Source organism: Sprattus sprattus, assembly GCF_963457725.1.
Source record: "Sprattus sprattus genome assembly, chromosome: 10".
NCBI lineage: Eukaryota > Metazoa > Chordata > Actinopteri > Clupeiformes > Clupeidae > Sprattus > Sprattus sprattus.
Genome location: NC_137908.1, coordinates 18,692,315 through 18,965,505, shown reverse-complemented (window position 1 = coordinate 18,965,505; position 273,191 = coordinate 18,692,315). Strand labels below are relative to the sequence as shown.

Sequence of the window (273,191 nt, the reverse complement as noted above, 5' to 3'; positions counted from 1 at the left end):
CATACCATTGTCCTTTCATCAGATAGATAGATAAATCCCAAGGGATACTTAGGCATCCAGTAGTTTACAAAAACAGCAATACGCACAAGTATAACAAAAATACAGCTGGGAAGTGATAGACTAGCCACCAGAACTGCTTAAGTGAGCTGTCATTATAATAGAGTGCCCATGGAGATGTTGTGATGATGCAAGGGGATTAACAGTGCAAGAATGTTAAGTATTGTATTGTAAATTGTGTGAAATACAAAGTGGAGATACATAATAAATACTACAAGATTGTGTGTAAAGACCAAGATAGCCAGTAACCGACAGGTCAAGCAGCCTAATAACAGGTTGCAGGTGAGCCTGGGTAGCAACAAAGAGGCAGCATCACACTCCATAGACTAAACCCTGTCATCGCTGGGGGGAGTCGAATAGCCATATGGCCCAGGGGACAAAAAAATACTTCCTTAGTCTGTCTGTTGAGCAGGACTGAGACAGCATTCTGCCACTGGATAAACTCCTATGCCAAGTAGTTGTGCTGTGCTGAGGGTAGCAGGCATTGTTCATGATGGACGACAGTTTGTTTAGGGTCATTCTCTCTGCCACTGACATAAGGGAATACAGCTCCATGCCAACTAGCTCGCTAGTGCTAGCTCTCCTTACCAGCCTGTCCTGACAAATAGCGTCCCTCTTCTTAATGTTGCCTCCCCAGCACATCACAGCATAGAAGAGAATGCTGCCGACAACCAACACCAAAACATCAGCAGGAGTTAAACAGATATTGAAGGACCCCAGCCTCCTCAGGAAATAGAGCCAGCTCTGCCCTTTCCTGTAAAAGAAATGTCAGTGTTTGCTGACCAGTGGAAAACTGTTTGTAGATGGGGCCTGGGCCTTCGGAAGTTTCCATGATCCAGGTTAACAAGTGTGAGTCTCCTCTCATCTCTGCCAGCTTGTCTATCAGTAGGAGGGGCTGGATGGTGTTGAAGGCTCTGGAGAAAAAAAAACTAATCCTTACAGCACTGCTTCCCTTGTCCAGGTGAGCGCAAGCCCTGTGTAGCCATTCCAAGGGTTTGCCTTTTTGGGAACTGGGATGAGACAAAATGTCTTTCCCTATACAGGGACTCTTCCCATTTGCCAGCTGCCTTGTTGGGGCGGAGTCTCCTCAGCTCCCCTCTGACCTGATCTGCGCTGATGGTGGGGAGAGGGGAGGTTACACTGTTCGGGGGTGGGGCTTATCTCTAGATGATGGGGGAGGGTAGCGGGGGGGGGGGATCGTGCATCATTTAGGCCTGCTGGCATTTAGTATAAGGTATTTAACACATATTTTGGAATCTTAATAAGCCTGCTTGTTAGTCTAGAAATACTGTCAAATTGCTGGAGAGTAAATCCCAATAACCTCTCACCTTCATATTGTTTTAAGGATGGAGCTTGTTGGCTTGTTGTTTGGGTGTGGTGGGGCATGAGCAGATGTAGTAATTAGCTTGTTTTGTTTCTCCTATTCATTTTTTCCCCCTTATTTGGGCATCAGAGGCAGCCACCTGAACCCCGAGCCACCTCTTCTACAGCACAAATAGCCCAGTGGAACTAATTACCAGAGTGTGAATAAAAGCAGAGGTTTGTTGCCGGGGTGAAGTGTGTGTGTTTGGAATCTCTTATCCCCCTGGTGAATTTCGACCAACTGTCAACCTCTGCACTTCCCCCTTCCCCTTCTAACGAAACACAGGCACACACACACACACACACACACACACACACACACACACACACACACACACACACAAACACACAAACACACACATAGCAACATATGTTTATGGGAATATTTCCAGCTCTAAAAAACAAAAGTATGTCTGTAGAATGCCTTTCAATAGCATTTAAAGGGATATAAAGGCAGTCTATAAAACTATGTAAACGATAGTGGTTGTGGTCCTTGTCTGCTGTAGTTGTTGTGAAACATTAATTAGCCTCTTAGTCTCCAGGGTCCATGCAGCTCTCAGGAGACCTGTGTGACCCTGTGTGTGCCCAAGAATAACCTTTTCTTCCTAAACACATCATGCCATCACATTGGCATAATTTGCATTTATGTGTCATTTACTTTGGAGTTCATGGTTGTGTATTTATTCACTCAAAATTCTGGTCTTACAGAAGTTCTTTACTTTACTTTTAGTTCTTTGTTCTACCTACCTATCTACCTATCCACCAAGCACACACTCAGACAAGAAGCAGGAGGACCTCCAGACTGGATCAGCCAATCACAACCTAGGAAATACACCTGTCAGTGCGGGGAGCACGGAGATTGGTCAGACCACGGGAGCGACACCTGAGCTCAAAGGTGTACATGTAAACCAAGACCTTCGCAAAGTTGGTCACCCTGCTGGAAGACTTCATGAAGACGGTGTGCCTGTTGCTGCTTCACAGAAGGATCTGTCCAAAATACTTTCTCTTATATTTTTTTTGTTAAGATATAACAGTTTTTACAAACTGTCAGACTAAGTCTTAAACATGGGCAAACCTGTTCAACTGAAACACGGATAAGATGAGAAACACGTCACCGGCAGCACAATGGTAGCTCTTGTCCGGGGCTTTGAAAAGCAGACAGATGGAGAGAAGAGGGTAAAGTGTACATTTATGTTTTGTTGTTCATGTAGCCTACTTTACATAGTACTTCATTAATGACAGCAAAAGGATTCTGAACATTTTGTTAGTGAGATGGTTTAAATATGTCCAAACTGAAACATTTCCTGCTAAATGAAAGGTATGAAAAAAACCTGTACTGCAGTCACGGGTGTAAGTCATTCAAGGATCTTTATGGAAATGATTCTTATAATAATACGAATGCTAGCCAATAGGCAATTCAATTCTTTAACCAGATAAACCTGTTTTGGCAGCTCCCAACAGATATTAACAAACCAACAAATGGTTAAAAACAACAAATTGATAAAACAAAAAATGTAATACATTTTTAAAGAAACAAGTGCAGCACTTAGCCTCTAAAAGAAATTCATTATCCATGTTTCATCCCCTATGAAGATGGACCATTAGCTGTACACTTAACAGAAAGTAATGTAGTCATGATTTTCTCTTACGTCTGGTGATGATGCTGTAATTAGTTTATAATTGAAAAGGTGAGGTAACAAATTAAGCTTTGTGGAAGGGATTAAGGAGGGAAATGACTGTAGCTCTCTGTTTGATGCTGACAAAGGTCCCTGCTGTGTCTGTTTGGGGTTACAGCTCCCTAATTCAGATGTGTTCATAAAACTATTGGCAACTATTGCCTTGGTAACATCGAGTGGCAAGAAGTCTCCAGAGCGGCCTGCTTTACCTAGGAGAAAAACTGTTACTCAGCTCCAGCTTGTAAAAGCTTTTGTAAATTAAAAAAAAAGCTTTTGAGTTGGCATAACCCTACTCTAGTAATGTCTCATGTTAGCTCATCAGGAGAGGGTTGAAGAGAAAGATGGTTATAGTGTAAAAGTGGGATAGAGTGGTGTTTGAAAAGCATGAGAATACATCGAATCTGTGTTCCATGTTAACTCTGAGACTCTCTCTTTCCCTTTGTCATGTCCAGAAGCCTCCCATGCTGTTTCATAGAGCTGTGCTATCCCACTGACACCAGAGTTGTAAGTGCTGATCATTAGCATTGTTCCATATTTTGTATAAATCTGTTCACAAATTATACTATTAGTCCTCAGGGTTGAGAAGGTTACTTTTGAAATGTAACGTTAATGTAATGCCCAGTAAAATTGTTTAAGTAATTTGTAACCATTTTAATCACTTCATCAAAGTAATGTAACATATTATTACATTTGATTACTTCTTGATTGGCAGATGAGAGGCGGTGCGAATTCAAACAAGACAACCAGATAGTCTACATAAAGAAAAAAGATGCAAAGCAACAGAATGAATAATATATTCTACATAAAAGCTTTAAAGCTTTTACCTGAAAATAACATCTTCAGATGTGACCCCTTTGTAATCCCAAACATTTTGATTAGTAATTGTAATTAAATAACATATTTTTTCTCAGTTACTGTGATGGATGACAGTTACATTCATTTGCAAATTCATCATTTTAATCTGTTTCATGGAATATGTAAACCTTACTTTAATTAATATGTATGGAAAGAAGGGAATGTTGTGTAGCAAAGGCTTTCTAACTGCTGCTTCAAGGGGCATTTCCAAATTTCACCTTCAAATGAGCCGGCCATCTTCATCTTACAAGGCAGTTTTGGATGTCCTTGCTTTCTCTAATACTGCCTGGTAATGATGAGGATGACCTTCTGCCAGCACCGTGTCCTTAGGCCACTGAGAGGATAGGAATCATTTTACGTCATTTAAAACCTCATCAGATGAGGAGAATTTCAGAGAATAACATATAACTTGCTAGAATTGTTAAAGCATTTCTTTCAACAAATAGTAAAGAACAGAATTATATATGACTGTATATGTGGTCATCCAAGACCTTGCATGACAAATGGGCCTGAGAGGTTTGAATGGACTTTAAGAAAGTAATTCATATGTGTGCAGTATATTTCAAGGTTCTGTCTTTATGATTATGTTTATTTAAGTTTACTTAAAAGAAAGTGATGCTGAACTTAGTGATGCTTAATAAAACAGCAGCTCTCAGAGCACATCTTATCTGACAGTGTTGGGCTGTTCCTAAGTGATCTAACACTGTCTGGTAATGATGTTCTCAGGGAGTCCATATGGCAACAAATGTCCCATAACTCTTCAGGAACGATTCTTTTCTGCTATGATTTATTAAAACTAACAATACATTTGATTTCACTAAGGTCAAAAGCCAACCAGGTTGCTCCTTACTGGAATGAACAATACACTATTACCAACATAAAGTAAAGAAGAAAAGCAAAAAAACCTTTGTTGCAAATTGCCACCCACCCTTTTTTTGTTGCGAACCAGAGCTGCCACTCCACCGTATGGTTCTGAAATACTAGTTTGATGACTGTCACCTACTGAAAAGAGTCTCTCCTTTCTGCACCCAACGCCCTTTACTAGCTGTGAGCATGCGCACTTTGGCAGGTACTGATTCGGTGAGAAGCCGTCTTAGCTGTGCGGCACATTGTGTGGCTGATACTTGAGATCTGTGTGAGAAAAACAAATATAACAGTTTCCATCGTTCCCCTCTCTTAAAACATTGAATAAAAAATGGTTTATTACCCTCTCCCTCAAATTTGTGAAACTTTGTGAATCTTGTGGATTCAGACACTATAGCTACCTATTTAAAAAAAAAAATGATATCATATTAATTGTATAAAAACATGTAGAAAATCTCTCTCACTAACTCCCACAATCATAATCTACTTCAATACATCATTTGATTATTTTTTAAACACTGGTTTTAAAGTCAGACTTTCATGCACTATACACTGTGGTCTTACCAAACACAGACATACATCTCTTTTTAGTTATGTACAGTATGTTACAGTATGGTTACTGTAAGATGCCCAAGTATGCCACACAGTATATAAGAACCCTGAGGCTTATAATGGCTACATTTGCTTATAATATTATCTTTACACAACTTCCAGTTTGTCACATCCTGCAATATAGCTTACAGAAACACCAGCTGCTAATCGGTGGAATAATGTTTGTAAATAACCTCAGAAGATATGCTTGTGAGAGTTCTTAAACCCCGGAACAGTTACGGATAAGCTGTTGAGAAAAGGGAATTCCCTTATTGCAACATCTGGAGAAATGAGACTTGTGGTGAGGCCAAGGAAAGGGCAATAAGAAGTGTTCATGTAAAAGACAAAAAAATTGAGTCACATCGACAGTCAAAGTCAAAAGGTCAAGTCTCCCACAGCAAGCCTCATGAGCTGCAGCAGCAGCATGGAAGCATTCATTCCCAGTCAGCAGCATCTGCAGGTGGTCCTAGTTCAATTGGTTAGGGGCTCCAAGCCCTTCTCCGTCACAGCAAGGTGTCCTGTGGTTTGCCTGCTATGCTTGTCTCATTACCTACAAAATAATCATTGATTGGAGAAAGCAACCTAATGAATAAACATTTTATTTGTAGAAAAGGTTACAGTATGTAATATAGTAAGTAATACCTATCTTTGCTTGTCAATTGTAGATCTCTGTAATTGGGTTTTTCTCAAGATGGAGTACATGTGTCCTTTAATTGAGTAATCCAATTCAATTTTATTTGTAATGCACCAAATCAAATAGTAATGATTTTAAGGTAACTAACTATACAATACTATAATGTGATTCATGCAGATATTAAAGTCATACGACCGGCTGTCTCCATCCTTGAGAAAAAGATGAACGACATAATTTGTGAGGTAAACTTGTCTGACGGGGAAAAATGACTTATCTGTGGGTAGATTACTTAGTTTATGCCTTGTTCTACAGCACACAATTTCAGGAAGCAGTTCCATTTCTGGGAAGAGAGAAAAACTGTTAGATGAGATAAAACCAGAGACGTTGTAGTAAAACCAATGCACTCTCATCGAAAGTGACTACAGTAGGCGGCAGTAGACTGTTATTGTTATCATTAGCTCCGCTAATGAGACAGGAAGAATAAGACAGGAAGAATAAGAGTGGTCTGTCGATGCGGAGTTCCACGTCAAAATAAAGGTCTGCGTCAAAGTTTTGTTTGGAAATTCGTTTTGATAAATGTTTCAAGGTTTTACACAGCATATGCCTGTGGTGCTGCTAACTCCTTTAGATATATATACACAACAAAATGCATCTTCGAATGTTATCATTGTGACAGACTCATCTTGCAAATTGCCATGGAATTAGATGGTACACAACATTTCGTTTTTCATTGTTTACTATCATTCTCCATTAATTCTATTATAGATCACCACATCCAGTCTAAGTTGCATTTCACATCAAGGGCTACATAGCTGATAAAAGCTAACTTTTTATTTATACTGCTTGGAGTCATAGAACACTATACATTACTTAATAAGTCAAATCCAAAAATCTAGGTAAAGCAAACACTCTTTTGTAACCTTTGCCTTAAAATGTACATGACACAGGGTAGTGCACACATGCCTTCATACTTACAAAAGTGATTCGAATCTGAATCATAAATGTGATTATTGCCAAATAGGTTTCCACATACAAGAAATGTGTCTTGGTTGTGTGGCACAAATAGGTAAAGTGGAAAAGAGGGACAAAAGGGGGACATTTTGTTCCCCAAAAGAAACATAAATAAAGACAATATCCATCTAAATACATATTTACATAGACTAAGCTAAATATGTTTTATCAATATAAAAATCTTGGGAATGTGCAGTGCAAAGTTCCGTCATGACACACTGAAAATAGGCAGCGTACCAGATGAATATGGAGCAGATTACGATAGACTCAACGCTAGCAGTGTAAAATTGCATTAGTATGGCCTTTGGCAGGTTAAACATCTTCAGCAGCTTCAGGAAGTTCATCCTCTGCTGAGCCTTCTTTGATAGGCTCATTTCAGGCATCAATGTCTATACACAAACATACACATACAGCACATGCACTATTAACATGCACCCATGACAGCTGGTGAACAAAGAGTTAATTGTTACTTATGCATTTCACATCAGTTATCACAACAGGGAAAGTGGCAGTATTTGTATATCTGTGTACATTAGATGTAATGTCATTCACATGTAAAAAGACCAAAAAGTAACGCTGAAAGATACAGAGAAAATGTCGTTGCCTACAAAGGCGATTCAGGCTTCAATATATATATATCCTTAGCGTACCTGTTAGAAGGAAAATATTTAACCCCCATGCACAATTTGTTGTTTTCTTAGCCACACAATTTCAAGTTCATCAGTAGGCGATTCAGCTGAACAACACTAACCCGTTCTTTTATTTTATTTTATTTTAAAGGCACTTAAAAGCTTTTTTCTAGCTTGGCTTGTATTGTCCCACATCTACATTTAGATTATGTTAAATTAGCATTTTTGTATGACTAAACACTAATGAATAAATGTCGACTTTTATTTTGAAAAAGATTACGAGTGGCAGCCATATTGAAATTGTCATCAGTGTCGCCTGGCTACACGCTGCTCCGATGCGGTATTATTTTATCATTCGCATATTTAGTATTTTAAGTGTCCCGATTAGTTTTTGAAATGGCAGGAATACCACCAGATTCATGGCAGCCTCCTACAGTGTCTATGGAGACAACGTAAGCTGAGTTTTGCGTTTTCCTGAATGAATGCATGAATGAATGATAGACAGAGATAGCAAGGAAGCGTTAACTTGGCTAACACCACAAGTGTTAACTGCAGTTGATTCATATGAAATTGTCATCTGTAGGACAGCATATCTCAACCTCTGGTCCCTAATTGTCTATGCATTTAGCGACTCTGCTGGCTCGGACTTAGCTAAGTTAACTTGAACAGTAAAGTTCAGTAATGTGTACCTTAGAGTAATGAACAAACCGCAAACATTACCAGCAGCAGCCAGCGTGCCGTCAGGCCAAACAAGGCAACATCTAAAAAGAGACATGAATGTGAACAATATTGTTGCGGTAAATATATGTACCTAAGCCTGTGTCTCTCCATTACGATCTGATATCACTGTTTTAGTTACGTTTTGCCCTTACTGCCATCTGGGGGTTGCACTGACCGCAACAACGCAAAGGAAGTTAAGCTCACTTTCGAAGCAGCTTGTTTAATCCAGTGGTGTGATTGTATTTTAATGTTGAATTGATGATGTGACCGGTCTATTTGACAAACAAGTAGGGCTTGGCAAACTGGCGGGAGATCAGATTATTTTGGATGTTTGCGCATGCGTATTGTATTCAGGACGGTATTGACGATATCTAGCCAGGTTCTAAGTAGGTAGACCAACAAAGTAACAACTGGCCCGCATGCATACGTTTTCTCTTGTCAGTTCATGCATTGTAACAGTTGCAAGAGTTAGCAAGTGTTGTAAATAATATTGTTTTGATTCTACTGTAAGTTTATATTTAGTATCCATGGTCAGAAAACATTGTGGCAAGGACAGGTGTATTGTTGAAAAACTTTAAAGGGAAACTTTATTTTATCTTCCCATTTTTTTGGCTCAACATTTTCACTAGGGACGAAAGTGTTCAAATATCAGTTCAGTATTGATTTAGAACTCTAACCACAAACAGACTATACAATGTAAGCCCATGCATCTACATCAAGGTTAACTGCTTGTGTCTGCCACTAACAGGCTCATGATGTACAGTACTGTGCAAAAGTTTTAGGCAGGTGTGAAAAAAAGCTGTAAACTAAGAATGCTTTCAAAAATGGAAGTGTTAACAGTTTATTTTCATCAATTCTTCATAAATTAACAAAATGCAGTGAAGGAACAGAAGAAAATTCTAAATTAAATCAATATTTGGTGTGACCACCCTTTGCCTTCAAAATAGCATCAATTCTTCCAGATACACTTGCGCACAGTTTTTGAAGGAACTCGGCTGGTAAATTGTTCCAAACATCTTGGAGAACTAACCACAGATCTTCTGTGGATGTAGGCTTCCTAAAATTATTCTGTCTCTTCATGTAAACCCAGACAGACTCGATGATGTAGAGATCAGGGCTCTGTGGGGGTCATACCATCACTTGCAGGACTTTCTGTTCTTCTTTAAGCTGACGATAGTTGTTAATGACATTGGCTGTATGTTTGGGGTTATGTTCCTGCTGCAGAATACATTTGGTGCCAATCATACGCCTCCCTGATGGTATTGCATGATGGATTAGTATCTGCCTGTATTTCTCAGCATTGAGGACACCATTCATCCTGACCAAATCTCCAACTCCACTTACAGAAATGCAGCCCCAAACTGGAAAGGAACCTCTACCATGCTTCACTGTTGCCTGCAGACTCTCATTATTGTACCTCTCTCCAGCCCTTCGGCGAACAAACTTCCTTCTTCTACAGCCAAATATTTCTAATTTTGACTCATCAGTCCAGAGCACCTTCTGCCATGTTTCTGCACCCCAGTTTCTATGTTTTTGTGCTTAGTTCAGTCACTTGGCCTTGTTTCCTTGTCGGGGTAGAGCTTTTTGGCTGCAACTCTTCCATGAAGACCACTTCTGGCCAGACTTCCCCGGACAGTAAATGTCTGTACCTGGGTACCACTGGTTTCTGCCAGTTCTGAGCTGATGCCACTGCTTGAAATCTTCCGATTTCGAAGGTAAATAAGCTTGATGTGTTTTTCATCAGCTGCATTAAGTTTCCTTGGCTGATCACTGCGTCTATGATCCTCAACGTCTTCTTCAAAAGAGCTTGAACTGCACATTTTGAAACCCCTGTCTGGTTTGAAATCTTTGTCTGGGAGAGACCCTGCTGATGCAGTATAACTACGTTGTGTCTTGTTGCTGTGCTCAGTCTTACCATGTAAATGGATAAAAAATAAACATTTATTGTTTACATTTTTCAAAGCATTCTTAGTTCATAGCATTTTTTCACACCTGCCTAAAACTTTTGCACAGTACTGTAAGTATTATTGTCTGACTTCATGGAAGGGATCCCCACAGAGATAGACCTGTGTCTGTTTACCTCAATAACAGGAAAGAAACTGTAGAAAATGACTGTTGTATTCACAACATTTTTGATGTTGTTGCCTGTATTATATCTTAGATTAATAGAGTGTGGGCGTGACCGTTGTCATTTTGTATGCGGCAGATAAGCATTTCAGCATATTCCGGTTTTAAAAGAAAATCCCTATGAAAGAATGAAGTCTTCAAGATAACACACATGGCAGTTAAATAACATCTGGAAAGACTCTGAATTTGATTATTTTAATTAAAATGCACCTGTATGTTGGCTCTGTTTAGTCCCATTTTATCTCTAAAATATGCCTGTTGCAATCTCTCTGCTTCCATTGAAAAAATACCAGACTACAGCAAGTCACTTATCTTAATATGTCTCCAATTTCACAAGGTGAGCAGAAGCTAAAGGATAGCTAGCTCTATTGATCAGGGATGGGGTTCTCAAAACAAAGTCAGTTTAACACATCGATTACCTAAGGATTTGATAGCCACAGTCTGGTGAAATAAAATAAATCAGATTTGTTTAGGTGCTAGAGCCGTAACGTTAAGTTTCATAAGAAACTGCAGGTTTAATAGTTGTCTGTAGGCTAACCATGAATACCACTTTAGAGTCCCTTGTGTTGACTGAGACCCACAACGCAATGTAGGCCTAGTCCATTCTTTTTTTGCTTAAGCATATTGGAAGCAACATCTTTATTTTTAGGAGACAAGACAACAGTTTGTTGCAAAAGGCCATATGATAACTACATTTTAACTTCCCAAACAGTTTGCATAGGTTTTCGACTGGCATTGTTTCACTCCCACCTTATTTTCGCCAATTAAGCGAAAACCCATACATTTTTCCGTAGGGATTTATTTTTTGGAACCACGAACAGTTAAAATGCTAACACTTAAAACTACAAACTCCTGCATTCTATTAGTCTCGGTGTTGTGCAGTTTGGAGATATCCAAAGAATAACCAAGGAAAAAATCTTGATATATATTGGACAGTGTTATTTATTATTACAACAGGGTTCCCACGGTACCTGGAAACCATGGAAAACATGGAATTTATTTTTCCATTTTCCAGGTCTGGAAAAGTCATGGAAACTGAGCAAAAGTGAACACTTACATGGAAATTGAAACAGTTGTCCTGGAAAATTTGATTGGATTATGTGTAACATAGTAATAAAATGAAACTAGAAAATGCATTTCCTGAAGGAAATACCAGTGCATGAAATGCAAAAGTTAGGAAAGGAAGAAGAAAAGAAAGAAGAGTGAAAGAAGGAAAGAAGAGTGAAGAAAGGAGAGAAGAGAGGAAGAAGGAAAGAAGAGTGAAAGAAGGAAAGAAGAAAAGAAAGAGTGAGGAAAGGAAAGAAGAGTGGAAGAAAAAAAGAAAGAAGAGTGAAAGAAGGAAATCATAGTTGAAGAAGGAAAGAAGAAAGGAAAGAAGAGTGAAAGAAGGAAAGAAGAAAGGAGAGTGAAGAAAGGAAAGAAAAGTGAAAGAAGGAAAGAAGAGTGAACAAGAGTGAAAGAGAAAAAGAGAGTGAAAATATTGAAAAAAGGAGATAAAAATGGAGTGAAGAAGAGAGATTGAGTGTGAGAGAAAGTAGACTGAGAGGGATAGAGAGAAAGATGGAGAGATGGAGAGAGAAAAAAGTAGAGAATGGAAGGTGTCTTAGGGCGTATTCACACCTACCCCGTTTGGTCCGGACCAAACGACCAAACGGACCAGATTTTCGTTGGTTCGGACCTTTTGGGATGGTCTGAATACAAACCACCGAACTCTGGTCCGGACCAAACAAGCGGACCGAGACCGAGCTGAAAGGTCGGACTCGTTCCGGATCAAACAACCCTGGTGCGGACCTTTTGGAGGTGTGAAAGCAGACCGGACCTAATCCCAGACTTTTTGCTATTTTGTACCTCGGGAGCTTCCGTCGTTGGTCTGGTGTTGCTGGGTAACAGAGTGTAAACCGACCATTACCGGTATTCATTTGTCAAACTTTTGGGAAAAACGAAAAATCTTAATACAATGAGTAGGGGACAAACCTGGGCCGAGGAGGAGACCCGTGCGCTTGTGGACATTTGGACAGATGCCCACATTTCATATATGTTGGAGCGTACACATAAAAACGCCGACGTATTTGGCATACAATGGCAGTAAAAGCTATCGGCCATGCTATTAGCTCCCATGGCTATTACCTCCCATTGATTAGAATGGTGTCTCAACTGTACCCTGCTATGTCTCAACTGTACCCCACCGTTTTTAGCTAGGGTACAGTTGGGACAACAGTGCACCATTTTGTTTGATTAATTACATAAACATTAAACATCCTAGATATATAATGCCTTGGTTATATATTTGCCCACAACCTGAAAATATGTTCTGACCAAAACAACATTCTTTTTAGGACGTTTTAATAGTTTAATTTGTGCGTGGAAAGGGACAAAAATAAAGTGTACTCAACTGTACTCAGTCTACCACTGTGATGACTACAGCTCTGTTGTAAACCTCAACAAAAGCCAGTGGCCTTATATCCATTTATGTTTATTTTCCGTTTGAGTGTGGGTTTGATTCAGTGCTTGTGCAACAATAACGTGTATGGTTTTGAGTTGGGGGGCGTTAACAGTAAAACAGACTGACGTAGGCCTACCGAGTCTTTTCCTAGCCTGAAGAAGTGTAGTATGACCTGCAGTGAAACATGATACTGATGTAAGGAATGGATACGAATATCTCGATAGATAGACTACCTTATACGTCTTGCTTGAAGAGCCTGAATTGTCATAGCTTGATGAGCAGACATCAACGCTATCCTCCGTAGCCGCCTGGCCCTTTGACGTCGTTGTTGACAAATTACTTGTACAACAGCATTGTTACACAGTTGTGAAAATAGCAAAACATTGAAAATGCATATAGATTTGATAATATTAGCAATAGCGGCACGGAAAGCGTCCATGACTACCATTCACTTTATTTGAACTGTCTTAGCACTTTGTGTTGCGGGTGTTGGTTCTGACCAATAGCTGAACGACCTCGGGGCGCGTGGCTTTGTTGACAGAATTTGGTCCGTTTACTGAAACGTACAGTCTGAAAGCGAACCGCACCAAAAAAAAAAAAAAAGGTTCGGACCTAAGCAAGTGAACTATCGGACTTTCCTGGTCTGAATACGCCCTTAATGTTCCTAGTTACAGTTAAATTGAGAGGGACAGAGAAAAGGTTCCTTGGATTTGGCGCAGGTGTCAGTGGAGCACAGGTGCAAGCCAGTTTAAAGACCCTATTATGATGTCATAATGGCCCAATGTAAGTCAATGGGAAAATTTAGATTTGTTTTTATTTAATATCTTAAAAAGTATAAAGTTTAGAAAAGTGAAAAATACATAGCATAAGTGTCCTTTACAAGACCTACGCGACAAAGTTTGAATGAAGTTTCTACGTTAAACGGTTCAGGCTGAATTAATCGCAGAAAAAGGTAAGAAGAATAAGAAGAAGAAGAAGAAAATGCCTAGGAATAACAATACAGGGCATTTCATGCACTGTAATAATAATAATAAGAAGAAAATGCCTAGGAATAACAATACAGGGCATTTCATGCACTGTAACTATTGAGCACAGAATTAAGATGAGTTTATAAATACCCTTTACATGTGAACAGCTTTTACTGTAGATAGAAATGGATGATCCCGTGTTGTAGAGCATGCTCTTGGCATCCTATCTGGTGTATTGGAGGTTGGAATTTGATGCAGGCAACCTGGTGATATGGACTTTAAAAGTATAGTTTCGGATTGGTGGACTTTGGGAATAATAACCGAGAAACGTTACTCGCGATCTCAATAGATTAGAAGGGTCAAATACATGCATTTCCCAGCCAACACGGGAGCCTTGACATCTACAGTGAAAACTTCTTATACAAGTTTATCAAATGTAAGTAGCTGTGTTTAAACTCTGTGGCAAACCTGGGTTTATCAACGTTAGTTAGTAAGCAGTGCATTCTTGCTAACTAGCTAGCTGCAACTTGCTAGCTAGCAGCTAACACTAGAATTGTTGAAGTAATTTTTACCTTGCTATGTTTGATCCCCATATGTATTTCACTCATTTACTTTTCTTTAAACCGTGTTATTCACCACATTTAGAAGAGTTTGTTTTTATTTTAAATTAAGCAGATGCAGTGCAAAGCAAAGCTTGCATTGCTAGTTTACATTGCTATTGACCAGTCTCGTCTTGATCAATTTTGTAACATTCATTCTTATATCTACTTTTAGCTATTTTGAGATTTTTCGCTTTTTTCTCTAAAAAATGATACTACTTAATAGGAACATTTGGGGTGAGCCATTTTTTAAAAATCATTGATCGTGACCAGACTGATTCTATACATCTATACTGTTAAGCTAAGCTTACTAGTGAGGTTGCTGTACTGAGGAACCACGGGGGAACCAGCCTTATATTTCCCCTTTTAGGTTCATTAGTTTGATTTACTAAAGCTTTTACAGAGTAAGAGTAGTCATACTACCCCTTCTACGTAAGACTCATAATCTCAAATGTGTGATGCATTGCAGGATATTATCAATAAAACATAATCTCTAAGCCTTTACAATGTAGACTTGACTGGCACATCCTTTAAATCAAGTAAGTAGTCAGGTGTCCTAGGCCAGGGGTTTACAACCGGGGGTCCGTAGCCCCCTGCTGGTCCGCGACGGCATTGCAGGGGGTCCGCGACATGAGCCTATGTTGATCGTTCACCATTGATTTTTATTTTTATTTTTATAAAATTGCTTTGATATTTCAAGACATTTCCAGATTACTCTTGAATACCGTGAACAAAATCTAAAATAAGAAAAATATGTCAATCAAAATAGTCTGAATAGCCAAGTCGCATTGCCTGAAATATACTGATGCAGACCCATATTCAGCGAAGATATAACATTGACAAGTGGTACAGGCGGAATATGTGCGCGGGGTGAGGGAGCGTGGCGACGGCGGTTAGTGATCTACCCCAGGGGTTTCCAACAGCAACAACGTCCGCGACGGGATTGCAGGGGGTCCGCGATATGAGCCTTTGTTGATCAGTCACCGTTTGAATTTTTTTTATAAATTCGCTTTGACATTTACAGATTACTGTAGAATATTGTGAAAAAAGAAATTACACTGACAAGTGTTACAGGCGTAATGTATGTGTGTGGGGGGGAGGGGGCGTGGCGGCAGCTAGTGATGCACCCTGATAATTTCACATATTTAATTATAGGCAGAATATCTGTGCGGGGGGAGGGGGTGTGGCGGTGGTTAAAATCATGCACGTGCGTGCAGGCACATTAATGGGCGCAAATTACTTTTATAGTCAGAATGGGACAGGGGGTTGTGTGTGTGAGGGGAAGGGGGCGCGGATGGTGGCGAAAAGCTTCAAGGGCCTATATATCGTCACTTAATATGGTACCTGGAAAATCAGTAGGTAGTATGGAATTTTTTTTCAAGGCAAGTGTGGGAACCCTGTACAAGCTAGCCAAGCTTTCAATGTTGCAAACCTCCAAGGCTTATTGGCATGCAATTGACGAAGACAATCAAACTTTGACACAAGATGATTTTATTTGGATGCTAGCCTGAGACAGGATTGAAATCAATGACTTGATAACAGATAATGAATTTTTAGAAAAAAAGGCCAGCTCAGCATCTGACTCATCCTTTTGTAACTTTAAGCTCTTGCCAACCAATAAAAGCCAGTCGGAGACTCTTTTTTTGGTCTCATGCTCGGTTAATCTCTCTCTCTCTCTCCAAAATTGATTTCCTCAGTTTCCTCATCGCCTCTGCCATGATGTCCATACAAAAAATACTGCGCCTCCTTCCTCTTATAGCTAGTGAATAGGTTTAGTTGTTGTGTGAGGTGGTGCCATAAAGCATTACCTAGCTCTTGTGAGAGGTCTCGCGCCCTGTACTCCAAAGTTACATAGTGCAATACTAGGTGCACAAGGCACAGATGCCATTCTCCATATTACAAGTCACCTAAATGATTTTGAAGCTGGTATTTTAAGGTACAATTGTTACATATTGTTACTTTAATACTCGGCTGCGTCTTATACGCAGTTATGCATTTTTATCCCCCTGGTTTTTAGTAACACGCAAAGTACCTCTTCCAGTCTCTGGGGGTTGGTTAGATAACGCATTTTCATTCACATCCAGGCTCATTCAGTCTTCTATAATGATAGGGTGTTGTGTATTCCTACCAGACTCTATTTAACCGGATGCTATGGAGCGCAAACCTCTGAAAGAGGTGTGTGAGGTCTCATGCCAGGTATCCTGGCTATGAACTATCCTAGCTATCTCTAGCTTAAGGAACCATCGAAACGATAGGCAGCTGCTAGCGTGTGATTAATTGTTAATTTGTGTGAAAATGAACTTGTGAATATGAATATGAATGAATGAGAAGCTGCACAGACACCATGAGGGTTTATACCATTTCCTATAATTTTATAAGGTAAATGGAGACTATAACATCAGCTAGATAACTATGTATCATTTTATCGTTTCATCATTTCATGCAAATGGAGGTTATTAAAAGGTTTCCTTAGTTCCCCCTGGCCCTTCTAGAAGGCGTTACTTTAATGGTTTTGGTTCCCACTGTACGCATGCCAGAAGATTGTCGTTCATGTTACTATGTCACCAGGGGATCAATTAACACCACACCATTACCCTAAATAAATGCTCAAAAAAGGGTTTTTACTGTGAGAGGGAATGAGTTTTGTGTGTGTGTGTGTGTGTGTGTGTGTGTGTGTGTGTGTGGATACCTACTTCATAAAAATGTTCAGATGGCTACTATCGCTCGCACCACAACTACATTACTTAACATTTAATAATAATAATGACTGTAATGCGGTTTATATGCAGTGCAGATAATAGTCAGGAAAATATAGTAGCCCACAAGGTAAAACATTGTTTCAGTGTAAAAAGTGGCCATCCTATTAAGTTTGTAGTATTAACGTTTCTTCCTTTAGTCACAGACTAGGATGTAGTTGGATATTTTGCTTGAGTCCATTGTTTCTAAGCCCTCATCCATTAGCCTGCTAGCTGTTTCTGATTGTCAGCTTGCTACTTCCCCAAATAACATTACATTTCCGTTACCACGGAATTCCAAATGACACCACTTGGCAAAAGGAGAGAATGTGTTTATTTTGTTCATTGGCTTGCCCGACTACACACTGTATACCCTATGTTAATGGCTCTTCAATCAAGCGTAGTTATTATGGTGGTAAGTCACCATTTTAAGAGCATTCCAGAGCATGACCGGGTTGGGAAGTAACTAGTTACGTGGCTGCATGGCTCTGGTAACATGTAACGGACAATTACAAAAAATATATAATAGGAATAGTTAATGAGGGGGGAAAATGTAAATAAAAATGTTGTGTTTTTATAGCTAGAAGGGTTGTTCACTACTGGTTCATTGAGGACTGACTGTCTAACTTTATCTTGTTTGTATCTCAGAATGGGAACTGTTGTAGTTGAACTTTACTGGAAGCATGCTCCTAAAACCTGCAAGAACTTTGCCGAGCTCAGCAGAAGAGGATATTACAACACTACAAAGTTCCATCGCATCATCAAAGATTTCATGGTCCAAGGTGGAGATCCAACTGGAACAGGTGAGGAGATCGTATGTGAACAGTGACAAGGCCAAGGCCATCACTCTGCACTGGGAGGTGCTTCAGTTTTAGGTGGTTCAGCATCTTCCATGTGCTGAAATCCTTAAGTCACCTTAAGTTTTGTAATTGTCCGTTACATGTAAGCCTATATTATTAATTTAACTCTGATCTACATAGAGATTTAGGACTAGATAAGCTCTTGAATCCATTCGTAATTCTTCTAATTGCAATGTCAGGAAAATCTACAATAAAACCAGCATCTTTATATGGGCTAAATGTTTTCATAGGTCGTGGAGGTGCATCAATATTTGGCAAACAGTTTGAAGATGAAATGCATCCGGATTTGAAATTCACAGGTAAGTTGTTAGATAACCTCAAGGCTAACAGGGATATAGGATAATTCGGGAATATCCCTGTGCATGGTATAGAACAGTGGTCGCCAACCCGTCAATCGCGATCATATAAGAACTCATCATGAATAATGGATCTTGGCGATCGCGAAGAACTCTATCACTATGAAGCGCCAATCTAACTAATATCGCTCCTTGGTCAATGGGATCTCTCCTTTTTCTGGGGATGTGTCAATCTTATCCAGCTTCACTTAAATTAGCCTGGAGCAGGTTGGAGCTAATTGATGTGTTGCTATGGTGATTTATCCAACGTTCCTTCCACGAATCGAAAGGAGGGACTTATATTATCTCATCCTGAAAATGATCTCGGTAACTCGCTTAGCGAGCTACGACGAATAGGGCCCTGAGCAGCAGGATACAACAACAACAACTTTGTGAGCCTTGCGTTGGGGCTTTCAAGCAGGCACCTTTCTTCATCAGTGTTTGGTTGAATTAGGGCCACAACACCTCCAGAGGGCTCAACAATCACATCTATCTTCCCAGACCCACCTCCTTCATAATCATGATAGGTTAGAACACAGTCCCACCCCTCTCCATACTCATGATGGGTTAGACACACACCTCTACCAGAGACAACAGCAGATACTCCTCAAAAAACACCTCAACATTTCACATATCTCAGTTTTAGTTCAGGTGACCCGATGTAGTCTGGGAGCGCCTCAGCCACAACCACTGGCTCGCTTTCTCGGCAGCCTCAGAGAACTCCTCTTAAAGCTTCTTTTGAGTGACCATCCTCGAAAACCAAAATCCAATAAAAGTATTCTTTGGTTAATTTAGCTACAAATCCTCTCCACCTCCACCTTGTTGCTTGGCTTCTGCTACCTGTTCCGCATACTTCAGCTTCTTCCTGTCAAATTTCTTCTCAATCTCATCTTCAGACGGGATGTTGACTCAATAAAAAAAAAAAAAAATGCACCAACACTCAGAATACAACACCATGTCTGGTCTCATAGCAGTCACAACAATATACTGTGGCACCAACATCAGCCAGCAATCTACAGTCCCGCACTTTGCCCTATTTGCCAGTACCTGCCTGGCGTCCACCGCTAACCATAACCCAAAGTTCCCTACAGCTGATTTCCCTCGTCTCAACAACATGCCAGTTCATCCCTTGCTTTGCTTGAGAAGCCGCCGCTGCTGCTAGTCTTGTTTCCTCTTCAGCAAAATTATATTATGTTGCCAAATGTATTGTTCAAAGGCGTCAATTAGCTGTGCTTACGTTGTTGTTACAAGGCAAGGTTGAGTAATTCAAAAATATTTGTATTAGACCTAATATATTTGGAGCAGGACCATGAAAGTCTAAAGATGTGTGTTCAGCATAACCTGGCGTTAGTTGGGGGTTTGCCACAATGTTATTTGTATCTGATGCTAAAGGAGAGCAGAATATTTCATCCACCCTAATGAAAGATTTGTGAATATGATGGGATTACTTGATTTACTTCTGTGCACTTGATGTGCTTCTTTTGATCCACTCTTTTAATTCTGTTCATGTGATTTAAGATTTAGGCTTCATGGCCAAGGTCCATTTGACAACCATTTCACTACTTAGTAATAGACAGTTGTCTGCCCTTTTTTAAATTGTATGTATGCCATTGGTGCCAATGTATGTTTTGTATATAACTATAATATCTTTGTTTTAAAATAATTACATTTCCATGTGCTTTTTAAGGTGATGTAATTAAGGACACGTGAAGCCTTGCACTGACACATAGTTGAACAGATTTGGGATTTGAGGGGTATTGTAGGCATGTTGTAGAATTGTTATTAACTGCAGATCCTCTGATATTTGCTTTTGGACAAGGTGCTGGTATCCTGGCCATGGCAAATGCAGGTCCTGACACCAATGGCAGCCAATTTTTCCTGACCCTGGGCCCAACTCAGTGGCTTGATGGGAAGCACACCATCTTCGGCCGTGTGTGCCATGGCATGAGCGTCCTCAATAGGATTGGCATGGTGGAGACCAACACACAAGACCGACCTGGAGATGACATCAAAATAATGCGGATGAACCTGCCTAACTGACTCAGAAAAGACCTCAGATTTTTTTTTACTGTACAGACATTTTTGTTCAAGGCCAGTTTGTAATAAATGCCTTTGTAAAATATTGTCTACATACAATGGATTGCAAAAGTATTCAACCTCCCTGAAAGTCATTACCATTTTCACAATTACAAAAGATACTGTCACAATTTCCCAATTAGTATTTTGATTCATTAGTATCATTGTGAACACTTATGCCAAAATATATTTTGTAAAGGCTGAACTACCAATTTGTCTACTACAATAAAATGTAAAAAATAAATGAAAAACGAAAGTATCCCACCCATACAATTAATACCTGTTAGAGAATCCCTTTGCTGCAATAACAGTCTTAAGTCTTACTGTCCTGAAGGGAGACGGTACCAGCTTCACACATTATTCTTCAGTTTTTCCTATTCTTCATGGTAGAATTTAAATAGAACTTCTAGATTGATGGAATGGTTGTTATTGACTGTTGTGCCACAGATTGCTAGTGGGAGGCTGATCAGGGCTTCGATGAGTCATTCTAGAAGTGTTGCTTTAGCCTTGTGCCTTGGGAAATTGTCCTGCTGTCTCCCAGGCCTTAGTTTTCCAACAGACCGAAGGTTTTCCTGTGATATTGTGTAGAATTTATTTCCATTAATTCTCCATTAAATACTATAAGGGTTTCCTGTTCTTGCAGATGATAAATATCCCCACAGCATGATGTTGCTACAGCTACATTTCACAAATTTGATGGTGTTTCTTGATGGCATTGGCAGTGTTAGATGTACGCCACATGTTACACAGGGTGGGCCAAAAAGCTCTATTTTGGTGTCATTAGACCATAAAAACCTTGCCCCATATCTTAAGCAACCTCCATGAATACTATAATGTGGATCTTCTAAAACAATTGCTTCTTTTTACCACACTCCAATTCAGTCCAGTTTTATGGATAGCTCTTCAGATTGTGGACTATTAGACTTTCTAATTCAGATCAATTTAATTGAATCTATATAGCGCTTGAGTTGCTTGACCTGAACCAGCCTGGAGCAAGCACAATGGTGAAAGGGGCAAGAAAAAACTCCCTGTTCACAGGAAGAAACCTTGAGCAGAACCTCGACTGCTTGTGGCAGAAGGGGAGGGGAGGCAATCAGAAACATGACAGGTGAATTTGTACATACATGTGGTAGATGTGCACAATACATACAAACATAACATGGTATATGCATTTAAAATTGATGGTGGATAAGGTGGGTAGAGAGCATTGAAGTATTGTAGAGCTTGTTGGGTTCACAGTTGGCTCATGAGGTTACTATTACAAGGGTAAGTAGAGCAATAAAACAAAACTTTGTAGATGGTGGCATTTATTTACATTGCAGGTAAATAAGTAGATTTTTCTGGGGGATGGCTGGACTGATGGCCTCCCACAGCAGTTAATATCTTCCTCGGATGCTTGGTTTGGAGGACAGCCTTTTCTACAAAGCATCTGGGTGGTTTGATACAACTTCCCCTTTCTTCTTCCAAAGGTGCTTAATTGGACATCAAAGCATTTGGATATTTTCCTTTTCCTCACTTAAGAATTGTAATCACCTCTTAAATCCTTTAAGTCTACATTTCCTCTGTTGTTTCTGACGACCCTTAGACAGGGAGGTTTTATTGCCAGAAGGTATGCCTACTCACCAACCATAGCAATCAAGGCTTTCTCCTTACTCAGGATTTAGGAGTTCGGGTCTTCCTAAGTAAAAGTTGCCCTCAGCAGCTTTGTGATTAAGATTTAGGAGAAAACTTCAAGTTAGAAACTTTTAGTTTGACTTAGGAGTCAGACTGTTAGTGGTAAGACAAAATGCTTAATGAATATGGGCCCAGATCCTCTTCACCTCAAGGTGGCAGTGTTGTCTGGCCCCATAACTGCTTTTCTTTGTTAATCTAACCATTCCACAGAGCTGTGCTGTAGAGCTAGCCAGGGATAGCCAGGGTTTGGAGAGCGCTACTTAATACTGAAGTGTTTGAGCATGTGAATGGAAATGTTCCCGGGGCAATACTCTAGCTAGTTAGCTACTAGTGTTGGAAAAAGCAACCACCCAATGGAATCTTGCAAGATATTAGATTCAAGACTTTATTTGCCATTTGTTCAGGTAGGCTACAACGTAAGCTTCAGGCTTAGGAATTCTTGTACGGATCTCAGTCAATATGCGCACAAAACATCAAAAGAAGTGTATAAATAGACCACACCATTGTGTTAGTAAATACCTTTTGATAATATAAAAACTAGAGGTAGACACTGCCAGTTTGTGTATAGTGTGTGGAGCAGGTGTACATTTTAATGTATGCAGGGGGGAATCTGTCAGTTTGCCGTAACAGTGCCAGAGAAGTTTAAACGGGGTAGGGTATATAATTCCAGCCTTAATGTCTTTGCCAAGTTTTCTCATAGCTGCAGAAAGAAGCCGTTGTCGAAGTGCTTCCTGTTTGTGATGTTCTTTGCCAAAATAAGGCTTCTAGACTGCAGTGTATACATTTTTGATATTGTAGCATTTATCCAGTGCTATATCCTCTTCTAGGAAAGGTAATATATTGTTCGTATTTGGGTAAGACGCACTTCAGACAACGGTTAAAATCTCCCATCAAAATGAAAGCACCATCACGATATGTATTTGTGTGCCTACTCACTAAGCGATCCTGCAGAAAAGGTCATCCAGTTTGATTATGAGAGGTTTCTTGTTTTGTTTAAGCCTTCCTTAACTTTACATTGCACCAGGTAGTCACTGGGAAATTTAAGAATGGTTTATCATTATGTATATCATATATTTGGCACAAAATAATGAATTATCAGGTTTGAATTGAGAGTGGATTAAGAAAAACCTGAGACAGGTGTTTTTCTCAGCTGCTAGTGCAGCTCCATTTATTGCAACATATTTTATGGGGGTGAAGATGTACACCATAGACTCTTATCACCTGTTAGGGATGTAAGGGATCCACTCTCATCCCAGCATGGGGTCTCCCTGTGACATTCGCCAGTAATTCCCTTGCCTCTGCGCTCTTTACATGTTCTCTGCCTTGTATGGGAAACCGAGTTGGACCTTACTGGACTACATGTTATTTGAGGGTGGCCTTTGTCATGTAGTTACAGGTAGGAGTAAGAGTGTGCTAAGAGGCTATTTTTAAATTATTTTTGTACATCCTGTCAATGTTGAAAGGCCGTCAATACATTGGTATGGCCATATGCAATGATCATGTGACTGGAAATAGTGACGATTGATGTCTATATCAGAGCACAGAGTATAATTAATTCATAGCAGTGTGCACACCCCACTTAGGTTTGTGTGACCTAGAATGACTCGTCTGCATTCCAGGAAAGCTGTCTACCCACACAACACTTTGAGGTTTTCTTAAGTCCTGAAAGGTTTTAGGAGCAGATAGCTCTCAGTAGACAAAGGATTACACATGCTGGAGAAAGCATGTGTAATCCAGATAATCATTGTGCCACTAAATGGAACTAAGCCATCATTTTGGTCTTTGCTCTGAGGCTATTGGCTGTTTTAGCTGGGTAATTTTCCTTTGGTTTTGTCACTCCAGTCACGTGAAACCGGTTAATCACACCTCATTAGATTGATAAAAAAGATTCAGCATGCTCTCTGTCGCCAGATACTATTTATTGCCTCTTGAGTTTTCATCTTTGCTTGTTTGGATAAGGGCCAAACGCATTCAAAGGTTTTGTAACCTATGAAAGGTCACTTACACAAGCTCTTGTCTTTTTGCCAGGAGAGGGTAATCTTCTCATTGCCTTACACAACTGAATGCAAAAAGGTACTGGTGAGGTGGTTTGTGAAACCACATAATAAAAACCTATTATGGCTGATCTGAAGTGTAGGGCATCTTGCATTGGACATTTTTTCCAGTGTTCTGTAGTTTTTACATGTTTTAGTCCACATCATGTGTTTATGTTGACAGAAGTCTTTAGGGTGAAATTCAAAAGATAAAGCTGTCAGTCAAGGTTTTTTGGTGATCAATGGGGACCATGGTGTCAATTAAAAGATCTGCTTAATTTGCAGGCCAGCTTTCTTAAGCACCCTTAGTAAACAGACCTGAAATATACAGAGGAGAAAATCATTGAGAAGTATATGACACAGTATGTTGGATAGCTTTTAATGACCTTGACCTTGGTAACTCTAAAAATGTAAGGGTAACATACATATATAATAATAGTACTAACTAAGTGGGACTGCCCATGATCATGAAAAAGGTTTCTGACGTGAAAATGTTTACTTAAAATTCCCTTTAGTATAACATTTTTAGTGTGTGTAATTATGTGTAAAATCTGTAAAGCATGTTCACTTAAAATCACTTGAAATGTAACTGATACAAGAAATGTGGAAGAAGTGGCACAAGATATTTTTCTGACATTAAGAAAAACAGTTCAACTGTTTAAAAAAAAGAATAAGATTTGAAAATGTCTGCATATATAAAACATCCACATTTTTTAAAATTGACACATTTTACCCTATAAGAGATGGAATATTAGGAAATTTGAACACAATTTGAACACCAAAAACGGTTCTTGACAAACAGCTTTGTATTACTGAGTGCCCCCAAGCCCCTTAAGTATCATTACAGTGAGCTTTAGCACATTCTTTGTGCCATTATGAATACATCTATTACATTTCATGAAGATAAACTATTCACGCTAGCAAATATGGACTGCTGATATTCGATTGTCCATTGGCAGCCTTTTTTGCTGAGCAAGCTTAATGGTAGGTTAACATGTTAGATAAGTACAACCACACAAAACAGCTGGTACTTGAGATACTGCAATGTTTCAGTTATAGGTCCCCCTATGGATGACATTATACACAATTTGAAGTGCTTCCAAGGAATGTGGTTTACATCACAAAATATTGGCCATAGAGTTAATAGAGGCCACGCCTTAAAGTTTCATAACTTTAAACGGTTTGGCAAGTCAAAATTCCTTTCACACCTTTTTATCAGCACGGTCTGGAGATGAGTCGTGCCAATATCGGATTAGGTGCCTACACCCAGTTAGTTTTTCCACCCTGTTTGTGTAATTAAATGGAAGGAAATGTTGGGGGTGGAAATTGGTAGTTATAGGCCCATTTCATTTGGGAAAGAAGAATTTTTAATCATACCACTGCGGGGTCAGATAAGCCACTGACAGGCTAAAGAGTGTTATTATAAGGGTCTGACAACGTGGAAATGATCTCTACAGAGATACACCTGCAGTGGTGGGTAGAGTACTGAAAATTGGTACTCAAGTAAAAGTACAATTACCTCCTTCAAAATCGACTTGAGTAAAAGTAAATATTCCAATTGGAAAAGTTACTCGAGTAAGAGTAAAAAAGTACTCTGTTTTAAAGTTACTCAAATTACAAGTTACTTTTTTGTGTTGGAGTTTTTGGATCAATGCAAAACATAACATGAGTATTCAGGAAGAATTGCACTCTTGAAACATTTCTTCACAAGTTGCTTCATTGTATCATGTATTGTTTTTCATTACACGTCTCATAGATCACACATACATTACTTTTAGTTTTATTATCATTAAACCTTATTACACGCACACTTAAAGCTGAGCCAACCAGACAAGACTACATACTGTAAATCTGATATCAGATCAACTCCAGAGATGTATACACACACACGCAGACCGTTTTTTATTAACCATACCAGCGCTATTGATGTGATAAATAATTTTAACATACTGTAGCCTAGGTATAGCCTACTTGTTTGTGCCCTTGCATATTATAGCAAACGTACATTCGGACGTTAGCTGGCAACTATGTCAGTCAGTCAAACAAACTGCTAACTTTAACGGTGGCCATCTAGTCGTTACGCTAGCTGCTAACATTCTAACGTGACTACTGCAGCCAATGTAGCCTAACGTTAAATGGAAACGTCTTAGCAGTATAGAGTTTTATCAGAGACTATAGAAGTACCTCTATACTCTTTGGTTTTATGTGCAATAGTTTGCACTGCGCCTTGTGCATAGGATGTGAGTTTGTAAAATGGTAAAGGATGTCACATTTATCTCCAGGACTAGCTGCAGTACAGATAAAACGAATGCAACTTACCTGAACATGTTTGCGAAGGTTCGATGTGGAGTTTTTGAACGCTATGAAATGACAACAATGCTGCGACCTGTGGAGGGCGCGTCGATAACGCATAGCTAACTGACCTCTCCATTTTTACCCTCTAGTTGCCGTGCGCTTGTATTCCAGTAAACAAAGATATGTGTACTTTTATCACAATACTCATTTTAATGAAAGCACAGTGGAAATGTAACGGAGTAAAGAGTAGAATTCTAGTTCAAATATTTACTCGATTAAGAGTAAAAGTGCAGACTTTATAAAGGAACACAAAAAGTACTCGTTACCCGAAAAATTTACTTTTTTACTCATTTGCGTTCCTTGTAACGCGTTACTACCCACCACTGTACACCTGTATTATCTGTTTATCTCCAAAACTCCATAAATCAGTGCCTAACCCCGCCCATTAGTGTTAATAGCGCGCAGCTAAAATAGGGAAGAAAGGGCCTGCGTGTTACTGCCACCATTGATGATGAGTTAGAATTAGAATTAGAGCTTTTGGTTCACGAGTTTACAGAAAACTTAAACCTCGTCCACACTAAATATAGTAACGCATACAAATGTATCTGTTTAGCCCATTTGTCCACACTAAAACGACGTATTCCGACACTGAAAATTATGCTTTTCATAAAATCTTTGCTTTTTAAGGGTTGAACAGTACCATAGAGGTGCCTTTCCCTTCTGTTCAGTGCGGGTGCCTTAAATTCTGTGATTGTTATTTCATCCTTTTTACACCGTGATGCCAGCGTTACTTCTACGACATTCCATCTAATGTTAGGAAGGGGACACTGTCTGTGAACATGCGTTTATTGTGGACAGGGACGTTTGGTTGTAATGGCACTGGGGGTAGCTTGCGCTCAAGAGGCTACAACGTCAAAATCAACATGGAAGGTGAAATAAATATGCTGCTCTGTCTCTACAATTTCATTTAGTTTGTGTACTTTGTTTTTTCGTTTGTTTCGTTACTAAAACATAATTATGCACACTTTACGCATATCCTCCCATCTCTTTGCGACAAACACCCACTTTCCCTTATACTCTCCCAGCAGCGGTAATCTGCATTTTTACTCAAGTGCACCGCCTTTGTAAATACGGCTTTATGTCTTTAACCGCTATCTGCGCAGAAATTACACCTGAAAAGGGCACATTCTTGTTAGTTAGTGTCTAGTCGATTGGTCTATCGTTTGGTGCTGAAGGAGGCACTCACAGGAGAATTGACTACAGGCACTGAATGGCAGAGAACGTAAACATGCTTATTATAGCGCCTCCCTAGACTTGTGCAAAGGTGCTGGAGTATACACTCAAAGGAGTCGTGCGGAGTCTTTCCTAGTCAGGAACCAAAACCTGCCCAGACACTTTTATGTAAGAAAGAAACAACAGTAATCTTTTCAAAAACAATAGGGTGCCATCTGCTTGGACCCCTAAAAATGATTATGTCAAAGCAAAAAATTAAGACCCATATCACCTAAAGCTACAAGAAATTAAAAAAGCTATTGAAGGAAGTCTATACTATAAGAAACTGGTACTCTTTCCATCATCAGTCACAATTGATAGTAATTTTCACTACCAGAATTAGAGACTCAGTTAGGCTAGGGTGATCGATCAGGAAACAAGGCTTGATCATTGCATTTGCAGTTGGAAAGAGTATGGCTTCACAGGAATATTCAGTAGTCTGAGCTGTAGTAGTCAGAATATTCAAAAGTCTGAGCTGAAGAACCTTAACTGGGAGACTGGCAGAGGGTGTTAATCAATGTACCCATCCTATATGGATATGCAGCCACACGGGACAAAATGCTACAATAATCAGTGTCGATTATTTGGAACAGATGGTTTTCACAGAGAATGTAAAAGATTAACAGTAACACTATAACATTACATGTAGACATCAAGTCTGGATAAACATCCAACATTCCTCTCAATTTAAACAGAGTTTACACATGGAAAAAAAAAGATATGTTAGAAATAATTCCTGTTTAACTCTAAATCTGATTCACTCTTTCACAATGTAGAGAGATTCCGTCTTTCTTTCTCTCCGGCCATAGGCAGATCATCTGCAGGGCTGGAGAGCAACTGGAGACGCTAGTTGGCAGAAACAAAAATTCACTTTAGTTTTTTTGCAAGTTTACGCATGTAGTTACACAGTTCCCTTGACCTACCCATTCACAAATGCAATAATGGATCCTCCCCCTACAAAGCCAATGCAATCATAAGAACCATATAAATATTATACATATCCACTTAAATCTGGCTCAACCATCACTTGAATGTGTTCCAAGTCACTTTGAGACTCTGTTAACCAATCTTATTTACCACTAGTTGTGCAGTGTTTCCTTATGAATCTTAAATATGGCTATGGTATAGGTAATGCTATTCAGTCTATTTAACCTCCTTTCAGCATATGCTTTCTAAGGACAGGTTGCCATTTAACAGAGCAGAATACAGTAGTTGGACAAGTGTAGCTACATTGCATGCGGATAGCCCATTTGAAAATAAAAAATATTGTTGTAAGTAATTTTATATTCATTGCCCATTTGCTTATATTGCGCTTGTGAGGAGACTAATTGGAACTTACTTTACATTGGCTCTGATATGTCACAGGACAGACTGCATCAGTCAGATCATTGTTGATGATGATTGCTAAATCACCCAATTTGGACTATGCTCTGGGTTTGACATCTATTAATCTACTGGTGACAAAGACTTAGAAGTAGAAAATCTTTGGACATTGATTGCATTTCAGAGAGGCATGATTCCAACTCACTATTATATGAGGGCATTGATAATTTTATGCAGACATACTTTTTTTTACTAATCAGAACAATTGCATGATACATGTCACAGTATTACACTGTTATCCAAAATATAATATGCAGAGATCTCATTTTGGCCTAGTAGCTTTTTTGGGCATGAAGTATTTAACAAGGAAACCACTGCAAAGCAACCTTCACAAATGCTTCATTACTTTTACTTTCAGTCATTATCAGTTCAATCATTATAGTGATTTACCTGCACAAGTGTCCCTTTAGCATAGTAGAGTCGGTAGAGCATTGTCAGGGGGATCCAAGAGAGTGAGGAAGCAGCCAGGAACCAGCCGAACCCATAAGCCCACCATGGGTAAATATAAGTGTTGTTGAACTTCAGGGGGCTATACCTTATCAGAGAGAAAACAAACGTTCCCTTCGAAAAGAAAACAGCAGTTTATAGTTTCGACTGAATCTTTATGTATTTAACTAGCATCAGGTTTAATATTTTTTTTGTGAGAAGTTGATACCCCCTATGGACCAGTATATATTGTTACTTCAAAGCATTTTACAACATACTGGTTAACATAAACTATGTAAGACTTCAGGTGTGCCACCTAAGCATTATCTCTTTTTGTAGTAAGAGTTTCTCAGATAAACCACATTTACAGTGCAAGGTTTCTACGCAATGCTTTACAAAGCTTGAAAAAGTGACTGGAATAGACAAATTCACTCTAATAAAAGCCTTATAAATTAAATTACATTTAGAAAAAAATATTACATTCCATAATGCAGTGAATGAAAGGAGCATTTGTTGGTGAGTGAGGGCAGCGGGGAACAAACTCACTATGCAAACAGTTGGTGTGATATAGAGCCAACAGTACTTGATAAAGGGCCAAGGCCTGTAGCCAATCATATCTTCAAGGTTGCCATAGAAGCGCTCAGCACCTTACACAGAAGACAGATGAAATGCAAGATCAGAAACACTTGATGGCGGATCATCAGGTGGATCTTTTGAGTTTCAAATTGTAATTGTATTAAACAAGTAATATTTGTGAAATCTTGACATGAGCACTAAATGTAATTGTCTTGGAAATGAAAAGGTAGACTGAAATGTTGCCATTTTTTACACAATGCACCTGAACATAAACTCTGTGAAAAAATAAGGAAGGCACACATCTAGCCATGCTTACCATAAACCCAGCCTATAGACACCGACTGGCAAATAGCCAGAAAGAGCAGAGTGGCACCACTGCAGACATAGTGGTCAAACAGCTGTAGGATGTAAAGCCCACCCTGTAGGAAAAAGGGATCAAAGATAAATCTCTCCTGCACAAACTTGACCATAGTACACATACATTCGTCTAGCAACCCTGTATAACAACAAAGAATGTCACCTCAGTGACCATAAATAGGCCAAACAGGAAGCTGAGGGAGCACAGTCCCAATAGGAAGAGTTCCCTGTTGTAGCCATGCCTGAGTATGGTAGGAAACCTGTCTGTCAGCGATGTCATGACGCTCTCTAATCCGGCAAACTACAAATCACAACAGACACAGAAAAGGGACGGTGGGCATGGATATTGGGGAAGTGACATGTTAGATCACTGAGAGGGCCTGAAAATGATGGTCCTAACCTGGCTGTCCACACCCAAAAGGATGATCATGGTGAAGAAACAAATGGCCCAGAGTTGTGGACAGGGCAGCAAGGTCACAGCCTGAGGGTAAACTATAAACACTAGCCCGGGACCTATGTAGGTAAGGGGTAGGACATGTGCACATGACACAAAACATACAGAACAACCAATGCAACCAGAAATGCAATCAGTTACAGATAAAACATGATATATACTGGCCATTTATTAAGCCATTAAGCTGGGATGATCAGAAGAGTAAGTGATTTAAAGTCTTACCAGACTCAGCTACTAAAGAGATGTCGACACCTTGCACCTTGGCCATGTATCCGAGTACAGAGAAAATAGCAAAGCCTGACACAAAGCTGGTTCCACTGTTCAAGATGCAAAGGTAGAAGGAATCTCTGAAACACATTAGGAAATATACAAATTATGCATTACAAATAAACAAAGTTTTATTTCAACAGTAGAATATATATGTTAGTACAAAATATTTTTTTTAGATATACAGTATTTCACTTAATGCATAGTGTTTCAGTACTCATTCTATATGTATAGACATAAGCTATGTTTAAAATGGGTACAATTAAGCAATTAACTTCCAATCGTGCCCTATGACATGAATACAAATGTTGAGCAGGCCCAACATTTGGCAACAGGAAAAGATCTAAGTGATTTTGTAAAAGGGTTCATTTTTAGGCCACGGATGGCAGGCGCTTCAGTCAAAAAGACTGCTCAACCGGTGTATCAATATGAACAGTGACTTAAGTGACACCTGCATAGATCCATGGGAAAGCCATCAGTAAATAAGGTTGGAAATTGTGGTCAACAGCGCACATTTGATGACTGTGGTGCTTGGGCATTAGTCCGATACGTTAAGGGAAAACAAAAGTAAACTCTTCCTCAGGTGATTGAGAATGTCAATGCAGGATGTGATCAGCTGTGCCAGTAAGAACAGTCCGTCGACAATTGAGTATAGAGGGATTTTATAGTAGGGTTACGGTGCAGAAAACCCTCATCACAAAGATTAATGCACATTTGAGAATTTAATCGTGCAAAAACCATAGGCAATGGTCTGCAGAACTGTTCAAAAAAGTGACATGGTCAAATAAGTCATCCTTAACCACAGTCTCCACAAGTGGGCGTGTGAATGTGTGGTGCACACCAAGAGAACGGTACACACTTGAGTACTCAACCCCTACATAAAGGTGATCCAGTGGCTTTGTTATGCCGTTAGGGGTATTTTGCTGCCACGGTTTGGGTCTACTTGTCCCCTTAGAGGGAAGGGTCACTGCAAATCAACACAAAGTTTGAGTGATCACTGTAATCCTTTTATGAAACATTTTTATCCAGATGGGAGTAGACTCTTCCAGGATGACAATGCCCCGATCCACAGGGCACGAGAGCTCACTGAATCGTATGCGATGGCCTTAGTAGTCAACAGATCTCATGGCCTTAGTAGTCAACACTCTGGGAGAGTTCCATCCCTCCAGTATAGTTCCAGAGAGCATCTCACTAACAAACTTTATGTTGGCTTTCCTTTAATGTATCACCTGTCTATATATAGCTACAGTATAGAAATATGTTCCTATAGTAATAGGTAAAGAGGAGGTTAAAGTCCAATCCTGCACACAAGGTTTCTACAGAAACCACAGCGTTTTTGAATGAAAGTTCCTGGCCTTTGAAGAAACCATTAGGTGCAGGATTGGAATTATGTTGACCTCCCCTCTCTCCCCTTCTCACTCCCTCCCTCCCTCTGTTCTATGGTGATCTCAACATGTGTTTCTCTCGGTCTTGGCTTTAAAGGTGACTGTGTGTCAATCTCTGCATGCATATGCCAGTTATTTTCCGTACAACAGTGTTATTACAGCAAAGACCCTTGTGCACTTGTGAGCTTGATCGGAGCGGTAGGAAACACAAACAATGTCTCTTTCACAATGAAAAGCTAAATCAACATGACAAGACACATCTGTCTTGGTCAAGAGATCAATTCAGTTCAAACTTCACAACACTGTTGTCATATTAAAGAACATCCCTCCACTATTTTTATTGAAGCGAAGACGCTCCAATATGCCCCTGTCCCAATCTGTTTTTCCTCTTATTTCCATTCATCACTTAAAATCAATTTAATGTTAGTGCAATATAATAGGGTATATAATTGGCCACAGAAAATATCCTGTGGAAATTCCCAAGAACATGGCTAGAATCAGTAGAATTATAAAAAATATATATTTCTACAGAAGGGCAGTGTGTAAATCTATGCATGCATATGCCAGTTATTTTCCCTAGTGTTATTACAGTAAACACCCTTGTATGCTTGTGATTTTGACCAGATGGGGAGGGAACACAAACAGTGTCTCCATCACAATGAAGAGCTTAATCAACATGACCAGACATATCAGACCTCATCAAATCTCCTCCAAAACACATTTTTTATTGAACACGATTCCATATAATTTTTTTCTCCCTATGTTTCCCACAGCTGTTCATTTTGTTTTGGGTTTAGCCTGGTCTACTTTCAGCATCTCAGGTAGTGAAACAACATGGATTTTCCAACACTTTGGTTTGTCAAATGATGCAGTTGGTCCATGTAAAGATATTTATCTCCTATGTGAAAATGTAATTTGTTATACTCTTGCAGCCACACACGCTGTTTCTGCTTTGTCATCTGCTTTGCCTCTCACCAGTTTAACAGTGGAACTGAATCAGATAGGCTATGACAATGCAGCATCAATGTCATGAAGCCAACATGACATTCCTGCCTTTCCAAACTTAGATTTCTAAAGATTAAAATGACATGAAACGATTGGCTCCCACAACAAAAGGCTAGTTCCAATGCAGAAAGATTAGAGATTGTGCCCCTCAAACTCTATCTGAATAGTTTTGACATGTTTATTAGATGAATCACTTATAAGGCCTGTTGTTTTTAATCAATGCTTCCTTATCTAGCAGTTTTGCGAGAAACAGCTTAAAAAAATAGCTAAACTCTTGAAATGTGCTTACTTTGACACTATGACAGACTAGTAAGTCAACAACTGTCCTAATACAGTCAAACATCAAGCAAGTGCAACACAAGACAAAGCAAGACGGCAAATAAGCTACTTACTAGTTCGGCAGACAGTAAAAACCGGGTGGCTTCAGGCAAACCTACATAACGCAGTAATATGCCTACAGACCCTGGTTTGGCAATGGTACGTAAGCGATTCTCCTTATTAAAAGTCATTGTAGGGCCCCATTTTTTTTAAGCTGTTATTTTGGTAAAACTGCTTATCCTAACCCTAACCCTGAAGTACAATTACTGCATAATGCCACTTTAAGACATTGTGAAGAAGTGCTGTTTGCTTGATCTGTGGGTTTTACTTTTATTATTTTTATTTGTTATTTTGCGCCTGTTTTTTTGGTGCAGCTCCTCCTCCTAGCGCTTTGGACATATTGACATTGAACGGGCGATTTTTCTACTACAGGTTTTACCAAGCTAGTGGGGTTAATTTTAACTGAGGTTGAAAGACCACAACAATGCAGTTTTACGTGGTTAACTATAAGCACAACTCTGCATTGCCTATGTGTTGTTCTGAACCTTTGAGACCTGTACCTCAAAGTTGTTATAGTTGGGCAAGCGTAATGATGGATTTGCTTAACTTTATGTATAGGCTAGCCTACATTACATCAGCATTGGGACAATTGAATGCTGTATCACAGACAGACAGAATTAACATGAAGGTGCGGTCCATTTATTTTTGTAGTACTAGCAAAGATGACTTATTAGAAGACAGCATGACTAGAAGCAAGGGCGTAACCACGCATTCTTTGTCCCCCAATACTGAGAAAGTACCAATCTGTCCCCCCCAATATACAACAGAAAATATGTTAAATATTTGTTCTCCTTTTATGAACCCTGTCAATGGATCGGTCTCCCGTTATGTCCTATTTATTTTCAATGTATTTCCGTTTGTTAAGAAAAACATAAGCGTGTGACTCCCCCCTCCTCACTTGTGTTTGAATCCACCTTGCGTCGTTCTGCGTTGTCATGGTTACCTAACACTTTTCCAGACAGTAAGGAAGTTGATACCGAGCTTAATGTGTAAGCAGATAACACGTGTAGCCTCATAAAATCAGAATATAGAATGATAGATCATAAACCAGGGGCACCTTGCAACCGATTTAGTGAATTTATTTTGTTTAATTTTAAGAGTTAGAAATAAAATAGTCCCGAGAAGCACAGGACTCCCGCCTGTATGAGATTATTGTGGCAAGTGCATGGATTTGGTCGTGAGTGAGCCTCGCGAGCGTGCAGTGATAACGTCTAGTAAACAGGCTAAGGAGACTGTCTGACCCAAGCTGGTGAAGCTGCCATAACCAGATGCTGGATATAAAGGTAAAGCACATGAAGTTTAAAATAGTAAAAGAAACTAAATTGTTAAATCATCACGAGCAAATGGTAGATGTCGTTGCTCTCTTGAATCATGCCTATTCAGTAGCTCCGCCAGCTATAACTAGCTAGTGAACTCTAGCCTACAACGTTAACCTACTCACTTGAGCTGCAAATCCCTATCATGCTAAAGTATAATTAGCACCTTTCTAAGCAGTTGTCTTCAAAATTTGTATTGTTATTAATGTGTTAATTTCTCTTTAAAACCCACTAGAGGACACTATTTAAAAGGATATTTTCAAAAAAATCTTATGGGGGAGCATGCCCCCTGACCCCCCTAGTTTTGCTGGGTAACAGGAAAAATAATAGGTTTTATCTAGGAGCTTAGCCGACCCAAAATATGGGAACCTAGATTTGCCCCTGCCATGAAGGTTAGTCGCTGTTCTTCTGATAAAATGACAAGTGGTAACAAGACAGACATGCTGAAAGCAGTGGCCAGACTAGACAGGGACATGCTCTGGACATGCGGGTGATCAGGTGTGAAATTTGAATGTAAGACTAGACAGCCTTACAACATTAGTTTTAATCTAGGCCTACTATTCGCACATTTAGAACATAATATCTCAGAGATATTACACTATTCCTTTAGATGTGAATTCAAGTGGTCAATGTAGTCCTCGAAAAACTATGTTCTAAATGTGCGAATGTTCATATAAAAATATATAATTGTAGGCAATTCACGTCATTTTTATTTTTTATTTGGACCCCCCCAATGTCTATACCATGGTTACGCCCTTGACTAGAAGGACACTACAGTCTAATCGAATTCTAATGTAGGCCTTTTTCAAAGCAAGTAATCTAAGAATCATTGATATTCTTTACACTTTAGATCGGTTAAATGTCAACCGATGGACTTTCTTATATGTGTCAAGTGGAAACTACTGTTTCTGTCTCAACCTGTGTGAAAATGATGCATTTAGGTGTCAGAATTTAAATTAAATTCCCAAGGGAATTTTGGCTTTACCCGAATGTTTTTAACTCCTAGCAACCCCGGATGTTTTCATCTCCTAGCAACGCCCTGTAATGAGGTACGTGACAATAACAAAAATTTTCTCACACTCCCAGTGTCACCATAGAGGTCATACCTCTAATAATGCATCAATTTGAACTTAAACACAATTAAGTGCCCCAAATGTGTTTAGCTCCTAGCAATGCCCCTGTTCATTAGGAAAGGCAAGGCAGAGGAAGGCAAGTGTATTTATATATACAGTATAAGGCTTATATATATTGGGGTGTCATCAGCATAGCTTTGATTTTGTCTTCAACAATAGGCCTCACTAACACTAGGATTGCTGTTTTGCCTGTAACAGTATTAAGGCATATGACACTTAAAACGTTAATGAGAGCTGTTTCTGTGCTGTGATTAGCATGGAAACCTGATTGAAAGTTGTCAAAATAAACATTAAGAAAGTAGTTAGTTGATTCAAATCTACCTTTATAATGATTTTGACAACAAATGGTAGATTGAATACGGTCGTTCCTCATTTTTTAGTATGGAAGCATCTAGATTATTCTTTTTAAGTAGGGGCTTCATAACAGCTGTTTTTAGGGAGTTTGAAAATGTTCTTGTTCTCCCTCCAGTGGATGTGGTTGGGCATTCCCCCTCTGTTTAAGCTTGTCAGGGCATTTTATTTGGTTCCACATAGTTCTAGTTATTCTTGTTCTAGTTTCTTGGTGTTTTCCCCTTGTTAACTCTGTATGGCAGCCGAGGGCCGATCAGAGGACCCCAAGGTCATTGGGTGATGGAGAGGGAAAAGATAGTTGTCGCTCAAAACTTGTCCCTTTCTAGCTGTTTTCTGTGCTATTTGGTCTGACTATTCACTGTGATTCCAGAATAGGCTGAAATTGAATACCAAATGAAAAACACATTTTTGCAATCCAGGTGTTGAAACTAAGCTATCCAGAAAACAAAAATGTCACCATGCAGTAAGTGGACCACTGAGAAAAGTTTTTCTGGCTCAGTTAGTGCATAGAAAACTTCCTTAAAAACTTCTTGGCGGTTATACTGTTCTTTGTAAACGTAATTTGCACCGACATGATGCGTTCAATAGATTTGTTTTAACACAATTTTTCAAAGACTTTTGTGTGCCAGAGAGAGCAGCATTTGGCAGGCAGCATGTAACCTTCCCTTCTCCATATACATGCCTAACTACAGAGTTACCAAGAATGAGGGTTGTGGGTTGAACAGGTGTTAAGAGACACCTTTCTTGTGTTGTGGTTTGGTCTTTCTACTTCCAGTCTTTATCCTGGGGAATTCCTCTTCCAAGTCTCTCAGGCATTTAAGTCAGTTGTGCAGCCTAAGAGGTTGAGGGATTCCCCTGGACTACCAGCACTGCTGTAGTTTGCAGATATGGCTATATTGCTGTTGGGGTTTACAGGTTTGGCTACATCTGAGTTTACCTGTTTCAAAGTTGTTACTGACCTTTTTGCGTTTAGTTTTTTTGGGTCTGGCACCTTGCCTGTGCGAAAGGTCTGTACTCACATTTGGGTTTGTTAGATTGATGCACTCCATTGGCAGTGATATCAGCCTGTTGGGGTACATTCTCTGCATTTCCTGAGAGAACAGTGGCTGTACTCACGTTGTGTGATGCATGTCGTGGTTCATTCCTCTTTGATAAAATTACATCGACCTTTGATTCCAAAACGGTAATCCTCGGTAGTAGTTAAGCGCATTTTCCACAGCGGCTGGTTCCTCGGAGGAAGGAACGCATTTTGTTTTGTTCTAGGTCCTAGGTGACTTGCTTGCAAGTTATTGCCAATTGTCTGAACTAGCTCCTGTTCAGTTATCTTTTTTTAAACTAGCCACATATATTCAATGTAAATATGCACTGGTTTCACCAACTTTGTTATCTTAATTTATGAAAATGAAAATAAAAGAATCTAGAAAGAATGTAAATGACAGAAAAAAGAAAGGTCAAGCAGGAGCATTGTGAAAATACTACTCTCTTGAGAGCATGAAGTAAACATTAGTGCTTGATGGCAATGTTTGGGTCCTGTATTTTTTTAAGCTGATATTATGGTGAACCTATCTAAAACGAGCCTGGATGCCAGCCCGAACTTTTGAGGTTGGGAAGTTCGGTCTGGCATCGCTCCGTTGGTGAGAAATTATGGTTGATCCAAAACTGATCTAGCCAATCAAATTGTCAGGGTGGGCTTCATACGATGATGGACAGATGGCTTGAGTTGAATTAAAATTAAAATTGAAATCGTACCAAGATGGCAGAGTCTCTGGCGCCTGTTAGTGGGAAATATTCTATGGGAATTAAGCTATCTACACAACTTTTTTATGTCTACATTGACTCGGTTAGTTGTGTATGTGCAACACGAATGTTGCAGAGTATTGTAGGTCTTAACTGAAGCTCTCTAGCCCTTTATTGTTAGGTTATTGCTAACGCTTAGACCAAAAATCCATTGAAACACGTAGTAGCTAGCTACCCTCGCTGCTAATAAGTATAACGTGAGCATGCATATCTCACAGATATTGACAGCGCATTCATTTTGAAAGAGGAACAGAGAAACGTGATTAAGGCATTTGTCGATCGAAAAGATGTTTTTGCCGTCCTTCCTACGGGATCTGGTAAAAGTTTAATGTATCAGATGGTCATACTACGTTGCTCTGATTGGTTCTAGGTATCCAATTGAGCGAAGAGGCTTTTTCTTTCCTGGTTCGTTGAAACACTCCCATAATCACAGCTCAATAGAGCATTATCAGACTCATATTCTGACTAGAATTATGAGTATGACATCGTCAGGCTAATCTAAAACATGAGTGTCAGATGTTTGGACAGGGGTGCAGATTTCAGTTGCTGTAGGCACTTTTTAAACCCCTGCCCCTTGCCCAGTTGGAATCCAAAGGAATGTTTGCAGACAACACAACACACAAATATGGCCCACCAGCTCCCAGCTAAAATCTTAAGCAATAGTTTGGTGGAATTTCAAGGTTTTTCATGTTCCTTGAAATACACCCCAAAGATTGGAGAGGAAACACAGAGTATTAGTCTGGGTTTGGATCTACATGCTGATTACTCACTTGTAACAATCGTTGTTGTACTTGTTGTAACTTCCCAGGGACGTTAAGTAGCCAAGGCATATGGCGTATGAGAAAAATATTTGTGTCCCAGCATCCATCCAAACCTGGGAGAGGGAAATCAAGACCAAGTTCTTCTACAGAGAGTCTATGGTGGGACACGAAATGACAAATTCTAGAATAATCAATCTCTCAGATGCTTACCTGTGGATCTGCTAGTCGAGCTGGGACTGGGTTCAAGTAAAAAAAGATGCCATCAGCAGCTCCAGGCAGAGTGACGCCACGAATAAACAGCACCACCATCATGACATAGGGGAATGTTGCAGTGAAATATGCAACCTGCTCACAGAAATGGAACAAAAACATTTGCTTAAGGACAGGGGTTAGATTTAGCAGGTCAGTTGTAGGTTTGAAAAAGATGCAGTATGCAACTTTTTCTGAGGAAGGCTCAATGGAAAGCTTAGCAAAATTGCATCCTTGGTAAACTTCTTATACCCTTGCCCCAAAAATATATCATACTGAGAGCTTTTGAAAGGACATTCTAAAGCGTTTTTGAAATTGACCTAAATGGGTTAATTTGGTGGCTACCAACCAATCTCTGAAAGACAGCGTAAGTAGTCTTTGCATTGCAAGGTGGACCTCAGTACCTTGCCAGAAGACTTGATCCCCTTCCAGATACAGAAGTAAATGATGGTCCAGGCCAAGAGAAGGCAAAGAGCTAGATCCCATTTTATGCCTCCAAGTTGGTCAATTCCACTGGAAAGCTTAAGAACTTTGTACCTGTGTGCAAGATCACAAAAGAAAGCTTAGTGACAGTACACAGTGTAAACAGCCAGGGTTTACCAAAGCAAATTTACTGTACACATATAATTTCTGGGCAGTGCAATAACCATATAAGCTATTGAAACATAAGTACAAAGACATTTTTGTGAATTGTTTGAATATGAAAAGCTGAACAGATTACTAACATGCTCATATACCTGCGGTCAGTCCTCCTGAACTCTTAAACTCTGAAAATCTTACCAACTCGTATTTCTCTTTATAAACATTTGCAGATCAAACAGAAGACAGGTTGACCTACTGTGCTGTACTACAAAGGGGGTTTTACCTACTCAGATTTAACTCAGGGTTGTAAATGGAATTCAGGGTCTGATTGCCTATGTTGACCTAGTGCCTTAGTGTTGACCAACGGTTTGAAAATTTGATTAATTGAACAGGGTTATTAAACCGAGGCAATTGAATCGGGTGGCTACAGCAAATAAATTAAATCATAGTCAAATGTTTTTGTTTTCTTTCATCATCTATCCCAGTATGGCACAAATGCATAGCCTCTAGTTTGGAGTCCAGTCATCATCAATCAATGACAAGCTACTGTGTTGATGTGGGCTGAATGTCACTTTCTTTCGTCATGGCTTTCTGTGACACTACTAGGCTAATTGATTAATTACAATGAGTTGAAAATAGGGAGAGTTGCAACTGAAACTTTTCTAATGGGAGGAGATTTTTTAATGGTCTGAGTTGGCTGTAAAGGGGCAGTGAGTGTGACGCTTAGGGTGCATTCAGTCTAGAGCTTTTAGTGTAGACTGGAGTCCGCTTGAGAGTGTAAGAGTGTTTCATTGATGTGAAAGCTCTGAATGTGGGTGCATCCTGAACCTCAAATCCTCCAGAAAACAGGGTCTGGGGTATGGTTCACCTGAAGTGCTGTTTGTATTTTAAAAGCTATCTGATCTAAACACTATTTATGACCAATGATGGATCCAAATTCTCCCACAATGAATAAATCACAGTGAAATGTAAAATCATTTCTTAACATGTGATTTTCTAAAACTATTACAAGTTAACAAATAGTGACTAGAGCAGCGTTAACGTTACATCGCAAGTCATGCTTAGATGGTGTGCATGTATGTATGCTCTGCAAGCAAAGCTGCAAATGATTCTTGCATTGCGGCTTGTCTCCACAGAAACCTTCTTATCCGAGAAGCTCACATAATTTACGGCTTTCTATTTTTCTTTCCTTATTTTGCGTCGTAGCTTAGCGATATTGATACTAATGCAATGTGAAAAGAAACCAATGGGGTGTAAGCAGGGACGTGCACAGGAATTTTGAAGGGCCATTGTCTGACCTGGAAAAAAGGGGCAACACGTTAATTTTTGTCACCACGTTCATTTTTGTCACGCCCCCTCCCCCTGGACGCATATTCTGTCTATATCACTTGAAACTCTGAAATTGTCAGGGTCGATCACTGCCCACCGGCGCCACCCCCCAAGACCCCCCCCCCCCCCTCCTTATAAATACATGAAGTTATTAGCCTCCTCCTGTGCACGTCCCTGGGTGTAAGGCTCTCTGTTCCCAGGAACATTTTACTTGGGCAAACAAGGAGAAAAACATAATACACATCCGTATCCTGATGTTGGTCTGAAGAGATTTACCCCTGTTTTATATCCTTCACTGGATTTGCCATTGGTCCCCTGGTTTCCCCCTCACTCCTGCATGCTTACTGTATTTGGTTAATAGAAGATGGCAGGACATTCGTCTTTGGTCATCATTTTAATGTTCTCAATGGGAGGAGTGCCAAGGTTCTCAGTTGTGGGTAAATCTTTATAAGGTTTCCAGGAGCATGGGAAAATGTTAGTCCTCAGTCTGCAGTGACTCCCGCCCAGCTGGAATCTGGTATAGCAAACAATATCAGTTGCCTGGGGCCCCAATGCATGCAGGGCACATGGAGAACAGGAAAACAAGCCACTCATAGACTCGAGATACATTACATTAAACGCCATTTTGCTGTACCTTGCTGGTAGTTCAACTGCATTTATATTTGCATGGTGATCCAAGCGTTTTTTTGCCATTTTTTTTTTGCAGTTAACTACTACAAACAATTTTGTGTCATTTTGTTGGAAGGAATGATTATTTTACTTTTTTTACCATTGCTTTCCTACTGTAATTGAACCCCTTTGGACCAGCCATTCCCCTTTCTTCTTTCATCCTGTCTGCTGTGAAGGCATGCCCATGCAATGGAATGCATTTATCAGGCAGCCAGCACCACACACTTGACCTTTGTAGTGCATGTGCAAAACTGTTTAAATGTTCTGATAAGTTATTGCATGCTATTGTAGTTACCTGGCTAGCTGAATAATCCTGCTTTGTAAATCACCCCCACCTGTATTAGTTTCTGAAAGGCAGGTGTCTAAGACCAAAGCTGACATTCTTTGCACCCATGAATAATGGACTATAATATTGTTTTGGTCTATTGATGACTTGTGAACAATTAGGCGTTTTTTGCAATCTTCTCTTTTGGGTGACATATTTTGCTGGTATGTGATTTTTTTGTATTATATATTGTTATAATTTTGTGGTACGTGTACATTGTCAAATTGATAATTTTGTACTGAGTACTTTGGAATACTTTTCCTAAGCAACTTTAGCCCTTTCTCCCTTGAGTAGCTTGGCCCTAATGAATGGCCCTCTTCTTCCAATGTGAAGTAATTGGAAGCTTGCAAAGCTATGCTTTCAAAGTAGCTTCCCAGCTGCATTTATTTGGTTTTGGACTTGGAGTAAAGTGGGAAGTTTGAGGCCTAACACTGCCAAAGTAACGGTTGGGGGTTCAGTGTCTTGTTCAAGGATACTTCAACACTTGGTGAGGAAGAGTCAGGATTGAATTACTACCTCCTGAACCACTATCACCCAAAAGCTTAACTGATTACAGTCTGGAACCGGCCTTTGTGTGGGTCACACCAATCAGGACTTACTCTATGTTTTACACTCCCAGTGGCTTTGCGGTGGCAGTGCAACAGCCTTTAGGTGGTAAAAGGGCATAATTAGCTTGACTGTCCACACCTGAAGAGGTCTGGATGAAAGCCAAGCTGTTGTCCCTCAGAAGGAGGGCTTGCATTGCATTCTCACCAGGTGTTTGATGCTATTGCACACTTGTGTTTTTGTACTTTGCATTTACCATTTTAGCCTCTATTTTTGTTCTATTTAAATAAACTCCTTTTTGTATACTCTGTGGTCTGTCTCCAATTTATGTTGCGGCTCACAAGCCAGATCATAACATATTTTTTTTTAATGTGTTGCATCACCTCCGGGCATAAAGACAGTCTTGTATATAAAATCAGTGATGGTGCACAATGCTTGCCTTTATTTGTTAAAACTTAGTATTGTAATGTGAGACCAAACTACTAAAATCTTCCCTGCTTTCTGTGGTTTATCTTTGTTAATTTGTGTAATTGTTATCTGTAATTGTTATCTTTGTTAATTTGTCTGTAAGTTTCATTCTGTACCTGTGCGTTCTGTCCAGTGAATATGAGGCATGAGACTTGACTTGTGAGATGTATACATCAGGAAGAATGTTAGCTTTTTTATATATAAATGTACTTGACCTATATTTACAAAGCTTTGAGAAATATATATGTTGTGGTACCACAACCTGGGCTTGGGGTTCCACTAGGTTGAAATGGGAGTGAATTACACTGCACTCACATTGATGCGTTGGAATGCGTTGATGCATCAGGGTTAACGCATCCCCATTCACTTTGAATGGGGTGACGTCATCCTTTGCCGAACTGAATTGTGGCTCCGTTTGGTTCGCGTGCGTTGCGTTTCATGCTTTTCTTGCGGCAAGAGTTGAAGAATGTTGAACTTTTCGAAAGGCAATGCATGCGTCAGCCAATTATATTGCCTTTCATGCATAACTGACAGCACAGGCGCTAGACAATCATATCCTGTATATGCTCACGTCTACAGAGCGGCAAGATAAAAAAAAAAGATGGCGGACCAAGCTCCGTAGATGGTCGTATTTGTACCTACAAGTTGGTTGTTTGACTTTTTTTTTGTTAGATTTTTTAAAAGTTACCGAGAAATAGACACTGTACAATGTAAAAACCCCTTTATTGTAACTGAAAAATACGTATCATAGGATTTGCGAGGTGTCTGAGCTCCCTATCTGATGATAGCATGCTCACAGGGTAAAAGCTTGCTTGTGACGTGATTGGTTTGTTGACCTGTCAATCTCATTATAACGTCTCCGGTATCAACAGAACCCCACGCGCCAGACTCTTCCTCCGCCTTCCGTTGGATCAACGCATTCTAACGCATCAATGTGAGTGACCCGTTACTTCAGCAGGCCTATACTGGGCAGGCTCTTGGACCCTGGGGAGGTGCTCTGGGGACTAGGAAGGTCAGGCCATAGACTGATTGCAAGCTCAGGTGCAAATGGTTAGAGTAGGTTGGCACCTGAGCAGGAACGAGTTTGAAAAGAGTTGAGAGTGGGGACACACAGAGAGAAACGGGCAACATCGTGCGTGGCACAAACTCAGCTAGGTGTCTGAGGAACTTTGAGCTGCACCTACCGTTGGTAGGATTTAAGTTTGGAGCAACTTTATGACGCCTATGCTTTGCCTTTGAAGAAGTTTTATGTTTGCTTCCTGAAAGACTTTGTGTTGGTTAATAAACCGGATTCCTCGTTTAAAAGCATTTTTTGCCTGCTCTGTCCAGTGATTACGCACTGCCCTACACCCCGCTCAGTGGTAATGCCTCTCATGATACCACAATGTATGTATAAAATTTAGGATTATCAGTTAATGTGTTTGAAAACAGCAGTAAATGTGGAATATTGATATTTATAACAGGATTTATGTACACTATAGTAAAAACAATTCTTAATATAGCTGCAACCGTTTCAACATATGAAAGGTTTCCATTTGAATTTTGAATTTAGTTATTGAATTTAAAGACAATTTAAATTTTATAGATAGGCCAGACCATGTCAGAGAAACAGAGGTAAGCATGTTGCTGTAGGGACATCTTGTGGCTGATTTGATTTGAAATGAGGCAAATGAGGCCCGTTTGGAGAGAGAGAGTGAAGGAGAGAAAATGTATTTTATTGCACTTAAGTTTGTCACGTCAGAGCCCGGACCTGCACCAGCCACGCCCACGGTTCCCACTCACTCACGCTCACCGGAGTACTTACAGCTCACTCACATTGATGCGTTGGAATGCGTTGTTCCAACGGAAGGCGGAGGAGGAGTCTGGCGCGTGGGGTTCTGTTGATACCGGAGACGTTATAGTGAGATTGACAGGTCAACAAACCAATCACGTCACTAGCAAGCTTTTACCCTGTGAGCAGGGCCGGATTAAGACATTTTGAGGCCTGGGGCTAATTACCAGGATGAGGCCCCTATATCGCCCCGACGCACATCGTGACACGCACACAAACCCACGCCAGGTGCACTGTCACATCAGTGTTTTAAAGTCCACAGAACCACTCTATAAATATGATCAGTTTAAAGCCAAGGATAAAATGTATGTATGTAGTAGACTACACTGTAGACAATAATAAACCAATAATGCAAATGTATACATATTTCCATTCATTCAAAAGCAAAAACAAGGCTAAATAGCCAGGGAATGAAATAACGAATTGATTAAGCATATGCCTATTAGTGAAGCAACAGCTTGGCTCCGCGCCCACGTTTCTATGCGAGAGCACCGACGTGCGGTCAGGGGAGGCAGAGCTTCACCTATCATCATTAAAGTAAAAAAACAAATAACTATCAAAATAAATATTTTCTACTGGTCTGTGATATAAATGTATTTTCTGCATGATTCCAATCATTTCGAGCAGTTTTATAATCAAAATCGCTGAATTTGCGCATGTCCTGTTCAAACAGACAGGAGACAGCAAGACGATGAGGCAACGACGAGCTGTGCTTCATCTCAGATTGCGCAATACCTCACAAACTGGACTGAGTGTAGAACCTATTTAGTCCTGCTGATCTGACAAAAAACCTCAGTGAAAACCTCTACACTAATATTTGACCATGACTGCGAAAATGGAAGATTAATAGCTAAGCTAAAACATTTCACTTAGCTATGTCTAACTGGCTTGCACCTAATTTGTCTATAATTTTCAATGAATTAGCCTAATCTGCAGCGATATGCGTGAGGATAAGAACTCATACATCTTCAATTGCTGAAAGAATTTACGTTTTATTAGGCCTATTTAGATGGAACCGGGAGGCCTGGCTTGTTACCTGCATCATCGTATTTGAAAGCGCGTTATTAAAAGCGTTTATCCCTGTCTTAATGATGTGGTGCGAACCAAAGCAAAGTTTAGAAATGTGAATTAATCTTCTTCAGTCTTACTTTGCACTTGAGGGCTTTTGCGATTAGAAGGTCACGGTCCACGGACCAGTCTTTTGGCCCCACTCTCGTGCTTTCTTTGACCGGACATTTTCGCGCATTATAATTTGTTTCACTCTGAATGTTTCTAATGTTATGCGCGGTGCGGTGCCGTTGACTCACTCGACATCGGGCGACCTGAGGCCCCCCTGGTGGCGAGGCCCGGGGCTGCAGCCCGGTCAGCCCATTCGTTAGACACGGCCCTGCCTGTGAGTAGTAGCATGCTATCATTAGATAGGGTGCTCAGACACAAGGGTTTTTTACATTGTACAGTGTCTATTTCTTTGTAACTTTTAAAAAATCTAACCAAAAAAAAGCCAAACAACCAACTTGTAGGTACAAATACGACCATCTACGGAGTTTGGCAGCCATCTTTTTTTTTTTTTTAGTTTTCCGCTCTGTAGACGTGAGCATATACGGGATATGATTGGCTAGCGCCTGTGCTGTCAGTTATGCATGAAAGGCAATATGATTGGCTGACGCATGCATTGTCTCTCGAAAAGTTCAACATTCTTCAACTCTTGTCGCAAACAAAGCATGAAACACAACGCAAGCGAACCAAACGGACCCTCAATTCAGTTCGGCAAAGGATGACGTCACCCCATTCAAAGTGAATGGGGATGCGTTAACCCTGACGCATCAACGCATTCCAACGCATCAATGTCAGTGAGCTGTTATATCTTAATCCTGCGTATCACTCACATCTGCGTCCTCACTCACCTGCACCGCATTTACAGTCTATCTATCTATCTAATCCTCTTCGCCCCTTCTGGAGCATAGGGCCTCAATGAATTGTCTCCACCTCTTTCGGTTCAGAGCAGTTTTCTTTGCCTCCTGCCAGGAGGTGTTGGTGCTGGCTAGATCTTTGGTGACACCTCTCCTCCATGAGAGTCTTGGCCTTCCCTTCCTTCTCTTCCCCTGAGGGTTCCACTCCAGCGCATTTACAGTCACCGAAGGACTAATCACCCACACCTGTCACTTTCCTTTCACGCGGTATCTGGTAACGCACTTCCACTGATATTGCATGTCTCAGTTCTTTGTTGCCTGAGTTCTCTGTAAGAAACCGCATCTTCGCCTTCCTTAGTCTTGTTTTGTTTCATAGTCTTTGTTTCAGCTTGTTTTCCCCAGTCTAAGTTTAAAGTTGCACTTTCCGAGTTTGACTCGCGTTTTGTTTTTAGTTTACTGTGTATTTATACAGAGGTTGCCTCTCAGTTTTGTTTTCCGTGTTCTTGGTAACCCGTATTCAGTTTAGGCAGTGCCTCGAGCCTGCGCCCCTCCTGGGCTGAGCAGTCCACTCAGGACGAACATTCCCTGTCGTGCCTATCTGCATCCTGTATTGCTCTGCTGTGTATTGCTGGCTTTATCCATCTGCAATAAAACTTTGTTTCCCGAAACCACAACGTGGAGTTCGTCAGTTCCGTGACAGAATATCAGACCTAGAGACGGATGGATTCAGCCAGTTCTGTTGTCGGTACCTCACGAGCCCTCAACCCCGCGCCCCTCCTGGGCTGAGCAGTCCACTCAGGACGAACATTCCCTGTCGTGCCTATCTGCATCCTGTATTGCTCTGCTGTGTATCGCTGGCTTTATCCATCTGCAATAAAACTTTGTTTCCCGAAACCACAACGTGGAGTTCGTCAGTTCCGTGACAGAATACCAGACCTAGAGACGGATGGATTCAGCCAGTTCTGTTGTCGGTACCTGCCGAGCCCAAAACGCTTTTTTCTGGAGTCACCTCCACCTGTAGAGGCTTCCTGTTTCAGTGCACCCTCATCCTGGAGATGGAGGCTCAGCGCTACCCATCTGATAGGGTGAGAATCGCCTTAATCATCTCTCTCCTCCAGGGTCGGGCGCTCCGATGGGCAGAGACGGTGTGGCGTCAGGAGGGACCCGCCATGGGTTCCTACGACGCGTTTATTCACCATTTTCGGGAGGTTTTCGAACTCCCTGAGGGGGACTCCTCAGCTCAGGTCCAGCTGCTTTGCCTGCGCCAGGGACCCAAGATGTCCTCCACGAGTACGCCCAACAGTGCCGCACATTGGCCAGTGAGAGTGGCTGGAATGAACCGGCGTTGATCACCGTTTTCCGCCAGGGGATCGAACCAGCGCTGCGGCTCCAGCTGGCGGGGTATGACGACACAGTTGGACTGGAACGGTTCATCCTCCTTGCCATTCAAGTGTCGAACCGTCGGGAGCAGTGTCTCCAGGACCAGCCGTCCTTCTCCTCACCTCTCCACGCCTGGCAACCCGCCAGGGATAGTGGCATGGGGGAGGCGGAGCCCATGCACATTAACGCTCTAAAACGTTCCCCAGAGGAACGAGTCCGCCGCCGCACACAGGGGTTATGCTTGTACTGTAGGGGTAAGGTTCATGTGGTGGTGGAGTGTCCTACTCGTCCCACACGATCCACGGTGAGTTCGGATCCGGGGGAAATTAAAGTGTGTAATCCTTTGTGTACCCCTATAATTCTAACCACTTCTTCTGGTTCCATCACAGCCCAAGCCTTGATTGACACAGGGTCCGCTGGCAACTTCATTTAGGGGTCCTTGTGCCAGTGGCTAGGTCTCCAGATAATCCAGAGCTCTACTCCCTTCTCTCTCCACTCCATCACAGGTCACCCGCTCACGAGACGGAAGGTGCGGCAGGTCACCTCTTCAGTCCAGTGTGAGATCGGCCTCCATCACAAGGAGGAGCTCAAATTCCTCATTCTGGAGGAGTCTACTGTCGACCTCATTCTGGGGGGTCCGTGGCTACTTCTCCATTCGCCTACGCTGAATTGGGAGACCGGAGAGGTGATGAAGTCGGGGCCCGAGTGCTTTCGTCGTTTCTCCACCCACAAAAGCGTCACCACGTCCCTGTCAGCGCACCCGTACCCCAGCACGTCTTGCACTGCATGCCACCACTGTTGAGAGCCCCACTAAGCAGGTTAGTCACCAAGTTCCCTCACAATACACGCAATACTCCGTTGTTTTTTGTCCCCAGTGGGCATCATGCCTTTCCCCTCATCGACCAGAGGACTGCTGTATCGACCTGTTGCCCGGTGAGCCTGTGCCGCGAGGAAGGGTTTACCTTCTCACTCTTCCGGAAAGGAGGGCCATGGAGGAGTACGTGCAGGAGGCGCTACAACAGGGATGTATCCGACCCTCAACATCCCCAGCGGCCTCCAGTTTCTTTTTCATCAAGAAGAGGGAGGGAGGACTTCGGCCCTGCATTGACTACCGTGCCCTCAACGCAATCACAGCCTTGAACTCTGCCTTTTTCCAAGGGTACTTTTATCATCAACCTAGTGAAGTATCAACCCCTGAAGTTCAACAAGACCTATGTGTACCCTGAGTGGGCTTACATACTGGGGTGGTCCTTAGGACTATTCTGTGTGCTTCTGGTGCCTCTGTTGCACTTTCCGAGTTTGACTCGCGTTTTGTTTGCCTTAACGACGTTTATAGTTTACTGTGTATTTATACAGAGGTTGCCTCTCAGTTTTGTTTCCGTGTTCTTGTGAACCCGTATTTAGTTTAGGCAGTGCCTCGAGCCTGCGCCCCTCCTGGGCTGAGCAGTCCACTCATGACGAACATTCCCTGTCGTGCCTATCTCCATCCTGTATTGCTCTGCTGTGCAACGCTGGCTTTATCCATCTGCAATAAAACCCTGCTTCCTGAAACCACAACGTGGAGTTCGTCAGTTCCGTGACAGAGTTATAAAGTTAGAGGTATTTTGTAACACTTTTGTTCACTTGTTTTAGGCCCTAAGTCAGATGAGTATTTACATTTTATATACAGTGCTCATCATTACAATAATATCATCTACCAAAATATTCATCACTTTTCTAAAGGATTCTCAGGGCTGATCTCACTTGGTATCACTCGATATGATAGATTAATCCTAAATGGAGATCTGAATATTTATGTTAATAAGAAGAATGACTCCAAAGCTATGGAGCTCATGAATCTACTGGACAGCTTTGAACTTACCCAACATGTAAATGAAGCCACACATCAACATGGTAACACTCTAGACTTAGTAATGGCAACAGGGTTAAACATTGATAACGACTAAAAGGGAATTGTTGGTTCAAAAGCGATTCATAGATGGCAAGGCTGAAGCAAAGTTCACTCAGGGGCGGCGCCAGGGGGGGGGCTAGGGGGTGCTACAGCTCCCCCTGGACTAGCCATAGCACCCCCAAAGCAACCCCAAGAAAATAATGGTTTATTTATTATTAGTATTTCAATTCATTCTGCGTTCTTGATTTGATGTATTGTGTTATAATATTTCACTCACAAAAGAAAATAATAACAGATTGAAATGAACAGATAGTTCACGTAGCACGACACAGACAGGTCGCATGCGTGAACGTTGACGTTCACTGACGATAGAAGGAGAAAGAGAGCTGGTCCACTGTCAGTCAAGCGGTACTATCAAAAAACACAATAATGGAACGATTTTTGATACCCAAAATTTCACGAGTAGAAGAATCATATGACGTTGAAGAACAAGAAGGAATGCAACAGGTATCGGCATTTTATTAGAAGAAGAGGGACGTCGTGATTAAAGAGATGAACCCTACACCTCTACTGAGGGTGCTAGCCATGCTACTCCTGGTCTGCTGGCTTGCCCGGATTTTGGTTTTGCTTATGGCTTTTTCAGCATAGTTTTGTTAGCATTTTTGCCTGTTCTTTGAGAAGTAAAGTTTTAAGTTTTAATGTACAATGATACTGTGATCTAGCTCTGATTATTGTGGTTTTGAGTGCCTACTGTTTTATTTCATCTACTTTTAAAAGGGGCCTGTATCTTTACACCGTTCAAAATTTAAGGTGGAACGGTCTTGTTTGATGTGTAACATTAATGAATGCGGTCCTTTTTGGGGTTTTCTGGATCTGCCTTAAAAAAATCAGAGACTAGCCTAGCCCAGGACGAGCAGTCTGTCTGTGCTAGCCAGGTATACATAAGCTTCTACGTTTTAATTGATTTTGACCTGAAATAATATATACTTTTTGAAAGCATTTCTGACTCTTTGACTGTTTTAGCACTGATATGTGAATAGAATTTTCTCACTTTGTACGGACATGTTTATAGGCCATCTAGAAATATCTATCTGCTATTTTAATTTGCCCTCTTTAGATTAGAATGTATTGAACTATTTATGTTTAGTTTTATTTGTCAGACATGGTAGTGGTGGCTTGGTCACCTAGCGCCAACTTTAACCCCCACTGAAGTAAGCAAAGTATTTGGGATTGCGGAATCTATAACATGCTGCATGCATTTTGTCAGTGACCGTCGCAGATGAACGCGGCTATGTGCGTGTCCGTTGGAAGTAGCCTAATAATAGTAATAATAATACGATCGATTTGTATGGTGCTTTTCATGGACCACAAAGACGCTTCAGAAAGCAAACTGTAAAAAAAAAATGTAAACAGATGTGACGATATGGTGGGTAGGTGTTGAAGTAGAGAACCATGTGACACATATGCCTGTATCACCTTAATTTCATAGCACCCTCGGTAAAATGCTGAGCACCCCCATAGCACCTGCAGAAAAAAATCTCTGGCGCCGCCACTGAGTTCACTAATATTATGAGATTGTATGAGCCATACAATTATAACTGCTCCTTAAATGACATGGTTGAAGTTTTCAGCAATACCTTGAGATATGCTTTAGTATTTAAAGCAGATCTCAAGGTATTGCTGAAAACTTCAACAATGTCATTGCTCCATTAAAGACTAAAAAGAGATAAAATTACAGAATCTCCCCCTGGCAAAAGATAAACAACTTTTCCAAGGTTATTACAGAGAATGCTGGACATTCTAGAATATTATTCTCCACTATCGACCAGCTATTCCACACTGCCCCTACTCCTCCGCAGTCCTCTGCATCAAAATGTGAAGTACTCGCACAGTTCTTGAATAACAAGATAACTTCCATTGGAGCCAGTATAAGTTCTGATGTAAACGCAGATGGCCTCAGAAAACACTGTAAAAAAGATGCAACCATGGAAAATTTTACCTGCATCACATTGATGGATCTTTGTAAGACTGTCACTGAGTGCAACTCCTCCACCTCATGTATTGACCCTGACCTACAGCATTTTTTAAACGGGTGTTCAACAGTGTTTTAAGTCATGTCCTGAATATAATAAATACATCTCTCCAAACAGGCATCTTCACAGATGCCTTCAAAAAAGCTGTTGTAAACCCCTTACTAAAGAAACCCAACCTAGATGCTAATGCACTGACCAACTAAAAGCCAATTTCAAATATTCCATTCATTAGTAAAATACTTGAAAAGATAGTTTCAGTGCAAATAAACTCCTTTCTTAAAGAAAACAATGTCCTGGAGAAATTTCAATCAGGCTTTAGAACATGCCACAGCACTGAAACTGCTATTACTAAAGTAATCAGCAACCTCAGACTAAAATTGGTTGCAAATAAGGTCTCAATTATTGTCCTCTTAGACCTAAGCGCAGCGATTGATACGATTGATCATGACATCCTAATCAATCGTCTTGAAAAGTTAGTTGACATGCAACTGTACATCTCTGCTGAACCAAATGATGCTGCAGCTATAAACTCCATTACTACCTCACTTTTGGCGATAAATAAGTCGTTGAGCAATAATTTCTTAAAGTTAAACGAAGACAAAACTGAGATCCTCGTAGTCGGCCCTTAAACAAAAAGAGAAATGCTGTTCAATAATATGGGGAAATTAACTCCCTGGATTAAATCTGAGGTTACAAGTCTTGTTGTTATCTTAGATTCATATTTAAACATAATTTCCCCACCTTAGAAACACCATTTATAAATCAAAAAGATGCTGAAAAACGGATTCATGCCTTAATTCATGCCTTGCAATTCTAACTGGCCTCCCGAAAATAACAACTGATGGACTTCAGCTCATTCAAAACTCTGCAGCTCGGCTATTAACCAGAACCAAGAGGAGAGAGCACATTAGTCCAGTTTTAGCTGCTCTGCACTGGCTTCCAGTAACATTTAGAATAGATCTTAAGGTCTTCTCCTTATACAATGCCTGACAAAAGTCATGTCACTTATCCAAGTTGTAGGAACAACAGATAATAACTTGACTTGTAGTTGATCAATTGGAATCAGAAATGGCTCATATGAAAGGCAAAGGCCTTTAGATTATGCGTATTATACCAACATTAAGTTGTGTATCATTAATTGAGTTTTATCATGTAATAAGGACAGGGAGGTCAGATTGGGTTTGGACAAAAGTCTTGTCGCATACACAAAAATATTTTTTTGAATTTTGAATTTTACTTTGATAACACAAGAATGCTACAATAGCATCAGAGCATAAAGTCACGGTGCCCTGGGGGAAAAAAACAATATCATATATGACTCAGATGAGCTTAGAGGACTGCATCCATACTGCATCCACTTCGATGTGGAGGCTGAAATATGAGAAGAAGCGCCATCCTGCTGAAGAGTTTGCCGTCTCCTGTGGTTTGGAATGTAATCGCCATCAAGAATCCCTTGATATTTCAGGCTGCTGATGTTGCCATCCTCTCTGCAGATCTTTTGCACACCCCCATACAAACCATGATTTTTCCTCCACCAAACTTGACTGTTTTCTGGGTGAATCTTGGGTCCATGCGGGTTCCAACAGGTCTTCTGCAGTATTCGTAGCGATCGGAATGCAGTTTAATGGATGATTCATCAGAAAAAAAAATCAACCTTCTGACACTTTTCCACTGTCTATCGTTTTGGCAAAAAAATGGTTTGGGGTTACAACCAGTATGGGTGTGCAGAGTGGATGGCAACTTCAACAGCCTGAAGTATCAAGAGATTATTGCTGCCTATTACACCCCAAACCACAAGAGAATGTGAATTCTTCAGCAGGATGGCGCTCCCTCTCATACTTCAGCCTCCACATCAAAGTTCCTGAAACCAAAGAAAGTCAAGGTGCTCTGGGATTGGCCAGCCCATCACCAGACAAGAACATTATTGAGAATGTCTGAAGTAGGATGAAGGAGGAGGCTTGGAAGATGAAACCAGTCCTGCAAGACTGCTTTCTTTGCCATTCCATACTTCATCAATTAGTTATTTGAGTAATTGCAGAGACATATAGATGCAGTCCTCCAAGCTCATGGGAGTCATACACAATATTATTTGTTTTTTTCCAAGGCACCATGACTTTATGCTCTGATGTTATTGTAGCATTTTTGTGTTATCAAAGTAAAATAAAAAATAAAATAAAAAAATGTTTTTGTGTATGCAACGAGACTTTTGTCCAAACCCAATCTGACCTGTCTGTCCTTATTACATGATAAAACTCAATTAATGATACACAACTTTATGTTGGTATAATAAGCATAATCTAAAGGCCTTCGCCTTTCATAGAAGCCATTTCTGATTCCAATTGATCAACTACAAGTCAAGTTATCATCTGTTGTGCCTACAACTTGGATAGGTGACAAGACTTTTGTCAGGCACTGTATAGAGTACAAAGCCCTTAATGGGCTAGGACCAAGTTACATTGCAAACTCCCTTGTCAAATAGTTACCTTCAAGAACACTGCAATCATCTAATGTTGGTTTATTGCAGGTTCCCAGCAACAGTGGTAAGAAAATCGGGGACGCAGCCTTTGTCAATTACACCCCAAAGCTATGGAATATACTGCTTATAGATATAAGGGAAGCCAGCTTGCTATTTTTTTTTTTTAAGAAAGCGTAAAACAAATATCTTCACCTTAGCTTTAACTAGCTACGAATTTGCAGTATATGTATATCTATTATACGGCTCTTCAGAATGTTCCAAAAAGTACTGTTGATTTGAATGGGCCATCCCAACGCTCTTCCATACATTAATTCCTGCTAACAGACCGCTGCGAAAAGATAATGTCCGCTGTCCTTGGCAACGGGTTTTGTGCTTCTAATTCACATCGTTCATATCATTCCGCAAGAAGTCCTGTAATTTTAACGTAACAGACTCATGGTAATTTGAAGTCAGCAGGTAATGGGTTGCTATGCAACACCTGAAACTTCAAAGTTCTATTTGCTTGAAGAACTATTTATTTCTAAACGGGACTAAAATCATTAATCATTAAAAAGATGTATGTTGGAGGAATGTCGTCTATCGTTTTTGGCAAGTAACCGTATAATAAGCGGGATAATGTATTGTCCGTCGGTCATTAGCCAAAAATAAATCCCTTCAGGACGAAACAACACCCTCCGCTGCGCGTCAGGGTGTTGTTCGCCCCGTCGGGATTTATTTTTGGCTAATGACCTCCGGACAATACATTATCCCTTACATATATATAAATATATAAAATTTGTAATTATTATTTATTTAACTATTTATGTATTTAAAAAAAACAAAATGATTTGTTGTCTATTTTTATGTGGATCACTGCATGTAGTTTCTTTCTGCACGTTATTTATTTGCTGTTAAGCACTTTGAGCTGCATTGTTTTGCATTAAAGGTGCTATACAAATAAAGTTTTTTATTATTATTATTATTATTATCATAGTAGAGACTGCACACTCAGAGAGGTCAGAACACCAAGCAGGGTGTCCGCGGGGTCTTAAAAAGTCTTAAAAAGTCTAAAATTACACATTTTCCATTTTAGGCCTAAAAAAGTCTAAAATATAGCGATTTTTTGCACTGTATGTCTAAAATTGAGTTTTGAGTAATTTAAGACCTACGTTTCAATGCAAAAATATATATTTTTTACGTCCTTTTCCACGCCGTTCTGTTTTTTCTTTTCCTGTAATGGGCGCAGTTATGGTCCGTGTAGTTCTACATGACATGTTGCTGTTAGTGGAACGTAATAAGAAAACTACGGATGTGAAACGGAAATGTACTCTCGTCACTTGCAGTAGCAAGTATTTTGATTCCCTGTGTGCGAGCAAGGCGGGAAGTTATGAAGTAGAAGACGACTAAATGGCAGAAGAAGATGGGGAAATGCAAACTCAATGATAACTGGCTCTCGCGACCGGAATTTTCGGACTGGTTGAAACGCGTTCCCGTCTACAGTGAGGCTTACTGCATTCTCTGCAAAAGAACTCTAAAACTCGGGACCCTGGGCATTAAGGCACTGGAATCGCACACAAAGTCAAGTAAGCACCAGGACTCGGCAAATGCGGCGCGAAATTCGCATGGTATAGCCCAGTCTTGTTCTGCAGCTAGCAGAAATAATACCTCTACCGGTAGTACTAGTTCTAGTGCTGCGTCCAGCATTTGCGATCAATTTACCCTTCCGCAAACTCCGCCCCCCTTAGCAACGTTTAGTATATCAGTCAAGCATTCACGTTTCCCAGGTTCTCAGCATTGGTATGAATGGGGTGGCAACATGTTTTCAACCGTGTCAATTTCAGCTCTACCCAAAGAAGTCATAAGCATTTTTTGGAAAAACATCTCAGATCGAAGCAGGCAAAAGGGTCTGCAATATGCTTATATAGGCTACAACCACGACATTACATGCCGTGTTTGTAGACAGACAAATGCTAAGGCTAACAGGTTCATTCCAGCTATGTTTATTTGTTCTATTATCTACACAGTCGCCGCTACGCAAACATGTAAGGTGGTAAAACTGAATCGTATTTTAAGCAAGGGTTTTCTCACGTTTTCGATGCAGTGGGCAGATTTTAGCGACATAGCTTCTTGGAACAAAGTAGGTGCTTCTGTTTACGTTGCTGTCATTCAGCTGATGGGGGGGGGGGGGGTCGTCTACATTGTTTGATCCACAGCAGGCATTTCTCTCTCTGGGTCTTGGGTTTCGGGAAGGGATAAAATGTTACCCCTCCCTCCAGCCTTTTTGGATATCGACTGTCAGAATTACACACTCCATAAGCACAACGTTTCATTTTCTCTTCTCGAGCAGACGTCTCTCTCATTGACTTCCATTCATCAAAATGGCTCGCTTGACTGAGGTCCCGAGCTTAGTCACCGTTGCTATGCTATGATTGATCAGTTACCGTTTTGGGGAGTGGTCGCGGAAGGGTCAATTGGGCTCAGTTGGCAGAGCAAGCAGAGGGCAAGGCTGGCAGCAAAATGGCAGAGCTCCTCTCAAAATCCAATGCTCTGAGGAGGGCTGCTAAAGACAAACTCTCCCAGCTTAAGGTTCTGGAGGATGAAATTGCCACCAAAAGTGCACAGCTTAGAAGCATGTAAAATAATGGATGTATATATGTTTGTTTCATTGACAATACATGTCAATTGACCGCAGTCTGGCTTTGATATTTCTTTTTTTGATACTCCGTGAAGGTCTTAAATTGAACCCATGATGGTCTAAAAAAGGTCTAAAAAAGTCTAAAATTGCACTTGTTAAAACCTGCAAACACCCTGACCAAGTGCCTTTGGGGAGTCAATGGAGTCAATAAGCCAGGTGGAGCTGGACATGCAGCAACAGGTGAAGGGTGGGGACCCCAAGGGGGTGATCTTTCAACCCTGGGTCACGGCGAATGCCTCAGGGCTTGTCTGATCAAGGGCTAACTGTCTCCATAATAATCCAATAATCCAGTGACTAAAGTGTAACGACATGTTTGTGTGGGACAAGAAATTCTGTTGTTTTAGTTTAAGTGACTTCGGGAGGTCATAAGAATGTGTGATGGCTACAGTGTAGTCAGGTCTCAACCTGCTCCTTCATCCTCCAGTGTTGTAAAGACATTTTGATATCTAGTACTTCCCCTGTGTTAGGAAAGTTGTTGACTAGCTCCAGAAACTCCATAGTGTTACTTTAAATCAGGTTGTTTAACGACATGTTTGTGTGGGACAAGAAATTCTGTTGTTTTAGTTTAAGTGACTTCAGGAGGTCATAAGAATGTGTGATGGCTACAGTGTAGTCAGGTCTCAACCTGCTCCGTCATCCTCCAGTGTTGTAAAGACATTTTGATATCTAGTACTTCCTCTGTGTTAGGAAAGTTGTTGACTAGCTCCAGAAACTCCATAGTGTTACTTTAAATCAGGTTGTTCTTTTTTGGAAGGTGTCTGCACTCATTGAACCATGATAGAACAACCAGTGGTGTTGTTGGGTCCGATCCCTTTAACCCTAAATATTTAAATCCTAGCCTAGAGTATTCTTGCCCTGAAACGAAGGTGTTTATAGACAGACAGACTATGTAACTGAGTGGAACTTCACTTGCAGCATCCGAAGGATTGGGGAGTTATTAAATGCTGCACACTGCACACAAAGTTGAAAAGCTCCAGAGTCCAGTTAGAATAAACAAAGAACAAAAAATCAAGCGTAAATCACTGAGCGTGTACACAATGTTTCGAGTTATGTTGATGCTAAAAAGCCTATACTACTTAAATGACTATACCAGTAATAACCCAATCGTTTGATGTTTCTTTTGGTCTTATCATCATACTCATAAAAGTCTGAGATATGCAGTTTGCAGTGCACAAGGTTTTGCTGACATTATCAAAAGACCTTCCACACCACCTTCCTTTTCCCCGCCAAGGAAAGGGCATGAGTGCAGTACACAGGCTAATCTTAAGGTTTGATATTTCATTGTCTGTTATGAATATGTATCTCAATAAAATCTCTATGAATTCACTATTGTTCTTATGCAATGCTTTAAACCGTTCGTTTGATAATTCCATGCTTCAAAAGAGTGGATGTAGGCCTTGGTTGTCTAGCCAAAATAAGATTACCATGTAGAAGTTTACCAGGAACAGTCTCACAAGGGAAATTATGAAAGACTGTGCTTTGGGAATGGCTTTCACAAATATCAAGATACCCACCGATTGTAACTTACTAGTCATATATCAGTGATTGCAGTTTGGACAGGGCACTGCATCTTACCACATCTCTGAGCTGGCAGCATAGGAATTGTACTGTCTCTAAAGCAATTCACTTTTCTACCAAACCCCTAGTTCAATACCTTAATAAGCTTAATAGTTGTGCATTGTCGTGTGTTATTGTGGTGGAATTATCATTTCTGTGTAATGTGACATTTTACACTCATTCGTTCCTGTTCTGTGTCGACCTTAATATGTTTCAGAAGAGAGTGTCCTCTTGCATAACAGTCTTAATTCCTTAAATATCTTATTTTGATTAGTCGGGATTAAACTGATAGAGTACAGAATCTTTCATCTTTAAACACTAATTAGCTAATTCGGTTTTTCACTGTGGTATACATGTGGTTCTTCTTTTTAACAGAGGGCTTCATGTCACAGGCCTTTGAAAAGACAGGGTAGGGTTGGTGTTTACACTTACCGCCAGAATTCCAAGATGGAAGATGAGCTGTTTATAGGTGAAGTCCAATTGGAGTTGTTACCAAAATTGACACAACTATCTAGGATACCAGAGAGGGGAAATCATTTTGAATGCAAAATTATCAAAATAAACACTTATACTGTTACACCTCCACACACTGAATGTAATGCAAGATAGATAGTTTTAAAGTGCATGTGTGATGAATGCTTTTCAAATGTTTGGTTTTTGAATAAGACTCAAAAACAGTATTTAAGGAATAAGGGCCGCAAAGGTGTCCCTATATGCAAATATATTGGATGAGGTGTTTCCTGAGGTGTTCCTCCTCCAATTCAAATATAATCATATATCAGGACACCTTGGTGGCCATTATCCTTTATACCACTGTTGCTACACATGTATTAAGGTCATATAAATATAGTCCACAAAGGAAACATTTGGTTAAGCTTAAAAAGAAGCCAGTCTGTTCGGTTTGTAGTACTACCTGACTTAGTCACAGACAACAATGACGTAGGGCTTGCTTGTTTACAATTGATTCCATTGTTGCTAAGCCCAAATTCTTAAGTCGCTTACGTTTGTGATTTATAATGCAGTGCCTGCTAGCGTGCCAGCTTGACAGTTGTCCAGATAACAATTTTATTTAACCACAAACTTCATTGAGTTTATACCACCTGGCAAAATGACGGAATATGTTAACTTGTTCACGTGTTTGTCTAAACACACTCATTGTGGTAGAAATGTTGATGGACAGTTTATCAATCAACCGTTACTAATTGTGGTTGTTATAGTTACCATTTAATATTTTTAAATTAAGTGTATTTAGAGATGATATATTGAGATGAAATATTGGCGGGTTTTAAAGACTCTATAACAGAGCATTTCAGACAGAGGGTGAATAGAGATGTACAATTTGAGAAAAATTAATACAATTTGGAACATTAAAGCATGTTAATCTATTCCAGATCTTTTTTTAAATAAAATTATGAACATTGAGAATGAGCATAATAGGTCCTCTTTAAGTCGCGTGCGTCGCAGTGTGTGGTTCAGATAGATCAGGGGTGGGCCATTCATTTCACCAAGGGGCCACATGAGCTAGTGGGACTGTTGTGGAGGGCCGGACCAATAGGCTGAACTCAATTCAGCATGAAAAATGAGCATGTTTTTGCAGTATTAAAGGTGTGCCCAGACGACCAATACACATGGCACACACACACACATGATAGCAAGCTTGCAATGCAATAGTATATGTATACAACTTAATACTAATATCAATTTTTATCGCTTAACGTTTGATTCCTAATTTACCATTGACCTCCGCGGGCCGATCAGGGACAGCCAAGGGGCCGCAAATGGCCCTCGGGACACACTTTGCCCAGGTCTGATATAGATGCTTGCTTTAAAGTGTAGATGCTCATTTCTGATGCTTGTCCTGTGGGATGCTTTTTGAATTGACTACTGCAACTAATGCTTTTAATTACCTTTTAGTATTTTTTTGTATGATTTTTAAATGTTTACACTTGAGCAATTTAATACTCATTTCAGTAGATTTCCTTATCTTTTCATAATCCATACCAGAGACATTTACCGCTGTGTGTGACATGAACCATTTTGCAGTGCAATTCACCTTAGTTACCTCAGGACTCCTGAGCTGCATGTAAGTACATTCATTAGACAAACAACAACAATAATTGCAATCGGGCTACCCTCCCAGCACAAGGCTGAAAGTAAAGGAATGATCAACCCATCGCACAAGGTTTATATAGTCAGAAGTTTAGCTTTCATCAGGGATAACCACGTGGTGGATTTCTCACGTCCGATGCTCCCTGTCTTGCAAGGATGGCAGTTTTGCACAAGGTCGGAAGAAGCACCGTTCCCTTCTTATCACCTTTGGTCTAAACATGCTCTTGTTCATATGCAGACTAAGTGGCACCTAATATTCTAGTTACACAAACACAGAGAAAAGCCATGCACTTGCTTTCATAAGCACATGATTCATAGAAATGTATAATACAAGGCACCTGATTATAATATTCCTAAATCAGTGTTTGGAAATAATCTCAATCAGGAACACTTGCAGTGATCTGGTAACATAGATAATGTATTTGTGTGTTATAATAGCATTACATATCATAGACGTATGTTGTACTTGCTTTTCTACATACCTGTATTCCACTCATTTTTACAGCTGGCCCAGGGCAGCTCATAACTGAAGGATGAGAACAGATAGAGGAATGCCCATGCCAGGATCACGATGTAAGTGACAGAACCATACAGAATGATGACCTGGCTGGCATATCCCATGCCTGAAAACACAATAGAAGCCACTTTTTCTTGCAAATATTGCTTGATTAGAAGATTGCATATGAATGAAAATGTATGGGTTTTGGATCTATTATGAATTATATGGTCAACTTGTTTAATAGACTTTTTTTAAAGTTCACAATAGAAGTTATCCTGGCAAATCCAATTTTGTCGATCCCACGTCTTTTTCACTCACCCTCAAACAGAGGACAGGTCTTTTTCCAGCAGGTGATGCCACCTTGGCTGGTATACTGGCCAAGTGCAGTCTCCAGTACAAACAGGGGTATACCACATGTCACCAAGTATAGGAAGTATGGAACTAGAAATGCACCTTGGGAACACAAAGAGGCAAAATTACACCGGGGAAAGAAACACTTCTCCCTCCTGCTCAACCTCCTCTGCTGTTTTGGAACTTAAGTTGATAGAAGACATAATAAGGTGCAGAGTGCAAGAAATGTCTTTGACCTTAATTAAGTTAATGGCCCTTTAGTGACCCCTTTGAGGACATTGTACTGTATACAGGGCTTGCAAAATGTCTATTACCCTGGTAGCCCTCAGGGCAGGCATTCTTCAGATTTTTGCTGCCTGAAATGAATTCGACTTGACCAAAAAAATGTAGGAAGGCAGATATATTATGTTAGAAGGCAGATATATTTGAGAGAGTAATACAAAAACATGTACATTTATATTTTATTATCAAAAATATCACTATGCATCTTCCTAAAGTTTGCCCTTCCTCTTTTCTTTTCAGGGCCGCTGCTGGCCATTTGGTTCCCCTAAGCGGAATTGCTTTGTGATGCCCCACTCCAAAAAACATTATTATTATTATAATAATATATATGATATAAATGTGAATATGGCACACAAAAACAAGTCACACAGATGTTAACGTTAACAGCTAAAGAAAATATAAGGGCTATATCTTACAGGCTATACAGATATTCTATTCTTTTACAGCTGAAATTTGCTAATATATAATATGTGTTATCCATCCTTTGATTCTTTGCTTATTGTGTATCTGTTTTTAAATATTAAGTTACAACGAAATGTTGCCAAATTGATGCTGTTTGCTGATATATTGATTGATGGGGTTTTGTCATATTAAGATTTTTGGCTTAGGCTACATTCTCATATTGACTTCTTACCAGGATGATACCCTGCCAGAAAACAATGTTATTAAATGTTGTGTGAAAAGGAGCTGTGATTAGGAGTGCTATAAGTCATGCTTTCATTTGAGTTATGACAGATCAAATGAGATGATTAAGTTACATGTGTTACTTAAAGTTACATTACGTGTGTAGTCTCGGATGGTATGTGTTAATCACGCTTAGGGCGTTTTCACACCTCAAAGTTGAGAGAGCTAAATCACTTTGCATGACATACGTCCTGTCATCATCACTCACATGGGCTGTGCCTCCTAATACTTAGCATTGATAGGTTTCTTGACTTTATCAGACCAAATTATAATGAAATCCTTCGTTTCCTCCTCTCCCCATGTGCTACCACAGCTCATTTTTACTTCTGGTCCAGTTTTTTTAAATCTTAAACTACACACTGCAAATAAACTAAACCATGGTTCAGTTTGATCTAGACTGGAGTCTGAGGCACCTCCCACACCTGCTATTTTGGTTTGGACAGAAGTCAGAAGGTCCGGATCAAGGGCAGCAATGAGCAGTAGCCTACTTGAATGAAGAAATCATAAGATATGGTAGGTTGTGAGCTATGTTTTTGTTGATTGAACAATTTTATTGACTTGAATCAACCTGACTGCGCTATGGTAAGAAGTTCTTAAATCTCCTAGAAAGCACAAATGGGGAGTGACGACTATTAAGCATAACTATGGGCTCCACCAGAACTTTGTTTAGAAAAACATAACTTTAGTTGCCACATAATAGGTGGAAAACAAGCAATTTGAAATATTCAAACATGTTAGTTAAAGCTGATGTGGCACTGCATTCCCTTTATATGTGGTCCTTAAGGAAAAGGTGGCAATAATCCCCAGGTTATTACAACACTGCTTTTGATGCTGAAGTCTGTTTCAATTTTGTAGCTGATGTTTTCAGTTGGAAAGATCCAATATATAATGTTATGAGTATTGCCGTCATGACTATAGCCATATAGTGAATGGAAGTATCCCTTTCCCATTGTTATGTATTATTCAAAATGAGAATTTAAAATGTCATATACAGTGATCTTTTCTTCTGACTAAAAGGAAAACAAATCGAAAGGCACTAACAATGATGATACTGTTCATACACAAGACCCAAAAACAGAAACAAGAAACTCGTGCCTACTTAGTATTCATCCAAACTAACCTCCACCATTCTTGTAGCATAGATACGGAAATCGCCAAATGTTGCCCAGACCGACGATGGCACCAGCCACGGTGAGAAGAAATTCTGTTTTGTTTTCCCACTGGCCCCTTTCCTTTTGCCCCGAGTTCTCATTCACCGGCACCATTGCCTGATTCTGGGACGAGTCCAGCATACTTGCAGTGAGAGTGTTATGGTGCTTAGTTCCAGGGGATTGGAGTGTGGGCTGTCATGGTAAGCAAATGCTTTTATGTAGGCTCTGCAACTGGCTGGCAGGTGCTTCAGTTTCCTCTGGGGTGGGAGGTGTGTCAGCTTGCAGATGCTTCATTAGTTCTGGATGACTTTTAAAAAGTAATTAATCCAGGACAAGTCAACTGTCATGATGTAGGAGTTCACAAATCGTAAAATATTCAGTAAAAAGTAACAATACTTTGATGAGGTACTGACACAGTTCTTAAAGCCTGTAAATATCATAAAATAGCAGCAAAAGAGTTTTGGCTTTCAGTAGAATTTGGTTTCTACTAATATTATATATTAATGTATTATATATATAAATTAATTAATTAATTAATTAATTAATTCAGACCCCTTCACTTTTTCTCAATTTTTGTTATGTTGAAGCATTTATTTTACAATTTAGCTAAAATTGTTTACATTTATTTGTTCCCTAATTATCCCATAATAACAAAGCAAAAACAGGATTTTGCACATTCAGACCCTTTGCTATGACAAAAGTTCTTACTCAGTATGATTTATTTAACATCCTGCACAGTATCTCCCTCATCAATTCTGAGCCAGATTGAATAATCCTACTTTCAAAATTCCAAATTCAAAGTCCTGGATCTGGTTTCAACTTTTCTAGTAATTCTGTTCTTTGTGGCCATCTGTTGGATAAATAATGACACTGCATGTTTGGGAAGACATCACTACTGTCTTCCCAATCTGCAACAAATGCATGTTATCATGTCTGTTCTACATCTGTAGACATTCTCAAGTTCACTCAACATCTAAATGAACATCTCTACTGTAAGGTCAATAACACTTTGCCATGGTCTAACAGAAGCCTTCTTGGAGTTTTAGAAAAATCTAAGGGAGATTTGCATCTCACTTCAAAACATGTTACATCACGTTTTAAATAATCTGTTACCCAACATGACAATATTGTTATGGCAAATGTGGTATTGTGCAATAAAAACGCCCAACACCTTTTGTAAGCAGCAGCTCCTTCCAATAGGCTGTAATAGGCTATAATATTAATATTGTTTGGCTACATTGCCTCTGCCAACCAAACCAAAGAATAATAGGGTTTCATGGAGCATCATGTACACATATGTGGACAATAGGGACCATGCTACAAGAAAGGAGCAGAGAAAGGGAGGAAGTTAAGAAAACTATCGTAATGCCTGTTGCATTGAACATACTCCATTGGGGTAGTGTAACATCAGTTATCATTGTTTAACAGCACTTTAATACGATGTGCTGCCAAACTGAAACTCTATTTTCCATCTTGTATAGACATGTGAAGGACAGATAAACACACCTATCATTCCAACTAGCCATCTTGTAAATGCACTTACGAACCTGTCGGACCCCCTGCGAAAATTTGAGCATTGTTTGTTTTCACGGCACAGCCTCACTAAAAGTCATAAATTAGCATAGTAGTAAGCTGGACAGTTTTATAATTTTTTTTTCATATTGCTGCTTTGTCTGTTGGCTATTTTAAACGGTTTTGCAAAAAATGTCACACCAGACATTCTTACCACATTTTTGGGATCATAGGCCTACTCCCTCAGGACCTCTACTCCTGAACAGTTAAAAAGCAGTATATCATATCTCTTCCCTATGTGCTACATGCGATGCTAGGACTGCTAGTTCCCCACAAATATGGTGCAGATTTTGTTATGACCAAGAGAACTGCAATTTGACATTTGGAATTCCAAAGTTAGCCCCTTTTATACTCTGTTAAAACTCAATAGGCTACACATTAGATTATTTCAGTTTGACCCCAATTTTTACAGGCAAACTCAAATATGATAATTCCACACTGCTCTCCAAAGAACAGACATAGAAGACAATGGCAATGACCTAAAACAGTGGAGGGGGTGATGAGGTTTTAGATGCATTTATGATTTACTATTATGATCATTTCATTAATCTCTGATTTGATCTGTTCATCGAATATTTCATGGACATTTCAACTCTTTCAAGCCACATTCATTAATTTGCCTTACACCCCTAGTTTATGGTAGCCCATATTTTTTTTTTTCATTTTTACCAATTTTCACTTCCTGTTCTGAATTCATACTTGATATATTTACCCTCTAAATCACTTATTTGATTTATTATAGCCTCTGCCAATATTCCTTGTTAATGGACAATGTACATTAACATTGTCCATTAACAAGGAATATGGGCAGAGGCTATAATGTCAAATGCTTGTGTGCATTTATATTTTCTTTTTTCTTCAGGTTAAGTATTTTGAGCTGCACTTGAATGTATGAACCTTTCAGAGAAATACAGATTATCAACATGATTATCAAAGTTAAGTATCAAATGTATTCAAAATGGTATCAACCCTATAAAGAAAATCTTAGGTACCCAGGATATGGACTATGATAACATCTTAGCGACCCAGAACATGGACTATGATAACAGAAGAAGGAAACAAATGTCTTACTTTCTAACACTATCGACTAGTCTGACTGGTTGATTTACAGCATACAACTTTCGACTAGTCTGACTGGTTGATTTACAGCATACAACTTTCCATTAGTCTGACTGGTCGATTTACAGCATACTACTTTCGACTACTCTGAATGGTTGACTTAAACAATCATGACACAAACGTTTAACAAAGTTTTGTGAATTTTATTATACGTATGTGGGCAGTGAAGTAGATCATCAGAGAAAAACCTTTACAGTTTTTCACTGTTGCTAAAACCCGTTTTTCAAAACAGTAACGTCTATCTCAAAACTGCACACAGAAAATTGAAAACCTCACACACAAAATGCTAAACCTGACACTCCCTTTGCAAGATGACTCTTTGCTATCAAATCTCTTAACTGTTCACAAAATGGAACTCGTGTTTTCATTTGGTACACACAGCCATATTTTCAAAACACACACACAAACATTCATTTAGTACACACAACTAAGCATTAGCTGCACACTACCAAGCATTTACAGCACACAGAAGTGCAAAATTGAAAACACAATCATCGAAACACACCATATGAATGACAATGACTCATTGAGCCCTTTCTCCTTTTGTAAAATGTATCAGTGTAGGCCTACATTTTTCATAGTCAAACATAAAACAGCAATACCGTTGTTCTCACAAACCATATTTACAATTTCAGTCTCCTGTTCCACCAGATTGTATTGACATAAAATTGTATACAAAATGCTTATAGTTTTTCTCAATTGCTTACACACATTTTTTGAAAGCATGCCTCGTTCTCAAAACTCTAAACACAAATCCCAAAGCAACTAACTGAAAATGCAAAACCCTTTATATCTCCTGGAAAATGCTACTTTGCTTTCAAAAAATATTGAAAGTTTGTTTTCTTCCTCCACAGTGTGGTTCTCTTTCAGTCCTGCAAAATACAAATACTGTACTTGTTCTCCATCCTGAAGGTTCTAATGAAAAACCATGAAAACATGTTCTACCACAGCGGCCCAAATCTCATTAGAGATGACCATTCTCCTTCTTCTTTCTCCTGATCCTCCTCCTTCTTCACCTTGTCCTCATTCTCTTCCTCCTCCTTGTCCTCCTCTTCCTTCTCTCTGTCCTCCTACTCTTCAACCTCCTACTCCTCCTCCTTCTTGTCCTCCTCTTCCTCCTCCTCTCACTCTTACCCCTCTCCTTCTCTGGTTGTCGATCTTTTCAAAGTTTTCAATAGTTTATCAAACAAAACAGAGGCTCAAGGCACTTTTATGGTGCAGTCCTCACTGCAAATTGGTCAAAAGACCTGAAAATTTAGAGATTTGACTATTTGTGGCTTGCAGGTTGATGCTTTGAGATTTTACTTGAAAATTGTGTGCAACAACAGAACTTTGTGTACACTGTTTTGACAACAACGTGATGTGTAATTGGCATCAGTGTGTTCACAAGGAAAATCGGACTCTATTGTAGATAAGGGAATCTTAAGTATTTCCCACTTGGGGCGAGCGATTGATACATGACGTGAAGGTTGTGCAGATTGTGCCGAATTTTCGCTTTTTACTTCTTAACAATAGTGAAAAACTGTAACTGACATTTAACTTTATTTGACAAAAGCATCACTTATGTATATGTAGCATCATTTGGAAGATTTTACCATGTTGTTCACATTTTTAAAAAGGGTGTCAAAAACGTCAGTGAATATAGCCAAGCAGAAAATACAAGATGTCTTGTGCACAGTGGCGGTTCTGCATGTAATTACGCCCCGGGCGATATCCCCTCCGAGCGCCCCCCTAGTCTAGTGGTGTCAAAAGGAAATCTGTGGTCTAACCAGCTAGCTATCGACCTGCTAATTATTAAGATTATACTAGAACTCTGTATGCTGTTACATTATGTAGTTGTCAGTGGTGGAAGAAGTACTGACGTTTAGTACTTAAGTAAAAGTACAAGTACCGAGGAAAATGAAAGTAGAAGTAAAAGTAAAAGTACTAAATCAACAATCCTACTTAAGTAAAAAGTAAAAAGTACTCACTTTTAAATTTACTTTAAAAGTAAAAGTAAAAGTACTCACACAATGGGTTGTCTCTCAATGACTAGGCTATGCCATTTTGATAAAGAAATAGCGACTGGTAATAAATGCCTCTACATATGTCACTACTAGTAATAATTATAAGCAACAACATTTGTTAATTGGAAAGGTTGGTGTACTTATTGGGCCTATTGTCTGTAATACGGTTCACACTCTATCTTACAATTCTGCTGATGACAATTTATCTACCAGGGATTTTTTGCAAAGTTAATACCATTAAGCCAAACCAATAAAGACACAATTTTATATCTTTGAATCTTTTATTTAATTGTAAACGTGTAAAAAAAAAAAATGGAAATATGAAACATGAAAAACAAATGGAGTTGTTAAACTGGTCAATGCAGAGTTTAATGCTCTATTGATTGCAGAAAAGGGAAAAAAAACATATTGACCAACCCAAGACTAGGCATTACAGTAAGTTTGCATGCCAGGCAATAAAAAAGGCAAATCTTCACGTTAGCTTGACATTGCTAAACTACCAGCTTTATCTTATCACTACGTTACATAAATAATCAAGGTAAAATCGTGTTATTTTGATGCTATTGCTGTATGTCAACATATATTTTGCTAGATAACAGTATAAAAACATGTCAGTAACCGCATACGATATTCAAAAGTCATAGACATTAACTTAGCATAGCAAGAACTCTGCATAACTCGACCTGTTTCTCCAAATTTGAAGGCAAATTTTGAAGTCTAGCAACTCCTTTTTTGAGGTAGACAGGAAACGCACTGAAACCTCCACGAGTTATTCTTGGGGCATCTGAACTTGAACATGTCCTCAGATGAGGCTGACTCTGAATCCATGCTGAAAAGCTGTTTGTTAGTCAGGCTGTTTATCGAATGTTTAAGCGAAACAGGCAAGGCTACCGTAGTGCTGCTGCCGTATTTGGCTGCTGTCATTGGAGAGGATAGAGCCATCTGATTGGTTGAAACGTCCTAAAGCAACGCAATCCATATTTTTGTGTAGGCAACAGGTTGGCGAAACTGTGTTCATAAAATGTAACGAATAACGTCACATATTGTAGAAATGTAGCGGAGTAAAAGTATAGATAATAGCAGCAAAATGTAACGAAGTAAAAGTAAAAAGTATGCACTATTATTTTTACTTAAGTAAAGTACAGATACGTAAAAATGTAACGAAGTACAGTAACGAAGTACAAATACTTCGTTACATTCCACCACTGGTAGTTGTTGCTAGCGGGATTTCGCTAACACTTTAGCCTAGTGTCAGATGAATGAACATGTTCATACCCTATGGTCAAATCAGCTAGCTAACGCTAGCTAGCAAACAACTCAGTTGGTGCTCAACATTAGCTGGTTGCCTTACAGTAATAGAGTATTGGTTAAGCTACACTTGATAAAATAAAACACATTTTTACCTTGTCCACTCGAGCATCCTTCAATAGCTTTATCGATAATGTAATAGACTACTCTGTTAAAGATGTATTACATTTCCCTCGGGATGAATAAAGTATCTATCTGACTATCTATCTATCTATACTCTGCTCACTATTACCTTCACCAGTTGGATAAATTGATGCAGTTAGTGGACTCCTTCCACCAATTAACCTTGCCCTTGGTGACCACATAATCGTTCTGTATTACCTATTTTTATAAGCCATTTCACACAATTCAGAAAAACAAAAAGTATAGGGTAATTATAATGTTTATTGGGAGACCCAGAGCTGAACTGCCCGCCACCCCCTCTCTCTTTCTCTCTTTCCCCCTTTCACCCAGGATTGCGCTGCACCTTCTTAGCGAGCAGGTGCGCCTGCAGCTGCAGGGGGCGCCAATTTGCCAATTCCTCACGCAGTGATATGATATATAGAAATAGAAAAGCGCTTCGCGGCCCAGATTATTATTACTATTTTTTTAAGTGCTCGTGCCGCCCCTCACGTGTCATGAAAAAGTGCCGCCCCGGGCGGCTGCCCGGGTCGCCCGTGCCTAAAACCGCCACTGCACATTTACACAATTTACACCTTAGACCAGGGCTGGACTGGGACAAAAAAATCGGCCCGGGCATTTTGAACCAGACCGGCCCACTTAATTCGATAACACACCCTTTGGTCTCTCGAATGTCTACACACCAACCATGCTTTTAGCTAGCAGGGCGTCTGCCCTATCGTCTACAAAAAAATAAGAAGAAATGGGACGCCCTACTTTTAGGCAGGACGGCCTAAAGACGCCCTATTTTTCTCCCGTTTTACCTGTTAACTTTCGCTGAATGTGATCAAAATTCACCGTTTCAGTCGCTTCAGCGAAGTCTAGAATCATATGCCCTGCCAATTAGAAAATAGCATTGCTGTATTCCCGCTAAAACAACGTTACATCATGATTCCAACGAAACATTGATTCATGGGCTCGCAGAAGCTACAGAAGACAGCTGTCTCACCGCACGTCACTGAACCTACTACTTTATGAGTTCAACAAGAGTTTGTGTGTTAAGGTGGTGGTCTTAATTAATCTAAATTCAATACAATACAATACAATACAATATATATTGTACAATATATATCCTTTTTTGGAACCAGAAAATAGCGACTGAAGAACCCCCTGTTCTCGTCTACGAGAGGTACAGACGTATTGCTCCCTTTCCTAGAAGGGAGTCTATTTCCTCCTGTAGTAAACGCGCTTGATGAGGTGGCACTAACGTTTGTACCACGCCCCTGAACTTCGGGGGGCAAACTGGAGCGTATAACGGGCTATCATAATTCGCTATCTGGACAAATTGGCATATTTTCATAGGGTTTGGGAATACTGGGCTTTCGGAACATTGACATGGCACCGCGCACCAATAGGCTAAGGGACTTGCCCACCACTCAAACGCACAACATAGAGTGTAGGCTAACGGCTGGCTGTTTCAGAGTAGAGTAGGCTGAGGGCTAGCAACAGCTACAGACTTGTCTTGTATTTACAATGCAAACGAACTTGGCCATAGAACATAGGTCCTAAGTGTTTTGAGGGGGGTTTGGATGGCAGTGGCTGGCAAATGTTGATTGGGCATATAAGTATTTATAGACAATGTAGTTATTATGTATTATGTAGTCTTCAGTATATAAATAAATACACAATAACTGTATTTATTAACAAAACTAACGTATGCGTTTATTATTATGTAGAATTCACGATGAATGTATTCACAATCACTTATTTAATATTATAACAACTAATTATTGCACTTTTGCACTTGTCTCCAGTGTAGCCCTCTTTAGCTTCTGCCATGCAGATAGATTTGTTGTTGATCTGCATATTAACCTACTACATTTATTAAAATATGTTGACCACAGACATCAAAATAAATGAGCTAGTTGAACTTGTCTTTAAAGCTATACATGAACAACACATTATGATCCCCACTAGCGGAGATGCAAGCTGCTAGCAGAGAAAGCTCGATGGATTATGCAACACAGATCCAAATCTCAGAGCACTGAGATAAATCACCAAAAACTGAACTGAGCATGAATGTCCAAAAAGAAAAGTGACTGACAGCATTTATTACAATTAATTCACTCACTGAGGAATTCAAGCTCTTTTAAGAACTTGAACTGACATTAAAGTCCAATACTTGAATTTAAGTTCCTGAAATCAAGTACTTGCCATACTTTCAATGAGTATGGGAGCCTTGCTATGTTTAGATTTCCAGGGGTGTATAATAGTGTTTGGCAACCAACTCTGCCATCATGACCTACTTCTTTACCCTCAGTTCTAAACTCAATGACTATTAAGCCATCATACAGTTTAATACTGGAAAACAAAATAATTGCAATTACTCTGATAACCTTTCAAAGTGCAAAATAAAGCTAATAATGCTAGTTGTAGATGTAGACCGCCTTTTCTCCCATTATGTAACAAATATGATGGAGTTTGGGAAAACCTAGCCAGTCACTACACATTGTCCTCATTGAAATTAGCCTTCAAAGTTGGACAATAGAGGAATGATGGGCCTGATGCAACATGTGTACTAACTCACTGGCTTGTACGTATGTAGGCTCACCATGGAGCATTTTACATGTAAATTAATGAAAACATCTGAAATATTTATACTTTTAAATTAATCTGATTCAAACATTCAAATAGTGCATGCTGACTAGTATGCCAAATCATGCTAATGCTGTTTGACACTTCAATCATGTATCATATCAATTATCAACAATTAAACACAAAATAGTGTTTTCAAAGTACAGTCCATGATTATGGCAAAACATTGTTGTTGTTTTCACTCAAATTACACCACTCCTTTCTCTGCTCCTGAAAAAAAATGCTAATTGCCTACAATAATGTATGGCTTAGCCCGAGCCTCTTGTGTCTAATTTATGGAGCCCGGATTGTGTAAGAACACTGGAGGTATTTTGAGTGCACTCACAGAACAGACAGCTGTGAGGAGCAATTCATTACATTTGACAAAAGGTGAATTGGATTAAAATCACACTTCACCTTTAACCTAATCTGTGTTTTATAAGTATGCACATTACTTTGGTTGATTTATTTTCAAATGATGCTAAAAACATGTTTTTGTTTGCCCTTGTCCAGTTATGAGTATTTAAAGCTGGAAACAGTCATACTGTGCTCAAGCAAAAGCATATTCAGCTTGAGAGTTTTCTTCTTTGTTCAACTTCAGTTTTCTCATAGTGGACCACAAATATTTAACAATGATGTCATAGCTGCTGTACAGGATTTGATAAAACTGGTGTCAGTAAGTAGCATTTTATATCAATGGAACACAAGGCACAAGCCGCCGTAACGTTACTGGAGGGGTGATAATGTTGGAGATAAGAGGACGCTGATGGTCTCTTTCTAAAGGCATTATATTAGGCCTTAACAATCTACCACCAAGCTCCTAAAAGCCTCTTACATGTAGAGATGTAGATAAACAGAATAAGACAGGTTGTAACTATTTTGACTGACACAAGATGCATTTATTGCATTTTTGACTGAACACTGGTAACACCTGTACATACTGCTACATTTCTCTATCATCATTTGTGTACATTTTAAAAGATGAGGTCCCCGTGTGTCTATATGCATGTGAATAAGGGAGGCTTTCAAAAAGCAAAAAACAAAAGCACTGTTGGTGGTGGTGCCCTGAGCATTGTTTCAGTGTGTCTCTGCCCCCTACATTCATGTATGAACAATTCAGGTAGGCTAAATAAGGCCCCTCTGAGATATTTAAAGGCGAATTCCTGATTTTTGATTTTCAAATGTAATCTCCAGCACTGGATTTTTGGGAAGATAAATAAGCATATATCTACAAAGTTTCGATGGAAATGGATAGGCTTGTGTATAAGTTCCCATTGTAAACTTAAAGTCTTTCAGAAATTGTAAAAGTCGATTCCTGCACTGAAACTCAACCCCAGGCTCTGCAGCTACACTTGCTGGTTAATGTTTGTAGTTCTGCTTTTCTTTCTTGTCCCCCCCCCCCCCCCCCCCCCCCCCCTTCCCTGTCTTTCACCCTCACCCTCTCCTTGTTCTCTCTCGTTCCCTGGGGAGTGTGGTTTATACATGGGTGGGAATGACAAAGGTATCTACGTTTGGAGCATTCTAACCACATCTAATTACACATAAAGGCAGAAGAACTTGTGGGTTCACAAAGTTATGGAAAGGTTTTGGTGCAAAAAAACTGCCTCTGTTGTTGCACAAAAGGTAAATAGAATCTTAAGTTCACAGCACCCATGGCCCCCAGTCCATTCTCAAAGTATCCTGCTTCCATAGGCATATGATGTAAATATAAAAGGAACTTGGATGAACCCTGGACTTAGTATGCACCACGAAATTTGAGATGCCTTACTTCCCTTTAAAGTTCCTTTACTGTGCTCTACAGCTTGATAGAGCGATTTAGCTAAATAACAACACAAAATGTGATCAGATTTCACACTAAAGAGGGATAGATTGTGAAGTAAGTTACAGTAATTGTTTAGAGGAAGACATTACGTTACAATTACATTGGCACTGCATTAGATGTATCAAGTTTAGTAGTCTATAGTGTAACTTTAATGACTTATTATGAATTACTAATTACTAGGGCTGTCAAAGTTAACGCATTAATCTATGAGATAATTGTGGCGAGATACATGCAATACAATATTTTAGCGCAGCTAACGCAACTTTACTTCGGGTGTGCGTTGACCCCTGAGAAGAAACCGCCCATGGCTGCAGTCAGTTAGATAGGAGAGACCGATGCTATACTACCGCACACTTTACGAAGTACACTGCAATACAATGCACTTACATCTGTAGTGCGTTTTGTCGCTGATTAGTGTTGTCTCAAATGGAACACTCATTGACACGAATATGCAAGCCTTTTACCCATAAATCTGTCCACCAGCTTCCTCCAGGCCAACTGGAAATTTTAAACAGAGATGGCTGACCAAACTCCACTGACGGTTTGTATGTAAATGTACATCTTTTGGCGTTTTCTTGCTTAGATTTTTTAAAGTTACCGAGAAATAGACGCTGTATTATCAGATAACACAGTTATTGTAACCAGCAATAATGGCTGAAGTGATTTGCGAGGCGTCAGACAGCCAACTTTCCAAACTGAAAAGCTACCGAAAGGGCTCCTCCTCTTCCGCTACCTAGCCAAGATGGCACCCGTTTAGGTCGAGTAGTGTCCATCGTTTCACACTGCATATTTTTTACTGTTTGCAGGGTGCCATTTCAGTGCCCTGAATTCTGCTGGTTCTGTCAGTGTGAATGCTCTAAGCACTGAAAGTCAGTGTTTGAAGTGCACAAGTGCTCGGTAAAAGACAGAGCTCGAGACGCTAGTTGAAGATGGAGAGAGCTGAGGGATTGCTGGGCGGAACATTTCTGTTGTATGTAGCATTTGTCAAGTTGAATTTAGCTTTCACAGAAGCAGCTCGTCTTTAAGTTATTACATTGATGCAAAGCACTCGACAGGAAGCAGTCCCAGGTTAGATGGTCGCCAACCCAGACTTCTCTAGGAAAATAAATAGACCAGTCCGTGAAAAGGTTACCAACGCTTTAGCAGTTTGGGTTGCTGGTGACTGTCTGCCAATGAACATAGTTGAGGACGGTGGGCTGACTGAGGTGATTCAAATGACTTCACGGGAAAATTCTTACGATTTACCGTTGAGGGGATCTTTTGCATTAGAAGTAAAAAATAAATAAATAAATAAAAAACTGTCTCTAAAATACACGCTGTCTCGTTAATTTATAAAATGTTGTTTTTAGAAGAAAACCTAACTTTTAATCACGATTAATCTAGATTAATGATTTTTGATTTTAAATTAAGTAAGACAAGTTTTTATCTATTTACAGCCCTAAAAATGACCTAAATTAGCATTATCTAATGGGTAGGAGCTTTGCAAAAGGGTCTATTTCTATTTGTTTTCCACATCTCATCAAAAAGACTACATCACTATAAAATGTGATAGGGAGGGAAAAAAGTAATGGAGGAAAGGTTTGATCAATCATTTTTAATTTTTTTTTTTTTTTTTACAGTGCATCATGTCTTTATAAGCTGCCATTTGGAACTAATGTCACCAATGTGACACCAATGTAAAAATGGAAACAAAATCATTCTTAAAAATGAAAAATTGATTATATGAAAATATAAGATGTGAGATGTAATGCCTTTTTAAACTGTTGATCACGGTTTCTTTCTAAAGCAAAGCAGATTTTATGAAAAGCTTTAACATATGTCATGACAAGTATTACAACACTTCAAAATACTTAGATTACTGTCGATTAACTTTAGAACATGAATCAGAAAATAATACATCACTAACATCCTTAAAAAGGATGAATAAATTATCAAAACAATTCACTGCATCCTCGAAAAACAAAAACCTCATTAATTCACACCCACATAGTGATCGTATTGGTCGAATGTGCATGATTTGTGATTTCTGGTAGGTGAGGTAGGCTCTAAAAAATAAATTATTTTTGTTTTAAATTGCAAATTTCGTTTTGTAATAAATATTGTATTAATTTTGAATCCGTCCAATCTTTCCTGTAAAACATTAAGCATCATAGTGCAATATTTGATCATCATAGTAAAATATTTGATCTTACTACTGTAGTTTTCCAGCCTTCTATTGCTTTTTCTGGTTTTCACCCTCCCCATAGATATGCATGGATAGTGATGTTTCAAGGCTAGAAATGAATTTGGCACTTGATGACTAGATGACAAGAGCCAAGACAAAGGTGACCACTCTAACCAGGGCTTGTAGTGGCAGATACAGTAGATTCTTCTATTGTTTATTATGGAACTGCAACATAATCGTTATGCTTGGCAGCTGGGAATTTGCTGTTCAGCTTTAAATGGGACAGAATGTCTAAGATGACATCGTCATCACTTAGCAACCAGATAAAACCCTTCCTCTATTTTAAACGTATTATAAACTAAAAACAAGCGGTGTACATCTCTGCCTTCTGCCTTCGCAAGCTGTTGCCAGTATTTCAAATGCACACAAATCACATCCACACTAATCAAGTGACTCCATGGTTGCCCCTTAAAAACCAAGAGTGTCTCCAATGTAAGCATACTAAAATCACAATGACTGTAAATGTATATGGTTGTGTCTAGTCTTGTGGAAACAGACATCCATTGCAATATATGCTTGCGGAAAACCAATGGGAAATTTGGTTAAAATGTGTCTCTCTAATATGGTCTTTAGGCAATGGAACTTTTTTCTTAGTTTGTTTTTTTCATCCGATTTCCCCCCATTAAAATGAATGGGGAAACAGTTTGGAGATCTTCGTAAACTTTCGGGTTTCCGACCGGCATGATTCAACAGCATCCAAATGGCTACTGCAAATTCTCAATGCCAGCTGTATATGCACCGACATAAATTTTTACAGCACCAAACATTTAAACTGACTGCATGGATACTTATGTGCTTTGCTTTAAAATATTAAATAATTTACAGTCTACATGCCTACTATAACTAACAACTCATGAAGTTTGGCCCAATGTCATAGACATAGTGTGACATTTTGCATAACGCATAGGCCTGTCCTTTTACACTTTTTTTCTTAGCCTGTCAAATACCTGATGGTTCATAACAAGGAATAGTAGGACCAATCCTGTATGAAGACAAGTCGGTATTTTAATAATCGCAGTCAATCAGAAACTGTGCTTGGTATGTTTAATCACCGAGTAAGGTGTGTTTACGTTAAATGTTTACAATCTTCTAATAGCATTCTAGTTAACTGAAGTAAATTATAGTGACTACTGTTTTTTTTCTATAGTGGAACGACACAACCAATTAGCCTACATTAGAATGAGACAAGAGTATTACAAGAGTAATAATGTAATATTTTTTCTAAATAGTATATTTAGCCTTCACTTCACGGCATCTTTTGAAGGCTCATTTACACTCTTTTGATAGGTGGTCTCAGTTAATTTTATCATGAACTATCGTTGAGATATTTAATCATTTTAGAATAATGGAAATGATCATGCTGGTCTTATCGACGACTCGTGTTACTTATTGTTGATGTTTGCCCAGCAGCCAAACATTGTCCAAACATTACCTCGGTTGTAAGAGGTGAAAGTGTAGGACAGCGAGGAAGAACACTGCCTTTTTAAGTTTGATTTGATCCAATTGAGGATTGTGTTTATAACTAGTAAGTGTAATTTGTTAACTCACAAATGTTGTGGTGACCAGTTTTGATTTTGGCTGGTGCTATGCTGTTGATTAACGATTAGCCCATAGATAGGTTAGGCTAGGTAGATAGCTAATCTCCGGTCTGCAAATCATGCGATTGCTACAAGCTAAATTTATTCTCTCCAACTCTGTATTTTGCATGATTAAATTCATATGAGCTACAGAATCATTTTTTCTTTGTCAACTATGGTAGCCAATTTCCTCGGTTGGTAAAAAAAAAAAAAAAATCACGTCGTATTGCAGCCAGCTGTATCGGACGCAGAAAGTATTTTTTTATTTGCAAACTGTTCTTGTCTCTCTCTCTCCATATTATCATAGTAAAGTATATCCCATTTTATGATTTAAAAAATTATCATATAAATGTGTGCTTTGGTTGTCATCTTACAGAGTCATTCAGAATTATTTTAGGCATCATCAACATTTCTGTCAGCACACTAAATATTAGTAGGCTATCAGTATGATTTAGTAAAAACTGTATCATCAACGTTAGCTGTTTTAAGCAGTCAGCTAAACATTCACACGACTCCACTGAGGGTGATTTTTGCAACTAGTGTTTCAAACCAATGACCTGGGCCTCGTTTCCCGATAACGACGTATCTTAACGGCCTACGTAGATTTTGGCGACATAGTAGACTCAGTAACAATTTCTATTTACGAGCGTTTCCCGAACATCATCTTAAAGTCAGGTGCACGAGCACAACGTGCACAAGTTCTTAAGTATCTCTTAGGGTGGAGGTCGCCTGTTCATCGATGTCAGACGAGTCGATTTTCTCACTTGTGTATACATGGGTTTCTCGGCTACGTCATCACTGGTTGCGTGCGCAATCTCGCGGTGGAGGAAGGCAACATGACAGGGAGTTGTTGTGTGGTGAACTGCTCTAACAGAGTTGGTAAGATGTTCAGTATACCTAGGAGGAAGCATCCGTTTGCCAGGAAAAATAAAATATCAAATCAAATCAAATATAGAAAAAGGCTCAACAATGTACAAGGTTACGTTTGGGAATATGTTGAGGGTGTGTGCAAGCATTCATGGCAACAGAATAGGGAACGGTAGGCTAAATAAGTAATAAACAATACATTTAAACTGGGCTTTGTGTATTCATTTGTATTAGGGTAGATGGCTTTCTGCCGCGGATTTGCGCGCGCAGCCTTCAATGTTTGTATACAAGAAACCCATGTATAGGCTCATGAATGAAGTTCCAATATAACAAGTGTCGACATAAGAACGATACCTCAATAAATATATATAGGCTAGCGGGTGCCACCCTCTTGATTGATTTCCAGCCCGGCTCAATGACATGTCAATTTCCTAATATTGCAGCCTAACTACACAGTCAGAAAAGCCATCTCCTTAGTCCAATAACATATTATTTTGTATAATCTTTATTTTCAAATACTCAATATTCTTTATTTCCATTTTGATGGGAATAGGCAGGTGAAACAATGACATTCTCATGATGTGCTATACACAGAAACATCCTTTGGATTTCTTCTATAATAGGCCGAACGACGCCCCTGGTGGATTGCATCGCTAAGTGTGAAGTTACTACTGGATTGCATCGCTAAGTGTGAAGTTACTACTGGTCCTGAACACACGTAGAATTCTTCTCAACGAAAGATAAACTTAAGCTAGGTGCCGTGTCGGGAAACCGCTCTGCAACGTAGGATCCCTCTTACGACCGATTTCAAGTCCTTTTTTAGGCTAAGTGCGCGTTCGGGAAACGAGGCCCTGGTGCCTAGCTATGGTAGTGAATGGTGTGTATGATGTATAAGGCCAAAAATAGTCTAGCAACTGAAATAGCCTACTGTACCTATAATGAAATGTTTTTTTTTTTCTCTAAAGTGATGCACAGCCTGCACATTCGGAGTTATCTATTTTGAGTTCTGCTCTCTCAACTCATTTTGTAAACTTCTTTTTAAACTTCTCTCTCTATATTATCATTATAATAAATTCCATTCTACATTCCAACTGTTTGTTCATTGTTTTCGTTCCATATTGTATTATTCCTGGACTGCAATTTGATTGCATCTTCTATACATTATTATTTGATTTGGATTTGTTGTTTGGACAACAGCATAGGCGTATTCCCTCTTCTTTTCTTACAATTCCCATTGTTGTGAAATGGTTGTGTAGGAGACACAGAGACATAGTGACATTCCAGGCTGATGGGCCATTACCTTTGACATTGGGGAGTGGGGACCTAGCTGTTACTAATACCTATCTCATCCATATGCATGATAAAGGACAATGATTTTTAAAAGAAAAAGCATCAAATCAATCTATTCAATCTCATAAATTATATGTGGCTAGCACTGTGTGTGTGTGTGTGTGTGTGTGTGTGTGTGTGATGTGTGATGTGCGATGTGCGATGTGCGATGTGCGATGTGTGATGTGTGATGTCTGATTTGTGTGTGTGTGTGTGTGTGTGTGTGTGTGTGTGTGTGTGTGTGTGTAATTAGGATACCGTCTTGTGAAGGCAGGACTGAAAGTGGAGTTTAGATAGAACACAGCAAAGGTGAGTCATGCTTTTTCACGTCAGGGGCGGTTTTGAGAAGGAAAGCCAGCCTTGTACTGGAAAACCTTGTTCTGAAAACTAAATTGGTGAGCTAGTAAATCTTCAATTCTTCAATTTTTCAAAAGAATCACAACTTCATGCATTGATAAAATGTAATATGTGAAACAATGTCATATAATGTATTCATACAACTTCTGATAGAAGATCCGAATGCTATTGAGGGAATTGAAACATACAGAATTTTGAAGCAAGAATTGAAAGTAGTACCAGGTTAATCATTTTCACCTAAAGTAAAAACAGAAAGGTTATCATTAGTTTAGATTTTTAGTTTGATTTTTTTTTTAGTATAACCATTTTTTGCAAGGGAACTAGAGGAAAACAAGGCTTTTGTAACCGTCTTGTTTGTAGAACATTAATACCCTACTTCTTTCCCTCTCTTGCTCCATGCACCACACACATGAGATGAGTACTAGATAAACAGTTAAGATGGGTGCTTTTATAAAAACCTAGTTTCAAAATATAAAGCAATACAGCTGTAATAAAGGTGGCTGTTAAACTTGCATCTCCAGTTCCACTCCACCATTTGCCTTGAACTCATTTGAAGGAGGAGAAAGTGACATGTCAGGGTTCAAGGGGCAACGCTCAGCTGTCTGCTTCAGGTTGAGGTTCTGGTTCTGCTGGTTGTCAGCGCGACAGAGATGTTTTATTGCCTGGAAAGAAAAGATATACATTTCTTATATCAAGTGGAAATACCAAACAGCCAAAAGGCTAAAGATGGGAACAGTTACAGCTGGTGATATCATAAGGTGCTGACAAATGATGTGGCTCTTTAAGAGACTATTCAGCCAAATTTAATTCAAACTCAGAGTGCTAATACAGTAGATACTATTCTAGAATAGGGAAGTGAAAACCACATAATCAACATCAGACAGTATATTACCTGCCACGTAGTCATCTTGGACCTTGAAATTTTAAAGATCATCCACAGAGGCACCAGAAGCACACAGAATAGTCCTAAGGACCACCCCAGTATGTATGCCCACTCAGGGTACACATAGGTCTTGTTGAACTTCAGGGGTTGATACTTCACTAGGTTGATGATAAAAGTACCCTAGGAAAAAGGCAGAGTTCAAGGATAGTTCAATTGGTGTAATCTGTTTTCACATCGATTGGCTGGCATTACACTTACAGTGACAGTTACACTTTTTGCTAAAGGTGTGAAAGCTGTAAATAATAATGAGTAATAGTGCACTAACCATGCAAATTGCTGGAGTGATGTAGAGCCAACAGTATTTCATGAAAGGCAATGGACGGTAGCCTATCATGTCTTCTATATTGTCATAGAGACGGTCAGCACCTGCCACAGAACAATAATTTCGACACGTTGAAAAACCCACATTTGGCAATGTGTAGACATATGACCCTTAGAGGCACACCGTGCAATTTGACATGGCTGTCATCTTAAAAATTACTGAAGTAATTTTGTCAGTCCCTTTGGGCCAACTGGGTTCAGTAATTAAAAACTCTTCACACGTCTAGGCAGAAGGAATTCTAAATTATTACTTGTGCCTTGGGAGAGTTTTCAAACTTTTTGGCAATGACGTTGAATCTTATGAAGTTTTATGTTATGTTGTATTCTTCTCCTTACATACCAAACCCCTAACTGGCTCCAACCTGTCTGGAACACTCAATAGTTCCCCATTGACCACCAAGAACTATGTATAAGTTCACAAAGTGCAGCTTTTGCTGTTATTCTAAGTGTGTGGAAAAGTAGGAGGGCTTTTGTCTGGCACTGTTTGCACTTTGTATTTGCTTTTGTCTTACGTGACTGTGGCTGGTCAGTTGTTGTAGAGACTCTTATAATGGCTGTGACTCATTATGCACCACATGCCAAGTTGGCTGTAGAGCAGCCATCGTTCCTCTTCTTCTTCTGCATTCCTCTGACATACAGTGGTAATACCATGTCATGTTAACCTATTTTAGACCGATCTAGACAGCATAGTTTTTTAGGACTGTATATATGGCATATGACCTCAACTTACTCATGGGCCTTCCTCTCTAACTGATACTCGCATTTCACACACTGTGCCAACCATGTACAACACATATGCATGAATGCCTGTCTAAGAGCCAAGAGTCAGGGTAATTCCCCTGGAGATGCAGTTCTGCAATGGCCTAGGGCTGAATTGCACCACCCTCTAATCTCTCACATGTAGTTAGGCTTATTGCAGGCAGGTGGGAACTTTCAGACTGATAGAGGAACCAGTTGATGATGAATGAAGAAAACTACTTAACCGCTGTTGGAAGTATCATTCGTGAAGCAGAGGTAAATCAGATGGAATATTAAATCCAATCTTCGCACCACATCATCACACCAACGAGATAACAGTGCTCATGTTCTTTCGTAGTCTAAATGTCTTCAGTATTAATCTACAATGTAGAAGATAATAAAAGAAAACACTTCTCAAAAATATTAAAGGTGTGTCCAAACTTTTGACTGGTACGGTATAGTAATTCATATATACAGTATATGTTGATGTAATAGCAAACTGTGAAGGAATTGGTGAGTGATGTGATAAATTACAAAACTTGTGAGGAGCCAAACCTTGGCACTTAAATGCAAACATACCAACACAATTGCAGTCCTAGTTGTCCCAGTGCCAAAGCAAGCCTCCACAGGCCCTGGTTTTTTGATTGGAATGCTTACATACAGTGGTCTTTTATCAGAATTCAGAAGAGCCTACAATCCAGGTACAAGGCCAAGGCTAGCTCAATACAATAGTAACATGCTGCTAATGCAACATTTCCAAGTCCAATTCAATGTACATGTAATACACGGAATGCAGTTTTTCTACCCAGATACAATACTCATCAAACAGGAAAAATCTCAGCTGCATGTAGACACTTAAAAGTTCTGTTCTATAGTGTCAATAGTGTTTGGAATTTGAATTCATACAGTTGAGATCTTTTTGGGGGTATGAAGTATATAGTCATGCAATGTATGTGTAGATTGTAAGGTTGAGACTTGTGGGAAAAAATTAGTTTTCTGATCCAAGATCCTGATCCAAGGTTTTAAGACACCCTCATCATGTCACTCTCCATCATGCTTCACTAGTAAAGGCTGATACCACAACATAGTAAAGTCTGCACAAAATGCAATGGATTGTAGGACAAAAGACATTATTGTTCGCATAAATTAACATTCTTTGACCCTCTCAGTGTGTTTTTGGATTCTCAGTGTGGACACAATTTCGAGGCCACTTGAATGGGCCTGTTAGTTGTTAAAGCTTGTCAGGGAAAAGTCCAAAGCCACAAAAGCTACAAAAGGTACAATAGATAATAGAGTAGATGACCAAAAAGTGGGCAGCAAGACTTTAGCCTAAAGCTTAATTAAACTGTGCTAGAGTCTACAGTTCAAAGAGAATTAATGACTTTTTTCATATTTTTACATTGCAGCCTTGTGCTTAAATGGTTTCGATTAATTTGTTCCCTCATCAATCTTCAACACAACAATACAATCTCAGCACCCCCTAATGACAAACTAAAACTGAAATTTAGGAATGTTTGCAAATGTATTAAAAAGGATAAATCAAATTGAGTTAAATCCAATCAAACATCTCTGTAGAGACATGAAAATGGCCGTTCTCCCCGACAGTCCCCATCCAATATCACAGAGCTTGAGAGGATCTAACAACATATTGTTGCTGTTGCAAGGACAGCACCAGTGTGTTGGTGGCCCTCGTGAAGACAATATCACAATTCATACACAATTGCACCCACATTCACTCGGCGCCTGCTCACAGGGTAAGATACCTACTTAATCTGGTACTCCCATGTGAGAATGGTTCCAATTTCACCTACAAAACTTTTCAGATAAATTACTGCTACAGTAAAGTATGATGATACAAATATAAACTCACCATAAATCCATCCAATGGCTATTGACTGGAAGACAGACAGTAACAACAGGTTGTTGCCACTGCATACATAGTGGTCAAAAAGTTGTAGGAAATACAAACCGCCCTGAAAAACAAAATGCATTGAATTGAGTTTAAAAAGCAATATCTTTGTTTTTGCCATGGATGAGGATATATCAAGTCCAGTATGCCACACATGCATATTTAAATAGGACATTATTAAGCCAAGTTTATTGGTTTCACAATGGCTTCCACCTAGAAGTTAATCATTACCAATAAGGCAATCTTAGTTCTCAAAGATGGATCTTTAGCTCAGTACACCTAGATGTGATCTCATTATCATTTAATTAATGTGTCAATTTATCACAGATGTTTCTCCTAAAATTCTTAAGGAGAAACAGTTTGAGATAGAGGAATGAGATGAGGCACTAAAATCTACCATGATTGACAAAAAAGACCTCCTAGTTACCCTTCAACATTTTTTTTTTACAGTCTTCTTGTTATGGTCTAGCTCTAGCTGAATACACTGTATTGTGAAAATGTGTGCGTCCTCCCCAAACATCAAGTTTGTGTTGAGCGAGAAACAGGAGATAATACTGAGATGTCAAAGGAGAGATCCCAACAGGGCTACAGATCATAATCAGTTTTTAGACATCAGGAGAGAAAGTTGGTCCATCTACCATATTTTCCTGACTATTAACCACACTGTACACCGCGTTCCACATTATTATGCAAATTGGATTTAAGGGTCATAAACATTTATTTTTTTGTTTTTCAATTAAAGTCATGGGTGGTATTGTGTCTCAGGGCTTATTGAATGATTGAAATCAATCTCAGACACCTGAGATAATTAGTTTGCCAGGTGAGCCCAATCAAAGGAAAACTACTTAAGAAGGATGTTCCACATTATTACGCAAGCTACATGTTTCAGGCAAAATGGGGAAGAAAAGGGATCTCTCTGCTGCTGAAAAGCGGCAAATAGTGCAATACCTTGGTCAAGGTATCACAACATTTGATATTTCGAAAATAATTGCGCATGATCATCGGACGGGGAAGAAATTTGTCACTGATTCACAGCACAAGTGGGTTCGTTAAGACAAAGGCAAGATAAGGAAGATTTCTGCCAAACAAATGCGTAGGGTTAAGAGAGCAGCTACTAAATTGCTATTGAATAGCAGCAAACAGGTGTTTAAAGCCGCTGGTGCCTCTGGAGTTTCGCGAACTTCAGGATGTAGGATGCTCAAGAGGTTTGCAAGTGTCCTTAAACCTTATTCGGCCACCGCTAAACCCAGCTCACAAGCAAAACTGGTTGCAGTGGGCTCAGGACTACATAAAGACTAACTTTCAAACTGTTTTGTTTACGGATGAGTGCCGTGCAACCCTTGATGGTCCTGATGGATGGAGTAGTGGATGGTTGGTGAATGGCCACCATGTCCCAACAAGGCTAAGATGTCAACAAGGAGGTGGTGGAGTCATGTTTTGGGCGGGAATCATGGGGAGAGAGCTGGTAGGCCCCTTTAGGGTCCCCGACGGTGTGAAAATGACCTCGGCAAAGTATGTAGAGTTTCTGACTGACCACTTTCTTCCGTGGTACAAAAAGAAGAGCCGCACCTTCCATAGCAAAGTCATATTTATGCATGACAATGCACCATATCATACTGCAAAGAATACCTCTGGGGCATTGGCTATAGCAGCCAATGCCCCAGAGGTATTCTTTGCATAAAAGAAGAGAAACTCATGGTGTGGCCCCCATCTTACCCTGACCTTAACCCCATTGAGAACCTTTGGAGCATCATCAAGCAAAAGATCTATGTGGGTGGAAGGCAGTACACATCCAATCAGGTGCTCTGGGAGTCTATTATTGCATCCTGATAAGACATTAAAGCAGAAACAATCAAAGAACTCAATGGAGTTCAATGGATGCCAGAATTGTGAAGTTGATCAAAGAAGGGGTCCTATGTTAACATGTAACTTCACCTGTTAAGATGTTTTTGATTAAAACTTTTTTTGATTTCAGTAAATATGGCCTCCTAATGCTGCAAATTCAACAAATGACAATTTTTAGTTCTTTACAACCTATAAAATATCTTGAAACTCTGAGGGTGGCTTTACACGACAACGCTCCCGGGTGAAAACGACAAAATATTTTATCAGATGTGCCTTTCGTTTAGACGGCGACAGCGTTTTTGGGGCTTGAAAACGCAAAGAAATGAACCTACCCTCCAGAGTGGAAATCTTAAAAACGCTCCACCGTTGCGTTCCCGTCTAAAGGGTTGAAAACGCAAAAGTGTGCTCTGAGCTGCTCACGCTGGCTATCCTCGCATACGCGTTGACATCATATCCATGTGCAGTACAGCCAAACAACAACAAACATGTCGGATTATTTCCATTACTCGGAGATTCAAGCTGCCTTGATATCTATCCAGGAGTCATTTCAGCAAATAAGCCGAGTAATCACAGATAAAACAGAACAGAGAAGGCGCATGAATTACACTAGGTCTCGTAGCTAGACTGTTCTATCCCTTGTAGCCTACGTCGCTTTGGCCAAAGGCGTCTGCTAAATGACTAAATGTAAATGTAAACGAACACTGCAAATGTAAGTGAATGAATACATAAATAAGCTCCCAATCGCGTTAAAATAGCCATAGTGGAATAGAATGGACACATATACATCCTGCAGTACCTCCACGTCTACACCGGTTAAGTTCAATTTCACACACTTTTGCGTCACCGTCTGCATGCAGATTTCCACCCAAAGACTCTCGTCTAAACGCGAAATTAAAAGTGGGAACGCAACGCCACTTTTGCGGTTTGTGTTCAGATCGTTGTCGTGTAAAGCTAGCCTGAGACTTCGAAACTCTGCATAATAATTTGGAACACTGCATTTTGAGTTTTTTAATTTAGGAAAAAATACTGTTATCATTGGGAGGTTTGTTCAATAAAATTTGAATTATACTCTTACAGTTGATGACTTGAAAATTATACTGACTGAATGTGCATTACTATTTAGGAAAATCTGAGCAAAGTGTAATTTGCATAATAATGTGGAACGCGGTGTATATAAACCGCATTACAGTATTGTATGTCATTTTATAAAACAAACCTAGTGCTACAGGCCATTTCAAAGTTATATGAAGTAGGGATGGGCATTTCAAGCAGGAATACTACACCTACACCCCCTCATGCAAACACAAATACCCCATTCCCAGTCACAGTGAAAACCATTTCTTGAGCATTTATTTAGTCTAATGGTCTAATTTAACGTTTAAGTCTAATTGTTGTCAACTTAGTACCACTTACTATCTTAAAATTCTGTCTACAGTTTAGTCCATGTTGTGTTAGCCTAATCTTTTTTGTGCAATGTCAACTTCTTGGGCAAAATCAGAGTTGACACCTTTTTTTGCTAGAAGGCACATTAAGTTTCCCACACATATTGCCAAGGTGAATGAGTTTGTACATTGTCTAGGTGTGTTTGCTAGCCTGGATACCAGCCCGAACCCCGCCCACAAAATGTTTGCTCTGGGAAGTTCGGTCTGGCGCTGTGCAGTTGGGGAGAGAGTATCAGAAGTCAGGATTCTGTCGTACCAATCAAATTGTCAGGGCGGGCTTTATTCGATGATGGACAGATGACCAACCAATGCTTGAGTTGATTAGATAGATAGATTAGAAATCGTTCCAAGATGGCGGCGTCTAGGGAGCCTGTTAATGGGACATATTTTATGTGATTTAAGCTATCTACACGACCTTTTTATGTCTACATTGACTCGGTTAGTTGTGTATGTGCGACACAAATGTTGCCGAGGATTGTAGGTCTTGACTGAAGCGCTCTAGACCATTATTGATAGGTTATTGCTAGACAAAAAATCCATTGAAACACATAGAAGCTAGCTGGCCTCGCTGCTAATAAGTACGGGAGCAGGCATATCTTACAGATATTGACAGCGCATTCATTTTGAAAGAGGAACAGAGAAACGCGATCAAGGCATTTGTCGATCGAAAATATGTTTTTGCCGTCCTTCCTACGGGATCCGGCAAAAGTTTTAATGTATCAGATGGTCATACTATGTTGCTCTGATTGGTTGTAGGTATCCAATTGAGCGAAAAGGCATTTTTCTTCCTGGTTCGTTGGAACACGCCCCATAATCACAGCCCAATGGGTCAGTATCAGACTCATATTCTGACTAGAATTATGAGTATGACATTGTCAGGCTATGTGTCTGCACTAATTCCAGGAAAATCCTAGATTGCGTGAGATGTAATTTTTATGCTCTTGAAGATACCTGACAACAATGTCTGATCCCATTGCAAAGCCTGAACCTGAATCACCATTGCCGAATTTGATGATTTCTCTCACAGGTGTCTGGTACAATTGCCACAGATCAGAATTTGCAGTTTATGATTGGCTATGAAGAGTTCACAAAGAGCATATTGTTTTATTTAATACAACACTATAGGGCACCTAGTTCAATGAAAAACTAAATTGAGCCTTATGAAAGACTCTGTATTTAGATATGCATCATATCTTCTGAGAGATAAAGATAAGATGTGCGCTTCAATATCAAAGTTTTCTGCCATGCCTAACAGTTTTTTGTTACACACCTCAGTGACAAGCAGGAGCCCCAGTAGGAGGCAAACAGAACAGAGCCCCAGAAGTAGAAGCTCTCGCCTGTATCCCCTCCGAAACACAGTGGGGAACATGTCTGTCACAGACGTCATCAGGCACTCCAGACTAACAAACTGGATCCAGGTGGGTTGGAGGCAAAATAAATACATAAACATTAGACAACAACAGCATATACAACAAATATCATAAGGGTATTTATGACAGCCACCATAGACTCACCTGCGTATCAGCCCCTAGCAGGATCACCATGACGAAGAAACATATGGCCCACAACTGTGGGAAAGGCATCATGGCCACTGCACGAGGGTAGGCAATGAATGCCAATCCAGGACCTTAAGTGTCACACAATGCAGTATAAAAACCCATAAACAATCATTTGTTTTTGCAATACATACAAAGTTAAAATGCAAGTCAGTTCTTATGGCAAAATGTTGTTTTTGAATTGATTTTGAGAAGAACATACAAATAAATTACACCCCTCCCTTCCATGCTCCTGAAGAAACATGTTGATGGGCTGAAATTGATTATGGCTCGGCCAGAGGACCATGATGTGTATTGTATTTTGTAAAACAAATAAAATAAAAATGTTTTTGTGATTCACAAAAAATGTTCACCTGATTCACGAATTAATTTCCTCACACACATATAAATGTCCCATGATTCACAAATGCAGATGCTGTTACATTTATTTACAGACTAACATTGTGCATTTACAAACCACTTACCATGTGAACACCCCTGCATTTATTTGTGGATTTTATGATGCGGCTTGATTCACAGATGCATTTCTTTTTCAAAAGGACGTTCTCTGTAGCCTATCAGATGTCACATGAACATAAATTCGAGGGCATGATTGAATGTGACCACACTGTGATACATTTGTGCAGTGTCCAGTCATGTGGCCTACTACACCATACCAGACATCTGCAATGGCCTACAATTGATTACACAAAGAGATATCCATAGGCATCTAGAAGCTGCCCACCAAGTGGGAATACAACGTGTTTATCTAGTTAAACCCTTTGTCATACGTGATTGAACATGCTTGAACATCGAATATTTGAAAGAATGGACAATTATCCGGCCTGCCATTTCAAGCAGGTTGCTTTGATGCTTAATCTGGCATCTCTTAATCTCTTAATCTGGCATCTCTAGTTACTGTGTGTGTTACTAACTACCAGACAGATACTCTGGATGCACCAGAGTATCAACCACAGAATCAATGTATAAACCGCGATTTATAGTCTGGAAATATACAGTATCCTTGAATTTATATTCATATGATTGGCTGAAATTGTAAGAGACTGATAGGCTGCAGAGAATGTCCTGCTGTAAAAAAAATGCATTTTTACATCAAGCCGCATCCGTAAAGTTTAAAAAATCCACAAATACATGCAGGGATGGTCAAAAATGGTTATGGTTTGTAAATGCACATTCATTAGTCTGTAAATAAATATAACAGTGTTTACATTTGAAAATCTTGTGACAATTATATGTGAATCAGGAAATACATTTGTGAATCACGTGACACGTATACAAAATAGTTAGAATAGTTTCAAAATACACAAAGTGTATAGTGTAACTATTCACAATATGCTTAAGTTAAGTATTTGAGTATCTTGCTTGTCTACTCACAAGTCTATAATTTCAAATAATGTGGCTTGCACTACAAGTACTTTTACTACTAGTAAATAGTAGCTGATCTGGCACATTGTGATTTGCCACTATACTACACTATAGAACACATAGAAAACATCTTACCAGTTGCTGCAACCTCTGATATGGGCAATCCCTGCTCATACGACATGAAGCCCAACACAGAGAAGATGGCAAACCCAGCGACAAAACTGGAACCTCCATTCACCAAACACAAGACAAAGGTGTCTCTAAAAAACAGCAAGTGTAAGGAGCCTGTGACTGAACAGTAAGATAGTTAATCATCTCATGCTTATGCCCCTACATCAACATAGATTCCGCCCAAGTAATAATATACTTTACTTTATCTTAATGTTCTCTTTATTGAAATGCCAAAGTTTTAACCATCCACACCAAAGTGTACAGAGAAGAACCATGTCAAATCTGTCTTGGAACACCAGCTGTGGTTACTGCTGACCCAGGTTACAACTGGATCCTACTGGATCCTCACTATCATTATACAGTATACATAATACTACTTTTTGGGGAAATAATTTCTTTTCTAAAGTGGGAAAATATGAGGCTTCATGGAAATAGTCAGCAGTGTACCAGCACATAGAAACTGCAAACATACCTCTGAATGTAGAATTTAGAAATAAACAGGTATCCCTTTATCAGACACATATTTTTAAAGAATTGTCGGCCTGGGTCTTAAGAACAATAGAAAGAGATTATGCTTTGCAGTTTGCACGACAACCATCACATTTCTGAGGTATCAAGGAGCTTGACTGTCCTGTCAATGAGTGCACATCCTCAGTCTCACTCTTTCACTGTGTTTCATTTTAGAGACCTCCATCAATACACTTCGATGATTGAATGAAATTAAATACAAATTTGAACATAACATGGTTCAGTGATCGATGGAATTAATTGCTGCATCATGCAAATAGGTCATGCTTAAACTATTTTGATTTCACAGACACTCATAGACATGGATTGGAATTATGATGTGCATGTCTAGGTCCAATTTCTTAGTTCACTGGGGCTATACAGCTGTTGCGGCCGCCTTGGAAGGCCCATGACCTCTTCGACACAGCACCCCCATTCCATCAGTCCCAGAACCGTGGTTACAGCATAACCAAGACAGCTGATAAGCAGAAACTCAGGTCATTAGTGCTATTGCATCCCAAGATACCCTGTTAATTATTCCTTTAAATTTTACCACCAGGTTGTTTCTAAATTCTAATCTTATCACAGGCGACTAAAGCAGAGCTACAATAACACTGGACGAATCTGAACAATAACAGTGGAACTGGATTATGGAATTGACACCACTGAAGAATGAGTTACACTGGAACTTCCAATCAACCGTGCACTCTATTCACCAGCTACGTACCTTAACCTTACTAGCTTCCACTGTTCCACTGGTTGCCAGTGGGAGGGGTGTATATATACAAATAAATCCCTGAATCCACTGATTCATCTGAGCCGAACAAATTTATCTTGGTCTCATCAGACAATGAACTGTTTCCATTATTCATTAGGCTTTTTTCATGTTCTTTAGCAAGGTTTAATCTTACAATATTGTGTCGAAGAGCTATTCTGCTCAAATGGGGTCCAGCATGTTTGGTGTGAACATGGCCAGGACTATCACAGTAAATGCATAATGCATTGTGAAGAACGGAGGGGGTGTGATGATATGGGCCTGCGCGACAGCAAAAAGTTGTTGGGGATATGAAATTTATAGATGCCACCAGGAATGCCTGTGGATATACCAAAATACTGTCTGGCAAGATGACTCTTAGGGCCTGATTTACTAATATGCGAGCGCTTCTTAATCTGCGTTCGCAAATTAACGCACGGTGTTTTTGCGCATTTTACTTGGTATTTATCAAGCCAGATCTGCGCTGGGCAAACTGTGCTTACTCCGCCCTTTAAAGAGCCTGATTTACTAAGATTGATTTGCGAACGCATCTTTGCCAGGCGCACATTAACGCACGGTGATTCCCCGCATTTTCCGTGATATTTATCAAGCCAGATACGCGCTGGGCAATCATTATTTAGCGCACCGTTAAAAGACTGGAGAACTTGCCAGCAAGTTACTGCCACCATGGAGATTCGAGGAAGAAAAAAATAAGGTTCAGCGAATAGATAGCGAATAGATAGCGAGATAGATATATTGGTTCACGTTCGCTCAATCACTGAACCTGATTCAATGGGTTATATTGTTGTTTTGCCCGCCATCATCTACAGCGAGATGTTTAAAAGAACACGATTATAAATAATATGCTATTGGTGGCATTAATGCATAAACTGTCTATTATAACAATATATATGTGTACATGGCGAGATTAATACGTTCTACAAGGGACATGGGTTCACTACAATATATCCCCACTGAAACAAATACATTTACCAAGTAGACAGGCCTCTCCAAAATCACCGTTGCTCAATCATGGATAAATGGCACTATTCCGAAAGATAAAACTGTCATGGACAGACCACTTCCACGTAAGTAATGGTCATGTTGGCATCACATATGACCTGGACATTCATTGAATATGTGTGCTTTCTGTTTCGGTAAACGTGTTCGCGGATTGAAGGTGGGACTGTTTGCATGTGGGTGCGATCAATTTCTCCAATTACGTTCGGAAAGTTTAATTTCATATATATGAATTATACGAGTTGAAACAAATATTTCTGTTCGCTGTCTCTGTCTATGTCTTTGCCTTGCTGCTGCCATATCAACGTTTTCAGACTCAGTGGAAATGCGCTTGGTTAAGACGTGCTTTTATGAGGCGGAGAATTAGCCTGCAAATCAGAGATGTGCGCTCGCCGGGCAGTTTAGTAAATACCACGCAGTTCATCATTAGGCGCACTCCTCCCATTAAATAGCGCTACACGCCTACGTTACCACCCACGTTTCCGAACCATCCCACCTGTTTGCAGGTACACACCCTCAAAGCGTTAATATGCGCTGCGCCAGCTTAGTAAATACCGTTTTTCGTTACGACCGCTATTTTACGCCAGAAAATGGGCGCAATCCTGTTAGTAAATCAGGCCCTTAGTCTCCAGGAGGATTTGAGTCTGCTGAGGAGGATTGTGTCTGTCTTCAGAAATAAAGATGGCGATACGAAGTTTTGAAAAAAAAGAAGAAGTGAAATGTGTACTGACTTTTGTTGCATTGATTTCTGTATATTAAATATATAGTCCATGAGCCAGGGGTATCATCGGGGGGACAAATGCTATCATTGTTTTTTTGGCAAGGTATAAACCCTAGTACTAGAAAAATCACGATAGCAGTGCAGGGGTGGTAGCGAAATCACTTTTTTTCAGCTCATGAAGTTACTAACCCCCTAAGATAAATTCTGTTTTTGAGATCTGGTGTATATCTGGTTTAGGCTCATGATAGGGATATTGTCAATATTCTATAACAGGGGTCTTCAACAGGGGGTCCGCGGAGGTACTGCAGGGGGGTCGCGAAAAAAATAATTATAATTCAACTAATTTTTTTCCCCACCAATTTAAATGTCTTCCGAATCAGAATTGTATTTATTCCCTTTAAATTTACATCAACATAAATCCAACATATTGTAGCGAACGTATAAATTGATCGAGAAGACGTTATCTTTCAGTCCAATCGACACATTCAGCTACCCACAGGAGCTCTCTCAAGCTGGGCACCGGTTCATTCACAGCACCTTTCACGCAAATACGACAGCACAGGCATAAGCCAATCGGATCGCGTTTCTGCTCAAGTCTAAAGAGTGCGAAGATCAAAAATAAAAGATGGCGGACCAAACTCCATAGCTGGTCTTGTTTGAACCTATAAATTGTTAGTTTGACATTTTTTTACTTAGATTTTAAAAAATAAATAAAGAGAAATAGACACTGTACAAGGTCAAAAAACGTTAATTGTAATCGAAAAATAAGTCTGAGAGGATTTGCGAGGTGTATGAGCCCCCTAGCTACTAAGCATGCTACTAGGGGTGGGGGGGAAAAAAATCGATTTTTCTCGATTCTCTCTCGATTCAGAAATAATCGATTTTGTAATTTTATTTATTATTTTTTTTTTTTAAATGCAAGCTGCATCGATTATTGGATTATTCATAGAAAGTCAAAATTGTGCAAACTCGAATGTTTCAAAAGTCTAAATGGATTGATAATCGTTTTATCGGTTTAGAATTGATAATCGTTTTTTTTACACATCCATTTTATGTTGAAATGCAATTATCGATTGATTGTCGATTATCAATTTGAAACCGATAAAACGATTATCGATGCATTTCGACTATTGTATCATTTGAGTTGGCAACTCAGAGTCTAAAATCACTTCCTACTTTGTGTTTGATAATTAAAGAAAATCAACAGATGAATTACCTTCTCTATTTGCTTTATTAGAGAAAAAGCTTTTAATGGTCACAATTTTGACTTTCTATGAGCAATGCAATATTCGATGCAGCTTGCATTTCAACATAAAATGGATGTGGTAGAATTTTTTTTTTTTTTTTTAATTACAAAATCGATTTAAAATCGATAATCGATTTTAAATCGAATCGTTGACCTCTGAATCGATTTCGAATCAAATCGTGAGGTGCCAAGAGACTCCCACCCCTACATGCTACTACCTACAATCTTAACAACTTGCTAGCGGTGTGATTGGTTTGTTGACCTGTCAATCTCACTATAACATCTATGTTTTCAACACAACTCCATGCGCCAGACTCCTCCTCCGTCATCCGTTGGATCGTGTCAGTCAGGAGTTATTGAAAAGAAGATACATCTCACTAATGTGGGAGGATGTGTGCCATCGACAGATGCTTGAGGATTCACTGTCCCTTTTTTATGTATGATGAAATAAAAACATATATCTGTGAATTATTTTAATAAGTTGTTATTAATTGTTAGCTCAGAGTTGTTTGCAAGATGTATGTTTATGAATGGCAGTGGCACGGCCACCCTGTACCTTTCATGTTGGTAAATGTTAAATTAAATTCAATGTTCAAAAATGTTAAGTTAAATTCGTTGTTCAATAGCTTAGTATTGAATACACAATAACAGGGTAGCTATGTTTATTTGGCACTAGGCCCAGTATATTATAAACAAAATTTTATGCAATTTATATAGTAGAAAACGTGAAAAACGTTGAAGACCCCTGTTCTATAATATGGTGCTTGGTTTCATTGGAAAGGGGACCTTTTAGGCTTTCATTTAAGCCCAGGGCTGAAATTCTATTTTGAAGACTTATGCTGGCTGCACAAGTGTAATTTAAGGCTCTCACAAATAATAGTATGGGTATATTATACATTTTCTGAATCATCAGAGTGCCTTGAGTATTGAAGTTGTTGAGTTTTGTGTCCCTGATGTTCCTTCATGCCCCAGGGATAAAAGAAAGCATTCAGTTTAGGCGGAAATTGTGATAAAATGTGTGTTATTTCTGGTTTAAAGACGTCATGTGACCTCCATGTTTGTCAGACAGATTCAGTCCTGGGCTTAAATGAAAGCCTAAAAGGTCCCCTTTCCAATGATACCAAGCACCATATTATAGAATATTGACAATATCCCTATCATGAGCCTAAACCAGATATACACCAGATCTCAAAAACGGAATTCATCTTAGGGGGTTAGTAACTTCATGAGCTGAAAAAAAGTGATTTCGCTACCACCCCTGCACTGCTATCGTGATTTTTCTAGTACTAGGGGTGTATACCTTGCCAAAAATCACTATGAGACTTTGTCCCCCCAGATGATACCGATGGCCCAAATTTGGGGCCCTGGCTCATGGACTAATAGTAAATCTAAATTGTGAGAGTTTAATTTGACATAAGACTAAGAGCAAATACCCTACTGTTCATGCAATTACTGCAAGGTGATACAATTTTGAATAATTTGACATTTAAGTGGTATACAGGGGTGACCTCGCTTCCGTTGTACACTGTTCATGTTCATTCCACACACATTAATACGTAAAAGCAGGGGCGGTTTGTCAATGAGAGGGATTTGGGTGACGCACTGCCAAACTGGAGAGGGAGATATTTTTTCTGTCCCATTCTACCACTAGACTGTCTGATCTGCCTCTGAATGTCATTGTCCAACTATGCTAAGATCGTGCTTCAAATGGTCCCGACCCAATTTGGGGCAATTCATCCCAGACCAATCCCATTGACTTACATGTTAAATCCATATTTAGGGCTCGACCCACCATGCTTTCGTCATACGTAATAGGACGTATAAGCTTAAAAGAACGCAATACGTCTTCGGTCAAGCCATATTCTGTTAAGAAGGCTAACGGTCAGTGCAACAACTCGATTCGCTCTTTGAAAGAAACTCCTTTTAGTCGGCGTACTAATGAAGATAAATTAACAACAAAACGATTTGACCAAATATATCCATTCATCAGGTTTCTACAAACGGAGGGAATTCTACATTTAAGAATTGGAACAAATGAAAATCGTTGCTAGCAGGCTGTGAAGTGGCGGTGAAGTCTGTATTTCTATACCACTGTCACTTTTCATAAGTTACACAGTGTGAATGTTCGTTATTTTGTGTGATGACTTATTTAGCTTTTGTAAGCCAATACTTTCAAGATCAGTCAATAAATATTGTTGATTTTGACTTATATGTTGCCCCCTTCATTATGTTGTTACTGGACATAGCATGTGTCATGTTAAGCCATGAAGAACCTGATAATGTAATAATTTCCTGATAACGTAATAACCCTGATAATGTAATAAAAAATCCCTCATAAGTCCCTAAAAGATGTAATAAAACCTGATAATGTAATAATATCCCAATAATGTAATAAAGTGCATTTCCCAATAATGTAACAATCGCCATACCAATAATATAATAAAATGTTACATTAATTGGAAGTTATTACATTATCAGGTTAGCCTCAATTTTGCAGAACCTGATAATGTAATACATTCCTGATATTGTAAAAACTTTGGTCAGTGCTGAAATGTTGGGACACCAGTTATTCAGACCAAGTAGTGATGCTGTGTAGACAACCACCCACTATTGTTTTGCTCATATTTTGATCCCAATGGTATAGGCCTTTAGCCACGCAAGCCAAACCTGTACAGCAAGAAACTGTACAAGGGTCTGGCACAACACGATTTTCAGTGTGGGCGGGATTAATGGTTGTCTGTTAAGTTGCCTCTGCACGCAATGCCACGCAATAGGAATGGCGCTACAACCAATCCGAGCGACTGACGAATGACAAATGATTGGCCTGGTACAGTTTGGATTTTCACCCGCGCAAAACGACGACAGTTGACCAGATGGTCCCTGGCTGCAAAATAAATTTGCTGCCGCTAGGGGCGTCTAGATTTCTAGGCTAATAGGCCCCCTCATGATTGCTTGCCATTATTGCATGATTTACAGTGCCCAAACAGTGTGACTGTTTGGACCTCTGAAACTGGAGACCTGATGCTACAGCACCAACCAAAGTTATTACAATATCAGGTAATTATTACATCATCAGGTTCTGCAAAATTGAGGCTAACCTGCACTTTATTACATTATCGGGGTATTATTGCATTATCAGGTTTTATTACATGTTTTAGGGACTTATGAAGGAATTTGTATTACATTATCGGGAGTTATTACATTATCGGGAACTTATTACATTATCAGGTTCTACAAGCCATGTTACATCATACAACATTTGTGAATGTATTGTGAAGCTGTGGTCAAAATGTGAAACATATACATTTTATACTACAAAGCCACATCATTTTTGCTTTTTAAGGCTCCTGGATGCAACTTTCTTCCATAGCTTTCTACCTGTAACTAGCTACTCTATGTAGCTAGAGGGGTAATCAGTGTTGCCAAAAAAAAAATTACAAGAAGTCGCTATTGGTTCACTGAAAAGTCGCTAGATTGCGTCATGACGTCATGCGTGACGTAACCACGCCCACCCCGTGTGTGACGTAAACACGTGGCCAGGCGGAACTGACCTTTTTGTAGGCTAAATGCTAAAAAAAAAATAGCACTATACCCACATTTTACCAATAGATGGCACTGTTTTAGCATGTTTCACTTGGTTTTGGTTTGACCTGACCCTGCATCTGACAGCCGTGTCTGACCGTGAAGTGGATTTTAATTCGTGCAGGCAGCATTTCTCCTTCTTTATTATGCACGGCCAATGTTTTGATGATAGTCCGCCTCAACACTGCCAATGTCATTTATTTGCACTTCAAATACATCAACACTGCGTCTATATGGAAGTTTGTAGAGAGATTGCAGGGGAGTAAAATGCTCCGCTGTCGAAGTAGATGTTTTTACATGTTTTTAACTTCGGGGTTAATTCCCTTTCCTTTATGTCTGCTGCTGGTTATACAGTACAGACAGCCGGAAAGGTTAACAAACGGAATGAAATAGCTACACATTACACACGCTATGCTTTAATAAAACCCACGCTACTCACATACTGGTTAACACTGTTTGTTACAGCACATAAATGTTTGTCACTACATCCAAACTATGCGTCACCGTTGTCCCTCCCTGTATGTGCTCCAGCCGCACCATTTTACTTGCAATGTGAATCATTTAATTTAAATATGCCTATTGGCATTTGTTGCACCTTTATCATTTTCTACAAACATGATATGCTATGTATGGCGTAGTAGATCGAGACTCTATTCACTACTCGTTGCGTGCCGCGTCATGGCGTCACGCATCACGTCTATGGTGATTGGTGAAGCGAGCGTAAACAGAGCCGTAGTTCTTCTAGCTCTGCTCATGTCAATCAATACTTCTGTTTCTCGCCACCCGCCACTGAAAGCGGATTGTATGGTGTCGCGGGGCAACTGATTTGTCACTCTCAATACAAGTGAAATTGTCGCTGGATTCAGCCAGATTGAGCCTGAAAGTCGCTAAATCGCTAGATTGTTTTTTTTGTCGCCAGAGGTGTCCAAAAGTCGCGACAAAGACGCTAAATTGGCAACACTGGGGGTAATCTTTATCTTGTGTGCTGCCATTTAGTGGACAACAGGGCATTGCTGTATGAGTTAATCATCTAACAACAAATTGATACAATTGTCTTGCTTAGTGTACCTACTGAATGGGTCTCCTTAATCATTAGCAAAAAAAAATGCCCCCCCTGAGAATTTTTTCAGGAGCCGCCACTGCTTAGTGAAACTTGGGAGTTTGATACAATTATCCCATTTGATTTCCGATTAATACCATTACTCGAAACATTTCATCACACGAGAATGGAAAGCACATAAATCAATTGTAACTCAGTCTTACTTGTAGCAGTCATTATTGTATTGGTTGTAACTCCCAAGTGCAGTCAGGCTGCCTTGGCAGATTCCAAAAGAGAAGAGTACTTGTGCCCCGGCATCCATCCACACCTAAAAAATGCAAAAAATAACAGGGTTATTGTTTTAAAAATCAAAGTCTACTTAAAGAAACAGAAAAAAAACAAGTGACTACTGTAACAAATGCTGGTTGAATAAAAACATCTGCATAATCCAACATTGAAACTAAAAGTATTGACCCCTTTATCTGCAGCTGCTCAGAATACACAACATATCAGCATTAGTCTCATCAGTTCAAGATGATCATTTACAAAATCATCAATTTAATATCCCAACATTCCGTTTGAGGTTATGACTGCTTCAGGTTTCTGTGGCTTGAAGAAAATGTGTGTGTGGGGAAAGTACTGAATCAACATCTAGAGTGCTTGACCACTTGTGACTTGTCAACGTCATAGCCAAACAATTCAAAGTGAGTTTGACTGTAGCCAGCAGGTTTAGAGATGAGTAGTGAGTAAACCTCACTCTCCAATGTCTAATGGTATGGAGCACAGGGAATCACAAAGGATTCGAAAATTTTACTGTATGCGTTTATAATGCTAATTCTAATAAATTGTTGCCAAATTCAGCTAATTCCTCCTCACTGCCGTTTTGTGCGTGAACAAAAAAAAAAATAGTTTTTTGTACAGTCTTAGCCCTGTAAATAGGGAAACAAACAAAGTGGCTCGGACCAACCCGTACATTATTCCAGCCACTCAACACATTGCTTCACAAGCACATGGCTATGCACTCTAATGTAATAAGAGAAAAGCAAAGCAAATTGTTTGGTGTTGGTTTTTGCATGCCTTTTAAGTAGTTAACTGTAGACCAAAACTTCTTACTGCTGGTTAAAATTAGGTAAACATAATGAAAAACTATATATATAAAAAAATATTGTTTATTTGAATTAGTGCAGGACAGAAGCTCTCATTTCAAAGGATGTAACCACTTGTTAGCAAGATAAATGATGACCACAAATACCTTCAGGCTAGCGCTTCAACCAACGGGTTATATATCCATCTGCCCCACTGCCCTCAGAGCAGCTAAACACAACTACACTACGCTACACAACACTACACTAGATGGTAGGAAGTAAGTGCAAAAACAGTCTTTTTGGCACCTGTGGGTCCACCAGCCGCTCTGGATCAGGGTACAGATAAAACTTCAGCCCATTTATTGCTCCTGGAAGAGTGAGTCCTCGGGCCAGGAGAACAAGCAGCATCAGATAAGGGAAGGTGGCTGTGAAATACACCACCTGTCGTACAGAAAACATATAGAAATGAATGGAGGTGTCATGTTCCAGACATGCACAAGTATAAGGGCATCTATACCACTAATCGCATCCATTAGTGTTAAACTCATCACAGGTGGTTTGTAATTTGTGAATGCAAACACCTACCATCAGGACAAATGAATGTAAGCTGCAGGCATCGGTAACCGTGAACATGGTATTATGAAAATAATAATTCATCCAGTAATTGAATTTAAGTTAATCTGACATTGGATTAAACATGTCATGACTGTCAAGGATGTCTAGTTATACAGTAAAGAGACACATTCCAGACAGCAGATAATAATATGTGTGTTTACACCTGCTCATCTTACAAAAAGAACATCTGCCATTTTAATCGTCATAATCTCAAGACTCCTCAAATACCATCCACCCTCATTAACTCCGTTGAATCTAGATTTCATACACGTGACCTTAGCCCCTGCATTTCATCTGATTTTATGTTGCTGTGTCATTTTTTTCTTTCACTGATCCATGGCCCAAGGGCTATATCTGCAATATCATATCATGCACGCTCTCTGAAGAAGAAAAAAACATCTAAATATACCTTTCCGGTAGATTTAACTCCTTTCCACACACAGAAATAGCAGAGGACCCAGGCTAGAATCAAGCACAGGGCCAGCTCCCAACGAACTGAACCAACATGGTCAATCCCTTTGGAGATGCTCAGCACCCGTCGCCTAAAAAAGAGCACAAAACACAGTCAGAGGCAGCTAAAGGCCTCTAGAGGAAGGCGGATAAGGCAGGCAGATAAAGACAGACAGAGAGCAAATAACTAATTATGCAAGTAGCTTAATAATTACATAAACACATACATAAGAAAGGAAGTAAGTTGATAATTCATTAAGTCAGTAATTAAGTAACAAGTAATTCTGAATTGTCAGGTTCTCCTCACCCCAAGAATATACGAATGTGGGGAAGGTTTATCTTTGGTCACATAACAAAACTGGCAAAAGACCCTTTTATTTAATCTGAATTGGAATTTGTTAAGGCGATTTAAGTCTTTTATTCTATTAATTTAGTTGAACTTTGAAGAATTGACATTGTCATTTTCTTCTGAACTGTAGTCAATGGCATCTGGGAGCACTGAGTGCCATTATCACTCAAAGTTTCCATACTTGCTTTCCATGTTTAACTGTCCATCAAAAAGTTACTGGTGAATTAATCTTTTGACTGCAAGTCCATGAGAACCGCAAAAGCAAACATGTGGCCCTGAGGTCCTGTCTGAGTGGCAGTCAGAACCCATTTCTTAATAAATAATCCTTGTTCTACAGCTTGGAAAAATGTTTGGCACCATCATCCACCACTATGGAGACTATGGAGACTATGACTATGACATAGTACTACACTTTTTGTAACAGTATCACTGTGACAGTGGTATAGGTTTCAATCCGACATTGGATTTGACAAGATCAAAAAACCCATCCAAAAACAAAAGCACTGACAACATCAAAAAGGATAAAATACTAAATGCCAAAAAAAGCATGCATGTGCTCAGTAGTGTAGGAATGAAGAATCCCTTTCAGACTGTAGTTTATTCAGGCCCAAAGAATGGCACTTCTGTATTTATTTAAGATGCATAAATGACTCTCCTGACATCTTTGCTTTGTATTTTATTGAGTTTCACACTGTAAAACTGTTTTATGTATCTGATATTCATGAACCTTGTCCACAAGAACATATTTTTTGTTAAAATATAATTTTTGTAATTCACATTAAGTTTGTAACACACATTTATGGTTATGGTATTTGGCACAAACTCCACACACAATGGTGCCCTCTTGGATTAAGTTTCATATGTCCGTTGTTCCATGGTTGTTTTTTAATCTCACTTTGTTTTACATAAGAGAGTTATCCATGAACACTGTTCTCTACACTTCCAAACTGCACATCCGAAACTATGCAATGTCACTTACATGGGCTGCATCATTATAAAACCAAAACCACAGTCGTATACAAATGAGATTTCATAGCTGGAGTGTTGTAATCTAAGTATGCCCCACTGGCTAATTTAATTGATCAATTATGGAGTTAGCTTTTCACATGACGAGAGCCCGGTATTCTCTGGTATGTAGGCATATTTTAAGTTTACAAAGTAAAACAGCGATCTTGTCTCTTATGTGGTGCCGCTGAAAAACTATTGAATTGAACAAAATGCATTTCCTGAACATGCCAGTGGAATAACTCTTTTCAATGGGAATATTACTTTTCAATGGGAAAATAAGCGATTCAAACTGGCAATTAAAAGAAAACAGGCCAATCTATCGAAAAGCAGAATACAAGCCAAGTACAAGGCATTGGGTGGACCACTGAATTCTAGACATCATTATAATAATAATAAAAACAAAACTTAAGAAGAACAACATATGATTAGGCGCAATCACATAATTAACTGGACTGCTAGTGTAACTCTTGGCTTCAACAACAAGAGTGATCTTGTTGATTACAAGCAATAACATGTTAATTAAACATCTAACCCATGACACGCAAGATCTGAAAACACACATGAACTTTCCACCCCACACTCAATGTGGGCACCTCACGAATACTAACCAATCACAGACATAATCACAAAAGTACCAGCCTACTTAGTAGGTATTTAGTACGTATTCGCATATAACCAATAATGTTGGGTCACAAGGCACAATAAAAGGAGGAGTTAGCCTCCGAGTACTGTATTTAAGTCTCAACGTTTTCTTGAATTCTTGAATAAACCTTGTAAACCACAGCAGAGAGCCCTGGTTCTTCACATGTGAAATATTTTTGAGGTGTATCTTGAGGTGTTTCTGTTGTTGTCCTTAGTACTGACATGTGTCCTAACTGACGGTGAATATGGAGGGAGAGACACCACTGTTGAGCCTTTTGGAGGTGTTGTTAATTTAACCAATTCAAAAAAACACTGACAAAGGGAGGTACCTACTTGACAACTCCAGTGAAATGCTCACAAAGGCATCGTTTTTGTTGTAAGTATGATTATTGTAGTGCACCCTGTTGTTATAACACTGAGGTTAGGTTGTTGGGAATGAGTACTTGCATGTGACAGTGAGAGGTTTGGCCACTGTGAGAAGTCTCCTACCAATAGCACAAGGATTGCTTATTTTTTGCAGATACTTGTTTGTGTATAAATGCAGAACATTATTCACACATTCACAACATTCTTTATACATGACTATATCCATTCAACAGCCAGTGTTGGTTAAGTTTGGGCACCACTGGTCACATATTCTGTTACTGTGAATAGTAAAGTGAATATAAGATGATGAAACATTCTTTTGAAATAGAAAGACCAGTGTATTATTTTTGTTTGTACAATTTGAGAGTGAAAAAAGGAAAAGAGCCCCATGCAAGAGATGTGAGCTCTCATAACCTTCATCTGGGTCTCAGACCTGCATTAGCCTGTGTGGACTATGGCTTGTTCACAATCATCATTAGTCAGGTGATGATAAATTCAAAACTTTATATATACTCCTCAATCCGTGTCCCATCGGTCAGCAGCCATTGTCTACAGGAGACACAAAGTGTCTTTTGGTTAACTTTTGTTTAAAGAATACAGGGTCCTTTCATTTTCATAATTACTCACCAAGTGTTTGTAAGGAAAAGAAAAAAGACCTTGGCTGGCCCCAGCCCCTTTTTGTGTATTTTGGGGCTTTTGGGGGGCTTTATTGGAAAGGACGGTAAAGATGTGACAGGTAATTAGTAGGAGACAGATGGGGAGAGGGGCCCAGGGATAACCTTGGGCTGGACTTGAACACTGGTCCATGTTGACACTTGCGCCTGTACAGGGGCAGCCCGTGGCATAGTTGACATGGATGGTTGCGTTGGGCGTAAAATACCAGAGGGGTGCCACAGAAGAGTGTGCCCTCTTGACATTAATCTTTCTGAGGACATTTTGAAGGATTGGCAAATGTTAGTTTATTAGCAGTGTGACAGGATGTCTAACCAATCAAATATATGATTTGCTGTTTGGGGGTTGGTCTGTACTGATATACATCATGGCTTACAACTTTATAAACAACCCGGCTTCTAGCACACGTTGTAAGACCACTGTGTGTCAGATGACTCCTTGTGGCAACCGAGTTTCTGTCACATTAACAATGAATGGAAGGCTATGAAATATATATAGGTAATATAGATAAGTTAGCACGCAGCCAAGGGGAGAGGGGTCAAGGGATAACCAAATTAAAATCTCGCCTAGGACTCTAACACTGTCAGGGCCGACCCTGGGTCTGTTTGTGTTTGAGACTCTACAGCTCTCCCCACTGACCCACAAGCTCCTTACCAAGTCTAGAAAACAACTGACATGCAAATCTCTGGTCTAATTGATTGACACCTTCTAGCGCTGGCATATAAGAAGCTATAAATCCTATTTTTACCAGCATCATAGTTTCAATTTTTCCATTTCTGTCCCCGCAGATCTTTGTCTAATTATCAATTATATTTCACAAGAAACTATTAGTTTCCCTGTACAGAGAATATAGTGCAGCAGAAACGACAGCAGAATTGAAGGAACCGGCAGACATTGTAGAGATGTCCTAGAGCAGCCAACCTCTATGTTAAAATAGAATATTCAAGGCTGGTCAAGGAGAAATATGAAGGGCAATGACCTGATGTCTTTATCAATTGTGCTACTCTCTAAATACATCCGTGTGAGCTTAAACCTACTCCCAGAACTCTGTTGCAGGTGAGGTGGCATTTTCTGGCACAGTCCAGTTTGCTGAGATATTCCTCTTGTCAAACTCCACACAAGAATCTATAAGGATGAAACAGTGGTCAATAATATGAAGTTGGGGAGTGTGTGTGTGTGTGTGTGTGTGTGTGTATAATGTGTGTGTGTGTGTGTGTGTGTGTGTGTATGTGTGTGTGTTATAAACTGGCACAGACTTAATATTTGTACAGTGTACCAATATTTATTCTAGGTTTACTTTAATACAGGGTACTGAAAGGGAGTTAAAATCCTGGCTTTTCTAAGATAAGCATCTCATTTCCTGGGGCTATAATTCCAGTCAGATATAATGAATAAAGTCAATATCATATGTTCTTGGTTAAAAACATCATATGTCATAGGCTGCCCTGAAAACCTTCAAAAATAATATTCCCAACTAATTCTGTAACATCAGATCAAATCACATAATACTGTATAACACTGCATTATAGTTTACAGTGTACTTTAATCCTCTGACATTAGCAAGTCCCCTTGGGCCTGAACTCTACAGGAGCTTACTCTGATATATATAACGCAGCCCATGCAGCACATTAAAACAATATATATCCATGGGTACCCAGATGGGTGCATTCACTAGCTATTATGAAGATTCCACAGAAATAGTGGCTATTCTCTGTTTCAAAATATGATCCAGGTACCTACACTTATTTCAAACAAAATTACCTTCATATCAAGATTGACAGTGGAAAGAAGGGCTTGAAGGATAGTCTACATGAAACTCATCAGAACTGCAATATATTACTTGTCATTACTTGTTGGTGTTACAGTAGAGACTTTAAACTGTGAGTCATGCAAATGATGGATGAATGTAGGTGTTTTTAGCAGACACTTTTGCCCAAAGCCACCTGCAGTAATGGGAATGGATTTCACCAGTACAAAAATATTATATATACTATTATACAATCTTTATATATATGGTGTGACCAGCAACCAAAGAGTCTGTGTAACAGCTAATATAAGCTAAAAGTTTAGGAAAGCATTTTGTCCTGTGGATGTGTGGACCTGATGACTGATTTCTGTGAATTACAGCTGAAATTATCTAAACCATTTATTTAAAAAATGACTATGAAAACATACCAAACAATATTATAAAAGATAAAAAAGGCCTAAATGTCCTACTGGCAGGAAGACCCTGTGTGCTCACTTGACTCCTCTCACAGATGGTATAAACTCAGAAACCTGATGGAAAGTTGACTTTCCACACGTTATGTTCAGGATGTCTGACAAAGTTGATTAATGGTGTTTCAATATGTGAACACATACTTAAGATGCTCTGGCTTTTTAACTAGGCGCTTCAGGCTGTTCTCCCTGAACAAAATACAGTCACCTTCCAAACTTCAAAAAGTCAAGGTAGAAACAATAACTGAAAATATCGATTCATTATTATTATATATTTTTTTATCAGAAACATGAACATAGAGTTAAAGGTGTTTATAGCCTACTGGTCCCTACAATGTAACATGCATGCCAACTGTGCTATCAGCTGGACTCAGATGTTAATTTTAAAGCTGTCCTCTGACTTTTTCTTTTTTCTCAAATAAGGGCGTTGTCAGTATTTGCACATTTTCATGGGGTGCAGCCAGTCCTGACCTTATATCACATTTAGAGGTACTTAATCTGGTGGCTAACAGCATGCACCGTTATGATGACACATTTTGGATTTCTTAATTTCCTTATCTCCACACAAGTGAGGGAAAGTAAGAAATGTACCAATATGAAAAGAATGAAGAACTGTGGTGGCTGATTCCCTGTCTCCTGTGTGAGGTTTTGCAAGAACAAGTTTTGCATTAAGTCATTTAAAAGCTCTCAGATAGCCATGGCGTAGTGCGTCTAACATAGCCTCTGCTGCCATCTAGTGGAGAGCATTTGTCTCATTCCCCACAAATGTGGTTTAATAAGCCTGCACTGGGCTTAGTGCACAAATAAGATTACACTTTGGTCAAGAAACTTTAGCTTACAGTTCTTCAATGACAAATTCCATAAAACAGCAAAAGTAGGAACGTTTCTCCAATGCCTACCTGTGTTCCAGGCGTTTCTGCAGCTGGCCCAAGGCACCTCTGCGCTGAAGGAGGAGAACAGGTAGAAGAATGCCCAGGCTTGAATGATGATGTAGGACACTGCAGCATAGGCAATCACCACTTGAGTGGCATAACCAATCCCTGAGTAAATGATTGAACAACATTTAGGAATTAAAATACAATAAAGCACAATGATATAGCAGAAACCATTTATTCAGTGTGTTTTTTCAGCAGAGGAATAAAAACACCTTCGATCAAATCTCTTACTTTAACCCACAAAGGTTTTGACATGCCAGTTAAATTCAGCTTACTCCATTTCCAAACAGGATAAGTGATAAATACATTTACAGACACTAAGAGAAGGTAAAAACTTCACTTCACGTGTTCACATTAAATATTTCACTTTCACAGAGCATATCCTTCTGTGTGGTTTGATTATTATCAAAATGAAGGATACAAATGTTCTTTTGTTGGTTTCTTGTTTATCAAAGAATTCTAAATATTCTGTGTTGCTTCCAAGAAGGTATCCATTTTAAATCTGGCTGAACAGGATTTTTGAAATCCAACTTTAGATTACATATACAAAATCCAGCAGATGGAGTCGGTGGGTAAGGGCGAGGTGAGTTTGGAGGCAGCTCAACATAACATCTTGGAATAAGAACTTGGAAATAGCAACAGCATTAACGCAACATAAACACAGCCCTGTTTCTTGGGCTGCTAATAATGAACCTTCAAATAGAGGGCAGAAGTGTCTCCAGCATGTGATGCATCCTTGTGAGGTATACTGTCCCATGGCAGTTTCCATGAGGAACATTGGTATCCCACAGGAGAGCAGGAAGAGCACGTATGGCACCAGGAAAGCACCTCAGGAAGAAAACAACACAAGCACAAGAGTCTTTACTTGAAAAGCTCCCCTCCAAAGCAATAGCTTATTGTCTGAATGATCCTTTTTCATACCTATAATATACCGGATACCTATAATATACACGAGGACTGGAAACAAATTAAACAAGGAGGTTGAACAATATAAATGCAGGATCACTCTGGGGAATATTAACCTGATATATTACAATCAAGGCATCAGAGGTTATAAAAAATTAAAAATACTGAAAGTGGACTTTAAATAATTCAGGCCTATTTCCTGTACATACTGTGGCTATATTAGACTTGGTTTTCGTGTTAATGATAAATGGAATAAGGGCACCTCAAAACAATAGAAATCCCTGAAACATGACAGATTGTACTGATAGAGAGGAGATGATAGCACCCTGATGTTGTAAAGCTCTTTTTTCTCCTTCCCCCTCCCTTAGCTTTCCATTGTACAGAGCACATTGGGGTGTTGTTTGAGAGGTAACTATTTAAGCTTGTGTTGGTTCTTGATATGACTGGGACGATAAAAACTGCCCTTAAATGGAAAAGCAATTGATAACAGTAGGTTATCGGACTAGTCAACGAAAAAGAATGCCCTGGTCAATCCCACAAATCTGAGCTTTGTTTTCCATAGGAGTGCAGTGTTTGCTAGTAATTTCACAATTAAAGTGTACTTTTCAATCATCCTGACATTTCTATCCAAGTAAAAGCCATACATAATTCACAGCCCTGTTGTAAAGGAGCCTTACCTCCACCATTTTTGTAACACAGATAGGGGAAACGCCAAAGATTTCCAAGACCCACAAGTGTTCCTGCCACAGCCAACAAGAATTCCAGTTTGTTGGCCCATTGGCCCCGATCCAGAAGTAACTGACTTTTTTTCACAACGCTGCTGTCTTGTGTAGTCTGGTCACATCCTGCTTCCTTTGTGAGGTCTCTGGCCATTGTCACAAGCTCTCTGGTTGGGAGCACAAATCTGATCCAATCCAAAGAGGGTGTAAAAACTTCCACAAGTTTAAAAGAATCTTGCTGCTTCACACCACAGCATTACATATTTTAATTAAGACACACAGGCAAACAGCTTGGCAAACCAAGTTTCTAAATAAACAAGCTCCACCTTCCATAGGCGTTCCTTCATTTGAAAAGAATAGCACAATTAGGTTAGAGCGTTGGAGCCACTGAATGTTCCAGTTTGTGTACAGAGATACCTTTGTCCAGAGGTATTCTCACGAGTATCTTCATAGAAACCCTAATTTCGCTTCCATTGTTCTCAATATGAGAGGGAGCCTAAAACTATTCAGCTGACCCTTACTTGGCACCGATGGTAATCTTCATTCGTTTCCTCTTGAACTTTAGCATGCCGGATTAGGAACATACGGAAGTTTCCACTGTCAGCGCTTGATTGAAGCATGCAATTTGAAGCACTGTAAGACAGAAAGATGTCACGATGCGCACGGGAATTCAACAGGTGCTTACCTCTCCATCACCAATATTCATTTGTCATCCGAGAGGCTGCGCCAAAACTCATTGCTAGCTCTACAGCCAATCCATGCAAAAAAAAACCCAGCAGACTTCGGTAGACAACTCTAAGAATGATTTTCACTCAATTAGCATGAATGTGACTGTTTCCTCTGTAAGAAGATATTTTGAGATGTTCCCGTTATGATCATTGAATCGAAACGAGAGTGCAATTGGCCTGTCTCCACCGCAGTACTTTTCCACTCGAAAACAACACATTGAGTCATTCACATTGGCATTGCGCATGTAAGTTACTAAACCAAATCAGCTGAGTGGTCATTGGTATGTTGCTGCTCATTAATTAGTCTTGCTGAACGTAGTCTTATGGTGCGTTCATGAGCAACTGGGAAGTGGAAAAGTTCCAACCTCAGAGTGGGAGAATACACCTGAACGTCGAACTCGGAATATCACACTAGGAAAGTAGGACAATTTTGAGAGCTCCGAGAAGTAGGTTTGACGTCACTGTACATGGCGTTTGTGGTGAAAGATTTGATTTGCGCACAAATAAGTCACTTCATTGTTTATTTAGGTTGCACTCATTAGCGCAGGTTATTGTGATGTTCAACGATACGTATTAGTTTTCTTTTGTGTAACTAACGTAATGTTAACCTACTGGCTTGTTAGGCTAATTGGCGTTACCTAACTGTCAAAACCGTTGCATATTTGTTGCCTATGTAAACGCGCTCAACTTGTAAAGGCCTATGTAAACGCGCTCAACTTGGAAGTGGGCCGTTCCGAAATGGGAACTTTCCTAATTCCAAGCTGAACGCACGATTAGTATACGTTTGTTTAAAAACCATAATGGCCATTTACCTCTTTACTTTCAAATGTAATTCATGAAATTGCACACACACACACACACGTGTGTGTTACACAGCTATAGCCTATTTTTTTTTTTATATATATTACGGTATTATTATTATTATTGAGGTATAGGCCTACCTGACAATGGATCTCGAGCCATGAGCTGCATTCACATGTTCTGAGTGACAGATATAACCTTCCCCCACTCAAAGTACAGTTGCTGTGATAATAACACCTGCCGCGCCAGTATGTGGAAAGGCTTTATACCAGAAAGTCAAGTTGTCATGTTTTGTATGGTCAACATTGCATGCGGGCTACGACATTTGTGCCTGGAGCTCCCAGCTAACCAGGTGTATTTTCAGAATAGCTGAGCATCTTAATGTTTAAGTAGCTTGAGTCAAGGACAAGACTTGAGATGCAAAAGAACAATGAATCATAGGTGACTTCATTTTAAATGTTTTAGCAAATTAGCCATATCCTGTTCCTGGTCATTGCATAAACACTGTTGAGTTGTCTGACAGAGTGGATACATCAAACAAGGAAAGTTTATTTTCACTTTAATATTTTTGTTGATGCCAATGACACATTATCAAAATCAATTAAACAAAATAAAAAGGATACGAAGATGGATAGACAAACACTTGACAAGATGAGTGATATTTACAGCTTCCTGCAAAAACAGCATTTGTAAGGCCATTCTCTAAAAGCCAGACTCCTACACAGATGAGGTCATGCTTCAATTGCTATCCAGTAATTGCTATTCAGCAGCTACAGCAAAACTAAAACAATTGTTTAGTATTTAATTTTGTTTAAGCAAAAATCTAAATGAATAACCCATTTACTTTTGAGTATGCAAAAGCAATGGCAGAATTGTTTATCCTTTAGGTGAGTTGGAAGTATGTAATAACCAGGCAGCAATTGCAATATTTTTTTCCTCCAAAGGAAAAACATAGTGTGTAAAAATCCACTTTGGATTGAAATAGTAATCAAAATATCTTCTTTACAGTTTGATTATTTTAATGTCGACATAATACATTGAATCACATTCATTTTAATTGTACAAGCCTTTACGGTTCAAAAGGTGTAAAGAACTGAAAATAACATTCACCAGAGGGCATGCCTGATTTGTATTGGAAAGGGGAGTAAGGGTGAGATTGATAAAATAATGTTATTACTAAAGGATCTTTCTGCAAAGTGACATGGCAATGCTTCAACCAATAGAATAATAATCAATGAATTCTTCGACTTGCATCCTCCCTCATTCTGTCACTCAATCACTCTTCCCCCAGTCTCCCTCTGTGCTCCTGGTTCACCACAGTGGCAAACATGATCTGTTTCTCTTTCACCAATCCGAAATGAAACATACAAGAAGCAGACTGTCACCGCATACCCACATATATATGTTGATATATATATATATGTATGTACATACACAGAAATACATACATAGAAGAAATGTAAATACTGTATACAAAGAAAACAAACTGCAATTTCTATGCTTTTTGAAACGTTTAGAGACAAAACATCAATGATAACACTTCAACTTTTTATCTTTTGTCTTTTGTTACTTTCATGGCATGGATAAAAACATACAGTGCAAGTGTCCATTTGCACATGGTGGTCTTACTCTTTATTACATTCATACTCTGGGGGAAAAAATACAGCAATGAGAGCGAGTCACTAGTCCCAAGTGAAGTCTGTCTTCTATGAGCTTTGCTCTCATCAAAGTTTGGCACACAGAATCATCAGTGCACATTACAATCAACCAGGTTTGCCAAAGTTATTTTGACCAGCACTCACTGGACGGCAAGAAACGATCAAGATAATACAGTTATTGACTGAACAAATTGCTGATGGACTCTTTTCTCAATAAAACGGTTGGATTAAAATCAACTTCTCTGTAGACAAGAGAAATTCACACCATTTTATAAAGAAGCTGACCTATTGATTGCTTTGAAGATTCCAAAGTACAAACTAGTCTTCTAATGGGATGCTAATTATAGATGTGCAACAGGATGATGCTGCTAGGACATAGCGGACACACTGATAGGCACTGGCAGCTCTGGTAATGTACTGAGGAGGTACCCTCAGCATGAGAACAATGGTGAAGGCAAGTTCCCACCAAGAAAACTAGAACTTCTGCATATTAAAATAAAAGTCAGGACACCACAAATGTCAAATTATAAAATGTTAAGTAAAATCAGTTGATAAATGATAATGTAAACCTTCAAAAACATTCAGTATTCAAATGGAACCTACAATAGCAGTGTAAACAGACACATGTTGAGAAATGTAGCCTACTCTGGACGTTATGGATTCATACAGATTTCAACATTCAGTAATACCATAAGTGCCCAAAACAGTATTTGGCAATAACCACTAATATGGCACAGTTGATTCACCTACTGTAAAAGCGTAAATATTGTATGCTCCAGAAAAGGATTCAAATCATGAAATCTACTCATTTTTACTCAAGCCCAAGTGAAGCACAAACAAACGGATTTGTCAACACAAAAAGCCTGAGTGAGGACAATGATGATTCAGACATGTGATCCAGAGGAATTTCAACACTGCACAACCATTTTTACATTGCTACGACAACCTGGTCCCAGTCTGATTAACTCCCATTGGCCATTATTGCAAAATGTAAACACTCTTTAAAACATACTATACCATAAAAAATATATGTTTAGAAATGAATATACCCCCTCAGAAAAGTGGCAAAATATTTTTCTTCTCTTCAAGCTTATATATTTCTAAGTCAACAGGTTAGCAGTGCGCATCTCTGCATTATCCACTTGGCCTTATTGGCATGTAAAGCATGGCTTCATCTGCAAAATGTGACTTAAACCAGAGGCCAGAATCACATGAAACTCTACTCAGGTGTTGGTAGGTAAAGCACATTTATGACATTCTGCACACACTAAAGCCCTTTTGTGAATCTGGCTTTAGCTGTCAGTTTGAAAACCAGTTAAAATAAATTGAAGTGCAAGCTCTGCATTACCACTGTGTGACTGACTATGAGGCAAAATGACTCTGGTGTGACGGAAAGGTTTGGTCACGATGACAAGCACACCGTACCAATGCTTTTCAGTTTTGAATGTAACATGGCTCAAAACTCCATATTTGTCACAACTGTCAGGTAACTGTAGGAGAAATATCAAAATATTTGAGCCTTTTCTTTTTGCTCAGTGCGGCCACGAGCATGTTGGTAGGGGCGTGCAGGGCAGCAACCCATGATTCTGCCCAGCTTACTAGAAGTTACTTACATGCCTATGGCTACATAAAGCAGACTGCATTGAGCTGCATTTATGTTGCGAAAGGTGTTATTAGCCCTCAAGTTCAATCTTCCCTAAGTCCTTTACATCTGTATTTGAGCAATTTCAGATTTGGCACAATACATCAACAATGTGTGTGTATATGTGAACAAGAGAGAGAGAGAGAGAGAGAGAGATAGATCTACTCTATACTTGAATATTTTCAGAGAAAAACATTCAGCTCCACTGGTAGGCTACCTATCTGTGATGTTGACGCAAGTGAAACTTTGGTCTCCAGATTGTCTCCATGACAATCATAATGGAGCATGATGCTGTGAAATATGCAACTTCATAAATAAATAAATACATAAATTCATAAATAAATAAATACAGTATATCTGACCTGCCAAGTAAAAAAAATTGAATTGAATGATTTTTAAATACCTTCATCCAATACCTCTTATGATAATACGTGCTAAAGTCCTGGTGATATTTCAAGAGGTCATTTGTTAAGGGACGTCAACCACTTCTTATAAACATACCAAACACTGGCAGTGTCTTATAGAGTCTTACTATGCTATACTTCTCAGAGCACTATCTCAGAGGAAGTAATCCTTTTCTCTTTCATATATACACGTGAGCTATGTTTGCCTCCTTGTTTGGAAGCTAAGCAGCATTATCTCTGGGTTAACCAGTCTGAAGGTTTGAGCTCTTAGCAAGGCATAGCCACTGTATGGTGCATCTTGCATTGCCTCTATTTAGTCCTCTAGACAAAATATCCCTTCCTCTTCACAGGAAACGGTAAAAAATACCCCATGACCACACTCTTTTGAACATCATTATAGTCATACCTAATATGTACCTTGAAAGAACAAAGTAATGTTATACACAACCTGACACGATAAAGATGTTTTACACAATCAGTAAGTCCAAGAAATCTATTACTTATGTTGGTAGTAGCTCCCTTCTTTTGAGACAAATATGACTGATACATGTGATCATCCCCTATTCCGGCACTCCAATGTAACTTTATCGTTGTACAGGTTTGTGAGGAGGTTTCATTACAATTGAGGAAGTTTATGTGCAATTTCTAATACACTGTGTTCACTTGAAGGCAGATGGCCCAATCTGCCATCACTAATCCAGAGATCTAACCAGAGTAAGATTTAAATGCCTTGCACTTCACCATAGTGCTTCTTTCACTGAATTCATGTTAAGTGCACCCAAATCTGTTCACTGAAATGGATTCAGCATGCTCTTTGAAATGATCGAAATTCAACTAAGAGGTATGCAGAGTGATGATTCTGCTAGATCACATTTTAGATTAATGATGGTATCTTAGAGGAGACCTTTTAATCCTGTATTTGTTTTGTAAGTGAAAAATTGATTGTAAACATCGTCTTGATGAAGCTAGAATAGACTGACTTGGGAGACCCTCAACTTTTAACACGCTCTTCAACAGAATACGAATCTCCCTAGACAGGACTTTTAAAATCTTAAAAAAATAAACCTAAGAGCAAATCTTTCCCAGTCATGCTACATTATCTCACCAGGAGTGTTCAGCAAGGCCCTTTGCGTAACCTTGTTTTAACATGAAGGTGTGGTAAAGGAGGTATTGAACATGAGAAAAAAACTAAACTGCTCCATGGCGATAATGCACAGACATTAGTGTTGGAGCGCTTTGAGTTAACCTGTAACAGCCGCCTTACTCGTGCTCTCTCTCTCCTCCCAGTCCTACAGAGGCAGGTCAGTGCTATTGTGGCGAGTCTTTCGCGAGGTGCCATCATCACGCGGCAGGGCTTTTTGCAGGTTGGACATGGCCACCGTCTTCTTCAGGTCGATGACGGCGTAGAACTCACTGCGGCGTGGCGGGGGTGGGCCTGAGGCTGCTGCTGCCGCTGCCATGCCTCTCTTGTGAGCCAGGGAGCGCTGGGCCATGGGGCCCACTCCTGCTGCCCCGACCCCATGTCCGGGCTGATGACAGGCTGATGACGAATCTCCCTCCAAGTCCACCTGGATGTAGTTAAGTTGGCGGGACGTTGGTGGCATGTGGCCGTGTTCACAACTGCCTCTCCCACCCCTGGCGCCGCCCCCTCCCCCAGATCTCCGCCGTAGGTGGGGAAAGCCAAAGACCCGGCCACCCCTCTCCGCCTGGCAGGGCCTCTGGGGGTGGGGAGGTAGGTGAGGGACACAGGCATGGTGTGGGGGCATCGGGATCTGCATCTGGTCGGTGTTCACATAGTTCTGTAGGGCGTCACGGTGGACCCCTGCCTCCTGTTGGTGGTAGCCATTGGGCGTTCCAGGCCCTTCGGAGAACTCATACTCATCAAAGTCTTCCTCGTCCTCCTCTTCCTCATACTCCTCCTCCTCCTCTTCTTCCTCCTCGTCCTGCTCCTCGTCATCCTCCTCCTCGTGGCGCTGCAGTGCGCGGTACTCCCACACGGGTGGCAGTGACGGCAGGTTCTCGTAGTTAAGCAGTGCCGTCCTCCGGTGGCCTCCCCTCTCGCAGCTGTAGCTCTGGGGGGGCAGCGTGTGGGGCAGAGAGGCGGAGGAAGGGTGCGCGTGTGACACCAGGGGCAACGAGTGGGGGTGCATGTCCCCAGTGCTGCTGCTACTGCTGGAGCCCAGAGACTGGGACACACTGCTGGGGCTGAGGCGCTGCCGCCGGCCAGCTAAACTCACAGAGCCTCGCAGTCCGTTGATGTTCTCGTAGGTGAGCTGGCTGGGTGGTACAGGACAGCCTTCTGGGTGCATGTGCATCAGGTGGTGGTGGTAGTGGTGATATGAGTTGCACATGTGTACTGGGGGCTCCTCACCCTCTGTGCCTGAGCTGGTCTCGGCCCCACCGCTGCTGCGTAAGACGTGAGGGGGCAGCTGGTGAGCGTGTCGCTGCTGATCCCGCTCCAGCAGGTGGCGCTGGGCTGGCGTTGGCCCCAGCATGAACTTCACCTCCTGGGAGCCTGGCTGTAGGAAGACCTGAGGGTCTTTGTGGTCATCTAGCGGCCCACAGCAGTGCATGCTGGCTGGGCCTGTGGAGGGACCGCCACATGCGCTGTCTTGGAAAGAGTTGGGCCTCACCTCAGGCAGAGAGTGCACACAGTGTCGACTGGAGAGGTCCCCATCCACATTAACAGTATTCACATAGGTGTGAGCCTTAAACAGGACAGACAAAACAAAACGGTTGTAAGAAATACATCCACATTTACACTGCTCAGTAAGGGCTGAAAAAGGATGCCTCGGAATACATCAACACTTGTACTTTGCACATCTGTTGCATACAGATGATTAGTACAGACTATTATGATGACTGAGCCTGAACAAAATGATTTAGAACATAAAAGGAAACCTAACGTGCAAGTGGGCAGTTACAAGAACAATCATGGAAAATAACTAACCATATATAACATCATTGTGTAGCCAGCCAGGAATTAAAATATGAGCCCCTGTTCATTTAATTTATTTGACAGAGGATATGTTGTATCTATAGTGGTCACGATCACTTGTTGGCGACCTACCCTATCAGTATGGTAAAAGAAAGTGGAAATGTATCCTAGTTAGAGATCGACCGATGCATTTTTTTAGGGCCGGTGTAACAGGCTATAGTATACCCCCGGCCCGGACTATACCTGGGGTTAAAGGGGCCTAGGCTAGATTATACCCCGGGTATATTATGGCCTAGGCCAATTCATACTCCGGGGTTTAAATTGGCCTAGGCCAATTCATACCCCCTCGGGCCAGATTAAACCCCCATGATATCAGTAGTGTTGAGTGATATACATAAGAATTACTTAATTTTTCAACATTTTATTCGGAGTTCAGCTTTGTCAAGTAAGTTAAGTGAGAAAGCTTACTTACTTAAATCTTAAAACTCTAAAACATAGACTTTTATTACTTCAACCATAAAAACTGAAAAAATATTAGACTTCCACAAAGATCGAAGATTACTACGTGCTGATACTTCAACTTCTAAGACTAGAAAGTCCTCGCTAAAATATAAATGTTCAAAGTTAAACACTGATAACAACATCAAAACATCCACAAAGATCAAAGATTACTACAACACTTCACATAACAACATCACATAACAAAATCATTGACCAGTTACTATCTTATTTACCGTAGCATAAATTACAGGGTTGCGTGCTTTGAACTTCCTTGTGTCTGAAATATTTGCTTTCTTTTTAATTAAAGCACTACTCCCAGATCAGTCAGCACATACAGATTCGAGAGGAATTTGTCCTAAATACCAGTGATGATTACAAAAGAACTAACCGCTCTCTTTATATTGGCAATATTACCAGCTCTCGCCTCTTATTGCCAAGAACAGAGATGGCACTTTGTGCACTTGCTTGTGGTAAAATACTGTATGTTCTCATGTTCACACTGACAGCAATATTGGTAAGTACATTATCAAATGCATTTTTATTACTTAAACTACTTATGTTTGTGTCAACTCAAATTTCAAACTTTTAAATCAACTGAGCAACTTTATATCAACTTATCAACTTATATTTGTTATCGTTCTTAAAGGCAAAACCTCTCTATACTCTCTCTCAATACCAGTAATGTGCACTAAGTGCACTTCCTTGTGGTAAAATACTGTATGTTCTCATGTTCATGTTCATAAGTACATTATCAAATGCATTTTCATTAATTATGCAGATATATCAACGCACACGCACGGCCACGGCCACACACACTCAGAGCACGTGTTGGTTGGACAGGCCGCGGCTGTTGCCAGCTACGGGTTCCAGCAAATGTCGGCCTTCAGGGGCTTCTACCCACAGGTGTACCCAACCACCATGGGCACCATGCAGGGTGCCGGCGTGGCCAAAGCGGGCATGGGGGGCATCAACAAGAAGAACATCTCATGCTACAACTGCGGCACCACCTGGCACATTGCACAGGACTGCAAGCAGCCCTCCATTGACGCCACACAGCAAGGTAGCTTCATGTCTTTAGTCTGTACATCCTCTAACCGTGGTTTGTTTAGTTTTACATAGAAATTCCCTGGGCAGCCATCCTCTAGCGTCACGCTTTATGGCTGGTGTGAGGTGTCTCAGGGTACCCTGACAGGCACCTTATACCCAAATGGGATCTGCTGATTGTGTTACGTGCTCTCACAGGGCCACCATTCAAGCCCCTTGAGACGACAGACATAACATTTGTTTCATTAAAGACTGCGCTGTTGTTGTTGTTGCTGGCACTTGTGTCAGCAAAGCGCATTGGTGACATGCAAGCCCTGTCCGTCAGCCCATCGTGCCTTCAGTTCTCGATCGCTGGTGACAAAGTGGTTTTGCAACCTAATGCTGCGTACACACCTAAGGTGGTAGCAACCCGTTCTGTAATCAGGTGATTGAGTTGGCAGTTTTTCGCCTCCTCCCTTCGCGTCAGCAGAGCAGGAGTGTTTGAATAAACTTTCCCCAAACGCACTCTCCGCTATTCTCAGAGTGGGGGGAGGGCATAGAGCCAATGGGGATGGACTTCAGCGCACTGGGGCCTTCAGACAATCGGATCAGCTGTTTGTGTGCTTCGGTGCATGAGCAAATGGCAGACCTCTGTCAAATCTGAGCCTCTCCCGTTGGATAGTAGAGGCTATCGTGTTGTTAGCAGCATCTAGCTACCGTCGACCTTCCTGAGGTAAAAACATCATGGTAGAGTGTTTAACTGGCACGTAGTCGCTCACAGTAGCTTCATACTATCAATGATTTTAGTAAAATGTTAATTATCACCGTATGTGACATAATTCTGCTATAGTATGTAGTTATCCTGGAGACATAATTCACCACGTGCGGCATCTAGCTACCGTCGACCTTCCTGAGTTAAATACTGCATGGTAGCAGGGACGTGTAGGAGTGGGCTAAGGTTGCCCGGGCAACTGCCCTTTGCCCTCCTCGACTGAAGTTGCCCCTCTGAAGGAAATATATATATTTGCGATCAGGGGACGGAGGCGTGGCAGCGGCGGTAAGTGAGAGGTTAAAATGAAATTGGCTAAATTTGCGATCAGATGACGGGGGCGTGGCAGCAACGGTTAGAGAGAGTTTGAAATGATATTGGCAAAATTTGCGATCAGATGACAGGGCGTGGCAATGGCGGTGACAAAAAATAATGTGTTGCCCCTTTTTTCCAGGGCAAAGCAACTGCCCTTCAAAATTCCTGTGCACGTCCCTGCATGGTAGAGTGTCTAACTGGCAGGTGGTCGCTCACGGTAGCTTCATTCTATCCGTGATTTTAGTAAAATGTCGATTATCACTGTACAATCATTTACATATTATGGGATATTTACAGTGATGTTCATTAATGTGCCCTGTCTATGTCAAATGGATGGAATAATTCATGAATAATTAACATGATGAACAACTGTTTAACATTATTTACATGTCATCAATTTCAGGGTGGCGTACGGTATGCCAACCTGAACATGGAAGTGCCCCTTCTCCGGTATTATTTTTGCTGGGGAAGACACTCGCCCTGATTTCCAGCTCATCAGATCCTCCATAGTCTGTCTGCTGCAGCTGCTCAACCAGGAGCGGTTCCATGGATGGTCCTGGAGTTTCTGTTTTGGCTGGCCAGCAGTACGTCTTACCTGGGCCCTCTTGGCATTGGAATGTGCCCAAGAGGCTAATTTTCAATCTCAATATACTAAGGGGAGGGCCATCACTCTACCATCCACTGAAGAGGGGCAGAGAAAGGTATCAGAGGGTTTTGCCCGCAGGCTAGCCTTGGCTGCCATGTTCGTATTGTCATTTATTTGCAAATAAATGCTCTAAATGACAATATCTGTATTTGAAATTTAGTGGAAATGTTGTCAGTAGTTTATAGAATAAAACAAAAATGTTAATTTTACTTTAAAACATACCAATAAATAGCAAAACCAGAGAAACAGATAATTGTGATAACTGATTAAAAAGTGGTCTCTTAATTTCCTGGTACTGGAAGAAAAAGAATAGATATCTGGACATTCTTTTATTATAACTTGACAGAAAATAAAACACAATGCACTGCAATAACGGGAGATAAACAGTGTGGCTTCAAAAATAGGTTTGGAGAACACAAAAAACCTCGAGAGGCACCTGAAAGCGCACAACCCTGTAATTTATGCTACGGCACATACGGTAGTAACTGTCAATGTTATGTTAAGTGTTAAAGTAATCTTTGATCTTTGTGGATATTTTTATGTTGTTTTCAGTGTTTAACCTTGAACAATTATATTGTAGCGAGGACTTGCTAGTCTTAGAAGTTGAAGTTTCGGGACGTAGTAATCTTTGTGGAAGTCTAATATTTTTTCTGTTTTTCTGGTTGACGTAATAAAAGTCTATGTTTTAGAGTTTTAAGATGTAAGTAAGTTAGCTTTCTCACTTAACTTACCTGACAAAGCTGAACACTACTGATATCATGGGGGTATAATCTGGCCCGAGGGGGTATGAATTGGCCTAGGCCAATTTAAACCCCGGAGTATAAATTGGCCTAGGCCATATTATACCCGGGGTATAATCTAGCCTAGGCCCCTTTAACCCCAGGTATAGTCCGGGCCGGGGGTATACTATGGCCTGTTACACCGGTATTGATCAATATCTAATGGTTTGGGATGGCTAATTTAGTCATTATATTTGGCTATTGAATGAGCTAATTTGACCAAAACCTTCTTCGATTAGCTTAATTTTTAAGATCTGCAATCTGACTACAATGTGCCTGCGTGAACTTGCTAAAATAGGACGTTAACGTTACACTATGTAACAATTCTACCTTGAAATAACAGCTTAAACATTGTGCCGCTCAATATGGAGAAAGGCCTCTGTGCCATTGCCATCGGGGGTCTGTAGCGAAATTACTGCGTCTGTAGGATTTTTGGAGCCGCGCAACTTGGATTGGGTAGCAATTTCGATTCAGAGCTAGTCATCTTTCTGCTGGATTAGTAAGTAGTTTATTTTCTGTCCTGCTTTGTCTTGTCTTGCACTTGCTTGATGTTTGACTGTGTTAGCAAAGTTGTTAACTCGCTAGTTTGTCATAAACAAGGAAAGCACATTTCAACAGGTCCAGCAGCTCCAAGCCAAAAACTCCTTAGTGCTGCTTTAAAGTATATACATTGGTAAACTGAAATGATTAACCAACCTGTGCCTGTTAAAGTGCAGTGAATGTTTTTCATGTTATGGTATTACATATTTAACTTTGTCTACACCACATGCTGAGGATAGGCTCGGAGGGAGTTTTGGTTGTTAGGTTCACCGTCGCAGAAATGTCGATGGCAGCTGAAGTTTGGAATTTTGATATCCTCAGATTCAGAATCAATTTCAACTTGTTCATTAAGCCTGATTTATCGGTGGAGCCAAATGATTTGCATATGCTACCTGGGTCAGCAGGTTTAACTAGTTTTGACATGAATCATGATCATTGAATCCATTGAATTATTGGATTTATTATTTCTTCAGTGAAGGCACTGAGCTAGTTACACTGTAAAAAAAACAACCTAATTTTACAGTTAATAACTCTACATTTTTACAGTGGTTTTCTGTTTTGTGAAATTGTATACAAAACTACGTATAATAATGGAGGTTAACTATAAATTAAAAACACGACTGCTATTTTAAGGATAATGCCAATAATGACAAATTACATGGATTTCTATTTTTATAACAGAAAATAACTGTATTATTTATACATAATTTTTCCATTTTTCTAAAATACATGCAAATGTAAATAAAATGACACTGGTAATCTGTAATTAAATATGTAGCTCATTATATTAAGGTTTATGTACATACTAACAATTTATCATGTTTCTATGTAAATTTACAGTGAATTCCTCAAAAATTCAGCAAACCCATTTTCATTAACCTGTTAGAACCTTGATGTTTTTTGGCAAATTCTACCTAAAATTCCATGCCCAAATGTAAAGGCCTACTTTTGAGTCTTAAGCATAGTATGATGGCAAATTTCAATTTGATGTTACAGAGTACCCCTCAAGCTATGATAAAATACCTTTAGAGTACCATATATGATATCTCAAATTTTAGAAAGATGTTGATAACCTTCCCAAAATATAGGCGCCCCCTAATTATTTTTTCCTTTTGCATCTAGATAACTGTGGATGTAAGTGGGGAAATGAATTGAAATGGCCAGTTATGTCATAAAATTGTGTGCCCCCAAGGGTATGTCATCACCTGAACAAATGGAACTGATATCTCATCCCAATCAAAAGTTAGAAGATAAATAATCGGTGACCTCTCCATATACTCTTCCGTGACTTTTGCTGCTTTCTGATTCTACCAGACTCTATTTCAATCTTCTCTTCATCCAACGGTTGAAGCTCTTTCAATGCTGCTGTTACGCCATAAAAACAATCTTTTTGGGGGCTGATTCTCTGTTTTATTTTTAGAAGCCATGATGATGTAGAATAAATGTGTTTCGTTGTACAACTGCATTTCATTATAGAACTGTCTAAAACTTGCGTGGCTAAACGGCAAAACGAATGCACGGTGAATTACTGATTACATCCCACCTTCTCTGTTGTGCACTCGGATATCTTTGCATCTCATTGGTCTACAGTCATGATTGACACACGTGTGGACCAGTCAAGGAAAGTATTAATTTATGTTTTCCACGTACTGACTTAGCAGAGTTTACCATAGCACCCATGGACATATGATAGCAACTGTAAAATAGTCTTGGGTGCGCGCGTTGTGTCAGACTGACAGGTCAGTCCTATGATATTAGTTACAGGTTCGCGTATCTTGCTGGCTGATTGGGTTATCCTGATAAGATAAGATAAGATAAGACTCACTTTGTTCATTCGGTTAAAATCAAGCCACCCCTGAACTAAACACCACTATACATATTTGGGACCCATTCTAACGGCATCGGCAAGCCTGGTCTAGTCACACAAGAGCATTGTCCAAATTCCCTAATGCTGAATGGGCACTAAATCCAACTCCAAAAAGAGAGGCAGCTGTTATAGAGTAGTTTTGGAATGAGATGTGCGTGAAACTCATAAATGTGTGATGATCAGGTGTCCCAATAGGCCTACTTTTGACCTGACCTAACCTTGGATCTGGCTGGCCCAGAGCAATGCAGAACAATAAAGACGAGACAAGGGGGAAATTACTTTGCAATGGACTGACTCACTCCATGTAGTTTAATATGAGTCTGAAGTCAAATGTTTTAACTTTTGTGGGTAGAGGCTATTGTCATGTTCCTGCTGAGCTCCGCTCCGGCCACGCCCCCTTCAGCTCACTTCAGGTTCCAAATCACACAAGCACATACACCTGTTTCACCCTCACTCATACTCTCAGCTGCATGTCATCAGTATCATTCACCGTCCCAGCTGCACTGCATTCATGTCCCAAATCACATGATCACACACACCTGATTCACTCCCTATAACCTGCACTCCCCTCACTCCGTGTTTGGTCTCGTCGCTACAAGGACGAAACCTTTGCCCAAGACTTCTAGCTCTGTGGCCCACTCTACGTCCCTGGGATTCCGCCTCCCGGCCACCGGCAACTACAACCCCATTGTCAGCTGGCTTCCAACCCAGCAAGCTCTCTGTCCGTGGGCGTCCAGCCCCGCAAGCTCCCTGTCTGCTGGCTTCCGAGTCAGCCAGTTCGGTGCCGGCAGACTTTAAGGACTGCATTATCCAGAGTGCCGTGCATGCGGCACCGGGAGTAATGTGACTGTCTTGTCCGGCTTGTAGCCGTGTACCTCTGTTCTTTGCCCTTGCGCACAGTAGCCAGAGTGAGACTCTGTGCGATCTTTAGTTCATGTTCCTAGATCTTGTTCTTTGTGTTAGAACTCTGTCTGTTAACCCTTTCGTGGATTTGTATACTCTGTTTATGTTTGTGTCCTGTTCCCTGGCTGTACTCCATCAATAAACTCTGCATCACCTGAAACTCTCTATAAACTGAGTATAATCCGGCCTTGAGCCGCTACGTTCCGTGACAACTTTTTTTTTGGTTTCATGCTTTTTTTACTTAACTTAATTTTAAACTTCTAGATGTATCTGTTTTGTTTAAACATAAACTCTAAACACAAACCCTGCAAGTCAATGTTTGAAATAATTGTCTTCCAAAATAAAACCTCATTTTACAATCTTGAGCATGTGTCAGCACTTTATTGAATGTGTTTGATCATAAAAATGTAGGAACAATCTGTAAAATGACAGTTTCTCTGCTAAATGTGAATTGCCGTCACTTAATTGAAGGTGTTTCATTGTAATAAATGAGGGAAAATCTGCAAAATACCAGTGTTTCTCTGCAAAACTGTTAGGGCTGCCACTTTATTGAAGGTGTTTAATCTTAATTAAAGAAGCCTGACTTAATGAATGGTGTTTGCTCGTAATAAATTAGGAAGAATCTGTAAAATAACAGTATTTTTTGCTGAACTTGTAGTACTGTCACTTTATTGAAAGTGTTCGATATTAATAATAGATTAAAAAAATCTGTAAAATAACAGTTTTTCTCTGCTGAACTGTTAGGGCTGCCACTTTATTGAAGGTTTTTAAATCTTAAATATCGAGGAAAACATTGTAAAATAACAGTGTTTCTCTGCTATGCTTTTAGTACCCTAACTTAATAAAAGGTGTTTGCTCGTAATAAATTAGGAAGAATCTGTAAAATAACAGTTTTTCTCTGCTAAACTGTTAGGGCTGTCACTTTATTAATGGTGTTTGATTGTATTAATTGAGGAAAAATCTATAAAAAAAACTGTTTTTCTCTGCAAATCCTTAAATGGAAATATCTGTAAATATAGGGTTTTTGCACTTTATTTGAACTAGGATGTTTTACTTTAATTTTACGGTTTTTGTTTGGCAGCTGTAGCTGCCAGTAATTTACTGTTTTTCTACAGATTTTTTTTTTACAGTGTACTTAACTCATTAAAATTCTGCTTATTAGTTTGTTATAACTTAGTGGCTGTATGCAATACTTACTACTTACGTTCTAATTCTGATCGCTGGGAACCCAGGGTCCATTTTTAATTTGTTTTGGGACTAACTAGTTCTAGTTTGAAGGTACAATGTGTAGTGGCATCTAGTGGTAAGGATGCTGAATTGCAACCAGCTGAATACCCTTCCCTTTACAAGCAGGTGCGAGAACCTATGGTGACCGTCAAATGCCATAAAATCTCAAGACAGTGTTTTGGTTTGTCCATTTCAGGCAACTGTAAAAATGTGGCAGTGCAATATGGAGGACTCCGAGGAAGAGGATCCACACCCTAAGTAGAGATGAGGACTCGTTCTAAGGTAATGGAAACACGAGTTGTAGTTACAGGTATACGTATACACTAATGAAAACATAATGAATACATGTATTTATAGTTTAAACATAAGAGGGAGCATTTGGACAAATATCAGCAACACATGCATGGGTTTTTCTAGACTTAAAGCTCTACTGGGGCATAGGTCAAAACTATTTTTGTTCTTGAATGCCTGTTGTGTGTATAAAATGTGCTGTACAATATGCTATATGAACTGGTCAACCAAAGTCAATGCTGTGTTGATCCATCCCACAACACCTTGGAAAGGTGCATTACTCATCCTGCCAGTTACTGTGAAGCTGTACTCCCCATCTACGTCTCCCACAGGCGATGGAAGACAGCCTTAAAACCTTGGTCGATAGTGATGTACCTTAGGCCTCCAGGGATGAAAGTAGGTATGGAGTTGCAGGCTTTGATTTTGTCTTTGCCATCAGGCCGTTTTGAATAGCACTTTGCCATCAGGCCGTTTTGGATAGCATTTGCTAGCCAGAAGTTCATACATCCACCCTTTCTTCATGGCAGTGGTCGTGACAGTGGAGGATGGGAACTCTGCTTTTGGCATGTTTTTCTGATTAAAACTGACCATTGGTGGTCATTTTTTAGCCATCTCACTCACGCTAAACTTTCTTACTGCTGTCCGATTACTGTTTCCAGTTGCATACTTCATAATCTGCAGTGTAAATTTAACAGTAAAGCTTTTTCTTTTTGGTGGCATTTTTTTTGTCAGTTTATTTTAGTTAGTATATATGTAAAGTATTTTTTTCTTTTTCGATGGTATAGTAACCAGTTTTCAAAGGTTATGAGTGTAAACAATACCATCTTTTGGCCGTAGTTAGTGTCCAGTGTAGCGGAAAGCGAACACTGGTGGTGCTCCGGCCAGTAAACACAGACTTCACTTCACCGGTGCAGAAGAGCACAGCGATTGAAGTGAAAAAGATATGGGCTGATGTGAAGTTGAGTTAGATACATGAGTAGGCTACTTGTAGATCTTGATAGGCCCTATCTATATTATGTAGGCCCATATGATATATTTAGTTATGGATTATTTACATTAATTTTGTTGTTTGTTTATTTACAGAATGTATATGTATCGATTAGGGATGCACCGATACCACTTTTTTACAAACCGATACGAGTATTTTTATTTGTGTACTTCCTACCGATACTTCCTAGATTTGGTTTCCATGAAATATTTGATTTTATCCTCTGCAGATTATGTCAAGCCTATAGTACAACATTACCAGAAGGCTATCCCAAGCCAAAAATAAACAGAGCTTTCTGGTTTTAACAAAAAGAGTCAATATCATCACATTAGACAAAATGTAAATATAACCAGATAAAGGCAATTTAATTTGCTGCATAGTTAACAACATGTCTGCTTAACAAAAAGTGAACAGAACTATTCCTGGATAAGCACATGAGCACAGTTCAGTTACAAAAGGATCAAAAGAGTCTCAAGTACAAAAAAGAGTCTCAAGTACACAAACAATCACCTATGTGGCACTATAAATCTGTCTCTCTTCCTCCCCTTCTCTCTCTCTCTCTGTGTCTGTGTGCGTGCACGTTTTTTTATTTTGCAAGACGTCAGTAAAGATTGGTTGCTTTGGTCTCTTGCGCCATTGGCATGAGTGAACTTTGTGTGCTTAGCACTATGGTGCGTCTTCAGATATTTAATCAAATTGCTTGTGTCAAACGAGTACTTTCCTTTCGCCCCTCGACAGTAGCCCCGTAGCAGTGCAGATCTTACACTGTGCCTTACTCCTGTCGTCATCATTTATCTTAAAATGAGCCCAAATCGCCGTTAAGGCAGCACAACGGAATTGCTAATAGCTAACGCGATGCTAATGGCTACATTTAGCGAAATCTGTTGACATATACCTACTTTGACACTATGTCAAACTTTCCTAACACAGACAAACATCAAGCAAGTGCAACACACGACAAAACAAGACGGCAAATAACCCACTAGTAGGGCAGAGAGTGGTAGGCCAGGTAGGACAACAAATCACATTTTGTGTCCGCATAGCGCGACCAGTTTGATGTAGTGAAATACTGTTAAGTGTTATCAGCAGTGTTGGGGAAGTTCACTTTCTACATGAACTAGTTCAGTTCATAGTTAACAATATTTTTTAAATGAACTAGTTCAGTTCAGAGTTCATAATTCAAAATGTTTAACTTAGCTCACAGCTACAACAAAATTAACTAGTTCTTTTCTTTTTTTCAATATGTTGCCAGCTATATTTTTTACCTCTATCTGTCTGCAATACCGCTCTCGGCCTCTATGCAACTTCGTTGTCTCACACCTGCCAGGCATAGACAGTAGAGGAGAAGAAAGCACACATGTTCAGACGCAACACTGGGTATCGGTTTTTGGTATCGGTAATTCAAAACGAGTACGAGTACGACCCGATACCCGATACTGGTATCGGTATCGGTGCATCCCTAGTTAAAACCACTGTGTTGAAAGCATATGAGCTTGTCCCCGAGGACTACCAGCAACGTTTTTGGTCCTGTAAAAAGAAGAACGCACAGGCACACTTTGAGTTTATGAGAGAGATGAGTAAACCCTTCACTCGCTGGTGTTCTGCTCAAGGGGTTAAAACTTTTAATGAGTTGTTCAATGTTATTGTCCTGGAAAAATTCTGTACCTGATCGAATAGTAACATTCTTAATGGATAATGAGGTGAAGTTGCCAGAAGAAGCTACAAGTTAATGCATACTGGTAGTTTTGCTCAGTGGCGAATTTCTGATTTGAGCTTTTGACTAGGTTAGGCTAGTAGGGTTTCATAATCTACCTCCCCAAAACTAATCAGGGCTTTAACTCATATTTTGATTTGGCCTGCAATTATTGCAGGAGAGGGGCATTGGAAAAAGGACTGTCCTGCGTTGAAACATAAAACCAAATGCCTTGTTATGCTGAGATGCAATTTGAAACTCAAATTAAACCTACAAGGTTCAATCCTAACAAAATCATCTGGTACTGAGTAGGCCAAACCAGGCGGTGAAGCCATTCCTGCCATCAGAGAGCTGTTGGAACATCTGATGGTGGACAGTGTGGGTCCTTTGCCACGTTCCAAATCTGTTAGCAATCATTTACAAACTATAATGTGCTTATTGAAATTTCTATTTACTATTAACCGTGGTTTATACATAGATTCGGTTAAATGTCTGCAGCCCTGTGGTTAATATTTAGGTGCGGCCTATAAATAGGAATGCACTTCTGTTTCGCCTGGTAGTAAATGAGTGAATGGGTCTCTCTCTCCCTCTTTCACATTTTAATCTCATTTATGTATCAGGTAAAAACAACATTTCATAGATAACACATTTTCCTTCACACACTAAAGTAACGGGTGTTATGTATTCTCACCTGAATGTAGCCTATTAACAGCATGCTATGAAGCACAAACCTCTGTGAGAGGCATAAAACGTGCATGGTCTCATGCCAGTTAACCTAGCTATGACATCTAGCTTTTGCTTAACAGTTGCTAGCATGTGTAATATGAACTCATTTAAATATAGAATGAATATGAACTCTTGTTAATATGATGCTGCACAGACACCCTGTGGATTTCTATCCTATCGTACCTTTTTTAACTATCCTAGTTATCTCTAGCTTAGGGAACCATCTTAAGAGTTGGCAGCAGTAAGTGTGTGTTAATATGAACTAATGTTAATATTTGTGAATTTGAACTTAATATGAAGCTGCACAGACACCTTGAGGGTTTCTACCTTTTCCTATTATAATTTTGCTAACTTAAGGAGACATCATCTACATGTAGATAACTTGCTATTATTTCATGCAAATGGAACTTAACTTTTTGGGAATGGATGTGCATGCGGGATGGAGATGTAAGAAAGTATTTTTGCTTGAAATGTCCATCCCAACCTCATACAACTTTTAAATGGCTAATAGCACTCACAGCACAACTACAGTGCATGGCATTGAGTTTTACATGACATGCGGAATATATCACAGTTACTACACGGGTGCAGTAAATACACAGGCTTGTTTCATAAAACTACATAAAATACTGTAAGGCAGTTTATATACGGTGCAGTTAATAGTTGGGAAAGTACGGTCCCTAACCGGGGACCTATCCATTCCGCACCCTCACAGCTGGGTCTGATGTACAGGCTTTGTCTCAGTTTATGTCTGTCTTTGGAAAACCCTAGGTGATGCAAAGCAACCCAGGTTCTAATCTGACCTCCCATTTGTAAGCAGCAGTGCATAAAACATAATCAGTACAGCATACCATGCCTAGAGTCATGGAGCTTTCATGCCACTGTTAAATCATTACTGCATCCCTATTGTGTTAACCTGATCGCAACTGGGAGGAGGAATTCCTCTGGTTGATGTTAGCTGGTCAAGAAGTACTAGCACCAACTTTAGTCCTATTGATTTAGATTGTGGTCATCGCATAAAAGATCTGTGAGAGCCTCCAAAGAACTTGTTATATTATGTAAATGGCTTCAGGGAGAGTTTGTGTCAGGCCAAGAGACTTGGCAAAGCTGAGACTTTTGTGCACTTTTGATCCGGGTAATCAGGTCCATATTCTCCATCCTATAGTGGGATCTCCATTCCAAGTTAAATTTCATAGTCCAGGTATGGTACAAAAAATTATCTGGTTTCCACGCCGATGCGTAAGACCTTAAGCACACTGCATAGGAGATTTCTTCGATTATCACTCCATCGGCCTGTATTCTTACAAGCTGTTTACCACAGAGCACCGTGCTATGCTACAACATGCACACTGCTATGCACAGACAATAATGTGCACTCTGCGGTGAACAGACTCAGACGGCAAGGTGTATACCTCATACTGTATTTTGGGTTAAACTGTGTTGCTTTGACATTGTGGATTAGGAAAAAATCCATTCTTTCCCCATTATTCTTAATCTAAAGTGCCCCAGTAAATAGGGGTCTGGCAAAGCCCATGGCACGAACCGATAAGTGTCAATGGGGGCAGACAGAGGCTAATACATAAGGGATAACGGCCAACGAACTGTACAGTTCTACAAAGATAATGGACGATGCGGGGCAAAGAACTCCACGACGCTCCGCGAAGTCCATTATCTTTGTAGAACTGTACAGCTCGAAGGCCGTTATCCCGCTTATCTCCCGTTTACAACATCCAAAAATGTTTTTATTATTATTATTATTTAGAATTTCCTTTATATTTAGGAAACATAATATGCATAATAACCTGATGCATTCTTGATTTAAAGCCTAGGGCTCCCGTTAGAGAAAGTATTAAAAAAAAAAAAAACGTTACTTTGGTTGTCAATGGTAACCATTCAAGAGCATTGATATGGAACGGCAATTTAACTTTTCTACTGGGACTACGTCCAAGGTGTCCGGTTATACGAACTTAATGTACACCCCATTAGCCAATCAGAAAACAGTATTTCGTTCCAGAGGGAGATAAATAAGCATAACCAATATATCTCTAATCCTAGTAGATCCAAGGAGTAATAGAAAGAATTTCTTACTTTTACTTAAAATCTTACATATAAATAATAATAAAGTCAGTTTTTTTATCTGCCATCTGGAAAAATAATCCTATATCTGAAGAAGAGAATTTTCTTGCTTTACTGCTTAATTTACAAAAATACGCTAAGTATATTCCTGCTTTGGGTTGGATTTAAAACTTTATCAAGTGCACTACCCCCTTGCACATTAACTGCCCTGTTAAGAAATCGGCCAACATAAAATAGGGAGACATGTTCAAATGATTGTCTGTAGTAAGGGACAATATACTATAGATGTGGTACATACAAATCTGGAACACATTATATCCATTTTAGATTTCAAATGGCTAATAGAGCTTCATTAGACACTGATGAGTGTCTGATATGGCGCAAGGCTATATGATGGATATAGGAGAAATACATCTCATCACAGTGCAACACACCCTGCTACCAGTCAGTGTCAATGACAAACACTGTCCACCACCAAAAGGGCCTACAATAAACATGCCAGCATCATAACTGGTTCTTGAAGCAATGGAGGAAGAATCGTCTGTACTCATAAGTCATGTGGAAGGACAGGACAGGTGTGCACCATTCACCTGGGAAAGTGAAGGATGCACTGTGGAACGTAGACAATCCAGGGGAAACAGTATGATGTTCTGTACTAGGTTCTGCTGGGAAATCCAGGGTCTGTCAGCCACGTGGATGTCAATTTGACACATCACATCAATGCTGATCAGGTATACCCATTCATGGCAATAGTACTCCCTGATGGCAGTGGCCTCTTTCAGTAAAATGATGTGCCTTGCCACACTGTATAAACTGTTTAGGAATGGTTTGAGGAACATAATGTGAAGAGTTTAAGCTGTTGCACTGGCTTCCAGATTCCCAGATTTCAAGCATCTGCAAGATTTTGTGAAACAAGTCAGATCCCTAGCTGCTCCACCCCACAATCTAAGAGGATCTTAGTGCCAGATACCAGAGGGCACCTTCAGATGTCTTGTCGAGTCCTTGCACTGGCAGATTGAAGCTGTTTAATAGAGACACCAACGGCACATTGGGTTGGTCATAATGTTTTGTCTCAACGATGGCACATTCTCAAGGAGCGCCACTTCTTAGCATCATGCCTAAGTGTCACTGACCATTTCTGGAGGACTACTTTGAGCCAACCCATGATTCATCTCATGAGCTTAAAACATGTGACACCTATGACACATTGTCATTCTCATTGTTGCACTGTTTAAAGTCACAAAGCACTGTCTATCTTATCCTGTGGTTGGAAAGATTTTAACATCTTTCATCCCTAAACATCCGCAAGTTTGTGTGCGGTCCTCACATGTTGGTGAATCTCCCTTCACATCTGATTACCTGATCATCCAAAGCCATGAGGCTGTGTCCGTGGTCGTCATTGAGAGAGGGCTGGGATGAGTCACCACTGATTGAATAGCCTGGATATCCGTTGGGAAAGCCCTGAACTGGGAATGCTGGAGCTAAAATGGCAAGGGCAGAGATTCACAAAGAAAGATGTATTATTTTAATTATTTCTCATATTAATTCCACGGCTCCTAAAAAACTGCTTTAGAAAGCCTGTGTCTGTGTGTTGAGAAGCAAATCATAACGCAGACATGGTATGCAAAGAGGTGTGTGTGTGTGTGTGTGTGTGTGTGTGTGTGTGTGTGTGTGTGTGTGTGTGTGTGTGTGTGTGTGTGTGTGTGTGTGTGTGTGTGTGAGGTCCTCACTTACTGTTAGGTGTCTGTGGCGTCCGTGACATGTCTATCTCAGGTGTGTGTGCTGGCCGGGTCATGATCATCGGCTCCTCCACCACGTTGATGCTGTTGCACTGCATGAGCTCCTGCAGAAGGTTGAAGATCTCCTCTGCACGTGAGCATTTGAATGCAAAGATTCCTGTAGAGAGAGGGAAACTTGAGTAATTAAGCAGGGCAAATACATACGGTTATCATTTGTATTCTGCCATCCAAACTTTTGCAAGTAAACAATAGGAGGAAATCACAAAATCCTGGACAAAACCTCATACATGTCTACCAATGTGATATTTTTTCGGCCTTTAATATGCCTGAGGATAAAAAAACATGTCTGGGGGAAAAAAGAGGGTGTCAGTCAGCAGACACACCTGCAAGTAGGAGGGAAGCTATCATAACACGTCCTGCTGTGGAATTTAACCTTGGATGGTGCATGGAGGGTAAAATCTTTCAGGTGAATATCCATTTTCTCCAGTATTTTGAGTCAGATAACTCTGTTTTGTCTTTAAGAAAAAGGGCTGAAATAATGCTGCTTTTACCCTGGTTGAACTGGCAGGACAGTCTGAAGCCAAAACCACTGCTCTTCTGGAACTGATTAACTTATGACACAACAACTAAACAAATGTGGTAAAAGAATTAAGGAAACCAGTAGACCAATAAAATACCATATCAGGCATCTGGAAAAGCAGGTTTCTAAAAATAAGATTTAAGAAGAAATAAAAAAGTACCCACAGAAGGGCTTTTTCAGAGTTTAGGGGCCAAAACCACAAAGAGGCAGTCATCCTTAAGTTTTAGTATGGACTCTAGAGCAACCAGACTAAAATGACTTCAAAAACATACCAGATGCCAGTGGAGCAAAGCAAAAATAGGAGAACAATGCTCAAACCTTTGAGTCCTGGTTAAAAGTGTGGCTGCAGAGTTCTGAACCATCTGAAGCTAAGAAATGCAATGCTAATTTCAGCAAGTAAAGATGGCATTACAGTAGTCTAAACATGAAGAAATTTGAGTATATAAAATACACTCCTAAGTTCATGGAACCCATTAGCAATAAACCAATTTTCATCTATCATTTGACGCTGTCCTGGAGCATGTCATTTTTTGTGTTTTTATTAAGTAGGTTTTGTTACCATAGATATAGAAATCCACAAAAATGTAACCATTCACTGATCAAAACCCTTGGCTTGAAACAAATTAGGCAAGTTAGCAAGACTGTTGCATTCCAGTGTCCCAAATGGATTTGTACAAACTTGAGAACTCACCCTGTCCAGTCTGGCAGCGCCTGCCACTCTCAAAGGAGAAGAGGTTGGAGTCATAGCCGTAGCGCCGCAGACAGAGGTAGGGCCATCGGATGGCATCTCTCTTGCGTGTGTGCAGTATGAGCTCGGTCTGTGTGAGCTCCATAGTGCCCGAGCCCAACTCATTCCCCTCATCATCAACATTGGTCACCTGCATTGACAGAAATGAAACCTTGAACAGTGCAGAGGAGGGGTGGGCGAAAAAACAGTGTTCTAAAAACATTCCTCAGGCTGAGAAGGATATTTTGTATGATGATATATTTAAAAGGTGACATGATGTATTACATCAAATTGTGTCAGAATAAATATTATTATTAGAATTATCTGTATTGTCAATGCAAATACAACCAAGCTAAATTATGAATTATTGGATTTTATGCTTGTTTTGGTTCTGCAAAGATTCAGTAGTTATCCCAATATGTCTCAATATAGGCCAGAATCATGAGTGCTCTGATTCATAAACATAACATGGAGAAAGTATTTATGGTACAGGATTTATTTAGGGGGCATTTTCTGTCTTTCGTGCCAAAGCCCTAAATCATTTTTGACATGGCCACCTAACAGCCACATAGGCTCTCAAATAATAAATGATAAAATATCATGCCATTGTTACTACTGAGATAATGTTTGGAGAAATACCAAGTTTAAGGATGAGCATGCATGTTCATAAATACAGAAATGTTGAAGAATGTTACTGAGCCCATGTTACATTGTATCCATTGTGTCTTTAAATGTGACAATAGCATTACTTGCTAACTTTCATCAAACTACCTGTGAACAAGCAAAGTGATCGGCTACCAGGGATGTTTGTGTCATTATGCCTGGTGGAACGACTTAGAAAAATGTTGAAAGTTCACTCAGAGATTGCTGAAATTGCTAAGGACTGCACTAAACATATACCATAGACAATATAAATAATGTTTTCAAATGCTTGCAACAGTTTGATTATTTTTACTTAAATGTTATTAGTTTTATCAGTGTGCCATCTTATTACTAACTCATTGTTTTGCATTGTACTGTTCAGTACATTGTAACAAGGTCTATGTAACATGTACGATGACTAGCTGAAGCCTTTCCAACACTAAATATAAGTAAATAATAATTATAATCAAATCACTGAAACAATTCTTTCGTGCGTGTGCTTCACTTTCAATACATAATTGTATTCATGTACATTAAATATTGCACAGCACAAGTTAGCTGCAATTAATTAAACAAATCAAGATCTAACACTTAGGGTTATAATAGTCTTATAATGCAGCAGTGTTTTTCTGTGTCCCACTGTGTGAACTAGTAACAGAATAATGTCTCAGGCTAAATATTGCACAGTGAAACCAATGGTAAACTCTATGCTGAATGGACCATCGTTGAATATAATACAGAATATTAAAGATTGAGACAAATTAGATATTTTGCTACAAGACAACATATTACACTAGCAAATGTAATAATTCAAAAATAATACCATAATATGTAATAAATACATAGTGCAGGTCAAAACAGGTACCTTGAACCTGTTGGGGTGGTTGTCTTGAATGGAGTCCCTGTATAGACAGCTCCAACAGCTCCCCATAGCTTCAGCAGGACAGCTGAAACCTGGCCCAGGATGGGTGAAGGGTAAAGGTTGAGGTACAGGTAGAGTGAAGGTTAGGGTTACAGGCAGTACATTCAGGCAGCTAAAGCACACAAGTGACCCACACTGGAACTGACATCCATAATATTCACTAGAATGGAGAAACTGAGATGGAGATGTTACTAAAGAAAGTTTTAAACTTAAAAGGAGTATGGGAATATAACACAACTCAGTCAATAGTTATCAAAATGCCTACAGCCTCCTAATATCATTCATAGTCCTTCTCACTTCAATGACATACATTATTATTTTTTTGCCTGCTCAAAAGTAAACTTTGTGCACCACGTGTGCACCACTGAAACAGTAGAGTCTAGTGCTTTTGGAGTTACATAAGACATGTCTACCAAAACAGAGACACCTTCGTTTGTAGCTGTGATAACAAAAGACTGTAGGCTTTCCTAACCAAAGATCATAGGCTTTCCTAGAAAGGTTTTAGGTCTGTCTTGCTGAGAATGCCTGTAGCTGACAACAGAACACACATGTACTACAGACACTTTTTATAACATACTCGTACTATCCCTTTGAATGGTGTTCATATTTGATGGATGGATGCATTAGTGCCTTTGCTCCAAACCAAATGGCAATCAGTAAAGAGGAGGAATTGAAATAATTTTCTTACAACAACACAAGCTACAGTTAAACATGACCAGTTTTACAGACAATGCTCAATGTAATTGTGATGTGATTATATAGCTGGTTATTACCTCAAAAATATATCCTAACAAAAACCCAATTTAAAGTGAGAGTTTCTGCATTACACAGTTTGCTTACTAGTTTCAGCTATGGTCCCTTATATCTCCATAACTAGTTATAGAAGGAACACTGGAAGCCCGCTGTATTGTAAAGTTCAGCAAAGTAGCAAATCCAACCAACCTGTTTCCTGAAGGAACACAGTAACTTGTAGATAGGAACATTTTTCAAACACAAAACAGATAAAAGAGCATTTGTAGCTATAGTTTTTGTAGCTATACTTTTGCCTTGGCAGTATAAATATGATTCCTCATATAAATGTTTGGTTTGATTTGTTCTTTTTTTTCCTTTCTTCAAAAATGTAATCAAGAAAAATGTCTTGAAAGAAGAAAAATACATGTGGAACCTTGGCTGGGTGGGTCTGTTTCAGTTCCTTTCAGCAGAATTGTCACACCTATGAGCATCTTGACTGACCCATCAGAATAGTGTGCATAGTCTAATTAATACTTGTACGGAGGTAAAGAGCACAACTGATACCTGTTCTTCTTAATTTTGTTTGAAATGCATATTACTATCCGGCTTGTAAATATTCTTACCCACACCAGGCCATCAGTGGGAGTGATGCTTCCGTCAATCCCAGAGTCCTCTGCTGGGGCTCATGGCGAGGAAGGAGCCCTCTTGTTGAAAAACCATTTTCCTGAGGTGTGGAGTCCCCTCTCTCCTGACAGATTGGAAGACAAGTCTTGGAATTGGCACTACAATAACGGCTCTATATTTTCCCATCAACCCACTCCCTGAGGTTTCCATGACCTCTCTTTAGCTAGATGTAATTAAAATAGTGAAATAATTAATCCTGGCAAGAAGCTAAATTACTGCAAGCAAATTAATCAAGTGTCTTTTGTGCAAAAAATCTATTACTGAGGTAATGTTAAAGCGACACAATGCAACAATTTGCCACCTTTTGAGGTATGTTTTTAAGGGTAAATAGTTTTGGTATCATCTTCAAACTTATTATGATGGTTTATGGTCATGTTAAGGACATAAAACACTCCTGTCGTTCCCACTATCCATTCACTTTGTAGTTCTGTGTTGATGTAACAGAGCTCAAGGCAAAAATGTAAGAAAAGTTTTCACAGCATGACATTGCAAACTATATCGTCAAAAGACACCATTTAGCATGTTGGCAAGCTTTAATCAGTGCCAACTGGGCTATTGGTGGTGTTGCAGGGTAGACCAAAACCCCTTACAACTGCTTTGTCATTTTCTCTGGAAAGAAACTTATTCTCAATCATGTCAGTACTTCCTCATAAAAGATGGTTCATTTCAGTTGATTTCACATAGCCTAGGACATTCATTTATGGCTGTGTATCTACTGAAAATGTAGGCTATCTCACCTAGAATTCATACTCTGAGTGCCACTGACCATGTCTACATTTAACGATGTTGATACTCAAGAGAAAGGTAGCCTATTTATCTCACCTGGCCTGAAACAGATGTTAGTATAGACCGAGCAGGCTATTTGTCAATACAGTCTGCTACTGTCATTATTTTGTATTGTGTGTCCATCACGATTTCAAGTTGAAATATATAAATAGGCAAAGTTAGAAACATTGTGTCTTGTAGCATAATTAACGCGTGCGACAGTGTATTGTAGCATACTTAACGCGTTACATTTTACATTAGGGGTAGCCTACCTTAAGATGTCAATTCTGAAATAACATCAGGGATGGATATAGTTATGGCAATGTAAGAAACAATGTAAGGCTATTTATGGATTCTTACAACAAATGACCCACAGCACCGAATAGCCTTCGATAAGATTATTTCTTATTTTTATCCGAAACAAGAAAATCCACAGGTGACACAAGAACCAGAGGTGAAATAGGCTATGTATTGGGGTATTGAATGCACGTTCAAAGATACCCAGGAGGATACTGAAATAAACTAGAAAAACGCAGTCCAACCAACCTGGATTTAGACTATAGCCCTAGCCTACTATTCCGACGCCAGGTAACCTACTTCAAACAACTGCGGAGCACGATGCCACAAGATGCTGTAGCCTATGCTAAACGACGCGGCGACTAATGCCGTAAATGTCATTCTTTCGCATGAAAAATAAAATCCAAAATGCAACGTTTGTACGATAGACACAAGTAGGTACACATACCCACGATACCTCTGATATTCAAACAATACCCGCCTTCCAACAATGTGAGTGAGGTGAGCCATCACGGTTTTTGCGAATGCAATAAAAAGGACTGATAAACAGGCTAGTGCAACAGAGCTCGTTTACCGTGCGACTTCAATCCAGATGATATGTCAGGAAACGATACTGGCTACTGAAATGCCAACCTTGAGCACAGGGGAGAACATCCTCACATGGCACTGGTGTAAAATCTACATGAGGTGACAACGCAAGCGAATCACTTGACAAGATATGACACAAAGGCACCATACATATGAAGCTGCCGCGTTCTGTGATGGCTAGCATTGAGGCGCATGAATGCACGAATCACTGGAAATGCAATCAGCACTGCTGAGAATATGTTAATAGAGTGGAGGGGACAGACAAGCATCAGCCTTAAGCTCCACAGAGGGTGCATTAGATGTTTACTGCAAAACAATTTAGCTGCGATGGCTACTCACATGTTTGGCCAAGATTTCAATACGACACGAGATGAAGGCTGCAAATAGGCTACTGACGTGCGCTTGCTGTCGGTCGAGAATAGAGTCGTTGATTTGCGCTCATTAATAGGTTTGTACATCCGACAAAATTATTGTTAAACATATAACAATAAAGACTAGTGTTTTTCCCTTAAACGTCCCCTTGCTGCAGCACGGGCCTCTCTCTGACATTTCCCGACCACTGAGGTTAGAGTTCACAGCCAGACAACGAGGGCTGGTGCCGCGACAAGAAGGTAGAGCCGCTGGAGGACCAAAAGATGATGTGAGAAAGTGGTTGCCATTGGATGGTGACGTATACGAATTACTTCAGAGATGCGAAAGAAGACAGGTATTAACGCGAGCCTTATATGTGCGTTGTAAGGCTGTCAACACCTCAATGCAGGTCACATAGCCTAGCCTACCTGGTTGGATTTTGCCACTATGACTGTACCATTTCTGTATGGAAACTCTCAGTCCCTTATCATCTAGACATTATTGTTGCCTGATGTTGATGATGATGTTAGTAAATCAATATTAAGTACACCTAGTATATGAATAACAGATCTACAGAGCACAGAAAATTTGCACTGGCCCAATTAATTGACACAGAAGGCTATAATGAAAAATAAAGGGAAAAGGTAGGCTACAGACCTACCTACCACATAATGGAACCGGTTTTACTGTCTCCAAAGTTGACATTAATGATTCAGCGTCTACATAGCCATTTAGTGTGTAGAAACATCCCATGCTTGTCCCATGGAGATGTTGTGGGAAATGTTAATCATGACAAAGGCCTTCCCTGAACTGTGACTGCTGGTTAGCACAAGTACTGCTTGACAAGATTTTAAGTAAGTAAACTTAAACATTGTTTTATGCAATATCGATCAAGACATGTTCCTAATCTTGGTCTTACATACTTTCATTGCTATGTAAGTGTACACTCAAAAAAACTAGACGTAACGCAAAGCGTTACAAAATATGACCGCCGAACTGGGCCTCGTTTCCCGATAACGACGTATTTTAACGTTCTACGTGGATTTTGGCGACATAGTAGACTCAGTAACACTTTCTATTTACGAGCGTTTCCCGAACATCATCTTAAAGTCAGGTGCACGAGTTCTTAAGTATCTCTTGTGGAGGTCGCCTGTTCATCGATGTCAGACGAGTCAATTTTCTCACTTGTGTATACATGGGTTTCTCGGCTACGTCATCACTGGTTGCGTGCGCAATCTCGCGGCAGAAAGACGCAAGATAGCGTTGAAGTGGATGAGAAAGCTGTGGAGGAAGGCAACATGACAGGGAGTTGTTGTGTGGTGAACTGCTCTAACAGAGTTGGTAAGATGTTCAGTATACCTAGGAGGAAGCATCCGTTTGCCAGGAAAAATAAAATATCAAATCAAATCAAATAAAGAAAAAGGCTCAACAATGTACAAGGTTACGTTTGGGAATATGTTGAGAGGGTGCAAGCATTCATGGCAACAGAATAGGGAATGGTAGGCTAAATAAGTAATAAACAATACATTTAAACTGGGCTTTCTGTATTCATTTGTATTAGGGTCAGTGTTGGGAGTAACGCGTTACAAAAGTAACAAATTACTGTAATGCATTGCTTTTTGCGGTAACGCGATAATGTAAGGCATTACAGAAACAAAATTGGTAATATTTACCTCGGTACAAATATCAGTAACGCGCGTTACAATGCATTTTTAACCTGGAATGAAGTGTTTTATTTTCCTTCATCCAAATTCGCCAAAATCACCGCGAGATCAGCAGAGGTGAAACGTCGGCGCAAAATGTTTCACTTCCTTTAGGCTAATCGATGCCGCTTTCAACGGTGGAATCGCCAGCTTTCCGAAAAATTGGCAGCAAGATGTGGCCACTAGCAGCAATGATGACAAGGTAAGGCTAAAACGTTCAGATATGGTATCCTTGCAGATATGATACCCACACTACCATTGCGTCAACATGTTTTTTTCTTACTGGGCTAAGGTAACTTTCCTTTGAAGCCATGTCGCAATTAAATGTAATGTGGTTTGGAGCCACAAATGCATTGGTTCTAACAGACATGAATGAAAATGTACTTTTCCATTCTCAGAATATAGCTTAAAAAATGAATCACAAATGATTAAATATGTGGCCATCCATCAACATGATCAGACAAGTTCAGAGAATTAACGTTTGCCTAATTTAGCACCAAGGTTCTCCCTCCTAGGCTAGGCTATGTGATGTTACTTCACCCGCCACTGTGGCTGTATCGTTTGACTTAAGACTCTAATCAAAGCAAACAAATGTATTGACAGTCTCTAGTTCTGCTACATATCTAACTGTATGGAATCAGATCAATGCCATAAATATTTTGTAATCTGTAATATAGATTTTGTATATGTAACATAGATTTAGTATCTGTGAAACCATCTACACTTTCAAAACCTATCTTCACTTTCAAAATGTATTTACAGATACAGATTTCAAATACGAAATGTATCTACACTTTCAAAAACTATCTACACTTTCAAAAACTATTTACACTTTCAAAAACTATCTTCACTTTCAAAATCTATTTGCAGATACGGATTTCAGTTACGCATTACGGATAGGGATACGGATTTCTGTTACGAATTACAAAATCTTTTTGGCAATGTCTTTACTGCCTTTCTAAAGAGCCAATCAGAGCTTTTGGCAGATTTTCTAAAGCGCCAATCAACACATTGTATCCTCTACTGACTAGCCAATCAGCGCTAGCTTGCTGGCAACTGCTGCTGGCCCGCTCATTATTCAATAGTTATAACCTAAAACTGCCACCGCTCTGCCTAGGGAGAGATCTGGGGTCTCCCCCGCACGGTTTGAATACAATTCGGTGTACGAACACCGTGGGGGAAGTTAAACAAGCATGCCTTATGTCTGGCCCAAAGGGCTGATGAACACCTGTACTATTTAGTTAATCTTAGGCTCTGGCGATTCAGAGATCGCTTGGCTGCAGAACGCATTGTAACTAAGAAATTGGTCTCATATATCTCTTCCACTGAGACGCTAGAAAACTCGCTTCCACACAAAATACACAAAACGTTTTCAAGGACTTCAGAAAAGGGTTACAAATAGCCTACCCCAAAGTGCCATGAAAAGAAACGAAAATGACATTACAAGGTGGTTTTGAAATCAGGCTGGTCATTATCCAGCTGTTGAGGATGCATATGCACTTAACGGTATACCCCCACCATCACTTTGCATGTGTCTGGAGAACAAGACAATAGCAGTCTGTCTGCTAAATGTTCTCATCGTGATAATTGGTCATATGAATACTGTTCATTGTTAACTTAATTAAATGTGAATAGGAGATCGGTCACGAAAATGCTAACGTTAGCTTTCGTTAGCTACCAAAGCAGATCCTAATATCTTCCATACAACGACAAGGATCTTTGAAACAGGTGTAACGAAGTGTGGAGTGAAAACCACTGACTATGATTGTGCGTTTTACAATGACTTTATTAACAACTCCAAATATAGGACTTCTTACTTGTGCCATTTCTCGGTCTCTGATCCATGACTGCTGCATACACCGTTTCACTTAACTTTCCCAGTTACCAGCAAGCTAGCGCCGCTGATTGGCTAGTCAGTACAGGATACAATGTGTTGATTGGCGCTTTAGAAAATCTGCCAAAAGCGCTGATTGGCTCGTTAGAAAGGAAATAAAGACAGTGCCAAAAAGATTTTGTAATTCGTAACAGAAATCCGTAACTCGTACTTGAAATCCGTATCCGTCTCCGTATCCGTAATGCGTAACTGAAATCCGTAACTGAAATCCATATCTGCAGATAGATTTTGAAAGTGAAGATACATTTCGTATTTGAAATCCGTATCTGTAAATAGATTTTGAAAGTGAAGATAGTTTTTGAAAGTGTAGATACATTTCGTATTTTAAATCCGTATCTGTAGATAGGTTTTGAAAGTGTAGATGGTTTCACAGATACAAAATCTATATTACAGATTACAAAATATTTATGGCATTGATCTGATTCCATATAAGTGAACACAGGAATTTTGTTTCATATCAAAAATACGCCTAAAAGCCCACCTCTTCACTGAATAACCCGCTAGCTTGTTAGCTGAAAATACTTGGTAACGTTACTAACTTAGCTCTTTTACCATACAGTGTACATGTAGTGTAGCAGCGATTCCTATTTTACTACCAGTGGCGGCTGAGTTGGATTTAGTTCTGACGCGTGTAGAAAAGATGAGAAGTAGAGGTGAGTCCAGTTGGTCCCTTTGACCGTTTATTGTAGAAAGTTGTTGCAAATAAAATAAAGATATTAAACTAAAAAGTCTTTCGTAAAGCACAGTTCTCCTTTGTTAACGTCCTGGCACATGGTCAAAAAACTGTTGCCTTCCTCAGCCACGCCCAGATGCTGTGGCTCCTGGCTTTTAAGGCCTATCCCCCTTGGGCTCCACCTTCAGCCTCTCAGGTGTGTTCAGGTGTCCTCTAGGTGGGGCAAATACCTACGGCCATAGTGTCACTCACACACACACAAACACACACTTGCACATACTAATAAGGGGATAACATAAGAATTAACATAAAAGTTAATTTGGCTCCTACATGTAGGATAAAGCGTCTTTCTGTTAAAGTGCACTTTACCTACAAATACCACTACTACCTACTAGTTTAGCCCAGAGCCCTAGAATCTTTCTATCTTTCTAGAATCCTTCTATGTATCTGGTTTAACCTACATAGTTCTAGATCAGAACAGATGTACATAACGTCATTGTGAACCACGTCAATGTATTAAGATGAAACGTAGTCTACAAGAAGTATGTTTAATACAATAAACCATAAGATGAACTTGAATTTGAAGGTTAATATTGAAAATGTGTGATGCACTGCCTGTTTCTGTCCCATATGGATTTTTATTTAATTTTTTAGATCTAGCCTAGGGCCTATACATACGCGTTTTATACATTTGAAATATAATGTGGAGCATTTTTGTAAGGGCGTGCTGAACTGAACATGAACATTGGGGTGCACTAGCCTGGGCTACCTGTCCCATAGAAAAACATATTTTTGACACACATTAATATTTCAATCTTCATGTTCAGCACAGCCATACCTTACAAAAATAGTTGGTTTCATTTGGGTTGTACATTGTAAGGCCCCTTAGCTAATATGTAGTGTTTATATCTTAGACTCTTGAATTTGAAATCTGGCTATTTTCTTATATTTTCAGCATGTACTTCAAAGCCGAAAAACCTTCACAAAGGACTTGGATGCCCAGGTGCTATGTGTAGGCCTACTGCCTCCCCACCATAGGGGTACAGCCAATACACTAATCCAGTTGCAAACTATTTTTATTTTTTTATGACGCATAAACTATGCTTAATGCTGTGAAGTTGGAAATAATAAAGGCATAGAAATGCTAATTTTGTATCCTGTCATATTTTTAGACATTACAATACAGTCCAATTATTGTTAATATGAATAGGCCTAAAGTTACAGTATTTCTATCACAATTTGCCAGACTTTGACCTTTTGTCTGTTCTTGCGATGATTGTTCTTTGTATTGTGCCATGAGCCATCACTGTGGCTATTATGTTCTACTGATTACCATAAGTACAGATACCACATCACCTTCCACTGGATGTGTGATTCACTAATTGAGCGTCTTGAGCTTCATTACAGTAAGATTGCCAAATCCATACTTCCAGTGATTTTGGTGCGAGTAACTTACAAGTAATACAATAGTAGTGTAATGCCTTACATTTTAAAAACAGTAATATTGTAATGTAACGAATTACTTTAAAATGACAGTAACAAGTAATAAATAATGCATTCCAGTTTTGAAGTAACTTGCCCAACACTGATTAGGGTAGATGGCTTTCTGCCGTGGATTTGCGCGCGCAGCCTTCAATGTTTGTATACAAGAAACCCATGTATAGGCTCATGAATGAAGTTCCAATATAACAAGTGTCGACATAAGAACAATACCTCAATAAATATATATAGGCTAGCGGGTGCCACCCTCTTGATTGATTTCCAGCCCGGCTCAATGACATGTCAATTTCCTAATATTGCAGCCTAACTACACAGTCAGAAAAGCCATCTCCTTAGTTCAATAACATATTATTTTGTATAATCTTTATTTTCAAATACTCAATATTATTTATTTCTATTTTGATGGGAATAGGCAGGTGAAACAATGACATTCTCATGATGTGCTATACACAGAAACATCCTTTGGATTTCTTCTATAATAGGCCGAACGACGCCCCTGGTGGATTGCATCGCTAAGTGTGAAGTTACTACTGGTCCTGACCACACGTAGAATTCTTCTCAACGAAAGATAAACTTAAGCTAAGTGCGGCGTCGGGAAACCGCTCAGCAACGTAGGATCCCTCTTACGACCGAAGTCCTTTTTCGCGTTCGGGAAACGAGGCCCTGTTCAGTAGGTTTTGGCAAAGAATGAGTCATGGTTGTCAGTGTGTTTGTGTGTTTTTATGTGTTTTTTGTGTGTAAATTGGTTTGTGTTTCATTTTTATATATTAAAGGAATTATTTGTGATAGATTTTGATGATTTGGTAATGTAATGTTTTGTGTACTACTTTTTTGTGGATTGTCTTGGTATATTTTTCTTTTGCAATGTAGTTTGTTAAAACAGGTCACATAAAGGGGTGTGGAAACAAAGTGAAGTTTCCAACCACCAACAGGTGGCGCTATAGGTGATATCAGTCAGGCATATGTACAGGCATATGTACGGGTTCGGGCCAGCGTCCACCCTAAGACATTTTCTCTGGATCAAGCAATGTTCGCAAGAGTTATAAGAGACTTTGTGTTTTGTGGCAAGCACTGGCAAGTTGGCAAAGTTTGAGGGTATGCCACGCCCACACCTTCTGACTAATGAGAAAAATCCAATATAACTTTTAGTCGCCCATGGCTGAAGAGTAACCTGACCACATTTCAAGGCGTTACCATAAAATTTGACGGAGGAGTTCGATCAGATGCGAGGTGTGCAAACGCCGTCAAAACGCATCTTCCACTCAAAATGGCCGACTTCCTGTGGACCTGCCACCATGGCGTCAAGAGACTTTTTGGTGCGTCCAAGCATGATGAATACGTGTACCGAATTCCGTCAAGCTACGCCAAAATAACCCCAATGCACAGGGTTTTTTTGCAATGTTCTAGGGGGCGCTACAGAGCCATTTCGCTCCATCCATGGGCAAAAACTCTACCAAAGATGGACGGTTACAGGCTTGATGTCCCTGGCAAATTTGGTAATTTTCCGAGCACTTTGACATATATGCAATTGAGTTATAAGAGACTTTGTGTTTTGTGGCAAGCACTAACAAGTTGGCAAAGTTTGAGGGTCTGCCACGCCCACACCTTCCAACTAATGAGAAAATCCAATATAACTTTTAGTTGCCCATGGCTGAAGAGTAGCCTGACCACATTTCAAGGCGTTACCATTAAATCTGTCGGAGGAGTTCGATCAGATGCGAGGTGTGCAAACGCCGTCAAAACGCATCTTCCACTCAAAATGGCCGACTTCCTGTGGACCTGCCACCATGGCGTCAAGAGACATTTTGGTGTGTCCAAGCATGATGAAGACGTGTACCGAATTCCGTCAAGCTAAGCCAAATTAACCCCAATGCGCAGGGTTTTTTGCAATGTTCTAGGGGGCGCTACAGAGCCATTTTGCTCCATCCATGGACAAAAACTCTACCGAAGATGGACGGTTACAGGCTTGCTGTCCCTGGCAAATTTGGTCATTTTTCGAGCACTGACATATATGCGATTAAAACACCTAATTTTTGCTTTTTAATTTTTAGCTAGGTGGCGCTATAGATGTAATGACTGGTTATGGTGTGGGTTGACATGGCCCCTTAACACAAACATACAAGAACAATTTGGCCCTCCAAGGCCCTACGGTTCTTGGGATATTCGAAGAAAACTGTGTCGCGCCACCTACAGGTCAGTTGGTGTACAACCATATAAATCAATTTATTGCATGCCCCCCCGTGAACGGAATTCCACGAAACTTAACGTGCAGTCAGAAGGTGTCATAATGAACCCACACCTCCGATTTCAAGCAGTTCTGACCTTGTCAACTTACAATTAACATTTTTTACAACACTCCATTTTTGCTTTTTCATTTGTAACTAGGTGGCGCTATACATGAAATAAGTGATAGTGGAATGGTTGACGTGGCCTCTTAAGACCAACATACAAAAAAAATGTGGTCCTCCTAAGCCTTGAAACTCTTCAGCTGCTTGATGGCCTCATGGATCTTTGCCTTGGTGGACTTGCTACAATTGATTGATAGATCGCTGTCAGCTGGCTGGATGTTCAAGGATTTTTCAGGGTTGACATGTTAAGTAGTTCTTTGAAACACTCCATCCATTTGTTTTTTTTTCGGTCCCTCATTTCCAGCATTCCATGTTTGTCCTTTCTAGGCCTCTCTGGTTTGCAGAACCTTTCTGTCAGCTCTTCCAGCAGCCTCCCTAAATACTGGAGCACTCAACGTTTCTATACCCACAGGAACTGTCTGAACCTTCAACCTCCTGTATCCCCTGTATCCTGTATTTACCACATGGTTAATCAATCACAAAACATTCAGTATGCATTTTGTGGTACATACCAACACCCCATGCCTCTGTGGTTTTAGGTTTTACGTCTTCTCTGATGAGTCCAATTTTCAGCTTTGCCCAACACATGGTCGTCTAATGGTTAGACGGAGACCTGGAGAGGCCTACAAGCCACAGAGTCTTGCACCTACTGTGAAATTGGACTCATCAGAGAAGACGAACTAGGAGACCCTCCAGTCTGCTTTGGTTCAATCCTTATGGTCTTTTACAAACCTCAGCCAGGCAAAGTACAACGTTGTCCCGGAAGAAAAACTTGCTTCCTTTTGCTCTGACAATGTTCCCCAACTCTGAGAAGTGTTTTTTCCAGCAGGGCAATGCTCCATGCCACACAGCCAGGCCAGTAAAGGTGTGGATGGAGTATCACCAGATCAGGACCCTGTCATGGCCAGCCCAATTTCGAGACCTGAATCCCATAAAAAAAACTCTGAAATGTGATCAAGAGGAAGATGGATGGTCACAAGCCATGAAAAGAAGCCGAGCTGCTTGAATTCTTGCGCCAGGACCAGGAGTAGCATAAAGTCACCCAACGGCAATGTGAAAGACTGGTGGAGAGCATGCCAAGACACATGAAAGTTGTGATTTTAAATCAAGGTTATTCCACCAAATATTGATTTCTGAACTCTTCCTAAGTTAAAGCATTAGTATTGTGTAGTTTAAAAATGAATATGAGCTTGTTTTCTTTGCATTATTCGAGATCTGAAGACACTGCATCTTTTTTGCTATTTTGACCAATTGTCATTTTTCTGCAAATAAATGATCTAAATGACAATATTTTATTTGAAATTTGGTAGGAATGTTGCCAGTAGGTTATAGAATAAAACAAACATGTACATTTTACTTTAACACATACCAATAAATAGTAAAACCAGAGAAACTGATAATTTTGAAGTGGTCTCTTTATTTTTTCCGCGGCTGTATATATATATATTGTCGCGTTGAAAACCAGCCACTCTCGCAATTCCACAATCAACAGTCAAAAGGCCACATGTGTTGATCTGAGGTTTATTGTAGTCATTAAGCCACAAAAAGGAGATGGTCCATGGATTAGCTTGATCTAATTGTATGAATGTCAGGTCAGACTTTTTAAAGGAATCTAGTTCCTCCCACTGTCTTGTGTTTGGCTCAGAACTAACCCCATTCTCTAACTTTTACTCCTAACTTCTCTCTCTCTCTCTCGCTCTGTGTTTTTGGCACCCCTGGGATCTTGTGGAGGATCAAACTTGTGTCCATCCGGGCTATCTCCCTCTAAGCAGTCAACTGTTTGGAATTGTTTGGAATTTTGAGTGAGGCTTTTCATACTCAATTAATCAATGTTCATCAAAAATATCCAAAAGTATCTCACCTGATTCAATATTTTCAATATGAGGGACCAGGCTCTGTGTAAAACTATTTTGGACCCACTTGGCTGTGAAGTTTAATTAATGCAGGCATCTCGTATTGAAAGCTCATTGCTCACTGTCATTTGCATATAAAGCAGTGTCTGTAAAGATTTAACACAGACACATATGCTTGTCCAGGAGCAAACATCTTTTTAAAAAGAGACAACAGCCTTTTCTACAGTCAAACCCTGAACTTTGTGCATGTTGGAGGCCCAAGGTAACTTCAGAGGATACTGATGTCTGTCACCACCACTGATGTCTGTCACTCTCTCCTCTTCAGGCTCTTTGGAAAACATTGACATGATGTCCCAACTTTTCTTCCCAGTTTTTGCTCTCCTTTCGAAATTCCCTTAATTTAATTTCATGTAAGGTGTAACGTGAAGATTATTTTCAGCAACATCTTTGTTCCTTCCTTGTATGGTGATATCAACACTCTTTTCAACTTCACCAGTTTCATGTTGTTCAAGTTATTTCCTTTTGTGACATGGAGTCACCTTTCTTTACAGACCCTCTTGCGATTCAGCAACTGAGAAAACAATAGCCTAGATCTTTCTGGTGAGCAATATCTGTCCTTCAATATGTAAAAAGTGTGGCCTTAAATTAACGTCTTGTTGCCAACGATACAAAGCTTGGCCTTTAACTAGTGGATAGAAATCCCCCACAGCAACAACAGACACTTTTCTTAAAGGAGAGTAGTCACCTGATTGTTTAATCTGCCTCAAAAGTCCATGGATATAGGCCTACAGACGTTTATGAACAACCATGGAAATCTCATCGTTGTTAACAACTAGAGGCTTCCCAGTTTTGCTCTTAAAGAGTTAACTTTGTCTTCTCCAAGTGGTTGATATGATAAAGACACATCGGTTCTAATTGCCAAACTATTATGTATACCTGCTAGCCTGGATACCAGCCTGAACCCCGCCCACAACATTTGAGGTCTGGAAGTTCAGTCTGGCACTGCTCCGTTGGGGAGAAACGATCATAGATCAGAAACTGATCTAACCAATGAAATCGTCAGGGCGGGCTTTAAACGATGATGGACAGATGATCAACCAACGCTTGAGTTGAATTAACGGTAGACTCGAAATCGTACCAAGATGGCGGTGTCTCTGGAGCCTGTTAGTGGGAAATATTTTATGTGAATTAAGCTATCTACACGACTTTTTTATGTCTCCATTGACTCGGTTAGTTGTGTATGTGCTACACGAATGTTGCAGAGTATTGTAGGTCTTAAAGTAACAGTATGCAACAATTATACTTCAGAATTAGGGTTAGGATAAGCAGTTTTACCGTAAAATAACAGCTTGAAATGTGGGCGCTCCAATGACTTTTAATATGGAGAATCGCCTCCGTGCCATTGCCATACCAGGGTCCATAGGCATATAATCGCTAAATGTAAGATTGCCGCCCGGCTTCCTACTGTCTGCCGAACTAGTAAGTAGCTTATTTGCCGTCTTGCTTTGTCTTGTGTTGTACCTGCTTGATGTTTGACTGTTAGGACAGTTGTTGAGTAACTAGTTTGTCATAATGTCAAAGTCAGCACATTTCAAGAGTTTCGTTAGTTTTAGTGGCTAGCATATCGCTAGCGAATAGCAATTTATCCGGAATGCTTCTTTAACTGACGCTAAAGACCATTATTATTAGGTTACTGCTAACGCTTAAGGCTTTTGCATGGTTATCCAACTCACCTCGTACGACTTCACGAGAGACACGCCCTTTCTAATCGGATGATCGTACGACTCACCTTTACTTGCATGGTTCTACGAGGGGCTGTGGAGATTACCATCGGCTTATTATGATGTTACAAGGCCATTACATCATCATCAACAACAACAGTAGAACTATAAAATAAGAAATCGTTTATTTTTTATCCTGTGTATTTTCCGTTAATGATCAGAGGCTGTTGTTGTGAAATGAATTACGACAATGACCAAGCTGGCGGTTATTGCCGAATATTTTCTATTATTATACCACACAAACAGTTCTGCTTTTTTACGTCTACAATTCAGGTTCTTTTACAATTTAATCATTTACACTGCATGCTCTGCTAGCTCAAACACAAAGAGGCTGTTCGAAAACCAAGAAATGTTTTTATTATTGCCATATTTAGACAACGTCTCCCTATGCTTTATATGCGGCGAGAGCCACGATAGAGCAAGGAAGAAGGGATTTCTATGTCGGTTTTCCTCCTGCATCTCCGCTGGTGCCCTTCATAGTTTTTTTCATTTTTACAAACTTGTCCCTGATCTTCCTCCAACTCCTAATGCACTCCTGGACCTCCAGCCCCAGGTTCCCAGCGATCTCTCAGCGATTTTTTTAAAACGGCGGTGCTGTCATATAGGGAACGAAACAGGAAAACGTGATTTCAGCCAGGGGTGTCAGACAGCTCGGATCGGATAGTTCAGAAAATTCGAGCGGCGCTCCAGAGGCCATCCGAGACCGTCGAAAGGCTGTCCGAGGTGCTCAAAGGTGTGGTCCCACTTCAAGGAGGGCGTTTTAGGGCGTGCCTCGTGAGATCGGAGAGCACGGTCGGATAAGAATGCGGACCGCTTTAGACCAAAAATCCATTGAAACGCATAGTAGCTAGCTAGCCTCGCTGCTAATAAGTATAACGTGAGCATGCATATCTCACAGATATTGACAGCGCATTCATTTTGAAAGAGGAACAGAGAAACGCGATCAAGGCATTTGTCCATCGAAAAGATGTTTTTGCCGTCCTTCCTACGGGATCCGGTAAAAGTTTAATATATCAGATGGTCATAACACGTTGCTCTGATTGGTTCTAGGTATCCAATTGAGTGAAGAGGCATTTTTTTCCCTGGTTCGTTGAAACACGCCCCATAATCACAGCTCAATGGAGCAGTATCAGACTCATATTCAGACTAGAATTATGAGTATGACATCGTCAGGCTATATACTTGCAGCATTGATATTGTAAGTTGCAACTCCAGTAGGGGCTGTCAATAAAACGCGGAACAAATTATGGATGTCAGATAATTTTGACACAGTAAGACTAGCCTCTTATTGTATTGCCTTTATAAAGACTCCCAGCTTTCCGAAATGTTCACAAATGGGGAAATCCCCAAAAGCAAACGCAACAAAACAAAACGTTGATTGAGGCTACTCCATGCCTTAATATAACTAGAGCAAGAGATAACCAAGAAGTAAGCTGTTGCCCCCTTGTGGATGAGGTGTGTACTATTTCCCCACATGATTTTTACTTATACTTTCTGAAAACACCACTGACATAGGCTACTTTGTATAAAATCTGAGATTGTTTCTTATTCAGGAAACACAACAAAGACAATGCCTCATTTATCCTGCAGTGTGTTCGAAGAACACTCAATTCCTTGAATGGAGTTAATTGAATTATTTCATAAATTGCCCCCAAGTTGACTCCCTTCCCAGCCACATGCAGTAAACCCCGCCTTTGGATACCACTTGCTAGACCATCGTGACCATCGTGAAAGCCAAACAAGGAAGAGGCTGCTAGCAAGCCACACACCACGCTCCTTGGCGCTTCTGAATATGACTGGAGTTATTAAACGTCAGTGCGACTGGTCACGCGTTATCTAAATCGTTACAAAACTCAGTCACCTACTTCAAAAAGTTAACCGCACCCATTCTTATCTTTACTCGAACATTATATGACTTCAGCGTCGCATTGATCGCAGACAAGGACACATTCTATAATCTATCTGTTTTACGGAATATCCAAGGTCAGTTAAGGTAAGATGTCCTCAAATGAACGCGTATGAGAGATTAATAGTATTTTCTTTATTTGTGTGTACAAAATATCTTCCAGCACCCCTCAAGACACAATTGTCTGGTCTACAACTCCAATGCTAATGACACACCGACGTTTCATAACTGAAAGCGTGACAGTAACGTAATGGTTTGTAGCTAAACAACAGAATCATCTGGACAATTATCTACTTGTAAAATTATATATAATCTAGTGTAAAACATGCTCATACCTAGCAATGAATCTATCTCTCTTGTGCTAGGTTTGGTTGTCATGTTTCAAGTCACGTCACATATTGCGCTCTGTTAGTGTGTCAAAGGGTTTCATCGGGGAAGCTGCGCGCTCCAGTCAGGAGTAGCCTAGTCTATCAAGTATTTTAACCTACCGCAAAAACATATTGCTGTATTGTCGTCTGTTAAATATTTAAGTTTTTAGGATTTGTACGTTTTAGACTGATCTAAGCAGCTGAAACAGTACAATTGAGCTATTTATTTAAATAGCATGTACACTTTATTTCACTTGCATCTGGAAACTTTGTTAATGATCTGTAATGGCGACTCTGTTGATACAGGATGTGGATGCCTATGTTGGGTTTCACAGCCCTGCCTCATCTAGGGGGGTTGTATGGCGGGTTTATAACTCGTAAAGAAGTGAAGACATGGTATCCAACACTGAATAGACCTTCCTGGCGACCTCCTAATGCAGCTTTCCCAATAGTGTGGACAACACTTTACACGAGCATGGGGTGTGCATGTCTTTACACATTACTTCATTACACTTGAATGCATTAGTTCTGCTACAATATATGATAATGTTGATTTTACACGATGTTCTAGTTTGAAGATATGCAAGGGTGTTTTTGTTTTGTTTTCTTTGTATATTAGGTATGCCTCTTACCTTGTGTGGAATGAACTGGGTGGTTTCACAGAAGATGCTGTGGTACCTCTAGGACTGTATGGTCTGCAGTTGGCTCTGAACTGGGCATGGACACCCATCTTCTTTGGAGCGCATAACATTAAAGGGGTCTGTAATTCTCCATTTCACCATGTATTGAAATGGGCAGATATAGAGCCCTAAGTTAGTTGTTTAATTACATGAGTTAATCTACAGGCCTTACAGGTAATTTGTGTCATTAATGAAGTACATTTTAATGGATAATGAGGACCCTTTCCTACATTATATAAAAATATAAAACAACATCAGCATAATTTTGAGGTCACTTGCTAATTGTTTTTGATGGCATTCTGTAATGCCTTCCGCTTCCTTGTCCAGGCACTGATTGAGATTGTGATGCTCACTGGGACTGTGGGTGCCACCATGGTTTCCTGGTACTCCATCAACCGCACTGCCACCCTCCTCATGACCCCATACCTGGCCTGGCTCTGTCTAGCCACCACCCTGAACTACTGCATCTGGAGAGATAATCCTAAGAAAAATGAATAGTTGTGTAAAGCAATATTTCATATATATAAAGGGAATGCAAGGTGGCTATTAGTATGTTATCTGGCATTCTATATTGATTGTTTTCATTCAAGGCAACTCAACTGGTTACTGATCTTGTAGTTGGTGTGAAAAAATCCAAAGCTTTCAGTAATTACTCAAATATAGTTTAAAAACCTGTTCAATAACAGAACCATAATCAAATATAATACCAACTACACTAACAATGTTATGGTATATGAAATCACAATGAATTTATATTGAATTGTTTTCTGCTTTTCTTTGTAGGTCCTGGCTCTTTTTTGTGTTAAAATTAATATTTAATTTTAAACTAGTGGGGCTTAAATAAATACTCTTTGATACAATCACCCATCTGTGCTTTTTTTACTGAAATTATGTAAAAATGACAGTCTACAGTTTTTCTGCCCAACTTGCCATATTTTTGCTATTAAAATAATTATATTGATCATACTGCTTAGTTGATTTTTTTAATCATATTTCAGTTACTGAACCAAATGGTAAGCTTTATGTGGAGGTTTAATGCATAGTTAGAGGTCTGACTAAACACACTTGTTTTTCATGTTAATAATATACCTTGAAGCTCTTCTATCAACACCTCAGAATGTGTCAGTGTGCTTCTGTAAAAGGAGCATACATATTTGCAGTTCTTTAAGCTCTAGGTGTTACTTACCTCTGTCCATTTCTAACTTGTGTACCATCATTCTCACCTTCAGCTTGCATTGCTAGCTCACCATAGATAGTCTTGCAAGTTTCATGTAATGTTAGCTATTGCAGCCTCTACCCACGCAAGTTGTAAGAAGGGTTGTATGTTTTTTGTTTATCTGTCTGACATCTGTCTTATTTGTATTATAAATACAAAACAGAAAGAACACCATGTCACCCTATTGTGCATGGACTTGTTGCTGAGATTTATGTATGGACAAGGCAGTAAATATTTGCCTGACCACTATTCTTATGTAATTCTAGAGCTCGAGGTCCAAGGTGTAGTAGCCTGAAAAATAAAACTATAATTTCAGATGATGTCTACCTTTCAGAATTAACATCTATCTGACCACATAGACCATAGGCCTCCAAATGAAACTGCAGATGAATGAATGATAGTTCTTTTGTGGAGGCCCATCTAAAGATTACTGTGCATAGATCATATCCTGGACTAATTGGTAGGCTGCAATTCCAACTTGGTAATCAACCACACCAACATACAATAGGATATGGGTTACCTTACCACCAGTAGCCATCTACTTAAGAAGCAACTTAAAATGTCTTACGTATTCAACAGTATTCAGTTTACCAGCCAGTGAAGTAGTAGAAATTAAATTTGCAAGTTGAGGGTCAGCCAACAGCCATAGGAAGAGTACATAGAATTAAATGCCTTTGCATTTGAGGGGATGGGCTGAATCTCACTAGTTGCCTGATGCTGGGTGTGAACCTGTCTCTCTATTCCTTTGTTTATCTCCCCCTAACACATTTAATTTCTCTCAAGCCATGATCTAACAGTCAAATGATTTCACTTTTGCTTAGTCACATCTGTTTTTTCCCTAAAAATAAGTGTTGACATGACCATTCAGGTACGCAAATGTCAAGCACAACTGATACTGCCCCTCTTAGGTTTGTTTCATGTAAACATATTTATTACATATGTCTTTAGTTACAATACATTTTATTATTTATACTTGGACCAAGAAACAAAATACATAAAGAACATTGGAAAACTACTTTTCTGGCATCTTTTCAGGGGTTTCCTCAGGCTTTGTTGAGAATCGTTCCATCATAGTCTTCCACAAACCTTTCTTCTTCTCCTCATCCATCTGTTGCATGTTTCCTGGAACACACCATTAAGACACATCAGTGCTCAAAATCATGTAGCATTTCATTGAAACAGTCACCTATAAAGTAAACATTCAATTCAAAAATGTCTCTCACTTGTAGTCACTGACAGATGAACATTTGCAACATGTGTGTGCTGTCCCTTCCATATTTCTATCTCAGGATCATTCCTGCATTAACTCCTCACCTAATATATTGTTTGTGAAGAGAATGTATGAACAAAATAGAGATACACAACATGCTCTGAGGTCAAAGATAAGAAAATCCATGTAGGAGCATGATATTAAAACACAAGCACAACACTGCTGAACAATCAGTTAGAACATAAAGAGAACTATACGATATAAGGGGACCTGGATCTTACACGTTAGGGAGGACTGGACAGACATTCCCTTGATGAAATTGGTTTGAGGGGAGACCTCTATTCTATTCTAGAACAGCGTTTTTAAATCCTTGTGGGGTCAAATCAAGATAACTAAAAGTAGTTGTACAACATACCACACAACGTGAGAGAATGAGGAAGTAATCAAGAACTGCACAGTGCACAAAAAGTTTGAAGATGTGCACACACAGATGAAAACAATCTAACCTTGTAGAAGAAAATGTACGGTAAATCATTGGGCGTGGGTATGTATTGAATTAAAACACATTTCCTGATTATATGACTACATAGCAGCCAAAGTTTCCCCTCAAAAGTTCTCTCTGTAGTCACCCATGTCATCTTAATATCTAGGTAAACATAGCTCCCCAACCTACTAATGCCAAGACCCAATTTAAACAGGCAAGCCCCATTTTCATTTAGTAAAGAAAAATGAATGTGATATAAATAACGCTATGATACATTAAGTAAGCCTGCCTTGAAAGGTCAGGCTGGGTCAGTGGCATCACTAAAAAGTATGCCAGGCCAGAAACAAGATGCACAGATACAGCTACTGCCTGTGATATTAGTTTAGTAAATCCTGTAAAATGGGCTATACGAGTGTCTTTATTCTGTCCATTAATGTGCTATTTCATCATGTGTTGATGTGATGTGACTCCTATAAGCAATCTACATGTATTAAATGTCCCGTAAGCACAGGACATTTGGACTGAGTTCCTTCTTGCTGTGCGGTTGCACGCCTTCGGTGATGGAGGTGGCGGTTCTAGGAGGCTTTAGTGCCCACTGCCCAGGGGCCTTTGGTTTAATAGTCCATCCATGCTCATTCTCTCACTTAGTGCAGCAGTCATGCTACACTATACGCATGCTGCAAGGTCTTGAGAATATGCATGTATGTATAAAATGTAGTTTAATTAGTTGAACGCAAGGAGCTGGGAGCATTTTTTCTTTTAAACTGGACCCCTGTCAGCCCGCTGGGGGGCAGAGTTGGCGGCCTTTTACCATCCATTTATGGGCAGTCCGCTGGTGACTTACTTGACTAATTTATTTCACTTCATTCATTTTCACCAATCCTTACCACTTTTATAGATGTTACCAGTGTGTGAACGTATGTTTTTTTAATTGACCGAGTCATCTCTCACCCTGAGAACCAGAGTACCATGGGAAGAAACGTTTTAAAACCCCTCCTTTCTGACAGGCAAGTTGACAGGGTTGGTTCCTTGGGTTTATGGCACATAAAACCCAGGCTGTCTGATTCCGTGTTTTTTCTTTTTAAACTATCGTTGAAGTTAGAATGTAAAAAACTCAGCCATTGCATTAACTGCTTTGGCCCGATTTCACTCATATGTGGTGAATCATATAAAAAAACTCCATATGAACAGGTTAACAAGGTTAAAAACTTGATTTTCCACGAATATCCACACCCAGTTACACTAAAGATGATGGTGATCTGAGAGCAGGCCAGAATTGGCAAACCACCAGTAGGGTGCTGAACCAAAATCCGATATATGCTTGCTATCTGGGTTAGGAACTCAATGCCACTTATAGAGAATATAACAAAACTACCAACCATCACATGGTTCAAACTGTAACTGTAAATCAAAATGAAGCTCTTAAAATGGTTCCCCTACCTGTTGATAACAACATCCGGCACTCCTCAACTGTAACACCTGTGAAACTTGTGTCCTTTACTCGTGGGAACTGAAACAATGCATTTAAAAGACATTTCAAAATCTTTTGTTTCAAAATCCTTAAAATGTAATTCAATACGAGAGTTACTGAGGTGTAAAAATACCAGCAATTTCCATTATTTTGCTTTGTGTCACTGTATTTTGACTGTATTTTGACTATATCACCAAATAAACCCATCACTACTCAGTGATTTAAAGGTATACTATGTAACATTGGAAATTAACAATGTGCACAATAAATAGTTCTGCTACATGTATTGAATATTTGGATTTCTTGGTAGTACTAAAACATTCATGACTAATAAACCTCACTATCGCATTTCTTGTCATTATGTGTTTCAATTTCCAGAACTTTCTTTTGTGGGACCCATTCCACATTATAGCCTGCTCTAATGTCCAGCTCTTACATAAAGTCTTACCTTTTCCCTGTACATGTTACTGTTGATTCGAGCCAAGCTTTCGTACATCTGATCACATTTCTCTGGGTCTGATAGCTGCCAACACACACACAAAAACACGGCAAGTGTGGCGATGTCACATTTCACTGCATGTTTAGTTTTACATAGAGACATACCATGAATAGTTGCTAATAGTTTTTTTATCCATCCAAAACTTTTCCCATTAAGACGATTAGTGTGAGAAAGATCTGCAAGACAGCTGTTATACAACAAAAGTCAAGGACACGACACTGTTTAGCACGACAAGCGTTAGCTAGCCAACTAGCTAAATAAACCATCTGTTCGCATCAGTCTATTCAAATCAGTAGTTAAACATCCGTACTACATACCACTACAGTGTGGTATAAGGAAATTATAACACTGGTCGACAAGACGCAAATCTGAAGCATAAACTACATAACTAACGCTAGCTGTTTAGCAATCGTGAAGTGACAAGTGGACTCAAATAAAACTAGTCGCCACAAACCTGTGTGTTTTCTCCTTCACGAAATGCATGAGCTACCCTCTGTCGGAGGAATGTGCCTAAATCACGGCCTTTTTTTGATTCGTCTCTGGGCCATTCTTCACAGAGTTTGAGAAACCGACGATACCTTGTGGCAGACATTGTCTGTGCATTAACCTGTAGGTTAACGTTATCTAACCTAGGTTAACGTTATCTGACGCTAGGCTAACTATATAATGTCTGACTAACAACGAATTCCTAGTTCAGGTCCTGTATCAATTTACGTTCTCGTAGGCATTTTGGAAAGCGTGTTGTAATTAGCTAAATCGGTCAGGGGTGACTATATAAACTCCGAATTCCATCATTAGTTGTGCTAGCAGCGTTCTGTGAGCAACTATAGTCAAATGAGCTCCGGCAACTTCCGGTTACGATTTTTCAAAATAAAAGCGCCTTTTTAGCCCCGTGTTTCTTTAACTGTCAGAAATATTAATTTCATAGGAACATCAAAATTGGTTAAAAACGATTCACTGATGTTAAAAAATTATGATTTTCTTGTTTAAATATAAGGAACACTGACTAAATAGGACATTTTGCTATTATTATAGTAAGAAACAGTAAAACACACCACAATCTGCTGATAAAAGGATTATACCTCCATTAAAGTTGGTTGAACATGTTCAGTACACTGTAAAGAAAGGGTAAAATATGTTTAACAGTAATTATTCTGGTCATTCACTGTGAAAGAACACTTGACACACAGATCACACAGGTGAAAAAGGATTATCTCCAATGCCAGGGTATTGCCATGTGACACATGTCACACTATGCTGAAGAAACTAAAGATTGTGTCTCAATGAAAGGGGGATGGAATATGTTCAGGACACTCCAAACATTAAATAAAATGTGTGATGAAGATGTGAATTGCGTCATTGAATGCTCCAGAATACTTTAAACATAGGCCTACACACAGGCGAAAATGCAGTATTTTTAATTGCAGGACCATATGACACATATCACACTATGCTGATGAAACTAAAGATTGTGTCTCAATGAAAGGGGGGTGGAATATGTTCAGGACACTCCAAACATTAAATAAAATGTGTGATGAAGATGTGAATTGCGTCATTGAATGCTCCAGAATACTTTAAACATAGGCCTACACACAGGCGAAAATGCAGTATTTTTAATTGCAGGACCATATGACACATATCACACTATGCTGATGAAACTAAAGATTGTGTCTCAATGAAAGGGGGGTGGAATATGTTCAGGACACTCCAAACATTAAATAAAATGTGTGATGAAGATGTGAATTGCGTCATTGAATGCTCCAGAATACTTTAAACATAGGCCTACACACAGGCGAAAATGCAGTATTTTTAATTGCAGGACCATATGACACATATCACACTATGCTGATGAAACTAAAGATTGTGTCTCAATGAAAGGGGGGTGGAATATGTTCAGGACACTCCAAACATTAAATAAAATGTGTGATGAAGATGTGAATTGCGTCATTGAATGCTCCAGAATAATTTAAATATAGGTGATCAGACTGGCGAAAATGCAGTATTTTCGATTGCAGGACCATATGACACATATCACACTATGCTGATGAAACTAAAGATTGTGTCTCAATGAAATGGGGGTGGAATATGTTCAGGACACTCCAAAAATTAAATAAAATGTGCGATGAAGATGTGAATTGCGTCATTGAATGCTCCAGAATACTTTAAACATAGGCCTACACACAGGCGAAAATGCAGTATTTTTAATTGCAGGACCATATGACACATATCACACTATGCTGATGAAATTAAGATTGTGTCTCAATGAAAGTGGGGTGGAATATGTTCAGGACACACCAAACATTAAATAAAATGTGCGATGAAGATGTGAATTGCGTCATTGAATGCTCCAGAATACTTTAAACATAGGCATACACACAGGCGAAAATGCAGTAGTTTCGATTGCAGGACGATATGACACATATCACACTATGCTGATGAAACTAGAGATTGTGTCTCAATGAAAGGGGGGTGGAATATGTTCAGGACACTCCAAACATTAAATAAAATGTGTGATGAAGATGTGAATTGCGTCATTGAATGCTCCAGAATACTTTAAACATAGGCCTACACACAGGCGAAAATGCAGTATTTTCGATTGCAGGACCATATGACACATATCACACTATGCTGATGAAACTAGAGATTGTGTCTCAATGAAAGTGGGGTGGAATATGTTCAGGATACTCCAAACATTAAATAAAATGTGCGATGAAGATGTGAATTGCGTCATTGAATGCTCCAGAATACTTTAAACATAGGCGATCACACAGGCGAAAATGCATTACTTTCAATTGCAGGACCATATGACACATTTCACACTATGCTGATGAAACTAGAGATTGTGTCTCAATGAAAGTGGGGTGGAATATGTTCAGGACACTCCAAACATTAAATAAAATGTGTGATGAAGATGTGAATTGCGTCCCTGAATGCTCCAGAATACTTTAAACATAGGCGATCAGACAGGCGAAAATGCACTATCTTTAATGGCAGGGCTATATGACACATATCACACTTTGCTGAAGAAACTAAAGATTGTGTCTCAATAAAAGTGGGGTGGAATATGTTTAGGACACTCCAAACATTAAATAAAATGTGTGAAGTTGTTGAGATTTACGTCCCTGAATGCTCCACAAAACTTTAACATAGGCCTACACACAGGCGAAAATGCATTATTTTCAATGGTAGGGCCATACGACACGTTTCATACTTTGCTGATGAAACTAAAGATTGTGTCTCAATAAAAGGGGGGTGGAATATGTTCAGGACATTCCAAACATTAAATAAAATGTGTGAAGTAGTTGAGATTTACGTCCCTGAATGCTCCACAATAATTTGCTGATGAAACTAAAGATTGTGAGGAAAGAGGTGTGTAAAGATGTGGACAAGGGGAAAGGTGCTGTGAGAATCATGTTCTTTGATATATCCAGTGCCTTTAACACCATCCAGCCCCTCCGACTGAGAGTGACAAGCTGGTGCAGACTGGTGTGAACTACCACCTGGTATCCTGGATCACTGACTACCTGACGGAGAGGCCACAGTTTATGAGACTGTGCTGTGCAGCACCGGCGCTCCGCAGGGGACTGTGCTCTCACCGCTCCTGTTCACCCTGTACACATCGGACTTCACCTACAACACAGAGTCATGCCACATCCAGAAGTTCTCTGATGACTATGCTGTTGTGGGATGTATCAGGGATGGACAGGAGGGTGAGTACAGGAGCCTGGTGGACAACTTTATGCAGTGGTGCAGGCACTAAACACCACTAAGACCAAGGAGATGGTGGTGGACTGTAGGAGGTCTCAGCCTCCTCTGCTACCAGTCTCCATCGAGGGGGTCAGTGTGGAGGTGGCTAACACCTACAAATACTTAGGAGTGTATCTGGACAATAAACTGGACTGGTCAGCCAACGCTGATGCAATCTACAAGAAGGGTCAGAGTCGGCTCTGCTTCCTGTGGAGGTTGAGGTCCTTCAATGTCTGCAACAAACTCCTGCGCATGTTTTACCAGCCTGTTGTTGCCAGCGTCCTTTTTTATGCTGTGGTGTGCTAGGGTGGCAGCATAAAGAAGAGGGATGCAGGGCGACTGAACAGGCTGGTGAGGAAGGCGGTAGCTGTTGTTGGCACTGAACTGGACTGCCTCACAACAGTGTCGGAGAGAAGGACCCTGAGTAGGTTGCTGACCATCTTGGACAATGTCCACCAACCACTACACAGTACTCTCAACAGACAGAGGAGCATATTCAGTGGCAGACTCCTGTCAATGTCATTCTCATCGGACAGGCTGAGGAAGTCCTTTGTCATCAGGGCCATTCAGCTTTATAACGCCACGCATAAGGGGAGGAGGAGGGAATTTGTGTATAAGCTACTGGATGACCTAAATTTCCCTCGGGATTAATAAAGTATCCATCTATCTAAACTGTATGGCAGAGGGGAGCGTAATATACTTAATGTTACACCTTTCAAGAACACTGAACATAAAAAGTTTAGAGGGAAAAAAACAGTTCCTCACTTGCAATAGGATAGCACTGCAATGTATTCTCTCTAGTAAAAGAAAGTGTTACATCCAATTTTCCCAGCTATTTATTGGCCCTATGAAAGACCAAAAGGTCAAAGACGTAGTGTGAAGCTACTTAGAACAATTTGGAGATGTAATAGGGGTGATATACAACAGTTAGTGAAGAGTATACATATACTCAAAAAGAAAATAACGCTAAAATTGATTTAACCACCACACATCAGGTATATAATCTGAGGCTGGTCAAAAGAAGACATGGAACCACTATTAATCCATAATTTCCTCTTGAATTTCAACAGAGACTTCATAATAGGTATAATTAGGCATAATTTGACTACATTGGACCTATACTGAATCCAAAATAGGAGAATATAAAAAATATAAGCCTACACTGTTAATACAAATAGCACCAATACAAATATAGACAGTTTGAGAGGGTGCATGTCTGCAGAAGATATGATTTAAAGTGAAGTAAAACCTGTGCTTTCATGATGTAGTCCTGGTTATTAAAGGTTAGTTTTTTTTTTCAATCTTAGGCCTGCCTAGTCAATGGTATCTTATAACCATTTTAAAGTAACTTCTAAACAGTACCAAATATGTATACTATATGCATTGTAATCCTGTTTTGCTCTTATAATGCAAGTGCACTGATCAAATACATTATTTTTAATATAGTTTTCAGCTACAAGTATCCTGTACGTTTAAAAGTAATTTAATATATCTCACCTTGATTTAAAACAAGTTAATATAATGCACAGATAACACAATACTATTATAAACAATGATCTAGCAAGTAGTCAGACTCAGACTTTATACTGACAATTAGTCTACAATAGCTTTCAAACACGCTTTCAACTATTTTTCCGATAATTACGACAAATGCAACAAAAACTCGTTCCATAAAAAAGGTTTTTATATAACCCAGTCGATTTACAGGGCTGTTTGTTGTAAAAACCTTTCATTTGATACAAAAAACGTATTTTACTTCCTCGTTTCCTTTTACTTCCTGGGGTTATTGTGGGTTATCGTTGCTGAAAGAACGGAACTAGTTGTGCTCAAGTAGAATCTCTAGTCACTGGGGTGCCGTAGCTTCCGCTTTCCGAATTGAATCACTTCCGGGTCTCATTTCAAGGAGGTTTTCGTGTCAAGGAGCCCACGAGTGTAATACACACTTATGTACGTAAGATACTAAATAAAGCAACTTTTACATTAACGTGATTAAGTATGAGTGGACCGACAAAGAAAGCTTCATCGGGACCAGCTGGAGTCTCCGAGTGGATCAGCAAAGCTTGTCGTTTCGCCATAGACAGAAATGACTTCAGAAGGTAAATTCTTGCAAGAACTGAATGACTACCAACCAACACAAACATGCAAGTTAACATAAATCTACACAATTTCCAGATCCGTAGACGGGCTTTGCTTGAATTGTTTAGTTGGCACAGGTTAAGGCATCTATTTTGTTATTAAATATGCAATAGGGAGTCTTCTTCTTTTGTTTCTTAAGGAAACGTTTTGCCAAGCGTGTGTTTTTATACACGGAGTGAATAGACCTTTTATGATGTTTATTGAGTTAGCTTTCGCCTTTCAATGATGTATCCGTGTTTTGTGTCTTCAAAGGAATCTTCTCGTCAACCTGGGTCTGTTTGCAGCAGGCGTTTGGGTGGCCAGAAACCTGTCAGACTTTGACCTCATGACCCCTCAGCCATTAGCATAGGTGGACATGAGTGTGTGAAACTCATAATGGAAAAAAAATTGTAACAGGTAAAATGATATCAATGAGCAAACTTTCACCTTTTAAGTACATGACTGGAATGTCAAAATCCTTTGCCAATATTGGATTCTTGACTGACCTCTGCATGTAGTGACACATTGAGAGTCTCATTTTCTATCCTTGATGGTGAATCAATAAGGCAAAATACCCTCAGTTAACATTCTTTATCAATACTTAAAAAAAAAAAAATTAACTCAGTCCATTATACAGTGTACATAACCTGGCGTTCAGTTCAGTGGCTTATCATTTTGTGTTTAAGTCACTCATGAACAGTCCTGAGATGGCAGTTAAAATATATGGAATATTAAGTCAAGATTTGAATAAATGTTACTTTTAGCTCTATACAGATCAAATAAAGAACCTATACCCCAGCACTTGACACTTAATACTGTCTTTCTTTTTGCTTTAGATGCTGACCAAACTAACCATCTTAAAAGGAAACGGCCTGCCACACAGTGACCAATGGCTTGAAGAGTGGGGTGTGGGGGGCGCCTCCAATGAGGCCGTGTTGAATTAAGGATTTTTTTTAAAAATATCAATAAATGTGTTTAAGTTCTGCTGCTTTTTTTGTTTTACTTGTACTTTTGGAAAAGGTATGACATCCTTGCTGTAATATTTAAAATGGATAAAGATCCTTAAGGTAAAAAACTAATTGTCTTGTGTTTATTGGCTTCCTGGGCCATGTTATATATCTTTGCGACCATACAAGGTCTAACTTATTATATTTAAAGGTCTACTTTTAACGGAAAGGTAGACCCAAAGTGATGTCCGGATAATGTTATGCCCTTGATTCCATCTGATGACACACCGGTTCACAATGGTGAAATTTAAACCAGATTACTGGTTTTGATGTAGCAGTACAATGCCAGGGACATATGAGTCCACACATTTACCAACCTTAAAGTGATTCAGTGGTGTGCATAGGATGTATTAAATAGCAATGTTTTAAGTCTAGACTTAAAGATTGAAAGTGTGTTTGCATCTCAGATGGAGACAGGAAGACTATTCCACAGGAAGGGGGCTTGATAGCAGAAGGCTCTGCCTCCTAATGTGCCTTTTGATACTCTTCGAACTACAAAAAGACCTGTACCCTGGGAACGAAAGGGTCTAGCTGGGCAATAGGGCACAATTCACCCATTGAGTTAATTTGAAGCCTGGGCTTTTTGAGCTATCTATGTAAGAACGAGTACTTCAGGATAAAGCATTTCTACGTACTTCTGCTAGGGAACCAGTGCAGAGGCAACTACAGATAAGTTCATATTTTGTATTTCTATTAAGTGTGCGAACAGCAACGCTCTCAATTAGTTGGAGTTGTTGCTACTCCATTCATCAGTAGGTGGCGATAGATACTCAAATCATTCTCAAATTAAAAGAGTAGAAGAAGAGCTATGTAACGCCCGATTACCCTACAAAGTTAGCGTTATCGTGTCGACTGTGTCTAGCACATTAGTCCAGTAGGAGGCAGCAATGCAACATCATGGATGCCAGCTGCCGTAAAACTCCATAGAAGAAGAAGAAGACGGTGTCTAGCCATCGCTAGACTCTTTTGGCCATTAGGTTACTGAACTGTGGCGCCGATATAAACCTACCGTGTCATACAAGTTGAAAAGTGGACTTTTACATGAACTAAAGCGACCATCAGCCGTCTTCCTCGTGGACTTAAATGTTTCAGTCATGCAGATGAAGTATGGATTTGTTTACTAACGTCGCGAGAGAGTATCTATGCGTGGGGAAAAAGAGAAAAGCTCTCTCCCAGTCAGCCTGTTTAGACTTGGCTGCTCAGCTACTGGCCATAGATTTGGGTCTTAAGCCTGCAGTCTTATATGACATCAATGGTGCCTGCCCGGAGCAAGTCCATCATTATCTGAGCGCTTTGCAGGGGAAGGGTTTTGTATCGTCTGCACTCCACACAGTAGCGCTTAGTGGCAACGTCTTTATAGTTCACCTCGACCAAATAACTATGCACTTGAAGGGACTGCTGCTGGGGGGTAGTCTGGTGGTCATTGATGTTTGTCCTTCACATGTACAGCCTGCTGCCTGTGGCATCGAGTGCAGTGGGACTGAGGAAATGGTCAAAGATATGCTGGGCTATTTTACTATGGCATCAGTGAATCAAGAAAGACACTCGATTCTTGAGGTGGAAGAAGACTTGCTCCAAAAGTGGAACCTGTGCACTCTCTTTGGAGTTCTCCTGGGATACCCTGCCACCTACTGGTTTGACCAAGACAAAAGCTTTGACAATTGCCTGAGTCTGGTGCCTCTCTTGGTTACCAAAGTTTCACCAACATGGAAGACAGGTTATGGGCAGCATCAATTTTGCCTTTTTTCCTTCAGTATCCCAGAGGTCCTGTGGCCACAGGCAGAAGCAACATTTGAGAGTTGGACTCAAAATCTGCAGCAGCAATTCAAGAGACAGGCAGCCTTTACTGAGCTCAACATATCCAAAACAAAGATCTCATTACCTGCAGTTGCCCTCTAACCTTCACCAACCATTCTGTTGATCACTGATCACTGATTTATTACAGTAATGAAATCGAAATACAACTTCTTGTATTTGGATACTTTGGATAGTTGTGTGTCTGGTGTAAATTACTAAAATATAGTAAAAACTTACATGAAACTATTCAAAGGATATGTATGTATTTTTAAATTATACCCTCATCTCTACATGAAATATATTTTAACATGTTTTTATTGTCAAGTATAGCATACAGTCATACACATCTATGAATAAGAAACAGGTTCATCTTGTAGTAATCCAAACCTGTTTATTGCACATTCAAGAATAAGAGCACCATTAAACCATCTTGAAATATTAATAGTTCAGAGAAATGTAATATAACAGATTTTCCTTTTCCTTTTAAAACCTCAATCAATTCCTTGCATAAAGATACTAACAGATGACAGACTCCTTTTGTTTCCATACGTCAGTGTGATTCATTATTGAGCAAAGGAGTCGATCGTTACCTTCTTCAATATGCAGTGGAGCTGATTTTCAGCATGAATACAAGACAGACTCTTATTTCCGCCCGTATTCATAACTATTTTGTGATTTGTAAACCAAAGGTCCCTTGATATTACCATCATTTTATATCATACTGTATGTCTAGTCAAGGAGTTATGAGGATGGGAATGGTCTGAAACAGTAATGCAGCTTCTTTCTGTCCTCCACTCAGTAGAAGTTGATTCAGTTCACAGAATATTGTATACAAGTATAAAGGACCATGAGTGCAAAATTGAGCATTGCACTGTAACGGCAAATATATTTCGACCCCCAGCCTTATGTTCTACATTCCTTTTTTCCATTGCAATACCAGATCCGTTACATAATCTGGCTAAGTCTCAAATGTAGTTCCTGAGAGAAGCACAACCAGAAAATACCAAATAGTTTTCTGTGTGAAACTGGTTGTGTACTATACAACACCTGTGGTCTTCATTCCATCTTCTGATGCAAAGAAATGAAACGTCAACAAGGCTGTATAACAGGAAGCACCTCTCCACAACGGGCACTCACTCGCAGCTCCGCCATGTGATCTGCCCTGGTGGGTCCGATGTTCAGGATGGCAACAGGTATCTGTCTCTCTTTGGCAGCAAGGAGGAAGCGGTACGCTGAATACACCTGAGGGAAAATACAGTGCAGTACAGTTCAGCTACAGGATTGATGATCCTCCAGTAAGATCTATCACATGTATTACACATGGCTTAACAGAGCCAACTCCATTGCCCAAAGGCTAGCGGTGTAGCGATGACTCACCTGCAGAGAGGAGCCCGCCACCAGCATTGCATCCGACTCTGCCAGCCTGTCATGCACAAATTGCACAGTTGACCGGCTGACTGAATCTCCAAAGAAAGTGACCTCTGGCTTTAGGATACCTCCGCAGTTCTGGCAGGAGGGCACTCTGAAGTTCAGCACCTGTTCATCTTCCAGAAAGACATCTCCATCTGGTGCTACTGCCCCCGCTTCAACTGCCCAGCCAGGGTTCATCTTTGTGAAGCGCTTCTGCAGGTCCTCTCGGTCTGTAAGGACCCCACAACCTAAACACACCACCCTAAAGGACACATTTATTTAAAAAAATGTGTGCATTAAAAACTCAATGGTCCACTTGATTACAAGGGAGAAAGTGTGTCCCTTAATAACTAACCGACAAGTATATAGCTTAACTATTCTAATGTGTGCCCACATTAAAGCAGTTTGCTCTGGTGTTTTCATTTGTAGTGATGCCCAGTCTGAAGTTTTAAAAATGTGTTAACAGCTACCCTAACTATCCATTTTTAGCCAGGTCAATACAATGGTCAAGGAATCAGCCAAGATAGATGAAAACCATTCTGCTTTCTAAACATTGAAAAAATGACTTCATGCCCCTAAAAAGGCCCATATTATGAACTGGTGTATAAACGAAAATTAACCTTTGTTTATTTGCATCAAAGTTGAGTGTACTTAAAAGTCATCTTACCTGTGTGTAGAGCCGTGCAGCTCTGTAAAACGTTGTTGACCGGCTTTGAAATGCAGCGCATCCACATTTTGAGTGACCAACCAGTGTACTTTTTCCTGTGCTTCCCATTCCTTCAGAGACAGGTGAGCAGAGTTCGGTCTATATGAGGAAAATTGTGGCCACCCCATATAGTTGCGCGCCCAGTAGCGCTGTCGTGCTTTGGCACTTCGCAAGAACTCGACATACTGCATGGGCCGCCGATCAGTTCGCGCATACAGACCTACTCCTTCTGAGCGATAATCTGGGATTCCTGACTCGGTGGAAAGTCCAGCGCCAGTGATAACGAAGAGACGTCGTGCCCGTGACACAAAAGCCCGAAGCCGTTCCAAATCGCTGGGGTCAATGGAGCGGCTGGCCGGCACAAAATTCACAGCCCCAACACATGCCGAGGAAGAGAAGGCACCCCTTCTCATGACCAAGTACCGCGGCAGGTGTCTCCATGTCGTCGTCATCATCTGGGCTTTCTCAAGCAGGGGTCTTAAAACACACAATACTATAGCTGTAACAGGTTATAAAAAAACAACAACACGTTTCATTGCAGTGAAATGCTGTTATTCTTTCGCAACTATTTGTAGGCAACTAAGTTGAGTGAGGCAGATAGATCACAGTAATGTTGGCACATGAAGTGAACCACTGGCTGGATGGATCAAAAACTTGTGGCTAACTTCAACTGGATTAATGACAGGTCACTGGAATGCACAAGGACATGTAATATCACTAACATGACACGTCAGCTGAAGTTTCACCGCATGCTACTCACCACAAACAAGGCACAGAGGATGCAAATTAAAATCCCAACCTACAGTTTTTTGGTACACATTTAGCTATCTTAAAAATACGAGAGACAATGTTCATGTGTAGCCGGCAAACAGGAAACGGAAATTACAAGTTATACAAGCATGTTGAAACTGGGAGTTGTAGTCCAACCACAGTAAAACGATTTTATAACTGAAGCGCATAACAACCTCATGTGTATACAAATTAATTATTATTATTTGTATTATATACTTCAGCGAAAGCCCCGGCACGACACACACATTAGGCCTCTGTTCATGAAGTATTACATACATAGCCTATATTACATAGTTAGTGTTCATCCCTATAACGCTTTTCAGTGTTGCCACTTTCAGCTGTGCAGCATTTCACCACAACCCCACATTTTGTTTAAATTAACATTCCTGCTATGCCTACCTGCTATTTGAGCTCTATTTTGACTCCTCTCTCAAATGTAGTGTATTTTACAAAGTTCTCCAGTCACTGATTAGTAAAATGAATCCAGCGAAGATTATTTATTTATCTAAATTTCCACATTTGGTTCTCAATTAGTTTTAAGCAATCAACAGCTGAGACCCAACTGTATGTGAAAACACATTGGGGTCACAGATGGTGGTTAAATATTTGTGATGCAAAAAAAAAAAAACTTTGTATGTAAACAAATTTGCTTTATGTTACACAGTTGGCATACATTTATTAGAAGTTTGTTTAGCTAAATGTTTTACAAGAAAGACACTGTATACCAGCATTCAACATGAATCAGGGTGATTGGACCCACAGAGTATGTTGAAAAGGGGATTCTTGTCTTGATGTCATTTTGTTCAGAAAATACTGCAAACATCCTGGTTGCAAAACTCCAAAATATCTGAGGAATATCATTGAAAAATGTCAGATTTTTTTGTTTTTTTTGATGAAACAAGATGACAACTTGTTATTGTACTATTGTAAAACACACAACATACACTCTCTCATTTATATAGAAGAGCCTTTATTGACATTGTATTTGCACAAACAGGAGCAGCGCTCCAAATTTCGTTGTATGCAAATACAATGACTATAAAGGCTTTTCTATTTTCTATATCAGTTCAGGCAAGATCTCAACCTTTCTTGTAACCAAAGTTATGGCAATACTATCTGCGGTACAACATCGAAGAACCCTTTAAAACAGCCTCCCACCTGTGTGTGTGCAGTTGAAGACTGCTTCAGCTTGCCTATAAAACTCCTCTCCAAGGATAGTGTGGTAGTCCAAGTGGCTGGTGTGGACCAGGCAGCGTGTGGCATCTTTGAAGAGCAAATCACTCTCCCCATACTCCTGAGACTCAAACAGTTGAAACTCTGAGTCTGGGTGGGTTGCCAGAGTTTCCTGAGGGAAGGGATAGTTTAATTTAATGCATAGCCTTTGACTGTCTTTTCTTAGTAATTAGGAAATAGTAATTTAAGCCTTAAATAAGGTCATGATATTAAAGTCATATTTGACGATGACTAATATCTCTTGACCTGTAAACCCTTACCTGAGACTTGATGAGAAAGTCATAGATGCGGGTGGTAAGAACAGGTCGAGTCATGACTGTATTGGGTGGCACTGCTCCCAGATTACAGTTCTGCCAGTCAGAGAGGGGGGCACGGCCACCTGCGCCACACAGCAGCTCAAAGTCCCAGGACAGCCAGCCCTCTGCCCAGCCAGTGGAGTTCAGCCCTGCCCAGAGACACACACCATCCTCAGACATACCAGGTACAGACACACACCAGTGTTGGATGTGAGCAGAAATACAAGAAAGGGGAGATCAACAGGGACGTGCACAGGAATTTTGAAGGGCAGTTGCTCTGCCCTTGAAAAAAAGGGCAACATGTTAATTTTTGTCACCGCCGCTGCCACGCCCCCTGGACGCATATTTTGCCTTTATCATTTTAAACTCTCACTAACTGCCGCTGCTAGGCATGAAGTTCTGCAGGCGTAATACTATTAAATATATGTATATTTCCTTCGGAGGGGCAACTTCAGTCGAGGAGGGCAAATGGGCAGTTGCCCCAGCAACCTCAGCCCCCTCCTGTACACGTCCCTGCAGCTCAAATTCCAATTCATTTTCAGTGAGGTTGGACTGGAGATCTACATGAGAAATTGTGAGACTGACAGTGAAGCACATTGTTTAGGATCTACCTTACAGTGGCCTTATACTTAATTTATTAGATTACATGTACCAGAATAAACAACGAATAATAAACTCAACTCCACTAACATTTTACAAGTGGCTTTGAACAACCTGTAAGTTATTCAAGAGTGTAGAACCTGATAATGTAATAATTTCCTGATAACGTAATAACCCTGATAATGTAATAAAAAATCCCTCATAAGTCCCTAAAAGATGTAATAAAACCTGATAATGTAATAATATCCCAATAATGTAATAAAGTGCATTTCCCAATAATGTAACAATCGCCATACCAATAATGTAATAAAATGTTACATTAATTGGAAGTTATTACATTATCAGGTTAGCCTCAATTTTGCAGAACCTGATAATGTAATAAATTCCTGATATTGTAAAAACTTTGGTCAGTGCATGATGTTTTGCAGTATATAGTGTAATTTTTAAGGGACATTGCCACACAAAATCAAAAGAGAATTTGATATAAATCAAATAGCGAAATGTCAGCTATTGATGATCAATGAGGACTTAGAAACTCAATGTTCTATGTGCCCATTAGCTGCCAGTCTATAACATACCAAAATGTTCTTATTTTTTCTCTATTAGTTGATTACCACTGAATATCCCTTTCACCATTGTACAAATTGTGCATTCGAAATCATATAAAATATATACTGTATCTGCTAATAGTGAAGCAGCAGGTCTCTGGACAGCTTCACTGTTTGGACCTCTGAAACTGGAGACCTGATGCTACAGCACCAACCAAAGTTATTACAATATCAGGTAATTATTACATTATCAGGTTCTGCAGAATTGAGGCTAACCTGCACTTTATTACATTATTGGGGTATTATTACATTATCAGGTTTTATTACATGTTTTAGGGACTTATGAAGGAATTTGTATTACATTATCGGGAGTTATTACATTATCGGGAAACTATTACATTATCAGGTTCTACAAAGAGAGACTACATCAACAATATATGATGCTTACGCAGGATGTTGTTCTCCAAGTTGTGGTGTTCCAGGAAAGCCACATCCCCATAACTCTTTCCACTGGGATCTCCCACAAGGCACCTGCAGTGAGCCCGACACCAAACAAACAGGGTCAGTCTGGCTTCTTCAAAATAAAACTACAGACGAAGTCCCTAAATTCCACAGATAAAAGTACAAATCAGTCTATACAAATTTTAACTGGCTACTGCAAGCATTTTCTCACCTCAAAGCACCCATGTTTCCATAGTAACGTTCATTGTGGTTATCAGCACAACGTTTAGTAGCTGCCTCCTCTGTTCCTCCCATGCAGACCTTACAAAGGTTATCCCGAGAGCCAGGAAGGCAACCCTTCCAGAAGACCTTAGAGTATACTTATAAAAACACCATATTATTGTAGCCAATATTCACTACATCATTAAGTGGAGAGAAGATTGCCAAATATCTCTGCTGTGAATTAGAGTCCAGCACAGATGCACAGCCTCAGACAGCTCTGTAGTAATGAATACCTTTGTTGGGGTTGCAGCCGGAGCTGCTATTGTGTTCATGGCTGAGGGGGTGCCTGACAGGCAGCAGCCAGCCAGCAGGGCTGAACATGTGGCCATGGCAGGAGCGCCGGCCACCCAGGTTCCCAAAAAATACATTTTTGCTGGAGCGCCGCACCAGTGCCACAGCCCACACCGGGGGCAGGTCTGTAGGGACACAATCCTGTTAGGCCTCTGTGGGTTGGTCAGATCTGTGCTGTAACGTGGTCATTTCATCACTATGCTAAATGCTTGGCAAAGTTATCACTCAATGCAGTATCACATAACATAAACTTTACATTTATTTTGGGGAAATAGTTCCAATACATACCTTCAGTCTCAAAATGAGTGGATCCCTTAGATGGTTCACACTTCTCTCCTTCAATGTTAGGGTTGAAATATGTGCATAACAACACACAATGCACAAAAGTACACAGACACCCATGCAAACACAAAAGAAAAAAAATACAATAATTTTAGAAGAGAGAGTAAGCTGACACAACCCAAAACATAAAAAGTATATCCACTCAGATGTCACATTCAAGGGTTACCATAGTACTCAGTCACCACAGGAACAAGACCACATCTCCCAGCAATGAAGGTGTGAGTTGCATCCAGTGAAACAGCATCTACTTCATCTCTCTGTGGACAAACCAGGAAATAACCTTCTCACATCAGACATAATACAAGGTGTGTTAGTCAAAAAATACCCATCAAGATGCCCTTTGAACCCTTACCACTGCACAATGGACCATATTTAGGAACTTATAATAGGAGGATCTTTGGTCCCTCTGATTTTGGGCTTCTATTTATATCCTTCAGTATCACATGGAATCATACAAGTTCTAGATGGTGCTGTTTGGTTTTCTCAGCATGTCTTTTTGTCCCTATTGTCCCCTTTCAATTTGTTTACTTGTCAAAGAGGAATCACAGTTTAATTTTGACAATAGATGTTACTGAACCTTTATCTTCTCGATGCAGTCGCTCATGGAGGCCGCCTTGACACAAACCAGTGGGTCAGACTTGATGCTTAGAGCCCAGCGCTCACACTTCTTCTGCTCTGCATGGCTGATGCAGCACCACCGGACTACACTGTCCTCAAGAGAACTACCTGCAGACACAAGAATCCTCACAACATTGTTTTTCAGTAGACAAATGTATACACCGCCTATCACTGTAAAGTGAAGGGGCATATTTAGGGAAATTCATGGAAGTTCATGGAAAGAGTGAGGAAGAGAGAACCTTCATGTCCCAGGCCTTTTAGAAGAGCCACATAGTCCAGGCCGAGCACCTGACTGATGTCCATGTCATCAGGCAGAATGGCTAGCTTCTCTGTTACATCCTTGAAGAGCAGGTCTCTGGAGCCAAACGGCTTTGAGTCAAACAGCTGGAATCGCTGTCTTTCCCTTCCTCGCAAGCCAAACACCATCTTACATAATCATAGATAAAGGTAATATTTACATATTCAAATGCAAGAACTATTGCCATTTTCTCAAGACCAAAAAACTAAATACATTTAAATTGAATATACTGTATATTGGAATAAAACCTCTTACACAACTTAGGTATTACAATCTTAAACATTTCTGTAGAGCATCTGTACAGAATCATGCACTGAATCTTGATAAATCTGTTTATGAACATACAGTTTTTATTTATTCATCACTTTTTCAACCTACAACCACACTGCACATCTAGTTTGAAGTACACACACACACACCATTATTGTTGTGAGGAATTTGCGGGCAATCTTGCGGTAGTTATTGCGTGTGACCACACCCCCTCCGGGACCCCTGCCCAGGTTACACCTCCTGAAGTCACTAAGAGGAGCACTCAAGCCGTCTGTGCATAGTAACCTGTACTCTCCTCTCTCACTCTCTGAGTGGCGAACCCAGAAGATGGACATGACGAACATGAGACAATAAACAGCAGTTGGCAGAAAGGCTGATGTCCAAATTGAAATCATTATCAGAATAATAATAATAATAATAATTGTCAGATTTGAATGGCAATTATGTCTGCTCAAAAAACACATAAATATATATCAATGGGAAATATAGTTATAGAAGTATAGTTATATACTGTATATGGCTATAAACATGGCCTAAAATGTCTACTCTAACTACAACAAATAATGTAACTGAAAAAGAAGAGGTTACTAACCTTCAATGCTGCTGAGGGCAGTGTGGTCCACAAATGCCACCTCTCCTGCTCCTGTCTTTAGACATCTGAGAGAGAGAGAGAGAGAGAGAGAGAGAGAGAGAGATAGATAGAAAGAGAAAGAGAGAGCGAGAGAGCAAGAGAGATAATCCAAGGGTAGGGACAAAGAATGACAGGAGGAAAACGCATTAAGTGGTACACCAAACAACAGTACCAATTCATTTGTTATAATCCTCAGAATATGGGTGCTCTACAACAGATGTCTCCATTGTAATATTTATCTGATTTGAGGTGGTTATGCAAACACATGTAAGAAATGTATCTAGGCAAGATAGTAGACCTAACCTGAGAGCCCCTTGGTTGTTATAGAAGGGTTCGCTGTGAGATGTTTCACAGTGGAAGTTGCGGTGGCGGATGTATGACCTCTGACCTTGACAGAGGCCACAAAGCTTAGGTGTTAGGGAGGCCGCCCCTGGCACACAGCTGGCACTGAAGAAGTGACTCACCGCTGGCAACACACAAAGGCCAGTTTAGAGAATGCTCCCAATCTAATCACCCCTTAAGGTATGTAGTCACTGCTTAAAAACTGTACATATGGACCAGGGCTGAAGCTACATGCATCCCAGCGCACTGGTGTGCGTGGTGTTTTTATGCAGAGTGATGTGTCTTTGTTACCTTGGCTGAATGGCTGCTCCTCTGGCCAGGGCAGCAGGTTTCGGGACAGCAGATGTCCCAGCGGGAGGCTCCAGCCGGCTGTCCAGCGAGCCCCACTGTGGCAGCTCCTGCGGCCCTGTAGAGAGCGAATGTCCAGCCCCTCACTGTTGTTCTTTACTACAGCCACCGCAAGGATACAGCCACCTTTTGGCCACACAGGCACACAATCACAGCACAGTAGAGATGAGGGGCTTGATACAAGTACAGTACAAAGGTTGAAACCAAGCACTATTGATGATGTGTGACACCTGGCTTTGGCCAGTTTGTTATGCACAAAACAATGATTGTAGATCAACAGAGATGGAGAAACAAAGAGAAAGATACTTGAGAATTACTGATTTCTTGATAGATTTCAAATTTGTTAGGTGTTTTTTCTATGGCAAAAAAAACAAACGCATTTGCACCATCGCTGTAGATTTCTTTGGCTACGGCAGTGAGGCCAAACTGTTTGACAGCAGTGTAGACCTCCCCTGCATCCAACGTCACTAGGTCTGCACGATTCGCCTAGAGAGGAAACCATGAAGATTTATAATCATAATGTAAAAAGACCGGTTCACTTCCCTAAGAGGAAGACAGTGAGACAGACAGATATTGACACAGTGAATAAGATGCTGCCAGACAGATGTGTAAAAGACTGTTTAAAGACAGATTGGGTGGGTGGGGGTTGAAAAAAGGAAGGAGAAGGAGACAGAGATAGAAAGAGGCAAACAGATGGATGGAGAAAATGTGTGCAAAAATCTGGGAGACAAGGAGGGAGGACAATGAGAGTTACCCTGATTTTGTCAATGCAGTCGGCCGTGCTGTAGGCCCTCACACAGGACAGCCTGGCGAAGGCGTTCACGGCCGCCGGAGGCAGAACAGCCACCAGAGCCTTGGACAGCTCAGCACACTTCTTCTGCTCTGTCTCTGACACTGTGCACCACCTCATCTTCTTCCCTACATCAACAAACACTTGAGTAACATACATATTCATGGACATCCACCCAGAGGTTCCATACGCAACATATTTAGGTGAAGAACATACATTATGTGGCAAGAGGGAGAATGCATTTCTTCGAAAAGCATAGAATTCCTAAATACATTCAAGTTATAAATAAATATTTGCCCTAGGAAGTAAGACGGCCCATACAGTATGGACAATCATTTTAAGTCTTCAGCTGCACGTGATGCGCACCAACCAGATGCGCACTTTTAATTGCTGAATACAGGGACCTTCAGCTAAATTATTTAGATGTAGCCTGAAGAACGAATACGGTCTGACTTTACTGTGACGGTCGAGGTAAACAGGCTGTAATTCGATCAATTCCGTCAAACCATGTAAATCATAAAGTTCTACGATCCGTATTTAAACAACAGCATGGCAGATTCAAAACACTTTCTTGAATAGTTATTAGAATAATATATAACAGCATGAATAGAAGCCTACGCACTCACCCGAGGACTGAGAGGCGCATATGATGATGATTACAATAACACACGCAGCTTTCATGATGGTGTCTGGAAGGGAATAACTAACCCTATTGCGTTTGCAGTTTAGCGCCTGCAGCACCCATTGAGACTCGAGGGAAACCTCGACACCCGACCCTATCCTGGACCTACGACAGATGGCCTTGATCAAACACGGATCTCTTTTGACAAGTATAAAAGAAATCTCTTTCAAGTGTAGGCTATGCGTTCATACACTTGTGACTCAGGTTTTCAGATTGGGCGCATCTGGAAAGCATTAAACCGAGTTTGTCACGCGGACTATTGTCGTCCAGGCATTTGCCAGTGAATTCAAGATTGCCCCATAATACCAAAAGCAGTGTGCACTCAAATTGAGCACGTGAATCCAAAAGCAGCAAAGCAAAAATGCGATATGGAGAGCGAGTAAGTTAATCACGTTCTGTTGAGACACCAATCCATTCCATTTTCACATATATTGCATGAGCATTTTATTTTGTATGAACGGGACATTTCATTGTCACAAAGGCTTATGTAGAAAACAAGCAGAAGCATCAAAACACATACATAAAATGAAGGCACTTCCATGATAATATAAATGCTGTTCACACAATGCTTTCAAGTATTTACACTACCTAACCATTTCTCCCCAAAGTTAACAACTCCAAAACATCATCCTGCTCTTGATTGTCAACACCACGACCATTTCCTGTACAACATTTGTGTGCTTTATTTGCATTCTACAGCTGTCTTATATCTATGCTCCCAGTAGCACATCTGCTAAAGCAGGACAGATAATGGTGTCACAGGTCAGCCTGCTTGGGGGTAGTTCAAAGGTCATGTCTCTGATGTCAAATGTCAGGCTTGATTTGACGCTTGAGGAGGCCCTCGATGTTCTGAATGCGGGCTGCATGGTGTACCATCGCTGGTTTCTGATTGGCCAGAAGGTCAGAGAGATGCTCTATGTTCACCTCCAGCTGAGGACAAACACATCAACATCACGGTTAACTTGTGTACAACTGGTGACTATCACAGCACCACAAAAGTCACAACTTCATAAAGATAAGACATTTGCCCTAAATTTGAACACCGCTATTTGATGCTCCTCATGCTTTCATTTTGGAGACTTCTTTGATTCATCAACCCCTTCCATCAAGCTGATTGGTTCAGATTTCGACGGCTTCAGATTTATGGCTGCCATACTCTCTGGCAGGAATGCATGTTAAATTTGAGCCACCCGTGACTCCATTGGCAACACCAGTATAGCTGAGCTGCAGACAGACATAGCTCCAGGCACATCTTCTGGAGGGCCCTACAGTTTAATCTCCCCTGTCACTGTGCTCAGGGTACTTTTGTGGAGCCAGATTAAACTATGCCACATTGTAACAGATAGTACCAGTCTAGAGACTGTATATAATGACATTTGCTAATGAGCAGCCAATCTTTCTGGCCAGTTTTGACAAGATACTATTGCACTACGATGTTTGAATCACCAACCTTGTTTTGTGCTCCACCATTGCAAGGTGCTTGACTGATTTAGAAATGTCCAAGTGTCTAATTATTCCTATGCACTTAATCCAAAGTTCTCATATAAGCACAGCTAGGGTTTAAGGTTAAGCGGTGGCAGTGGTAGGCTTCACCTCTTTTAGCTCTTGTTGGACACTGAAAGTCTCTAAAGCCTCTATTTCACTTCCTGTGGTCTCCAGCCAGCTCCTGAGCACCTGCTCCAGCTTTCGCCAAGCCCTAATCCACACATAAACGCAAGACAAAAACACACATACACAAGCACACATAAATGCATGTCCAAGTGTGAGCACACACAGAATCTGGAATTTAAGCATTGGAGAAAATAAAGTCACAGAATTGTTCTGTTTACACAATTTAATTTAGTTTTAAAGTAGCCACCTTTAACAGCTGAACACACCCGTGGCATTCTGTCTACAGAAGATATCAAACTTTGTTCAGATAGTTCCTCCCAACACGGTTGCAGAATTTCCTACAAATGTGTTGCATTTGTTGGTTGCTTTGCCTTCACCCTTCTGTCCACTTCATCCCAAACCAGCTCAATGGGGTTTAAATCTGAAGCCTACCTAGCCAACCTAGTTTTTTTAACAAAGGTAGTTCTGATATAGCCTAGATGTAAGTTTTGGGTCCATATCTTGCTGTAGGATGAAACCCTGAGCAGCTAAGTGTAGACCAGAGGGTATTGCATGATGCTACAAAATGCGGTGGAAGCCCTTTTGGTTCAGGGTGCCAGTTGCGGCCCCAGACCATCAATCCTCCTTCTCTATGTTTAACAGTTGGTGTCACACACTGAGGAACCATCCTTTCACCTTCTCCCTGGTGGACCAAAAACCCTGCATGATGAACTGAAGATTCAAGTTTGATTTATTGGTCCATACGATGATCTTCCAGTCTAAAGTAGTCCACTGCCAGTGCTTTATGACCCTGGCAAGCCTCTTTTTCTTATTCTGCCATTTTAGCCGTGGCTTTGTTAGTGCCACTCAACCTGTCAAACCTGCAGGTTGAAGTCTTCTCTTCACAGTTGAAACTTATATTTGCTTACTTTGACCACTGTGTGTCCTGTGAGCCGCCCCAAGCTGTTTGACTCTCAGATTCTCTGTCCTCTGATTCTGTTGTGGCTTTGGGTCTCAGACCTCTTCCTGTCAGTTTCCAAGTGCCTTTTGAAGGAGTAGGAAACTTTCCTCACTGTCACATCGACTTTCTCGCAATTGCCCTAAAGGAAAGACCTTCACCTTTCATGGTTATAATGGTCTGTGTGTGGTCCTTTGTTAATTGCCTTTTTCTCACCACTATGTTAGCAATATACTACTTCCTGCAGGTAGTGTACAACACTGTCAGTTCTAAACCATGTCTATGCTGAGCCCATGTTTGCAGTTGCTTGTGGGTGTGTGAGCGAGGTGCCCTACTGCAGCTGCTTCCGGTCTCGCTGGTAGCGCTGCATGTCCAGCTGGATGCTGATCAGTTCTCGCGTCAGGGTCGCGGTCTGTAGAGCTTTGTCCTCTCTTTGCCGCTGTTGTTCGTCTTCATCCTCCTGCTCTGACTTGTCAAGACACACACCTGCAGAAGTGTGGGAAGACAAGTGACATTTCTAGCATCCTACACCAGGTCTTACCAAAGAGCAATGGGTTTAGTACACTGCTTTATGTAAACACATGCTTGATATGGACTATAAATAAAGTTTGTCTGGTGATAATTGGTAACTAATTTTTTTAGTGACGGTTGGTAAGAGTTCTGGACCTACCTGACTGAGGAGATGGGTGTCTGTTTAAGTGCATGTGAGGCTCCCTCAGTCTCAGCCTGGAGTCCTTATCCTGAGAGTGAAGGAACAGTGAGTGTACGTGTAAAAATGTATAAATTACTCTTCAAATTCTTATCCTGAAAACATATAAGGATGCAGTCACCATGGTCTGTGTATGGGGAGCCATAAACATAGACGGGGGTAGCAGCAGGTCACTGTTGGCATCTGGTTTTGGGTGAACTGCTGGTTCTTGGGAAGTGCTGGCCACTGGAGTTGTAGGCAGAGGAGGGTAGGAAAGTGAGGAGAACCTCACAGGGACTGGCAGAGAGCAGTGTGTGAGGAGTACAGAGCTGGACCCAGCTGGAGCAGAGCTGGACATGGCTAAGGAAGAGTCAGGAGTCATGGGCACAGAGCATGGAACAACAGGAGCAACACTGCACATGGTTGGCACGGTTGGCACATAGGTTCGGGGGACTAGCAATGAGGGCGCACGTTCCTGGTCCCCATCAGCCAGGCGAAGTAATGCTGACTCAGCATAAGGAAGGGGCTTCTGATTGCTAGTGGAAAAGGGCAGAAACCATACATGGAACATACATGGAAGCACTTGTACATCCTAGCCTTAAAATTCAACTGTTAAAAAAACTTAGGATTTACTTGGTATGATTGCTTTGATGGGTGGAGTCTAATGTATATTTCATGCAAAAAGCAAGCGTGCAAATCAGGGCCACTCAAGGGCCACTCAAGACATTCATCCAGGTACGTTGATCAGCAGGTACTCACTAAAAGTGAGCATATTCCTCTTGTACAGGTAGTGATAGCATAGGTATTATATTCAATCTGTCTAAGATAACTTAAAGGTGGATTGTGTTGCACATACTACCGTGGCATACAAAGACAAATCATTCTTTTACTGTTGTATCATTGTTATAGCAATGCCTATAGCCTTTTTTGGGTACAAAAATGACATATTCTACCTTTAAGGATAAGTAAGTAATTTGTGTAAGCCTTGGCAATTTTAGTAAAACATTTCACTGCAGAATTAATTTATCTTTTAATGGTCACATGCACAGTAGGCTAGGTGGCATGCTATGTACCTGTCCTTAGTGGCATGCTATGTACCTGTCCTTAGTGGCATGCTATGTACCTGTCCTAAGTGGCATGCTATGTACCTGTCCTAAGTGGCATGCTATGTACCTGTCCTAAGTGGCATGCTATGTACCTGTCCTAAGTGGCATGCTATGTACCTGTCCTTAGTGGCATGCTATGTACCTGTCCTTAGTGGCATGCTATGTACCTGTCCTAAGTGGCATGCTATGTACCTGTCCTTAGTGGCATGCTATGTACCTGTCCTAAGTGGCATGCTATGTACCTGTCCTAAGTGGCATGCTATGTACCTGTCCTTAGTGGCATGCTATGTACCTGTCCTTAGTGGCATGCTATGTACCTGTCCTAAGTGGCATGCTATGTACCTGTCCTAAGTGGCATGCTATGTACCTGTCCTTAGTGGCATGCTATGTACCTGTCCTAAGTGGCATGCTATGTACCTGTCCTAAGTGGCATGCTATGTACCTGTCCTTAGTGGCATGCTATGTACCTGTCCTGAGGCTCACTGCTTTTGCCATGTTGATCAAGTCTCCGTGGTGGAATCCTGGAGGCTCTTAAAAACAAACTACAAAAACAGACAGGACTGAAACAAAAGCAGTAGTACCTAGATAACTGAGCTGGTTTTCACATACTGAAAACATGTCAGACTTTTCAAGACTGGGCATGGGCAAAAACAAGTGGAACATAGAAGATAAAAAAAGAAGATAAACATTGGTTGGCATAGCAACCACCATCACTCACAGCTGTTTGGTGATCAAATCTCCCTGCCCCTTCTCAACATGGGTCATTTTCATAGGCTGGTGCTCTGGCATTTCAGCCGCGCTCTGGACACCCAAACTGGTTATATTCTGGGGAGTGCTTTGGGAAGAGTCCTTGGCGGTGTCTTCAGAGGCTTCCTCTGGCAGGCTGAAGCTCACACACTTCTTGGGCTTTGTTGTTTTATCGACCTCCTTCCGCTCTGGGGCGGAGAGCGCACGGTGCTTCCAGCGAAGAGCACACCTCCTCACCACAGCCTGCACATGCCGGCAATTCTGCTCAAACAACAGTGGTACAAGACCTGAACCTCAGATCAAACATGGCCTGCAGAGTGCTCACCAACCTTGGATCAGCAAATTCTACAAACCTAGGTCTACAGGTCTACCTCTGACCACAACGGCAAAGAGTCAGGCTCAATAGTATGGTAGTCAGAGCACCTACTCAACTGTAGTGATGGTACTCAGTCACACTGTCTTCCCCTTCAGGGAGCACACCCATGCGCTTCACGTACATAGGCGTCGCTCACACACCCTGCCATACTTCTCCCATCCCAGTTTTCAACATACTAGTGCTTCATACATCTGTGATGTCAGAAAGAGCAGTCGACCCACCCAGCCTCAATCCCAGATCTACTGAGTAAAACTCTGACCACAACAGCAAAGAGCCAGGCTCAATGGTATGGCAGTCAGAGCGCATATTCAACTGTAGGGCAGGTACTCAATGTGTCACAGTGTAGTTGCCCTGTTTTTAGATAGGGACAAACGAGCCCAAGCTCATACAGACCTGCTCTTGACTGCGCTGTGCGAGGCTGGCTGAGAAGCGGTCCATGTGCTCTGCATAGGTGAGAATATGAGTAATGCCTTCCTTCAGCAAATACCCTCGGTAGACTTGAGAGGCTGCAGCCAGACGCTGCTGCTTCCTCTGCCTATCAATCACCCATTCCCTCCAGGCATCCAGTACCTTCACACACACACATTCAAATACATGACTTGCAAAACAGCATACAAATACATAGCATGCAAAACAGCTAAAAAAGTCTTTAAGACAGTTAAAAGGAACATAGTCTCACGTTATCAAGGAGCCTGGGGTTAGCCATGGTTTTAGTAATAACATATGCTGGCCAAAAAGGGCCTTGACTTTACAGCTGGACAACTGAGTACATGGAATAGTGATAGACAAAGTGTCCTGAAGACCTACTAAAATATATTTAGACAGGCAATACCTTGGCCTGCAAGTTGAGGGACCAGTGCCAGAGAGCCTTCTCTGTCAATTCTGCCTCTTTCCGGCTGTTCTCCAGCTGTGGAGCCCCCCCCCCCCCCCCCCCCCCCCCCCCACACACACACACACACACACACGCACACACACACACACACACACGTTTATCTGGGAACAGTGTGTCTTCTTCCTTGTTTTTATCCACTTAGAATGACAATCTACTTAAACTACATTCCCTCCATAGACTGGGCGTCTTCAGCTCACCGTAGTTTTCCAGCAGGTGAAGAAAACACGACATGTCCTCCGCCTTAGCAGCCAGATGCCCTTCTCTTTCATCACCTTAATTGACACACACACACACACAAACAATCACATAGCATTCCAGGCACATTAAGCATGTACATCCCAACAATTACATACATGCATTTTCTATGTACAGTCAGGCTTTCTATCTGTATGGATTAACTCACTCACTCTCACACACACACACACACACACACACACACACACACACACACACACAAAACAACCTGATGTAGCTTCTGCTGTTGGTGCTGTGTGTTCCATGAGCAGAGGGATTTACGGAGCAGCGTTTGGCTATGGAAGTGGCGGCCCTTCTCCATGTTCACCCTTTCTTTCCTCACCTCCCTGCTTTGGTCTCTCCATCGGAGTAGGGCTGCTTGCAAGCGCCCTGACAGACAAAATGGAGTGAGGTACTCACTACAATAAATTGATTCTTAAAGGATTTTTAAAGGAGGTGTAATGCTGTGGCTCAACTAGCTCAATCCATCAATTTCACCAATCCATCAATAAGTCACCTTATTCCAGCTATTTATTTTATGTTTTGCTTTCATACTCCCATAAATTAAAAAAAATACTACAACATAACAGACAAACACCTCAACAATCTGAACAAATGCAAGGGTTGATGCAGACTTAACCTATATGGGTAAACTGCACATAGTTAGAACAATGGGCATCCCATTCAAAGATAGGTCAAAAGCAGTTATTTCACCTCTGTTCAGTGCAGTTAGGGCCTCTCTCAGCGCCATCCCATAATGCCTGTGGCGTGCATTCCTCTCAGCAGTGTCATGTCGCCATGCCAACCACACCTGGAAGAAAACAGAAAAATACGAATTGCTGCCATGTGCTTCATTAGGGCTACCTGAAGCAAGCAATGCAAAACTGGTTGATAAATAATACACAAGGTGTGGCAGGTGTCAAAATACAACAATGACACTGCATGAATGATTAATTACAACTGAACACTGCTAACCAAAGTAAAACAAACATGAACCCAGTCAATCTGATATTCACTATAACTATACAGAGGGCAGGCTTCAGATGTTCCTACCTTTGCTATGAGGTGGCGACGGTGATGAAGCACTGCTCTCTCCTCCACGTTTCTCTCCTCAGCTTGCAGGACAGAGTTCCTCCTCCATAGGAGAAAAAGCCTCCTGCAGGATATATACAGAAGATCAGAGGAGTAAAAGTCTCCTGCAGGATATATACAGAAGATCAGAGGAGTAAAAGTCTCCTTTGGAACATGACAGACAGAGCGCACATTGCAGCTGTATGGAATACAATATTTGACTATCTTCCCTGCATTAAATGCATGCAGAGTTGTCTTAAAGTGTCTACAGAAACAGCAGAGGTCAAGTTTAGGGCTGAAGTTAACACAGGTTGGATCAAATATAATTATAGGTAAAAGCATGTTGCATTACTATAGGTCTTCAAACTACTGATCATAATATAAAAACTTTACATTATATTATGTATTTTAGAATGACTGCCTTTCACTGCTTTAATTTCGACAGGACTTTGGATGTCTGACTGACATGATGTGGCCATGGATCATACTAACACGTTTACCTCCACAAGGGGCAATTCTAGATACAATAGCCGTGTTTACATGTGTCAATATAAGCCGTGTTTAAGCCGCTTATAGCTCGAAAGCATAATTGCCTCATGTAACTAACGAAAAATTCAAGCCGCTTATATTTAGGCGGACGTCTGAGCCGATCGAGAGAGGTAGTCTACGCCGGTCGGTAAGCCGCTAAAACAAGGCCGATGTAACATTTAACTAGTGGTGACAGGTACGCCGCTTATCGGGACGGTTATGCGCATGCGAGAGTTCGCATGCGACAGGTTAGCAAATGTGATTGTGAACACGAACACCCCCAAGGTCACCCATATACAGCCTAACATGAGAAGCCTTAGCCTATTTTAGCGACAAGCGATTTTCCCCATCACAGAGTTTTGACGATGCGTAGTACAATGATCATAATGCAGTGTGGTTAACGTAACTAAACCGCATATTTCACGCTAGTAATGTTAACTGCCATAATCTGCAAGTGATGCATTTAGTCTTCCATCTGTACAGGTTGTGTTTCTTGTTGTAAAAGGCCCTTTTTTAAAGATAGGTTAGCCGAAGATATATGGGATGGCCCTTTTGCGTGTATTCTCCTTTATTAAGACGTTGAAAAACGTAGCCCAGTTCATTGTCAAAATTAAACTCTAGAAAGAAAACGCTATACGTGTATAATCAATGCTATGATGTCACCATGTAGTTTTCATTAATATCTTGCTGGAGGCTAATACTAATATGAATGCCATTTGTTAAGTGTTTGTGACAACCCTAATACTGACAAGTGCCCATCACATCAGCCATAAAACCAAATCAGATATCTGGCTTTTTAAAATTTGCCATCGTTCAGTGACAACAAGACCACTGAAAAGAGTTAATCATATTTTTTATACAGAGATTTGTACGGAGTGGCAGTCGGGGATGCAAGTTTTTGATAACATTAGGTGGATATTCATGTTTGTTAATGTCTTTGTTAACATGAGGCAGTGGGAGAGTGAACTCTGAACTCGTGTCGTCGGTAGGCTCGTCAACTAACAGTAACGAGCTGCAGATTGCAAAACTTCTCGGCACATCTGAGCGTGTCGCAAATTAATGATTTCAACGCAGCGAACGGCATCCGAAGCTGCCTGTGCACGATGCGGATCCATGTTGATGTTGTTAGTAAACAAAGAAGGCGGAAGTGGGAGTGGGAGCACATCTCCGTCTTCTTTGTGCATGCCCAAGGCAAGGTAAGCGGCTTAAATTTCGGTCCATGTAACAGCTTAACAACAAGAGCCGCTTCCCTTAGAATTTTTCACACCTTCTCGCAAAGACGATTCCGTCAGAGAGGCTTACAAAAAAGACACATGTAAACGCAGCTAATGATACATTCTTGTGATTTTATTCTACTGTGGCAGGCATTTATTTAATTGACTTTGTACCAAATCACATACGCCATGTCTACAACAGCCAGCCTACTCTGTGATGGAACGACAGCAAAAGCTAGCAGAATAGGTAGAAAGGAACCCTGAGCTGGCACTCTGTGTCCCATGTGGTGAGTCCATAGCAGTGAATATGTATATTAGTGCCATCACATATGAATGTGTATGTGTGTGTTTTGTGTGTACACAGGTGTACTATGTACCTTAGCTGTTGCTGCTGCTGGATCCTACAGGACTCCTCAGCACTAGTGTACACCTGCTGGGTCTGCAGGTGGTGATCCTAAAACAAGACACACAAACACCCAAAATGAAAGATGAGTGAGGACTTTTTACCCTCAGACCTGTAAGAAGACTAAGGAAGTGGGTTATGGGCAGAGAGATGGTAGAGATGTGTGTGTGTGTGTGTGTGTGTGTGTGTGTAAAGTCTTACCTTCCAGGCCTGTAGTGACTTAGTGAGGAGCCTCAAGTTGTGGTGCTGCTCAATCTGCTCCAGTCTCTGGTTTTTCTCCCTTCTCAGTTTGACAAACTGACACACAGATGTACACAGACACCAGAAAATAGGATGATGTGAGCTACAACATTTCATCTTGCTTCCCAAACCCATTTGTTGGATATACTTGGATATAAACAATGGTCTACCATACCATGCGCCAAAAGTTCCAGGCTTGCCGGGCAAGATGAAGGTCACCATGATAGCTAGCAAGCTCTTCCTGCTGTTGGCTGAGGCAAAGAAAAACAAATATGTCCATATTCATATTATATACATCTACATTTCCAACTATAAGCGACAAACCTTAAACATATTAACACTTCCAACCCCAAGGGCTTTTTTTGACTCTGTTAGGTAGTTTGCCATGCCTGATATTTTTGTATATTTTATCTAACTAAAACCCATGAGGCAAAACTGGCATTTATGATTATATTCTAGAACAACTCAGCAATAATACAATGAGAGTAAAAGGAATGTAGTAAAACAAAGTTTTGTATTAAAATGAAATATAAAGACACTAAAATGAAATCTAGTTTTAGAGGTGCTCAGACTTTGTACAAAAACACATTGTAAATATTTTGGAAGTTTTCTTTTTTACTCTGAACCTTGTAAACAAAGGTGTTTGCTCCAAAAAGGTGAGTTTAGCATTCAAAAAGTGTGTGTGGTTTCTATACTTATTATAAGTAATATAGAAACTGACACTTTTCTTCACTTAGACCACTATGCATATTGATGAGAGAGGTGTGAACATTCTGGGACACCTTGGTCAAAAGACAATGGCCAGCACGTAATGGCCCTGGAATGTCTTTGTGGCCCTCTACCCCCTTCAGGTTTTCTTGACACATCATGAACCAATGGTGATCACTGAATTACCACCCTTATCATATGAATAGTTGTCATTTGCTAATGGGAGGGTCAAAACCTCACTCAGATGCTGAAATGTGCAAAGGATAAGTTATACTCTCCTTACAAAGTGATTATTTAAACTTTAGTTTCAAACTGTATATATTTAAAAAGAAAAGGGTTCAAGGTTGCTGTGGGTGTTAGTTTTATGTTTGTAGGACAAAAACTTGCGGAGATTTTTAATTCTATTAATAAAAATACCACCAAGTGCCCCACGGGGCCCCTTCGTTTTGGAAGGGTTAATATGGGATGAAACAAACTAATCCCATCAGCCTCCAGGCAATCACAATGGTTACCACATACTACTGGATGGAGCCTGCTGCACTGTGAGGCTTTATGTGGTCTCTCTGCCCACAGGTATTACTGTACCTGGTCTGGATGTGCTGCATCCTGGCCCTCCACATGCTGAGAGCGCATTGCAGCAGTGTGTGACTGCGCATCTCATCAGCAGCTGAACATCTCACGCGCTCCTGTGCATGCACACGAGCAGCTTGCCGCCACCGATGCCACCCGTGCCGAACACACATGTGCTCTTCATGCAGCACAGCCTGCAGACACAGGATGGAGTGGATATGTGTGTATTGACGTATTTGGCACACCACTCTGGCACTATGTTTGTTTAATGCGAGTCAGCCAGTGTGTATGTTCTGTACATGACCTGAGTTTAACATTACCATTCTCTCTGCCAGTCTGTACTCCTTCTGCTCCTCTGAACGAGACCACCATACGTAGAATGCCCATGAGCAAATACGCTGCCTGCACAAGCAAACCAGAGGACTTACAATGGGGAAATGCCATACTATTGAGAGTATATGTGGGTTTGAGTGTCACAGTGTACATCAAGACTGCAGACTAGCTAGCTGTATGCATGTCAGTGTTCTACAATAGAACCCACTGGTCGAATAGCTGGGCTTCCTTTCTTCTCTCCATGTAGGTCCTCCTGTGTGCGGTGAACTCTACCCAGGCACTCAAGCAGTGTGGCAAGATACGCTTGGCAAACCATGCATCTGCTTGCCCATCCAGATCCTACACACAAACAAACACACATTGTGCAACACATAGTTGACATCAACAACATATTACAATGACTACTTTTTTTGGTGAAGTTGTGTGTCAGTAAATATCATTTTTGTAATTGTTCATAGTACCGTGTATAGACAGTGGACAGATTGTATGTATAGGTACAGGTGAAGTGTCACCTTTCGGTATATGCACTCCTTGTGGCGCTCTCTCCAGAGATTCAGGTGTTGCTGTAGAACGGTGATGCTAGTGAATACACACAAACACACAAAGGCCCGTGAACACACATAAAGCCAACTGGAAAGCACATTAGACAAATGGCTTTAAGGTTATGTGTAGTTTGCTTTGAAGAGTCTCCACTTTAACATAAGTCAAAAAAATATAGCTGTGTGGAATATACATGTGGTATACATATACATCTTAGACACATCATTGTGTGAATGCACTTCTGAGATAGTTTGCCCTGTCATGCCTTAGAGAGGGGACAGTGTGTCCTAGAATAGGCTGCTCTAGTGGGCTTTCATATACCTGTGGTGATGCAGTGCTACGCTAATCTGAGGTTGAAGCTGGCTGTTCTCCATCTGCTCGACACGTTGCTGCCACATTCTCCAAGACCTTCTTATAACCTTCAGTGGGACACAGAGATGTTGGCATTGTACATGGTTGGGTAGATTTTGAGATGTAGCGAACACTGGGCCAGGTTAGACCAGGTGAACATCAAGGGCTTACAGTCTGATAGTGGTGTTGGAGGGCTAAGTGATTGTTGAGATGGTAGGTTTTACACTGGGAAACATTCAGGGACAGGCCTGTCATTGCACCTCTCTGGAAACAGATACAGAGAGAAAGAAAGAAAGAGAGAATTTGACAGTGGTTATATTTTCATCCATGTGTATGTACCGGTATGTCTTTCAAGGTGGAGTGTTATTTCCTACTGACCAGCAGATGGCGCTGGTAGAGCTGAGTAGCAAACTTCTGCTTCTCAGCGTCTTGTGCTCGCATTCTGATATCTGAACACTGTCTCAGGAAACTGAACAGCAAATAGTGGATATTCTCCATTATCCTATAGTTTTTGGTGCTTCACTATAAAACCAAAAATATGTGTATACCTGACCGTCACATATGAGCTTGTTGGACAGCCCATTCCAAGACCATAGGCATTAATATGCGGTTAAATGATATGACAGTGAGTGAGTGTGAGTGTATAGAGAGAGAGAGGGAGAGAGAGAGAGAAAGAGAGAGAGAGAGAGAGCGAGAGAGAGAGAGAGAGAGAGAGTGAGAGAGAGAGAGAGTGAGTGTTAGTAAGAGATCATTTAAAAGATACAATATCTCCACTTCCCAAGAGCCCAGTGCTGGATGCCAAACTGTGCCCGCTGTTTGACCACCAGCTGCAGCTCCCTCTCATTCTGCTTGCTCTGCCACTCTCTGAGCCACCTACGCCAGTACCTCCAGGTCAGAGTATGGCACCATACACCATCAGCTGCAGCTATAACAAACATCACTGGGTGTTTAGCTCCTACTTTTCACTGCTGCTCTGCAGTCAGTTCATCAACTTTTTAGAAAATCAGACCATAAAAATGCATACAAATTCTATAAAACCCCATTCCTGCAGTACTTTTGACTAAAGGCATGAAGTCTGAACCACAAAATATGTTAACTTGACTATAGACGAATTGCTATTAACATAAAATAGATGTCGACTGACATGCGAAATTACAACTTCAGACTGTTGCTCTTTTATGTTTATCTGACACGGAATTCTTTGTGCCAGATTCCGACCTTGTTACTAACTAAGCAACCATTTAAAAAGGTTAAAGGTCACTGCCACCAAACTGCCTACCCTTGGGCTGCCTTGTGGCTCGGCAGTGTTGGGTGTAGGTGACCCAGCAGCGTATGACTTTCCTGCACAGACTCCTGCAGGCATGCAGCCGAGCTCTGGCCTCCTGCTCTCTCCACCGCTGGGCCAGGAAGCACTTCTCTCTCCACTGCAGCCAAGCCTACAGGCAATCACACAATACATTTACTGACTTGCTCAAACACACACAAACATACATGCACAGTGGCACACAAAAGGTGGTACACAAGCTAATTCAGGCACTCATGGCATCACAAGCTAATACAGAGACAAACATACACTCCCATAAACAAATGAAAAATACACACACACTGCTTTTCATAAATGAGGGAGTAACAATCAAGAATTAAAGTCTCACATAAGACATTTTCTTTTAAAAAGGAATACTCATTAATTTACTCACTCTGCTCTGTAAAGAGTAAGCCCAGTGTTGAAGGGCCTCTTCCTCCTGCTGCTGCTCAGAATATCGGTGCTGACGAGCAGATCTCCATGCTGCCCACACCCACCTCCAAAACACACATTTTAACCAAACATATGAAATATAATATGAAACTATTAAACAATCTAATATTATATTTTTGAAGAAGCAACAATCAGTACTGACATTGATTGCCAACAGAACTACTCCACTTAATCATATCCAGTAAGTATGAAGTGTGTATGTGTGTGCTTTCAAGCTCAGACACACCCCTCACCTGACACAAATGACATTGCTGTGCTGCAAAGCGGTCTCCTCCATCCGTTGCTTCATGCGTTGCTTCTCTATGTACACCCCCCAGCAGTTCCACACAAGACACAGCCTATGTTTGTGAGCTGTAGAAAGTTGAGAGTTTAATGTGCTTAGAAATTGAGGGATACCTTAGAGGTAAGGGTGTATGCCACAGTCTTTAGAAAAGCACAATCCCAGGGTAAATTGCCACCCAGTCTACAGCAGCATCATAGTCAAATACAATGTGCATCAGCTTAAAGTATATGTATGTTGGCCCTGGTTTATGTTAGGAGAAGATTTACGAAGGGAATCATACCGAAGTTTTTAGCTATTTGACATTTCTTTTTCTTCTCTCTCTGCACCAAAGTCCACGCTCTCCACACACTGAATGTTTTGTGAAACAGATCATATCTGCAAAACAAAAGGTGAAAAAAGGTGCCCATCACTTCCTAACCTTAATGACCCCCAGCATTTAGGCTAAACGATTACGCAGGGTTTCATCAGCAGAGTCATAAACAGTTCCATATATTACCTGTAATGACAGTCTGCTCGTATTGCAAGGCTCCACTCTTTTCTGCTGTACCACCAAACATCCCTCCATTGTTCCAGGGTCCTGCCCAGGACTACTCTCCGACAATGAGATCTGAAGATTATTTGACAAAACTTTCCTCCGTCATGGCTTACAACACACCCACTCAGAACAAATATTACACACCTCCATTAAAAACAAAAATAAATAAAACCATACCTTGCTTTAGATGGAGATACTCTTCCAAAAGTGTTTCGCATCCATATCAAGAAGTATTTCCTTGCCAGGTGTCTGTCAAAAATTAATTTGTCGCATTGGGTAAAAGCGTGTTGTTATGTTAAATCACTTTGGATAAAAGCGTCTTCTAAATATCGGACACATAAGTTAGAGACATGGAAACAAAAGGGGTAAAAGTACTTATAAGATATGTTCTCACCGTATTCGCAGCTCTTTCAGTCTTCCTCCCCTATTCCAAGAGTATCCAACCCTATAGTTAATTTTACGCGATGAAGGATTGCGTGGCTGTTTGATCTGACTTGAACAGGTAACGTTAACGGTAACATTTCGGGGTCGTGACTTAGAAGTGTGCATTTTGCACAGCCTTTTGTGACTAACCTTTGCTTATAGCTAGCCCAGAGCGAACTATCCAACGTTAATAAGTTAATCCAACTGGCTAATTATGTGATCGACAAATAAATCTCCATAGCCCATCTCAAAACTTGTAAGTCAACACAAGCATTAGCTCACTTCATCAAGATTAAGTCTGGTTGCCTCTATTTATCAGTAAGTGGTTTGCGTTCTCTTGTCTTGGATAATTATCGCTTAATAGCAAATGATAGCTTTTATGATAGTTTAAGCTACCAAGCTTGAGATAACGTTGGATATTTTTTGATTCAGGGTTACGCCACAGTTGTTTTACCGTAGATACTGTACCTAACTGCTTTCCAAAACAGAGCTCGGTCAAACCAAATTCTCTGGTAAAACCACAATTATTAGCGGGCTGCGATCAACTCGGGCTGCTAGCTTGTTGCGCTGATGTTTTGGAAACCAACTGTCGCGCGTGATGTACATACTTGTACTGCACCTGCGCGAAGACGTTTGCGCGAAGGCGTGTTCAACAGTGTCGGATGAGCGGATTGGATTGCGGAGCACTTGCTGTGGATACAGTATCAAATAGATTGCCAGCTTAATTTTCTTTTGAACAGATGTTCGCATATCTGGGTACTCTTAGCCTCGGATGTATCAGAGTACCCCGTACATCCATCAAAAATAAGGGACATTATGGCTGCTGACATGCTACCACAATTTTTGATGTGTTTCCATGCCATTTTAGTTGCTACCTGGATATTTTATGTGTACAGATTTGATCATCAGATTGTTAGAAATGAATCTGACTTACAAAAAAGAGATGAGTGAAACAGGTCAGTTAAATTATCAACGTATCACCTATAGACTTAGTTCCAGTAAGATCCAACTATTGTGCTTTTTTCTGTAGAACCGTACCAAAATATCTAGGTTATACCAACTCTTTCTCTTCACAAGATAAGGCTGGCCCCAGGACAATTTAATTGTCATTAATGAGGGGCTACTTTGGCGTCCATATACATTGCCTGAAATGATGTATTTTTATTTTAAAGTCACTACTGATATAACATATTTTAAACAACGGGAAAATGTCACAATATTCTCTTGTAGTTAGGAAAATACAGAAAGTAAAGTACCACGGATAAAGCCAGCAATTACACATTTTTGGGAAGGCGAGTTCTAGCACTATATAATCCTTGAGAGGGCCTTCTCTCGGATGCAGTGAGTGATCAAAATCGCTGCTGTGTGACTGGCAAAGAGAGGAAACAGAATAGGAAAGTATCTTCAGGTAGCGTTTATTGTAGTCTTGTTGGGACAGTCAGCGTTTCTTGCGAGCCAAGTACGTTTTTCTCCGTCGGTGAACAAATGCATAGTGTTACTTCCTTTTTGTTTATTTTTTGGTAAGTGTATAACGTAACTAAAGAGGCGCTTGTTAGTCAGCTAGCTAGCTAGCTTGCAGCCATAGTGGTCTGTGGGTGCTAGCTAGCTAGCTAGATTTTCAAGACCACTAGCTAACAAGCTAACGTTAACCAGTTACGAGTTTGCTTTGTCGCGACCATCATCCTTAGTACGGTTTGCGGTTAGTATTAACGCGAGCTGATTTACCGCTGTTCTTTAAAGGCCGGAGCGGGGTTTGGGACACGTTTCGAGCCGTCTAGCCAAGTTGAATTTCCCAGTGGCTAATAATATCGAGTTGTATGCTTACTTTAGCGAGCTAACTTAGCTGTCGCTAGCTACCTAGCTAGTGACGCTGTCGGCGTTTGCTCTGTAGAAAGTTGTTTGGTTCATTTGTGAGATAAAGGAGATATCGTTGCGAGCAGTTGTATAGGTTACCGCACATCTGAAGCTCAGTTACAGAGGTTTTGCTATTAAACAGCAGTTTGAACAAACGCAGAGAGAAGGCTCACAACAAAACTTCAGGTAAGTTTGATTTCTAGTTAGCTAACGTTACCTTACGCTAGGTTCCCTTTGCCATTAACGTTTTACTATCTACAAACGAACTATCTACTAACGAAAACTACTAACGTTATGTTGAAGGGTCTCTTAGGACCGCACACACCAATATAAGTCTTCCCCCTTCTCTTTTCTGGCTTTTGCTAATTTGCTTTGTGGAGATATTTGATTTGGTGACGTTATTTGCTAAACTGTGTCATTTGTTTTGGTACATTTGCTATGATAACCGGTGTTACTGTTAGATTCCATTTTTGTGCTAGCTGCTTAGTTAGCCAACTTGCTAGCGACCAAGTCAACGAAAAATGTACGTTATCTGTTAGCGAGTTGTAGTAATTGATACGAGCTTATTGGCGTTTGTTAATAGCCACTGTTTCGTAAGGTAATTAACCAACATGGCCTATTAAGCACATTCACTTGAACGAGTTAACATGCATGGCGATACGCTGTCAAACAAATTGATTATTTCTTAGCGTTAGTCACTAGCTATTTTAAATTACCTTTAGCCGGCTAACAGACGTTTATGTGTTAAATTGTCTGAGCGATGACATGGCAAGCTAGTTAACGAGCGTTCATTTCATAGCTCGTCTTACCATTGGGCCTGCGATAACTTGATGACACTACAAATGATGTTTGTGTCTGATGCGTATAACCTATAAGTAATATGTTTTGTTTTAATTAACCACCACGCCGGTAGGTCATGGTGGCCATAATAACGCCAGTGTGGGCTTTTAAGTGAATTTAACACCGTGCACTTTTCCGAGCGCATCCCCAGTTCTTCAGGTACATTACAGCTGGGGGTAGCTTGGAAAACACTAAGATTCTAACGGTGGTTTTTGTTATTTGGTCGATTTATACAAATTTGTATAATGAGTTTATAGTTGGTCGTTACATCGCTAACTATTTACAGCTTTTAGACACGTGTCTATTTGTATGTACACACATACACGTTGACTTAAACCTACCGTTTATCCAACATTTTGCCCCGTCCACAACCCACAAATGTCTATCATACAGAACCTTGCTCTGTGGCAATGTTACTTTTGATATGGTAGCCTATGTTGCAATGAAAACCCTGCTGTTACACTGAAGTACCCCCTTTACTGAGTTGCTTTCTGTCAACCTTCCTCTACAGCTGTTGAGATAATCTGAGTCGGAGCCCAACCTTGACCTCCAACAGCAGTCATGGAAAAGGATGTCTGCATGGAGGAAAAGGAGAATGTTGATGGTCCACCGGATTTGGTCAAGGAGTCCGATACTGAGCCACCCCCTTACAGATACACCAAGGTATGTACCTTCAGACTGACAACCGTTGCAGGTGCTGATTTGTTTCCACCAAGTCATAAAATCAGTGGACCTTTTTTTTTTTTTTTTTTCTTGTTACAGAGAATAAGGCCCTGTTTTGCTTAAGGATGTTTTTGTCCATTTTGTTGAACAGGATGAGGCTAATTTACATCCCATCTCACTGTATAGATATGTTTTCATCAGAATGAAACCTTTGCATAGCCTTCACTGAGAATTTACCATAGAGATATATTTACTTTTCAAAATGAAGGATTTATGAGTTGAAATATCTGAACAGAATAAAACTTTAAACAATATTCCCTATACTTTATACTGACGTTTTGAGCCTAGTAAACATTCATAATAGTCTTTTGAACTTTATGCTAGATCTGCGACAGTGCTCATGTGTTAACTCTTCAATTCCTGGACCCTCACCCTGAGTGAGCAATTATCATACAGAATCCAGACTTGTCTCAGTCCACCCTTTTATGTGTTCTGATGATGTTCCAGGATGGGTCATAGCTGCCCTTTTTGTATGGTTGTCTTGTCATCTTGCTCATGTTACCTGTGTTGTTCTGCACTGGACTCTGATCTTGCATCCATGGAAATGAGAGGCGAGCATACTAGCAAGGAGGCTAAACCCATGGGTTTTAAAGGCTAAACACCTGTGATAAACACGCATCTCTTAAGGCGTTGGGGAGCGAGGTTTACTTTTCTGCACAGTTCTGTACTCGTTGGCTATCTTTAGGCCTAATGCACACTGCCTGCGTTGTGTGTGCCTAGCGGCTGCGTTGCGCTAGTGCTGCATCTAGCTGTTGCATGTGTTTATTGACACTGCTGACGTTTCTCATGCGGTGCTGCTACTGCCAGCCCCATCTTTCTGCATTCAGTTTGCCTTTGATAATGGCCATCAATATGCAATCAGCTTGGCATCATATACACTTATGAATGCTGTATTCCATTTCTACTACTAGATGCTACTAAACTACACACTGTACCTTTTAACAATATTAAGAATAGCAACTACAATGGCACTCAGTAGAGCACATACCTCTGCCAAGGGCAAATGCCATATCTCGCAATGGTAGCGAAACCAAAGCAACGCAAAACCCACCTTTCCACCAAGTTACTAAATCGGGTCAGTAATCTCTGTTTTATCTTGCTTGCTTACAAACAGACGAACATTGGTGAAAACGGAACCCGTTTGATGATAATAATTTGCCATTGAAGGTCCAAATGTAAAACCCATGGTCCTTCATTGCTTTCAAGTTTATTTTTTTAAATTATTTATCGAAAGGCGCTGAATTTCAGTTTCTCTTCACGTCAATGGTTACTGAGTGGGACAGATTTTGCATCAAATTAGAAGTTGCAATGTAGTATAGGCTAGCTTACTCTATGGTTTTGTTTTTGGACAGCAGCACTGTTTTTAGGCCTTCTATCTGTCGAGTCGGTCTCTGACTTTACATTCTGGCAGTGCATTTAGCTGCTAGTATTATGAAGAATCCTCCCAGTGGAGGATGCCTCCAGACCCCCTACAAGTCTGGTCTAAGCCTTAAATGTTTTCAACTCCTAGAACTGCCAATGGTATAAACTGCTACATTTTATAAGCTGAAGTGTAAAGATTTGTAAAGAAATTGAGGCCTCCTTTTGACTTAAGTTGCATGTTGCACATTTAAATCTTTAAGTTGGGTTTTAAAACTGTAAAAAGAGATTAAGACCATTGTAAGTTCTTGTCATGGGTCATACTTTACCATGCCTATGCTATAGTAGAGCTGCCACCAGTATGATATTACTGTTTTTTTTTTGTTTTTTTTTGTCCTTGTCTATCCCTATTCATGCAGACACAGGTCAGCAAGCAATATGCTTCATTCAAGTGGCACAGCTTTGTACTGCTGTCAGTACATTTTCCTAAATGTCCTCCTTGAAATTGTGACTATAATTTGACACCCCTAGAAACACTGACATTGTGTCTATGGTGGAGCAAATCTATAAGGCGTCTGAACTGAAATGCTTACGCCCGACTCACATTGTTGCGTTGATGCAACGGACGGTGGAGGAGGAGTTTGGCGCATGGGGTTCTGTTGATAACGGAGACGTTATAGTGAGATTGACAGGTCAACAAACCAATCACGTCATTAGTAAGCTTTTACCCTGTGAGTAGTAGCATGCTAACCCTAACCCATCATTAGACAGTGTGCTCAGACACCTCGCAAATCCTATGATACGTATTTCTCAGTTACAGTAAAGGGGTTTTTACATTGTACAGTGTCTATTTCTCGGTAACTTTTAAAAAATCTAACCAAAAAAAAGTCAAACAACCAACTTGTAGGTACAAATACGACCATCTACGGAGTTTGGCAGCCATGTTTTTTTTTTTAGTTTGCCGCTCTGTAGACGTGAGCATATACGGGATATGATTGGCTAGTGCCTGTGCTGTCAGTTATGCATGAAAGGCAATATGATTGGCTGACGCATGCATTGCCTGTTGAAAAGTTTAACCTTCTTCAACTCTTGTCGCGAGCAAAGCATGAAACGCAACGCACGCGAACCAAACGGAGCCACAATTCAGTTCGGCAAAGGATGTCACCCCATGCAAAGTGAATGGGGATGCGTTAACCCTGACGCATCAACGCAGCAATGTGAGTCGGGCGTTAGTCAACCATTAAAGCAGACATGTTCTGTAGCACCACTGGTGACTTTTAGGCCAAACGGAAGACTGCAACGAACTTTTTGCAAGTTGACAGACTGTCGTTTTCCATCAAATTAGTAGATTTCTGTCACCTCGATAGCCCCAGCTTGTGAAGTGTCTTTTGAAAAAAATAACGGTCACTGTTAGTGGCTAGACTGAATAAATTGCCTACTTCAGACAGCAGAATCAACTTTTGAAGAACTTTTGAAAGGGATTGCCAGGCTTGGCAACTAAAGGCTTGATATTACTTGCCTAAATTGTTAAAAATGTTTCTACAGACCTGTGTTTAATGAAAAGTGTAACAGTATTTCCTTGCAATAATGTAATGCAATCACTTTATTTGTTCTCAAACTCAATCTGCTTTTCAAGGAGCCTTTTAACTCTAATGTTGGGATGATTCATATAACACAATCTAGTTTTTAAAATGGCAAATGTAGCTTGCATCACCCACCCCAACAAAAATAATTAATAGCGGTTTATTTAATGCTACCCTTACATTTGCACTGTCCTTGGTGCTATTTGTGAAGTGTATGTGGATAGTTAGGCTAATTGTCAGTTTTCTTTTGGTTTGTTTTCTTTACAGGAAGAGCTGCTGGAAATAAAGGAATTCCCAGTTTCCAATGAAAGACCAGAGTGTCTGTCAGATAAGTATGACAGGTATGGCACACTCCTATTCTAAGCTGGTATTTTGTCCCTCTCATAGCATCAAACACTTCAACAGATGCTTCAATGATTTGAGTTGGTTCTTTGTTTACTCTTACAGGGACTACTTGTAAGACTGACTAGCTGAAGGCTACTAAGCTAAATTATTTCATAATGCCAACTCCAAGCAGATTGTATTACTATGTTTGTACTCCCCTACCTCCTTTCCCTTCACAAAAGTAACCAATTGGTTAAGGTGGTGGAGGCTAAAGGCTACATGTAGCATGAAAACATTTATATGATCGAAAGATAGCTAAGCTATCGTTAGTGTGTCCATCTACATTGATATTTATGTTACGTGAACTTTGTTGAGGTATACAGACCCCTGCAGGTCTTCATTTAAGCACCAATTGTTGCTAATTATTACAGGAAAGCCATGTTTGCTTACTACATGCATTCGTAAATTCAATTAGGCACTTTGAAAATGTATTGACCGTCTATAGTTCAAAAAAATCTGGGCATTCTATTTCCAGTCTCAAATTAACATTGTAACAGTGACTTTTTTAACACCACTCCCAGCAGTGTGGGCTTATGTCCATGGCTGCATCATTGCTTTGCCTTGTTGTTTTTTGCGTGTATTATGAGAAGCTGATGTGGCTCTTACTGGTTAGCATACTTACCTTAGATATCTGTGCAACAGGGTTCATAAGTGTTTAAGGCTATTGCAATTTCTAGATTTTTATTTTATTTTGTATTCTGACATACAGCAGCTTTTAATTACCTGCCAAATGAATCAGTCCAGGTATAGTTTTTGTATCTCAACATGAAGTGAAGCCAAAGGGGGGGTGTGAGGTTTTGTTTCATGACTGCTGAATTAACCTGTATTTTGCTTGCGCAGTGATGGAGTGTGGGACCCTGAGAAATGGCACGCCTCACTCTATCCCTCTTCAGAGCGTGACTCCCCCACAGAGGGCCACAGGAAGGATTTCACAGATGACAGGGTGCTCCTTAAGCGCAGAATTGCAGGTAAGTGCATTATTGTATTATTATATTATGTCAAATATTAAATAAGGGGCTCATCTTTTTTTTTTTTTTTTTTTGTAAGGTCGTCTTCCACTTATGTTTTGTGATGTTTGCTAAGTTAGTTATAACTTATGAGTGCCCACCCATTGGCTTTAGAACTATTCACTTCGCCTGTCGTGTAGTGGAATATTGACCTGCTCTTCAAGCACAGTTTCCAAGTACTTAAGGGATGATTGTGTTGGGAATTAAGTTTGAACTGTTATTGGACTTTCTAGAGCAGTGGTTCTTAACCTTATTGGAGGTACTGAACCCTGCAAGCTTCATCAGTGCATTCGCCGAACCCTTCGTAATTCGAAAAATAAAATAAGAATTCTTCAAAACGTAGGTATGCATAAAAACGGCCCGACATTGCTAGTGTGAACCGGGCTATACTGCGTGTGTCTTGACCCCTGCCGAACCCCTGAGTGACTCAACGAACCCCTGGGGTTCGATCGAACCCAGGTTAAGAACCACTGTTCTAGAGCATATATAAAATGCAGTTATGTTCATAGAGCTGCTGGTTGTGCAGGCCATGGAAGTCATTTGACTATATTATTAGAGAATGAACCATTAGAGTGTGTAGGATGGAAATCCAGTTTAGTGATTTGGATTCTGAATCCAACCCCCCACCCACCTCAGTCATCTTCTGTATAGCCCATGCATGCCTGATTCTAATTTGTGTAATTAAAACTCTCCTGATTAGCTAAGGTCTTTCAGCTTGCTAAGAGTGAGTAGTTCTGTCAGGGACAGATGAAAATCATGCAGAGCAGGGGGGTGAGAACCACTGCTCTATGGTATGTCCTTATCTTCGCTCCAGAATTAACAAAACGGAAAAAAAAAAAGAAAGTTGGTTAAATTAAACCCAAATATACAAAAGGGAGTTGTAGAAGTAGCAGGGATGCCCTGAGGCTTTCCCCATGTTGTTGTTGTTGTTGTTGGATGGAGGGCCTGGATGATAGAATTGATTGGTCTCCACTCTTTTGTTCTTGGTTTATTTCCACGATGGTTAATCATGTCTTAACTGTCGCAGTTATGGCAATCTAATTAAGTTCCTCGTTAGATATCGCTCTTTCGTTTAATTGGAAAACCTGTTAAATCTATTTTTTTCACTTTAAAAGCAACTACACTAATGTGTGCCTCAAATAGAAAAGAATTCCATATGCAAGCCTTTGGCCTTTTCTTTAGTGGTTTTCACAATTAGTTTCCAGAGACTGCCTTTGTAAATGTGTTCCCAGTAGAGCTTTTAAACATCTCCATAGATATGTCTCCATATTCATATGTTTAACTATATACCCCATGCCTGTGCCTGTCCCTAGACCCCCGGGAGCGTTTGAAGGAGGATGACCTAGAGGTGGTGCTGAGTCCACAGCGACGCAGCTTTGGAGGCGGTTGCCAGGGCAATGCAGCATTGCCGTCAATGGTACGGCGACCTGTCAGCCCACTGGAGAACAAGGAGAATGAGAGCCTAAGGCTGGTGGGCTCCCGCCGCATTGGCAGCGGGCGCATTATGGCTGCTCGCACCTTTGAGCGGGACCTGCGCACAGAGCGAGATCTACGCCCTGACAAGGAGCGGGAAAGAGACTACAAAGACAAGAGGTTCAGGGTATGTGTTGCGTGGCTCTTCAAGATTGCTCTGTGTTTGAATGTGAAAGAAAGCTGGTCTTTCAGACCTTTTTTTGATGTGCACATGTACAGATACTGAGATATTTGGGTTGTATTTGGGATAGTTCAGGATTGTACATGGTGCACTGTACAACTTTAATATAATATGCAGCAAGATTTGTCCTTCCTGCGCTGTACAGTGTCTGCTTTCATTGCAGAAGTTGGTATGATTGTTTGCCTGTTTAACGTGACTCTCCTGCATCCTCAGAGAGACTTTGGGGACAAACGTGTGTTCAGTGAGAGGAGAAGGAATGACTCGTATGCTGAGGAAGAGCCAGAGTGGTTCTCTGGTGGCCCCACCAGTCAGTCGGAAACCATTGAGCTTATCGGCTTTGATGATAAAATCCTAGAGGAAGACAAACGCAGACCAAAGCGCTCTAGAAAGAAGAGTGACACCATAAAGGAAGGTGAGTCTGGAAGACGGCTGTCACTGGCCAAAGTGATCATCTTGCTCGGAACATGTATCTATGTGTAATGAAAAGGTTACACATTTGCTTTGCCAAGGGCCTACTTAAATGAATAAAAGTGCCTTTTCTTTAAGTTGTTTTACAATGGAATGTTTTTATTTCCAAGGTAAGAATGTGTTTCCAGATGTATTTCACAATTGTGCGTGCGTGTGTGTGTGTCATGCAGTGGATTGCAACGGAGGACTTTCTGAGGAGCCGGAGGTGGCACGGGAATCAGGAGCTGATCAGGAAGTTCCACGTTCTGTGGTCCTTCCAGATCAGACTGCAGGAGAGTTTGACTTCAATGAGTTCTTCAACCTGGAGAAGACCATGCCTGGCCTTGCCTCGGTAAGACTGAGCACTGGTTTGTGGGTTGCATGCATTATGGGTACTGCTGACTGGCTAGAGCAAGAAATGTGGTGTGTGTGTGAGCATACCACTGGGCTCTGGAGCTGTAGGTTAAAGGCTAGGTGTTCACTCTCCTCTTGGGGGATGTCTGTCAAAATCTGCCTTTCCTGGCTTAGGAAACTACATTTTCTAGGTGAAAGATAACCAGTTTTATTTCAAGACTGCTCACACTAGAAGACATGTGTTGATGGCAAACCGCTCGCAAGACAATGATGTTTTGGGTGTTGACATGAACTGGGTGTGTGGTGAAGGAATTGTTGTAGTCACATTCGATTGTGGTGAGATGCTTATAAAGGGATGCCACATTTCTATCTTTATGGTATCTGGTTTGACAGGAAACCTCTCACTGGCTTGTTTGTTTTGGACGATGGATGGGACCTGTAGGAATGGTGTTACAGCTTTGCCACACCTTTGGGGTCTTTGTAGTTTCCTTGTTTTAGTGAACTGGACATTACCAGCCTTCTGTTGCCTCTTCTTAATGTCTTCCTTCATTCTAAGTTGCCTGTTCTCAGGTTTTTGGTTTCCTCTCTGTCTAAATTGGTTTTTAATGGTGTGGTGTAATACAAATGTATGCCCATCTCCAGTCTTTAAGCAGCATCATAAACTTTATTGGCTGTAGTTTTTTTTTTCTGGAAGCACATGTTTTGTGTTCCCTGGTATTGCAACCCCCTTCCAAAAATGAAATTGAAATAGACCTCTGTGAAATGATACTTCTTGGCTCTCAAACTAGCCACTTTGCCATAAAATCAAACCCCAGCCCGTACTTCCCTCTTTGTAGAGGGTAACCGGGTGCAGCCCCTCATTTGCCAAGTAAGTGCTATCTGCGTTTCATCTCCTCAGAGCTTTAATTCCATGCTTTTCAAAAGAAAGTGTTCTCATGCTCCTTTTCTGTCTCCCTCAGATGATCGAGGATGTCCTGGGTGAGGGTCCCGTGTCAGCCAGCCGCTTCAGTCGTTGGTTCAACACTAATATGAGCCCGTCAGGCTCTCGCTCGAGCAGTCTGCGCTCTACCCCACATGAGGAACTGGAGAGACTCGCCGGTATGATTTACACACACACACACACACACACACACACGTGCGCAAATACACACTTGAAGCCTTTGACAAACAAACCCCACCTTTATGCTAAATCTCAACCACCACTGCAGTAATTCTTCAGCTCAATTATCACTCAAATAAGTTGTATTAGCAAAACAGTTGCTGTACCTGGTCTCCGGTAAACCGTGGGTAAATGGCAGTCGAATTACACTTGTTGAGCAATGCCGACGTGTTGAATTGCTTGTGGTAAATAACATGAAGTAGATTTTTGATTCATAGTTGACTCACATCATGGACCTTCTGTCTACTGTCTGTCGTTAATTTAAAACTGTATTTCAAAATCCTCTTCTGTTGTAGCATTCTTGTAGGCACATTTAAAACTGTACTTCAGTCATCTCTACTTCTCTTGTAGCATCCTTGTAGGCACATTTGACTGGTTTGCCTGTTTTTGCCCAGTCTGGTAAATTGGTGAAATCTGGTCAGTCAGAATTTTACAAAACATCTTGTCACAATATTTCTACATGAAATGGATACTTAGCGTTCCCCTTTACTTTTATGACATGTTATACAATATGTTAAGGAAACTATCACAAGGGAGATTTAACTGTTTCATGTGGTGGCCCTATTTTTAGTCTAGTCAGTGTCATTGCCACCTGCTGGCCTTTCTTGGTATTGCTAATTGTAAATGCTAAAGTGTTATGTCAGTGACGGCAGTTTTATCGGAAAAGTGTAAAGATAAAGACCGTTTAGGTGGATGCTGGAGTGTTAGTTTCCTAGTTTGTAATAATGGCAAACTCCTGTAATTACAGTGGCTGGCAAGGCTCCATCCCCCCAGAAATATCCCCACAGCATAAGGTTACCACTGCCATATCTCACGATTGGCATGGTTTTTCTTGAGGAATTGACAGTGTCAGATTTACACCACATATACCACTTTGAGGATTGACCAAAAAGAAGCCTGGATGTACGCTGGATGGTATAGGATAAACATGGCCTAAATGCACTCTTGGGCGGCAGTGACTCATCCTTACCTCATCATACAAGAGCATCAACCATTTTCTAGCCTCACCTTGACCCTAATCAGTCTGGATGACATTGGCACTGTGCTAAGGGTTCCGTGTGTGTCTTCTCCTACAGGGCTGGACCCACGCTGCAGCTCTCCAACTCAAGGAACAGCGCCATACTTCACCCCAATCACCTCAGGGGACAGCCGTGAAAAAGTCGACATCTTGGAGCTGCTGCACAAGGCCAAGATTGACCTGAAGCCCCTCCTGTCCACCCTGTCTGTCAACAAGGCGCGTCTCAGGGAGAGCAGTAAGTGCCATTTCATTGTTTGACCAGTGTTTGTATATTGCAGTATATTGCAATATATTTTGGTCTCTGGTTATGTTCCCTATGAAGTTTATTTTTTCAATGTTATGGTTTGGAACTGGAAGTGACTCTGATAAATAAGACCGTTTCGTTGTAGCAATATGCAAACCAGTGATTCTAGAGTGCCATGCTCTATAATCTTTGAAAACTGGGCGAGTAGAATTTTTCAGATCTAGAAATTTGTGGCAATACTTGGAGCTTCCATTGCAATATTGGTCTGTCTGTTTGCCTTCATCAGCAGGCTCCGGTGTGGTGCTGTCCCTGGAGGAGGTGGAAGGCGGTCTGAAGGGACTCAAGGTGGCGTCGGAGCAGGCTCAGGCTCCCAGGGGTGGCTGCGGTACGCCCTTCATGGCTGAACAGCTGGAGCACGCGCTCACTGGTGGACCGCCCCGAGTCACCCGTTCCCGGGACTCCGACATGTCCGCTTTCAACAAGCTGGTCAGCAGCATGAAGGCAAGTGGCACCCTGCCCACCCAACCCAATGTAAGTGTCACCTGCCTGTCCAACCTCGGCCACGCCACGCCTCGCCTTAGCTGCATGCTGGCATGCACCCTCATCGCCTCCTAGCTCTGCAGCTTGGACCCCCCCCACCCCCCTTAACCCATGACTTCTTGCCATCATACCAGTGCTGCAGTTGGGTCATTTGTTTCTGGTAGAAGAACTGATGGGCATATATTTGTTTTACTTTCATAGTTTGTTTTTCCTTTGGCCTGTGTTTGCCATCATGCTTCCAGTGCTTGCTCCCTTTTTGGTTGTGTGGTTAGGACCAATGCAAGTTCCTCTGTTTTTGGATGTGTGTGTGTGTGTGTGTGTGTGTTATGTAGACTGTTGTAGGACTTACTCTTGTCTCCTTTTCAGCTCCAGCAGCAGGCTGAGCCCACAGTGATGCAGCTGCCAGAAGCCCAGGTCCCAACAGCACAGCAGAACAACATCTTCCAGGTGAGTCGCCAATCTGTTAGGAATTATAAACAGCCCTTTAGAAGTTGGCTTCTTTGAAAGCTTTTGTCTCCCACCCTGACACAATTCTGGCTGCTGTCTGTTTCAGGAATTGATGGGTGGCCACGGAGCCACACACCCTCGAAGCAGCTCCCCCAACTTGCTCCACAGCCTGCTGGGGAACCATGAGGGACACACTGCCCCAACTGGGGCCCCTGCAATGGTTCACCGGAGGGGCCCCTCTCCCCCACTCTTTCCTCAGAGATCCCAGATCCCGGACTACTACATAAATCCAACAACTGGTAATTGAGATTGGGCAATTGGGTTAGGTCATATACATTTTCAAAAGATATGGATCAAGGTCAAATACAGGACATGCATTACTTGACATGTGTAAGGTTGTTTTTAATGGCAAAATGATGAACAGTGGTGGAAAGGGCTGGCATTACCTGGCATATCGGCACAAAAATGGTCGTCTGCACACAACAAATACATGCAGCCTTAAAACACAATTATTTGATATATTAAACATTTCTATTCATTTAATGTATTATGTATTATCTTAATAGATCCATCTCTCCTCTCAGTCTAACCACATGGCACGAGTAATGAAATTAAGAATAAAAGCCTTTTTAGTGTGTACGAGGATGGCACTGTTTGTCCCCTGCCTCTACCACACTGGGACCGGCTGCTGTCGCCTCTCCCTCAGCACTCACTACTAAGCAGAATCACTGACTGACTGGAATTGAGAACAAGTTTTAACTAGGCTGTGCAGACATTTTGGGGGGCAGTTGCTCAAGCTAAATAAGGGCGTCCCTCAGTATTTATAAAGAAAAAGTGACTTCCAGAAGCACATCTTTTATTGATTATTTAAATGTTTCAAATAGTCCTGTATTATAGCTTAATACACCTTTACTATTAACCCATAGCCTATCCCTGAAGAATAAGACCTTAAAAGCAGTTCAGCTCGAATGCAGCATTTTTATTATTATTATTCAAAAGTGGCCTTTATCGCTCACTTTCAGCAATTGTAATTTAAGGTTTTGTAAGGTTTTCAAACGTTTCAAAAAGCTAAAATGGATTGCCAAATATATAGCACAAATTAAGACTGCAAGAAATAAGAGATATGTACATGTCATTTCCTCATCCTTCATGGTTGTGTTGACTCTTTTCACACACAAAGCAAGTAGCTGAAATGGGTATAGTACTATAGGTTTCGTGGTATACAAGTATGAGTATAGGTTATGACGTGATCTTTCACAGGTTACCCCATTGGCCCTCAGCCCATAATGGCAGAACGCCTGGCAGAGATGCATCGTTCCCTAAGCCCTCTGCACTCTCAACAGGTATGTACACCATCCTCACACCTCACCCATCACTTTTATAATTATATGGATCATGTTTTAGGCTGTATGCCTGGGTTCCTGACCTGATCTGGAGTTTGCATCTTTCTCCATTGACCCCTCAGGTTATGTGACACTACCTAACATTTATGTACTGATCTATGTGCAGATGCGAGGACTACCAATGGGAATGGACTTGCCTGACTTGGTATTTCAGCAGGATCTGGCCATTTCTGGACGTTACCCTTACCAGCAAGGTTACATCAAACAGGGCCATGATAACAAGCTGGCCTACCGTAACAGGTACACGTGTTACAAGCCAAGTACATGCAGTCCTTTCAAGAGAGTGTTTAGAGTGTGTGAGCTTTGCTCAATTGTGCTTGTTTTTGTTGGCACAGACAACCCAGACTGAACCGATCACCAGGTCCCCAACCCACAGGCAGGAGCTCCCCTGCCAACACAGTCACAAGCATGGTGAGTGGTCACACCACATCCCATGTCTGAACAGGGACATTTGTACAGCAAAATGCCAATATACCCACCACCACTGTTCCCTCTAAGCTGCGCGCGCGGGCCAGTCGAAGAGGAGAGTTTACAGACAGCGCACATTTCTCAGACCGCATAAACGATTTTTTGGGGGTTTTTAAAAATCTGAGCATCAAAGGGTATGTAGGCTAGGTAATAAACATTTAAAATACTGACATGTCTGACAACCAAGCCGGATGTGCGCTAGAATGTTTACATAGAAAATTTCCTTTAGCTCTCTTGCCGGGCTCTGCTCCAGCAGTTATAGGCTACCATGGCGAAAAGACAGGCTGAGCAGGTGCCCCAGAAAAAGGTCTGCCTAACGTTTAAACATGAGCGGCTAGACGAAATAGTCCAAACTGACTCGGGTAGGATAAAACTTTCAGACATATTTACATATGCTCCGAGGCAAACGCGAAAAGAGTTCGCTCGTGGGAAAACATGCAGTGAACAAAAGTGACATTATTCTGTTTGTCCTTAAAGTTTGTGAGCACTTGGATGCCCGCTTCCCTGAGCTGAGTGGGCTGCCTTTGAGCCGGACACGTTGGATCGCGCAGTTAGTACATTTGATCGCGCAGTTAGTACATTTGATCATGGGCTGAATGACGTGACCAATCTGGCGAAAAGGTTCGAAGCGCTTCTGGAGGAAGCATAATATGCGGTCCCGGGACGCATTTGTCAACAACGAATTCAAGTTCATGGTTATTCTTGACATTTGTGGCACATTTCAAGCATTTAGCGCAGACTGTGAACGCGGTTTCAGTCTAATGCCACTAAGACAAAATCGTGAGGCAAGAAGATTTGAGGTAGAAATTTCCAATATTTTCAATTAGACCTATAAGGCCCCATTCAAAGTTATCTTGATAACTGCAACAACATTTTGACATGTTTAGTCAGAAAGGTGTGTCTTCCATAGGCCTGCAGACAAGATGAGCCACACAGCCAGATAGGCCTAGCTCCAAGCTCCCTCAATGTAATTCAAATTACATGTTATGTAGCTTAGTTTGTTGCAAACCACTCCAGTTATTAAATAATTTATAAAGGCTACCTTTAGGAAAAAACACCATAATTACTATATGTATTGTAAAGCACTGCATTAGCATTTTTCTTTCAATGAAGTTCTGCTTAAATGTTGTACCTGCTGAGAAATGACTAAACACCTTGGATACTTTTATTTTGTAGAAATATATATATATATATATATATATATATATATATATATATAAAATCATTATCATTCATAAACCCTAAACCTAATTTATTTTCAACCAAAGATCCTTTAAGTTCAACTAAACTTACTGGTAAAACACCATCATTAAAATGTTCAGCCATTATAAAGGATATTGAATTAATATCAACCTTGAAGACATATTCATGCATTTGCTGTCATCTCTTTGGAAACCTATGGCTAACACAGGCTCGTGGTCATTTTCGTCAGGTTGCGTGGTTTACGAATTGCTCACAGTGCTGAAATGTGCGCTCAGAATAAATAAGATTTGCTCAGTGCTGAAAAAAATTAGAGGGAACATTGCCCACCACTGTTTCTGATTGGAGGCAGGGTGAACACATGAGACTGTGTTGCATAACAAGTGCAATGTGCTTTCCTTCTCAGCTGTCTCCCTCCTTCACACCTACATCAGTGATCCGTAAAATGTATGAGACCAAGGAGAAGACCCGAGATGAATCTACAAGCCGACCTGGCAGCAAAGAAGATGCCAATTTGCTAGAAGGTAATGAAACCTGCGTAAAATGGTGACGAGACCATATTTAAGGTCTATAGTCTGGAAACATTTGTGTAGAGTAATTGTGGTGTTTTATGGAGGTAATCATCTTTTCATGCCCCTCACACCCTTGTTGGAGAATTCCCTCAAATAACAAAAAATAAGCAATTCAAGACTTCCATGTAAGAGAGGTACTTAAAAGGACAACCTGACATTTTTCAGTAACATTTTAATTAAATGCTCAGTTGAATACAAAATGTATTTCACACAAGCTCCTTTTGAAATGATTCTTGGAAATATTGTTGGATCTGCATGAAATCCTTATGGTTTCTTTCCACCCTTCAGGCAGCACCTCCCCCAGCCCTGGTCTGGATGGTGGAGAGAGTGGCTATCCTCAGGGAGGGCCCGTGAAGTCTTGCTCCACTCCCGTCTCCTCTTCCTCCCAGCATCCCCGCCCTTCTTCCCAGCGGCCTGTTGGCGGCACTTCCTCCGGGCACCACACACCAACGCTGGTTTCCCCGGGAGGATCCTCTTCCAACTTCCCCCGCCCCATTTATCCTGTGCCACTGCTATCCCACGTTCCTCTGGTGCGGCCTCCCCCACCTCAGCTCCATCCCAGTGTGGTCCAGAGGATGCTGGCCCAAGGCATCCAGCCTCAGCAGCTGGGCCCCACACTACTACAAGCAGGTCAGCTCAGGCTCCCACTTTCCTATCTAGACTTAGTAAGTTTGTGCAAACTTGGATGCGGTACTAAATTTGGTGAGATGTGCTTCACCTGCTGTGAGAAGAGTAGCTTCACCACAACAGATTAGATGTTCTCAATTTTTTTATGGTAACCTTGGTGTTGATGCAAAGTTGAGTTGAAATTGGTTCTCACAGGGGAGAACAAAGGGGTATGTTTAGGTGCGCATGACTCTTATTTCCTTGCCGGAATGGTCCTGCACAGCCTAAAGATTTGACTGCATCTGCATGCCAGTTCTAAAGCCCTGGTTCGGGGCTTTTCTTTGAAAAAAGTGAATTACATTACATATGCACATTTTCCAGGATGTTTGCACCCTCAGAATAAAACTCCTGGAGACCACTGATAAAATGAGGTTTAGTTTACTTCATGTTTCAGGGAATATTATTTGGATTAGATCACCAGTAGCGATATTTTAAGGTAGGTAGCTAGTACTAGATAGGGGAGTAAATGGTTATGAAGAGGCAGAGAAAACTATAGCAAATACTGTGTGCTGAGAGATTTGATTGCAACAGAAAAAGAGTATACTTTTAAGGCACAAAATGCGTACGTATGCGACAGCATAGTGTGGACACAGAGGGTCTTAGAAATTTGTTGTGTTTACTCCTCTTCAGTGTTGGAAGGCTGACCTGTGGTGGTGAGTTGTAACACATTCTGGTTTCTCCTGTAGGCATCTATCCCCAGGCAGTGGATCTGTCTCAACTTCAGGGTTTACCCCCGGCCCTGCTAGGTCAACCCCTGTACCCACTGGGTCCTACAGGGCACCCTTTACTTGCACCCCGCGCTGGCGCTCATATCCAGCTTGCAGTCTTACAACAGCAGCAGCAGCAGCAGCAGCAGCAACATCTCCTGCTGCAGCAGCAGCAGCAGCATAGACCACGTGAGTTATTCTACACTACTGTCTTCATGTTGGTGTTTTGAGCCACTTGTGTTTTTGATCAGTTGGTGTGCAACACAACCACTGTCCAAATAATTTTCACAACCATCAGTTTTGCACTGAATTGCACCACCTATCTTTTTTTTTTGCCAGCACTAGACAACCAAATAATTGTTCAGTAAAGTGCTGCTGTAGTCTAGCCAGTAAACTCAGACATTCTAGTATCCCTCATCTTGATTACCCCAAGATGCTATGCACTCCAAGTCAGTGATGCATTTCTTCAGATGGTGTGATTGTAGTTCATTATGAGTGTTGGAATGTTATAAATTGACATGTTCACTGCTTTTGTTTTTCAGCTCTGTATCCAGGGTCCCAGGGAGCCCCTCAGTCCCACAGCCACAGCTCCAGTCGGATGAACCAAACCCAGAGACGGGGGGAAAGCCCTCCCCCGTGCCTGGCGAAATGGTTTGGGTCTGATGTGCTGCAGCAGCCCCTGCCCTCCATGCCATCAAAAGTGATCAGTGTAGATGAGTTGGAGTTCCGGCCGTGAGATGGGAGGGATGATGATGGGTTGGCATCCCCTCGTTCCTGCTGGTGTGAGGAGTGTGGAAGTGGATGTGCGGACTGCAGAGTGCCGTCCGAGAGCCGCGCTCGTTCTTAAACCCCTGGAAGTCTGTGAGCGTTTACAAAAAAGGCCTAAAATGAGTGAGCAGAAAAGGGAAAGACGAGTCATGGACACATGTTTTTCTCCACATCTTGTCCTTGTTTTGAGTAACGTAGTTAAAGAATTTTCTTTTGTATGTTTTGGCTTTCAGTTCTCTGCAGTATATGAAGTAAATAATGTATAGGCCAGAATTGTACATACCAGTGGGAATGGTGGTTCTTTTTTGTTCTTTGTTTTCTTTTTCCTTTTTGTGGGGGTGGGAGGGGGGGGCCTCTCCCTGTACATACTTGACCCCTGAGCCATGGGGAAGGTGAATGTGCTGGAACCTAAAGGTGAATTGGGACTCCTCGAGAAAGGTGTGCCCCTTTAGTCCTGTCCTAGTAGTGGTGCTGTCCCTATTACCCTCATCCCTCCCCTCATTATTTGCCCCTCCCCTGAACTATGCTGAGAGGCAGCACTGCTGGGAGCCCACTGGAGAAGTGAGACTTGGCCTGTGTGATGCGAGTGGATGTTGGAGGCAGTCCGAATTTTCAGATAGGCACAGTTTCTCCCTCAGGACGGGGCCCAGGGTCAAGAAGCCGCTTCTCCCTGTTCTGACTGTTGGTTGTGCCTTTCATTCTGTTTTGGGGTGGGGGCCCTTTTCCACTCCTGTCTGTTCTTTTTCTTTGCCCACTCCCCCTTTTTTTTTCCCCTTCCCTCAACTACCCTTTGTCCCTGGAGGTGAAGGCACTGCTCTGAATCATGGCATCATTTGTTTTAGGGTGGCAGGGGTTCAACTTAAAGGCAATGTGCTGTTAATTTAAAAGGAAGCACAAGTAGAGTTAATTAATTGGAGGGGAGGGGGGGTTAAATGAATAAATAAATGACTTCACAACAATGGATTTCTGTTTTTGATTATTTAAAGGACCTGTTCCATGTTTTGAAATTGACTAAAGAACAACCGTGCTTCATAGGTAGCCAACTTGGTGATGACACACTTACACTTACACTCACACATCACCTTGCTTTATTGATTTGGCAGTGTTGGGTACACAGATCAGTGATGTGTGAGCTCCATCAGTTTCAGCACTGAAGTGCTGCGTAATGAATGGACTTGGAGATGGTTGTGTGTCTGGTCTTCTGCTTGGAGCCTAATCAATTGGAAAAAATAAGTATTGGGATGGTAGACATTGTTTATGTAACTGCAGCTCAAACTTCACTTTAGAAAGAGACCCGTTTTTTCGTGCAGCCTGTAGCTGTTGTGTCTTAGAATAAAAAAAAAGCATGCTATAGCCTAGTATTTACAGTCTATTGTGTTGGGAGGACGTGTTCTTTTCATTAGACAGGACGTATATTTGGAATCCTTTCCGACTTTGATAATTCATTGTATGCTATTTGTGTAATCTAGCAACCATTCGGAGCACTTTATTAATTAATGTTTATTTCAACTGGGAATTTTCTAAATGCAATCGATTTTAATCGCGTCCAAGAACACAAAGCAGCGCGTTCGCGTGGGGGAGGGGGAATTGTAAGGGGGAGGGGGAGGGGGCTAAGAAGAAAACAAGGATGTGAAATCACCAAAAGCTGAGACCAGGAAGGTAAATACCGCTTTGAGACAAGTTTCAGAACTTCGTATAAGAGACTCGTTAATCTCAAGTTGGAAGTCCATGACTATTAACCCCAAGTTTTGAGCGCATAAAGAGCTACGCATGTATTGCTCGCTGTAGGATAACGTCAAATACAGTCAACCCTCCCCTCTTTGAAAAAAGGTCAAAGTTCACAGGAAGCTGGGGGGCTGCCATTTTTTTCTTCTGCTAACATGTTAGATGCTAAAAAGACGAAGAGGGGTGGTCGTCGTTGATTATTTTTATTTACTTAAACCCTTTGCACTGAGCTCTCTTCGCTTTTCGGATTCCTAAGTCCGGTGTCGTTTGCTAACACGTGTCGTTGGCAAATAAATACGGCATGGAGCGAATAACTGATCAGTCGTGGAATTCTTCTTACACATACCAGGTGAGCAAGCATAGCGTCGAGATGCTACACAACCTTAACACACAGAGAAAAGATGGAGGCAGGTTCTGCGATGTGATCTTACGCGTAGGAGAGGAGAGCTTCCCTGCCCACAAGGCGGTGTTGGCGGCGTGCAGCGAGTATTTCGAGTCTGTGTTCAGTTGTCAGACAGAGGGCGACGGCGAAGCTAAAGAGCTGGAGATGCATACGATCAGCCCCAAAGTTTTTAAAGACATCTTGGACTTTGCATATACCTCTAAGATCGTGGTCCATCTGGAATGTTTCCCCGAGCTGATGACAGCGGCTAAGTTTTTGTTGATGCGGTCTGTCATCGAGATCTGTCAGGAGGTGATCAAACAATCCAATGTGCAGATCCTTGTCCCTCCGTCTCGTGGAGGGGACGTCAGCTTTTTCAGGACAACTGGAAACGCGGATCAGTCTTTCTCTGTGCCCGTTAATATGTCAAATGGCAATGGAGTAGTGGCCAATGGCACTGTATATCCAAACAACGGGCAACAGCACACAGATGTCGACGCTCATGGTAGTGATACGGCAATGTCAGGTGTTAGCTCCCAGTGTGACATGCCAGTTTTACAACCAGTCGACAGGCTACCTGTGTCTCCCTCGGAGATCACGGAGAGCAACTTCCCTGGAGGGTCCCCTGGCACCAAGCGAGGTAGAGGACGGCCAAAGAAAGTGACTACTGTGGAACCCATCCATTTCACTAACAGCGCCGCCAAGGAAATCGATGTGTTTTCTTGTGGAATATGTGGGAAGATATTTACGGAAATTGACAGGCTGAGGAGTCACGAAGTGCAACACGGAGCGGGATCGATTAGCGGTGGGGTCAGCGACAGGGACGATTTAGGTCTTGGGGACGGTCCTACCTTGATAGCACACTCGCATGGGGGGATGATGGAGAACGGTGTCCCACCTCACAACACCGTCGACAACAGCCGTAAACGCGAGAGAACACGACGTCATGTTGGTTGTGACATTTGTGGAAAGGTTTTCCGTGATGTGTATCATCTGAACCGACACAAACTCTCTCATTCCGGCGAAAAACCATATGCCTGCCCTGTGTGTGGCCTCCGCTTCAAACGGAAAGACAGAATGTCATACCATGTTCGTTCTCACGATGGTTCTGTGGGTAAACCGTACGTCTGCCAGAGCTGCGGGAAAGGTTTCTCAAGGTGAGTGAACAGCCCTTCTGTCCATCCATGTTCATGAATTAGCCTGAGACATGTCATATACTGTCATATAATGACTAACTCGTGTACAATCGGCCTTAAACATCACGAAAAGGCGTGAAATAATCTATAGTACTGTAACAGGAATGATGTCCGATTTTGGAGTAAACAACGTAATGGCATGTGTGAGGGCTTCCTTTAAAATATCTTGCAAGGTAGATAAGACTTCATTCCCAGTTCATCCTTTATATCCATGGATTTCGGTTTAGATGTTAAAATGGATGTCAGTATTCTGTCCTCAAAGAGTATTGAAACATTTTTCTTAAGTAGCACAAATGGCCAATAGACTGGGGAGACTGGTGTATGGTTATGATGGAGGTGAAATGTGTTTTTGGATCATGTAGGATGTGCTTTGAAAGGACCATGTTATGTGACGTGTCTGGTTGTTAGTATTAGTTTGTGGGCTTGATGTTAATAAATAAATTACCTAACACCTTCCCCTGAAACCTATAGGCCAGACCACCTGAATGGACACATCAAGCAGGTGCACACCACAGAGCGACCCCACAAGTGCCAGGTGAGTTGGCACTCCAAAACCAAGGTCATGCTGGTTCATCCATGCAGCAGGATGAGATGACAACACTGGTCTCTGTCCAACAGGCCTCAAAAGGGCCTAGCCCAGTTTAAAAGATTAGTTTCCTCTACCCTCAGGTGCCCATTTGTCCAAGCTAGTGTTTATTGTTAGTTTGTCTTAATTAAGGTGATGCATCAAACATGCAAAGCCTCATAATGAGCTAATTATACGTTTTAAACTGCTGTGTGTGTTTGTGTGTGTCTGCTACGTAGATCTGTAATGCATCATTTGCCACACGGGACCGCCTGAGGTCTCATCTGGCGTGCCATGAGGACAAGATTCCCTGCCAGGTGTGTGGCAAATACCTGAGGGCGGCCTACATGACGGACCACCTGAAGAAACACAGCGAGGGTCCCCACAACTTTTGCTCCATCTGCAACAAAGGTAGGACCACTCATGCACACTTTGAATGCTTCTCACACTATGTCACACCTGCAACTAAGATCAGAACACATGTGCTCCTGAACACCCCCTGCACACAGTCGTGATCACTCCCAATACAAGCCTTCCGCAACATAATGACCAGTTGAAGGAAGGCCCTGATAAACTCCAGTGCAAGATCACACCTGACTCAAGCGCGTCAAAGAATAAACCCCTCCTTTAACGGCCTACAAAATATACAACTACAGACATGTGTATATGCACTGTTTATATGTTATGTTTATCCTGTACAGTATTCACATACAATATGCACATTCACACAATAGGGCAAGAGTGGGTACAGTTTTATTTTTTTCTAAATTGATACCTGTCATTCAAATTTGTTTTTTGTAATACAACTCCAACTTTCTCCAGGAAATGTGAAAGAAAAAGAAAGGAAAAATGCAGACCTCACTCTGAAAGTCAGAACCATATTTAGGACATTTAATTAGGAAGGGAGAATCCATCTGTGAACGTGGCATTTGTTTTGAGTTAGCTGTCATGCCTCTTTCAAAGGAAATGCCTCTATCAATAGCAAAGATAAATGTACAGTGCATATGGGAGTTTTTAAGACCCTTTTTAGTTTTCAGCAGTATTGTTTCAGACTCATCTTTAAATGGATTCACTCTACACACAGTATTCCATGATGACAAATCAAAAACTGATTTTTTTAGAGTGTTTTACAAATGTATGGTAAGCCTCAGGTCGTTGTCTTGTTGAAATGTAAACCTTTCCCCCAGCCCAAGATCCTGAGCACTCTGGAAAAGGTTTTCGCTCAGGATTTCTCTATATTTTTCTGCATTCATCTTTCCCTCTATCCTTACTAGTCTGCCAGTCCCTGCTTCAGACAAACTTCCCCATAGCACAGTGCTGCCACCACCCCATTTTGACTGTGGGGATGATATCAAAGACGTGATGTACCGTGCCTGGTTTCGTCCACACACGCCATTGGGAATTGCGGCCAAGCAGTTCAATCTTAATTTTATCAGACCAGTGGATTTTGCTTCTCATGAGAGTCGTTCAGGTGCTTTTTGGCTCCCAGAGTGCTGTCAGGTGCATTTAAGTGAGGAATGGCTCCCGGATGGCTATCAAAATGAGTTGTAGCCACTCTAAGACAAGTCTGAAACATAACAAAATGTGGAAAACTTGAAGGATCTGAAAACTTTCCGTATGCACTTTAAGTAAATATGGAACGTACATGCTCATTAATTTAGGGTTGCAGGCTTTCCCTACCTTATGGAGCCCTGTGTATTCATCGATGCAACCTTCAAGTCTGTGCTCAATCAACTTGTAGACATACGTGATGACAGCTATATTCGTTACATTACATTATTGCAGCTGCAGTGATGGAAGTGACAGAAACCCTGTGTTAGGTTTTTAATATACAGATACATAGTTATCCCTTGTTATGGCACAGAATGTCCTTTACTGATTCTATATTTTGGTTACATTTTGGTTTGGTTACTAAACATGCCCTGGAGACTTACTGTCTCACCGCAGTGAATAATAGGCCCTCCCTTACCTAGGTTTAATGAGGATCACTGCAAATCTGTTGATGGTGTAGGCACTTTTTTTCATGACCTTTCACGCAATATTCTTGTAATTTAGTCAATTTGGAAATGGCAACATCACAAACATCGCCTAAATGCTTGCTCTCTCAATTGAGGGGCTAAAAATGTGGTTACACACACTCCAGCGAAAGTCACCCAGACAACCTAGATTCAGAGTCAGATTCAGTGGAGTGGGGCACTTTGTCTATAGTGTGGTTATACTTTGTTCGAGTTGGTGCTAACGAAGCTTGTTACTATGAGTAATGCAATACTCTTTTGTAAGGAAGGTAGCACTAGCAGTTACAATAATTTAGCATAATGTAAGCATAATATAAAAGCTGTGTCAATGAAACGCATTATTCTTTACTGTCCATATCCTGTCATTTTAATCCAGGGACCACATCAAAGAGCTGCTGTAGACATGGTATTTTCCTGGCTTATTCAGCAATATTACTCAAAGTGCTACAGTGCTACAGTGCTATTGTTGTGAATATCAGCATGACCTTGGACATTTGTGCAAAGCGGCTGTCCAGAAAGAAGTCCAAGAAAGAGCCATTTACAGTATATTCAAATTGTAATGATGAGGGAATGATCCATGTATTGAGCCAGCAAAGTATGATTATTCATGAAATCCTTTTGTCCTGTCCATGCTGTCCAAGACCTTAAGTGAATCTCTAGGTTGGTACTTATTTCTGTCTAGAATATAGACCTCTGCTGTATTCGCTCCCTGTGAAGAATGGCATTTTGATTGTCAAGTTTAGGTTGGAAAGCATAAAGCTAAATTGTTTGAAACAGACCTTCCCTTCTTTCTTCCCCCTCCCTCCTCGGTTCTCTCGGATCACCAGCATGGCCTGCCTTAGCTGATAGTCTAAAGGGTTTTTATTTTTTATTTTGAGCTTCTGACTGGGGAAAGGCCAAAGCTGTCTGCCAAACCTCTGAAGGGAATTCCTCTGTAAAGCCTTTGCATATCCACCTTTTGTCTTTAGCACATGTCCAAAAAGATGTTTGTTCTGTATCTGTTACTAAGTTATGTAACCTATCAATTAAAGAGGACCTATTATGCTAATTTTTGAATGTACATATAATTTTTTTCGGGGGTCTACTAGAAACAATTTGCATGCATCAGTGTTCCAAAAACACTTATTTTCTCATGCTGTACATCTCTATATGCCCTATGTCTGAAGCACTCTGATAGAGATTCTGTCTAAGCCCCCCATCCAGATGAGCTCAGTGTGCTCTGATTGGTCAGATAGGCGGGTAGAAAGGTTGTGTTATTAGATTGCGTCATCTTGTTACAAAGGAAAAGGTCTTGAATTCCAGCTGGAGGCATTATAGGCAGCTAAGAAAAGTGTTCTTTTTGGAGAGAGATACTCCCTCTGGTGTGTGCTTTGGGCTTTGAAACTTTGCAGACCGTTAACATGCACGAACAGCTATATAACACTGGGGAAACCAGAAGAGCATAATAGGTCCTCTTTAATAAGGTGTAATGTACATTTTACCCTACCTGGTATGGTATGGTATGTGTGTGTGGCTTGAGTGCTCGTGTGTATTTGGTGAATACAAAATCAAAACAGCTGAATTGGAAGTGGGTGCATTGGCTGTTGGAGTACAGTGTGTATGTATTTGATTGTGTGTATTAACACACACCTATGCTCACACACGTATGCAACTGTGCCGGTGTGTTCTGCTGTGTTCTTCTCCTGGCCTCAGGTTTTTCCACCGCCTCCTACCTTAAGGTGCACGTAAAAACGCACCACGGCTCGGCCCCCCCGGCTGGGCCCACCCCTGTGCACACCTTCCCCGAGCCCCACGCCGAGCTGCCAGCCCACCATGCCACCCTGCCCTACCACACGGGACGCCAGTGCGCAGTGGAAGGCAAGCGGGCGTCCTCCTTAACCACCTGTCCCCAACCCTCTGTCCGCATCCTTGGCACTCATTCCTCTGTTCTATCCTTCGCTTGCTCTCTGTTACCCCCCCGCCCAGCTGTCACTGCTTTGCCTGCTGCTTCCAGGTGGGACCACTGGGGTGGGGAGGGGGAGGGTGGGCCCAGCGCTTCATGTGTCCTGCTGACCCTTCATCACACATTGCTCTTAACTACTGCGGTTAGAAGGCTGTTGTCACCTTTTGTCTGCTGTAGACCAGAAGTTACCTGTGGGCTAGTGCTGCGTCTTAGGGATATGATTGATGTGTTGCTTCTTTTCAAAATTTCAAGCATCATATCCTGGGTATATTCCTGGGCATTATATACCGCTTACAGTAGCCTACAATTGTGTGGAGAAAATGTTCTGTGCAGATACACCCCAAGATTCAATTTTCTGGTCATAATACATTTTGAGAAAAAAAAGATCAAATTGGTCAAATTCAAAGCCATAAGTAAAAAGATATTGGTGCTGCTCTTCAGTCGTGACAGCCATATGGATGTGAACTTTAAGAACAGTGTCATATTCAGAGTTCAGCTGTAGTAAGACTTAAGCATCATCACATTTGTTTTAAGCAGTCACTTTTATTCTATTAGACTAGGCAGAGAAAAGAATAAGAACGAATGTACCAAACTAGGAAGAGCTTTCCACAGGCATCTGATGGCCACAACGGAGTCTTCTACGTGTGCTCCCGTCCTTTGGAATGACAAAATGCCTGTATCCCAGGATGTATTGCTGGCACTCTTCAGCATCCTGTGCGTGAGTGTCTTAGATGGCTTGGCCGAGTTGCTTTTCTTCATTTCCATCACTCTGGACATCATGATGCTACTTGCATGTCCATTTTGGTTGTATCTGTCTCTTTCTGTGCAGTATTTGTTTTGTTACCATGTGGGTACAATGGACCTTTTTCAAACTTTTCTAACTTGCCATGGAAAGCAGCAGCCTATTGTTGGTAGCCAGCTGCATTCTCTAGAGCGTATTTTATTGTGAGTTATTCGGGTGAAGCTAGTGTTGGCTGAGCTCTGGTTAAAATTATACGGATCACATTCATATTATTTTTGTCTTAAATTATGGATAAAAGGTAGCACAAATGATAGACTGAGGGGCTAGCAATGGAAATGTTATTGATTTGTTTCCAAGGGAGAGAAAGTGATAAATCACCAAGGGATTAAATGTATTCATAAAGTGTTGGCTAGATAATTAGGTATGGCTAATGAAATGATCCTTAATTCATCATGTGAAATTAATTGACGATGGATGGGGTATCGTAGAAAGAGCAGGATGCGTTTGATGTTTGAGTTCAGGGAAGAAGTAAAAATAAACAACCCTGCAGATATTTAAGACGGCTGTTTGGTCATGATGTGGGGACCGTAGGGAGCTGTTTGTGGAAGAAACACAAATTTAATTCCAACAGAGAGTCTGCTGGCTTTGGCAAGTAATAAAGGAAAAAGATTCATTTTCTTAGAGTGTACCTTTCTCTCCGACCAATCTTCGACTGCAGTGTGTAGGACATGGGGCATGAACATTGCCTGTTAAACATTAGCAACCTTCCCTTATGGGGCATGCAGTTCTGTTAAACATCTGTGTCAATTATGGCGACTACTTTGAACTGGTTTGTCGTCTACGTGTTATTTTTTTTTGGGTGTGTGACTTTCGTTCCCCTGGCCTCTCTGTCGTCTCCCTGCCACCCCTCCTGCTCCGTCTGGACTGGGGCGGTGTCGGTGTAGATCTTTGCAGCAGTCGCCGGCTGCTGGTTACCTTCTCCGAGCCAGAGGGCGGGTGTTTCCGTGGGCTCGCCGGACCCCCCATGCTCCCCCAGCCTGGTCCCCCCGCCCTGAGTCTGCAGCCCGAGCTATTTCTGGGCAAGCCTGGCGGGGCTCCCTATTTCTGGGAGTGCCGCTCTACCGGGGGTCCAGGCTTCCCGGGCCTCCACGGGCCAGTGGCAGGTCAGTACGGGCCCAGTAGACGGGGTGGGGGATGGGCGGAGGAGACCCACAGGAGAGACATGTGGTGCGTGAGATCCCAATAATCAAGACAAACTGGTTTTCACATCTAATCTGGTGTTTTGGAGCTTTCCAGTGTCCCGTTACCTCCTGCACCAACAATGGTACCTATATCCTGAATTGGATAACCTCAGGCACTGTTAAAGTGGTTGGAATGCAAATTGGTTATCTCTTGCAAACTTTACTCAAAGGACACTGCAATTCTCTAAGGCCAGAGATGATTGTGGTTTTTGGGGGAGATTTAAAAATCTAGATGACTGTTATTGTTCTATAATTATGTTTTGTTATTACTGTCCATTTTGTTTAAAAGTCACAATAATGGTTGAGTTTGCAAATATGTTTTCTGGGTTATGATGTCACACTACATTTGGCAAATGCAAAGGATTAGCTATACATTGTGAGAAATTTGGATGCTGTAGCTAAAATCTGTAGGGTTTTGTGTTGGTTTTTGCAAGGGAATCTTCAACTTGGATATCTATTTTCTAAGGCATAGCCAAACACCTAAAATTATTCAGTCTTCATTGTGTGGCATGTGTGAAAGTTCTTTGTTCCTAAATAGCACATAATTGTATACTCTTTACCTCTGTTGAAGACTTATAAGGCATTGATAAGTAAATATCCTGTACTCGTGATAAACAGCTTAATTATTGTAAAAGGTCATTTAGCAGGCCAATTGGATTTCTATAATAATGATGATCTAAAATGCCATGTTGGGTACATGTTAATCAGTCAGTCCAGTCTCCGTCCATTTTCCTCCATAAGTTGCTCTTGTTGAGGGCACTCCTCTGGTAATTGAATGATTCATTAATTGAATGATTAGTTAATTTAATGATTTGTTAATTGTTGAAAGCCTGAAAGTAATTTCCCTGATCATTTCTTTATTGAACTTGTATCCAGATATTTCAGAGTTGTCTGTTTTTTTTAATGAACAAAATCGCCAAAGCTAAGCCGAAAATTCCCATTTTATCAGCATTCCTCCTGAACATCTGCTTCCCATTGTGCCTACAGTGGTTGGTAGAAAACTCTGCCTGCAATCCTTGTCACAGTTGGCAGACTCTAGGCTTGTGTTGTTGAACTCCTCTCCCCATTTGCCTAATGTGTGATTCCCTCTCTTTCCAACCCCTGTTTCTTCTTTCTACACTATCCACTAAACGTCACACCTCACCAACAATCCCACCCCCACCTCTCTATGTTTACCTCAGACGGGCAGGAGAACACTGGGAAGTGCCCCCACCAGGACTCCGAGGGCTCAGACACATCCTTCAGTGAGCTCTCCAACGGCACAGAGCTTAAGTCGCCACACAAGGCGGACGGAGCAGGACTCAACTGTAACGGAGCAGGTGGCGGGACCCCAGGGACTCCTCCATCCGCTGCGGGCGCAGGCTCCAAAGCCAGAGGGGCAGACTCGGACAAGAAGCACCCCTGCAGTGAGTGTGGCCAGGCCTTCCGCACCAAGTCCTACCTCAACAAGCACCTGCAGCGGGTCCACGGGGTCGTAGGGGCAGGGAAGGGGGGCGTTGGACTGGGGGACCTTTCCTCCCCGTCGCTCAGCTCCCCCTTCTCCCCCCAGCAGAACATGTCCCTGCTCGAGTCCTTTGGCTTCCAGATCGTGCAGTCAGCCTTTGCGTCCTCGCTGGTGGACACAGAGGGGAGTGGCAGCGGGCTGACTGGAGGCAAGTGAGAACAGAAGGTCCTGATGTCAAAGGTCATGTCAAAGGTCGCCTTGCCACAGATGCACCCTTCCTTGCCTCAGTGCCGCTTGTACCTCGCTCACAGTATTCCATGATGCCATTGAATATTTTCTACCCTTTCAGAGCAGAGCAAGATGGAAGTGTACATAAATGCATTCTTCTATTTTCCCTATCTAAAGCAGCTAAACGGGTGTGTCAGAGCCCCACTGGCAGGTTGAACACTTTATTCTCATTGTACATGTAAGTGTCTTGTGATATGCATAGCAATGAAAATCGGCTATGTCAGTTTTCTTATTAATCTTACTTTGGGTTTGTTTGTGGAATTGATGTGGTGCGCATTATGTTATGACATGGAGCTTCAGGGAGCTCCACAAAGGCTACAGCTTTGCTTACTGCCCCTGGAGTGCCAGAGGTCTGAGAGATTGCTGATGCTGAATCAGAGGTTGCTGTTGAACTTTGCTGTTCTTCTCACTTGGTCCAGGTCAGCCTGACCCAGAATCAGTCACCTGCTGTTGGTTGCGATGGAAACGCGATTTTGGTGGTTCTTAGGAAAGTATTTTAAAGAAATGTATCACGTCCCACCAGAGACTACTGCTTGACCCAAGGGTAAATAATACAGTGGTTTCTCATTGGGAAAACCATAATTCCTGACCACAACACAATGTTGGTTGTGTACATTTCATTTAATTTTTTTTATTTTTTTTATGCCACAACATTTTGACTCTTGTGTGTTTGAATGTCACACTATTCACAACGTCAGTTCTAGATATCCAACAGGGACCAATTTCAGGTTTGACTAAAAGATTTTTTGCAAGAAAAGTAGATTCTATTTTATTAAGTTATTGATTTCTTTTGTCCTTTTTTTGTTGTTCATTGTAGAAGAAAAAAGTATATATATTGACTCGTTACAAACATTTATGTGCTATTCATTATTCTGTAAGTTATGCTACATGACATGAGGGCTGTGTTGAGAGAAAAATGTGTGAGAATTGTGTAACTGTGTATGAGAGTTTGCTTGTATGTGTGAGTGTCAGGTGGTCCCTGGTAATACATACTTCTACCCTCAGAATGTAAATCAGCCAGTGGGCTTTTGTAAATTTATGCTTTTAAATCTTTTTTCAGAGAATTGTGTTTACTCAGTGATGTTTCAAGCATTCCCGCTTAATTTATACTTACATTTTCGTGATTCAATCATGTGTATATAACACACACATACGAATTTATATAAATATATGAAATGTATATATCCGAGAAAGTGGAAAGTTGTTGGCCTGGATGGAAAGTGTGTGTGATTCTGACTGATGGTTTTTGACGTGGTGCAGTGTGATTGCACATCCAATAGTATGTATGTATGCGGTGCCTGCATCTGCACATACATGATAGGGTGGGTGATGATGAAAGAAAGTTTATGTGTGTGTGTGTTTGTGTGTGTGCATGAGTGTGTTTATGGGGAAAGGTCCTGTGGGGTTGCACATCTCCAGGATATCCCCACCCCTTTATGTATTACACTGCAGCTTGGATTCACTGGCCTCTACAGATGCTCACATACTAATTATGCACTTCCCTTTCCCATGATCCCTTTCTGCAGGGGACAGCTCTGTCCTTACTCAACTATGACCCTCAGTATCTGCTAACTCAGTTCAGTCATTATTGGTGTCACCTTCAGCTACCCTCTCCTCATGCAAGTTATGTCATGGGACCTCATAAATATCCCCATGACCCATTCTCAGTGATGTTAGGTCTGTCTGGTGGAGGGTTTGTCTTTTATTTGTTGTCTTGTGATTCACTGGAATTGTATTAATATTCTTAATTTCATTCATTTTAAGATCCTTTTGATGTTGAAGCATTATTTCTGTCTTGGCGTCCAGGTCTTATTTTCATGGTCTTGCAAAGTGCCTTCCCAACAGTGATTGTGATTGAGCCATGGGTGGAAAATCAAAAGTAAAATGGACCTGTCATCTTCAAGGGTAGACCACAAACACATGTAGAGTGATTTGCATTGACACTTTTTTTGTACGAGGTGATCCACACATGGAAAAGATGTACATTTGTATATGTATGTTTGGTATTGGATATTCAGTCCCTTACAAGGTTGTTCTTTACATCACAATTTCTTTCGTCAATTTTTTTTTAAACATTTCAATATAAACATACTTTTCTATAGATGTTTGGTTTTTGTACACTGTTTTTGGAGTCTGGTGTCTCTGTCGATTCGCAGAGATTGGGATCAAATAAAATTGTATTTCAAACTCTTTTAACGATGTTGACCTTTATTATAACACATGCCCTGAGGCTAGGCCTTCTTTTACTGTAGAAAGTGTTGCACACAAACGGGACATCGGTCATCACTATATGAACATTATTTGTTTTGTGTTGCAGAGGAAGGAAGGATGACTGAAACTGGTTTGTAAATTAGAACTAAAAATGGTTTATTAAAAATACAAATGGCAACAATGCAAAGTTTCAATGACAAAATTTGAGCTACCTTTTTAAGGATTCATAATTTAGCTTCATAATTAATATTAAGCTTAAACTTGTATTACTTATACAGCACTGCACTGTACATGACACAATGTCATTTATAATCAAATCAATCAATCAAACAAACTTTATTTAATACAGGAGGTAACAATGTGCCTCACGTATTTTTTGCACATATATAAGACATTATTTACATGATTTAGATACATAAGACTTGAACTAAAAAAATTGAAGTGCAATGAGTCATTTTAATGCAATGGATCTGTTTAAAAACTCTTGAATGAAATCCCTTTTAAATGATTTACTGGTGAATTGACTTGGTTCAAGTTTAATTTATTACAATCTCCTAATGACCTCCAGAATTGCTTTTGTGGGAGGTGAAATATAGATGGAACATATTTACAAATATTTAAATTGCTGGTATATACTGGCATGTACAGAATAAATAGAGAATGCATGGATTTGTAAACATCTCCTGCAAGTACAAAATCTCCTTTTTTACTTTACTGAACATAAACTTGGCACAGAAATTGTACAGGACAAGATATTATGAATAACATGTAGATTGCTACAGCTTAGTTGCAAACATATCAGTTCCCTTTTCAGGTTCTGTGCCACTGTTTTTATAGTTTAATTTATTAAAATCCTCTGTGATCTCCATTGAAGTTTTTCCTTTCGTTTCTGGGATAAAATACAACATGAATGCTGAAGTAAAGATGCAGTATCCAACAAATATCAGGAAACAGAACTGTCCCATTCCAGCCTGTGGGGAAAAAAAAAGATCACTGCAGGAACATTTTGAACTTCTCATAGTACAATATGTCACAAACGTTAGGGTAACTTAAAACATTCACACAGGAATGAAGCAAATAGCTTGTTCTTACCACAATATAGGGGAAAAGCATCCCAATGAGGAAAAGACTGGCCCAGTTAACAATGCCTCCAACTGCAAATGCTGAAGGACGCCAAACCTGAAGGAAGAGGTCAGCTGAAAGGCACATGGATGCTCCCGCTGCAATCAGACCAATCACAAAAGCAGATTGAAATAGATGAAAGAAAGACCTTCTAATTTGAAATTGAAATAACAACAGAAAGTAGCACTCCACAGCTGAACTCGCAAAGGCACTGTGACTTTGGAATTGTGCCTTGCTCCTTCAACCTTAGAGTTGACGTAGAAAAAGGTTGGTTGAAAAGACTGCATCTGCACTAGTCTATATCCAAACTTCCTACACAGAGAAACTTTAACCAGAGAATAAACTCACATGGCCCTAATCCATAAACACAAATGACAGAGAAGAGAAGGGCAATGTTGAGATAGGGCATCCAGGAGTACAGGTCCTATCAAAAGATGCAAAAGAGAAAGAACGGTTAGGGATTCTAAGTTCACACCCATGTATTTTAGCAAAGAATGGATTTGTAACTGTAGGTCAATAAGTCCACCACTGTGCCTGACACACAAACATTCAGCATCCTCAGATCCTGTATTTACTGTGCTGGACATTCAGCATCCTCAGATCCAGTATTTACTGTGCTGGACATAGCAGTTAATAAAACACTACTGTAAACAACTAACTGAGACATGTGTCTGTAAGGAATGTTACCTTGATGGTCAGCATGACGATCAACACAGACATCAACACTCCCATGAGGAGGTAGCCAAAGCCCAGCAGCCTCTTCCTGCCAGCACGATCAATCATAAAAGCCTGCACAGACACACACACACACACACACACACACACACACACACACACACACACACACACACACACACACATTAACACACCAGTTATACATCATCACACCATGAAGTTGTGGACTGTCACACTTGGAGTCAAAGAGGTAATTCAACATGGAATAAGTCTTCATTTTCAACCCCATAACACCTCACTCAATAAAACATGAATATTCACAGCACAACCTTGTAACAATATCTCTAAAAGACGTCGCTGTGTTAGCAAAGTTTTATCAGTGGCAAATAGTGTTTGCAAGGTTTTTACACACTTTTTAAGCAGGTAGTCCTGCTAGTTTCAGACAAAAACTCCAACACGCTTCTTTAAATGACAGTGCTTTAAAAATAGAACATCCAAATCAATGTGTATACTTCTAGTGAGTTTCGAAAATCACCTAGAGTATATGTGGTTTTCACAAACAGTGACTGAGCTATGAGTTAGTCTGAGCTGAGAGTTTTGTATATAAAAAATAATTGTGACATGTGTAGCTTGTAGGAAATGTATCACAAGCTAATGGAAGAGCCCCTTTTTTTGGCGTGTTCTTGCTACTTACACATGTTGTTACTGTAATCACTTCAGTTGCCCCAATGCCAAGAGAGAGATAGTGCATCTTGTCGGCTGGGACACCAGATTCCCGGAAAATGTCAAAAGCGTAAAAATAAATCTGCAAATGCAAGGACAAATGAAAAAATCCCTTATTTTCAATGAACACTCAATCCCACATGACAAACCATAGTTCATAAAGGAGAGCCAGTAAACAGGCAATACCAGTAATATAATACTAAAAATACAGCTCAGGATTCTTGCTTGTTGATTTGAGCTCAACAACCAATCAGAATTTCATCCCTCCGTCCTTGAAACAACAGTGTATGGCTAGGTCCAGGCCACTTTGTTTTACATTTACAGAGCCAGAGCTGTGTGCAAACACAAGAGTATTTTTCAGTGTAAACACAGAATGGACATCTAGAGGACTGTGAGGAGCAATTCAAAACAAAGAACTTTAACCCTAAAGGTGCGGTACGTGATTCTAATCCAATAAACGTTTTGGCAAATTGCTCTGCACGGCCTCTAGCTGTCTGTTTAGTGTGTGCACTCATAAAAACGTCACTGTTCGTACTCTGTAAATGGGAAACATAGTGGCTCAGACCGAGCCATAAATCAGCACATTCAGGAGCACGAAAGGGGTGTAATTTCATTGGCTGGTGAGCTTAAATATCAACAACCATTCGCCAGAACCACGGCATTTTTAAATACTTTTAATGGATTGACCATAGACTGGAACTGGAGCGATGGACACTCACTGCATTTATGCCGCAGAACTGCAACCCAGAGCAAGGAATCAGCAGTGCCAGCAGCTGCCAGCGCACGCAACGAGACCGCAGCACATCCAGCATAGTCTTGGTCTTTTCTCCCTGAGCACTCTCCCTCTCCTTCCTCATGTCCTCCAGCTCCAGCTTCAGATTCACTTCGTCTTCCTGCCACAGCCACTGAAGCGCTGAAAAATGCACACACACACACACACACATACACATACCATTGCACACACGCAGACAAACAGTAAGTATAGCTTGACCTGATCACATTATTTTATTATTATATCATCGCGATAGGAAGTGAGTGACGGACAGGCAGAACTAGGCAATGACATCCCTACTTGGAGCACCCTTTCCCTATCTCTGATGGCAATCAGATGATAATCTCACCTTTCTTACAGCCGTCCTCATCTCCTTTGTCAATGTAGAGGTAGCGTGGCGCCTCTGGGAAACACAGTAAGGACAGAAACTGCAGGATAGCAGGCAGGCCGCTCACGGCTAGCAGATAGGGCCACATGTCCTCTGTTCCCATCAACTCTCTGTGTGAAAGAGAGAGGATGTACGTAAGAGGTCATAGGCAGAAATAAAGATATTGGGATGAAAGGGAGGAGAAAGTTGCGCTCTGTAACTGATAAACTAAATTTGAGTGGCAAATTCACATCAGTACTTTGTACTTAATATCAAAGTATACCAAAGCATACTTGCACTGAATATACTGAGTTGTATAAAACCCTGAACCATGAACTTTATTTCTGTTTAAACCCATCGTGTCATTTATTTTCCAGTGTGCCTTGCGTAAATGACTGACAAGAGTTATACACAAGCAAGTGAACACCTCTTGAGGACATTGCAAGCACAAAGTATCTTCTCTGATTAACAAAATATTTACAAGTGTGTTACAGTTTATGAGACAGTTATGGGAAAGCTTTCGTGGTCTATCAGGTGTGTATGAAGGAACGGGAGAGACTTACTTGATACCGATCACCTGACCCAGGAGTTTCCCAAGGCTGAGAAAGATGGAACTGGTTAAGGTGAGAAAGCCACGCATCCTCTTTGGACAGCTTTCTCCCAAGTACATCAGGTGCAGATTTATCCCCAGACCTGAAACAATCCATTGATGGATAAGGTTGATACAGGGAACAAGGGGAAGAGATAAAGAAGAGACATTACAATATCAAACGCCTTAGAAAAAGAAAGATGAAGAAAGAACATTGAACAACACAGAAATGGAAACACAGAAGGAAAATGAAAGGGATAACAAAGAGAAAAAAGCTTGCATTATATGCAATGCGCAAATATGACTGCACATACCAGAATTGTACCCAAATAAAAATCTGCCAAGGAGGATCATCTCGAAGGATTTAGCCATTCGGCTTAGGACCATCATCACTGCTGCAAGGATGGCCACCACATTATTTATCTGCAGTGATGTCTTCCTGCAATAATGAAGGTAGTATAAATGGTGCTTAAATGGTGGAGGGTGGGCTGGGGGATGGGTGGCACAGGGAGGGTTTTGTGTGTGATTACAACAGTTGTTGATAGTATTTTGAATGAGGGGGAGACACTTCATCTCACCGTCCGTATTTGACTGAGAGGCTACCACAGTGGATGGCTCCAACCAAGCCCCCAAGGCTTGAGGTGGACACGATGAAGGACCATATGAGGGTGTTGGTGGACTCTCCCAAAGGAACTTCATACCTGCCCAGCCAGGTCTGGTTCACAAAGCTCTGGATGTGCTGCAGGCAGACAGGTAGCATTCTGTTCACACCAGCATTGTTCGATATCTTCATGACATGGGTGGGGGGAGAGACGGGTCTAACTCTAACGTTTTTACATTATTGGTACTACTACATTTTTGGTAAGTAATTACATTATCAGCTTTTAATACATTCAGAATGGAAACATAATTACATGATATGTAGTTATTACATTATTGGCTGCTACATGGCTATTTAACGTTGTTCCAAAAAAGATTACTGGTGTGTAGATTTGCAGGAACCTTACTTCAGCGGGAGAAGTCATGATGGAAACCTGAATTCCATACTGGAGTGTTCCGCCAACTCCCAGAACCACAGTCAACAAGTACAGCCTCCAGTACTGAGTCTGAGATAGAGAAGATGTCACACTCGGTGGCCAAACTTTTCAGAAATAGTGACCAATACCATTGTTTCACATAGACACTATTGTCTATGTGAAACAAAGATGTAATACCACGTACACACTCCCCACTGACTAACAATGATATAAGAATAAGAATCATTACGAACAAAACAAAAATGCATGGCACTGAACTTCAGGTAGTTTACAGCTTCACAGCAATACAAAAATTGTATGGTTTAATGGTGTTGAAGTGTATGGTGCTCTCTGATGCCAGTGAAATTATTTGGCTTAAGTCTGTCATTAGGATGGAAGTGGTGTGAGTAGATAACATGGTGCTTACCAGCTCTTTTAGGTTGGTTTTCATGGTTATGGGCAAACAAGAGGAGCTGAGGAGTGCGTTAACCTGAAGCGAGCCAAAAGAGGAGCTGAGGAGTGCGCTACCCTGAGGCGAGCCAAGACAAAGAGCCTCACTCCATCTGGGGATATTTATCCCCTTTCTGATTCCCAGCCACTAAGGTTAATCATATCATGTTGGATGGCCAAACCATTTACACTCTATCTGTGTGTGTGTGTTTTTCAAATATTTTGAACATTAACTGCAAGACAGTAGACCTAGAGATATTCCCCACATATATTCCCTGAAAGCTGCATTCAGGTATGCCCTGGATGAAACTGGTTTACAGCAGCTCATTTGGAACTACTGCGGCAGTCTTGTGTGTAGTCTACCGGCAAGTGACTACACACTTGTTTCTTATTTGTAGACATCGTGGTCTAGGTTAGCCATTTTTGAGAGGTCACGTAGTCAATGTTTTTAATAATAAGGAAGCTGTTTAGCAGAGGAACCAGAAAGCTGAGCACAGGGCATGGACACTCATTGGTTTGCTCAGTGGGCAGACCTGGGGACTGCCCCTACACTCCTTTGATTGCGTCTGGCAAAGGGACGCCATTGTGCTTTGAGGGTGTGGTGTACTCACTTGTTTTTAAAGTCATTGTTATTGTCCTGTTTTATTCCAGAATGTGACTCACATTTGGTTCCATTTCTGTTCTGATGGGCAAGTGAAGGGGCACAAAGAGAGAGCAATTTTGTATTATTTTTTAGGAGACCTACTGTTTTTATTAATACTGATGATGACCTTGTGACACGAAACTGTGATGTAACTTCTTACCTTGCTAATCCAATAATCCAAACAGTGATTGATCCCTGGAGTGACTAAACTAAAGGGGGTGTTGATGAAACGTAATGCTATGGCGCTCAATTTATTCTTGTTGTTGAGTATTTTTCAGTCTGAACTTAAACTTATTAAGGGGCTTACAGTTTGCTGTTAAGGTGGATTGTGTGTCCTTAAAACATATCCATCACGCTTGTATGCACTTTATGATTATTTTCCTACCACTTGTCAACTGCTTCTCTTGTTGAAACAAGTTCTTTATGAAAAGATGGCATAAACCAACTTCAAGGCAGTGGTAATGGAGACACTTACTTTATTACAAATATGAAGGGAAAACAAGTTTGAAACACTTGAAAGAGTTGCTGTGTTTACATTTTTTTTGTCAAAAATAAATTAAACATGGACCACCATGGAAATCTCTGATGTTGTATGTTAACTCCAATCATTGTCTCATGTCTCATCATCTTAGAATAAGTCTTTCATTTGGTTAAATGATTTACAGTTGTGGGGAAGTTACACATTTTAAGGGAACATGTATTTACAATACAGAGAGAAAATCCCTCTTCAGAATAAAAAGGGTGCGCACAGGTCTCTAGAACTTTGTTGCATGCACAAAGTCTCCCTTCTCAATTTCTGTGCCCATACCCTTAAAGTTTAATTTGTTGAAGTCTTCAGTGATCTCCACCATTGTTTTTCCTTTAGTTTCTGGGATAAAATATAACATGAATGCTGCGCTGAAGATGCAGTAGGCAACAAATATCAGGAAACAGAACTGTCCCAATCCATCCTGCAAAAAAATAGATCAATTTAAAGATATACAAACTCCAAACTGCTTCTGACAATTTGTCCAATAGTTATGCTGAGTAGATACAAAGCTTCCAAAGCACGTTTAACAAATCATTAACGCCAACATGGAGTAAAGATATGTGAGCTGGTAAGTTTGGAAAGCTGAAGGCTTGGTCTTACCACAATGTATGGGAAGAGCATCCCAATGAGGAACAGGCTGAGCCAGTTAATAGTGCCGCTGACCACGTATGCTGATGGACGCCAAGCCTGCAGGAATAGGTCAGCTGGCAGGCACATAGACACTCCCGCTAAAGACACAGGAAAAGACTGGATCAGAGTTCATATAAGGGAATCTTCCTCATGGACTTGGGAGGCAGTGAAATACCCCTGTCTTTGCTGTGGCAATTAGTTAGTACATTTTTCTCATTAGGGATCCCCTCTGATGACAACATGGGGGAAGCAATGTCTTTTTGACAGTTGAATGTATGTATGAGATGGAGTAATGTTTAGGTAGCTAGGACTATATGGGGAGTGGGGGGAGGGATAACTGTATGCACAGGGAACAGGATCTGGTAGATGAGTATGCAAGGATGAATGAATGAGACCAGAATGAATGTTGATCATATGCCTGGTGGGATTACTATTGCTATTGTTGCACAGGTATGGATGTATGAATGGAGGAGCAGTTTGGTCAGGATGAATGCTGAGTGTTTGGTGTGATTGCTTTTTGCACAGGAGTGTGGGAATTTACAGATTGCTATTTTTTGCACATGAATGTTTGTTAACACAATACTATGTACAACAATTTTGCACTGTCTGTCCAATAGTTTTTAGTGATCGTTTTCGTATCTGTGTTTTGTCTTGCCCATGTGATGAACTGGTTGTATGTTGTATGTTATTTCGTACTGATGTGATGCAGCTATTACCCAGATCCATACAAATGTATCCCCTGGGAAACACAATAAAATGACTTGACTTGATGCAGATTTGTATCAAACTGTCAGATTCTCATGATTCATTATGATTTCTCATCAAAATTACATCATATCAAAATCATTATGCTGCTACTTTATAATTGACTTTGAATAACTTAAAGAAGGCGTCAGAAAGCTAACTTCCAAAACTCATAGCTTTGCACTTTCTGGCGTGCTTGCTGGTCAATGAGCTATGTGAAAAACAATAACAAGGAAATACTCACATGGCCCCAAGCCATAGACGCAGATGACAGAGAAGATGAGTGCAATGTTGAAGTAGGGAACCCAAGGGTAGAAATCCTGTGATGGGACAAGACAGCTATTTAATGTACTTAGTACTATTGACTGTACATTTACTTTACATTAAACAGACAAGACAAGGTTATGGCCCTGGCAGTGATCAACTTTACCTTAATGGTCAGCATGACAATCAGCACAGACATGACCACACCCATCAAGAGGTAGCCAAAGCCCATCAGTTTCTTTCTGCCAGCACGGTCAATCACAAAAGCCTGTAAATACACACGCACGCACGCACACACGCACACACACACACACACACACACACACACATACACACTCATTAATAAATCACCAAATGCATGGGATGAATGTGTATTTTACATGTACATGTCTGAAGAACCACAGCATGACATGGTATGACAGAAACTCTACATGGTAAAGACTGTGCAGTCAGCAGCCAGAAGATGGTGCTGCATCATCATCTTTTTTGATGAGACTTCAGCATAGCAATGACATGGGCAGGTGTCTGTACTTTTAAGTCTGAACCCAAGGGTTGAGCTAAAACATTATCTGCCTTTAGTTTTAACATGGGCATGAGAGAGAAGAGGTGTTTATGTCCTGCAAAGAAATTAACACCATACACCTTAACTTAGATAATGCGACAAATGTAATAAAATAAAATGCGACAAATGTAATAAAATGCTACAAATGCTATTCTGTTTTTCAAAAGAACAGTACTTTGTCACAAAGGGTTTTTAATGTATCATGAATGTCTACTATGTCCTTTCTGTGTGCATGCATATCTGTTGAGATACCTACACAGATTGTTACAGTGATCAGTTCAGTTGCCCCGATACCAATAGAGAGATAACGCATCTTGTCCTCCTCAATTCCAGATTCACGGAAAATGTCAAATGCGTAAAAATAAAGCTGTGCATAAAAGGGAAATAAAACAATCATTCAATTTCAAAGCATACTAAACATTGCATTTTTTTTTTTCCAAGGGAAAAGTCTTCAATGTAAATGAGCAATAAGTAAGCCAATGCTCTCCCTCACCGCATTGATTCCACAGAACTGCACGCCAGCACAGGGGAGAGCCAGTGCCAACAGCTGCCAGCGCACGCAACGAGATCGCAGCACATCCAGCACAGTCTTGGCCTTCTCTCCCTGAGCACTCTCCCTCTCCTTCCTCATGTCCTCCAGCTCCAGCTTCAGATCATCTTCTTGCCACAGCCACTGGAGGGCTGTAACACACACACACACACACACACACACACACACACACACACACACACACACACACACACACACACAGTTTAAAAAAAACTAAACATTTAATCTAAGTGTAGTGCCTTTCTGTTTCTAACACTGTCATAACATTTTTTTCACATAGACTTTAAGCCTATTCGTTAGTAGTTTTTTAAACTGTTGGCAGAATTGAATCTAAATGGGTGATAAAAAGACAGAACAGAAGAAATGAGCAGGAAAAACATAGCCTTGAAACTACTTTGAGACTGCGGCCTACATCTTAAGAGGATTAACAGGGAACCAAGAATGGAATGCAAGATTATAGATAGCAATTAACTCAATAAACCCATACGGTTGAGGTTAACTGATTTACTTATTTTTGACCTTCTGCTGATGGACACAGGAAATGTCTGTGTGTAAGTTTCTGAAGATCTTTGCATTTTCAATGTACATGTCATAAACGGTATGTGTAGCCTCACCTTTCTTACAGCCATCCTCATCTCCCTTGTCAATATAGAGGTAGCGTGGTGCCTCTGGGAAACACAGTAAGGACAGAAACTGCAGGATAGCAGGCAGGCCGCTCACAGCTAGCACGTAGGGCCACATGTCCTCTGTGCCCATCAACTCTCTGTGTAGAGAGAGAAACATTATTTGTTACTACGATGAAAAAGAAAGGAAAAGCTAGCTGAGATAACTGAGGCACACAACAACCTTTTTGTGATTGACATGACATGTTTTCCTCTCATTTGTCCTTCCTTACCAGTCATCTGCTGGTCTGGATATAGTTGTGTATATGTAATATAGTGTGTCTGGATATAGTTGTGTTTGTGTAATATAGCGTGTCTGGATATAGTTGTGTATATGTAGTATAGTTTGTGGGAGAGACAAAAAGGACTCACTTGATTCCAACCACCTGGCCCACCAGTTTACCGAGGCCGATGAAAATTGAGCAGGTTAAAGTGAGAAACCCACGTAGCTTCTTTGGCGAGCTTTCACCCACGTACATCAGGTGCACACTCAGCCCCAGACCTGAAAGAATCCACGCCAGGGTAGGGTGGACACAGGGAACAAGAAGAAGGGATAACAATGTTGAATATCCTGACAGAATGCGACAAAGAGAAGAGCTTTCCCAAAAGTCAAGGACTAATAGTAACACATACCGACATTGTATCCATACAAGAATCTACCAATCAAGATCATCTCAAACGATTTAGCCATCCTGCTCAGGACCATCAAAACAGCAGCAACGATGGCCACTACGTTGTTTATTAGGAGGGCCTTTTTCCTGCAAAATGAATGGACACCAACCACATATGCAAGACAGTATGCAGATACATTTCACATAACATTCTATAAAATAAATTACTAATTAGGTGAAATGAATGATATGATGAAGGATGAATGACATTTGCTTGTGAGTCTGTGTGCCCTTAAGGGCTGAATCTCACCGTCCGTGTTTGACTGGAAGGCTGCCACTGTGAACGGCCCCAGCCCAACCCCCCAGGCTGAAGATGGACATGATGAAGGACCATATAAGGGTGTTGGTGGACTCTCCCACAGGAACTTCATACCTGCCCAGCCAGGTCTGGTTCACAAAGCTCTGGATGTGCTGCAGGCAGAAAAGCATTATTTACACAGTCTGGTGAGGCCTATCACCACACGCTCTGAAGGATGAGGGGAGTAAATAATTTGTCCATTAAGGTTTTTCAAAACACTAACCTCAGCAGGCGAGGTCATGATGGAAACTTGAATTCCATACTGGAATGATCCCCCAATGCCCAGCACCAATGTCAACAGGTACAGCCTCCAGTACTGAGTCTAAGAGCAGAAACAGATTTCACACTTTAACACCCATGCCACTAGCCTGACGATGTCATACTCATGATTCTAGTCAGAATATGAGTCTGATACCGAACCTTTGGGCTGTGATTATGGGGCGTGTTTCAACGAACCAGGAAAGAAAATGCCTATTCGCTGAATTGGATACCTAGAACCAATCAGAGCAACGTAGTAGCCTATTACCATCTGATAGATTAAACTTTTACCTGATCCCGTAGGAAGGACGGCAAAAACATCTTTCAATCGACAAATGCCTTGATCGCGTTTCTCTGTTCCTCTTTCAAAATGAATGCGCTGTCAATGTATGTTGAGATATGCCTGCTCACGTTAATTAATTAGCATTAAAGGGATAGTTCGGTTTTTAAGACATGAAGTTGTATGGCATCTACATCACCAGTGTAATGCAATCCACGCTGAAAGTTTGATTCACCAAAGTTGCCTGAGAGAAACGTGCATCACAGGAAAACGATGAAAACTGAGACAACATTTGATAAAATTGACATAAAGCATCGTTTTCCTGTGATGGACGTTTCTCTCAGGCAACTTTGGTGAATCAAACTTTCGCGAATCAACTTTCGGCGAATCAAAGAGGTATACTCTAGCTGTGAGATTGCATTATCGAGCGTAATGAAAATAGGGCCAAGTGATAACGAGGTGTGACTTTTTCCACTACAACGGTTTTGGGATGCAAATATATCACTCTTTTGAACACATAATGTTTTGGGAAGAGAAACGTTTTATTTTCCTGGGTCTAGAAACCTGCCGGACTACTTTCGGTTTGACCAAAACTGGACGAGAACTCTGCTCACAGGACGCTGTCGGAGGTAAAGTCAGCGTGGATTGAATTACACTGGTGATGTAGATGCCATACAACTTCATGTCTTAAAAACCGAACTATCCCTTTAAGGCTACAAGCTACAGTTGGTTTCAATGGGTTTTTTGTGTACGCGTTAGCAATGATCTAACAATAATGGTCTAGAGAGCTTTAGTTAAGACAAACAATACTCTGCAACATTCGTGTTGCACATGCACAACTAACCAAGTCAATGTAGACATTAAAAAGCACCCGAGACGCGGCCATCTTGGTCGGAGTTCGAATCTACCGGTTAATTCAACTCAAGCGTTGGTATCTGTCCATCAACATATAAAGCCCGCCCTGACAATTTGATGGTCCGGTTTTATCCGACCGATGAAACTCTCTCCCAATTAGCCCAGAGCCAGACCAAATCTCCCTGACCAAAAATGTTGTGGGCTGGGTTTGGGCTGGTATCCAGGCTACCATGCCACAGGAGGAGAGTATATTTGACCACATCTACACTCAAAACAAATAATACACATCTCATAACCACAATATGGGCAGGAGAAACAGTTTTCCACATGACTAAACTACACTAATAAAGTAACTATGGGAGTAATAAAAAAGATGAGGTTATTCAGTGTGATGTGACTCAGATTGAGGCTATCCCATCACTCTACGATGGTGTAGGTACAGGTAAAGATGTGAGAGATGAAGAACATGTTTCTTACCAGCTCTTGCAGCGCAGTCTTCATGACTGTGGACTCCGTGGATGATGACTGGAGAGAGAGAAGAGCTCAAGTGGGCACTCACCTTGGGCAAGGGGGGATAAAGAGTCCTGATCTGCAGCTGTTATATATCATCCTGAGTCCCATCAACCATGATTCTACGCAGGTTGTGTCAAAAATGTTAATCATTAACTGAGAAGAGAAAAGGAAAGTTTTGTACGTCTGGATGGAACTAGAACTGTCTGTCCTGCAGCTGGTCATTCTGAGTTATCATGTGTTGGCTTTTCACATTGAGACATTGTGGAACTTTTAGGTAGTTACTGTTACAATGTAAGTATGGGTGGCCTTCAGTTTACAGATATGCTTTACCCGTAGACAACTGCAGGGCCAAAACAATGTCCATTATATTGAATAGAAATGCCACAGCAGTCAAAGAGATTTCCTGAAATGATATTATGATAGTTATATCACCACTCGTAATGATGTCCATGCAGGAATTAGTACAAAGCTTCTATATTACTACATTGTTACAGGCATGACCTTATGGAGAGACAGACTTGGAGCGTGAGAACATATTTTGCTACGAGAGTTGCTGGGAGTTGAATTCATGAAACATTCAGGTCTGTAGCCCCAGGCCTAATGAAACCCTTTTCTCACACAAATACACGAAAGAACTGTAAGGGGACCAAAACTGTTGTAAACTTCCATGCACCTCTTTGGATTACCATGGTAAATTAGTACCTGAGTTTGACGTCTGCACGTTTAAACATTATTACAGCACAGAACCTGACGTCAGAGATGACGTGCAGGAGGTAAATGAAACATGAAAGGCTACGTGCACGAGACAAATCCCATAATATATAAATATGTAAACACACAAACAGATGTACAAATGGAACAACACACACAGTGAACACTTATCCTTTACAATGCCTATTTGAGTTATTACCTTGGTGGAGCTTCATACAGCACCATCCTCCATTGATTTACAGTAGGCCTATGTCTATCTGAAAACCAGTAATGAAATGTATGTTTGCTAATGTGTTGAACAGTGTGTGGCAGAAAGGACTGGCAGCTGGCAACAGTTTCCGAGAAAATGGGAAAAGTGGTAAACAAAGAACTGCCAGAGAAGGCATTGCTTATCGCTTTTTATTTTTCTGCTAATGTCTGGTGTAAGACGTAACTTTCTTAGACCAATAAGGGACTAGGCGTCTGGAAGGTTTGGGTGGATTCGTCTCTCTCTTTGCTTCGCTGAAAAAGTTACATTTATTAAAACACCTTTCTTATGACGCTCATAATTAATGCACATCGTCTGTATCTGAATTCCTCCCTTACTCACTAAAAACTGGTTTAAAAGGAATAGAGATTCCATAAGGCAATTCCATAGACATAACCTGTAATCTAGTGCTGGACTAACTCAGAGGTCCCATAGTGCTGTTAAAGGCGCTTATCTCCCTCTGGAACGAAATACTGTTTTCTGATTGGCTAATGGGGTGTAGAATAAGTTCGTATAGATGGACACCTTGGACGTAGTCCCAGTAGAAAAGTTAAATCGCCGTTCCATATCAATGCTCTTGAATGGTTACCATTGACAACCAACGTAACGTTTTTTTTTCTTCAAAAAACGCACTACTTTCTCTAACGGGAGCACTAGGCTTCAAATCAAGAATTCATCAGGTTATTATGCATATTAAGTTTCCTAAAGATAAAGGAAATTCTAAATAATAATAATAATAAAAATAAAAAACTTTTTGGATGTTGTAAACGGGAGATAAGCGGGATAACGGCCTCCGAGCTGTCCAGTTCTACAAAGATAATGGACTTCGCGGCGCAACACCACTCCGCTGCGCGTCGTGGCGTTCTTTGCCCCGCAGCGTCCATTATCTTTGTAGAACTGGACAGCTCGTCGGCCGTTATCCCTTACATATTTCAGCTTGTTAACACAACCTGGTTCAGTGACAGAGCGCCAGACTGCTCGTCCGCTCTTAGTATAACCAGTCGCGTGCAGTGCAGCGGCTGAGCAGCAGTCCTATCGCTATATTACAGTGCCCTCCGCAATTATTGGCACTCTTAGTGAATGTGCCCAAAACAGGCTATGAAAAAATATTTGTTTGCTGTTTATCCTCTTGTCTTTTACTCAAAATATTCACAAAAATCTTACCTTTTCATTGAAATAAAATTATTGATTATTAAATTATTATTATTATTAAATAGCTACTATTCTCCTAAACACGTGTGCCACAATTATTTGCACCCCTTAATTCAATGTTTGAGCAACCTCCCTTTGCCAAGATAACAGCTCCAAGTCTTCTCCTATAATGCGTGATGAGGTTGGTGAACACATGGCACAGACCTGAGACCATTCCTACATACAGTATCTCTGCAGATCCTTCAGATTCTGAGGTCAACACATTTGCAGATTCGGCTTCAGCTCTTCCCACAGATTTTCTATGGGGTTTAGGTCTGGGGACTGTGATGGCCATGGCAAAACCTTTATTCTGCTGTCGGTGAACCATTTTTGTGTTGATTTTGAGGTGTGCTTCATGTCCTGTGATCATTGTCCTGCTGGGAGGTCCAACCACGGCCCATTTTAAGCTTCCTAGAGGGGGGCTGTTAGGTTTTTATTTAATATCTGCTGGTATTTGATGGAGTACATGATACCATGTATCCTAACAAGATGTCCAGGGCCTTTGGAAGAAAAACAGCCCAACAACATCAGAGATCCGCCACCATACTTCAATGTGGGTATGGGGTGCTCTTCTGTATGGCTATATTTCTGTCTACGCCAAACCCACCTTTGATGTTTGTTGCCAAGAAGCCTTTTTTTGGTCTCATCTGACCATATAACTCTAATATAAAAGTCTGACTTACATTTGGCAAACTGTAGGCACTTTAGTTTGTTGTTGATTGACAGCAGAGGCTTTTTTCTGATAACCCTCAAAAACAACTTGTGGTGATGTAGGTGCAGTCTGATGGTAGTTTGGAGACTTTCTGACCCCAGGGCTTAACTTACCTCTGCAATTATCCAGCTGTGATCCTTGGAGATTCTTTTACCAGTCGAACCATCCTCCTCACGGTGCGTGGGGTTAAATTACAGATAGGTCCTCTTCCAGGCTGATTCCTGACATCTGCTGTCGCTTTTAACTTCTTAACTATTGCCCTGATTGTGGAAGTGGTTATTTCTAACTGTTTAGATATTTTCTTATTACCCTAAATCCGGATTTCAGCAGCTCAACAACTTTTTGTCGCACTTTGACACTGAGTTCTTTTGTCTTTCCCATCTTGATGAATGACAAAGGGTATTTGGCATGTGTCACCTCATATTTATACCTCAGTGAAGCAGGAAGCCATGGTTGACCACTTAAGAGTTCCTAATGAAACATGTGAACTCAAAAATGTAAAACATGACTGGTAATATACTTCAGTTAGATTTTAATTATAGGATTTTCTAGGGGTGCCAATAATTGTGGCACCCATGTTTTGGAGAAAAATATTTTATGTAATGTCAAAAAAATTATTTCTTTCAGGAATTTAACTTCGATGAAAAGGTAAGATTTTTGTGAATATTTTGAGGGAAAGACCAAGATGATAAACAGCAAAGCTATATTTTTTCATAGCCTGTTTTGGTCACATTCACTAAGGGTGCCAATAATTGTGGAGGGCACTGTATATCATTAACAGTTCAACAGAGGTACTTTTGCCCTCTCACAGACACCAAAATGACCAGGCCTCGGTGATCTATGTTTTAATTAATATATATAGCTCTAGACCTGAGACCATTTTCCCACTCAGACTGAGACCATTAAAATTAGTCCAAACATCATAAAGAAATCACTTTGCAATCTTGCATTTTGGTTTGACACTCTCATTCTCATTCCCCTGTCCCTGATGTCACCTTAGCACGGGAAAACACACCGAGGCAAGCAGGGACATATGTCTGAGATATAAGTCTCTCTATAGGGGGTTAGGTATGTTAAGTGTTGCGACAGGCTCTGGGCAATGTTTGTTTGGGGCACCATAAACCAACACCAAGGCCCCACCAAATGAGAAGTTACCAGAGGAAGTATGCCATCTGTGATTTTCCAATCCTTATATCAATTCTGCCTTACACTGGCATGTTGACAGACATGTCAGCTATGAACAATGTGCCTCTAGTCTTTGACCACATTTCTCTTTGTCCTTACTATGGAATTGAAGTTTCATTCCATCATAACATTTAGAGGTGCATACAAATGCAAATGAATGGGGCTTTAATAACAAACATTTGTTTCAGTTGATGGGTAATGATGATGGGTGATGGTGAAGGGTCATTTGGATAAAAGTACAGTTGGCATCTCTGAATCATGCTGATATCACCCGCTTGCTATCTGTCATATATTGCAAAGAGTGATGGCTTATAAAAAATATGATGTTACTGTACATATCTGGTGTAATCTTTCTTCTTCATCTCTTTCTTAAGGGTACTCTACTTTAATATGCATCGTTTTGCAGTCATCTAAAAAATCCATATGAGTTATTCTTATTGATAACTTGTGTTCACACTGACATCTGTATGAAGCAATACATTTCCAAAGAGACATTATTTAAATCTTGTCATTTATTGTGCTTAGTAGTTTAATCACATCCTTTTTTCACCTTCTTTGAGAATAAATAGTTCTTTTGTGGCTTGAAGTTTATTTGTCTTTTATGATGGTACCATGTTTTGATTGTTTGATACCAAATGCTTCAATCAGGTACCCAAGACCTTTTTACTTCTACAAGTGTACACTACAGTCTAAAATAATATGAACATAATATTACGACACTTACAACAAAATCAAAATAAAACAAGGAAATTAAAAAAGAACAATAAACGTGTACAAGTATGAATTCAATTATATTGAGTAATTTTGGTAACTGAAGAAGCATAAAGACTACTCTAGTCCTACTTGGCAAAGAATGTATTTAATGTTCACATTTTAGGCATTCTAAATTATCCCATTAATATGGTAACAGTAATAATTTCATTAAAACATTTGCATTTCTTTTTGAATAGATGCATTTAAAAAATGCTTAATACCATGCCCAACCAACGTCCACACATCGCTATGTTCATTTTAGCTTTTTCAGTCATCTAAAGTGTAAGTGATCAGTGGCAGTGTTTCCACTGAAATAGCAGAATTTTATCATAATTTAAAAAACTAAAACTGGTACTGGCTTCATGGATGGGTGGATGGGTTACATGAAGGTAAAACTTACACATCCCTTTACTATCTTACAACAACAGTCCTTGATCGTCACAGAACACAAACTTTGAGTGTAAGTGATCAGTGGCCTGTCACAGCAGTGAGTCTGCAACTACAGGGATGTGGAGTGTTGGACTTCTCCTAATTTGTATTCTGCCTGGCTGGTCCTCTCCTGTTTGCGGAAGTTGAGTCGGTTAAATTCGCTGGCAATGACCGGAAGGGTCTTGCCTTTGGTTTCGGGCAAAAACAGGCCAATGTAGAGAGCCGTGAGGATGCAGACTGCACCGAATGGAACAAAGCAGAACTGGCCCAATCCACTCTACAAAACACAAACACACCTTTGGTGAGAGAGAGTACCTGTGATGCATTATCATGGAACTGTATACAGAGGATTTTTTGTTCTATTCTTCAGAGAAATTACATGCATGTGTGTTGAAAATTCCTTGAGGTAATTTGGGGGTAAGACATTTAGGGCCTGATTTACTAATATGCGAGCGCTGCTTAATCTGCGTTCGCAAATTAACGCACAGTGTTTTAGCGCATTTTACTTGGTATTTATCAAACCAGATCTGGGCTGGGCAAAATGTGTTTACTCCGCCCTTTATAGGGCCTGATTTACTAACATTGCGACCGCTGCTTAAACTGAGTTCGCACATTAACGCACAGTGTTTTTCCGCATTTTCCGTGGTATTTATTTAGGAAGAGAAAACTAAGCTTCCGCGAAGTGGAGATAGATATATTGGTTCACGTTCGCTCAATCACTGAACCTGATTCAATGTGTGCGCTGCTATATTGTTGTTCTGCCCGCCATCACCTACAGCAAGATGTTTAAAAGAATACGATTATAAAGAATATGCTATTGGTGGCATTAATGCATAAACTGTCTATTATAACAATATAGATGTGTACATGGCGAGATTAATAATTTCTACAAGGGACATGGGTTCACTACAATATATATGGACGTGGGTGCAATCAATGGTTCATATTACGTTCGGAAAGTTTGCGATTTCAAAAAAAGTCCTGTTTGATGTCTATAATTTCAGCTGTGGCAGTGGGGAAATGTATTGACCAGTGCGCCAGAGCAATGCTTCGAGTACCTGTGTGAATATTTGTGAAGGCTGAGATATATCAACTGCTGATACTATAACTGTTTGAAATGATCCGGTGCCAATATTTGCAATGTTTACCAACTGATTGAATGGAATGTGATCTCCGGTTGGAGGGTTAGATGTCGTCTCTGATCTGGTTCAGTAATTGAAGTATTGCGTGGCTGGTTAACCTGTACCGTCTAATGATTTGTGGTTAATTTAACTGAAAATGTGTTATACGAGTTGAAAAAAATATTTCTGTGCGCTGTCTCTGTCTTCTTTCTTCGCCTTTCTCTTATCACTGCTGCCATATCAACGTTTTCAGACTCAATGAAAATGCGCTTCCTGGTTAAGACGTGCTTTTATGAGGCGGAGAATTAGCGCGCAAATCGGAGATGTGCGCTTGCCAGGCAGTTTAGTAAATACCCCGCAATACATCATTAGGCGCACTTATCTTCGCTCCTCCCAAATATTTGCGCATGTTTCCACCCACCTTTTTGTGTCCTCCCCGTCAACACCCACAAAGCGTTAATATGCGCTTCGCTCCCTTAGTAAATACCGTTTTATGTTTACGACCGCTATTTTACGCCAGAAATGGGCGCAATCCTGTTAGTAAATCAGGCCCTTAGACAGGTGAGATATGATCATATTTTTTAGTTCTAGTGAATGTGCGAGCAGCAGCATTCTGTATAAGTTGGAGTCTCTTTATTGAGTTGTTGTTACATCCAGACAGGAGAGCATTGCAGTAGACCAGTCGCAACATAATAAAAGCATAAATTATAATTCTGCATCTTGGAGGGATAGGATTTTTCCAATAGAGGATATCGCATAGATGAAAAAAATATGTCTTTGAGATCTTTTTCATGTGTGAGTCCAATAGGAAGTCTTGGTTGATAATTACACCACATTTTTTATTCTAATGTTGGATGTTAAAAATATGCCATCGAGTACATGGCTAGATAGTGTAATTCTCAATTGTTAAGGGCCTACAAGCATAACCTCAGTTTATCTGTGTTAAGGAGCAGGAAGTTGTTAGTCATCTAGGCTTTTACATGCCCACCCCAGACCCCCTGTAGACACACCCTGACCGCTCTTACCACAATAAAAGGGAACAGCATTCCCACTATGAACAGATTCAGCCACATGAGAGAGCCAGCAATCGTATAAGCAGCCGGACGGGCAGTCTGGTTAAAGATTTCTGTGGGCAGCACTCCTGTTACACCAGCTGAATGGGAGACGAACACAAACACACGCACACAAAAATGTAATATTCTGAGATAAAAGATAAGCCTTACATGGTCACATAGAAATACATATGAACATGCATTGTTTTTAGGGATGCACCGATGTATCGACTGTACATCGATAACAGCCGATGTTCACCTCCTTTAATGTCATCGGCCTATCGGTAATAAACTTGACTTTCACTGATGGCACTTGCCGATGTTCATTGATATATTTTTTGCGTTATTGTACATTAACTCACTTTACTGCAAATGCAGAATTAGAGACGTCAAACTCAAAAACATTCATTCTCACACACAGCCACCATTACACACAGCTCCCCCGGTGATCGCATTATATATGTGATCAATGAACATTGTTGAACATTGTTCTTTTCTTTTTTATGTCGTTTTCTATTTTTTGAAAAAAAAGCAGTATTTATTGTTACACCAGTTTTTATTGCTCTTAGCTTGATTGTTCTCTCCCTTGTACGTCACTTTGGACAAAAGCGTCTGCTAAATGACTAAATATACATGTAAATGTAAATGTAAATGTAAAATGTAATGAAAGCGTTATTGGGTGTTTTGGTGTCGGGTGTTTACCCTGAGTTGGGTGTATTGTTCAATCTGCCGCGATATATATCATTCATACATAATATTTGCATAGCCTACACCTCTACTGCTACTAAATTATACTGATTTATACTGGGTACCAATTTTTTCATCCATTTACCATGTGATAATATCCATAAACTGGTTAAAATACATGTCACTCACACTTCCTGGTTCTCACGCTTCCACATAGCCTATACTGGTCCCAACGCAAAAGCGCGCTCGCGTTGGGATAACACTTTTACCTCGTGCCACTTGTGGAGGGAGCAGGGCATTTAGTCAGAGGGGTGTTTGTTTTGTTCACATTTCAATTATGTAATATAGCTACAGTATTCAGTCTGGCTTTATTTTCTGTTGGGTTAAATGGTGTTCGTTTGATTATATGGACATATGTTATGGAAAGTATAGTGAATTCATTGTTTTTGTTAATATGCACTATGTGGTATTTGGTTTGCAACAGAGAGACTGTGCACTGGTGATTGAAAGTTATGATTAAAATGAAGTTACATTAAAAGATAATAGTGATAAAGGGCTGAAATAATTGAATATAGTGCTTTTTAAATAATGATTTCATTGTTTTGAACATCGGTATTGGTATCCGCCAAGAATTTCCATATCGGTGCATCCCTTTTAGATGAAAAATAAAAAAGTCCCACCTGGTCCCATTCCAAAGCTGAGTATGTATGTGAAGATACAGGCCATACTGAGATAAGGCATCCAGGTCACTTTATGCTGTCAAATACAGTTGAAAAAAGTACAATCATGAACCGCATGGTCATCAATGTTCTACTATAAAGACATTACTTAGACGTAAGAAAAATATAGGTTGTATCAAATTTCTTTATTTATGTGTAAATGACAAGTACATATTACATCTTGTTAGTTTCTAGACTTCCAGCCTTCAAGTTTTTAAACTGCTCCTTCTCAAGTGCATGTTTGGTCAAAGCACTAATTAAAAATTCCATCTTGAAACATGATTTTTGTTCCTATGTAATACTGCACAGCAACACTAGTAGCACGTGACTGCATTACTATCATAACTTGAACTATCATTAGGGCTGCTTGATTCTGACAAAAATCACTAACCATTATTTCTGGCCAACACTGACTTCACAATTCTTAAACATGACTACTCATTCAGTGTTTCCCCTAGAGTAGCAGCTTTAGCAGTGGTTTGATTGTGCTCATAGACATGAGCCTGCAACGCCGGACCCTCAGTGCTTTCATTTACATGAATTTGTATTTACTTAATAGTAAATATACAAGTAGACAAGTGTTATTTAAATTCATCTTTAGTTAATTTGTGTACTGAGTACTATGCACTGACTTTTAGTTTTCTTCATACTTATTTGCGTAGGCTACTATATGATGACATAGGCCTGCACTGAAAGTGCATTGCAAAATCTGCTGGTTTTCATATGGGGGTGTGACGTGAAGGTGATGCTGGATAGTCCTTTGAATTTGCACCAACTCAATCCTAGCTGTTCAAGTGTTTATGTGGTCAAAGGTCAAGTGTTTATGTGGTCTAACGCTAGGTTTGGGATTTTTTAGGCTTGCCTCTGAACTTGAGAAAATGTAAATCGTGTCTTGAATGAGTATGTAGTGGATAATATAGCAGCTGAGAACAAGGGCCATAAGCCCCACAGGAGCTGACTAGCAACTGAAGTCAGCTGTGACCAACACTGGTGCAGAATCCATCAACAATAGGAACAGATTACATGTGCAACAAAAAATACAAGTGCTTCCACTATAATACTGTACATTCAGGTATTATACCATTTAAAGTGTATGCTTTTAAATTGCTAATTGGTAAAAGAAAGTAAAAACATTTTCTCTCAAACTCATCTGAAATATTCATGTTTGGACTAACACATTGTTAAGGTCTTATCCAGTGTAGTGATTAGTCCAACTGTGGTCAAGTATCACATGTGGACAGGAGAGGGTGTAGCCTACCTTTAGTGATGTGAATTAATAATGCATACCTCAAATGACAGAGCCAATGTGAACACCACAGCCCAGCCTGACATGAGGATGTAACCTCCCATCAATAGCAACCGCCGGCCCTGTCGCTCAATCAGCAGGTTCTGTCAATCACAGATACATTCAACAAACACAGGCTTTGCACATATATCTTCTTTCTGTATTTATCATCCTCTCTCTCATGTTTCTGGTTTAAGTTATTGGTCTCACTACAGCTACTCAGCAGTGTTTTATGTCTTACAAAATACTTTATGACTCATCATGATATGTCAATGCAGTTTATATAAACAAGTTGCTTTAAGGGGTTTAACACATGTGCTAGTTAAACCTTAATAATAACCTGTTTGTGCACAGTAATATCTTATTGTTAGAATAACTAATTTTCTCACACTATTCCACAGCATAGATTGTACAAGCCTTTGCTAACAGAGCTTAAAGTCCTACTTCAGTCTGTGTACCTGTTATGTAATCTAAGGAGGATTAGTCCCACATACTTACAGATATTATACAGGCAGTGAATTCACATGTGCCTGTGCCAATGGTAATATACTGAATGGCAGCAGGATCTATCCCAGCCTCCTGAAATACGTAGGACGCAAAGGAGTAAATCTGTAAAAGGAGACACATGTTTGGGGAGATTTCAGTGATTTCTCAAGAAACAAACATACACACACACATATTCACAGACAAACACACACACACACACATATTTCTTTGGAGTAAATCTCCCTGAGCCAGTTTATTGCAGAGTAAGCTGTTTTTTAAAGTTGCACTGAGTCCTGAGAGGTAACCAGGGCTGGTGTGCATGATACCTGGGCCGGGATAAAATTTCAACAGGCCCCCGCCCCCACCCTAATTAAAGAAAAAATATGTTAACATTATTCTTTGTGTATAACTAAAAACTGCTAATGAGCTCCAGATTTGTGAGTAGATATTTTGGAAATACGTGTGTGGACGTCTGGCTACCCTTAAGACTTAACCATGTTTCAAAATAACAGAGGGACATGTTTAGGCTACATATTGTAGCATGAAGAACATTAATTTATGGCAAGTATCATAAGGCTGGGCCGGGATAGCTTCCCTCGTAGTCCCCCTAGTCATAGGGCCTGCAGGTAACTCTGCCCAACAGAGCATTTTAAACAGAAGAGAAAGTCCAAACTATTTATTTTTTAAGGCCATCTTTCCTTGTCCCTTTTTCCAAAGTGAAGTGACCTATGTCCTTCCAACCACCGTTTGCTTCATCGTTATATTCACAATAAATATTTGATCAGTACATATGGTGGTATTCTGCAAATAACTCCCTTCTGTATTATTAATGACATATATCAAATTCACAGGTCTATTACACAGACAGAAAGAGGAGCCACCCAAAGTCCATTGGATCATGTTCTGCAGCTTGGTGAGTGGAAAGACCATCACATTACATGGATGGCACTGTATTAAAGAAGTATTCCACAATTCTGGTGAAAGGTTGATGATATTTGATCTCAACAGCTAATCACATTACAAACCTCCCTTACATGCTCCTGAAAGTAATGTGCTGATTGGCTAGAAATGTTTATCGCTCCGTCCAACCCAGTATGTTTGTTGAATTCCATGGCAATGCGATTAGCACTTTTGGATTTGGTGTATAACTAATGCTGTAGTTAGCAATTATGCCTTCCAAGCAGTTGACCAGGGTAAGATTCCCAGCCAAACCTGGATGCATATGTATAGGTGCTTGATGCCCAATTTCAATGCACTGATTATGGTCAGTAACTTTAATCAATTTAGGATGTCACAAAGTTACTGACTAAACAAACAGTCTACAATGACTAAGGCGGGTAATGGAGGCACGCCAACAGGGGGCCATTTGGCCCTGGGACACGTACCCAAAGGGAGCGCTAGCATCTGGAGGTGCCCACGCTGAGTGTAACGGTTACCGGCAGGTAGAGTGCTGTCTAGTGAGTAAACCCTACTCCCCGGCACCTTAAAAGACATGCTAGTCACAACTAGGGATGGGAACCGAGAACCGGGTCTGGTTGAGAACCGGTTCCCAATGAGCCGAATCTTTGGAATCGTTAGCCAAATTCATAACCGGGTCTGTTAACAGGTCTCTGTGCCGTTTGCGCATGCGCAAACTCTTATAATAAAGTCAGAACGCAGCAGAAATGGCAACTCGACAGAAGCGATCTAAAGTGTGGCTTTATTTCACCCGAACGGATGCGAACACGGTCACTTGTAACCTCTGTAAAAAATGTATTTCCTCAAAGGGAGGAAGTACATCTACCATGAATAAGCACTTGAGCACACATGGTATAAAATTACAAGAATGTCATGTTTTCGATGCCAGCAGCAGCTCAACAAACGTCGGCGCTTCATCCCTTACTTGCCAAGGTAAACTCCTCAAAATGTTTTATCATAAGTCATAACGGTGTTACTCGTGTGTTATCAGCAAACGCTTGCGTTTTCGTGTTAACCATAACTAAACTTAGCATTGAATTGCTTAACAGAATGGGTTCTTTGACATTGTCATATATTATATATAACTTACATAACTAGGCTAGCTTAACTGTATAATCTTCTATTTTCAACCGTTGGCTAGAGGCAGGGGCAGTGCTTGCCTCCCCTCTGTTGGTCCTAGGGAAGGGTTAGGCTGTACAAAAGACTCCGTTAATAAGCAAGCAACGCGTGCAGCTCCCTCAGTTTGACAGTTCGATATGGATAAGTTTCTCGAAGCCAATTCAGTGGCAGCAATAGCTAAGTGTTAAATATACTGAGTGCCTAGTTTGTACATGATACAAGTAATTATGTTTCAGTACGTTATTGTGTTTGTAGTGGACTCTACATTGCTATTAGAAGCGTTTAGCATAATAGTTCGCTATTAGCAATACAACCAAGCAACCTACAAGAAAATATACAGTCCTTTACCTCAATAACAAGGGCTGTAGGCCTATGTCAGATCAGAAAATTCAGCGATTTTGTTAGTGCCATTTTTTTCATTGTGCAAACCAGCGTTCGCTCTATAAATAATCTCCATTTCCATCCAATTAAGCTGATGATGAGGTTCTAAATCAGACGGGCTCAGAGGCTGCTAGTCTGTCATCGTTACAGGCTGCAGTTAGTAGGCTACGTCTTCTGTAAGGAAGGAGCATTGTTATTTGTATGAACGTTTATATTAAACAGAACACATTTTATTTACTACTGGCATGGAAAAACCATTCCGGACCAATAATATTTCAACTCTTGGTACGGATTCTAATTATTTAGCAATAGTGCTCTAACTAAAGTTAAAAAACTATACTTCTGTAGCCATCAATTGAGAAATAAAATTCAAGAATTAAAGAAAATAAACCAATCTGAGCACAAAAGAAAATGAATTGGAAATTAGTTTGTACATATAAATTGCAGATTGGGTCTTGATGCAAGTTCTTCACAATATAAAGGGATTTCCACACAGAATCACACACCCATGTCCCCGGCCCTGAGTTTGCACACTGACCGAGTCATTACCACAGAGCTGCATAGCACTGCTGATGATGGCCACAGAGATGACCTGCCAGCGGACAGAGCGGTCTGAGAGCAGCTCCCACGGTTGCCGTGGGCGCACGCCCTCTGCCTCAGCCTGCTCCTGCAGGATCTCCTCCACCTCAATGGGCGAGACCTCACAGCCCCTCAGACGCCTCAGCGCTGAAGAATCCATAAATAGAAACATCAGGGAACAGTCTAGTAGCACCCAGGCTTAGCATTAGGGGTGTACTTGACAGCCAAGCATGACTTGGAAGAACACAGTGCTAGCATTGTTTTGAGATAATAATGGACACTGTTAGGCAAGACCTAAGGTTATAGGCTTCCTCGGAGAAAGAAAAAAACTCAGGCGATTGGACTAATTCATGGCAGAATGACAGATACTAGAATTAGAACATAAAACCCTTACAGGGAAATATTTGACCTTTTAAGTATTGTTTCTGTTCACCCCCTGCTTGAAATCTGTGACTAAGTGGGGATTTCTTACCTGCAAAGCAGCCTTCCTTGTCCCCACGGTCTATGAGAAGGTAACGAGGGCTCTCAGGGAACCAGGGCAGCGTGAGTAACTGGATGAACCCAGGGACGGCATTACTGGCTAGAAGATACTGCCAGTACGGCTCACTCCCCAAGATCTCCCTGTGCAAAGACAAAAACACACCAAAAATAGCCTCCAGTTTTCAGTAAATGCAAGCAATAGAGAGTAAATGCAGGCATGCTTTAACACTATTTTTATATAGACTTCTTCCTGATTCCAATAGTTTTGGAAAACATGGCTCCATGTGGTTTAGCTAACATGTGTCTTGAGCACACCTGAGACCCACGATCTGTCCTAGTACGACTCCGAAGGCTGTGAAGACAGCAGAGGACAGTGACACGGCTCCACGGAGGTGTTTAGGTGCACTCTCACCAAAATACATGGGTTGGACATTCATGCTGATCCCTGCAAATGGAGTGACAGAAGAAGCCAGTCATTACTTTCCACCAGATAATTGTATGATCTTATGGTCTTAGACATCAACTAAGACAATGCAGCTCAAATCTGAGGGTCTTTTTGCCCAGGCAGTGATGGTCCATGTGCACATGCCTGCATTTATTCCCACCAGTATTCTGGAGAGGATGATCATCTCCACAGATTTTGCTGCTCTACTTGTAAGACCTAAGAGAGCACTCGACATGAGGAAGATATTGTTCAGCAACATTGTCTTCTTCCTATAGGATAACAAACAACCAAATTACATAGTCATAATAAATAATGAAACCTGGGACTACATTTGCAATGGGTTCTGGAGACGCAGGCTAATAACAGCAAATAATATGTGGCATAATAGGTTTTTGAACTGAAAATGGGTAGCTATTTCTGTTTTCTAAAATGAAATCATCCATCTCACTAACCACTACAGTTTACATTTTTTCTCAGGCTGATTTCTTTCTTTACTTCCTGATAAAAGTAAGCTCCTGTACCTCCCAAAGCGAATTGACATGGGCCCAGCAATCAGGGCACCTGTCAATCCTCCAAGTGAGAAAACGGACACAACGAAAGTCCAGATCAGGGTGACCTCATACAACCCCAACTCTATGCCCCATCGTTCCAAAAATGTCTCATTGATGAAAGTCTGAATATGCTGTAGGAGGAAACAGGACAGTTACAAGACCCATGGATATACGACATGTGAGATTTTGGTCAAGTGTAGGTGTAGTTTGTGATGCAAGGGTTTGAGTGAAAACCAGCATTTTTTAAACATGCACTGGAAAATGGGGAGATTTCTGAGTGAAAAAAAATTGTATCTACTTTTAACCTATTTTATCCAGTACAGAGCCCTTCATGAAATTATAGAATGATGATTGATAACTATTGCACTTTGCTTACAAGTTTTGTTAATGCAATGTTATGTAAAACAACACACATTGAAATAGTCACATGAAGACACACAGACACATGTACAGCCAGTAGACATAATATAAAAATATGAACCTTACAGTTGTTGGTGCATTCATAATAGCAAGATTATAGCCGTATTGTAGCGTTCCCCCAATTGCGGTACTGGCCACCATCAAAGCCAGTGTCCTGGAATGACCCTGAGAAATATGAAGAAAATGCTTTTGTCATGCAATGAGTGGAATGCTGAGTAAATGACTTCCAAACTGAATGGTGAAATTGAAGAAACAAAACACAATATATAATAGTTCGCAATATGTCTGTTTACTATGAAGAATACCAATAGAAATCTGACAAAATATGAAATAAATGGCTGCACCTTCTAGGCAGCTATCAGGAAATGAATTAATCGCCCCAAACTGCTTCACTTATATTGTAGATGTCTTATCTTACCACCATCACCAATGTATGGCTGCCATTTTGCACTGGTGCACTTAATGTAACTCCACTGTGTTGAAAAGCACATTCCCGCACTGTACTCGAACTCGCAACATCTGGCAGGTGAGGGGGACGTGCTTGCAAGGAGGCCTAAACCCAAAGGTGTTGGTGAGTGAGGTTTGCTCATCTCTTAAGGTGCTGGTGAGTGAGGTTTGCTCATCTCTTAAGGTGTTGGGGAGTGAGGTCTGTTCATCTCTTAAGGTGTTGGTGAGTGAGGTTTGCTCATCCCTTAATGTGTTGGGGAGTGAGGTCTGTTCATCTCTTAAGGTGTTGGTGAGTGAGGTTTGCTCATCCCTTAATGTGTTGGGGAGTGAGGTCTGTTCATCTCTTAAGGTGTTGGTGAGTGAGGTTTGCTCATCTCTTAAGGTGTTGGTGAGTGAGGTTTGCTCATCCCTTAATGTGTTGGGGAGTGAGGTCTGTTCATCTCTTAAGGTGTTGGTGAGTGAGGTTTGCTCATCTCTTAAGGTATTGGGGAGTGAGGTTTGTTCGTCTCTTAAGGTGTTGGGGAGTGAGGTTTGCTCATCTGTTAAAGCAGCAGTACTGAGTTCTGTTCCAAAACTAGTAAGCTACTTACCTAAAAGGTATGCAAAAACCTTGCAAACACCACCAACAGCCCAGCTGACACTGATATAAGCTTGCCAACACACTACTTGGTGTCTTTTGGCGTTTTAGCTGGCAATGTCATGCGTGGGAAAGCTTTTCTTCCTTTTTGCAGGGTGTACCAGCCCGTTACACAGAACTACACAGGGCATATCCTGGATGGCGACTGGGAAAGACACAGGTGTTTATCTGTCCTTCACATGACCATATGCTATCAAAATGAATTTTAGGATGGTACCTAAACTAGTTGCCTATAAAACCATATCTCAAAAAGTGTCAAATTGTTGCATAGTGTTACTTTAAGGTGTTAGGGAGTGAGGTTTGCTCATCTCTGAAGGTGTTGGTAAGTGAGGTTTGCTCATCTCTTGAGGTGTTGGGGAGTGAGGTCTGTTCATCTCTTAAGGTGTTGGTGAGTGAGGTTTGCTCATCTCTTAAGGTGTTGGGGAGTGAGGTCTGTTCATCTCTTAAGGTGTTGGTGAGTGAAGTTTGCTCATCTCTTAAGGTGTTGGGGAGTGAGGTCTGTTCATCTTTTAAGGTGTTGGTGAGTGAGGTTTGCTTACTGCCAGCACTGTACCTGCTGGCTACCATTAGCTAAGCACAAGTTACTTACTTGCATAACTTTTTGGATGCTGGATGACTAAACCAGCTTGGGCCTAAAGCATCTGGGCTACTACCCCTACTATTTATGATAAGCATGCTGAGGTCCTTCACAACCACAGAGATATGTGACCATGTCTGTTCCCAGGGACAGCACCCAAATACAGAGAGTTGTGACCATGTCCGCAGGGACAGCACCCAAATACAATGTAGAATCTCCTGGCTGTGGGTCTCAAACACCTCCTGCAGCAGCAACATTGCTTCCCAAAGAACTTTCACATCAAGGTATGAGCTGGATCCTAACCCAATACCCTGCAGATACTTTATTGTTGTGAGTTACTGGGTGATTTCATATCTGGCTAACAAAAACGACATAATTAAAGGTGTAACTGAAAATAAATACTGAACCTTAGAAAGACTGAAAAGCAATGCACATTTGCGCTATTGTCACAGAATGCAAAAAAAATGCATTTCTGTGGAGATAATGCATTAAAATACAGAAAATGTAATAGGGACTTTCACTCTATCTTCAGTCTACTCCATCTATTCATGCAAGTGAACACATGTGCAGATTCACAGTCTGAAAATGTTTCCTTTGGTATGTTCTAATAGGATTAGTGAAGTACTTGGTTCTCAGAAGTCAGAACAAATTTAGTCACGGATCTAGATAGCATCTAGATAGCATTTTATACAGAGGGGGTGAAGCTCATAAGTTGCGGAACAAACTCCTGAAACAATGGGACAACTTTTAGTAGACCTTTAAACCTTTAACCTGTCAATGACAAGGCTTATTTCAAGAAGTGACATAAATTAAAGTAAAACACAGCCTTTATTAATAAGAGCATCTGTAAAACAGTACATCCATAATGATTAGAGCATCTGTATCTGTAAAAAAGTACATCCATAAATGATTAAGTGGAAGTGATGCACATGAAATGAATAGAATGAAAATATAGAACAGAATGGAAGAGTGAGGAAGAAGAACTAAGAAGGGAAGAACCACTGAAAGAATAACCTGAATGCCAAGAATGTGTGGTTTATACTTACTACTATAACCTATTTCTATGCATTTGCCACAACCCAACAGCTTACTAGTGAGTCAACAGCCAACAACCACTCCCAAACAAACCCCTGACAAATGACCAACTAATTTAAAGATGCTAAGAAAGGGGTGTCATGGGGGTGATTTCCAAACGGCATTTTTTGGTAAGTCTCAGGCCAAATCAGTTTCATAGTGGTACACTTGACTGACCTGAGACAAAACCAGACTGCTGCCTAGGTCACTGTGGGTAAATCGATGCAAAACATGTAGTCTACAGTTACCAGTTACATTTATGACCACAATCATCCTGAGGCTCCCTCTGTGCCTTTGTCAAAATAAAGGACAAACAGCCAAGGAGCAGAGGGGTCATCATATCCCCTTACAGTTGGTTGACTGATGGAACTGCAAAGGATGGGTTAGGGTTGTTGTGCTTGTGCACCAGGGCTAATGCTCATAGGGGTTGCAAAAGTTCCTCTGTAATACTGATCAGATAGAGTGCCTGAATATCCACTGAAAAGGTTTACACTGTCAGAGTGTATCTTGCCTTGTAGCAATACAGAGAAAGCACCACTGTAGGAAAGCCTCCTTGCACCACCTTCTCTTGGTGTTATATTTACTTATATCGAAATGTTTTTGTACACCAACCATTACAGAGACACGTTTACTTAGATGTACATGCAATTGAGTACATTGAAGATAGACAGGCTCAATTCTTATCAACTTATAAGTGAACTGCACAGTACATTCTAAGGTTGTAAACGCATTGTCCCTCGGTGAAAGATTACCCAGCTAATGCAGTTTTTATGACCAGAAAATACCCAATGTCCTAATTCGCTTTTTGTAAACCTTACAGTATATCTATGATCAAGTCACAAGTTACACGGTGGGTGAATACATGCTGCGTCTTAAAACGTATTCATTCATTTGGAATTACCTTGTTCTGAGGTTCACCTTTCATCGTGGCTGATGATGAAGATGCAGTACTTTCAATGCTTCACTGGCATATCTCACCGACTCCGTATGGTAACTTTAAAAGTAAAGTGATCATGGTAAAGAGCAAACTGGTTAATGAGAGAAGGTGAACGTCGGTACCGGCAACTGACAAGAGTCCGCCTAATTTGCATGGATGCACGTGAGTGGTCTTTGCACTGCAGCCTGGCAACTAATTTTTACACCATGTTCAGAAAAGTTATGAGCTGTTCAATAGCACGTGTTTAAAACATTGTTATCATACAAAATCCTTTCTAATCGTATAATAACCCTCCAGTTGTGTTCGCAACATAGTTACAGAATTGACCGACCTGACCTAAATGTCAACAGGGGGACCTGTTCTAACATAATAAAACTTAAAGACAACATATGTGGTGGCAGCACAAAATGTGACGTTTCTCGTCGGGGTCCGGTCCGTCGGGATTTATTTTCTGATAGGCTACTGAGCAGCGGGCAATACATGATCCTGCGGTTACGGTTACTTGTCAAAACGATCAAAGAAATGATTTTAATATACCTCTTTTTAATGATTTTTTTTTTTTACCGTTTCGTGACGCAAATAAAAAGTTTCAGTTGATGCATTGCAATCTTTTTAATCTAGCCTACTCAATTCAATTAAATTCTAAGAAGCTTTATTGGCATGAATGTTTTTTAACACTATTTCCAAAGCTGATTCAACACATAGGCCTACATATTACATACACATAGAAGGACAAATATAATGAACAGAGTTGATTAAAAATAAATAAATAAACAACAAAAGACCATTCCAAAAATAACAACAAACATAGTTTGGCATTATGTGGCCTTACTGTCCCTCAGGTTATGGCAGGCTGCCACATATCCAGCAGCTAGATTGGCCAAATCCATGTCTTCCCCAAGTATGTTTGGTAACTTTGCCTCCCCTGTGAGAGTTTGAAAGCCTATCAAATGAACCTTTTCTAATGGTTTCATATTTTGGGCTTTCCGTGAGGAAGTTTACCTCTGTCTCCACGGCCCCCAGACTGCATTGTGAGCACAGCCTCTCCTCTCTGGGCAGCCAGGCCTGCCTGTGTCTGCCTCTTTTTCGATGGCGAGGCAGTGCTCACTGAGTCTGTACATTGTCAAGGTTTTCCCGAGTTTTGTGTCTTTTACTGTTTTCAGGTTAGAAGTTGTTGAGTACTCACGTTTTAAGGCCAAATAACATTGTAATTTAGATTGTGTTTTGGTTGCTTATTTCCAATAGGTAATATCAGTTTCTTTTTAAGTGTTTGTAATTTAGTTGGGTCTTATTTTCCTTGCTACTGAGTCATTGTCCAGAGCCTCAGTGATGAGATTTGGTGTTAGGTCACCAAGACTCAGGACAAGTTGGGTAAGAGGGCTCCTCCCTATAATCAGCTCTTGGCATTTCAGTGCATGGTAGTGGAGTGAGCGGTGGTCGCTCTTTTTAAAAGGTTGCCAATATTTGACAGCTTCATTTTTGAATATCAATAATTAGGGGGTATTGGCCTTATTCTGCTCTGCATGCATTGTTCGGTGTCTTCCTCTGTACCCGGAGGTTGCTTTTGCAGAACTCTGCATGCAAGGCTTCGGTTGGATGTTTTTCCCAATTTGAAAAGTCACCTTTTTGTTGCTGGACCCCACACCTCACAGCCATACAGCGCAATTGGTTCAATTACTGATTGGAATAGCTTAAGCCTAATTCTTATTGGTATATCTAATTTAATTGACCTTTTGATGGCGTAGAATGTTCTCTTTGCCTTTTCTTTGAGTTCCTACGCAGCCAAGCCAAAGTTTCCTGTTGGGGTGAGGGTGTTACATTTTCATTTAGTCATTTAGCTGCAGATGCTTTTGTCCAAAGCGACGTACAAGAGAGAACAATTAAGCTAAGACGAAAAAAAACCTGTGTAACAATTAATACTACTTTACATTAGAGAATAGAAAGAAAAATAAGTGCAACTGCTGAAGTGCAAGTTAAGCATTTGTCAAGGTGCCAGTTAGGAAGGGAGGTGTTCTCTGAAGAGTTGGGTCTTCAAGAGATTCTTGAAGGTAGAGAGGGACGCCCCTGCTCTGGTAGTACTGTGAAAGAAATGTTCTTTATTCATTTTATCATAATGTGTTTTAAGGTTTTAAATGGATTATCCATCTGGTTCTGTGTTCTGTTTCTATGTTCTGTTAAGAGGAATGCTGAGTCTGTGAGAAAGCAAGGAGTGTGAAACCTTATTACCTCAACAGAAAGCTCACGACCTGATAAGAAAGGGGGTTGCTTGAAGTCACCTGAGAACAGCATTGTTTAGGTGCTATGCACACGAAGTCTAGGGCCTCCGAATCGGATTTACTTTTCACACCAATCGAATCTTTTAATTTCGTAAATACGGAGGCTGGCAACGAGAGATTTGCGTAAACACGGAGGCAGCAGATTGTGGTAAACCGACTGTAGTACATACCTCACGCCTGTGGGTGGCGCTTTAGCGCTTTATTTACACAACTGAAAAAACGTGAAAAGCCTAGAAGAAGGTACTTCACAGCACGAGGATAAACACATTACACAAGACATTCAAGCTCCAATTAACAACATTACATTATGATAGTTAATATCAGTGGTCAGACTAAAGGATATGCGAAAATGAATTCTTTTTTCTATTGATAATAAAGAGTTTGGAACAGTAACATGACATGTCTGTCATCCCATTTCCCATGATGCATTGCTCCGAGCATTTTACATACATTTATGAATAAAAAAGCAAATTAAATCGCTGGCCAATTTATATTTGTGGTCATGAAAGTTATGTTACGTCTGAATAAGAAGAATTAGATCAAGATAGGGGGCTAATCAAAAATCAGAAGACTGGGTTAATGTTAGTGAATTCGAGGCCCACCACGAGTGAGATTTTGAGGGAGAACAAGTTATATATATATTGGTTGGAGATGGCAAAAAGATCACGTGGGGCAGTGACGTCATCAGGTTGCGTGAAACCGTACAGACGAACACCAGCCCCCATTCAAATCTACTCACTTTCTACCCCGGACTGCGATCGTTGCGGAAACAAGGTGCGGATAGAGAGTGTTCGTATGTATGATAGGGCTATCTGTATTAGCTATCCGTATCAGATTGACAAACTAGGCTCCATGTAAACGACCTCTAAGTTGCAACTCCTAGGCTGAAGCACTGTGTTGAAACTGAAACTGATTTCGTGGATGTTTACTTTGAGATTGCAATAGTGATTGATGATGCCATGTGTTCTGTAAGGTGCTATGCACACGAAGTCTAGGGCCTCCGAATCGGATTTACTTTTCACACCAATCGAATCTTTTAATTTCGTAAATACGGAGGCTGGCAACGAGAGATTTGCGTAAACACGGAGGCAGCAGATTGCGGTGAACCGACTGTAGTACATACCTCACGCCTGTGGGTGGCGCTTTAGCGCTTTATTTACACAACTGAAAAAACGTGAAAAACCTAGAAGAAGAGACTCAAAAGCACAAGGTAAAGGAAGCAGCAAACGGATAAACAAATTACACAAGACATTCAAGCTCCAATTAACAACATTACATTATGATGGTTAATAAAATCAGTGGTCAGACTAAAGGATATGCGAAAATGAATTCTTTTTTCTATTGATAATAAAGAGTTTGGAACAGTAACATGACATGTCTGTCATCCCATCTCCCATGATGCATTGCTCCGAGCATTTTACATACATTTATGAATAAAAAAGCAAATTAAATCGCTGGCCAATTTATATTTGTGGTCATGAAAGTTATGTTACGTCTGAATAAGAAGAATTAGATCAAGATAGGGGGCTAATCAAAAATCAGAAGACTGGGTTAATGTTAGTGAATTCGAGGCCCACCATGAGTGAGATTTTGAGGGAGAACAATTTATTTATATACTGGTTGGAGATGGCGGAAAAGATCACGTGGGGCAGTGACGTCATCAGGTTGCGTGAAACCGTGCAGACGAACACCAGCCCCCGTACCGATTCAAATCTACTCACTTTCTACCCCGGACTGCGATCGTTGCAGAAACGAGGTGCGGATAGAGAGTGTTCGTATGGATGATAGGGCTATCTGTATTAGCTATCCGTATCAGTTTGACAAACTAGGCTCCATGTAAACGACACTTCAAACTCTTCGTGACTGTTAGTTTTTAATTAAGCAAGGTTTCTTATCTTTGGGGGACAGAGACCAGATGGCCACAGAGACCAAGGAGTGGTCAATAGATTTTGTATTGGGATTGGTCAATGTATGTTGTTACCGCTGTTAATTCTAATAAAAGCATATGTAGCCGGCTGAGAGTTCAGAGGTGATGCGAGATGGCGTCAAATACCTCTCCGCTTCTCGGCCGGAGCGTAATAGATCTGTTAAATACTTTACTTCTGGTTTGTGGTGTCATTTTATTCTAAGTAATTCAAACAACTTAGCAGAGTTTAGGATTTTTTCCTGACAAGTACTAGGCAGTTTGTTCCACCAACGTGGATCTACAAATGACAATAGTCTGGATTGCCATGCTTGCAAAGGTGGCAGTGCCACACGACGCTCACTAGACGAGCGCAGCGTCCTGGCTGTAACATTTGCCCTAACAAGAGCATTTAGGAGGTGGGAGCAGAACCAACGAGCAGTCTGTAGATACCTAAATAGGTGTAGTTGCATGTTTGATACATTTTTGTGTTGCCTATTTTAAAGTTGTCAGGGTTTCCCTGTAGCCTGGAACATTTTCTAAAGACAAGGACTTTTGTCTTTTTGGGATTCATTTTTAGGGCCCACGTCTGATTATATTGCACTGGCATATCAATTCGCCCTGTTCATTATGGTGTTAAATGAACTGCGTTGTGACCGCATCACCATCTCAAACATACATTAATTTTCTTATAATTCCTTACTTATCTAATCAAATATTAGCAGGAGTTGGCTGGGGACAACTGTAACACGCATTATATGTAGATCTGTTGTTTTTTTTTTGTCATACATGACGGATAGAGTGCAAGTATTGTTGATGTTTCTGTTAATCATCTTGTGTTGCGGTCTAGTTTAACTAATCATTGACACCATGTAGGCTTTGTTAATAGTCATAGTGGAGTGGTGGACGTAATTTCAAGGTTTAGTTTGTTGTTTTTCTTTTGGCTGATTTATGACATACCCAGTTCATATATGTGAAGTGTACATTTTTTCCCCAACCATTGTAGCCTGTGTTTCTTTGTTTGAGAAACACACAGACAGTATGTCAGGCGTACAAATGTATGGAAATTGTGAGAACAGAAATTTGTAGAGCAGAAGGGTATTGCTACCCATTCAAACCATACGATTTACTGTGTCACCTCGAGACAAAGGCATAGAACACGGAGCGGCTTGGGATCAGTACTCTTTTTGAGTTGAGTTTTTGTTTTGGGATGAGTACTCACTTTTTTGTTTTAACAGTCTGGTCCAGTATAAGGTTGGTGCACTGTTGGTCCTGGGTCCTACCAGCCATGCTTACAATTTGGATTTAGAGGCAGTTTATCCACCAATGGGTGAGCAATAACCTAATGAAATGAGAAGTTTTAGCGTTGTTTTTTTGCTAAGGCAGGTGTATATAACTGTAAATGTCATACATTTCATTCACGAAGGGATGGGACCAGAAATATACAGGAAACTGGCCTCACTGTTCTGTCATCATGATAAGGTATTCTGTCTTGCAGGTGAATTTGGGTCATCTGCTTTACCGTGTACATCACTGTAGAAAAATATGAATTAAATTAATATTGAGTAGGCATTAGTATACAGAATGTTTTTGGTAAACAGAATAGAAACTGACTTGGACTCTAAACCACCCACCAAACTTTCCAAACTTTGTAATTCCTCTGGGAGGTACATCATGACCAGCCACACTCCACACTTCATGTTTTGTAACTATCTGTGAGACATATTTCCTTTGGCATTGTCCTGTTAACCATACACTAAAGTCTTCTGAAAACACAATAGACACGAGTTAGAAAGTCCAGTTCACACTGTTCCCAGGTTTGATGACGGCCTGTGGAGCTGCAATGTGATGGGATCGCAGCAGCATTCCAGGGGAGTATTAATACCATGTTTTGGTGAAAGCTGATTCATGAGAAAATATGTGATAAGTACACAAAGTTATCCTGAGAAAGTTGGAAGTGCTTTTGTTACTGTGCAGGTTGAATCGTTAGACCCTTGGATACACAGCAATACCAAAACGTATTTCTAAAATATTTGAGCTTTATTAACCAGGTCTAAAACAGGAAAACAATCCTATAAAATGGTGTCAGAGAAAGAAAAACATGAAAACAGACAATTCATCAATTCACAATTTAAAAAAAGTGGCTAGACCAGGCGCCGACAGTAACAATGAATCGTGCAAATCTGCACAGGGCTAGAGTCAATCTAAACAACCATATGTATCTTATAATGGTAAGAATCAATAGGTGCAAAGTCTAAGCAGTGATCAACACTCTGATCAGTATGTGTGAACCAACATGCGAACGTTACAGTAAACGTACCTCATTCATTCGCCACCAGGCTGACATGCTGTGCCTACCGAACACGCTAACAAGCTAAAGCCTAATTTATGCTCAGTGGCGCAAGCGCAGGCGCAAGAGGCCCTTGCAAGCCCCTTGCAAGCCCCACTTTTTACTTTGAATTGAAAAGTTTGCACTCTAAAACTGTAGTGATTATCTTATCATGCTGATTGATATTGAAGCTTTAAAAAAATGTTTTTTATCAAAGACAAAGTGAATGTTAAATTGTGTTGTTTTTTAAGAATAAAGTAAAAATATACTGTGTATTAAATGGCAGAGCCCCCGGTAAGTGCCATGTATGCCCGTGACGAGGTGCTTTTGGGTTCTGAGAACACCCTCATCTGCTACGTCACTGGGTTCTACCCTCCTCAAGTCACGGTGAAGTGAACCAGGAACACGACAACGTGACACAGGGAGTGAGCTCAAGCCAGGTCCACATAAACAATGACTGGGGTGTGTCTCTACAGCAAATAATCTGTGTGACTCATTCCCCATTAACCTGGATATATTATATACAACACAAGGCTTTGCAATCAGTTATGAGCCTCTCAGTCCTAATAGTGTTATAACAATTCATCCTTCCTGTACAACAAGTAATCAAGTATTGCTAACACTTGTCTTGAAAACTGGTGTAACCATCACAAAAATATTGTGGCAGAGCCATCATCATGTAACATAAGAGACAGATGTATGAAATGAGAGTGAAAGTGTTCAGTCTGAGTTTTACTGTCCAGTGTGTGTGTGTGTGTGTGTGTGTGTGTGTGTGTGTGTGTGTGTGTGTGTGTGTGTGAACGTTCTTCTTTGTCAAGGGAAAAGGTATGAGAACAGAACAGACATCACATGACAGTTAATTTCTTTGTCGTTGTATAAATTCAACCAGAAATGCGTTTTGTTCAACCTGGTATGCTTAACACTGACCCTTGCTTTAAATACACTTTTTAAAGCAAGGGGTTAGTGGTTGAGGACTAGCTTTTTTGCACACAAAAAAATACCCAGCACGGACCAAAGGATGCCAATGACCCTAAGATTGTTATATATAATATGATATGTGCTGATGTTTTAAATGTTTCTCCTTTCAGGCATAATTCCCCATTAATCAAAGCCCTCCTGAAATGTACTTCCAACAACTGCAGTTCAAGTTTTTCCTAGCTGGAATATGTCAGGGGTTTTTCATGCTGTTCATGTATGTATACAGGAACAGCTTAGTGGGTATACACTGTGCTCATAGGGTTACTGTTACAGGGGTAAGGAGAGTAGGAACAGAAAAACATGTCGGTAGTGGTAATAATATAGATTGCATATAAATGCTAGCATAAGGTATGGGGTACAGTTAATGTACGGCAGTACGGTGGCGGTGGGCGCATTGGGCCGAGGGTTTCTACTGGTAGATCAGGTGGAGAGACTACAGCAGCGTCCCATAGCGAAGATAGTCTAGACTAGGAGAGAAGGCAAAGACAGATGGACAGATTATGCACGTGTTTAGTGTTGATGGTCAGTTAATTATGATTTACATGATTACTTTTTAGCCTGCCTTAACAACTACAGTGTGTCGTTTTTAGTGATGTCTAGCAGTAGAATAAACATGTTTTTTTTATTAGTGCATAACTACCTATAACTATGAATTGTTGTGTTTTCGTTAGCTTAGAACGAGCCCTTCGTGTCTACATAGGGAGTGGGTCCTTTTCAACAGAGTCCATTTTTATGGCCAATGTAGATACTCGCACATGCTTGTGAAGGGAGGGGTACAAGAAATATTGTACAAAGATTAAGGCAAGACTACCAGATCAATGAGAGCAAGTGAAGTGATCTGTGTAAATCAAAGTGTACTTACTTCAACTTAAAGAATTAAATTAAAGTTCGCTTTTTAAAGTTAAGTTTCCCATTGCTATTTTCCTGTTTTGTGTTCTCTTTTTCACTAGTTTCTGGACTCTCGTTAAGACTTTCATTATTGCCTCAGTCTGCAGAGCGAAGATGCATTGAATAGAAGCGCCCGCTGTCTGTCTCATTCTTTCTCCTGTTTTACAGGAATCTCATGTGTTGATGGACTCTCAGCCAGAGACCTGTTACATTTACTTTAGTGAAGCATCCTTCATTACTATGGGGCGCCGTTTGTAAAATGTTGCACGTTCTAAAATCCTGCTCAGTTTTGGCACATTTAGCATTATAATACGGGGGAAAAAGCACGACAATATTCACATGTCACCTTTTCAAACATTTAGAGAGAAATTGTTGTTTAAGTTGTTGTAAATAAATGTTAATGTTAATGTTAAATGTTATATGTAAATGTTATATATATATATATGTAAATGATAAATGTAAACGTAAATATTAAATATAAACTTAAATGTTTAATGTTATATATAAATGTTAAATATAAGTGTTAAATGTAAATGTAAAATATAAATACTTAAATGTAAACGTAAATGTTAAATGTATATCTAAATGTTAAATGTCCGAATTATGTTCAGTCTACATTTAAGATTTGGCGCCAGAACATTACAATATTTACAGTAATTCGCTCGTGAAGCAACGGGTTTTTTGAATGGAGAAAAGCGCGGTCTTTTATTCACGAGATAACGACAAGACAACAAGATGGCAAGTCCAAATGAATTAGATTTAGCTTTAATTATAGAGAAAGCTGTTGCAGCTGGCGTTAGGGCGGCTCTCCAAAACCGACCTACATTGGGAACAAGTGCTGCAACCAACACCACATCCCGCTCCACGAGCGAATTACCGTAAATATTGTAATGTTCTGGCGCCAAATCTTAAATGTAGACTGAACATAATTCGGACATTTAACATTTAGATATACATTTAACATTTACGTTTACATTTAAGTATTTATATTTTACATTTACATTTAACACTTATATTTAACATTTATATATAACATTAAACATTTAAGTTTATATTTAATATTTACGTTTACATTTATCATTTACATATATATATATATAACATTTACATATAACATTTAACATTAACATTAACATTTATTTACAACAACTTAAACAACAATTTCTCTCTAAATGTTTGAAAAGGTGACATGTGAATATTGTCTTGCTTTTTCCCCCGTATTATAATGCTAAATGTGCCAAAACTGAGCAGGATTTTAGAACGTGCAACATTTTACAAACGGCGCCCCATACATTACAATGGTTTCACTGGTGGAAATGCTAGCTGGTTCGCTAGATGGCACCAAAGTTAAAAGAATGCTGAATGGAACTGGTCCAAGAACAAGCTCCCTGTTGGTTGATGAGGGCTATGAGAGATGCTGTTGGTTGACAACATTGAGAGATGCTGTTGGTTGATAAGGGCTATGAGAGATGCTGTCGGTTGATAAGGGCTATGAGAGATGCTGTTGGGTAATAAGGGCTTTGAGAGATGCTGTTGCCAGAGTGCCAGACGTGGACCCAAAAGTAAACGTAAATAAACAGATTTTATAAAATGAGAAAAAAAATCTTCTTTACACATCTTTGTATCAAAACATTAAGCAAAACAAGGACGTTCCCCCACAGAATCCCAGGTACTTGGACCATCATTAGATCAGTTGATCTAATGATGAGCTCATACATATCATTATCACGAGCAAGACGCGCTCCATGTGCATCATCTTTTTTATTAAAACAGAACTCTTAGTTACACAAAGTTGCACTACTTATAATAGCCAGAAGATGGCGCTGTAGTAATGGGTAATCTAATCTGAGTTGTGGTTTAAAACAGAACGCTAAGTAGTTATGCAAAGTTGTACTACATATTACAGCCAGAAGATGGCGCTGTAGTAGGCGGTAAACGTGAATCTGAATTGTCCTGCTAGTCGTTAACCACATTCAAAGTAACATACTATATACTTTATGTAAATACTTTTCTAAAAGCATCTGATCAAGAGGAGTCTGCAGAGTTTTTCATTTTGGTTCTCTTCACCACACATATCCTGCTCTGTATCACATGAAAGGATCCATGTTCTGTGAGGAGGTCACTGTCTTCCCTGTTTGAATTAATTTGATTTATCAAAGAGGGCAACATTTGTAATTTGTTGTATGACTTTTTATGAATTAATTATCCCAAGAAGGTTGCAAATGTTTGTTTGTGCCTTTCTTAAAGCATCAAATGGAGTTTAAAGTCTACTATGCAATGTTACTGCATTTTGACAAATTATTTAACAAGAAAATATCACGTAAGGAGATGAATAAACACATAACTATGGCAAATAGAGAAGAGAATGTGGATGATTTTCTTATAATAGACCTAGACCCTCCTTGTTGAGAACCAACAATCAAGCTTTTTAGGATGAAATAATATCACTTTGTAAGCAAAGGTGAGTTTGTACACACAATACATCTCCTAGGCCCACACCATCACTTTCATGGCATCAAGCGTGACACCTTTTATAGACATCAGTGTTTTGTTGAAAGAGGATTTTGTCATTCATTAAATGTTGTATAGGCGATTGGTGTGCATTTTATGACAAAAGTCACTGATCTGTCAGTGGAGTGGTTAATTATCTTCCTGGCAAAACTTTAATGTCATGACATATGCATCATACTAGCACATGCACATGTAGAAATAAAAAAATGGATACTCACATTCATCAAGGTATTAAACAGAATTGTTTACATGATGATGATGATGCCCAATTTTGAGAATCCATAATTTTGGTCCTTAATTTAAAATGTTTAAATGCAAATTCTTTGAAAAGTATCTGTCTAATTGTTTTAGAAGCCCTTGAACCTATTGTGTTGTTCAATGTTGCCAGGTTAAGTAAAGTTCTATTCTTGGTTTTAACAAAAAAAGGATACAGTTTCAGCTGTATGAGTTGCTCAGGTCAACCCAGAGATGAGAGGATTCTGGTAGAATACTTTATGACTTCTGTGAGAGATACTGTGGGACAATGAAATCACATGGGACTATAGCAGTGCTGGTAAGATGCAGAAAAGTTACAACTCTGTTGTGCACTGTCTTTCCATCCCCCTGTGATTTATTGGTGCACAAATCGAATTTTGCAGCAGAATAACAAACTGAAACATGCTACTAAACCAAGCCTATTTACAAAAAGAAAAAAGAAACTTGAGCATGTGATGGAGATGTTTTAATAGAAAGTTGTGTCTTGATAGTAGGATGCAGCTGCTTGAAATGAATTCAGCAAGAGGATGGGAGTGATGTGAGGAGGGGAGTGCGTAGCAGGGATTTAGACAAGTCTGTCAATTTATATTTATTTGGAAGAATTTAAATACATTTATATATTTTCAACTTCATTCCTAAATGACCAGTTACGGGTTACATAACCATGACTAGGTAAAAAAAAATACCTCTCTGTAAGATATCTGACAATACTTACACACACATATCTCAGTTTCCGGGAAGGTTTTGGGATATCGGACTAAAGGATGAAATCAACAATTATTTTGTATCAAAGCTCACTTGCTCCATTTGTGAATTCAAAACGTGACAGACATCCTTAAGCCCTAATCAC

At 40.5% G+C, this 273,191-nt stretch overlaps 16 protein-coding genes across 17 annotated transcripts; 6 read left to right on the top strand and 10 right to left on the bottom strand.

The window, feature by feature from the left end:
- The first annotated feature begins 7,994 nt into the window (after positions 1–7,994).
- Positions 7,995–21,112, top strand: ppil1 (peptidylprolyl isomerase (cyclophilin)-like 1). The gene is made up of 4 exons (XM_080846512.1): positions 7,995–8,131; positions 17,920–18,074; positions 18,362–18,430; positions 20,286–21,112. The coding sequence occupies exons 1-4, from the start codon at positions 8,076–8,078 to the stop codon at positions 20,504–20,506; spliced, it is 501 nt and encodes a 166-aa protein (XP_080702638.1). The 5' UTR covers positions 7,995–8,075; the 3' UTR covers positions 20,507–21,112.
- A 6,921-nt stretch (positions 21,113–28,033) lies between these two features.
- Positions 28,034–64,542, bottom strand: LOC308370796 (sodium- and chloride-dependent GABA transporter 2-like; the record flags this gene model as incomplete). Its single annotated transcript, XM_080845511.1, is given in 14 exon segments — positions 28,034–28,662; positions 29,590–29,760; positions 30,172–30,272; positions 30,518–30,712; positions 30,715–30,859; positions 30,959–31,071; positions 31,235–31,359; positions 39,415–39,518; positions 39,616–39,750; positions 40,059–40,191; positions 59,758–59,836; positions 61,917–62,057; positions 62,252–62,386; positions 64,371–64,542. Coding segments are annotated over 14 exon segments (1,830 nt in total). The 3' UTR covers positions 28,034–28,581.
- A 17,276-nt stretch (positions 64,543–81,818) lies between these two features.
- On the bottom strand, positions 81,819–110,592 carry LOC308370798 (sodium- and chloride-dependent GABA transporter 2-like; the record flags this gene model as incomplete). Its single annotated transcript, XM_080845513.1, has 14 exons — positions 81,819–81,977; positions 82,208–82,378; positions 82,524–82,624; positions 85,188–85,290; positions 89,784–89,921; positions 90,028–90,140; positions 91,570–91,694; positions 100,699–100,802; positions 101,866–102,000; positions 102,584–102,716; positions 106,699–106,786; positions 108,778–108,918; positions 109,507–109,641; positions 110,397–110,592. The coding sequence occupies 14 exons, from the start codon at positions 110,590–110,592 to the stop codon at positions 81,819–81,821; spliced, it is 1,842 nt and encodes a 613-aa protein (XP_080701639.1).
- A 6,368-nt stretch (positions 110,593–116,960) lies between these two features.
- frs3 (fibroblast growth factor receptor substrate 3) lies at positions 116,961–137,572 on the bottom strand (the record flags this gene model as incomplete). The annotated part of the gene is made up of 5 exons (XM_080845509.1): positions 116,961–118,379; positions 134,313–134,434; positions 134,688–134,849; positions 135,964–136,150; positions 137,507–137,572. The coding sequence occupies 5 exons, from the start codon at positions 137,570–137,572 to the stop codon at positions 116,961–116,963; spliced, it is 1,956 nt and encodes a 651-aa protein (XP_080701635.1).
- Positions 137,573–154,487: 16,915 nt separating this feature from the next.
- tspo (translocator protein) lies at positions 154,488–156,549 on the top strand. The gene is made up of 4 exons (XM_080845524.1): positions 154,488–154,725; positions 155,313–155,486; positions 155,626–155,764; positions 156,014–156,549. Exons 2-4 carry the CDS (start codon positions 155,314–155,316, stop codon positions 156,182–156,184), a joined length of 483 nt encoding a protein of 160 aa, XP_080701650.1. The 5' UTR covers positions 154,488–154,725; position 155,313; the 3' UTR covers positions 156,185–156,549.
- Positions 156,550–157,811: 1,262 nt separating this feature from the next.
- Positions 157,812–161,382, bottom strand: uqcc2 (ubiquinol-cytochrome c reductase complex assembly factor 2). Its single transcript, XM_080845525.1, has 4 exons — positions 161,021–161,382; positions 160,516–160,590; positions 160,037–160,106; positions 157,812–158,024 (listed from the first exon to the last, which is right to left on the bottom strand). The coding sequence occupies exons 1-4, from the start codon at positions 161,156–161,158 to the stop codon at positions 157,915–157,917; spliced, it is 393 nt and encodes a 130-aa protein (XP_080701651.1). The 5' UTR covers positions 161,159–161,382; the 3' UTR covers positions 157,812–157,914.
- Positions 161,383–166,211: 4,829 nt separating this feature from the next.
- On the top strand, positions 166,212–167,416 carry tomm6 (translocase of outer mitochondrial membrane 6 homolog (yeast)). Its single transcript, XM_080845526.1, has 3 exons — positions 166,212–166,409; positions 166,702–166,845; positions 167,265–167,416. Exons 1-2 carry the CDS (start codon positions 166,309–166,311, stop codon positions 166,796–166,798), a joined length of 198 nt encoding a protein of 65 aa, XP_080701652.1. The 5' UTR covers positions 166,212–166,308; the 3' UTR covers positions 166,799–166,845; positions 167,265–167,416.
- A 1,126-nt stretch (positions 167,417–168,542) lies between these two features.
- On the top strand, positions 168,543–169,361 carry cUnh1orf74 (chromosome Un C1orf74 homolog; the record flags this gene model as incomplete). The annotated part of the gene is made up of 1 exon (XM_080845520.1): positions 168,543–169,361. One exon carries the CDS (start codon positions 168,543–168,545, stop codon positions 169,332–169,334), a length of 792 nt encoding a protein of 263 aa, XP_080701646.1. The 3' UTR covers positions 169,335–169,361.
- A 5-nt stretch (positions 169,362–169,366) lies between these two features.
- sirt4 (sirtuin 4) lies at positions 169,367–172,217 on the bottom strand. The gene is made up of 4 exons (XM_080845519.1): positions 172,109–172,217; positions 171,310–171,825; positions 170,610–170,904; positions 169,367–170,474 (listed from the first exon to the last, which is right to left on the bottom strand). The coding sequence occupies exons 2-4, from the start codon at positions 171,801–171,803 to the stop codon at positions 170,322–170,324; spliced, it is 942 nt and encodes a 313-aa protein (XP_080701645.1). The 5' UTR covers positions 171,804–171,825; positions 172,109–172,217; the 3' UTR covers positions 169,367–170,321.
- A 585-nt stretch (positions 172,218–172,802) lies between these two features.
- On the bottom strand, positions 172,803–180,330 carry sxph (saxiphilin). Its single transcript, XM_080845508.1, has 17 exons — positions 180,097–180,330; positions 179,435–179,598; positions 179,067–179,166; positions 178,624–178,806; positions 178,294–178,456; positions 177,952–178,016; positions 177,509–177,666; positions 177,031–177,217; positions 176,751–176,899; positions 176,340–176,430; positions 176,120–176,167; positions 175,774–175,956; positions 175,491–175,638; positions 175,266–175,348; positions 173,634–173,818; positions 173,299–173,485; positions 172,803–172,987 (listed from the first exon to the last, which is right to left on the bottom strand). Exons 1-17 carry the CDS (start codon positions 180,149–180,151, stop codon positions 172,944–172,946), a joined length of 2,193 nt encoding a protein of 730 aa, XP_080701634.1. The 5' UTR covers positions 180,152–180,330; the 3' UTR covers positions 172,803–172,943.
- A 428-nt stretch (positions 180,331–180,758) lies between these two features.
- On the bottom strand, positions 180,759–194,747 carry sfi1 (SFI1 centrin binding protein). Its single transcript, XM_080845527.1, has 27 exons — positions 194,691–194,747; positions 194,399–194,501; positions 193,981–194,137; positions 193,465–193,626; positions 193,080–193,150; positions 192,873–192,965; positions 192,672–192,769; positions 192,323–192,389; positions 192,019–192,149; positions 191,798–191,879; positions 191,493–191,671; positions 190,375–190,450; positions 190,161–190,256; positions 189,934–190,010; positions 187,797–187,899; positions 187,458–187,554; positions 186,973–187,133; positions 186,707–186,781; positions 186,450–186,524; positions 186,011–186,187; positions 185,213–185,502; positions 184,962–185,036; positions 183,531–183,924; positions 183,371–183,440; positions 183,036–183,186; positions 181,746–181,848; positions 180,759–181,082 (listed from the first exon to the last, which is right to left on the bottom strand). Exons 1-27 carry the CDS (start codon positions 194,744–194,746, stop codon positions 180,957–180,959), a joined length of 3,345 nt encoding a protein of 1,114 aa, XP_080701653.1. The 5' UTR covers position 194,747; the 3' UTR covers positions 180,759–180,956.
- A 2,340-nt stretch (positions 194,748–197,087) lies between these two features.
- eif4enif1 (eukaryotic translation initiation factor 4E nuclear import factor 1) lies at positions 197,088–215,937 on the top strand. Of its 2 annotated transcripts, none has more exons than XM_080845506.1 (19): positions 197,088–197,738; positions 198,904–199,055; positions 202,325–202,398; positions 203,282–203,409; positions 204,762–205,048; positions 205,316–205,514; positions 205,741–205,901; positions 206,863–207,001; positions 208,139–208,315; positions 208,614–208,855; positions 209,231–209,311; positions 209,418–209,610; positions 210,572–210,654; positions 210,821–210,954; positions 211,050–211,125; positions 212,789–212,906; positions 213,243–213,584; positions 214,307–214,516; positions 214,870–215,937. In XM_080845506.1, exons 2-19 carry the CDS (start codon positions 198,954–198,956, stop codon positions 215,061–215,063), a joined length of 2,940 nt encoding a protein of 979 aa, XP_080701632.1. In that variant the 5' UTR covers positions 197,088–197,738; positions 198,904–198,953; the 3' UTR covers positions 215,064–215,937. The 2 variants fall into 2 exon arrangements, with proteins under 2 accessions (XP_080701632.1, XP_080701631.1); XM_080845505.1 differs by having other exon boundaries at positions 208,611–208,855.
- A 1,184-nt stretch (positions 215,938–217,121) lies between these two features.
- Positions 217,122–226,673, top strand: patz1 (POZ/BTB and AT hook containing zinc finger 1; the record flags this gene model as incomplete). The annotated part of the gene is made up of 6 exons (XM_080845507.1): positions 217,122–218,359; positions 218,870–218,933; positions 219,203–219,374; positions 222,671–222,835; positions 224,607–224,825; positions 226,085–226,673. 6 exons carry the CDS (start codon positions 217,122–217,124, stop codon positions 226,561–226,563), a joined length of 2,337 nt encoding a protein of 778 aa, XP_080701633.1. The 3' UTR covers positions 226,564–226,673.
- Positions 226,674–229,622: 2,949 nt separating this feature from the next.
- Positions 229,623–234,561, bottom strand: LOC308371240 (solute carrier family 2, facilitated glucose transporter member 11-like; the record flags this gene model as incomplete). The annotated part of the gene is made up of 12 exons (XM_080846086.1): positions 229,623–229,817; positions 229,939–230,066; positions 230,317–230,392; positions 230,656–230,757; positions 231,338–231,448; positions 232,086–232,279; positions 232,488–232,636; positions 233,069–233,198; positions 233,409–233,533; positions 233,673–233,833; positions 234,102–234,200; positions 234,538–234,561. 12 exons carry the CDS (start codon positions 234,559–234,561, stop codon positions 229,623–229,625), a joined length of 1,494 nt encoding a protein of 497 aa, XP_080702212.1.
- A 1,397-nt stretch (positions 234,562–235,958) lies between these two features.
- Positions 235,959–242,007, bottom strand: LOC308370802 (solute carrier family 2, facilitated glucose transporter member 11-like; the record flags this gene model as incomplete). Its single annotated transcript, XM_080845517.1, has 12 exons — positions 235,959–236,153; positions 236,333–236,460; positions 237,351–237,426; positions 237,537–237,638; positions 238,189–238,299; positions 238,426–238,613; positions 239,097–239,245; positions 239,517–239,646; positions 239,778–239,902; positions 240,066–240,226; positions 240,337–240,435; positions 241,984–242,007. The coding sequence occupies 12 exons, from the start codon at positions 242,005–242,007 to the stop codon at positions 235,959–235,961; spliced, it is 1,488 nt and encodes a 495-aa protein (XP_080701643.1).
- A 5,310-nt stretch (positions 242,008–247,317) lies between these two features.
- Positions 247,318–261,189, bottom strand: LOC308370801 (solute carrier family 2, facilitated glucose transporter member 11-like; the record flags this gene model as incomplete). Its single annotated transcript, XM_080845516.1, has 12 exons — positions 247,318–247,524; positions 249,394–249,521; positions 250,788–250,863; positions 252,114–252,215; positions 252,610–252,720; positions 255,593–255,780; positions 256,106–256,254; positions 256,429–256,551; positions 256,699–256,823; positions 257,076–257,240; positions 257,596–257,694; positions 261,166–261,189. The coding sequence occupies 12 exons, from the start codon at positions 261,187–261,189 to the stop codon at positions 247,318–247,320; spliced, it is 1,497 nt and encodes a 498-aa protein (XP_080701642.1).
- Between the last annotated feature and the right edge of the window lie 12,002 nt (positions 261,190–273,191).

Bases quoted from the DNA above. Each gene is read 5' to 3' on its own strand.
- sfi1 (XM_080845527.1), bottom strand. From the start codon at position 194,746: ATGAAGCAACGGATGGAGGAGACCGCTTTGCAGCACAGCAATGTCATT. The intron at 192,966-193,079 runs GTCAGTAGGAAA...ATCTGTTTCCAG, and splicing joins TCTACCAGCGCCATCTGCTG to AGAGGTGCAATGACAGGCCT. The intron at 185,503-186,010 runs GTCTGTATGAGC...TTGTTTGAGCAG, and splicing joins CACAGCGCAGTCAAGAGCAG to AATTGCCGGCATGTGCAGGC.
- tspo (XM_080845524.1), top strand. From the start codon at position 155,314: ATGTGGATGCCTATGTTGGGTTTCACAGCCCTGCCTCATCTAGGGGGG. The intron at 155,487-155,625 runs GTGTGCATGTCT...TTTGTATATTAG, and splicing joins ACACTTTACACGAGCATGGG to GTATGCCTCTTACCTTGTGT. The intron at 155,765-156,013 runs GTCTGTAATTCT...TTCCTTGTCCAG, and splicing joins GAGCGCATAACATTAAAGGG to GCACTGATTGAGATTGTGAT.
- eif4enif1 (XM_080845505.1), top strand. From the start codon at position 198,954: ATGGAAAAGGATGTCTGCATGGAGGAAAAGGAGAATGTTGATGGTCCA. The intron at 203,410-204,761 runs GTAAGTGCATTA...GCCTGTCCCTAG, and splicing joins CCTTAAGCGCAGAATTGCAG to ACCCCCGGGAGCGTTTGAAG. The intron at 208,316-208,610 runs GTAAGTGCCATT...TGCCTTCATCAG, and splicing joins GGCGCGTCTCAGGGAGAGCA to CAGGCTCCGGTGTGGTGCTG.
- sxph (XM_080845508.1), bottom strand. From the start codon at position 180,151: ATGAAAGCTGCGTGTGTTATTGTAATCATCATCATATGCGCCTCTCAG. The intron at 179,167-179,434 runs GTAACTCTCATT...TTTCCTCTCTAG, and splicing joins ACTGCATTGACAAAATCAGG to GCGAATCGTGCAGACCTAGT. The intron at 178,807-179,066 runs GTGCAAATGCGT...TGTGGCCAAAAG, and splicing joins CAAAGAAATCTACAGCGATG to GTGGCTGTATCCTTGCGGTG.
- tomm6 (XM_080845526.1), top strand. From the start codon at position 166,309: ATGAGTGGACCGACAAAGAAAGCTTCATCGGGACCAGCTGGAGTCTCC. The intron at 166,410-166,701 runs GTAAATTCTTGC...GTGTCTTCAAAG, and splicing joins GACAGAAATGACTTCAGAAG to GAATCTTCTCGTCAACCTGG.
- ppil1 (XM_080846512.1), top strand. From the start codon at position 8,076: ATGGCAGGAATACCACCAGATTCATGGCAGCCTCCTACAGTGTCTATG. The intron at 8,132-17,919 runs GTAAGCTGAGTT...TTTGTATCTCAG, and splicing joins ACAGTGTCTATGGAGACAAC to AATGGGAACTGTTGTAGTTG. The intron at 18,431-20,285 runs GTAAGTTGTTAG...CTTTTGGACAAG, and splicing joins TCCGGATTTGAAATTCACAG to GTGCTGGTATCCTGGCCATG.
- uqcc2 (XM_080845525.1), bottom strand. From the start codon at position 161,158: ATGTCTGCCACAAGGTATCGTCGGTTTCTCAAACTCTGTGAAGAATGG. The intron at 160,591-161,020 runs GTTTGTGGCGAC...GTGTGTTGGCAG, and splicing joins GTGAAGGAGAAAACACACAG to CTATCAGACCCAGAGAAATG. The intron at 160,107-160,515 runs GTAAGACTTTAT...GCATTGTTTCAG, and splicing joins GTAACATGTACAGGGAAAAG to TTCCCACGAGTAAAGGACAC.
- sirt4 (XM_080845519.1), bottom strand. From the start codon at position 171,803: ATGATGACGACGACATGGAGACACCTGCCGCGGTACTTGGTCATGAGA. The intron at 170,905-171,309 runs GTAAGATGACTT...TGTGTCCTTTAG, and splicing joins CTGCACGGCTCTACACACAG to GGTGGTGTGTTTAGGTTGTG. The intron at 170,475-170,609 runs GTGAGTCATCGC...ATTTTCCCTCAG, and splicing joins TGGCGGGCTCCTCTCTGCAG to GTGTATTCAGCGTACCGCTT.